At 36.5% G+C, this 262204-nt stretch overlaps 9 protein-coding genes across 12 annotated transcripts; 3 read left to right on the forward strand and 6 right to left on the reverse strand.

Moving 5' to 3' along the window:
* Positions 1–12238: 12238 nt before the first annotated feature.
* LOC120627375 (CUGBP Elav-like family member 4) lies at positions 12239–104625 on the forward strand. Its single transcript, XM_039895368.1, has 9 exons — positions 12239–12340; positions 92688–92858; positions 94198–94312; positions 96195–96368; positions 97840–97929; positions 100815–100892; positions 102089–102247; positions 103222–103388; positions 104574–104625. The coding sequence occupies exons 1-8, from the start codon at positions 12239–12241 to the stop codon at positions 103347–103349; spliced, it is 1017 nt and encodes a 338-aa protein (XP_039751302.1). The 3' UTR covers positions 103350–103388; positions 104574–104625.
* A 16098-nt stretch (positions 104626–120723) lies between these two features.
* Positions 120724–135415, reverse strand: LOC120627653 (poly(ADP-ribose) glycohydrolase-like). Of its 3 annotated transcripts, none has more exons than XM_039895667.1 (11): positions 135130–135415; positions 133705–133964; positions 132433–132591; positions 131748–131857; positions 130677–130820; positions 128619–128695; positions 127126–127291; positions 126304–126434; positions 125316–125503; positions 123740–123977; positions 120724–122528 (listed from the first exon to the last, which is right to left on the reverse strand). In XM_039895667.1, exons 2-11 carry the CDS (start codon positions 133930–133932, stop codon positions 122434–122436), a joined length of 1536 nt encoding a protein of 511 aa, XP_039751601.1. In that variant the 5' UTR covers positions 133933–133964; positions 135130–135415; the 3' UTR covers positions 120724–122433. The 3 variants fall into 3 exon arrangements, with proteins under 3 accessions (XP_039751601.1, XP_039751600.1, XP_039751602.1); XM_039895666.1 differs by having other exon boundaries at positions 135139–135414; XM_039895668.1 differs by lacking the exon at positions 135130–135415 and having other exon boundaries at positions 133705–134026.
* Positions 135416–138791: 3376 nt separating this feature from the next.
* On the reverse strand, positions 138792–153013 carry LOC120627565 (poly(ADP-ribose) glycohydrolase-like). Its single transcript, XM_039895569.1, has 12 exons — positions 152906–153013; positions 151267–151544; positions 149067–149225; positions 148262–148371; positions 147985–148128; positions 147072–147154; positions 145729–145891; positions 144609–144739; positions 143896–144083; positions 142480–142720; positions 140738–140886; positions 138792–139695 (listed from the first exon to the last, which is right to left on the reverse strand). Exons 1-12 carry the CDS (start codon positions 152961–152963, stop codon positions 138889–138891), a joined length of 2511 nt encoding a protein of 836 aa, XP_039751503.1. The 5' UTR covers positions 152964–153013; the 3' UTR covers positions 138792–138888.
* A 993-nt stretch (positions 153014–154006) lies between these two features.
* LOC120627751 lies at positions 154007–159043 on the forward strand. The gene is made up of 4 exons (XM_039895779.1): positions 154007–154319; positions 156077–156248; positions 157131–157262; positions 158422–159043. Exons 1-4 carry the CDS (start codon positions 154207–154209, stop codon positions 158650–158652), a joined length of 648 nt encoding a protein of 215 aa, XP_039751713.1. The 5' UTR covers positions 154007–154206; the 3' UTR covers positions 158653–159043.
* Positions 159044–166989: 7946 nt separating this feature from the next.
* LOC120627749 (uncharacterized protein CG5902) lies at positions 166990–178676 on the reverse strand. 2 transcript variants are annotated; one of them, XM_039895776.1, is made up of 4 exons: positions 178368–178676; positions 175814–175899; positions 172774–173004; positions 166990–168124 (listed from the first exon to the last, which is right to left on the reverse strand). In XM_039895776.1, the coding sequence occupies exons 1-4, from the start codon at positions 178559–178561 to the stop codon at positions 167970–167972; spliced, it is 666 nt and encodes a 221-aa protein (XP_039751710.1). In that variant the 5' UTR covers positions 178562–178676; the 3' UTR covers positions 166990–167969. The 2 variants fall into 2 exon arrangements, with proteins under 2 accessions (XP_039751710.1, XP_039751711.1); XM_039895777.1 differs by having other exon boundaries at positions 175814–175915; positions 178368–178437.
* Positions 178677–178979: 303 nt separating this feature from the next.
* LOC120627710 lies at positions 178980–217018 on the forward strand. The gene is made up of 25 exons (XM_039895737.1): positions 178980–179312; positions 179391–179578; positions 180796–180992; positions 181317–181440; positions 181639–183188; positions 183856–183926; positions 184644–184861; positions 186754–186922; positions 187435–187533; positions 189120–189283; positions 189609–189783; positions 190444–190565; positions 196368–196487; positions 197463–197584; positions 199580–199689; positions 200393–200495; positions 201002–201230; positions 204284–204530; positions 206015–206108; positions 207940–208037; positions 208634–208677; positions 209152–209478; positions 210424–210499; positions 211389–211491; positions 213922–217018. Exons 1-25 carry the CDS (start codon positions 179168–179170, stop codon positions 216620–216622), a joined length of 7596 nt encoding a protein of 2531 aa, XP_039751671.1. The 5' UTR covers positions 178980–179167; the 3' UTR covers positions 216623–217018.
* A 42-nt stretch (positions 217019–217060) lies between these two features.
* Positions 217061–226472, reverse strand: LOC120627712 (retinoblastoma-binding protein 5 homolog). Its single transcript, XM_039895738.1, has 11 exons — positions 226278–226472; positions 226163–226188; positions 225252–225446; positions 224206–224412; positions 222687–222868; positions 221884–222003; positions 221004–221197; positions 220043–220218; positions 218817–218930; positions 217819–217939; positions 217061–217253 (listed from the first exon to the last, which is right to left on the reverse strand). The coding sequence occupies exons 1-11, from the start codon at positions 226294–226296 to the stop codon at positions 217177–217179; spliced, it is 1431 nt and encodes a 476-aa protein (XP_039751672.1). The 5' UTR covers positions 226297–226472; the 3' UTR covers positions 217061–217176.
* Positions 226473–228685: 2213 nt separating this feature from the next.
* On the reverse strand, positions 228686–250656 carry LOC120627700 (probable phospholipid-transporting ATPase IF). Its single transcript, XM_039895728.1, has 17 exons — positions 250483–250656; positions 243236–243437; positions 241591–241716; positions 239404–239625; positions 238949–239128; positions 238167–238472; positions 237452–237699; positions 236843–237250; positions 235804–235975; positions 235097–235287; positions 233924–234205; positions 233361–233497; positions 232218–232353; positions 231913–232058; positions 231038–231205; positions 229651–229806; positions 228686–228923 (listed from the first exon to the last, which is right to left on the reverse strand). The coding sequence occupies exons 1-17, from the start codon at positions 250570–250572 to the stop codon at positions 228731–228733; spliced, it is 3363 nt and encodes a 1120-aa protein (XP_039751662.1). The 5' UTR covers positions 250573–250656; the 3' UTR covers positions 228686–228730.
* A 7488-nt stretch (positions 250657–258144) lies between these two features.
* Positions 258145–261655, reverse strand: LOC120627736 (ubiquitin-like-conjugating enzyme ATG10). Its single transcript, XM_039895761.1, has 2 exons — positions 261105–261655; positions 258145–259116 (listed from the first exon to the last, which is right to left on the reverse strand). Exons 1-2 carry the CDS (start codon positions 261422–261424, stop codon positions 258912–258914), a joined length of 525 nt encoding a protein of 174 aa, XP_039751695.1. The 5' UTR covers positions 261425–261655; the 3' UTR covers positions 258145–258911.
* Positions 261656–262204: the final 549 nt, after the last annotated feature.

Below are 262204 nucleotides of genomic sequence, written 5' to 3' on the forward strand. Positions count from 1 at the left end.
TGTTGTGACTACCATACTCCCTAACACGGTAGCCCGCTACCATCTAAGACTGCTTCATCATTTACTAACAGGTGAATTTGCAGTCTAGGGCTAACTTGTAGTGAAATAAAAAAACGATCACCTGAATCCTTCCTGACGTTCTGTAGAAAAATGGCCCGAAATATTTAACAAAACCAAATGAACTGTGTCCGAGGAGTCCCAACGAATGAAACCAATCAGGCATAATTCCTTTGAAGATTCCTCACAAAAGATAAAAGTCGCAATCTCTTTTGCTACACTTTTTATGTCCCCGCAAGAATCCACTAAGGCTGATTCAATAAGAACTCGCTCATTTACTTAACCATTCGGAAGTTAATAACCCTGGAACTTTATGTACTGTCATAGTTGGAAAATTGTTTTAATTAGTGAAAGGTCACCTCTAGCGGGTTAAACTTGTCTGGCTTCGATCAATACCCTCTATTTGTGATTAAAGATTAATGACGTCAATAAAGTCACCTTAGATGATGATCACATCATCTTTAAATATCGGTTACTTATTGCGAAGTGTTAGTTTAAGGATGTGTCTAGTGTTACAGTAGTTTTATAAAGTGGGTAAATAATAATTAAACTTTTAATATTAACGAGAAGAAGAAAGAAGAAGAAACACTTTATTGCACTTTATTGCAGTTGAACTTTGATTTTCGATTAAAAATAAAGAAATACGTGTTTCACATATTTTGAAGGCATCAAATAGGGAATGAAAATTTATATAGAAGTTTCTAATTTTTTTAGTAATTTACGTTCATAGTATTCTTTTAGCAGCAAGCCATTTTTTCAAACAAAACATATTAACTACGAAGGTAGTTAAAATTTACCACATCAAAAATTGAACTTAACGTAAGCGGGCAAAAGCTAGTGTGTATATAAAAGTAAGAATAGAAACGTATCACAAATGCAAATATAATAAGGGATGGCGGTAAAATATTAAGGCACACGGCGTTGCTAAGATTTCACATCGGATTATGGGAGGAGGGTGAAGGAAATTGTAAATGCGAAAAACTCCGTTCGCCTCTCTAATTTCTCAGTCACAAAGAAACCACCCGACACGTCTAATAAAAATCTTTGACGACTGCTTTTACCCGACTGCTTTTACCCGACTGCATCAGAAGGTGAAATATAATCGCAACCTTAACAAAAGGAAATCGTAGACAGAAGACATTTTTACGATACTAATTAATTAATTTTCAGATCCCGAAAAATTCTGTACCCTTAGAAGATATTTTTAGTATGAAGCGATAGTAGCGCAGTGGGTAGGAGCTCCACTTCACTTTCGGGGGGCCGTGTTCGAATCCCAACACGCATACCTAACTTTTCTAAGTTATGTGCGTTTAAAATAAAATATCACTTGATTCGACGATAAAAGAAAACGTGCTGAGAGTTCTATATAACGTTCTCAAAAGTAGGTATGTGGAGTCCACCAATCCTAGGCCTAATCCTTTCTCTTTGTGGGGCGAGCCCTGTAGTGGACCGGAAGTGGGTGGATATTATGAGCTTGGGAAAAAAGTGTAGAAATAGAACAACGTATTTTTCATTTGTGGCCACACTGGGTCTCAAGTGTTCTTGTTGATTTATTTCCTTTAATTTGTAATGAATAAATAAATAAATATACTACGCCATCTAGCTCCAAAGTAAGCGTAGCTGTGTTATGGGTACCTACTAAGAAAGCTGATTAATATTTTTATGAATATAACACATACCTATAATATACAGATAAAAACCCAGCCACTGAAAAAAAATCATCTTCAACACACAAACATTTTTCAGTTATGGGAATCGAACCCATTGCCTTGTACGCAGAAAGCAGGGTCGCTGCCCACTGCGCAAACCTACTGTCAATATTTTCTTAAAAGATGAAGAAGATAGGTAGATGCAGTCAGTTCCACAACAACAAAGTGACATTCACTGTCTTCTTAAAGGTACTACCGTAGCTAAAAAAAGTCCGGTACTGCATATGTCTATCTTTTAAGGTTGACTTATACGCGGACGAAGTCGCGAGGGACCGCTAGTTATACTATAAAAGAAGGCGCGAAAATGTTAAGAGACGTTACGTCGCGTACGTTCGAATTGTATCCTTTCTCGTTATTAATGTCTATTGGTTGTCACTTGTCACTGCACTGGTGGTGCTGTGCTCCGTTCGGACCACGTCGGCTGCTGTCGGTTGTTTTCGTAATATAAACCAACAGCTGCTTTGACAAAGTTTATAAGTACATTTAAAACGCAGGATCACTAGTCGCTGCCAAAGCCTTCCATCAAACTGAAGCCAATCTCAAAATTAGTATCAGTGCTGTGTCAGAAAGAAACTGTATAAGCAACTTTGGTTTCCATCCTCCTATCTTCATAACCAGCGGATCCATCAGTCGTCATTACCCGGACACGTACTCCGTCTCTTTTTCCCCCACTTCTTTTTGCGCAGTCCGTCCCGCTCGTCGCACCTGTGGGGAGCAAGATTGATAAGACCCCCGCCACACTGGGCTCTGACAGCTTATTATTGAAAAATTGAGCGATAATCCCACTGCACAACACCTAAATAACATGGTTTAAGATTTTTTTGGTTGCCTTCCGGGTGAATATTTTCGGGGATTTCCGGGTTCGACGTATGGTAATAGATTGAAGGGATGGATTTGTTTTAAAAAAAACGCATTTGAACGTTGATAAGGCCTAGAGGTAACAAAGCTAGTCAACTATTTACGGGCAAATTATTACAGAGTGTGGACTCACCATCATAAATATATACCATAAACCCATTATCAGCCCACTTCAGAGCACGGGTCTCCTTCCACAATGAAAAGAAGTTAAGGTCGTAGTCCAGCCCGCTGGCCCAGTGCGTATTGGTATTGGCGGAATCCACACACCTGTGATAACATTACGTAGAGCTCTCAGGCAAGCAGGTTTTCTCACGTTACTTTCCTTCACCGTTAGAGTAATTAAAATATGACTTGCTTCAACTAATATTTTAATTACTTAAATCGCACATAACTTACAAAAGTTAGAGGTGTTGTCCCGGTTGCTGGAATTCGAACTTGGCCCCCCGAATGTGAAGTCGATCTCCTACCCAATGCGCTTACACCGCTTCAAGAGTTCGGACTCATGCTGGACCACAAGTCTGCTAGTTCAGTAAATTCCATAAATAGAATTTATGGAAAACCCCAAAAGAGCAGTCAAAGAATCGAAATATAGTTTGTATGGGAATTTGGAAAATCCATGCCAAATAATTACGGCGTTGTTTAGGTTTGTTTATAATTGAACAGGTCATCTAGTATGTATTGAATAATATCTAGAACAGATTTGGATACTTTTCTACTTCTTACGTTCCTACGTTCTGCTATGTATCTCATAATCATCATCACTTCAACCGATTGACGTCCACAGCTGGGCATAGGTCTTTTGTAGAGTTACGTATGACGCAATAAAACCAGGCAGTGGATAACAGACTGATTTAATATGAGACCAAATGTAGGTACATACATAATTACTTATGGAACTACCCAACACCTCCTTACTTAATTACAATGGTGTTTTTGTAATACAAAAAATAATATTAATATAAAGAGATAAATATGAACTTAATTTAATCTATGACGAAGGGGTCTCAGACCATGACATTTTCTCTCTACCATTACCGGCACTGGGGAGGTGGACGCTAGTTCGTACTTATCATCCTCTACCTGATCTTTAACAACAGACTGAACGTCAGAACTGTGATCCTTCCTCTCCGGTCCCGATATTATTTCTGAATTCTGTGCCGTCACAGGTTGCTCGGGTAAAATATCAAAGTCTGACGTCATGTCACCATTGGTGTCTTTGGAGGTGCATGTGAGCGAGTAGCGCTTAGAGGCCCTAGCAGGTTTAATAATTTGATCAATATGCCTCCTTACCGTGCCATGCGGCACATTAACTTCAAACGAAGAAGGCCCTACCTGATCGCTCACGTGACCTTCAACCCACTTCGTTTTATCTCTGCCATAATTTCTAATAAACACATTATCTCCACGCTGAACCTCACGCTGCGTGCCACCAGCGCGCTCAATTTGCACAAGTTGCTTACTGCGGACACGTGATGCAACATCTGGCCGTAGAATATCCAAACGACCCCTCAATCTCCGTCCGATCAATGCTACTGCTGGTGCTACGCCGGTAGTAGCTTGCTCGCAGTTTCTATAATTAAACAACATTTTATTTATTGCAGCATCGATTTCTACCCCTTCGAAACAAGCCTTTTTAATACAGCGTTTGACAGTTTTAACAGCATTCTCGGCGGCGCCGTTGCCCTTAGGTCTATACGGACTAGTGATGTTATGGATGATACCGTTCCTATTAAAATATTCCTTTATTTCATGGGAACCGAACGGAGGCCCCCCATCTGTGACGACTTGAAGTGGTAAACCAAATCGAGCAAATATTTCTCTAAATTTAGAAATTACGAACTTCGCAGCAGTACTATTTAATTGAAAAACTTCAATCCATTTGCTGTACGCATCAACAATAATTAAGTAATGTTTCCCGTTGTATTCCCCAAAGTCGGCGTGTAAGCGCTGCCAGGGCCGCGCGGGGAACTCCCAGGGCGTGAGCGGCGCGTGCGGTGGCGCGTCGCGCTGCTGCTGGCACGCCGCGCAGCTTTTACATATTTGCTCAACGTCACCGTCCAAGCCCGGCCAATATACGTAGCTCCGGGCTGTGTTTTTCATTTTGACAACCCCTAAATGACCCTCATGTAACTCGTTTAAAATATATTGGCGGAACTTGGGCGGTATGACTATTCTGTAGTTATACATAATACAACCAGAGTCTACGTACAAATTATCTTTGCGATTAAAATAAGGCTTTTCTTGAACGACATCTGTATTTGTAGGCCAACCGAAAAATATTTATTTATAAACGTTTCGCAAAACGGGATCTATTTTACCTCCGCTATGTCTTTATGATTCACAGGGAACGCGCTTTCTAAAAAACACAAATATGAATATGCATCCACAGAGTTATCATTGCCGTTCTGAGGTAATGGCAACCGCGAGAGACAGTCCGCGGGCCCGTTCTGTGCAGAGTTGACCCACTCTACGGTATAGTCGTAAGCGGCCAACCGAGCGGCATACCGCTGTAAGCGGCTGGCTGCCGTCTGTGGGATACCCAGTTTCTCTCCGAAAATATAGGACAAAGGCTTATGATCCGTACGAATAACAAAACTTCTACCATAAAGGTACTGGTGATTCTTTGTGACACCGAAAAATATCGCCAGTGCCTCCTTATCGAGCTGGCTGTACGATTTCTCCGCCGCGTTCAGAGTTCGCGACGCGCAGCATATCAGTCGCTCCGAGCCGTCCGGGTACCGGTGCGCCAGCACCGCCCCGACCCCGTAAGCACTGCTGTCCACGCTCAACACTATAGGCAAGGTGGGATCGTAGTGAGCTAAGATTTTATCGCTAAGTAAAATATTTTTTACTTTCTTTAAGGCCATTTCACAATTTGCACTCCAGTTCCAAGGACGATTTTTTTTAAATAGCTCGTAAAGTGGATGTAATAAATTACTCAGATTAGGTATAAATTTTCCGTAATAGTTAACGAGACCTACCAACGCCTTGAGCTGTTGAACATCAGTGGGACGGGGTGATTCGGCAATGGCTCTGATCTTCTTGGGGTCCGGCCGTAGGCCGTCCCTGTCGATAATATGACCGAGGTAGCAGACGCCTGATTTAAAGAATTCACATTTTTCAAACTTGATTCTTAGCCCTACTTTTTGCAACCTCTGAAATACCTCACGCAAGTTCCGGAGATGACTTTTAAAGTCAGCACCCGCAACGCAAATGTCATCCAAAAATACGACCGTATTCGGTACCCCTCTTACTACTTCCTCCATCATCTTTTGGAATTTTTCCGGTATACAACTTAAACCGTACGGGGTACGAATATACTGAAAAGTGCCTACATGTGTACTGATTGCTGTGCACGGTCGGGAATCCTCGGTTAAAATTACCTGTTCGTAAGCGTGGGCCAAGTCTATCTTACTAAAAAAAATCCCTCCGCTCAGTATGCTATACAACTCTTCAATACGCGGCAACGGGTACGGTTCGCGCTTCAATTTAGGATTGATAGTGACCTTATAGTAGCCGCATATTCGAATACTGCCACATTTCTTGATAACGGGGACGATTGGGGTCCCATAATCCGAATTTTCCACTCTGACAATAGTGCCCTGACTAACTAAACGTTGAATCTCCTTTTCTACAGGTTCACGCAACGCTAGCGGTAGATTGCGTGCTTTATGAAAAACTGGTTCATCATCTTTCAGCCGTAACGAAAACTTTTTAGTACAAGTACCCAATCCGGGGGCAAAAACATCAGAAAATTCTTGTTTAAAATTTAAAATTATCTGCTCCGTCTCATCAACCGTGTTCGGTTGTCCCAAATGATTTAACCTTATGCTGATATTATTCAGCTGTAAATGTCGCAGCTCGCCCGGCCTAGTATCGGCGGACCACCGCCCGGTATGACGTACAGCGGTAGCGCCCGCGCCGTGCGCTCCTCGCCATTACAATTAACATACCGCGCTAGAACTCTAATAAAACCGATGGGTTTGATCACATTCCCCGTATAGGACCTTAAGGTTAAATTACATTCAAACACTTCACAAGATTGAAAATACATTTTAAACATATGTTCATTGATTGCTGATATTTTACTACCCGTATCGACTTCAAAATTTATAGGTACACTTTGTATAAAAATTTGTACTACATACGGTTTATCCGCAACGCCATCAACCTGTATGTTATAAAAATCACTATCGTTGTTCTCCGTTTCAGCTTCTAAAAAAAACTGATTCTTCTTCTTCTTCGTAAACTGACTAGGACGCTCACTCACATTTTTGCACATGTTCTTTAAATGGCCTTTCGCCATGCACAGATCACAAGTATATTGCCGAAACTTGCACCTTTCGGCCGGGTGCTGCCGCCCGCACCTCCAACAATGCCGCTGACGCGCGCCGCGCGGCCCGCCGCTGTCCGCCGCGTCCAGCTTATGCACCTGTACAGGAGCCGCGCCGGCGCCACCCGCGACCGCCGCGCCGTGCGGGCCCGCGCCCGGCGCCGTGCCGCCCGAGCCGCTTGCCTCCGCGTGCCGCTCCGCCGCCTCCAGCGCCAGCGCCAATTCCACTGCCCTCTTGTAGTTCAAGTCCGTTTCCGCGAATATACGACTTCGCATCTCGTCGTTAACAAGCCCCGAGACGAACTGGTCTCTAAAGTTTTCTTCCAATTTTTCAGCAAAATTGCACGTACTAGCCAGATGTTTAAGGGTTTGTAAATACAAACTCAAATCTTCACCCGGCTTTTGTCGCCGCTGACGAAAGATATGCCGTTCTGCGATTTCCGAACGCCTGGGTTCTAGATGCTTCTTTACTATTTCAACCAGTACGTCGAACGTTTTATCCTCCGGTTTATCGGGCGCGCACAAATCACACATCAAATCGTAGGTTGGTTCTCCAACTACGGTTATTAACGTGGCAACATGCAGAGAATTTTTAATTTCGTTCAAGGCGATAAATTGTTTTACACGATTTACGTATATCGTCCACTTTCGCGATGACAAATCGAAACTTTCAATTTTTCCGTAAGGCATGTTCCCAATAAAGACTTTGAAACGTATTTATCACTATGAATCTAACTATTATTAGTGAAATATCGATAAAACTCGTCGCCAGTTACGTATGACGCAATAAAACCAGGCAGTGGATAACAGACTGATTTAATATGAGACCAAATGTAGGTACATACATAATTACTTATGGAACTACCCAACATGTAGGAAGCGCCTCCCTGCGACTCGTTTGGTGTTGTCCATCCACCTCATAGGAGGCGAGCCGCGTTTACCGGTGCGGAGTCGCCATTCCAGCACCTTGGGATCCCAACGTCCATCGCCTCTCTTAGCTATAGTATGTGCCCTGCCAACCCCACTTCAGCTTCGCGTCTCGTTGAGCTATATCACTAACTCTTGCTCTTCCACGTATCTCTGATTTGATCACGTAGAGATACTCCTACCATAGCTATCTCCATCGCCCGCTGAAAAATCTAAATGTATCAAATTTATTTTAACTAACTACAAAACTAAAACAGCAACTAAATAGTTTGCCCGATAACCTGGCCTCATTGTTCTCACAAATGAAATTACGCATGCAAATTACTGTGTGTAAAGTACGGATGATCCTCACGGCCCTTACTTACACGTAAGGACCTTTGTCATTATAATTAATTCCCATTCTCTATCCATTGCCATGTAAGGAAACTGTTCTTTATATTGAACTTTCTACTAGTCTAGGTGATTTTGGAAGTTGTCTAGTCCCGCCAACAACGTTCTAAATGTTAAGGTGTTAAGCCATCGACAAAGCCGCCGCGCGCCATGCTGTGTCCGCTCGGAGGGTCGGCGGCTTGGGGTGAGAATGATCTCATAAATGGAGAGGTATGCCTGGTATACACTACACATACGTTTTTTCGTAAAAATTATAAGAAGTGATGCTACCGGATTCTTGATAAAACTTTCCAGAATGCGAAAAGAATAAGTATAGCACAGGAAATTTTGGATTAGTCTGAGATACAGCTAAGGGACGACTGTTGCTGGAGAAGTGAGTCAATCCTAAAGAAGATAAAGTTGAGCTGAGTGCGATAATGATGAATAAATCCCATAAACATTCCGTTAATGTTGAATAAGTAGTTTTTTGACCAATTCACCATTTCAATATACAAATTTGATCAAATAGATGCTACCGATTCTGTTGTACAAAAATCACTAAATTAAACTAAAATTGACAGTATTTAAAGTAGTGCTGCCTTTTTTATATTGTTTCTCGTGGCTATGGGTTATACTATTTTTAAAACTGGTACTTTAATTATACAATAGATTTGTATAGCTACAACAGAACTGGTACCAACGAAAACTGTAAAAAAAGTAAGGTTTGAAAAACATTTTACGAGCAAATTTATTAAAAATTATACCACACTGTATCCTTGCTTACATATAAACCTTTGTCATAATTAATTCCCGTTCTCTTACAATTCGCTTGTATGCAAATTACATTAATATGATGTGACGTTTTCAAGACAAGGCGACACGCCGGCGCGACAGTTTGCACGGTTCAAGGGATAGTTTTCATCTTTACGTGTGATAAATTAACATAAATAATGGTTGTTACACTTATACAACAACCTATATGATTCAAAGAAACTAACGCGCGTAGATTAGTACAATTCAATAGTTCTTAACATTGCGTGTCATAAACTTATTTTAGTGACAGAAGAAACAGATATGCAACACCGCACAAAAAGCAGCGCTTTCCTAACAGCATAATCCTTAACAAGTTAGCTTGCTTCCATCTTAGACTGTATCATCACTACCAGGTAAATTGCACTCAAGGGCTAACTTGTAGGGGAATAAAAAAAAGATCTGATATGTACGGTGCACGTACATATTCTCCTGCTTTTCGCGGAGTATAACAAATTAATATTTATATTCACTGTATATCATGGAATTCTGCAAAGTAACACCTGCCTCTATCCAATGACATCTCACGCTACGCTACGCGCGCGTGACAGACGCATGTTTACTCGTGTTGTTGACAAGCGGTATCGATACCCGTCTTGGTAATTTTTCTCTTCACTCTTTAGGTCACACACTGGTAGGAAAACATCGTGAAGAAACCTGCATAGATAGAGTTCTCCATTGTATTCTCAAAGGAAGTCTACCAATTCGGAATTGGCCAGCGTGGTGGACTACGCCCTAAACCCTTCTTTCTGTGAGGAGACCCGTGCCGGAGGCCGGTGAGGGTTTAATAATGATTACAAATGAGGTCACAAGCTGGCCACCGTTATATAAAGTGTTTGTGCGCAGACATATCACGGATATGGTATATATGGTGTTTGACAACCGATTGGCGCAGTGAGCAGCGACCCTGCTCTTTGAGTCCAAGGCCGTGGGTTCACTTTGGCCGTGGGAAAATGTTTGTGTGATGAACATGAATGTTGTGTTTATATGTATATAATAATATATAGTAAGTGTTATGTATAGTAATATATAGTATTTATGTAATATACATAAATACTTATATACTTATAATATTCAAAAATAGTACCCATAACAGAAGCTAAGCTTACTGTGGTGCTAGATGGCGATGTGTTTATTGTCGTAGTATATTTATTTATTTATGGTGTAATTAAATTTCCGATAGCAATCGCATTATAACAAATGAAATTAAACGGTGACCTGACACTAGACATAAGAATTATTAATTCCTATTACGTATGCAGATCGTGTTAATATGACGTGACGGTAGATTCTAGACTAAGAGATAATTTCCGTAGGCTGAAAGGATAGTTTCCTAGTAATAATATACCGTTTTAATCTGCGGGGTCGTCAGCTTTGCTCAGCATATTAGAATAAGTGTCAAGAGTCTTGTACAGAAAAAGCCGAAACTTTAGAAAAAAGATGAGTACCAATGAGTATATGGTTTATATCTAGACGTTTTTGACGATCTCCCTGGCGCGTTCCTGGGTTCGATACCCGGTTGGGAAATTTTGGGAATTTACAATTCCGGAATTTTTCTGGTTGCCGACAAAGACGTGCCGCTAAACGACATAGCATATGACGTCGCGGTGAAATTAGTTAGATATACCTAATTAATTTATAATAACGATGTCTCCTATCTACAAACTGAGGCACATCTTGTCACTCTACCTCTATCAATCAATCAAAAATACTTTATTGCACACAAGAAAAAAATAAAATAAAAGAAACAAAAACAACAAATGTAGGTACAATTAAATTTGTGTAACAAAGGCACAAATTGTGTCTATGTATCCAGTTCATGACGTAGATATGCCTAGCGTTAGTAGGATTTTGTTACAATGGTACCATACTTGATAATACCCTCATATTTTTGTATACTTTTACCGGATAGCTGCATATGAATTAATTATTTTGGCATATTGAATTAAGTATTTTCTTTTGTGTAGCACGCTCTGCTTATCATGAAATAGCTTAAGTTTTCATGTAAGTGAATACAGTTCTTATGAAAACAATAAATTTCTTAAACCGCAACTTACCCTTAATCCGTTAGCGTTTGAGACTGCATCATTACTTTCCAGCAGGTGAGGCTAACATACAGTGGAAACAATAAACTTAACACCTCGCCAATAGGGTAGTTCGGAAGAAGTAACGATAAGAGTTTAATTTAATAAAAATAACTTTTTTTAAAAGTTCAAACTCTATAAGCGATCTGTAATCAATATAGAATGTTACACAAGTTAGTTATATAAGTGCGTTATACCCAATCAACTGCTAGTTATATTTACGTTATCACCCTCCTTTGTATCCCAATAATCTTCTTTGTAGTTAAAGAGATTGATACAGCTCCCTATATTGAGGGGCCCGGGTGTTAACAAGATGAAAGTAGCATAGTTTGAAAGCTGATAGCTATACAAACATTCATGGTTGAAAATTCACCGAGATTTTAAACTATGTTTAAGTTATATTTATTAATTACTAGCGTACCCAGTCCGCTTCGCCGGGCTAGATTTTGCTTTATTTTATTTAAACAATAAACTTACATCATTAAATTTTTAATTTAAGTCTCATAATATATTAAATCATTTATTTCTCTACGTATTCATTATCTTCTATTCTCTTCACGGGCGGGTGTATCATATCTACACCCATGTACACCCAACAATAGAATATCATCATAATAAATAAAAGCTGTATTTGACAGTTTGACAGTTCAAAAATAGGAGTGCTCCGATCGTCACCATACTTTACAGGATTACCCGCCAGATCAATCCAGAGATTCCCTGATAGTTTCATTCAAATCGGTCCAGCCGTTTCGGAGCCTATACGGCTATATATATATATATATAGCCTAACGGTATGCCTATATATATATATATATATCTTCTATCATATATATATATATGATAGAAGATTAGACAACTAAAAAAACTTACAGTTATTGTAACTTAGGGAGTGAAGTGAGGACTAACAAACAAACACACTTTCGTGTTTTTAATATTATACAAGAATTGGTTGTTTCAATATATTAGATAAATTAGATTTTCATCGTTGAAATACTTTTATCACTGTTGCGATCAATCGTCTTGAAAATAAGTATAAGTTCAATGGAATCAAGTGCAACTAACTAGTCTTGACCAATTTAATTAAATCTAACATGTACGTATGTTTGTTGGCAGGTTGCGCGTTCGTCAAGTTCAGTTCACACCAGGAAGCGCAAGCAGCCATCACAAGCCTGCACGGGAGTCAAACTATGCCGGTAAGTGCTTGCTATTCGCTTCGGAATACTTGTTTAAAGTGATAACAAAGATATGTGTTTACAGCGTTTTACACTTCATACAGTCTTTAGACACGAAAGCGTATAAACCGTATTCTTGTTGTGATGTTAATTGCTCTACCGTGTTTCGTAGTGCTTTTGAACTGCGTGTATCCAATTCTTTAGAGTTCAGTTAATACGTTCGATTCTTAAAATAATTTGAAGGTAATTAAGAAGAAAACTATTTAAATATATTGATATTGTTTATGTTTTATAAAGTGGGTTTATAAAGTTATTCTCAGAAAGAACCTGGAAAAAAGAAGAAAATCCTGTAGTTTTTAATTTTATAAAATTTTTACTATGTGTAAATGAGTAAAGTAATGAAACCTAAATTTTACATTTAAATAACAAACTTACTTTAAGTTATACCCATATATCACCTAAGTAATTAAAATCAGAAAGTTGAAACCCTAAACTAAGCTGAATCGTGGTCTTAATGTGGAAAGCGAGTTTATACGGTGTTTAGAGCATTCAAACTAGTTGTTTCTATCTTGTTTTATGCCGCATATGTCACTTTAATAGCCTAGTTTTAGTTGAATGGTAACAAATGTTACGAGTAGTTGAGTTGTTATGGAACTGAACATATAAAACAAATAAATATTTTTTACAGTCCCATTTAATTGAGGTAAATTAAACTTTGTTCGCATTTGTTGCATATGTTTATAATATCCCATTCGAAATAAAGACGAGATTGATTTATTTATATATTTAAATAGCACTTATGACTGTAAATAACACTGGTGACTTTAAAAAAGGTTCGATATACGAACTCGAGAAAAGAGGTTTATAATGTATCCTCGTGAACATTTATGTTGATAGATGGCGTTACATTAGAGGAAGAATATTTTTCACTTCACTTTACTTCACTTCATTTCACTTCACTTCACTTCACTTCACTTCACTTCACTTCTCTTCACTTCACTTCACTTCACTTCACTTCACTTCACTTCACTTCACTTCACTTCATTTCACTTCACTTCACTTCACTTCACTTCACTTCACTTCACTTCACTTCACTTCACTTCACTTCACTTCACTTCACTTCATTTCACTTCATTTCATTGCATTTCATTTTATTTTATTTTATTTTATTTTATTTTATTTTATTTTATTTTATTTTATTTTATTTTATTTTATTTATTTTATTTTATTTATTAAGGCCCAAACCGTATACTTAATACTTAAAATTTGTACAAATAAAATAACACATACACCAATTAAGTAGCCGCTAATAAATCTAACGAATACATTAAAATTGACAGCAAACATAACTTAATTATGAAACTTTAGAATATGGGCTTGAGAGAAAAAAACACATATTATTATGTGATATGTGAAAACATAAGTAGTACTTTTACGTAGAACAATTAGAAGTTAGAATTTAGAATAAAGATGTTTTTTTTAACTGACCATGAGTAAGATTAAAAAATCTAAATCCGAGAAATAATTATTATAGCTTTGAGTAGCTCTATAAATATAACTATTAAGAGCGTATTTTGATCCGACTAAGGGCAAAGAAAATAGAGGAAATTTACGCCTAGATATTTTTAGTTAGTTAGTTTATACATATTTGATATTATTTTAGAGATATAGATAAGTCAAATATTAAACAGGTAGGATACGCAATAATTATAAAGTCTTATTAAAACAAAAAGGTTTAAGGTTGTATAATATTTAGACAATGCGTTTTACATTTATAGTTTCGATACACTAGTGAAATTATGACCGCTCTCCCATTTCAATGAACAATTAATTTACCGGCATGCACGGAGAAAATACATAATATTTCCTGCTAACAATACGAGTATGTTCGTAAACATTCGGATGTGTACCTTAACAAGTGCTTGTTTATAAAGGTCAGAGTGCACAGTTAACAATATGAGTAAAGTTACACAATTATTGCGAAATATTTTCATTAATTACGTTACAAAGTTAATAAAATCTGCCTATAAAAAATTAAGATATATTAGGTTTAACTATATACCCACTATAAAAACATTTAAGAAGAAAAGTTATTGTTAACAACAAACTTGTCATGCTTAGATATTTTATACTTGATGTATGATTATTATAAGATGAACGTGCTTAAGTTAAACTGAAGTTAAAGGCTTCTGCCGATTTTGCTTAATCAAAACCTGATATACAGATATTCATAAATAAGTAATAAAATTTTATGAAACTCGGTAGCATTTATGCGACTTCAATCCGGCTATTTAGCATGCAAATGCAGCAAGCACTCCCTTCGGCACCATTTCACGCGAGCCTAAATTTACAGTAATCAGTTTAGTTATAAGTTGAATTATAACACTTTAAATAAATATGCGAGTTTGCTTATCTTCTATTTTTTATAAAACTTACTAATTTTCCTAAAAGCCGCAGCAGAGTGTAAAGAGACAAATTTATAAATGCGCCACTGTGAATCAAAAACGTTAAAAAACATTCGCGCCAACTAACAGAAACAAGTATCAAAAATAACGAGTGCAGTACAAAGGACCTAACAAAAAGTGCTTGTTTGACAAGCGGAATATTATTTAAAAATTGCGCTCAGTATTTTAGTTTTTTAATTTAGTTTTTTTTTTTGTGCTTTTTGCTAGGATATTAATTAAAATGTCATCCACATTTTCAGATTAGATATATTTTAACGATCCTATAAAATATTATGTTTTCTTAATGTAGGAATCTTCTTTTTTGTTTGCTTAGGTAAAGATTATCTTACAGTGTTCACTTTGTAGTGCCCTACGCTACATAAATATAATGCATAGCTAACTAAATATTATGAACACCTCTTGAATGACGTCTTGGAGTTGTATTTTTGCAATAATTTCAAATGTATTTGAGTCTACCAGGCAGATTCTACCAGGATGACACGTCAAGAAACAAAGTAATCGGCACAAAATGTCTTTTAAAAGTATATATCAGCACCTTAACGTCCCACTTTCTGGGCACTGGCCTCCTCTCTCATAGGTAAGATGATCATAGAGTATACCCACCACGCTGCTCGAAAGCGGGTTTATGGGCTTTAACGACTATTGTCACTAGTTAGTGATAGTAATCGGGACTGATGACTCAACGTGCTCTCCGAGGCACGGGCGTTGACACCGCCAATTTCCTAACTGCTAAAGACACAATACCTCAATTATTGCCCGATTCGGGATTCGAAACCAGGACCTCGTGGATGTTAAACAAGCTAGCATTAACTAACGAGGCATTAACGGTATACGATTGGGAGAAAAAAACCCACGCTTAAGCTCATTTGTTTTTCTAATTATACATACCCAAATAACTCTACGAACCTTTCTCCAAAACCCCTTTAACTTTGATATCAAACAAAAAGCTTTCAGCTTGCAAACAAATTGCATCGTTGTTGAACATAGGAGACTGTACAACGGGCAACCAAAGTTACGTCAACTTTTTTTGTTATGAACCATCAACTGCTGTCACGTGTATGGTTTACGGTATTTATCTTTTTATAAGATAATATGTATTCAAACATCAAAGATAGCAAATTTCAGCAAAATATGTTTATTCATTTAACTTTTTAGGGACAATGTAATATTGGGAATAGTGCTTTAGAGCTCTATCTTTGGCTATTTCACGCATTTTTCCAGGATTAAAATAATAAATTATAGTTATATATTTTATTTATATACTTGTATAATTTTTAAATCTTATTCATTGCACAACTTACCTCTTTTTCCTTTTACGCCTTTGGTTGCCTGGAAGAAATCGCTATGTAGCGATAAGGCCACCAAATTGTACTCTCTTACTTGCCTACCTCTACTATGCCTGCCTCTCTCGTACTTGTTCTTTGTTTATATCTCTGTAACTACTTTTTTTCTAAGGTGTGCAATAAAAGTTTATTCATTCATTCTTTCATCAAAATAATTTGTTAGATCCTAGGTACCAGCCATCACTTCACTTTCCTAATGAATCTAGAGCATTGATCAGATAACAAATAATTTTCAAGTTTTTATTTATTTATTTATTATTTATGTACCATACATTGTGACTGTGAACATAAGATACATGAAGTATACAAAGGAAAGCTTATCTCTATAAGAGATCTCTTCCAGCTACCCCAGGATGTGAGTAAGATGATTTAATTGTGGTATAGGTCAAATCTACTAAGTATATTTAATATATCTAAATAATAACAAAATTCTACATACTAATACAATAACATTTGAATATACTATATATACAAAATACATAAAAATAATATAGTAAATATTAATATAATATAAATATAAATATATATCTATAATAAGTAAACAGTGAGTGAGTAGTTTTCATTTCGTTACATTTAGTTTGGGAGTGGTAGGTAAAGTTAAAGAATGTATAGCTGTGGCTATGGGTGTGGCAATAGGAGAGGCTGTAGGGATTTTGCGTGAGTATAGCTACAGTTAAATAAAAAACAAAATATGTTTTTACCCCCGAAGCAAAAACCACGGGGTGGTATAAGTTTGACGTGTGTTTGTGTGTCTGTGGCATCGTAGTTTTTTTACTAGCTAGTTAATACTCACTAGCTCTTTCCCGGGTCTTTCGTCCGTTTTTATATTTTTTTTTTATAAATCCCGTGTGAGATGAAAACTAGCTTATATTTCTCGCCGTCCTTTCAATTAACTCAATGCAAATCATGTTTATTGGTTGCTCAGTTAGGGAGTAAAGAAACTTTCTTTACTGCAAACAAAGAAATAAACTGTTAGTATGAAAGCAAGGTTTTATAGATGCATTGTATCGCAGAATTTCTGTGGTGCGCTGTACATGTAGCACAAGTATGTACGGTTTCGGGGAGGTTAAGCAAAAAGTCCTAAAATTGACTGTCCGGGGCAGTCGCTTAAGTTTTAATTAGCGGTCCGCCCGCGCACGCTCCACACTCCACACTGTCGGGGCCATCGAGACTATGTATCGGTTAGCAAACGTATTCCGGATATTCGTGGAGCGCGAAACAGGCATTTTATTTTCAGCTATACTCGTAACATCAACGTAATTGCTTGTAACATATCGCCGGTACTTGAATTCTAATTCGAAAGTACTATTTAAACACAAAATGTTTTTTGGGATTTCTCGAACACTGTTTTTGAAGTTATACTTCTTTGGGCGCGTTAGGGGAAAATTATGAGAGATAATTTTTACGATGCGCGCGCACACTGTCACAAAAAATCGACACCCTGATCGAATCGTTGGCTCATTCCGGTGATTTAATTGATTCAATGGTGCAAAAATCTCAAATTTTAATGGTTGGTTGTCCTATAATGAGTCTATTATTATTCCAAATTTAATTATGTTTATTATGTGCTATTTCTTTAATTATGTACACCGAACTACGTCAGTGATTATGTAAAATTTTTTTTGTGATATTTATAGAAACTGTATTTAACTATATCTTAATATATATAAATCTCCTGTCACGATGTTTGTCCGCGATGGACTCCTAAACTACTTAACCGATTTTAAATAAAATTGGCTCACCGTGAGCAGTCTTGTCCAACTTAAGAGATAGGATATCTTAGATCTTTAATTAAAGTCGCAATTTTATTTTATTGCAAATTATTTGTCACATTTTATATATATATATATATATATATATACTGCAATACTCACTTAAGGCTAAGCGATACTGAATACTTTAAAAACAAAATCAAACGCAGACAAAGTCGCGGGCAACAGCTAGTAAGATAATAAAACTTTCAATGTATTAAATACCTTTCTTTCTATTGCTGGTGTCGTTTTTTCTACAACCGTAGAAAGGCGAAAGAGAAAATTTATGAAAAGATTTTTATCTTGTAAGTATAACTTCTAACGCGTGTACATAAGAAGACACACTTTTTTTTTATTCATATTAAAGTTTAAATTTGACTGCAATCTTACTTGATATTGAATCTTACTAGCTGAAGCGGTAATAGCCCGGTAAGACTTCAACTTTCGGAGGACCGAGTTCGAATCCCAGCACGCACCACTAAGTTACCTAAGTTATGTGCGTTTTAATGACGCGCAATTAAATTGACGGCTGACTGGCGCAGTAGACAGCGACCCTGCTTCCTGAGTCCGAGGCCGTGGGTTCGATTCCCACAACTGGAAAATATTTGTTTTAAGAACATGAATGATTTTTCAATGTATGGGTGTTTATCTATATATTATAAAGTCAAAGTCAAAAATATATTTATTCAAGTAGGCCCCACAGGTGGCACTTTTGATGCGCACATAAGAATTACACGGTAGTGAGATGATGGCGATAACCACAAACGTAAATTTAAAACTAAAGCTACGAGGGTTCCAAACGCGTCCTGGTCTAAGAAGAAGCCCACAACAAACTTAGCCGGGTGTTTTTTTTTTGTTATCACCATCTCACAATGTCATTTTAAATTATTAGCAGAGCAACAGGGTTAGAGCAATAATTTACACCCAAGCTTTTTTATCGTTTACGTAGTCCTTTATACTAATTAACTTTATAATAGGACTTTTCTATAAGCTTACGCTTAATAAAAACTTGGACATTCTAAGAGACATCTCCAAGATGTCAATTGGTAGTTTATTCTAGAATTGTATGCAATTTCCTTTAAACGAATTACGAATTTTATGTAACCTGGTATATTGCATTGTAAGTTTATTCTTACTTCTAATGTTTACATTATTGCAGTCACATTTTTTCTTAAACTTAGAAATGTTTTTATGAGCGTACATTAAATTTTCAAATATGTACTGACTATACACTGTCATTATTTTAAAATTTTTAATTTATTAAATTTAATAAGTAATTTATTTATAATGTATATTATTAAAAAATATTCATCGGTCATCTAAGTATCCATAGTACAAGCTACGCTTACTTTGGGGCTAGATGGCGATGTGTGAATAGTAAAAAAAATGAAAAGGAAAACATCGTGTGGAAACTTGCATACCTGAGAGTTTTCTATAGTGCTCTCAAGCGGTGCACGTCAGCCAGTCCGCACATGACCAGCGTTGTTGACTACGGCCTTCATATCATTGTAGAAGGAGACCAGTGCACTATAGTGGGTCGGTAAAGTATTGGTTCATTATTTCACCAAAGTAATTATAACGGCAAGCTATGTAAGGGCTACAAATGGAGTTGTATTTAAATCCAGCTGGTAACTTTGTCATATTATAGTTTATAGTGTACCTACATATTATTTATCAAGTAGAATTTTGATTTTTTCCAAATGAAAAAACGTAGGTGTTGATTCAATGGCTAACTTGTAATGGAATAAAAGCAGTATTGTCTGAGTTAGTTGATTCTATCAGATAAAGAACGCTTTCGATAATATACATTACAAAATAAAGTAACTATTGACAACATGACGTATTAAGTTATCCCTCCAGGGCTCACATATAAATCACGAAATCCGTCACAAAGAACATTTTCCTACTTTAATTACTCGAACCATTTCCTTATTAAAAATCCCCATCCACTAAGCCACATTATGGCCGGTTATAAATCAATAATCCATTAACGAAGTTAATCCCAATACCGTATCTGCTTGTTCGTCATATTTTTTCCTTTTCTCCTTGCCTACGGAAGCCCGACATTAATTCTCTTAAAGGGTGTGTTTATATAATTGCAAACGGACAAAGCTGGCCATTTTTCCTCTAAAAAAAGGAGTATTAAAATCTCACTGAGCAATGTGTTGTAAAAAACTCTTAACGCTGACTTAGTTACATATAATTGAACACTAAAAACTCTAGTCTAGAAACATATTTTTTCCACACTAGTGTAAAATAACTCAACTTAATTTTGATGTCTGCATCCCAAGTGCGAGTAGTAAATTTGTAATAATCTCAGATTGGTTAACTGCACACCCCTTTGAAAATATCATAAAGAATGGCATGTCGAATTTCTCAGGTCGTTTTCCTTTATCGAGAATGCAAGTGATATTTAATTACTTGAAAAGGAGGTAACTGCAGAAAGTTAGAGGTGCATGCCGGGAATCGAACTACTAACTAGGTGCACCGATAGAGGCTTACCACTTTGCTATCACCGCTTCCAAGAAAAGCTACCCGATTAAATTTTCTAACAGTGGCTTTTAATCCGAGTACAAATATGCGATGAGTTTACAACCGTCACTATCACAATATGCGGTTTTTAAAAAGACTACTAGTTGGCAACTTGTTAGAAAAGTTAGTCAATCGTGCAGCAGTTGACAGCGCACTTTAACAAATCAATAATTTAGCTAAATACAAGATTAGAGTCAGGTAGATTGGAGGGGAGGGCAGACAAAAACGTCATTAAACGGAGTAGAGAGCAAATCCGGTGGGCGTGCCTTTGTGTTGACTCTGTTAAAGGAATTATCAGAGGCTCTCCCGCTCTCAATCCTGCCTTCGGTTAGCTTTGCCGATAAATCTCATTTTGGTTTGGAACGGTGCAATGGTTTTCGGCAGCTGATCGTTGTTAACAAAAATCTTATATTATCTAGCTTTCACCTGAAAGCTAGATAATATAAGATGTTAGTTGATGTGTGTGCAGTGGCGTGCACTTCATACATACACAAAAGCACTGCATACCCAAATTATTTTATATCACTCGTATTGGGGGAGAATTTTTCCATTTTATGCCATATACCTGCTTTATGCATACCCTGGAAAAAAACCCTATCCACGCCACTGCGTTGTATGTGATTTTTTACCATACCAGCTAGGTAGCTGGTATGGTTAAAATCACGTAGTTCTCTTACTCTGTTTGCCTGATAGAAGGGGACACTTTCGCATTTTCAACACTAAATATTGAACAGAAGCAGCCGTTACGTTGTGGAATTCCATGATATATTATGGAAATTAAGCTTAATTTGCTATACTGCGCGAAAAGTATAAGAATCTGTATGGTGTAATTTATTATTTCTTCAGTGTTTATGCTCCACACCATCATCAAAAATTCAAAATTCAAAATTCATTTATTTCAAGTAGGCCTAATACAAGCACTTTTGAAACGTCAAGTCTGTCCGTGTGTAGTGACTCTACCACCGGTTCGGAAGGCAGATTCTACCGAGAAGAAGCCGGCAAGAAACTCAGCAGTTGCTCTTTTCCAACATCAAAAATTTACATTTTATATTTTAACATTCATTTTTCTATCTTGTGAGAGATGAAAGCGGAGCCGGATGCTTCCAAGCAACCTTGTCATTAAGAAACTCATCAATAGTATAATAACCTCGCTGTAATAAATGTGTTTTAACACATTCTTTAAACTTATGGATTGGTAGGTCCAAAATTACCTTAGGAATCATATTATAAAAACGTATACTCAATCCCACAAATGACTTCTGCACCTTTCGCAGACGATGCTCCGCATCTGAGGATCGCATCGATCGAGGACGCATCTGAGGATGCTCCGGTTTAGGAGCGAAATTTGCGTAGATGGTACATTGCCGATCTGTTTGGTGTGGAGTATAAAGATTGAAGAAACTATAATATGATAAAAAAGAAGTATAACAAATTAAGCTTAATTTTCAACATTAATGAAAAATGCTAAAAATGTAAAAAACGTCCCGTTCAAAATTAATGTTAGTTTTAAGTTTTAGTTATTCATAGTTAATATAAAATACTTTGTCCTAAGATAAAATGATAAATTAATCTTACTATACTGCTAACACCATTCATCAGCTACATTGTTTAAATAAGCTCATAATCCCTCACTCAACATTTCCTTATTATTTTTTTTATAATAAATAAAAAATTGTTATATTCTAGAACTATAAATTATACTGCAATATTTTTTTAATACAACTGTATACAAAACTTTCCCATCATGATCTCGTTATTTTAACTCTAACATTAAAACTTTCCCGTATCCAAAGCTCATCGAAGCTTTTGAGGTGTGCCATCTCTCAGTAATGTTGTAATTCGCAGAGCTCAACGTTCATCACACACACCCTATGCCAAATAACGTCCCACTGCCGAGCACATGCCTCCTATTTCATAGAGCATAGACCCACCACGCTGTTCCAATACGAGTAAGTGGGCAAGCTTCATAAAGCTTTGAAATCCCTTTATTCAAAATAGGCCCATTTAATAAACAATCCTGAAACATCAAGTTTGTTGTCTAGTGACTCTACTACCGCTTTGAAAGGCAGAATCCAATAAGAAGCAAGTAGCTATTGAAATTCATCATAGAAACTACTGCCTACCAAAGCAACACAATATTGTCTTCGCAATGAAATAAAACTTATAGGTATACAATATCAAGACACTGCACTGTGTAGTTCCAGTCTGTATCATCCAGAACACTTAAGTATCCAGTCTGAGAACGATAGTGCTATTCCACGTTCCACTGTTTTTAATAATTGGGCTCTCAAAGACGTTTCGCCTGCCTTATTAAAAGAGTTTCCCAGTGCCCCAGGCCGCGGCTCGCAGGCCCGTTTAACAATCTACCGGGATACGTCAAGCTACTCGTCCAGGAGTGGTCACAGCACGGTGCTATAAAAATGTTTCTCATAAACAGGCAAAAACCATTGCAAAGTATTTTGAAGTGAGTAACTCCATCCATTGTTTCATATATATATATGGCTTGTACATCTTACATGCCTATTATTTTGCACCTATTTTGCGATAGAAATACAGCACTTATCCTTCGTTTACAGCAAAAAAATACATACAAAATTGCAATGGTAGAAGGAAATTTCTCGATTTGAGAAGTTATATAATGTTCCGGCTTTTTTGGAATTCAGAAAAAACATATCGTTCTTGAACATACATGCAACGATACAAACTACACATTAAACATAAAAAGGTGGCTATATTAATTAAATAATAATAAACCTTGTAGGTTAATTATAATGGTTTTACATCATCAAATTAAATAAATAAAAATCATTATGGAATGTAATTGAAACAACTAGAAGTCTAATGAGACAGCTTTTAGAAAATAAAAAAGCACAGAACAAATTCACGGTACACGATTTGTTTCATTCTCTTCTTCATGACTTCAGCATAGACTTTTCTGACCAAGTGGTCTAGTTCTTTGTAAGAGCCATGTGGTGCGAATAATGGGGATGATCCTGTGTCGGAAGATAATGTGTGTGGTATTGTGAGGACAGTTTAAAACTGTTTTCTTGTCTTGCACACAATACGATGTAGGTTATATTAAAATCTTAGCATAACAAAAAGGATTAGAAAAATTATCGATATTCGTGAATTGCGGCATCTATGAAGCTAATTTGTTTTTAGAAACTTTGTGATGCCGATAACAAAACGAATTACCAGTTAAATATGCCGTGGGCTCTTAACGCCACGTTTGAATCCTTTGAGCTTTAGTTACAGTCTCACTACAACGTAAAACGTATTTACGCATTAAAAGTGCCTTCAATTCGTCTACTTAAATAAAAAACGTTTTGACTTTAACTAACTACTATATATACAGATTTGATTGCTATTGTAGGTTTTAGCAAATGTAAACATACCCATCCGAACTCGTCTTCTCTCTAAAGAAAGGTCAGGACGCTTTTTGCCGTTTAACAATCTACTGGGACTTATATATCAGGGTGCTTTGTTGGGGATATTTTATGGAAACTATAAACTTATTTGGTTTAATAACATGCCTTCGTGCAGGATTTTTTATGACGCAACTAGATAAGACCACAGTCTTGCGTGGCCGGCCAATTTGAATAAATGGAAATTTTTATGTTAATTATAATTTTTACTTTCTCGTAAGTAATTAAATTGAGTAACATTTTACGCAAATATAAGAAAAATCCTCGCAAATGAAGTAAGCAAGCTTGATAAACATATACAGGAGTCTGTACGATTCAGAGAGATGATCAGATGAGATTTTGATTTTGACTTGGCTGTGGCTGCCATAGTTAAATTACAACCCATTTGCTTTCATATTTCATATGTTTTAGCATAGTTAAGCACTGCTGAGTTTTTGGACCAGGATCCATACAATTTTGCTCATAGTCAAATTTACACACGATGATGTGTTTTCATTAGGGCACTAAACACACATACACACTCACTCACACACACATCCACACATACACACACATTAATCTATGCATACATACATACAAACATACAATCTTTCTGCATTCTCCATTTCGCTATACGTAAAAAGTTGTTAGTGTTGTTTACATAGGCACTTTGTGAATTATTGATCAAGTTTACTGCCCATAGTTATGGCAGGTGTAATCAAGGCGCCGGGCAGTCGTCAAGACACGGTTCGGCGTACTTGGCTGATCTCCAGGGCCTTTGCCGTTTATTACGAGATTGACAAACTCAACCCGTGGACCGGGTCAGGCGATAAATTCTGATGGATCCCAATCAATTAATTTGATACACTTGTACCTATACTGTCTACGTATAACCTATTACTGGCTGGCGCGTAACTTCTCGAAATATAGCACGTTGATTCTCATAAGAATGTTTTATGTTCTATGAGAGAACATGGGCCCACGATGCTGTTACGATGCCGGTTAATGGGCTATAATAATTAATATCTTATATTAGTGGCAGTAACCCGATGGCTTAACTAGTTTCCGGAGCATAGGATTGGTCAATTATTCTTTATTCCAGGCAGGTAATGAGAATTTGAACTATATAGAATAATATGTATGTATTATATATACATATATAATACATACAAATGATGATGATGTTGAGAGTTAAACCCTTCGCCACAAGTTTTGGGCACAGGGCTATAGTTTGTAGGACGTGTTTTTACACTTACCATCAACATCTGGCTTGTCTAGCTAGTATTAAAAAACTAGGATACTAAACATGACTATAGAAAAAGATAAAGCCTAACCTTATGGGAACTTCAAATAAATGTGGCATAGTGTCGGAATAGTTATGAAGTGTGTTTCACGCTCTAACAGAATATTATAGATATTTTCACACAACGTATACGTTTTAACGTGTAACGGATTTGAACGAAATATTGTTCACGGATAGACAATATCCTGGCTTCACACAAAGGATATTAATTATCAGGGAAAATTATTTCGGTCCCGCGAGTAACCAGATACATTCCGCGCAGACAAATTCGCGGGCGAAAACTTGTACATTATAATTGCATCGTTTTCATTATCGCACTAAATGAAAAACTCCCTTTAATTTTCCATTTTTGGAACCTTGTAGGCCTGAATAAATTTAGTTAACTAAGACAATGTTAAAACGTCCGAAACGTCCGCGAATAATTGGATTCCATTTTGCTAAAACTCAAAAGCCAAAGTAATCCTTGCAAAACTTTCGGTTTTTTTACATAAATTGACAGCTATGAAAGGCTCCAAGATGGATCCGAAGATTGGAAGAGATTTAAAGTCGATACCTTTTTTTTCACTTATCAGGTAACTTCCAGAGATTCAATTTTATAAACTTTATTCTATTCGAGTGCCGGCAATTATCCGTGAATACGAAAAAATCTTGGGAGATAAGTTCGCTCTTTTAAAGCCACTTAACGTTTTAAAAAATATAATGTAGGTACGTAGGTACTTGGCGAATCGGTTTTACAACTTTTACTCTTTGGTATAAAAACGATATAATTATTTCGTATAACATTTTGATTTGAATTCATTTAATCTTTTTCAACCTGAATTGACTTCATATTATGTTTTACAACCTTCTTGAAATGTTCGATGTAGATTTTAACTAACAAGTTTTTTTAAATGAATTTATTCGGTTTGTAACTAAATATAAGCATGCTGCTTAAATTTTCTATAGCTGTAAAAATTAAAGTCAAAAATGGGCATAGATGTTAACTACGTTCTTAAACTTTAAAGTAAAGCAAATTTATCTTACATTGTCACGTTAACAAGAGTGCAATCCGTACACAAGCTTTTTTATCGCTTACGTAATCCCTTGAAACTAAAGCACACCGATACTAATAGGCTAATGATTTATCATTTGACAGTTCTTTAGAACTGTCAAATTCATGACGGTTTCGTTCCCTATTCTTTATAGAATTTGCTTTCAGAACTAGCGGTACAGTCATTACCAACAGGCAAATTTATTAATTATCACAAACATAACTGAAGTTTTAAAAGAACCTGTAAAGTATTGAATTATCTAATTCAAACAACAGACAAAGACGCCGAGCTATTTAGCGTTTCAGTACGATGTCACGTTGAAACCGATTAGGGGTTTATTTTATGTATTTGAACTCTTTATTTCTACACCAGTACATAGTTAGAAATTTAAAGGACGAATAGAGAGAAACACAAAGACTGGAGTAGTATATAAAAGGCGGCCTTATCGAGTAGAAGCGATCTCTGCCAGGCAACCTAAGGATTAGGACAACAAGAGCGAGAACAAATAGGTGATGTATTTTCAAATAACACTATACTAAATACATACAAATACATAAACAAATATTATAAAAAATTATGTGATATGGACTTAATAAAAATCATAACTTAGCAGCACCTGGTGGAGATTGCAGTTGAATAATAAAAACACAATACGGTACACGCGATAGACGTTATACTTCTTTGGCGTCACAGGACAAAAATCTTCTCAAAAACTGTATCTTTCGCCTTATTCTGCGTTTGTAGAAAAAACTACTCTAACAATAGAAAAAGGTATTTAATACATTGATAGATTTATTATAACCCATTATCTCACTGTCGGAAAACCAAGTATCATCATTAAAATTTGAGAACGCATTATCTAGTTATCTCATAATCGGAAAACCAAGTATTTACATTAAAATTTGAAATTTTTGTTTGTACAATTGAATCATCGGAATGAGCCCGCAGACTTTGACAATTCAAAGTGTACAGTGTCAAACCTTTTATTAAAAAACAAAATTGTTGACTATAGCTAACTTCAGGGTGTCGGTTTTTCGTGACGGTGTTCGCGCGCATCTTAACAATTTACTTTCATCATTTTTCCCTAACGCGCCAAAAGAAGTACAACTTCAACTTCGAAATAAATTGATTATATTAAGCAAATTAAAATTGATCTTATGGAATATCTACATAAATATATATAAAAGCAGGGCAAATGATGTAATTTTGTGAAAAGATATTCACGTGCTATAACTATGAGGGGCATTATATTGTCTAGACAAATTTAATTTTCTATTACGTCTTGATTAAATACTGTTCCAAGAAAGCTATATCAACTCCGACCGCAGTATTTCATATCCATAACGAGGCCAGATTAAATAGTGTACAGGGTGAGATTCCTAGATGGCCCAGTGATGCGAAAACTATAACCTTTTTAAAATAAATTTCTATCTAGTTTTTTTTAAATAACAATATTTAAAAAAAGAGCGAAACTGTCTTTGATATGCTGTAAATACCTAAATCATCATCATCAATATTGTGAAATTTATAAACATAAATAATTATATTTTGACAAATAAACGATTTTATTTGGTCAACAAAATAAATTTGATCATTTCATCACATCACCCCATTACCGGCCCGCTACAGGAAGTCTCCTTCCACAATGAGCAGGGTTTGGTTAGACCTAAACCCTTCCTTGTGGTACGATGGCTCAGTGCGGATTGGAAAAAAAAACTTTGCAAAAGCGTAGTGGTCTTTTTCATATTATGAACACCTGAGATAATTCATTGGACCTAATTCTTTGGCTGCATTATTAAAAAAATACTAATTAGTTTTAATGCTAACTTTTTATTTCAATAAAGTATCACTTTATGTTTAAAAAAAATTATAGTTCTTCGTAGTACTAAGTATATTTCTTGGCATTACGTTTAATAACATCTTATGATAAGTAAAACATTTACCATGAAGAAAACTCTTCAATGTTTATGTTATAAATACCTTTACGACAGTTTGAGTTTTCGCGTCACTATGCTATCTCGTAATCTCACCCTATACAGTGATACTACCTGAAGGAGCACGTAGAAGCCCGTCCCGAGTCATCAAGGGGGATAAAGCGTCGTATCTAATGATAAATGTATGGTCCTCGGCAACCAATTATAAACTCTAGGGGCGCGGCCTTAACCTACCTGTTACGTTCATTACGAACTAAATTATCTTTTGTTAATATAGAGTTTGCTTATAGTTGCACACTTCTCTGGTGCAATGGTGATGTATTTGTATTTAATCTCCTTCAGGGAAAAATGGCGAATTAATACTTTTTTTTTATTTTTTTTCCAGTCTGGTCTAGCGGGAAGCTTTTGCCGGTAAAATATCTCATAGATTAGGGATATGAGTTTAATATAACTGACACTCCCCTAATAATTAAGTTAATAATTAAGTTCGACGGCCGAGTGGCGCAGTGGGCAGCGACCCTGCTTTCTGAGTCCAAGGCCGTGGGTTCGATTCCCACAACTGGAAAATGTTGGTGTGATGAACATGATTGTTTTTCAGTGTCTGGGTGTTTATCTGTATATTATAAGTACTTATGTGTATTATATTCATAAAAAAATATTCATCAGCTATCTCAGTACCCATAACACAAGCTACTATACTAGTAGTATATTTAATATTATTATTATTATTATTATTAATTATTGACAGTTAGCCCGCTAAAATAACTCCGCTTAATATCCGTCAAATGTAAACAAATTTCAAAAAACATTTTCTCATTTACGACGATCTCTATGGCGCAACGGTGAGCGCTATGAACTTTAAGTAGGAGGTCTCGGGTTCGATGCCCGGCGGGGGTAATTTGGAAATTTATAAATACAGAATTTCTGGTCTGGTCTGGTGGGAGGCGATTTAGTGTTCAGGTTATTGGTCCTTCACAAATAAAAAAAAACACACTTTCGCATTTGTAATATTAGTAAGGATACTATGTAGTGTTTTATATAGCACTTTGATACGTAATCCTTATTTTTCAATCTCAACTCGCAGAAAAATTTATTATGCTAAAAAATTATTATAAGGTCTTGATTTTGAAATAACATACCTATTAATTTTTTATCAAGTGGATTGGCGAAGTGTGCTTAAATTTCAACCCTAATGACTCGTGTATAATAACCATGATTATTTTTGTGAGCCAACAAAAACCTGTCACTCTGTCCTCCCATAGGACAAGGGAAAATTACAATGAAAAATGTCGGATAAATTTTAAAGAGGTCCATCGAACCTACCAAAGAAGTGTTCCTCAATAATTATAATCTCACGCTGTTTAAAGCGTTATGGATGTATTTTTTTTAATCCCCTACTAGTTAGCTCTTGATTGCAATCTCACGGTGGTGATGCAGTCTAAAATGGTAGCGGACTAACCTTTAGAGCGATAACATATGTTGAGTAGTTCGCATTTAGTTTATCATACATGTGGCGCGGTAAGAGGTGATAACCTAGTGGGAAAGTTCCGCTTTCCTTGCGTGGAGACCGAGTTAGAGCCCCGACACGCACCCCTAACCTTTCGGAGTTATGTACGTTTTAATTTAAGCAATTTTAATTTCGCTTCGGTGAAGGAAAACATCGTGAGGAAACCTACATAAAAAAAAATAGTTTATTTGGGTAAATAAAATTACTGTAAACGCTAATGGCTGGAGCCTTATTTTAAGGGTAGTATTACTTGGGTCAGAAGACACCGCTCTTCCATAAAAAGAAATAAACATAAAAACGAGGGTGATAAACAAACATAAATATTTGCGTTGATATTAGAAATAATAGACATGTTACATAGCAGAAGATAAGTTAGTTAGGTATGCACGCACGAGAGATCTCCGTAAAGATCTTAAGGGCGTGTAAATTCTACCAATCCGCACTTGGCCAGCGTGTTAGACCACGGCCTTAACCCTTCTCCTTCTGAGACGAGACCCTGGCCCTACAGTGGGTCGATAATGGAGTTGTTGATGATGACATATGGCACAAGAAATTGTTAGCCGACTCAAAAAAATTCAAAATTATTTTGTTACATTTTGAGTGTACGAGTTACGCGCAATTTATTATATAAATATAAATTAAATATAATAATAAATAAATATAAATATAAATATAAATAAATATACTACGACAATACACACATCGCCACCTAGCCCCAAAGTAAGCGTAACTTGTGTTATGGGTACTAAGATAGCTGTTGAATATTTTTATGAATATAATACATAAATACTTATAATATACATATAAACACCCAGACACTGAAAAACATTCATGCTCATCACACAAACATTTTCCAGTTGTGGGAATCGAACCCACGGCCTTGGACTCAGAAAGCAGGGTCGCTGCAAACTGCGCCAATCGGCCGTCAATTGATTTTGATGAACCATTTTTATTCGTACTTCAGAAGAGATCTCATGTAAATTAAACCGAAATCTTTGTAAATCTTTTCGAAGTGATCAAAAAGAAAATTGAATATGATGATGTTTTGGTTTGTGGTTCCCTTCATTTCATCTCATGATTATTTTGAAGGCACATCAAAGAAGTTGGTTTTATATTTTACGAAATCTACAATGTATACCATCTTTCCGGACTATTGAAGTGTGTAGTATGGTTTAAAGATAGAAAAAAACAAGTTCGTTTATAAATCGAGCGAATGAAAAACTATGTTGCCACCTCTAACAAGTCACTGAAATACTTAACCTAGTAGCATAAAAATATATTGGCGAAAATAAACTAAACAGGCGAATTAAATACACTGATTGGATGGGTATAACCGTGGAGGCACTTATGTAGCGTTTTTGTGAGTTAACAACATTCGTTAACTTAAAACTAAAGCTAGGAGGGTTACGATTCCGCCCTTGGCCAGGTTTAAATTTTTGGTTATCACCAGTCTTTTCATTCTCACAGTCAACCTACCTTAGGTTCGGGTAACGAACCCAAGACATGTCGCTACATAGCGCAAGCGAACCAATGCGCCACCGAGGCAGTTGAAAGAAGGAAATTACAATCAAAAATGTCGGATAGGCTGTTAGAAGCTTGTCAAACGTGCCCACAAAGTCATTCTCAATTTTCATCTCACCCGCGTCGTAAGCGTTAAAGGCACGGAGTAGTATTTACGGAGCTTATGGGAGGCGAGCGCGAAATTAAGAGATTCCCAGCATCAGTACAAACAGGGTGAAACGACCCTTATTAAACCGGCCCCGGACGGGCGTCGCGAATTACTCGAGCACGTTGATGCATAATATCAAAGATACTTATTTCGGCCGCCAAGCAACATTGCTGTGTTTGTAGGGTTGTTCCATTGAAGATTTCACGAATGCATTCCTTTTGCAAGGAACTGCTGCTACACTGCAATAAGAGAAAGTCCTTTGTAGTAATACAGGAAACGTACTCTTAAAGCAGTATTATTTTAAAATGAGACTGTATAACATACATTGACGTCTAAAAATAAGGATTATAACACTGAAAGAAAACGTAAACTACGATAAATGGCTTTAAGCTATGGTAATAATGGCTAAACAGTTTGGAGAGTACTGGAATACGCAATCGAGTTTTATTTTTTATAAAACCGCGTAGAAGTTGTTTTGCAGATGAAAATGCTACGAGTGGATTTATTTAGGTGAATTAGAACAAAAGCATGTTTATGAATCCCGCGGAATCGTATACCCATTTACATAATTTTATAGCAATGACATTTTTAACATTGGTTGGTAAATAATATAATAATAATTTATAATTTAAGGTATTACGGGTATTAACTACATGTGACCCTTTCTTTACGGGCTCGAAAATAGAGTACAATTTAATTAATTCCTAAAATTGCCCCTAAATTTTCGAATGACTGTCTATGTATGTTCTTATATCAATGTACGCGCACTGTGTTATAACATAACAGTTGAATAAACAGCGGAAAATATGGCTCGCGGAAATGTTTTCACTCGCTAATTAGTAGTCCTTCTTAAAGTTGTCGGCCATCATTTTGATGTAAAAAACACTTTGCTTTAAACCAGGGGTTCCCAACATTTTTAAGGTCGCGGCACACTAGCAACTTAAGAAATTACGGTGGAGCCCACGCCTTAACTTAGCTTGTAGTTAGTTAGGCAAATAGGCACAAAAAATTCACTTTTTCAATGAATGAAAGAAATGAAATCTACCGCATCCCTTCAATGTGACGGATGAGCAAGGCCACAAAATTTTTCAAATTGTGCAAATCAAGAAATTCACGGCAGTGAAATTGAACTATTGTTGGTTTTATTTTCAAATACGGAAGCAACCCTCTATACTTTCTAAGGTTTGCCCAGGTTGGGAAGCTCTGCTGTAAACTTACGCACCACGAACCCTGATTGAAGTTTGCAAATTCATAACTCCAACATGGTTTAATTCCTTAACTATGTGTTAAGCAAGGCTAGTCTTGGTCTATGGTGTTTTTTTTATTTATTTTGACAGTAATTTTACCAGGTGGTAAGCGATGCAGCAGTCTTATATAATAGAGGATACCTATAAGTTTCTACTCTGCGTTGTACCGCAACGTCTAATCCTTCGGCGGCACGTCTTTGTCGGTGGAGTGGTCTACCCTTCTACAACTAGCCACGGCCTTTCATCATATCGACCTATTACCGACCCACGCGGCACGAGTCTCCCACAATGAGTAAGGGTTAAGGCCGTAGCCCACAACTCACTCCCATTGCGGATTGGTGGACTCCATACACATTTGAGAACATTATGGAGAATGCTCAAGTATGCAGGTTTCCTTACAAGGTTTGCCTTGTAACTTAAAATTGTCTTTAATTGCTTAAAACGCTCATAATTCAGAAGTTAGAGGTGAGTGATTCGAATCCCCTGAAAGTCAAGTCGAAGTCCTACCCACTGGGCCCACCTCGTCAAATCTATCCCATCGACAGTTACCCAAAACAATATTCAAAATAATAATTGAAGTTTACTAATCAGTGTTAAAAAATAAAACTACTACTCAAATGAAGTACCTTAGAGGCAACGATTGAATTTGGTTGAATACCGCCGCCGCACCGCAACAGTCACACTCGATATAAGATGCTTCTTTTGGACCAAACTAATAATATTATTTTTGTTTTAATTTTTACCAATGTATAATAAACATTGGACTGCTTAACAGGGTCACTTTTGTAGGACGACAAAAATATCACCGTGCATGTATTCAAAATTTCAAAATAAATACATTTCAAAGAAACTTTTGAAAGAAGCGAGCGCGAAATCGGGAGATTTCCAGAAATACTGGGAACATTGTGAAAGGACTTTCATTAAAACGGCGACGGGACTGTGCGATGTGCGCTATGTATCAACATCGCAGTCAAATAAACAGCGAAAAATATGTCTCTCGGAAATGTTTTCGGCGGCTAATTAAAAATCCCTTAGAATGTGTAAATTTCCTTTTTTTTATAACAAAAATATGCACCCCGGTGCACAGTGACAGCAAATATTTTTAAACTTATATAATTTTTAGCATAAAAGTTATATTTTACGTGCTATGAATGCTGCAGAATGCTACGTACATTTTTTTGCACTATTCTAATTTTGTTCTGTTTTAGAATACTAACAGGAGTTAATATGTGGAAACAGGGTTTTTAAATGTATATAATTTTTTAAACACGGGACGCGTAAAATTGACTTGAATTAGAAATCCTATACCACTAATCGGTGCATCATCGTAACGGAAGGTTAAATCTCTTTGAGACAACAAACCAAAGTTCAAGCCTCCCACCTGATCAGACCAGAGAAAATTCATGTACCTATACTAGTGGACCCGGGACCTCCCACTTCTAAGACGTTATTCTAAGGTGCGGTTTTGTCCACTGCGCCAAGGCAGTCGACAAAACCTTACAGTTCCTGCTAAAGCAAACTTTTTAAAATAGTAAGTACGTCGGAACGTAAATCCACATCTTCGACGTTCAAAATAAAAACATCAGTTAAACGATCAGTTTCACAAAAATCTACATGTATATTGAAAGTTATAGGGTTATGCAATACGAGCTGTTCCTTGCGGTTTCACCCGCGTACACCTCCACCTCTTGAAGCTGCTATTGTGGCTTAACTATGATAGTCCTCACGAATTTTTATAGGTAATAATGAATAATTTAAACATTATTTTTATTTATCACCTATAGTTTTCTCAGCTTACAAAAAAATAATGAATTATATAGGCAAAACTTTGTCACTTTGTTTTATATTATTGCATTTTTCTTAAGGATTTTTTTTAAACAGTACTAGTAATTTAAGGAGTAGTAGAGAGCTCGTCCGGGGAAGTACTATCGCCATGCTTACTTCTGCAGCATTGTTGCAATGCTGTGTTCCGGCCTGAAGGGCGTGGTCGCCGGTGTAACAGGCCCATGAGGCTTAACACCTACGTCTCAAATCGTCCTGTCCTTGCATGCCCTGTGAAGTGTTGCTCTGTTCATAGGCGATAGTTTTCTACTCACCATCAGGTGGGCCAACTGCTTAGTCCGTCACATGTTATTAAAAAAAAAATAGTAAATTGTTAAAACCGGTCCATTGGTTTCAGAGCCTATTTAGTAAAAATAAACAAACAAATCTTTCCTCTTTATATATAAGTAATATAAGTACTGTACAAACTCTCAAAACTTTTATTTGCGACAGTGGGAATAGGAACGAGAAGGGTCCCACGTTGGGCGCCATTTTAAAATGAAGACGCCGGTAATAAAGCTGTATATTTGTTTAGGAATCAGAGTACGTGCTGTCATCACGTTATAAAGTGCGAGGGGCTTGTATGCGTAGTTTATGAGCTCATCTGTTTACATGTGCCGACTAAGTGGATGGTTTTGCGTTCATGTGAAAATGTTGTCTTATTCTAAATTGTGTTTTGAAAAGGGTATATTTACAACAGGGATTTTAAGAAATTACTTAGTTATTTGTTAGAATATCTTTGCTTATTTTTCTTCGCCCATTCTCGGTATTGGTACTGAGCCTCTCATTATTCTAATTGACAGGCCGCCATGTTTATTTCTTGTGTAAATATAAGTAAGATTTTTTTACGATTTCTTTTAGAGAGAGCTTTTATAAGCAACTCCGCAGTGCCTATGATCGTCTCCAAATAGCAAGGTACATGCAAAACTATAATAAAAATATGTATAAGTCAAAATACCGAAATGTATGAATAGCGTAAACAATTATGAACTTTCATGGAAACTTCATAAGTTTTCAAACCGTTCGTACCATATTTATCCGTTTGGTATTTTTAGATACCGTGAAACTTGTGTTGCATGGTGTTTAACTATAAGCCCAACTACAAAATTTCTTAGATATTTGTCAGGACGAATAAAAGTAGTGCCTTTTGGCTACATTTTAACACAACTAAACTAGTATTCATGGGATTTGCAAAGAATCGTTATAAACGTAGAAGTAGAAAAGCTTTTTAAATAAATAAAATAACAGCTAACGAACTGTTCACCCGACTTAACTATGTCTCATCTTTCACTGTCGTTTAACGTAAACGAGAGTTTGAACATTTCAAAACAAATCGCACGGTCAACAATAGTTCATTTAAAAAGTTCAAACTACAATATCAATATCCCGTTCCAATCGCTGCTAGCAAACAGGACCGTACCGACCGACCGTGTTGATCTTGCAAGTTGTGAATGGGGCCAATTAAGGTCAACTTCTTTACGGGGAAGGCACCGGACGCATTCCACCCGGATTCGCCGGGATCAACTTTTATTGGCATACTATCCTGGATCTCTATAGAATTACGCATTTTAAGATAAACCTAATCGTTCATAAAATTTAAGAAAAAAAAAAAGATAAACCTACAAGTTGCCTTTTGATAGAAATGTAACTATTGCTACTATTTTTTTGTACCTACCTACCTGTTGTTCAGTCGATGACAAGTTTTTGATCTCACCTGTCGATTTTATTGGAAATTTCTGCATGAGTTACGTGCATATTTTTTTTTTTAATTTTATTATTTAATTTATTTATTTTACATTTACGGAAGCGGTGATAGCGCAGTGGGTGGGAGCTCGACTTCGATATCGGGGGCGGAGTTCGAATCCCAGCACCTCTTACTTTTCTATCAATTAAAATATCACTTGCTTCAACGGTGAAGGATACATCCATAATATTCTGAAAGGTTAGTGGAGTCCACCAATCCGCACTAAGCCAGCGGGGTGTACTGCGGCCTTAACCCCTTCTCATTGTGGGAGGAGACCCGTGCCCTGTAGTGGGCCGGTAATGGGTCAATACGAAGATGATTAGTAACACAAGCTGCTACGCTTACTTTTGGGCTAGATGGCGAAGTGTGTAGTATGGCAAGTATGGATTGATGGGCTATACAGACGGACAGATATCCTATATCATGTTGTCAAAGATATCAAGCTAATCTAACATCTTACATCTAAGCAATTAGAAAAAAAATATATAAAATCTTATACCACAAAAATGTTTACGATTAGCTGGCAATATTTTTACATTGAAAGGTTCATAGGTTAACCTGCGCAATCCATTTCGATACCAATACCAATCTTGACCGGCATCAATTCCCGTTTCCAATAACACAAAACAGCCCTCTCGGATACGGCTTTTTGTATAAAAAATTTAGTGCTAATGAAAATATAGTGAATTACAGAACCGAGCTGTAAACTTTTGGCCTGATTACGTAGCATTGTGATCAAATTCATATTCAAAAATGTTTTATTTATTTAGACCCTATTACACAGGCACTTATGAAGCTTTCATACAATTAACATGTTAGCACTAATGTTAGTGATGGTGATAAATACATTCGTTAACTCAAAACTAAGGCTAGGATTCGCCCTGGTCTAAGAATAGCCCACCACAAACAAAGCTAATTCGATCATTACAATTGCAAAAAGAAGGTAGTTTTGTAAAGTGAACACTTCTCTAGCCACGTTTTAATCCTGCATCTGTACATGCCAATGCTTATAGCTTCGAAGTCCATTCTCCTACTTAGACTAAACGTTATGTTTGTTAGTTATACTAATAGGCTAGATGGGTTCCGCATTCTTTTTTTTTAAATCTTTGGAATATCGGTTATGCGTTCACGATTACTAGCCAGTGTTTTCTTGAGATTTAGCTCAACATTGCGGCCTCCGTGAAACCACGTCTCACTTTTAAGTTTTTTAGTATACCCTTTATTTGTTTCGTGCAAATGTTGTTGGCTTGTCTAATAAAAAAAAACAGCCTGAAATTCAATCATAATTCTCAGCATAAAATTTAAACTAAAAATTCAAAATTTCTTTATTTATGTATCCTATCACAGGAACTCATGGAGCGTTCATACATTTATGTTTACATAATTGTAAGGGGATGGTGATAACTTCCTTCGCCAACTTAAACCTAAAGCTACGAGGATTCCAAACGCGCCCTGTTCTAAGAAGAGCCCACAACAAACTTAGCCGGGTATTTTTTTTTGTTTTCACCATCTCACAGTAAATTAATATTAAGGTATGAGGCTAGAGCAATTCACACTCAAGCTTATCTTATATAAAGTTTTATCGTTTAAGTAATCTTTTACATTAAAATAGGAAAATGTCTCATCGCAAAGCATCTCAAGCTCCCGTGTAGGAGAGTTGTAAAGCTACGCCGCTACGATGCCGTAGAATCGTAGCGGCGTCGCTGTATATGTGAATATGTGATACGCATCATAGCTATGTTGGGTGTGGGCTCGCTTTATAGCTATGTTGGTAAATTGGTGCTGATAAAAATATGGTAGCTTACATTATAATCCAATTAATATTATTAAATAACAAAGGATTGGATACACCGACTATCGTAGGGTATTTTCTGTTACAACATTACCAGGTATATCAGGCGGTACATATAACCAGCCGTCGTGTATAATAGTTAAAGCCCGCCATCCACATTGCAGCAGCGTGGTGGGTATTTGCACAAAAACCCTCTTTCCTATGACAGAGTAAACTAGCACCTGGTGAGAATAACGATGCCAAAAACGATTTGCGGAAGTGCTTTAAAAAATAAACTTCAAAAATTCTATATGTGAAGCAGTAAAAGATTATTGTAAAAAAAAAAAATATACAGTGTACGCCGGCACGAAATAAACGTCAGTATTCTAGCTAAGGTAACACATGGCACTGCACACTTGGCTCTGTTATTGTATGAAACGGTCACAATCTGCTGCAGAAATTATCCAGCATTAAATTGCGAGCGACTAACTAAAAGGTGATAGCCTAGTTGTTTAAACCTCGGCTTCCCTTTCGGATGGACCGAGTTTGATCCCCGGCACGTAATTCTTTTTTTTCGAAGCTATGTGCGTTTTTAATCTAAGCAATTTAATATAACATGTGAAAACATCGTGAGGAATCCTGCATGCCTGAGGGTTCTCGACAATTCTTCAAAGGCGTATGGACTCCAATTCGCACTTGGCCAGCGTGGTCGATAACGTGACGGTATTAATTCTTCTCATTTTGAAGGGAGACCAGGTCAAGTGATGAAATCAAAGTGACAAATATTGTTGTTTTTAGCATGTAAGATTAAAGGTGCTTTGTTTTCTTTGTTAAGATAAATAAATGTATGGCGGAGGAGAGCTGGGACCGTGAGACACAGGTTTTATTTTAAAACTTCGGGATTCCAACACTACTATTGTAAACTGTCTAATATTTCAACAATAAATTTCATTTCAATTTCATTTCATCAACATAAAGTACTTTGAGTTTCGTGAATTCTGGTTTCGGGGGCGATAAATCGATCTAGCTAGGATTCATTTATATTGGAATCTCGGAATCATTTATATTGGACATACGACTATTTTTTAAGTCGACGCATTCGCGGACGAAGTCGCGCGGGTCCGCTTGTAATAATTATACAACCAAATGCGTACCTCACATATTATATTGATGTGTATGTAATAAATGTATGTAAAGGTGCAATTTGAAATCTACTGTCCCTGATTTAGGTAAAAATCTGTATTACAGGCGACAGTGTTCTCGTTAAATGGTTGCCTCGATGATTGAGTGTAGTAATTCCAGACGTGTTCCTTTTCATTCCAGCGAAGTGTTGGTCTTTTATAGGAGATAGTTTACCGCGATCCGGCTAAGTCCGTCAATTAGTATTATTATAAAAAAAAAAAAAAAAAAAAAAACATCGGTTTGCGCGGGATATTTATTAAATCGAAATAACACTGATGGAGTCTCAGGCAATAGCTAGTTTTGAATACATTTTGTATATAACATGTAAGACACTTTAACGCCGCGGGCCATAAGACCCCGGCGTTGTGTATAACATGGCCCGACTATTGGAGCCTATTTAATGGCTATATGCAAGTGTGGCTAGTTGAGAGTGGTTTGGCCTAGTTGCTGCATTGACCTAAGATAGACAATTCGTTGAACGACTTTGTAGATATGAATATGGTTGTAGCGTTTCACTTAGCCTTATCATTAAAACACGGGTAAATTTGAAGAAGACTTTTTTTTAAATTAAATACTACGATCATACACACATCACCATCTAGCTTGTAAGTAAGCCTAGCTTGTGTTATGGGTACTAAGATAACTGATATGAATAATAATAATAATATACTTTATTGGGCACAAAAAGACACATTAGTACGAAGCAATTCCTACACCAATCTATATTTAGATAAAATTCTATCGATATATAGAAGGTATATATTTGTATGAGTAATATACAGGAATACTTATAATATACAGATAAACACCCAGACACTGAAAAACATATATGTTCATCACACCAACACTTTCTACCTGTGGGAATCGAACCCACGGCTTAAAACTCAGGAAGCAGGGTCGCTGCCCTCTGTGAAAATCGGCCGATCTCAGTTCTATTTAATTTACTATTTGAATAGGAACTCCAGTCAGTCAGGTGACCGAGCTCCGTCCTTGAACTAATTTCTTAAGCTAATTTTTTGTTAATTGTGTCTCCCGTATATGATATGAGGTCAATGTATCAATGCATGTTGCGTCCTACAAAGTCCCCGTCCTAGTTTCCAGGGAACCAGTTTATTTTTTTTAAATTATTGATATTCTAGCAAACACTCAATGATGAAGTTAAGCAAAGATAATTGGCTACTTAACTTGGATTGCTTTACCAGCTCAATTCAATGTTCCACTGCCGCTACACTCTCACCTTAAACCGCCCTCCAAAAACTATTCATAAATCGATTACCAAACTTCATTCCCCAACAAAAAAGATAGTGAACATTTTCGCTCGTATTTTTCTTTATCCATTGTCGTCAGAGTCGCCCGCCGAGGCTCGCGCATAGATATGTAAATGTTTTCAATAAGGGGGAGGTAACGTACGTACCGACATACGGATACACGGTGTGAATATTCGCCTTATTGTATAAATTGTAGGCGATGCGATGCGTTGTAGATAGCCGGATATATTGCTGCGAGGGATACAATTCGAAATAAAGAGATCCACAGCAGAACAAAGTTATTGCTCAAACCTTCATTAACACTACGCTGCGCACAAACTTCTCTCTCAGAAAAGTGCAGAGCATAGGTCTACCAGTTTTCTCCATTGCAGCTTAGTCTGCTCGAACTTGGGCTTTGACGACTATTATAACTAACTGGTTCAAACAAGACTGGGGGCTGAAATTGCTCTCCTAATATTATAAATTTAAAAGTGTGGATGAGATCGGATCCGAACGGATCCGAACGGATTTAGATGAAATTTGTCATGCATGTAGCCTTAGACATGGAAAAGAACATAGGCCACCTTTTATCTCGATTTCTTAAGTAGTTCCGGCAGCTTTGAAATTTTGTATGCATATTACCTATGCTATCGAAAAGGACATTTTTAACGAGCGAAGCTTTAGACCCAATTCTGAAGTCTCCGCAGACGAAGTAACGGGCAGAAGATAGTAAATAACTTAGTGAATTATACTTTAAATTTTCGTTACAGGTAACTTTGTAATTTTAACTATTGAATTACAAAGTTGTAAAAAGATAATACCTATAATATACATTAAAAGACCCAGACACTAAAAAGCATTAATGTTTATCACACAAACATTTTCCAGTTGTGGGAATCGAGCCCACTGGCTCGGACTCAGAAAGCAGGGTCGCTGCTTACTGCATCATTCGGCCGTCGAATGTGCGATGGCAATATAATTAAGTAGACAGTAATTTTGATTATTTGCAGTTGGTGTGTAGTTCCATCGACAACAACCATACAGCTAGCGTGCAGTCACTGTGCAGTTGATTAAACTGCATACCGACTGCAAGCGGACTTCCTTTAGTTTTACCTATTAGGCCATTACCGCTCATGGATATAGGATACATTACACAAAAAAACAAAACAGACCTTAAATCATCTAAAGCAAAAATGTTATAAAATCTCTTTTGAACCACTGAAAAAACATCCAGATTTTTTCCACAAGTGAGTCGAAATGTAAACCGGCGGAATAAAAAAAAACAGCCCGTAACATGAAGCCGACTAAACGCTCGCCAGTAATCGGGATGAAATTTATTAACATAAAATAACAAAGAGTAATTAGCTTCCGGTTTTGTAGAATGCCGGGTCTGCGCCGCGCATAAAATTATCTTGGCACCTCCGCATTAAATCAGCGAACTTGCTTAGTGGAGGTGGAGGGGGGATATCCACCTCTGCACCGTACAGGTAATAATTAGAGTAACAATTACGGAACTACATTATTTTTCCAAAATTGTTGACAAGATTAATTGGAATGAACCCGATACGGCGGTAGTGTCTCTTACTGACAACATGGCATAATGATTTTTGAGTTGTAAATTTTGATATCTAAAAAAACAAAGGCTGACTGAACTGGTCCGAACCGAACTGGTCGCAGAGTCTTTACAAATAGACGCAGTTTCAAAGTGCTTATAAAGTATGCCTAAATTAAAGTAAGTAATTATTTAGAAGAATTGAAGTATTTATTATAATAATAAGTATTTATTGAATACTTTTTATTCCTCAATTAATTTGTTTATTTAAGAAAAACAAAATTCCTAAGATATTAAATAAAATAATAAATAAATAAATATACTACGAAAATACACACATCGCCATCTAGCCCCAAAGTAAGCGTAGTTTGTGTTGTGTGTACTAAGATGACTGATGAATAATTTTATAAATAATTTACATAAATATTTATAAAATACAGATAAACACCCAGACACTGAAAAACAATCATGTTCATCACAGAAACATTTTCCAGTTGTGAGAATCGAACCCACGGCTTTGGTCTGGCGGCAGGGTCGCTGCCCACTCAGCCAATCGGCTGACAAAACCAAATCAAACCATAGTTGCATTAAAAAAAAGCGGAATATAAAAAATAAAATAAAGTAAAATCTACTATGTAAGCTTAATACAGACTCCTGCCTGCTAATATTGTAAGATACGGCTGAATAAATACTGCTTAGCACTTAACACTGTTCCACGTACTGTTCCAACACGTGTACCAAAGAGACACGCTTACAAAAGTTACCATTTTGTAAGCGAGAACACATCTAGTGGCTTTTACGTAACATGTAGCTATTTACGTAAATGTGAGCGTAGCTAGCGAGTTTACGTAGGTACAAACACCCGTGTTCTTATATCTATGCAGTATACCTGAAGTCTCTACCCCATTATTTTGTTTTAGTGGTACGAAAAAATTTAGTCTTGATCGTCATCTGCCTTTTTTTTTCCCTTAAATTATATTCGTTATGAATGAATGAATGAAGGAATACACCACACAAAAGAAAAAGTATATATCAACACAACACAGCGTATACAATTTGCCGGACTTATCGTTATATAGCAATCTCTTCCAGGTAAGCAATGGCGAAGAAATCCCAATAACGGAAAAGAAGTAGAGGGTTATCAGAGAGCATTTATCGGATAAGGGAATAAATAAATAAATAAAAAATACATATGTTTATACAAAAAATACGTACTAATAAACACAATTTTAAAGAAATATGATAAAATAGATTTTCTCACTCCTTATTCCTATATTTTTAATTATATTTCACCAACCCTAGATAATTTTTGTTCATTTCCACTTCTAATTCAATTTCAAATTCTAATTCAAAATAATTAGCCTAGAATCCCTATTTTATACTAATTCTTTATTTGAAAATCTATCGACGTTCGAAATTTGAAATCTGAAACGAAAGTAACAATCTTTAACTAAGAGATTCCCGTGCGAAAACAACCGGAATCCAAACACACCAACAATAACTTCATCCGTGCTAAAGTAATTACGAACAATATGCATTTGGCTGTTTGTTCACCTCATTATTATATTACCTCCGTAGTGCTTTGCGCTGAATAAAATTTAACACTTAATATTAAATAATAGCAGGCGTTACTTTGTGGAATTCCATGATATATTATGAAAATTTGTTTGCTATACTCCGCGACAAGCAGGAGAATCTGTATGGTGTACTTTGTAATATCTTGAATCTTTATAATCCACACCCTAAGGATCTTCAGCAATGTAGAGTACATTGCTGTACTTAGCACGTATCGCTCCGACATCGAAGCATCCGCAGGAGATGTTGACTTTTGACTAACATAAAAGTTATAATGCGTATGTTAACCTATTATTTTTAAAGAACGGTTGCTCGGATACTAAGTTGTCGATTTAGACTATATTTTTTTTTTTTTTTTATTGGACAATAGAAATAATTTACTCTAAAACATTAAAAGCATAAAAAACTACACGAGTAGTCGAAGGGATCAGTGTTAAACTCAAAGAGATCTTCCTCTGCATGAGTTTCTACATCATCTTAATCGGAACATTCAATTGATTTGCTAACACAGAATGCCTGGTCTAACCATGGGAGCCAGAGGAAGAAATGGTTCCATGATTTAAGAGAATGGTCCGAGCATACCTACAGTACAACCACAATACATTTACAAAAACACATTTAGATTACAACAACAATAAAGTTACAATACCAATAAATTCTTGTACAACTTTTCACCTTTAACTTCAATCGGACGTTTGCACCTAATGACGTGAAAGTGTGTTTATTTTTGTAATATTAGGGATAAATTTATTTAACTACAAAATGTTCCTACTCATAGTAAGTAAGTGGTAATTTTTATATATGTTTATTGCTAGATTTTAAGCACAAAAGGTGTTAATTAATCAACGTTACAAATAGTTCACTTTTGACTATCAGTCTCGCAATGTCGTGTAAATGTTACAATTTAATTATATTGCATAATATTCCCACTGCAAAACATCCATTTTATATCTCAGAATTATTTTATGGATTGAAATTGTATCCATTAAAGTTTACAAGTGAATAATCTCACGATGTCTTCCTTCATTTTTAAATTAAGTGATATTTAATTGCTGCAAAACTAACATTATTCTGAAAACGAATCTGGTCATAAGCGATCTGAAACCATTGAAATATTATTTAGTTTTGAAATTTAATTATTGTAAGTAGTTTCATGTTATTGGGCAATGCTGTTTATTCATAACTACATCACGATAAAAAAAAATAAAAATCGTTTATTTCGTTTCTTACATTGTAAATGATACATGTTGTGAAGACCTCCTAGTAAGCATCAAAATACCTGTGTCTGGAGGCCTTACTCTTCCATGGCAAAAACAAGATAAAATAAAAATAAAACGATTGAGTAGTGTGTCTTGGTGTGTATGTATGTTTATTTAGTTTTTACGATATATAACTATTTAATTTAACGTAAATAGTATAACCAATGCGTCCTGTTTTTAAAATCCCTTGCAAAAGGGCAAATCAACATCTTGATTGTGGTCCATTTTTTGTGGCAACAAATTGAGATGCAGCCCGGGTCGGGTACTTGCCGAGGGCGTATGCAGATGTCTGTTTGTCCAGTAATTACTGCGAACGCTGGGCCGGGCTTCGGAATATGGTACAAGTGAAATGATTACATGAAATATTTATTTCGCCTGTACCGTTCGCGAGTACTGCTAGTGTGTGTGCGTCGTTTGCTAACACACTTATTTAGGCACAGTGGTTTTCTTTTTTCTTCAACTTCAAGACTTAGTCATTTAAGCACAAGATTTTCCGCTGGAACGAGTGCAAAGACCTTCGACTTAATTTCTTTGTGTAATAACTTTGCGCGGGACATCGTCAGCGTTCATTAGAGTTTTTACGTGAACTATCAGTTTTCCCGAGATTAAATCTATCCTGTGTCCATCTGCAGGATACAAAGTTATAAATGTGAAAGTTTAATTATTGGTTTGCCCTTCAACTCTTTAAATACGTAGCCACCGAGCGAAGAATTGACGGAATTATTGTATGAGTCTTACCGTTATACCGTTGACAAACCTGGAAAAAAAAATATAAAGGCAGGCTTGTTTCAAAAAACCTACTATTGTGATAAATGTGATCACTATTTCTTTTTTGTTTTCGTCTTCAAAATTTTTTTTTTTAACTCCAACTATACATTAGACGCGGTCGAAGCTAAAAACAGATATAACTACGAGTTCTTTTATACCGTTCATGGCAATATGAATAAATAAGACAGATTTAACGTTTCAAAAGTGCTCATAGTGTAAGCCTACTGCAAATTAATGAATTTTGAATTTGAATTTAAACTACACAATTTTGTCATTTTTATGTCCGACCAAATAAAGTACACACTTGGTAAAATTTTAAGTTGAAATTTTTACCTGTGGCAAACTGACGGATGGACATAAGGACGGACTGACCAACGGACAGCGAAGGCTAAGTAATCGTATACCGTTCGCTCCCATCTCCTATCCGAAGATAAGACAACATAAAAACCCCAAAAAGTAGCTGTTAATTTAGTCCGCAATATCTCACCACTTGCGCCGCGTTAAGAGGCACCATTATATATGCATCACGGGGTCCCCATTTTTGCATTCCTAATGGGGATCATTGTGTAATTATTCACTCGTTACCAATCTATACTCTGGGATCAGGCCCGCTTAGTGGCCAATTTCGAATGCGCCTTGGACCGCACTCGCGCATAAATCTACATTTTATAACGTTTCTTTTATATTTTTAGGGTTCCGTTTTTCAAATGAAACCACAAGGAGTATTTAGTCGCGCCGAAACTACACTTTTATACAAACCTAATTTAATTTATTTAATTTTAATATTGTTCTGTATGGTGGCGGTAGATCAGAATGCAGGTGTCACCAACCTTTCTCATACCGCGGTTCTTGTACGAGGCGATTAAGGGAATATAACGGAGAACGAGCGGCAGCGTCCTCCGTGTTACTACTACCATCTACTGCGATTACCGACACCTTACCTTGAGAGGCCTTAAGTCCACCGTGGACTGTTAAAGGTTATTAAATAATTAGACTGTAATAGGAATAATACAACGCTGTAAATATACGAATGTTTCTTTTTTTTATATTTAGTAATAATTGGCGGACTAATCAGTTGACCCACCTGATGATAAGTGGCAAACCATGGACTATAAACAAAGCAACACTTAACAGGGCATGCGAGGAGCACGTTCAGCAACATGCCGCCCTGTGTCCTTCAGTTGAAAGCGTAGTTGCAGCCTCACGTGCCTGTAATTATACCGGCAACCATGCCATTCAGACCGGAACACAGCATTCGGGCCAATGCTTGACGGCCGAGTGGCGCAGTGGGCAGCGACCCTGCTTTCTGAGTCCAAGGTCGTTGGTTCGATTCCCACAACTGGAAATGTGTGATGAACATGAATGTTTATCAGTTTTCTGGGTGTTTATCTGTATATTATAAGTATTTATGTGTATTATATTCATAAAAAAGTATTCATCAGCTATCTCAGTACCCATAACACAAGCTACGCTTACTTTGGGGCTAGGTGCCGATGTGTGTATTGTCGTAGTATATATTTATTTATTTATTATTTAATGCCACTGATCTGATGCATTTTTTATTAAAGGGTAAGTAAAAGGGTTCTACTGTTCGAAATACCAGAAAAACTTGCAAACTCCCATCCGATGTGTTTCCTCAAAATTACAATCTCGGGTTATTCAAGGGGCGGATAAACAAATTCCTTAAAAGCCGGCAACTCATCGGTGGCTCCCTTAGGGCTGCAGGTGATTATGGGCGGCGGTGATCACTTATCATCAGGTGACCCACTTGCTCGTTTGCCCACTATTAATATTAAAATAAAAAAAGTTTAGTTACTTGACAATGTGTAAGCGGATATCTAATTATATTGCAATTGAGATAATATATTTGTGTTTTCTAAACTACTTTGAACTTTCTATTCTAGTTAAAGCCATTACAGCTATTTTATAAAATAAACCAAGTCACATAGACCACCTGTGCCATTACTCTGTTTGCTCGGCTCTTAAAGGACGTAGCGTGATTTTAGACAGCTTATAAACCTTCCTTTCCTCGAGAGATATCATGTGCATAAAATACATAATTCGTATTAATTCAAGAGTAAACCTGTAGCTATATTACTAGCCGACCGATTATTAATAAGTGAAACCGCTATTATACGGGTCCCTCTTGCCTTTATCAAACTAGAGTCGCTGCCGACCAGTTTTTCTTAATTCGCGCTTTATATTCTTTACGTTCGTGGATTTCCCATTAACCTCGAAAGCGTGTCACCGATTGTTTGTATCGGGGAATAATTTTATGAATTCATCCGCTTCATACGGATGCGTGTAAAATCGCTTTTACGTTGATTACGAATAAACTGATGACTGAAAACTTAAAAACGTATAAATTTTATTATCGCGAATCCTAACTCCAATGCTGATCTCGGTTATTATAAAGATTACCACCACGTGATAGTTATAGTAATTAGTGAGCGTTGTGGTCTATAAGTCACTTCAAACATGCGCAAAAGTACTCCCTACCCTAAAATTTTTGAATAACTCATAAATGCGAAGGATTTTCCATTTTAGGATATCTTCTTTCTTTATGCATACCCTTATCAAAAACGCACCCGCCATAAGTATATTTTAAGTAGACATATGTGTTTACTTGGATATTAAAATGTCTATGTTACATACATAGAATTTTTTGATTTTATTTAAAATAATAATAATAACTTTAGTCATCTTAGTACCCATAACACAAGCTACGCTTACTTTGGGGCTAGATGGCGATGTGTGTATTGTCGTAGTATATTTATTATTTATTATTATTATAATAAATGTATTTTAAAGTGCTTTCCCGGGCAAGCTCTGTCACTAAAGGCTCCACTACTACTCACGTTGTCACTAAATCAGTACCTAAAGAAGAAGATGGATTTAAATCAACTGTGTCGCCGCGCTCCATCACAGACGCTTGGTCCGCTTCAATCCACTTTGTTTCCGAGCGGATGTTTTATTCCTACACCTTGTACGGCTGATTAAATTCATGCGAGTGCCGGGCATTGTACCCGGCAACTTCTCAGCTTCATTTATGATCACTCTTGACTTACTTTGTCTTTGTAGTGCACGTGACCTCTATTAACCAATAATCTATATATATAAAAGGCAAAGATGACCGACTGACTGACTGATCTATTAACGCACAGCTCTAACCACTTGACGGATCGGGCTGAAATTTTGCACACAGATAGTTATTATAATGTAGGCATCCGCTAAGAAAGGATTAATGAAAATTTCAACCCTAAGAGGGTTAGATGGGGGATGAAAGTATCAATCCTTTTTTCAAGATAATTCCATGAAACTTTGATTTAAGGTTTATGATTTAAGAAAATAAAGAAACACGTGTTTCACATACCTATTTTACAAATTCCAACTCCGAAGGCATCAAATAGGGGATGAAAATTTATATGAAAGTTTCTGATTTTTCATAATCATAATCATTTATTTGAAAAATTCAAAAAAACATGTGACACGTGAAATTGTAGATGTCAAAAATATTATAAGGAACAATGTTTAAGCCCATTTAGAGGCTTGGATTTAAGTAATTTACGTTCAAATTTTTCTATTAGCAGCAAGACATTTAAAAAAAAATTAAACTTTACGTGAGCCGCATCATATAGGTATATTTACATCGGTGATCAGTTACGCACAATAAACTTTAAAGTTTCCAAAACTTTAACCTTAACCCGATAAAATTAACCTTAAAGAACCCAACTCATTACCGACCCACTACAGAGCACGGGTCTTCACGTTGGCCACCACGCTGGCCCAATGCGGATTGGTAGACTTAACAACCCTTAAAAATATTGTGGAGAACTCTCAGGCATGCAGGTTTCCTCACGATGTTTTCCTTCATCATTAAAGCATGAGTTATTTAATTTCTTAAAGTAATGGAAAGAAAGGGTAGACGAAGTCTTACTCACTAATCTTTCACCGCCTTAATACAAATAATGTAATGAAGTGCCACAGGTTCAAAATAAAAGTAAATCAAAATAGTTTATGCCATATATACTGGATTCGACTTAAAGTCTTTTCGCTTTTGACGCCTAGCCTTTTTTAGCTTAACAGTTGTTCCAATACAACAGGATGGTATTGTTTCGTTATCCATAGTTGTTATTTTGCAGTGTATTGTTGCGTTTTAAGGAGTATCTCTCGATGAAAGTAATTTTTTTTTTTTTTTTTATTAACTATAGGCCAGCGTTTGACGACAATCTTGCCCGTTAGAAAGCAATGATGAGGTCTAGGTTGGAGCACGCTTGCCTAGAAAAAGCCTATTCACTCTAGCCTTGAAGGTACTCAAATTATACGTGGTAGGAAACACAGTTGCCGAGAGGGCGTTCCACATCTTAGCGGCACGTATCAGAAACGGGGATAAAAAACGTTTCGTGCGTGTTGATGGAATATAAACCACATAAGGATGCCACCGCTCACGGTGTCTCGCTGTTCTGTGGTAGAACGGGGAAGGAGGAACAAGATCGTGAAGTTCCTGAGCACACTCAACGAAGTATATCCGGTAAAAAACCGATAAACAGGCAACATTGCGTCGGTGCTGGAGACTATGTAGTTTCGACTGTGTTAACGAATTGTCGCCTATAATTCTCCTGGCGCGACGATCCACCGAATCTAAAGCTTCAAGCTGGTACTTGGCAGAGCCACCCCACAGGTGACTACAGTACTCCATGCTTGTTCGCACTTGAGCCTAATTTTTATTTGTTTCCTCAAACGCACTACCAGTGTCAATCGTGAAGAAATTAGTCGCTGATGTAATTTAACTGTGGTTTCCAACGATACACAATGGACATTCCAAACGATATTTCGATGATTTTTTTATTATTATATTGATAGTTCACATATACACTAGACACTGCTATGTTTACAATTAGAACATATCCCTGATTGGCGCGCTGACTGAAGTACTACATAACTTCTAAAGAAAGAAACTAACTAACTAACTGAATTTAAACTAAGTATTCCTCAACTCGTGAAATATCAATTATTCGTAAAATTTTTACTCAATATTTCAACCAATACGGTGTAAAATATAAATATATAGGTTTAAAGACATTTTTTCTTATAAAAAGACCTAAGTCACTTACACAGGAAACTTAATTTTCTATAATAAATTAATCCACTTCGCCATTAGACTAAACTAAATTCAATTTTACTATTATCTCAATCAATGTATTCGTCTTTAAATTTATTGGTATTACTTAATATATAAGAAGCTAATTTAGTTTTGAATACATTGAATGAGTTTACATTCTTGATAGGTATAGGTATTTTATTATAGAATTTGGCGCCTTACACTGTTTTTTTTTTAAACATTTACACAAACTCGGTGACAGTCGATTGTAAAGGGACTGTTTAATTAAATGTTGCAAATAAATAAATATTATTATTATTATTAATAATAGCCTATAACAGTCCACTGCTGGACTAAACGCTTCAAAGCTTAAAGGGAGGGTTTGCCCACGCTGGACAGACGGCTTAGTTATTGCAGTAGATGGTAGAAGCAAAAGTATGCTGCTGCCTTTCTCCGTTCCCTTAGTCGCCTCGTACGACACTCAAAGAGGAAGGTTAGTGGCAAATGTATTCTGATCTTTAGTCACCACACAGCACATGTCTCTATATATTTATATTCCAATTTTTTTTCTCTCTCTGTGGTGTACGATGAAAGTGAATTCATTCATTCGAACCTCCAGCGAACCTTTGTTCAGCGACGAGTAGTTAATGTGACCTTAAGTAAGAATCTACCTCTCTTTTGAAAGTTATTTTTGTCCCTTAACGAACCGTTCGACAAACATTTCCTGTTGCCATTTCCTTGAGACATTTTTTTGGGAGGTAGTAAAAGTAGGCTATTAAACTTAGTCTACATAAACAATTTGGTAAAATGTAGTTTCCACCCGTGACTTTGACTGCTCAAAGTTGTATCCAGCTCTAACGGGACCATGAACAACCCTAACTAAGAACTATGTTTACCACCAGGTTGACAAATGACACCTGATCTTGTGTAAAGGAAACAATTTATTCCAAAACAAAGCCAAGAAAGTATATGTTATAGAAAAAATTTCAATAGCGCGAATATACAATTAATTGTGGTATGTATAAAAAATGAAATTTTTCATTAAAAAATTATTTCATTTTTTAAACCGTAATATTGAGCAATTATCAAATAATTCGTGAAATTTTTACTCAATGCGGGGTGCAATCCACTGTCACCGAGTTTGTGCAAATGTTCAAAAAAAAACAGTGTATATATTTATATTTTTCACCGTATTGGATGAAATATATACAGAGAGGTAGACCTTGCCGTACCTCATACGTGGCTATTGCCACTTGGTTCTAGTATGTTGATGATTTGTATTTTTGACAAATGGGATTCGAACTCAGGACTTTATAAAGTATAGTCAAACGAGCCAACCATTAGACTAAGGAGTCAGTGAGACAACGTAAGTACAACTCTTTTCTTTTGCGTCTAAGGATACAACCAAAGAGTCCCCAATATTATTACATCTTTAATACTTTCTTTGAAAAAGAGCTGTGACGATAAAGGTGATGTGAATTAACCGAGGTTAGTCGTTCAGTGATCTAGTTCCATTAATACCACTCTCTTTGACATTTGCAATATGGAACGTGCTTTAGTAATAATAATCTTATCCGCTAATAAAGCAGTGCCTTTCAATAACCTTCCATTTACGTTCCAAAAAAATAACACGGAAAAGTAGGTGAGTAAAGAAAAAACGGACAAATTTGTTGTGCAGGTTTAATGACCCCTTGTTTGTTTTGTTAGATTTACTCAAGGTGGATCGGATGAAGCAAGGAGCATTGGCAGTGTGCCAGATCGCAGAATTGTTAGATGAGCTGTAGCCTTAGCACAAAATTAGCTTGCTCGCAATCGAGCAGTCGATTCCGAGTAGGTATGGAATATTTGAGCATCGGAGTAAAATTGATCTTATTTGCACCATATGAAATTAAATTAAACTAAAACTAAAATTGCATTAAAGCTCAAATTTGTCCACCATTCTTGAGCTCGGACTCTTAACAGAACGTTTGTAAAACAAAAATCAGAAGCATTTCGCGACTCAGCGACTCTAAAACTTAACCCTTTTCACTAGGAAGGAACAAGGCAATACCTAAAACGCCTAAGAAGATTCATAGGCATATATCAACCGTTCACCAATATTTATTACCTTAGAATTGGTGAAACGTTTTTTTTTCTAAAGACATCGTCTAAAACATAAGCATTCGAAATTAGGAGAGACGGGAAATTTATGGTCTGTTTTACTTTGACGATACAGAATTTGATATGCAAAAACCACTCCTCGATTGCGAGCGAGCCAATCTTACTGTGTACTAAAACTCGCACTAAACTCGTACTAAGTGTACCGCTCGTAATACGTTGTCGAATCAACTTTACATAGCAACTTTGGCCATCAGTAAAGTTGGAATGGTTGTCTGATAAATACCTACCCTATAGCATCGCAAAAGGTGGTGGTAATTTGAATTAATTTTTTTTCTCACTACAGGTTAGCCCTTGTCTGCAATCTCACCAGGTGGTGTGATGATGCAGTCTAAGATGGTAGCGGGCTAACCTGTTAGGGAGTGTGGTAGTCATACCCCCTATGCTCATTCTCTCATTACGGTTTTTTACAAATCCCGTGGGAACAGTTGGTTGTCCTGGAATAAAAGTATATGTTACTCTGCGTCCTTTGAACTAACTTTATGTCAAAAATCAAGACGATATGTTTCCTATTTAGGACTCCTGCCCTAAATAAGAAACATATCGTGTTTTTTATTTGTCCTTACTTCCTAGTAAGAACAAATAAAAAAACACACTTTCCCATGTTTACATTTTTTTTATTTATACAATTAAATTGTACGCCACACAAAGAAAAGAAAAAGCAGTCCAAGAGGCAACTTAAAAAGTAGGATACAAAAGGCCTTATAGCTTAGTTGCGATCTCTACCAGGCAGCCTTATTATTACGAAAACGTTAACCTGAATATATGCATTTTCTTTCTTTCTTTATTTATTTATTAAGAGCACTAAAAATATGCATATTACACGTTTTTAAACATAGCACACACACAAAAACATGGACTGATATGCACGTCAATTACAAGTGCACATAGCATTGACAAAGCGTAATGTTAACTTAATTTGACAAAAAATTTAACAATAAATTTAACATAACTCTTCGCTGTGGGTAAGTCATGGAAGATATCGATGCCAGGTATCTTATCTATCTTTTCTTTCTTATGTTACCATGTTAGGTATAATGATAAATCAAAAAGTTGCCGTTATCACGAGGCTTAAGCAAAAGCCTGCCTCAATCTGTTCGATATCAGAATATTCCCTCAAATAACCTCAAAAGCCATACCTCGTGCTCATCTCCGCTATTTTAATTCCGCCAACTGCGGAAATTGGTCCCGCTGAGAGCGAAATGACAACCCTAATTGTCGAGTCCAGATACAGCCAACCTTGCTATAGGTACACTAAGGTCTCGGCCAGGGTTGCCAAACATTTTTCAGGGATAAATAAGGTAAAAGAGAAATATAACAATTAAAAGCAAGTGATATTTAATTGCTTAGGGCGGTATATTGCAGAACGAGTTTCGTACATGTTAGAAGTAATGTGCTTAGTATCGCCTTGTTTATAGAACCTGGTTGTTAACATACAATTTCTGGCCCTTTTGCTTGGTCCGTTAACTATGACGGCCGATTGGCGCAGTTTGCAACGACCCTGCTTTCTGAGTCCAAGGCCGTAGGTTCGATTCCCACTACTGGAAAGTGTTTGAGTGATGAGCATGAATGTTTTTCAGTGTCTGGGTGTTTATATTCTAAGTATTCATGTATATTATTTATAAAAAAATATTGATGAGTCATCTTAGTACCCATAACACAAGCTACGCTTAAATTGGGGCTAGATGGCGATGTGTGTATTGTCGTAGTATATTTATTTATTTATAACTATAAAAAAGACCAACCGGGAACACGATCCCAGGAACTCGTGTTTGATAATCGAACACGCTTACCACTAGACCTACGAGTCAAACAGCACACAAAAGTTAAAGAAACTTAACGATTGCAAGTTGAAAACCCTAAAGATAAAAAAGTAAAGGTAATTACCCACCAGTCCACCGTTGCATCGCAGCGCGCAATCTCAAATGCGCAACGTTTACTTTTTAACTGTGTCGGTTAAAAATACAAATTCAGGTGGGTCCGGGCAAACTGCTGGCATAATGTCTGCATTTAACCAGTTTTGTATGCAAGTTTCATGCAAAGGCGTATACTTGAATAACTTAAGTTTGTTTGCATAAAAACTCGCATCTCCGAAATGGTAAAAAGGCGTGTTCACGGCGGGGGTGGATCCTTTGAGATTTATGAAAACGTTTTATATTAACGCTTTTGAATAAAATATTCTACGAGGGAAAATATTTTTTGGATTACAGTAAGAGCTGTAACTAACCTCTTGGCCACGAGACGCGACGTGCGTCAAACCAAAGCGTCTAGCGACTAAAGCAAAGTTTTTTTTTTATTCAACTACAAGTAAGCCCTTTACTGAAATTGGAGATATGGCAGTCATATTAAGCCCATAACCCTAATCGGTTTCTACGCGGCATCGTACGGGAACAATAAAACTCTTTGCGGCATGTCTTTGCTGCACGGCTTAATGGCCCCCAACCAGAACGGGCCAGGACAAAATTCAGTTATATATCTTAAATTACAAAAACTAATAATATATTATGAATCATTCAAAATATAAAATGTTTTTTAAACATAAATTTATAATTTTATTGCATTTCATCAAATTGTCTCTGCCGGGAATCGAATACAGAACCTCAATTATTCTCCAGAACTCTCACCACCAAGCTTGCGATGAGCAGCGGCGATGGGCTCGATTTTTTCGCACGGCGTGTAAACCAGTGGCCAAGCATGTACTCGAAAGTTCTAACTTTCGAAACCTATAGATTTTATGAGGTCATCAAATATTAAATGTGTTAAACTAAACGCTACGCCGTTCGTCAAGGTGCCGGGACCAAGAGGTTGATATGATCTCCAAATCACGGGAGCATTTTGGGGAACTCCATATCAATATCGAATGTACATAAAGGAAGTCGATCGCTTGAAATAAATTAACAAACACCCAAAAAAACAAAAGTCGCTGAAGGCGGCGGTTGAACTAGTGAAAGCCTAGTGGCTTCAATTTTGAGGGGCCGAATTTGAGTCCCAGCAACAATAACTTTTCAAGTTAGGTGCGTTAAAAGCAAATTAACATATGACTTGCTTCAACGGTGAAGACAATCATTGTGAGGAAACATGCATGCCTGAGATGTCTCCAAAATGTTCCCAAAGACGTGTGTAGTCCACAAAACCTTACTGGGCCAGCGTTGTGGACTACGGCCTAAATCCTTCTCATTGTTGGTTGATATGAAAAACAAAACCTCTGTTCTTCCCGACAACATAATTCATAGTCTCGTACCTTTTTCCGCGATCATAGTTTTGTATGCATAAGTTTGTGAGTGACACGAGCTATTAATCATTCACTCGCTCACTTCCATGGGTCGCCCCGCTCATTCCAGCTCGCCACCCTAAGAGCATTACTGTGCCACATGAATCTGGAATTCCGTACATTGCAAGAAAGTTCTCTTAATAGTAAGATTCTTTTCGGAATTTATAATTCTAGAAACTAAAGCTAACAAATTCAAATTCAAATTCAAATTCAAAATTCATTTATTTCAAGTAGGCGTAATATAAGCACTTTTGAAACGTCAAGTCTGTCTGTTTGTAGTGATTCTACCACCGGTTCGGAAGGCAGATTCTACCGAGAAGAAGCCGGCAAGAAACTCAGCAGTTGTTCTTTTCAAACATCAACAATTTACATTTTGTATTTTAACATTCATTTTTCTATCTTGTGAGAGCTGAAAGCGGAGCCGGATGCTTCCAAGCAACCTTGTCATTAAAAAATTCATCAATTGTATAGTAACCTCGCTCTAATAAATGTGTTTTAAAAAATTCTTTAAACTTGTGCACTGGCAGGTCCAAAATCACCTTAGGAATCATATTATAAAAGCGTATACTCAATCCCACAAATGATCCCTGTACCTTACGCAGACGATATGCAGATGACACTAATTTATGACCATTTCTTGTAAGTCGACTGTTTATGTCCACTTTTTGTTTATAAAGACTTATATGTTGTCTTACAAATACTATATTGTTATAAATATATTGTGAAGCTACAGTAAGTATGCCTATTTCTTTAAACTTCTCACGGAGGGATTCGCGTGATTTAAGTTTATATATTGACCGTACAGCTCTTTTCTGCAATATAAATATAGTTTCGATATCAGCTGCTTTACCCCATAACAAGATTCCATAGGACATAACACTATGAAAGTACGCAAAATAAACTAGCCTAGCTATTTCAACGTCAGTAATCTGTCTAATTTTTCTGACTGCGTAGGCAGCCGAGCTTAGTTTACCCGCTAGTGAATCTATATGGGCACCCCACTGTAGCTTATTATCCAAGGTCACGCCCAGAAAAACTGTGGAAGTCTCTATTTTTAGTGATTCACCATTTATCATTATATTTTTATCAATTTTCTTTACATTTGGTAAGATAAATTCGACACACTTTGTTTTTTTTGCATTTAATAGTAAGTTGTTAACTGTAAACCAGTGCGACACATGCGACATAACACGGTTTACTTCGTCAGAGTTATCTTTACTCCTATCAGTCTTAAAAATTAGAGATGTATCATCTGCAAACAATACAATGTCGCATGTTCCACTGACATGGTACGGTAGATCATTTATATACACTAAAAATAGAAAAGGACCCAAAATCGAGCCTTGTGGGACACCCATTGAGGTATTTGAACCCTGAGACTTTGCATCATTTATGCAAACTCTTTGGGTTCTATTGCTGAGATAAGAGGCAACCAAATTTAGTGCAACGTTTTGGATACCATAGTGGCTTAGCTTAAGAAGCAAGGTTTTATGATCAACACAATCGAAAGCTTTAGATAGATCACAAAAAACACCCATGGCGTTCTGTGAACATTCCCAGGCATCATAAACATGTTTTATAAGTTTAGCGCCTGCGTCCGTTGTGCTACGACCTTTAGTGAAGCCATACTGCTCAGGGTGTAGTAAGTTATTTACATTAAAATGATATAAGAGTTGATTTAATATAATTTTTTCAAATATCTTACTAAGAGCTGGTAATATTGAGATAGGTCTGTAATTGTTTATATCATTTTTATTACCAGATTTAAATAGAGGAATGAGTTTACTATGTTTCATTAGGTTCGGGAAAGTACCTAAATCAACACATTCATTGAAAATTATGGCTAAAAGAGGAGCAATGACGTCAATAATTTGAGATATTACCTTTACCGACATTCCCCATATATCACCTGTTTTCTTTAATTTTAACAACTTGAAGTTTTTACTGATATCCGATGCATCTATATGTTTGAAATGAAATAAAACTTTGCACTCATTAATGTTGCCTCTTAATAAATTCTGAGCTGCAGTAGGTGAGGAATTTAGTGAATCTGTTAACAAAATAGGAACATTCTGAAAAAAGTTTTCAAAAGTACTAGCAACTTCTGTATCAGTAGTTACCATATTATTTTTAATAATTAATTCAAAATTTCCGTCTCGAGATTTAGTTTTCCCAGATTCATTATTAACAATTTTCCTGGTTGTTTGTATTTTGTTTTCAGATTTTACTATCCGATCTTTAATGTATAGCGACTTAGCTTGTCTACAAACATTTTTAAATGTTTTGGAGTAACTTTTTACATATTCAAGGAAGGTTGGAGTCTGATTGTATTGTTTTTCATCATATAGCTCATACAACTTATCCCTGCTTTTGTAAATGCCTATTGTCGCCCAATCACTAAACCTCATTTTTTTATTAGAATCTATGTATTTAAAAGTAAATACTTTATTAAATGCACTTTCTATTTCATTGAAAAGCGTACGATAAATATGGTCGGGATGACAGTTTTCAAAAAAGAGAGCAGGAATTTTGGCTGATATTTCACCTTCAAATCGCGTCAGTTTACTCTGAGTTATCGGCCTGTACTTAACAATATGTTTATTTCTATTTGTACCAACAACAGTAATTTGTTGGCCACAATGATCTGACCTTAAATTGTTTAATATCGATTTACCTAAGATGTCACAGTTAAAAAAAATATTATCTAAACAAGATGCTGAAGTTGCTGTGATTCTAGTAGGTTCATCGAAAGCATTATTCAAATTAAAGCATTTAAATAAGTTTAACAACCTAGTCGTACTAGTATTATGTAATAAGATATCAACATTGAAATCCCCGCATACTATTACATTTTTAGTAGACATACACAATCGCTTAAGGACATCTTCCATTACATCCTCGAATTGGTTGAAATCACCTGAGGGGGGATGGTACACACACACTATTATAAAACGCTCCAGCTCCACACAAGACAGTTCAATTATGCGCTCCACAGAAAGACTAACTATATCTTTTCGCTCCTTACATGTTATATTATTGCGTACAAAAATTAAGGATCCACCATGAATAGCAGCTCATGTTCCTTATATTCTGTTAACTAGCTGCGCCAGCGGTGCTGCCCGCGATAAATAAGTCGTTTGGTAGCTTTGTCAGGACTTCACGACGGAAGCGTTTTCCTGTAAACCCTTGGGAGTGTGATATTTTTCGGGACCAAAACCAAGCCAAAAGCTGAAAGGACGGAGAATAACACAAATTATGTTACTCTTTTCAAATGACAATGTGAGATGGGGATAACAGAAAGAACACCCGGCTTAGTTTGTTGTGGGCTTCTTCTTACACCAGGGCGCGTTTGGAAACCTCGTAGCTTCAGTTTTAAGTTGACGAATGTAGCTATCGCCATCACTAATCACAGCTATGTACACATTTAGTATATAATCAACGCATCAAAAGTTCCATCTATGCACCTATTTGAATACAGACATATTTGATTTGAAAAATGAAACATTAAAGTTTAAGTTTGTACACTGACTGCACGTTACCGGTTTTAGGCCAGCTGCGATTCAAAACACGATTCGGCTTTTGGAAAATCACTCACGATAACGTTCCAGGTAAAACCTGATGAGCTCTGTGAACACACCTTTACACTTTCGGGGGGCTGGACATTTGCATAGAATAACAAGAGGAGGCAGGGAGCTCTTGAAATCTCAGAGTTGTTTGGCCACCCAATCATAGAGCCAAAGGTGCGCCCAGCACAAATGGGTTACTGTTTTGTGACAGTTCAAAGTTCAACATCATCATCATTACATCAACCCATTACCGGCCCACTACATAGCACGGATCTCCTCCCACAATGTCAAAGTCAAAGGTCAAAAATATCTTTATTCAAGTAGGCCCATAGGTGGCACTTTTGATGCGTACATAAGAATTACAAGGTAGTGAGATGATGGCGATAACCACATTCGTAAACTTAAAACTAAAGCTACGAGGGAAGCCCACAACAAACTTAGACGGGTGTTTTTTGGGAATGAGAAGGGGTTACGGCCGTAGTCCACCACGCTGGCTTAGTGCGGATTGGTGGAATTCACACGCCTTTGAGAACATTATGTAGAACTCTCAGGCATGCATGCATGCTCACAGTGTTTACCTTCACCGTTGAAGCAAGTCATATTTTAATTTGCTTTTAACGCACATAACTTGAAAAGTTATAGGTGCTGGGATTCAAACTCGGCCCCTCGAAAGTGAAGCCGAAGTCTTTACCTAACTAGTGAAAGCCTAAAAATTCAAAATTCAAAATTCATTTATTTCTAGTAGGCCTAATATAAGCACTTTCGAAACGTCAGGTCTTTCTGTGTGTAGTGACTCTACCACCGGTTCGGAAGGCAGGCCTGGCGGCTTTCACTAGTTTAACCGCTGCATTCACCCTGAATGAATTTGAATTTGAATAACGTTTCAAGGCTTATAAAACGTATTCTCAACAAACAGTCTAAATATCGAATCAAAAATTAATTTGGTGAAAAAGCGGGCTTGACGGTTCTGTATAATAAATTAAGAATTCAAAAATGTTTTATTCATGTAGACCTTATCACAGGCACTTATGAAGCGTTCATACATTTAACATGTTGCACTAATGTTATGTTAATGTTAAAGCCGATAACTGCATTCGTTATCTTAAAACTAAAGCTACGAGGGTTATAAAGACAGCGGGCCACAAAAAACCGTGTCAATTATAATTAACTAAAGGTTCAGTTAATTTTACAACAACAACGCACAATACCGTTTAAAAAGGAGACAATAGAGTGAAGAGTCGTGAGCCATGAAAAAGTCGCAAAACTTTAAGCGGCAAGGGCGATGTTTTATAAATAAACACGCGCTATCAGTCGTCGACACTCCAGCGCCTTGCTACGGATTTAATAAAAACCCCCGTGTAGCTGGTGCCCGCTGTAGGGTGGATTTTCACTAACCAGTAATTCAATATTATATTTTTTTTAAATCAATTAAAATTCTTTACTTAGGCTCAGAATATATAAGATTTTAATGATCAAACATTAAAAAAATACCTGTGCGATATGCCTAGTTTTTTATTTATTTTATTTTATTTATTTATTTACATAAAAGTTTACAAAAGAAATACTTATAGCATCAGAAAACTGCCCGGGATAGTAAAATATACTAACAGATACTCAAGTCTAGATACGTTAACTACTGAACATTATTGCCAGTTTAACATGCTGTGTATAAAAATGATCATAAGTGACTTGACGATGACCTAAAATGTGATCGAAACAACCAAGATTACCTACCATTTCCCCGTTCAATTTTTCAAACATTCGAGGGCTTCTGGAAGCAATCACTTTTGAGATAACTTTCTTCTCTCGTTCTTCCTGTCCTGTCCTTTTCCATGTTAATTTTAATTAAATAAATACATAAACATTAAAGCCGATCTGGGCAAACACTTGCAGTACGAAACGTTATAAGAACCTGTCTTCTACTGTTGCAGGTAAACATTTAGAAATTGCACGAATAAAACATAGAGACTGGGCCGGTTGTTAGTCATATAATGGCTCCTTTAGTTCTACGATCTGCCTGACGATCTGCCAATAATATTTTTACATTAAAGCGGCCTCAAACCACATTCATGGTTACTTAAATAAATTAGAAAAATCAGTACGAGTCTTGTCGCAGTCGAAGAGTTAGTGAAGGAACACCTTAAAGGAACCCTTATCAAGAGTATGGGAGCGCTCAAGGATAAATTATGTGCCGGCAAGAGATGAAAATTAATGAGCTAAGACCGAGCGAAACTAAGCGGTTAATGTCGTTTGATGGTTGTAGTTTTTTGTGGAGGTGCGATGGATGGAGGTAATCGCTTAACGGGGCAGGATTATGGGCGGGAGTTAACTGGACTTGGTCGCAATTATTCAGTATTGGCTCGTTTGGTTTTAACGCTTACTTAAAATATACTGCTCATTTAAAAGTAGATTATTTAAGACTTCAGTAATGCAATGTCCGCATTTTTTCAAAATCTTTTGTTTTCCTAGGATAAAACAGAATTAAGAAATAATATTGAATGATGCATAAGTATATTTCGTAAGAAATTACCCTAAAAACCGAACCGTACCGAATAAAGTGACAGGAGACACATGATTTTAATTTTGCATACGATACTAGGCTGTATCTGATTTATTTCAGTAAAATCTATCTATGTCAGTTTTTTACTCAAAAACTATTAAGCTTTCGTTTTCACAGATAAGTCTCAGAGACAGGACATAATATACTACCTCTAAAGCATGACATATTATTTCTGTTTTCATTTACACGTTGTATAATCGTTTTGAATATCGGAATTATAACGAAGTGTTGGATTCTGCTTGAAAATAATAACCGCGAAACTAACTAATTCTGGGTTACAGGTGAGTAGAACTACGAGTATTCTATGAATCGGCAATCACGAATTTCGGTCCCCCTAGTGGGAGCTTTTCGGATCCAACTTTACGGAGTTTTGTGCTTTCTATGCAATTTTATTAATTTAACATTTTGACGAAACGTGCATGTCTTAGAGTTCTTCGTATAATGTTTTTGGCCAATCACACTTGGTCATTGAAGTAGACTACGGCAGTTGGAAATATATAAAGATGATTCGTTCCAAGAAATCCAGATTATTATTTCCAAAATATAAGGTACGTTTACAAAATCAGAAGCCAACAGCGATAAAATAATCCTCCGTTATTTAAAGTCCACGGTTCTCTCATAAAAAACTTGACGAAACGAGCCCCCATCGCTCACGCGAGCTCTGGGGAAGAAAGCAGAAATACGCTACCTATTATTTCTACAACGGCGCAATCGGGATAAAAGATATAATAATAATCCGGGGGCCGTCATCCGAGATTTAGCAAAATACGTAACATTTTGCCATGATTATTCTTTGGGCCCTGAGTTGCCTGCGGCTCCTACGGGCCACTTTATCCAACATTTATTTAATACAAGTTTACATGCTTTCATTTGGGGATGAATAATTTGAATTTACGGCAATAACAAGAAACTCTTTATTATTTAAAAAAATATATATTTTCATTAACCACCTACGAACTCGGTCCCCCGAAAGAAGGGTCAAAGTCTTACCTGCTGACGTATCAGCTCATCTTACTAGGCCATCACCTCATCTTACTAGGCTATCAGCGCATCTTACTGGGCTATCACTTCTTGTTACTAGGCTATCGCCTTTTCCTACTAGGCTAACACCTCTTCTCACTAGGCTACCATCTCTTCTTACTAGGCTAACATATCTTCTAACTAGGCTATCACCTTTTCTTATTAGACTATCACAGCTTCTTCCTACGTTAACCTATTTGCATGGGAGTGCATACAGAGTATTCACACTGCAAGCAGATGATATAAAATGGAAAAATCCCAGGAACTAGTTATAAAAAACAGTAGGCTTTATTGTAGTTATAAAAAATCTACCTGTGTGAAGGCCACTGCTAATTTGACCTGAATTGTAAACACAACTGATGTCATCGACGTTTTGCTGTGACAACTTTGTACAGTTATTTCTCTTAAAGTATTGTTCCCGGAAATAATTTTTTTAATTATAATTAATACCGTAAACCTCTCTCGTCATAGTTTCCTCGTATAACATACAAGTGTATCATGACCGATCATAGAGAATATTGAACTTTTCGGGGCTATGATTTTCGTATGAATTGTACATTGTGAGGTAATCGGTAACCTGCATACCTTAGAGTTCTCCACAACTTTCTCAAAGGCGTTAGAAGTCTACCAATCAGCACTGAGCCAGTTTGGTGGACTACGGCCTTAACCCTTCTCATCCTGAGAGAAGGCCTGGAGTGGGCTGGTAAGGGATTGAAAATGATGTGGATAGTGATGAGACGATGGTGATGATGATGATGATAAAGATAGGAGCAACCCTTTCTTAGATTTAATTATGAATATGTTGTTCATACAATAACACAGCACGATATTCAAGTAAAACTAAGAGAAACCGCGGGCGGTCGTAAGTATTAAAACACAGCTTTTACGATGGCCAATATATCGGACATAGTGTGTATACTCTTCACAATATATAGCACATAGTACATGAGTATTATGTTCCTAATTGCGTATAAAATAGAGTCTATATTTCATCGGTGGTGCCAACGTATTGTACGAACTCTGTTCCCGGATTAGGGAGGCCTTTTAAGCCCCAATTAAAAAGAAGAGGGCTTATGCATGATGTTTTATTCACAAACTGAAAGTAGTTTTTATCCCTTATCATTCTGTCTGTATATAGACCGCGGTTGAGTTAAGATGCTCTTTACATTTCGAGTTTATGAATATTGGATTATTGTATGGCTTTTGCTCTTATAAGATTCGATTTATGAGCTTAGCTTTTGATTTATAATTTAGACTAAACCTTTTTTAATATGAGACTAGCGTACCCAGCCCGCTTCGCCGGGCTAGATTTGGCTTTATTTTATTTAAACAATAAACTTACATCATTAAATGTTTAATTTAAGTCTCATAATATATTAAATCATTTTTTTCTCTCCGTATTCATTCTCTTATATTCTCTTCTCGAGCGGGTGAAGAAAATTATCTACACCCATGTACACCCAACAATAGAATATCATCATAGTAAATAAAAGCTGTATTTGACAGTTTGACATTTCAAAAATATGAGTGCTCCGATCGTCACCAAACTTTACAGGATTACTCACAAGGTCAATCCGGAGTTTCCCTGAAAGTTTCATTGAAATCGGTCCAGCCGTTTCGGAGCCTATCCACAAACTTTCTCTTTTATATATATATATATAAGATAGAAGATAAAATTGTACAATCGTTGATTTAATGTTACCATCTGTCGATACCGACGAAAATCTTTTTATTCCACAGCAAGACCGTTACCGTAATCTCGCCTGTCATGGTGCAGTCTAGGATTCTAGCGGGCTAAGCTTTTAGACGTATTACAGTATATTAAGTTTATACCCCTAATTGCTTCCACAGCATCGTACCGGAACGGCAAATCGCTTAACGGATTCTCAAGTACAGAAATTACAAATGCCCCAATGAGCCAAGTGGTTAGGTCTACGGCTTGACTTTCTTGGTGCCGAGTTTGAATCCCAACACGCGCCTCTAACTTTTCTAATTAATTTGCGTTTTAAATAATTAAAATATCACTTGCTTCAACGGAGAAGCAAAACATCAACAGAAAACCTGCATGCCTGAGAGTTCTCCATAAAATTCTCAAAGGCGTGTGAAGTCCACCAATCTACACTGGGCTAGCTTGGTGGACCCTGCGGGAGAGTGAGAAAAAGAAGATAGACGTTCTTGAGATGTGGTGCTGGAGAAGAATACTAAGAATACCTTGGAATGCATTCCGAACCAATAAGGCCATTCTTGAAGAACTCGGCATCACGCTACGTCTATCCTCCATAGTACAGGCTCGTATTCTCATGTTCTTTGGTCACGTATCCAGAAGAGACAACGACTCCATTGAACGTCTGGTTATCCAAGGAAGAATTTAGGGCACCAGATCACGCGGAAGATCGCCCATAAGATGGGCTGACCCAACAAAGGCTGCAGTGGCTGTCCCCTTACATGAGTGTGCTAGAAAGCCAGCTACCAGAGAGGAGTGGCGACGAATAGTCAAGCGTGCCACAACCCTTAAGAGACGACCACGACCGCTCTGACAAGAGCGAACCGACTGAGAAGAGCTTGGTGGATTATGGCATCAACCTTTCTCATTGTGGGGGTAGACCCGTGCCCTGTAGAGGGCCGTTAATGGGTGGATATGATGATGATGAAATACCCGAATGGTCACTGCTGCAACTCGGGATATCCCACTTTTAAGACTGCAAAGCTTTCCACTGCGCCAATAAAGCCTGATGGAAAACGGTTCTCGCAGTTCTATGGCATCAACAGTTGCATCTACAGTCTACAACATCTTGCTGCGAATAAAACTGCTAGTGCAACTGATTCTTCTTCTTTTTCTAGGTCGGTTTCCGCACTCAAAACTTCTTGTAACAATATAATGTCGTACAAGTACTTACTTGCACTTTAAAATATGCTTTTTTTTAAGATATTGTAATAAAAGCGCGGCGTCGAATATTTTGCCCGCATTAAAATATTAAAAACCTTTGGAGCGTCTTAAAAATGTAAACGGATCCTCTTAAAACGCCTGATTTATTAATTCTTCAAACACTTCATTGAGAGAGTAAAGAACGCGACCTCTCCTTCGACACGGGGAGCCGCTTTATTTCCAACTCCTCAATGCCTCAACAAAAAAGTAGACCATGAGGTCAAATAAACTGGAATTTCCTTTATTTAGTTTAGATAAGCGATTTATGTACAACAGTCTTGTCACCATGGGTATGTGCAAAATTAGTATAAATGTGTGGAGCGGTGAAGTTAACTCTTCGGTCTCAATTTCGGTGGGACAGAGTTCGATGCCCAGCACGCACCTCTAACTCTGAAGTATGTAGCAATTTGAGCCTTAAGGGTGAAGGAATACATCGTGAAGAAAGCTGACTGGCCTGAGAGTTCTCAAACATGTAAAGTCCACTAATCAGCACTTTGCCAGTTTTGACTTCAGCCGAAATCCTTCTTATTTTGAAAGCAGATTGCCGTGCCCTGTATTGCCCTGATTTTCTTTTGTGTATTATTCTTACTAATTTTGATTTCCCCTGAGTTTTTTTTTCACTACAGGTTAGCCCTTAACTGCAATCTCACAGCGGACTAACCTGTTAGGGAATATGGCAGTTATATTAAACCATACCCCTACTAATAAGTTTCTACGCGTCAGCGTACCGAATCGCTTAGCGGCACGTCTTTGTCGGCAGGGTGGTAAATAGCCACGGCAGAAGCCTCCCACCGGGCAAAAAGTGTAGGTAAAAACACCACTAAAATTTTGAAAATCGTAATAATATTACAAATGTGAGTGTGTTAGTTTGTTTGGTTTTTCGCCCTTCCTTCACGCACTAACTTAGGACCTAACCAACTGGATTTTTGGCATAGTTAGTTGGAAGGACGGAGAGTACCTACTATTTATTTTAGTAACTAAACTTAAGCAGCACTCGCTTACGCAATTCAACCATGAATGCACCAGCAGAAAGCCTAAACTAGCTTTCAGAAAGCTTAAAAGTATTTTTTTTGCATTTCTCGGCATAAAGGTATACCTTTATAAGAAGATACATACCCTTTCACTGCACACTCTGAATAGTTACAATTATAATAGTTTTCCGAGACACAGTCTTAACCAATTCGGAAATCGAGTACAATTCTAATGTGTGGAAAATAAAACAAAAAATATGTATTAAATTATGTGTTATGTTTAAGTACTCTTGATTCTGTTTTGTTTTTATTTTATAACAAACCAGCTTCTTCCCGCGACTTCGTCTGCGTGGACTTCAAGAAATGGGTCTAAAGCTTCGCTCGTTCACAATTTTTAATCCTAGCACGGAAACTATTTGAGATATCGGTATGTAAAGTAAATGTCCTTTTCCATAGCATAGGTGACATGCATACAAAATTTGCAAGCTATCTGACCGCGGTTTAGCTCGTAATCAAATTTCTTCTCATAACTTTCCCTCGGGAACTACTTAAGGAATCGGGATAAAGGTAGCCTATTTTCTTTTCCATGTCAAAGCCTACATGCATGCCAAATTTCATTCAAATCCGTTCAGCTGTTTTTGCGTGATTGAGTAACAAACATCCACACTTTTACATTTACAATATTAAGTAGGATAGGAAGTAGGATAAAGCATTTTTTCATTTTCATTTTCAGAAACTTAGGCTACTTTTTATCACGGGAAAAGTAGCGGTTCCCACGGGGTTTGTACAAATCCGTAATAAACTTGGACAAAGAACGACGGAAACAGCTAGTTGAGTTGACTAATAAAGCTGAAAATGATGATATGTTCTGAAAAAAAAGTCCAAATTAATTAAAATTCCTTCCGAAGCGCTGCTTCATTCAAGTCGCTACGTCAAAACGCCTCTGTATTTACGACGTTTGTCATAATATAAATTGATTAGCCCGAGTCAGGCGCTCTCCTTAATAAATGTAAAATTTCAAATCCATTAGGGGAAAGTTTGGATATTAAGCACGCACCTTAATTTTGTTGATGGAAAACTTAACTCGGCCGTAAACTCCTTATGAAGAAGTTTTTTTTTTCAAATCCCCGCCTAGCGAGAGAGCTAATGAAGACGAACTTAATTTCATTGGAGGCTTTATATAAGGCTTTCGTTTCACTTTCAGCTTTATAATGGAATTAAAATTATTTTCAAAATTATTTCGTTCGGAATTATTCATGTATTTCCATGCACTCTGCACAGGCATTCTCTCATTCTTAATCGTAAGAGATTTACAGCTTGTATCCACCACGCTACTACAATGTACGTAGGCGGGCTTTAACGATTACTATGTAATTAAAGAAAGAAAGAAAGAAAAATCGTATTTATTGTGACACATTTGTGTAAAATGTTACATTTGTGAAATAAAATACTTAATTGTTAAAGTATAAAAATTAAAAAAAAAAAAATGTGTGACAAAGGAGCTGGCTCAGTATAGCTGCAAACTAAAACGCGCAGCACTGGTTTTCAGCCAGCCCCATTATCTTCGTCGTCACTGAATCCTCGCAACTAAACAATAACAAAATAATCATAAAAAAGAACAATAACATAGAATATAATATATAAACAAACAAAAGATATTTTTCATTAAAACAAACTTATTTACATCGAGAAATACAAAATCATCAAAGAGGTAAATAATAAACAAAATCAAAAATTATGAAATTAATAAACATGAAAAACTAAAAATCTAAAATCAAAAATTAAATGTAATGTGAAATAAAGGAAAAATTATATAAAATTATATAAAAGTACTAAAAGGTGGGAAAAGTAATAATTTGTTATTTTTTATTTATTTATTTTTTTATTTACTGGTGGTTATTGAGATTTTTTGTACAATAATTTAAAGATTTTTTTATTTTAAAGAATTAAAGCGACAATAGCCCAATGGTTAGGCACAGGGCTTCAACTTCACTCACGCAGTTCGATTCCCTCGCTTAACTTCTCTCGCTTTAAAAGTGAAGGAAAACTTCGTGAATTTCTCCATTACGTTCTCGAAAGCATGTGAAGTCTACCAATCTGAACTTGGCCAGCGTTGTGAACTACGGCCTAAACCCCTTTCATTATGAGATCTGAGACCCGTGCTCCCTGAGAGCCGGCAATGGGTTTATATTGATTATGATGATTACCCCAAAAACCTTTTTAGGAACAATCCTCTAGGGTGTAGAATATAATAAATTAATACTTAATAAATATACTACGACAATGCACACATCGCCATCCAGCCCCAAAGTAGCGTAAGCGTAGCTTGTGTTATGAGTACTAAGATGACTGAAGAATATTTTTATGTATTCATAAATATACATAAATTCTTATAAAATACTCACAAATCTCATCTCATCACAAAAACATTTTCCAGCTGTGGGAATCGAACCCACGGCCTTGGACTTCGAAAGCAGGGTCGCTGCGCCACTCCGCCGTCAAGAATATGATTTAAAAGTTTGTATATATGATAATTTTGCGTATTACAAAACAGTAAAAAGGTGACGTCATACCTAGTTGAACGTAAAAATTCCGCCTGTTAATGTAAATCTTTAGCCAGATCACCTTTCGCCCCGAGGCACTTAAGCGTTGTCAAAAAAAAATCGAAAGACGATAATGAGACTTTTGTATTCAATCTTAATTTTGTTGATGGGGAATTTGAGTCGAGCCTAAACTCCTTGGCGGGAAGTTTTTCAAATCCCCACCCGGCTAATGAAGACGGAACTCAATTTCCCAGGCGTCGTTGGTTGCTATGGAGATAACTTTTATAACACCCTTTTGGAGTTTACTCAACTGCGATGAAAAACTAAAGTCTCTGTGGTATCTACTTTTAAAATCAAACAAATTTTCTCTTTGAATTTATAATTTCCGTGTTTTATTTATTTCATTTCTCCGCTAGTGAGAGACTCCAAGCAAAACTAGCTCTCGTTAGGTACTAGAGGGCTATGCTTGGAATCTCCCCATCACCATTATCTTCAATCTATTAAAGTCTGACTATTAAAGACTGCTGGTCACAAGCCTCTCATAGGAGAGAAGATTTTAGCTCAAAGACCTACCAAGCCCGTATACGGGTTGGTGGGCTGTAACGACTATTACCAAAAGTTAGAGAATTAATAAAGGCTTAATGTCCTTTCCGAGACAAGGGATTGCCGCCGCCAATTCGTTACTTCGGGCTAGAGAAACAGAGAATTCTTAAACTGAAAACCCTAAAATCTGTTTTCAGACCTGGATTTCATGATCCGCAGTAGAATATAGTTTTTTATACAATAGTAAATATTGACGAACCAAGAAGGCTCACGTGATGGTAAGTGGAAAGTCATCGTTTATGTGCAGAGCAACATTTCGCAGGGCATGCAAGGAAGACGTCCTACAAACTGCCACCCTGTGTCCAGAAATCAAAAGCGTAGGAGTAAGTGATATTAATAGATAAATCCCATCAACTCGCGTTAGACCAGCGTGGTGGATCTGTTTTGTAATATCCCCCTCTCTCTCTTGCTCTTTCTCTCTCTCTCTCACACTTTCGCTCTCTTTCTCTATCACGCTCTTTTTTTCTCTATTTATATACAAGGCCTGTGATCAACATTGGGATGTTAATAAACTAGAATAGAATAAATAGAATGAATGAAAGAATGAATAGACTGTTAACAATAATAAGACTGAAAATAAACAGCGCCGAGTATGGACGGAAGATTCGACAAACGTTTGTTTATTCTAAATTCGGCCGCAATAACTGCCTCTTGTATTATTCATCGGCCAATTATAGTAAAAGGAGTTTTCTGTTTCTTCCGCACTCGGCCGGGACTTCAAGTGGGCTTGTTTACTTCGACAATTGATTCCACCTCCGTACCTATTCTCATTATTAAATACGAGATCAAACGTGAATTTTCTTTCAAAGACTATCCCTATCAAGTGAGGTGCTTTTTGTTGATTTTGATGGACATCGGGCCGATCGGTTTTGGTAAATTTCTTAATGTGGTTTGTAGCTGACGAATTACTTATCTAAAGATTTTAAACTAATATTTTCGTGGTTAAACAACATTGCTTGAATATAGTTCAACTGGTAAATACCACGATAATATTTTGGGATTTGTCGATATTTCATCCCAGTTGCATGAATTGTTAAGAAAAGTAGTAATATTATGTTATACAGAAATTATGAAGGGCCGTTTGATAACTTCACATAGTGCTTTTATCTTCGTATCTATTGTGTCTATTTTGGAATCAAATAGTAAGGTTTTTAAAACCAGTGTACCTTAAATAGAATACGTTAACGTGTACATTTCAGTATTTTACAACTTCTTCTTTTTTTCCTTTCTCCTAGGCCTTTCTCCGTACTTAGTTTGCCGGAACCATCCGTTGTACGTCACAAAGACTTGTGCATTAGTTCTAATATATTGATTGCTATTTAATTAGACAATGACAATAGTTGATCTTAGTTAAATAAAAACGGGCCCATTAACATAATATATTTTAAACAAAATTTGCAGTTAAATTGTTTTATTACGTATCTTTACTATCATTATAAATTACCCGTTTTTATTTCTTTTTTTCCCCGTTTACGAAAATTGCGCGGACGGAGGAGTTTGAAATTTCCCACTCTTATATTTTGAATAGAGAAGTGCAGAAAGCTATTTTTTTTGACACGCTTTATATTAAAATTATGTGTTAAAGTACATTAAATCAATAAAAAAAAAACATTACACAAGCCACCATATATTTGAAATACACGATTATAAACTTTTTTTCAGTAGTGACACAAGATAAATTAACAATGTTACCTTTGCAAAATCTGTGATTATAAAGCACTTGTAGAGGTATAATTGTAGACAACCGAACCTTAACCACTAGTTTAATTAATTATCTATCATAATATTTTGTTCACTTAAGTTGTATATAACAAGTCAAACCTATGACATCAAAAACTTAATAATTTTGGCAAGTAGTCTTTACTCTCATAGCCGTAAAGTGGCTTTTCCTACGTGTGTAACGTAATTTTCGTTCGTATAATTATGCATTCAAAGAAACACAAGGCCTCGCGATCGTATCCAGGTCTTTGTATAGCTTTCTGTGTTAATTGGAATCTTTTAAAGTTTAGTACGGCAATAAAGGCGACGCTAGCTAGTTAGGTCTACGCCTCGGGATTGGCGGAGACACAGAATTAAGAGCATGCAGAACCCTCATTCAGCCATTATTGTATGAAGTGCATTATGTCTGAAAACGAAAAGCGCACGTTTCACCTCACATCCGCGAAACGTTACTAGCTCACAAACTTTCCTATTTTCCCCACTTAATATCAACTGCTCAATTAGCAGTTGAAATAAAGTGACTAGCCGCCTGTTCGAGAAATACTACTAAATTGGAGTGGTTTTTGATGCTTCAATATTGATCGTGTACGCGGTTTTTGTATCTTCTTAATTCTGTGGTCGGAGCCTACGCTGTATCCGGTTTTACTACGCGGCTTAGGTGGAGGTTTTCTTCCTTAATTAAGGGATATAAACCTCGTTCTTTTAGATCTTATTAACCTCTTTGTACAGGTTGTACGGTCTTAATATAATAAGTTCATAGGAAGAGGGATTTTGAGCTTAGCATCGTAGCTTTACTTACAAGAAGCGTTCCAATAAATTTTGCTTTTACCAATTTTCGCTGCCTCGGATAGCATGTCATTTTGCTACAAACCGAGTCATTAGTGAAATTATAGATGATATGTATTAACTGAGTGTACCTACAGTTACGTACTTTTAGAAAATATTCTAGACTTACCTAAAGATTACACCGGTGGACTTACGTTGGGATCTGTTGAACTGGTAGAAATATCGACGAGTGAATAGGTCGAAGCTAAGAACATGAATTCCTTATAATATACAAGCTTCTTCCCGCGACTTCGTCTGCGTGGACTTTGGAATTGGGTCCAAAGCTTCGCTCGTTAACAATTTCACGGGAACTATTTGAAAGATCGGTATAGAAAGTACATGTCCTTTTCATCGCATATGCGACATCCATACCAACTTTAAAATCTGTCTGCCCGCAGCTTAGCTCGTAAGCAATTGTTTTCCCTCGGGAACTACTTAAGGAATCGGAATAAACGGTAGCTTATGTTCTTTTCCATGTTAAAGGCTACACGCATGCCAAATTTCATTCAAACCCGTTAAGCCGTTTTTGCGTGATTGAGTAACAAACATCCACACTTTCACAAGTTTCACAACACACTTTTAGAAATAAACTATTCTGTTTTTGACCATATTCTTCTAGACTATTTTCGACTTCACTAGAATATTAGAATAGAATATTTATTTGCTAAACATGGGTAACAACAACATTGAATATAGAATGTAATCAAGGCCCGTACATGTTTTGCCAGAAATTAGGCGTGCAAATATTGTAACTAAAGATTAAATAATAAATAGGCGGCTTTGATACAACCTCGCCAGTTCAATGTAAAAGCACATCGCGGCCCGCTACTGAGTACGCAATCTCTCTAAGCTCTCCTCTCAGAATGAGAAGGTTTTAGGATATAGTCCACCACGCTTGCCAAGTGCGTATTGGTAAACTTCTAAAAGTTAAGCCAATCTCTACCTCTAAGCTATCACCGCTAAGAATGTAGGGATGCAGTACATGTTAATTATTACACGCGGGCGAAGACACGAGCACATTCTGGTTCAAATAAATTAAACGTAGAAATCACCACCATTGCAGGAGGAAGAAAACCTCACAAAACTAACTTGTACTTGTACACATAAAAATCCATGGCTCTTACAGTGCCTCTACAAGTCTTTAACGGGCCGAAACAGATTTCACTGTGCCAGATTTTGTCGAAAAACCTCTCCGGGAGTTAACGTTCCCGCCGAAAACCGCCCCACTGTAATTGCAGCTTTGCTTTATTTTATTGCTCCGAAACACTGGTCTGTCAAAACTCGACTCCTTATAAAGTTATTCTCACAAACCCAGACTGTATGGGGTTGGACTGACTTTGATAATTTGCAAGAAAAAGCAGTGTTTGTTCTCCGTAATAAGATCACGTAAACAAAACGAAATTGAAATGATAGTTAGGCACTGAGTTGAATCATTTGACTTTATCTAAGTAGAGTTTAAGTAAAAATTTAGTTACATATTAACCAAGTAAAAAAGCAGATTGAATTGGGTAAAAATCAAATTCAAATTCAAAATTCATTTATTTCAAGTAGTATAAGAACTTTTGAAACATCAAATATGTCTGTTTGTACTCGTAGTGACTCTACCTTCGGTTTGGAAGGCAGATACCGAGAAGAAGCCGGCAATAAACTCAGCAGTTGCTCTTTTTCAACATAATTTTACAGTAAAATAATCATTGTTATATCTTTCTTCCATGCAACCTTGTCACTAAGAAATTCATGAATAGTAAAAAAAATATCATCATGATGTTTTACTGTAGATAAAAATAGCATCCACGAATTGGCGCTGGCAGAATTATTACCAGGCGGCAAACAAGCTAATAAACTACTTTTAATGTTTCTAAACTTCAACACAGTCCCAGAAAATTTAATGTCTTTCATGAAAAATATCGATTAGAAGTTTCATTAAAAAAAGGTTGTTTAAAAATCTTGCAGATAGATGTGCGATTAGCTTAACTCTATTTCACTGCTCCGACTGGCCCCATCTTAATACCTTCGTATAAATGGATGCTAGTATCGAAGGCGGCGATTAGAAAGCATTGTTGCTTGAAAGCCTTCCCAAGCTTTGAGGTTAGTCTTAGAAGACCGTCCAAGCACGCTTGCGTGATATTATTTAGATATGCGGTTTAATTTTGCTTGCAAAATGGAAACTAATAGTATCCTTTTCAAAGGAAAATATTTTAGTTGTGAAACATTAGTTTTAGCGTATGGTAACGGTGCTAGAATCTTGATTTTTTAAATGGAATAGAACTATAAGAACCAATAAAATTTTATGATTGTAGAGATTGGATAAACTTATTAAAGTTAAGTTTTTTTATTTTTTGTTTAGGATGGAAATAGAAATATGTATACTGGGACTCGCAGCATTAAAGTGGTTTAAATTTTCTTAAATTAATCTCAACACTTCTGGTTCACTTTTGTTTAGTACAAATTGTTTTTCAAACGTCATTATTAGCTTTACAAAAATAGTCTTAAGTAGATAAAACTTGCCATTCAGCAGCTTATTTGGATTCAAAGTTAAGGAGATAATAAATAATTAAAAAATGAAAACTGTGGCGTTTGATCGCTTGGTTTGCAATATATTCACTAAGTTGCGAGTGGTAAATTTACGTGTATAAGTAACTAAACGTTTACTAAAGTATAATATTTTAACTTAACGTTATGACCATAAGTTAAAGTGAGTAAAACCGCTGGGAGCAGCTAGTTAGTAGTAATAGGAATGGCAGCTGATCCTTTACAATTCTCACCCTTTGTCTCATAAACATTTTGAGGCAGTTTGATCCCACCGACCAATCGCACCTCACTATTTGTGTTTCAATTAAGTGAGAGCGAATCTGCGGTTTCGCCTCCATGATCACATTAATCAGAATATCAAACTATAATCCCGTTGTTTAACTTTAGTGGGCTCCCGAATAATTGCGAATAATATAATTTCGGAATTGTGCGTTCGTAACTTTCACCTAACTTTCCACCGGCTTTCCACTAAATATTAAAGATTACAATTTTGTAAGGGAATTTCTTAATCTAAATTTGTAATTATCAAAATAAGCGTTCTGCGCACAGTTACATCCCTAAGAAACTGGCTACTAGAACAGCTTGGCATAGGTCTATTGTAGGAAGTACCAAATTCCACAGCACCGCTTGGGTCCAGCAGCGCTTGATGTAATCCGTCCATCTTATCGGGGGTCTACCAACGCTGCGTTCGTTTACATATTTCTTATTTATTTGTTAATCGTAATAATAAAGTCTTATCAGCAATATGATTCTTTATAAGCTGTATATTCTCGATAGCCAGTTAGTGGTTCGTGTATTATACGAATTGCTTCGGACTAAAATTTCTGCCTGTCGGCCTGGCTCAACTATAAGCTAATATTCAGAGCACAAATTTCTGCAAGACATCGGTCCGGGTTGCGAATCAATAATTTGAGAATCATTACGAAGTATTAAATAAACTTATCAAAATGAAGTGCTAGAGTCTACACAACGTTTGGCTCCAAAACTTTTGCCAGGAGATCATCATTCTCGGGAGAGATAGATAGTAATTATTTTTACTTTTTTTTTAAATAAATATACTAAATATATTAAGAGAATACACACATCGCCGTCTAGCTCCAAAGTAAGTGTAGCTTGTGTTATGGGTACTAAGATAACTCGTGAATATTTATAAATGCTTATAATATAAACACCCAGCCACTGAAAAACATTCATGTTCATCACACAAAAAAAAATTGCAGTTTGGGAAGTCGGCCATCAAAATAATTACCTTTGTTTTTCTTCATACATTACGCTTGTATTGTATAGCCAGAAGGCATACTGGCCAAGTCTGGACCAGATGGAAAGATTATTTAAGTGTGATCGTGAATTATCAGGTGAGACTTGGCAGGGAGCTGATAGATTAAAACGGACAAAGCTCGTAATTGCACGTTTGGTTCCGACACTCTGGTACCAGGAGATCATCATCCTCAGGAGATGTAGACTTTAAAACCCACAAAACTTGACAGTCACTAGAATAAGTTTTTCTTTCAATTTCAAATGTTTGCAGCAAAAACATACGAAACACGGCAATTAACACGAATTCAAGCCAAACATTGTTAACAATTTCCCCGAAATTAATTTCCGCACTATAATTAAGCACACAACAATGTGCTCTAACTAGAGCCGTGTAGAATTTCACGGTGGACAAATCACATACAATGCGGCCTAATATGCAAGGGACAAGGCTTGTGGGTAGCTATCAACTGACACCACAGCTGGGCTCGCCATCGTAACCAGATAAAATACGGGACACTGAAAACTTTACGGACTGCTTTCTTATTTTTAATTTTGTTTTTTAGTGCTATTATTAATTGTATAGCTATTTTAATTTTGTTATGGTTGATTTGATTTTGATTTGATTTTATTTCATTACATTTTTTATTTAATTATTTTTGACATATATATCTTTCTAAATTTATTTATTTGTTTAAATTGTATTTCATTTAATTTCTAATTAAATTCTTAATTGGTATTAAGAAATTTATAATGTTTATGGGTAAAGCCTGAAATAAATGATTGTTATAATTATTTTTATTTAAATAATAAACAAAAATGGATGTTGAACGATTACATTAATAATACAACAGGGTCCATAAATACAATCGGTCTGTACGATTTTTATCATTCACACTAGGCAGTCTAGGAAAAAATATATCGTGATGATTTTGGACATAACAATTTATATTTGATGAATTGCCTTGTAGATCTTATATAAAAGCAAGTCCAATATACCATCGATTCTTAGATCGGGCTACTAAAAATGGGAAATATTTCAGAACTTTCTCCTAACAGTGTCTTAATACCGTTATAGTCAAAAAAGGTGTTAAGTTTTTTACTGATTTCCTAATACGTTTAAGGGGTATAATGAGACTCCTTGTATTCATAAAAAGTAGTGTTCCTGACTAATGGAAAAGTAACTTTAAGAAAAAAACTGATTTGTTAGAATGATACAGTTTCGGAATTCGCAGAGACATGGTCGCCCGAGCTGTAGCACATGCATACCGTATTCCCACTACAGACACTGTGTAACATTATGTTGAACATATCAGCACCGTGCTATCGCCACCGTGCACGCTCTACCCGCACACAGCTACGTGCTAGTAGGCGTGTGAAGACAACACAAGGTGGCGGAATTTGTAAGGACACTGAGAAACACTCTTAAGCTAATTTGCATACTTACTTAATTAACGTATCTACTATCTACTACGTGTTTTAATAAAGTAATTCAAATTCTGCACAACACAGCTACATCTTAATTTTGCACAGGTTTTGTCTTCGTTTGAGCATGTTTCCAATTAAGTCGTCGCAGATCGGACATACGGAGTGATGGAAAGTTTGATCGGACTTAATTCTATACTAGCTGTTGCCCGCATTCTCCATCCGCGTTTATTACAGTTTTTTACAAATCCCATGGGAACCGATTGTTTTCCTAGGATAAAAAGTAACCTATCATTATGACAAAAATCAAGTTGATTGGTTTCCTAATTAGGGCGTTAAGGAAAAAAAACAAACAAACACAATCTCGCATTTATAATATTAGTAGTAGGATAATTCAAAGAAATTTCATTGTTAATAATTTCAAAGGCTACATATTCTATCTGCGCAACCCATTATTGTTAATAATATTTTTTGTTAATAATAATATTGTTTATTATATTTATATTATTGTTTGTTAATAATATTGTTCTGTATACATACATTTATTACAGCGAGGTTACTATACAATTGATGAATTTCTTAATGACCAGGTTGCTTGGAAACATCGGCTTTTGTCTCTCACAAGTTAGAACAATGAATGTTAAAATGTAAAATGTAATTAATTGATGTTTAAAAAGAGTAACTGCTGAGTTTCTTGCCGGTTTCTTCTCGGTTAAATCTGCCTTCCGAACCGGTGGTAGAGTCACTCACTACAAACAGATAGACTTGACGTTTCAAAAGTGCTTATATTAGGCCTTGTTGAAATAAATGAATTTTGTATTTTTAGTTATGAATTTTATAAATATATTATGACCGTTTTTTCTCAGACTTATTTTGCGAATCCGATTAGCACGAAAAGTTCTTTAAGGTATATATATAGCCTAGGGTAAACACAAATAATGTGGCTTTATATTGGTGAAAGAATTTTTAAAATCGCCTTAGTAGTTCCAGAGATTACCCCCGGCAATCTAACAAACTCACAAACTTTACCTCTTAATAATATTAGCATAGATATTTTTTTTTTCCGGTGGGCTGTGGCTAGCTACAAACAAAGACGTGACGCCAAGCGATTTAGTATTGCATAATGATGCTGGGAACAAACTAATTAGGAGTATGGATTTAATATAACTGACATACCTACCGCCAACAGCTTAGCCCGCGATCTTCTTATATTGCAAGTTGAGATCCTTTTCCCAGTTGCCGTGCTTTGGCATGTGGGCAGCCAACTTTATCCCTTGTCAGTTGATATAATCGGCGGATAACATTTTTGAATATGCTAGCCGTGGAATGAAGGACATTTCAAATTCAAATTCAAATTCAAAATTTTTTTATTCATGTAGGCCTCTCACAGGCACTTATGAAGCGTTCATACATTCATGTTTACATAATTGTAAGGGGATGGTGATAACTTCGTTCGCCAACTTTAACCTAAAGCTACGAGGGTTCCAAACGCGCCCTGGTCTAAGAAGAGCCCACAATAAACTTAGACGAGTAATTTTTTTTTGCTATCACCATCTCACAGTAAATTTATATTAAGCTATGAAGTTTGAGCAATTGACACCCAAGCTTTATTATCGTTTAAGTAATCCTTAACGTTATGATAGGAGCTTACTTTTTATATAAACTTTGAACTTATTGAGATGTACTAAGATGACTGATGAATATTTTAATGAATAATATACATAAATACTTATAATAAACAGATAAACACCCACACTGAAAAACATTCATCACACAAATATTTTTCAGCTATGGAATCAGAAAGCAGAGTCGCTGCTTACTGCGCCCGTCGGCCTTCAAAAGATGGAATCATATCGAATTTTTCCTGACACTTAACATCGGTTATTATTAAACGACTAGCGGATGCCAGCAACTCGTTCGTCTGCGTAGAATTTCTGATATCCCGTGAGATTAAAAATACTCCTTCCGTACGGTGCCTATGCCCATCGTTGAAAGCAAGCTGCAGGCCAAAATACCAGTTTTCGCAGATACAACTTGAAAAAGATATTGATAATGAAAAATTCATTCAAACTTTCATCGCTATTTCACTCGCTTGGAGGTAGTGTTTTTAAAACTGCGAAACGCGTGTATCTTAATTTTAGCTAAAACTCCAAATACCAACTATCATGAATATAGCTTTAAAATGCCAGATTTTGAAACGAAATTTTCATACTCTATTTCACGAATTTGGAGGTAATATTTTCAAAAACTGTGAAACACGTTTCTCATTTTCTAACCAAAAGCCCAAATACCAAGTATCTCGGATCTATATTTCAAAAGGACAGATTGTTTAACCCCTTAGGGGTAAAATATTAAAAAAAAATGCTTTCTTAGTAGGTACACCTCGAAGATATTCTTATAAAATTTCCTTAAGCTGAGGTTGTCTCTTAGTCAGACTGTACAAAAAAAAATGTATATACTAATAATAATAATATAGATATTAAATAGATTTGGGGAATTGGAAGATCATAAAATCAAAATCTCTGATTATTATGCTGACCGTATAACTTTCTTCGAGTTGGCACAAGTTTTTGCTAGTTTGTACTATAGTGAGAGTACTTTACATAAAGGCGACGTCACCGGAAAATAATGTTTTTCGTCCAAGTGACTTTTGACCGGGAAGTTATTTTCTTTCACGGCAAAGTTTTAATTGTATTTCGCGAGAACGAGCTGATGAGGCGAGCGCAACTACTCCAGTTCTTCTGGGACTCTGAGAATAAATTTTGTTTCAAAAACTAGTAAGGAAAGTAAATTTAAGGGATTATACTTACCTACCTTACGCCATAGCTAAATAATGGTTTTCGTGGAACTGAAGTAAACTAACCCATATTGTTACTTGATACGATGTAAAATTACACGTCAGTTACATTATAATATGCATGATGACAGTAATAAAGGATCGCTGAAATATTTTATTTATCTAATTATATTCGTGACATTTTTCAATAAATAACGAACTTCAAAGTCTAGGGATTCGCTATGACAGGTGAAACGCCGAATTTAAAATTATGACGTCACGTCTATATAAACATAGTTTTGTAGCGTTTGAACTTCGGAAATCTCTGAAATATCAAGTATTTTATTAGCTAATTTTTTTGCTATCAATGCCAAAATCTAATATATAATCTTTAGCTATAGAACAAGGACTGTTATTTTCCTATGTCGTCACAGAAGCAGTAATGACACCGCGGCGATCGTATTATCTTTAATTTCTGCAAAAATAAGATAATTTCTTGATATAGTAGACACTTCCGAACATCATAGAGCAATTTATCAAAAACCTTAGCATTGCGAAAACTGACTTAGGTTTCTATGTTTGTAACTTCTATAATATTTCACGAAAGCTACAAAAATTATAACCTTGGCATTGGCTTATTATATACATAACAGTCAAACCCTGTTCAGGAAAAGCTGACCTAGGTTTCTGTGTTTGTAACTTATATAATCTTTCACGGAAGCTTTATAAATTATAAAGCAAGCATCAGCAGGTATAATTCAGAGTTCCCATTGCCCCATTGTTCGTCACCTTCCTGACGTAACGCAATTTATAGCTGATTGCGATCTGACGTCCGTCTGTACGCAGTACACATAAACCACCCCGCTGTTGTTTGCCCCCCGTCTTACACTATTCATCGAGTGACGGAGACGGAAGAGTTAGGGTTATGAATGTCTTGCGATTACATCACGGTAATGAACTGCCTCGTTGGTTTAGCGGTCAATATGGTGTTTTACGGACTACGAAGCGATAAGTTCGATTCCGGTCGGGCAAACAGTGGTTGGATATTTTTGGACTCAGTCCGCTGTAATCTAACTTACAATTTCTCGCCTTCATGCTTCAAAGAGTATGTTAATCAATCAGTCCTGGTTTGTCCCTTACCATACTTTAATTTGGCATTGGGTAGGAGCTCGACTTCACTATCGGGTGGCCGAGTTCGAATCCCAGCACGCACGTCTAACTTTTCTAAGTTATATGTTTTAAGTAATTAAAATATCACTTGCGACAACGCTGAACGAAAACTTCGTTGGAAAACCTGTTCTCTGAGATTTCTACATAATGTTCTCAAAGGAGTGTGGAGTCCACCAATCCTCACTGGGCCAGCTTGGTGGACTAGGGCCTTAACCCCTTCTCATTGTGGGAGGAGACCCGCAGGGTGATTACGTATCTCGCGACAGCAATGCGACAGGCGTAAATCTTGCAATCACTGCTGTGAAACGTCACTTTTGTTTATTTATTGTATGGAAAAGTGGCGTTTGACAGCAGTGATTGCAAGCTTTACGCCTGTCGGACTGTCGTAATCACCCTGCCGTGCTCTGTAGTGGTCGCACTCGCCTCCCCGAGGGTGCGGTCGTAGTTTTACCCACTGGGCTATCACCGCCTCTGATTAAGTTGATGATACTTCAAAATCTAATCGATCTACCAACGTTTTTCTCTACCCTTCTAAAGCAAGAAAATAACAGATGTTAAAATATTCGCCATCCCGCTGCGTTGTGCTTACTGTATATCTTGAAGATTAAAATGGTTTGTACAACAACGAAGTAATTTAGCTCGAGATTTATTGCTCAAGATTTGACATCCGTCTGGTTGCATAAACCATTCCCTCGTTTGACCCCTCCCAGCGAACCGTCTTCTGGCATTCATTGAAGATTGACAGAGATGGATTACATCTCTATTGAATTAGACTGCCTGCCAATTTAACCGGCCTACTACACGCTACTGTTAATAGAAACTTGAGGTAGATTTAATATAAGAAACAATGGCCTCGATTTCAGCTAATAAAACAACTGCAAAGACTCTAAATAGTATATTTAAAAAAAATATTTTATGCATATAAAAATAAAATCATGCAATGTATGCCACATATAATGCAATTGAAGCCAAATTATAAATGTAGGCTGATGATGTCATATGCAATTTTTATTGCTGTCCTTGTCAAACCACGATATGAAAATACAATGGACAAGAGATTGTCCGCAACTTTACCGCTATTGTACACAATTTACCGAGACCTGCTGCATCGCATCGCCCGCCTGCACTTTTCCTTTTTAATTTCGCATTATTTCTTTCCCTATTTTTGGCTCGATTTCAAAGGGTCGTAAATTCCCAAAACGTACGTGCCTTAATTTAAAATAAACTTTTATACCATGCAAACTTTCAGTCTACGACACACCGCGTTGAATCGCCTACTCGACTCTCAACAGTCCCGATCCCGTTACCCGACTCTTAAGACTCGTGTTATCTCGTTCTAACAAATAAACTTTCATCCCCTTTTTAGCTCATGTGGGGGAGGAAAGGGATTTTTATAAATTATGAAACATATAATTTCCCGTATTTAAATTGTCAACCTGAATAACTTGAAAAATAACAAGGCTTTCTCACAAAACTTAGGGTGGAATTTGTGGGCTATCAAAACACCAACATCACCATCATCATCATCATCATCATACCACTACGAGGCACGGAGAGAAGCTCTCAGAACGAGAAGGGTTTAGGATGTTGTCCACAACTTGGCTAAGTGCTTGAGGACAAACTTAGCATTCGTCTGAGAAAACAAAAGAGAACTCAAAAATAGATCGAAACTGCAACGTTTCCTACTAGATGACGCTACAGTCGCTATAAGACTGATGTGAAAGGCATATACTAATTTTCGGCAGCGACGGTAGGAGAGCCGTAGCTTAATTGGTGAAAGAGCTCAAATTGGTCGCAGGTTCAAATCCTGTCGGTTCCGAAAATATTTATATGCATTTTAAATTTATAAAATTGATACAACTACTGAGTTTCTTGCCGGCTCTTCTCGATAGAATCTGCTTTCCGAACCGGTGGTAGAGTCACTACAAACATACATACTTGACGTTTCAAAAGTGCTTATAAAGTAGGCTATAAGTAACTATAAGTAACTTGAATTTGCAAAATATGATTTTGATAATTCCTCCAAGTGTAGGTAAAAAAAAAAAAAAAAATAATACAAAAGAGAACTCTCAGGCATGCAGGTTTCCTCACCCTGTTTCACGCTAATGCCAAGGGATATTGAAATACTGAAAACGCTCATAATTCCGAAAAGTTAAAAGATACGTGCTGGTAATCAAACTGGGTGTCCTCGAAAGGGAAGTTCAAGTATTACCCAGTGGGCGAGCTTCTAGTTATGTTACACGAAATAAATAAATACATATCTTGGAATCTGAACAATCACAATTTTAGCTGCTACAAGTAAAATATCGAGTTTTCCCGTTTCTTGTCTCTTCGGTACAGTAGGAGAAAACTTCAACAACCTATTAACTAATTAAGCAAATTTTAAAATGAATTTGAATATTGAGACAAGGAAAATTGTTCTATCCAGTTAACTTTGACGAAATTTCTCACTAATCCATTTAGTGAGTATTTTGTACTTTTAACTATGTACCGAGCCTTTGTAGACAGTGCCAACTTGAGTAAAGCTACTCTAATTACCTCTAACACCGGGGCCACAGCCTTGTCGCTTGGGCGACAGCCGACTAAAACAAATAGGTACCACTTCCTATAAAAATAAAAAGAGGTTATATAATATCGCGCGCCTGCTTATAGTGGCAGACGATTGTTATGACGTTTACGCTATCGATAGCTGTATGGGTATGGGTTTTACCATTTCCATAGTTTTGTTTATGACCTGTAACAAAAAAGGGATAATTTTGATACATGCATCGAAATGACCCAAATTTTTATACCATTGTCGAATTCCTCCGGGCGCAGAGGTAAACGCTACGGTTTTGTAAGCGTATGTCCCTGGATTTCTGATTTCTTCTTAGTCTGGTCTAGTAGGAGGCTTTGGCTGTAGCTAGTAATAACCTTGCCGACAGCGATGTGCCGCCAAGCAATTAAGCGTTCCGGTACGATATCGTAAAGATACAGATCACGGGTACGTATTTAATATAACTGTTCTGCTAGTCTGCTTTGCTATTATCACTTATAGCCACGCCACGCCAGCTCTGGTTTCTTCCTCTTTACCAAGGAGTGTATTTTATAATTAAAAAAAAACAACTAAAAAGGGAATACATATGCAAAATAATTATTTATTTATTTTTATTTAAAGTCTTTATTTGTACACCACCACCACATTCAGAAAAACAAAAATAAAAACAAAAAATAATGATGAGTTAATTAATTCAAATTGTTAAGAGCTACGGTATTTGGTACTTACAGTGCCCCAGATGCATTGTTTTACCGAACAAATGTTCGACTATTTCGAATCTACACGTATTCATATTTTTTCTCTTGCGCAGCAAGTCCAGTGGCAGCTTATAGCTTCTCATTCTAGAGTGAAAAAACTCTCCATGATCCATCCATCCAGCTATCCCCGAATTATTAGTTTTGATTAGATTGTTGGACAAAGTTTTGATTAATGTTACTTGTGATATCGTAGTTAAAAGTTAACGTATAATATTAAAAAAAATCCTCGAGATATCTTTCGTTTGTCGCGTCGCTTCTCACTTCGCTAAAAGCCGTGGCCCACGAAACAACAATTTAGCTTACATGCTAAACACTCACGTATAAATTTTCGACATAAATGACTGAGTAATTCCATGGAAAGTGAAATTATGCAACAACAGTTAACGGAGTTATAGTTCTCGTTAATTGGACGTTACTGTAACGAATGGGCGCTCAGCCCCGTTAAGGGAGGCCGCGGGTTCGGCGAGATGACGTCATAAAATCCCCACTATTGTTATAATAACGTTTATATCTTCATTTAAAATGAAAACAGGGCTTATCTGAAATAGGATGTTTTCACTTCTCACGCTATAGCGTTCTTGCAGAGCTTTTTTATAGTTATAGTTGCCAGATCAAGCAGTTGGACCCCCTAAAGGTTAGTGGAAAACATTGCCTATAAACAGAACAAGACTTCGCAAGGCATGCAAGGAACTCGACCCCAGGACATGCTGCTCAGTGTCCACCACAGCAATTGCACAGCATTGCAACAATGCTGCTTAGCGGCAGAAATAAGCATGGCGATAATACTTTCCCGGACAAGTTCTGTCACAAAATGTTAGATTGACAGAAGGATAGATTGTAAAAAAAACCTCCAAAACTCGCGACGAGTACAGTAGAGATTCAAATCAGGGTTAAAAATACCTTCGTTTTGGGCGGCCCTCGCTACACTCAAGATTCAAGAGGTAATTCTAAAATCTCTCGTTTGTTTGAGATTTCTCCCGGCGCCCGTAACGCAAGACATTGCCCCTTGTTGAACAATCTACTATTACATCATTATTTAAAACAGCAACCGAGCTTATTCGAAATAAAATTTTATCACTTCTCACGCTAGTATAGCTCACGATATGGAGCTTAACTAAAAAACTTCAGAGTAAGGACATCGTCATTCTAAGGTCCGACGAAGCCGTAAAGCAATCCACATGGAAAATTCATGCGACAAGTCCATTAACCTGAGGCGTAGGCGTTAAGACTCATGTCCCCCAAAGAACAACCGACACCCACGCCCTTCAAACCGGAACATAGCATTGCAACAATACTGCTTAGCGGCAGAAATAAGCATGGCGATACTTCCCTGGACGAGCTCTGTCACAAAAAGCTCTACTACTGCCACCACTCTAAGTCACCACTTTAAAAACACAATCGCGAAGCTGTCGGTATAACAATGATATCAAAGTTTTGTATTGTGATAAAAATTATTTTAATGTTTCTATGTTAACCAGAAACAGAAAATTTATTTTTATATATTTCTAGAACTGCAATTATACATAAAACTTGAAAAACGCTCTCATAGTTGGACAAAACATATCTTAAACAGTAACCCGTAACCCTTTAATTTTAGTTTAGCGATTAAAACATTACGTTCTGAAATCAAATCAAGGCATGCCCCGCTCTTGAGGATTTTTAATTACGTTACCAAACGCCTCGTAGTTATCTTGGCCAGCATGTTATAAGCCTGAAAATTCAATGGTGTAACCCTACAAAAATTTACCACGCCTATGGCACCTCGCAACAGTTATGGTTCAGATGATTTTTGCTGATACGTAATGATTACTCCACGTAAAATAATAATAATATAATTTATCGCTTAATTAATTCCAAACCGCGTCAGCAAAGAAATGGAATTTGCTTTCGAAATTAAAACAGCAACACCGAACCTCCAAATATTGACTGTAAACATTTGTAACGCAAACAATGGAATCGCACTCGGAATAAATAATCCAGGAATTATTCCATATTCCGATGCGCCGCCACGTACTGAAAAGAGTGGTTTGTTTTATGGAAAACGGGGGAAATAAGAATTGGATTTTATTCAAAAATGAAATAAAGCTTATATTTCTTGTTCACTCTGATATTAAAGGTAATTATGTATTATTTCAGATAAATCCGGTGCATGTAATTCAGAGTATACTTAAGTAGCTCGCGGGCACAAAAATAACAAATACAAGACATTCTCTGGTACATTCTCCAATGCTTAAAATATGGAAAGTTCTTACAATAAAGTTCGAACGAAGGATCCGTTCCGTTAATTTGTACGGATGATACGAACATACAAATTTTTAGATTGTAGAGGGATGGTACCTACGTTCGTAAACTCAGAACTATAACGACGAAGGTTACAAACGCGCCCAGTCTAAGAAATCAAAATAATACCCAGCTATTATTTTTATCTTTATTAGGACTACCAGCAGATTAATAATGTATTTTAAATTTAAATAAATTGTCCTAAGTTACTAATAACAAGTCCACCTTAAAGGGTTCATACCCAATATTTTTGATCGCTCATCGATATTTTGTATTAAGGTATTTCAGGCCTCAAGATAATGCACGGGCAATTTGTCATGGCGAAGAATCTAATAAAAATAATTGCGAAAATATGAGTTATTTGACAGCAACTTTCACATCAACAACGTTAGCAGTACACGCTCATAGTGTATGCAAGTACTAGTAAATAGTAGAGATACTACAGCTAACAGTAAACGCTAATATTAATAGTAAACGCAGCTAAAACTAGTCTACGAAATAAATCTTTGAAAAAATACTTGTCCCAAAACGGATCGCAAAAAACGCCCGCACTTAACATTCAAAGCATAGTTCAATTAGCCAAAGTGAAGGAAACTATTATGCTGGCAAGTTTCGCGGCGGGCTGCATTTTTGGACGCGGCCCAGGACTGCAACAAGTCCGGGGTATCGGGGCGAGCGACCTGTTGCTGTCTCGAGCCTACAGAGCGATATTTTTGCCCGGCCGTGCTGAAACGCAGCTAAGTGCAAAAGGCAAGTTTCGAGGTATATACCACGTGAATCACGAAAGAGAATATGATATACGTTGAAAGACAATAATCGTATCTTATTCTGTCATGTTGGGTAGCATTGATAGCCTAGAGGTAAAAACTACGACTTCCCATTCTGTAGGACCCCAGCACCTCTGACTCTCCAGAATGATGTGTGTGTTAAGCAATTAAATGACACTTTGTTTAACGATAAAAAAAACGTCGTGAGGAAACCTGCTCAGCGGAGAGTCCTCCATAATGTTCTCAAAGGCGTGTGAAGTCTACCAAATCGCACTTCAAAATTCAAAATTCATTTTTTAACCCAGTTTTAGTATGTAAGTCAGACTGTTTGTTGTTCTACCACCGTTTTGGAAGGCAGATTCTACCGAGAAGAGCTGGCAAGAAACTCAGTAGATTGCTGTTTTTCAACATAACTTACAGCTTACAATCTTTAGAATTTTCTTTCTTGTGAAAGATAAGAGCGGAGTTGGCCGGCGAAAAGAGTACGGCCAAAACTCTGCTTATTCTGAGCTTAGACCCGTGCCAGGATCAAGCCACCGACTTACCAATCATCGTCAACCCATTATCGTCGCACTACCTTCAGTGCACCGGTAATGGGTTGACGATGATTGGTAAGCACAGCATGGATCTTTTGACCTAAAGAGTGAATCATCTGGCCCGGACTAGATATTCCTTACAGGTAGAGTTCAGCTGGTTCAGCTATTTGAACGCAGTCACTTTACCAATATTTCTTGTTTTGTTCCGGTTTGTAAGGCGTGCTTGCCGATGTCCACAGATGGCCACAGGCCACATGCCATACGAAGTATAACCTCATTTATAGGCTTTGGGGTAGGTGGAAAATCATGCAAGTGGGCCGTCTATTTGGTCCATCAATTATTTGTATAAAAGAAAAGTAATCGATGCAAACAAAGTTTAGCATAGACTTTGCAACGAGTTGTTACGAGTTAGTTGGTATTGTAATCGAGCTATTCCTCAGAGTCGACTTTGAACATAGATATAGAATCAATAATTATTTTATATTTATATTGTGTAGTGTGAAAACTAGAAACTGGTCAAATGCGGTTTATCTGCGTTTAACCGGCCGGCAAATTTTTGCTTCGCAATGCGCAAATACATAACAAATGCGCCTCTCCTCACAGTTCGCGCATTGTAGTGCCCCGGGATTGCCTAGGGGCCCGACGCTTGCATTTTTAAAGGACGCTCAGGCCTCGTTTCTGAGGCGTTTGTGTGTTTTGCTAATGATGGGTTCATTTATATTTCACGCCTTGCGGGTGGAAACGTTTTAGTTAAGTCTATTGTATTTTGCCGCTATAAAAGGCGATAGGAAAGTAAAGCAGTCAGAATTGTCTGTTTTACTATCACATTTACGAGCGTTTTGTGTTTTATGCGATGGATTTTTTGTGAACACGTGCGTCCTTTTTAATGAAAGGTTTGCGTGTGTCACTAATGTTGATAAATGCGACCATAGACGGCTACATTTTCATACAAAAGCTACCCACAGTTCACGTTGCTCTTATTTCTTATAAAATTTATATTAAAACAAATTACGTACACTTTAATGAAATATAAAGTATGACTATTTACAATGTATTTATACATTTCGGAACCGGAAATATTTTAACCCGAATCTTTCCAGCAAACGCATACCACCGACGCCATAATGATAGTATGCCTTTTTATTCAGCTGGTTTCGAAATATATAATGCATTTTAATTTATATATTTGACATTTGTTCTAAATCCTACAACTAAGCCAGAGATCGCTTTATCTCCAGATTGTCTAAATTAAAAAAAAAACAATTTAAAAGAAAGTACTTCACAAAGTTGCCCTCAGTTTTGCCTTACGACCCCGAAAATGAATTATGTCATTAAACTCCATTTTTGTAATGACTGGATGGTTATATTTTTGCAAGATAAATAATACATAATGCCATTGTCTACATTTATCACCTTCGGGCTCTATGGTAAAGTATTTATTATTGGGCAACCGTTTATACGTTGCTTCGTGAAAGGAGAACAAACAGATACATACTCTCGCATTTATAAAATTAGTAACAATGGCTGAACAATGCTTGGCTTTCTTGAATAGGCAAACATTCTATTTAAGTATTTATTGTATGAAAAAGTTTATATTATTCGTTTTTTTTTTTATATTTATTATGTGTAAGATGCATTTGTGTATTATTATCTAGGCCTCCTGTGTATATATTCTTAGTTTTGTTAGTTCTCCTAATTTTTTTCCTAATTCTAAGGTTGCCTGGCAGAGATCGCTACTAAGCGATAAGGCCGCCTTTTGTATTCTACTTCTACTTTCTTGTGTCTGTTTTCTTGTTTATATCTTTTATTGTACAAATAAAGAGAAATAATATTGGTAATAAAGAAAGGGTTCTTACCCCTTTACAACCTTAAAAACATTTATTGAATGTTATAGGTTCCATAAATGTTCCAACAGCGTTGTTAAAGCTTGTGGGTAACGCGATAGACACATCCTCTAACCCCTAGCATCTAATATAATTAGTGATCTAATCTTACGAGGAAACGTTTTACACCAATCCTGGTTGTTTCAGATATCGGCATGTTTTAGCATATTAATCGGCCTTTTGATCCACAAAATCGGTTTCTGAACTCTTTGATAACGCTACGGGCAACCAAACTGCAAAGGAGAGTGGTTTATTTGAGTGCACAGAAACAATAACATCTACAAATATATAACGTGTAACATAATTACGAAATAATATTAGATCGATTTAAGTGAACTATTTTGTTCTTTTTTGAGAAAATAAATGTCTTTAAGCTGAAATAATATTGAAGGATGCATAAGTATATTTCATGAGGTATCACCTTGTACAAATATTAAATCAAAAGAAGTATCTTTATTTTTCCATACAAACGAATTCTTTACATTCTAGGTGTTTACTTATGACAATCTTATTGAAGATAAAATACGCGCGACGTCGCGTGCATAGTACCTACGCGTATCTAATAAAGTGACAGGAGGCCCATGATTTTAATTTTGCATTTGACGTTAGAGATTTCTTTCAGTAAAACTGTGGCAGTGGTTTACTCAAAAACGATTAGGTTTTTGTTTTCACATATTAGTCTCAGAGACATTACACAATGTACATCTAAAGCCTGAGAAGTATTATTTCGGTTTTCATTTACACGTTGTTTATACTAATGCAGCAAGCTTACATAAATAAATATACCTTTGTCAATATTATATATATAAACATTTATTGTTATTAATGAAAGCATTTCATTGAGATATAAAATATACTTTTCATAACAGCTAAAAGGGTGCGGTGGGGAGGCTTGTTGGCCGGTGAAGTCATATCGCAATTGGGCATAGCGGGATTCATGAAAAATGGCCGTTTATAATTCAACACTTCGCCGAATTAAGTGATAATTGAAATATTTCTTGGCCTTGCTACTTAGTCGGCCGTTCAACTTTTGCTCGTTTCTTTACTCTTACGTTTTGAGGAAGTGGTTATTTTAATAATCCTTGGATAAATATTATTCTATGTCCAAGATGGAAGCTATCTCAGTGCAAAATTTCACCTTAAGCTATTCAGTTGCCTACCCATCCCAACCCATCTTAACAACACATTACCGGCCCACTAAATCAAATTCCACTTTTTTGTATACAAAATACAAAGCATTAAAACAAAAAAAAAACACAAATAAAACAAAATAGGCGGCCTTATCGCTTAAAAGCGATCCCTACAAGGGTACATGAAGTTAAAAAGAAGGGTTAGGGTGTACACAAATTAATACTTAAATAATATATATAAATAAAATAAAATATAAGTACACATATAATATATAAAAAATATAATAGAATATATCTAATATTTATACTATAATTATAAATTTTAATATAATATATACAATATACACCTATGTCTGTATATGTGTATATGTCATAAAGAACCCAGAAAGGAAAATAACACTACAGGGCGATGGTCTTCTCCCAAAATGGGTTCCCCATTCACATGCCTTTGAGAACATTATTCCGAACCCTCAGGCATGGAGGTTTCCTCCGATGTTTTCCTTCACCGTCTGTGTGGCTATCACCGCGTTTTATCGGAATGAAAAAACACTCCATTTAAAATTCCTGGATGCAAGCTGTTACGTGTGCCAAATTAGATATGATTTTTTTCATTGCCTTTAATTGTTACGGAATAAGAATTTAAAAAAAAAATTTATACATTTACACTGTGCTCTGGTTTGAAAGTTCGTATTTAAACATCTGAATATTTCGTCATGTCTAAGATCCATGCAACTGGGTCGAAATATCGACAAATCCAAAATATGATCTTGGTATGTACCTACCCATCGAACTATACTTAAGAAATGTTGATTAACCACGAAATTCTTAGTTTAAAATCTTTAAAGATTAATAAAAATTATAAAATTATGATAAAGTAGTATAATAAGTCTATGAAATAAAAACATTTCCCCGAGTCTTCAACAACAGTTCTCCATGATGTGTTTCTTGTTGCAGGGAGCGTCTTCGAGCCTGGTAGTAAAGTTTGCAGACACGGAGAAGGAACGTCAACTAAGGCGCATGCAGCAGATGGCCGGCAACATGAGTCTCCTAAACCCGTTCGTGTTCAACCAGTTCGGCGCATACGGCACCTACGCCCAGGTCATCACCGAACAAGTTGATTTACAGGTAACTACATTAACTGCCTCGTTGATCTAGTTATTAGCATATTCAGCTACGGATCACGAGTCGTACCAAATTATATGAGGTATTGTGTATTTTGAATTGAAGAATTTTTCGTTATCAGCCCGGAGTTGGGATGTTGCCTCGGAAAGCACGTAAAGCCGTCGGTCCCTGTTTTTATCACTTAATTGTGCTAATAGTCGTTAAGCGTGGTCTCAAACCGTCTCTCCTGCCTTTGCCCTGGGTACAGGCACAGTTAAGAGGCTGCGGATGATGATGACGATATATTCATCTTTTTCATCTTTTCTTCTTCTTTGAAACGAAGATAATAATATTTAGAGACCGTAACGGCATGAATGACTAGGTCATCACGGAAGAAGTTGACTTGCAGGTAAAAATAAGCATATCAATATCAAGACATTGCCTCGGCTATGATGTATGTCCTACACCTCTTATTCAGGATCCAAAAATTATTTACACAACAAGGGGCATATACCACACTCATTTTGATTCATGAATTTTCGAGGAATGTTTTAGTAACCAGGTTCTTTAAATCCGTTTATCGGCATGCCTGCAAGCCTTTTTTTTCTATAGTAATAGTTGACGGACCAAGCAGATGGCCTGCCTGATGGTAAATGGAAAACCAACGCAAAAAAAACAGACCCGCTTTTCACAGATCATACAAGTAGCACGTCCTGCAACATGCCGCCCTGTGTCCATCAACTTGAGACGTAGAAGTTAGGCCTCATATGCAATGTGCCTGTAATTACACTGGTAACCACGCCCTTCAGACCGGAACATAGCATTGCAACAATGCTGCTTAGCGGCAGAAATAAGCCTGGCGATAGGACTTCCCCGGACGAGCTGTATCACAAAAAGCTCTACCACTAATATAACCTACATTGTGACAGCGATTATAAACTACTAGCTGTTGCCCGCGACTTCGTCTGTCTTTGATTTTGTTTTTTGATGTGACATTTAAAGTATTCATCAAATCTACACAAAGTTTGGGCACAATTAAGCACATATTATAACCTCTGTAGTACAAAAATAATTATTTAAATCGGTTATAATTTGTCGGAGTTATGGTGTAAAATCGTCAAACACTCATCCCCTCTCCCAAAGGAACCGAGCATAATTTCGGGATAAAAAATATCCTATATTACTTTTAACACTTCCAAGAATATGTGTACAATATTTCATGAGGATCGGTTATGTAGTTTTTGCGTGAAAGCGTAACAAACAAACTTACTTTTACATTTATAATATTAGTAGGGATAGAGATAGGGATAATATAACAGATAATATTAAACTTGAAGTTAATGCTGTTGATTATTTTTTCCAGCAACAGGCAGCGCTGATGGTGGCCGCAACTGCTCAGGGTTACATCAGTCCAATGACGGCACTCGCTTCCCACGCCCTCAATGGCATGGCCAACTCGGTCGTACCACCATCGTCTGGTAAATATAGTTTGGACGTCATTTGACAGAAAGGACCCAACCCACTCTCGTTATAGATAACTAAATAATGAAATAAATAAACAACGACAATACACACGTGCATTGAGGGTATGCACAGGATATGCAGATAACATAAAATGAAGAAAATCTCCAGTACGATTAATAAATACTTAAGGGTAGGCTTTTTATGACTCATACAATGCCTATTCTTAAGTGTTTTATAACTTGTACTTGAGATTTTCTACGTTTCATATCATCTGCATACCCGATGCATACCCTCTATGCATGCCAGCTTGTGTTATGGGTACTAAGATTACTGATGAATATTTTAACAAAATACATACATACTTATACGAGTATATTATACAAATAAACATCCAGACACTGAAAAACAATCATGTTCATGACACAAACATTTTCCGTCGACAACTATAACTATAGTCTAGTCGACAAGTTGAAAATGGTACAAAATAGAGTTCCGGAAGTTATGAGTTTTTTATTGGAAATTTCCTCCTCTTTAAGAATCTTTTTTTGAAATTTCTTAAATATTAATAGTTTATTAAATATAGGCAAAAAACTAAATGCCATTGTCTTTTCATCTTTAATTGTTTATAACTTTTGCATTTTTTTATGTGCTAATACACGCTTTTGGCACATTTTTCTAGACGTCATTCCGGATCCAATGAGCTATCGCACATAATTTTAAGAGCAGTATCTCTATTTTGTACCATTTTCAACTTGTCGACTAGACTACTATGCCGTAAAACAAGCCCATTGTTTTCTTAGTTAGGGCGTAAAGTAAAGACAAACAAACAAACACCTTTTTTATTTATTGACGACCTCCCTGGCGCAACGGTGAGCGCTGTGTATTTGTGTAAGAGGTCCCGGGTTCCCGGAAAAAGACGTTCCGGTTCAGTTTTCCAGTGCGATGTCGCGTAGAAACTGATAAGGGGTATGACTACCATACTCCCTAACATTAGCCCGCTACCATCTTAGACAGCATCATCACATACCACCAGGATTGCAATTGACTGCAATTGGCTAACTTGTAGTGGAATAAGAAAATAAAAAACACACACATCTTAGTATGGTTACAAAAAAAAACACACCTGCTTTAGCTTTATAATATGTGGTTTGGTTCCTAAAATAATACCTTACTTTATGCTTGAATCCTTGCTTATTGGACCATTTTAGCATTGTGGGTTGAGTACTTTCTGTTAAACTACGCCCATTTACATAAATAATACATTTTACCGTTTCTCTCGCATTAACTATAAGACGTAGGCGTAAATTATATACTTTATAACCATCCTCGGTAAATGAACTATCTTACATAAAAGTGAGGTTAGAATGGAATTGGTTGGAACTCCATTGATTAGCGTGTTTTAATATATTAACTACAGGTTTTTACTAGTATGGAGTTTTTTTACTTCATGGACTCTTAATAGTATACCCATTCTCGATAAACGAGCTGAAAGCATAATATCAAATTGGCCTGATAGTTTCGTAGACGTTTAAATTAAAAAATAAACAGCTCAGCTTTATAATACCTACTATCTTATATACCTACCTGATGATAGATTATTATCGTGATACCAAGATCTATCTAGAATTAAAAACAGATCGCAATTTACTATTTCATAGATGAAGAGATTTCAAAACAAACTCTATTTTCGCGATGTGGATAATTTAGTGACCACGACGCATTGCGAGCTGTTTTTCCGCTCTTTAGGACGGTTTTTGATCTTCCGACCCTTGTATACTTAAGTCTAAAATATAGATAATAAATCACCACTATATGTTTACTTATGTTATTCTATTTGCTTGTCATCAGATTCCGATCACCCGATTGATTATTTAAAATATACTTTTGGGGATATAGACAACTTTACCGGCCTGGCGATAGGCACAGGTGCCCAGCCGCTAAACGGCGCACTGCCGTCGCTTCCCTCGCCCACTATGCCGGGGTTCAATATGGCGGCTCAGACCGCTAACGGACAACCTCCCCCACAGGAGGCCGTGTACACCAACGGCATTCACCAGACGTTCACTGGACGTGAGTAGCAAACTTATCCTCTTACTTGTTTTCCAAACAAGATTAACAGACTGAGTTTGGCACAGGGTCCATGCTGCTCAAAATGGGCATAATTAATGACCCTTCATGTAGGGCCTGCAACGAGGACGTCGAGTCCATGGAGCATTTGCTTTGTGAATGCGACGGATTGGCTAGAAAGCGGTTGGACCTCTTGGGAGTGGCCTATCCACAACCAGAGGATTACTGTGCCTCCAACCTAAAAGCTTCAATCAAACTCTTAAAGTGGATATTTGAAGCTATTTAGGGTCTATTTAGGGATTCAAGGACGGGGCGAGCACAAAAGATCCTGGAGGGTCGAAGTGCATCCGCTGAAGCGGGCCTAACTACAAGATACATATCCTCTTATTAACCGATTACCGGCCCACTGCAAGGCACGGGTCTCCTCCCACAATGGGCTAAGGCCGTAGTCCACCACGCTGGCCCAGTGAGATCATTGTCGAGAACTCTCAGGCATGCAGGTTTCCACATGATGTTTTCCTTCACCGTTGAAGCAAGTGATATTTAAATTACATAAAACGCAGATAACTTGAAAAGTTAGAGGTTCGTGCTGGGATTCGAACTCGGGTCCCGAAAGTGAAGTCGAGCTATTACCCACTGGGCTATCACCGCAGCAAATTTATACGATTACCTATTTCTCTAAAAGTATTGACGAAAAGTGGTGGAAAAAAAAATCTTATTACGTCACTATATGTACTGCTGCCAGCAGTACATATTTCATCTTTCACAAGTAAATCGTAACTGTCGAAAATGATTTTTCGTAAGGTCATGCGATAGATATAACAATAAATACCAATAATGATATATTTTTTTATAAGAACGAAAGGTTTGCATCCTGCTTGCGGCTACAAACCTTACCTAATTGCTGAACGCGAGACAAAATAAGCATCTAATCGATCGGGAAATGCAACTAGAAAATATGTGCCTAAAAATTTGTGCAACTTTACTGGTTTATTGGAATCATCTGAACTAAGGTCGTAACATTATAAAATGTATAGCTGTTTATTTTCCAAATAAATCACAAATACTGAGCCATGTGTTAATGGTAAATACAGTTGTCACCAACACTGAACACTACAACCTGTGTAGTAAACTGAATAGTGTTTTTATTTAACTCTTTATTTGTGTACCACATCATTATCATCAACAAAAATCAAATAAAAACAGAAACATGAAAAAATAAGTTGAATACAAGAGGCGGCCTTATTGCTTAATAGCAATCTCTGCCAGGCAACCTTCGAATTAGGAAAAAAGAAAAAGAGAATAGACTGCTGGTGGTACAATTTTTCAAACGACATACATGCGAATATCTACATACCAACACATAAACTAGTTTACACAAATACAACAAATGAACATAATATAATTAATAAATATAAAATACTTTAATATTATGCAATATCTTAAGCTTAAAATATGCGATGGTGTTTTCCAGCGGTGCCAGTGACGGCGCAGGGCATTCCGAACGGCGAAGCAGCACTGCAGCATGCGGCCTACCCCGGCATGCCACCATTCCCCGGAGTCGGTGGGTAACGCTTGCACGGCATCCGCTCGTGATACTGGCATGATGGTGCTTAGCGATGAGCTGGGTTGGCAGAAGACCATGATAATACAAAGAACATAAAGACCCTAATAGCTAAGCCGCCGACCTGACGTCCGAGCACGGCGGCTTGGTTTGGCAATATAAACTTATGGCGTGGCAACCCAGCCGTAGGTTTATATATATTTAAATATGAATAACGGTATTTGCGGCCTTCATGCCCCTCGCTCCAGAAGCATCAGCGTAGTTTTCGCAATAAGGTAAGACAAAACCAGTGTCTAAACCCGCGTCAAAAATGGCGATCGATTTTTCGTCCTACTTGCGACCATAACTTATATATTTATTGGTCGTTTTGTACGCCAACGCGGACGTGGGCTGTATGCATTGGTTTTGGCTTGCCTTAAATCATTCGCTTTTCCATGTGAGAGTATTAGATAAACAAACCTGTTTCCCTATTCTTAATTCTTCCACAAAGTTGCCAACCGATCGTCTTTATAAAACATAATTTGACACCAAATTTTGTACACCTACCGTGGGTTTTTTTATATAGATAACTGCTCGCAAACGGTTCGCAACTGTCAGGAAAATTACTGAATAAGGATGAACAACGTAGTACTGCTCAAGTAGAATGTGTGTTTAATAGGCAGTTAAAGGCTATTAAAGCTGTATAACCATGCCATGTCTGTATAGCTTTTAGTATACACTACAGCCACTATACAGCTGTAATAGCATTTTAACTATTATTGTTAAATGTTCGTGCAACTTAGGCGAGCCTTGAATGTAAATGTTTTAGTGCACAAAAAGCTGGACAGTAGAGTTCAGCCAAAGGGCATATAACGAAATTCTTATAATTTTATTTTGCCCGCCTGTCTGTACACCTTTATAATTGCAGACTTTTAGGAACATTTAGATGAAATTTGATATCTGTAAAAAACTCAGTGCACTGCACAACACAAAAACACAGCACAAAATAGATTATCCAGTACATCCAGAAAGGGGCAAGCTACCTCAAATTCAGAAAATCGGCCAAATTTTAGCAAGATCTGTGTGGACTTTAATGAAATCTTACTATTAATCCTATTTCGGAATGGTGTCAATGAAATTTCTACCGAAAAAATTCTGTACATTTACAATAATGATATTTCACAACAGTTAGTCACCGCCCATGAAAATATCACAGTAAGAATCGAAACTCTATAAAAGCTGTATAACGACTATAAAGCTCTAGTATAGCATGAAGTACTAAGCATTGTAACGATCATAAAGCAATAAAAGAGTTTTAACACTTTATCACAAGACGTGTTTCAAAGGGTCCCATGTTTATATTATTTACCTTAAATAGTAAAGCGGCAAACCTGAAACTTAATTAGACATAAATTAGACATAAATTTAAAGAAAATAATGCAATAAAAAAGAACATCTTAAAAAGGCCAGGCCAGGTGTTCTCGAAAAAGTTCCGGAACAAACCTAAATCCTCGTCTGACAGCTGACAAGTTGAAGAAAATATTGCGAATTCGGTTTTTATATTCTGTAAAATTTCACTTAATTTATAGCCTCTAGGCTTTATAGGGCTGTTTTGTAGCAATGCTTTTAAAATGTAAATTCAGGACTTTCAGTTTTCTACTGGAGACTAAAGTAAAAAAATCGAGCGTCCGATTTTATTTACATGAAACGAAACTGTTATACTTCAATTACCTATTTATTCTATCCATTACACACTATCCAATATATAATTATTTAAATTGATATGTATGCTTTAATAATGAATGTACTTTTGCGTAGATAAGTATTAAGTAAACGATGTAATAAGACATGAAAATTAAAGGAAAGAAATAACACTCTGTCGAATGAACTGACCGATGTTTTCATTTTTATTTTGTTTTGTAGTATTTGTATAATGTAGACGGGCAAGAGTTTACAACTGAAATCGATAACAGGTCAGAATATTATGGACTCATTTACAATGTTAATACGGCCAGACCGAACTGCCTCGATGGTCAGGTCACGAGGTCCTAAGGTCGAGCCAATGAATGGTACCTATTTTTTTTGGCGGCCCGTAATTTTGGCGGTTATTAACCCCGTGCCTTACTGGTCTTTTTCCAGTCGATCTGCCGTCCCATCGGACTAAGAGAGTTCCGCTATATGTTTACCCTTGACTGCAATGTCCCTGGTGCCTATATGGGAGTATGGCAGTCATACGTAATCGGTTTCTAACCGAAATCGCACCGGAACACTAAATCGCTTAGGTGATAACTAGCCCACCAGACAAGACCAAAAAAAAAACAAGAAAATATAAATTCCCAAATTTCCCCTGCCGGGAATCGATCCCGAGACCTCCCACTTTAATTCACAGCGCCAGGGAGGTCGTCAAAAAGTGAAGAAATAGAGAGTATAACTGTGTTTTCGTACGCACTTGCGCACTATAATATCTCAGACGTAGTTGAAAAATCACTCTAGAGTTTAACCACCGTGGCTAAAATCGGTCAGGGTAACCGTTCAATTTAATTTTTGTAATACCAGCAGTAAAAATGTTTATTTATTTATTTATTTAATATACAGAACCTAAAACTAAAGAGATAAATTAAAAAAAATACAAAAGATACTACAAACTATAATAAAAATAAAAATTAAAAATAAAAGAGGTTTACGTAACAAACAGTTTTTTAATTTTGCGCTGAATTGCGCAGAGCGGAATTGTGAAAAATATCTAAATCAGCTTTTTTAAATGCACAATTGTAGGCTGAGACAATTCTATTTATGCTGTTGAACAATGTCTAATTACATCGATGATCTAAAAATGCATGTCTCACACGCAATACCATGAGTGTTCAATGTTCATTGTGAAAACTGTGCAAATTAATGTTCGACAGCTTACCCAGCGGTTTATGGGCAGTTTCCGCAGCCGATCCCACCACCGATGCCGACTATAGCGCCGGCACAGAGAGAAGGTAAGTGGAGCCTGGAGCTGGCGGCCTAGATGACTTTTCCGCGAAAGGACTATCTCTCTGCACCTCTTAAACTGAACCAGTTAATAAACTTTCTCAACAATTCTTACTTTCATACAATGCTTCTTAATTAAAGACAATTAACGCTTATAACATTGTTAATCGACTTATCGGCGATTTCGCTTTTTGGAGGCTCAATGGAGCAAAAACTCTGCACATTTGATTTATTAGTTTGATATCGTTTCGTTAGTTGAATACTGCGGCTGATCGATTTATACGAACATCCAATACAGTCCTCATGATTTCATGAAGATTTTGTTGGCGTAACTTTTTTTTAATCGATTTAGCAAACATTGAAAGCTTAAAAGAAATTTATTTTTTAAATAGTAACACACCATAAATTTTCTGCGACTTCGATAACGTGAATGAGATAACATTTGCTGAGAAGCTGCCAAACATTTAAAATTATTAAATAACTGAAATTTTACCAGCAGACAAACCATTAATGTTATCGGACTTCGGTAACGTCCGCTGGCTACCTAACTTTTCAAATAAAACAAAAATAGCCAATTTTTGGTTAGAAGTTCAAAAAAAAATTAAAATTATTTATTGACTTTTTTTTGCCTGCAAAATAAACCATCAATGTTCTACGACATCGGCGACGTGCTTTACTTTACTGTTTTCCGTGTATTTTGTTAATATTCATGCTTGGAAAACAGTTATTTTCTATGTCAATAGCTTGAATGTCGTCTGATTGGAAACAGCACGATCTGTACCCTGATTCTCTGTGATACCTTAACACATGCGTAAACGTAATCAATAACTCGACAATAATAAACGAAGTAAAATTATTATTAGTCAAGCATGACGTCGCATATCACGTGTTTTACTTCAATATCATATAGAATCCGGGCTCTGTACAGTTTGATAATAGAAAGCTTTGCAATTGGTGCCCAAATAATCATAAACACTGTATATACTTAAGTACCAATGTCTATATATGTATTGATGTACCCATGCTTTATTTGTGTTGATGTTCAGAATAATGTCTGATACTTCTGTGTATCTTCAATACCATTAAATTGACGGTTTTAATGTAGTAAATTAACTGTACTAATATAGTTTAAGTAGTATTAATGCAAATCATGGTGTTTAAGGGCAGATTTGTGAGTTCTTTAAAGATTTTCTCGTGTTTCCAGGCTGCTCAATCTCTGGGCCCGAGGGCTGCAACCTCTTCATTTACCATTTACCGCAGGAGTTTGGCGATGCTGAGCTAATGCAGATGTTTCTCCCATTCGGAAACGTGATCAGTAGCAAGGTCTTCATTGATCGAGCAACTAACCAGAGCAAATGTTTTGGTATGATTGTTGTTATTTATCTACCATTTTTTTTCTAACAGTTATCTAACATAATTATGTAAACGGCATTCTGAAATTCATTCATTCTGAAGGCTTTAATAGATGGATACTACTCTCCAGTCTACAATGAGTATATTAAATTAATATTTAATGTTAGGATCGAATGTTATTTTATTTATTATTACTACTTTAGTTAAATCGTAAGTATTATTTTACTTATATAAATATGTTGTACCACCTACCAATTTCTTATAGCATTTTCTCGTTTGCTTTTGGTTGTCAGGAAGAGATCGCTATATAAGGCGATAAGGCCGTCAAATTGTACGTTCTAGCTTATTTTGCTATTATATATGTATCTCTGTGAACTTTCTCTGTGGTGTACAATAAAAGTTTAATTATTCATTCATTCATTACTTTTTATACTTTATTGGGTTTACAGTAAGTAAAAGTGTAGAAACTAAAATTAGGTCATGGTTTCCAAACTGAAGTAATTTTTTTTATGTCATCTAATAGTTTTGTTTTTATCCTTTTTCTATTAACCATACATAGATAGGTTTTAGGTTGGGGCAAACTTAGGTGGGAGAAGCATACGAGATCTTTGCAAAATTATTATTATCACCTGTATGTACGTATATTTCCGTCGAATTTCGTGTAATCCGCAGCCCAACTATTAGTACAAACACGCTATAAACCACATAGTTTTAGAGTAAACCAATGCCATAGTTTTTACTGAAAGAAATCTGATGCAGGTCCAACATCACATGCGAAAGTAAAATCAAGTCTACTACAGTCACTTTGTAAATTAAATTCAGTTGAAATATTTATACAGTCCACTTTCTTTCTTAATTTTATTAATTAATAATATGTATGAGCGCTCCATAAGTGCCAGGTCTACATTAATAAAACCTTTTTGAATTTGAATTTCAATACAGGTCTAAGTCTTGACTGAAAAGTTAATTTTTGTTGTCCTGCAGGGTTCGTGTCGTTCGACAATCCGACGTCAGCCCAGGCGGCCATCCAGGCGATGAACGGATTTCAAATCGGCATGAAGCGGCTAAAGGTCCAGCTGAAGCGGCCCAAGGACGCACACAGGCCCTACTAACCCATGACGCCGTCCCCGCGCACTCACGCAATGCCCAGGGTAAGCCCTCCACATAAACAAATAAATAAATACGCTACGACAACACACAGCGCCATCTAGCCCCAAAGTATAGCTTGTGTTTTTTGTACTAAGATGATGAGTTTCGAATAAACCACTGACATCGTTTTTATATTATAATATACAGAAAAACACCCATACACTAAAAATATTCATATTTATGGCCTTGGACTCAGAAAACAGGGTCGCTACCCACTGTGCCAGTCGGCGGTCGGAACAGTAACAATAATAATCCTTTATGCTCAGTCAAAAGTCCCATAATATTAAAAAGATAAGTTTTAAAATAGAAATCTACGTTCGTTTAACGTACGTTCATCTTAAATTTTAAATAGGAATAATTGTAGTAAAGATTAAGCAGATCTTAAGAAAAACAAGAGACCACTACTTGAAAAACATTCTAAGATCCACGAAAAAAAAAATTTGATTTTTTTTTTTGATCATTCTAATGTGCTCCTTTTTTAAGTGTCCAGCATGAAAGAAAGAAAGAAAAATCGTCTTTATGACACATTTGTGTAAAATGTTACATTTATATAATACCATAAAATTGTTTAAAATAAAAATGTGTGACAAAGGAGCTCGCTCAGTATAGCTGCATACTAAAAAGCGCAGCACTGGTTTCAGCCAGCCCCGTTATCTTCGTCGTCGATGGTATTGGATATTTTTTGGTGGTGCCACTAACGACCGCTTTCACTAAACCTAAGAAACGTTGCTGTGTAGTGAAAAAAACTTTTCACAGCTCTTAGATGTTGACTAAAGACGTTAGGCGCCATCTAAAGTTACGACAACGATTCGGCGGTGCGGCAATGTTTAGAGAACTCGTAAACTGACACTTGGCAGGTGTCGATGAAAAAAATACAAGTTTAGTTTTCTTCTAAAAACGTTAAATCCGCTAATGGGTTGATGATTACTGAAACTCCGTTGTAGGTCCGCCGGTCTGTCTGTCTGTCCGTCGTCTGTCACCAGACCATGTACCGTGATTAGTAAGACAAATACTAAAAAACATAATAAAATATATAAATATTTAAAGAGGCGGAACTCGACTCGCACATTGTGGTTTTTCTTTGTGTTATTAATTTGCACTGATTAAATTAAAATAAATAACAATTCAAGCTTTTTCGTTCATGTTTATTAACGTGTCAATAACTTCTGTATTTTTGTTTGTTTCAGAAAGCTGCCGGCAAATTCCGTTTACCCGCGGTGGGCTTGTTAGCGTATTATCGAAAATTCTAAGGAATTTAATAAACATTTATTGTATAGTAAATATCATTAACTACATTACTTAAAGATATATGCAAGCCCACGCGGCTCGTATACTATATTAGTTAAAGTAATTAATTGATCGGCGAGTAGGAAAGCTTCATTCTTATCATTATCGATTAATCATTAAATTACTCTATTATATTATTATATATACAATTTATTAACTTTGATTAAATTATTATTATTATTATTAAATGACACGTTATAAAAATTTTGTCATTCGTAATCATACTTCTACTTCTAAGTAATTAATGTTTAACTGAAACTTTTAACATAAATTTATTATACTAGTTATTTGCTTGAATTAAGCCAAACTGAATTTATTAAGTAAGTTGAGAATAAGAAAAATGTATTTTAATTATTGTATATTGCGTAAATTGTAACGCCGTGGTGGGGCGAGCGTCTTGGCGTTTTGTTGTTCCGTTTGTAGTATAGATGGCGCTGAATCGACGCGTTCCGTTGTACGTTGAGTTGTTAGGTAGACTAGGCGAAGACGCCGCACTTCCCGGCAACATCGCGTCACTGTTGCCTCCCTTCACTGTGCATCACACATAATATAAGTACTGCGGTATATATCACTATCGGAGTAGCCTATATTTTGTTAAATTTTATCGGTGTGTGTGTCTGTAAGCTATTATGCTGAGCTGTGCCAAATTTAACGGGATGCATTTACAAAATTTCCACCACTTTAAACTAACACCGACACCAGATTGTTTGGAAGACAAATAGGTCTTCCGTATGTGTTTCGATTTACGAAATTGACTAAACTAAATTAAGCTAAGAAGACCAATAACAAAATCTATAATATTTTTTCAAAGGACACGGTAAAATAAAAAGATAAACAGAATCCACACAAAAGTACATTTTATCAGGCTTAGCACACACCATTTCTGGATCGTATTTAATGACCAATGAAAACTACAATGTACACAAAGCTTAAATTGCTATAATCGACGGCAATCATTTAAAGTCAACATCTTCCGACGTGCGACCAGTGCTCTTTACACATTCATAAAGGCCTAACCTGAAATTTTTGTTTAACACATTGGGGAAGGATTTTTAAATTTGATATTACATTAGTATTTTCTGGCTCAAAAAAATTACCCTATTTTTTGTAAATAGATTACAAATCCGGGGCACCATTTAGAACCCGCGACGTCGTTCGCGTTTGGTTTTGGAAATTCTGTGTTTTAAGCTGCAAAATTTGGTCATAATCGATTTTGCTGCTACATGGATAACAAAGTAATATTCATTTAAATACCTAGTAACAGCAACTGGGTGTGTTCGGGATAAAAGTATCGTGTATCTGTCTCAAGGTACAAGGCATCATTGGGCAAAATTTTGTCAAGAATAAAGCAAGCAGAACAAATAACAAACAAACAGATACATAGAGTATTGCAACAATGCCGCTTGGAGGCATGGTTATAAGCATAGTATTAATACTTCCTCGGACGAGCTGTAACAAAAAGCACTACGATTAGGAACATTATAAATAATTTAAAGTTTTTGTTTTTTTTATCTACCACACAATTGTTATAGCAGACTTGGGGCTCATCTGAACAAAACTTGCAAACTTATTATAAAATCTCTAAAAAACTCTTAAATATTAATATAAGTAAAGTTTCCTCAGGCCAGCTCAGCACGCCGACCTACATGTTAGTGAAATTAAATAAAACACGATGATATTAAATTAAATGTTCATAAAACGCTGTGTACAAATCGAAGTGCACTTCCAATATTACCGAGATACTTAAGGCCTTTAATTTTGAGATAATTACGCCGCGCATTCACTGGTATACAAATGTTTCAGATGATTGTAACACATAAAAAATTCTCACAAATCGCGACGTAATGTTTTATTGAAGCCTACACCGTAACGATAGAACTTGCATAATTTTATCCTCTACAATATAATATTATAAAAATCTACATATATAAAAATGTTATGTTGGTTGTGTACGCTTCAAAAACTTAAAAAGTTCTGCACCGATCGAGCTGAAATTTTAGCATGATAATAACGCATAATACGCATCAAGGATTGTTTTTATCTATTTTTCTCAACCATTCAATCACAATGTGCCACAGCGAAGCGTGGCAGGGTACAGCTAGTATTATATAAAACCGTTGCGGCGACATTTTCAAATGCTAACATCTCGGTCCTTACAGAGTAGTTTATTAATTTACCATTACGGCAATGGATACTGTTAAATAACTGTTAAAAATACATCAAATAGTTGTTTAAGATACAAATGTATCAGGGGACTTTCCGTCCACATCGAACAAATTGTAGCAAACATGTCGCTGAAAACATATAAGTAGGTATGGTTTTTGTGTAGCTATTCTTTTTTTTCACATTTATTATCTCAATAAAATAGTCATCGAATTATTTGAATACTGCACAATGGACCACTATTCTTAAGACAAGCATTCATACTGTAATTAAATACATGTGTAAAAAAATATACTGTATAAAAAAATGTACTGACATATATGTCAGCAATTCAGATGTATCCAAGTTTTATAAGCGCGGTGGTTATATGGTTTTAAAATAAAATTAAATGCTTATTAATCGTAAACACATAATCTTTAGTCTTACCCTTTAATTGTCGTTCAATTATTGATGGTATTTAAAGGAATTCATTTTAACGGTTGTTTCTTGTCCTTTATTACATTTGATTCTTTAAGTAAAAACGGTAAATATATTTAACATCTTGTCAGTATTTAAACGAATAAAATATCAGTAATTAATATGGATTATAATATAAACGTTTTAAGATAGAAATTATATACAGTTATCTGAAACCTTGCATATATACAAAAAAGCTATTGAATACGCTGTTGAATACGCGGCATTAATTATTTTGTTTTGATTCGTTGTAAATTCCAAAATGGGCTGTGATATAAAAAATATAAACCTAAATAATGGATTGTACAGACCGTCTATGCATATTAGTTATTGCGCTCTAAAAAGCCGCCCGCACACCGCCGAGATAAATTACTAAAATAACCCTTGCCTTAAACCAAAAACCATAGTATAAACCAAGTGCGTTTCCGCTGCGGATATGAGCTGTCCTGATAATAAGTGTCCGTTTCTAAGTGGAAACGCATTCCTAAGGATCAGTGCAGACTTGAGCACTTTTTCCGCATATAAAGAGAGCTGTTTATATTATGTAAGTTACAATTTTAAAAATATACAATAGGTACCACAGCAAAACGCTCTCAAAATTTCCTTTATTAGTAAATTATTCGTGGAAAAAGTGTAAACGAGAGCGCAATCGCTCGGTCTGAGTTGAACCTATTTTCCTATGGCTAGGGTTTTTATCCTTAAAGCCTCTATGACGTATAGACAATAATTTGACCTCATTAGAGTTAAATTGGCGTGCCGGAGTCCCCGACTTGTTATAGGAGATTTGTAGATAGTCCTCAATGTTTTAGTCAAAATAAATAATACTTAATTAGATTTGGGGGCGTGTTCCGGGGAAACCAATCTCTGTCCTATTAACCATTGTTCGAAAAAATATTTTTAACTTGGGCATTCTCAGTTGCCTAGAAACTTTTGATCGGCCGATAGTAATACGAGTTGCTTACGCCCATTCTCTCACAAAAATAACTTCTTATCTTCAATCGCTTAACTTACCTCTGCGGTCTGCCTACCCTCTCTTGTGGACATTCTTAACAATATCGAATATCGTAACGCCGTATAACTTGACAACACAGGGCAGTTTTTTTCAGTTTTCGCTAGGTTTTTTTCAATTTTGCATAGTCTAATTCTTAAGCAACCGATTTTTAAAGACAATGACAAGGCTTAGAAATCGGCCTCTACTAGCCTCGGAAGTTGTCTATGCTCCGTTTGGTTTAGAGTAGGCTAGGTTAATTTAATAGTTTCAACTTATCACCGCACTGTTAGAGAAGTTAACTCAGTGTTGACGAAGAGAATTATGAAAATGACCTTTTCTGCATATTAAAATAAGACTGATTGTGTTAGACTGGTTGTTATTTTTGTGTGAACATGGGCGCACTAGCTATCTACTGATTAATGTAGTTTGTGAGATCGATAAACGCTTAAAAAAGTTAAAAAAATTGTTAAATTTAAGCACTACTGGCCACTAAGCGACCCTTGGCGCGTGTTCATAATTTACGCTGAAACTATGCTTGCGTGCCGCTTACATCTATAACTTACTGATAAATGCACGTGAATTGATGATTGTGCGCATCTATGCTATCACCTTTATTATTTAATTTCGTTAAAGAAATAACTTTTTTTTAGTTAAATTTAAATAAAAGGTATCTAGAAACCATTTCCAGGTGTATGCAAACAACTCTGAGATTTTCAACTTAGAAAAAGTACGACCGCAAACAGAGAAATTATATTTTTTTTATTACATCATATCGGCATACAGGCGTACAGTAAGCATAACGACGATCACGCGCCTGTGGAATGACGCTTTGTGGGCAGCTCGCGTGTGTGGGCGGTACTCGCATAATGCGAAGTCAATTCTCAAGGAGCGTGAACCCCTGTATATCTTTTTCAAGTGTGTGTGTGTGTGTGTCTATATAAACATATATAAATCTATACATGTTAAGGTGTTAATGGAGTGAGATACGTCCAGAGAGCCAACAGTGACGACGAGAGATTACAAAAAAAAAACTAGTGTAATTTCTACAGAAAATAAATAGATTCATAATCAAAACGTACCAACTATAAAATTATAATATTGAGATACCTTAGATATTAATGCGTGCGCGCTGGCGGGTCAAGCATCCTGTTTGCCGTACCTTAGGTGTTATGCGTATACACTGACGGGTACTGTACTCGGTATGTTGTACCTTAGGTGTTTATGCGTGTACACTGACGGGTACTGTACTCGATACACTGTACCTTTGGTGTTATTTCATGCGCACTGACTGGTATTGTACTCGGTATGCTGTACCTTAGGTTTTTACCCATGCGCACTGACGGGTACTGTATCCGTTATTCCGTAACTTAGGTGTTTATCCGTGTGCACTGACAGGTACTGTACTCGGTATACTGTACCTAAGGTGTTGATGCATGCGCACTAACGGTTACTGTACTCGGTATGCCGTACCTTAGGTATTGATGCGTGTACGCTGGCGGGTACATATTCCCTGTGTGCCGTACCTTAGGTATTGATGCGTTAGCACTGGTGGGTACTGTACCCGGTGCGCCGTATTATAAAGATAACAGCTTTAAAAAAAAACAAATGTCAGTCAAAAATGTGTGTGCCATTTACTCGTACCTAAAAGCATATAAAACGTAAATCGGCGTAAACGTTTTTGGCGCTAATAAGGCCGGACACTTATTTGTAACACGCCACACGTCAAATGCCACGGTTAGCGTGTTAAGTTATTGCAAATCTAAGCATTTTTAAAATTTTAAACCTACTGAAAGGCAATGCGATTTCGTGTCGCAGATGCAACACGTGGCGAAGGCGTACTTTCGGTTGGCGTGTTTTAATTGTGTCGAGGTCTTAATAAATTATATTTTTATAAAAAGTGTCATAAGGCTTACATATTTTTGACTTAAAAGAGACAGATATTCAAACACGTCGTCTGTGATAATCCCATACCGCGTAACTTAACACTGTTAACAATCCTTACCGGGAATAGTAAGTTTATAACTGGTGCAAGGACACCTAAATGTTCCTAGTCACCGGTTTACTAAAATTGAACTGGCTACAAGTAAAGACAGTTTATGAAATGTATCTACTTACGGTATTTAAGGAACTGTCACAAGAATGGGCGATGACGATCTTAACAAGGCCAGTTACAGGTTTGGGACGAGATTAACAACGACGATGTCGCTTTCCTTTATGTCAAAAAAAAAAACTTTTCGTAGCTTAAGCTTAACAACACTATTTATAAAAATACGTCAACGAAACCTTCAAACTCGATGCTGATTGGAGCATAATGTAGAAATAACATTCTGGTAACCCTGATTCTTTTTGCCATGAGAATCGTAACTAGTAGTAAAATTCATTTTGTTGCATTAATTTTGTCACACCTCAATTATAGTTAATTGACGTCAAATATCGTAGATACCTTCTTATTCGTTTCAAGAATCAGGGTGAAAAAAAAGCTTTCTAATAAAAATTGCCAACTCTACGATACTGAGTCCCACCATTTTAAAATTTCACAGTCAAAAATCTCCGTCCGTTAAAAAAATCCGGTCATAAAAACCTTTCTAAATAATTTCTGCATTATATCTCCTAGCATAGAGTTTCTAAAGGTGACCGCACACAGAAATAAATAATCCGAATAGTAACCCTGTGACTTGTATTTAAGCATCTACAGACGTGCCAACAAGTCAGCTGCCACGTCTCAACTACGAAATAGGGATTATTATTAAATCGGGCCAACTAGCCTAACTAAAACCAAAAGTGCAAAGAAATCGGCCACTGACATAAGTTGTAGATAGAACTTAGAGGTTGTCATGTCTGTAAATGCTGTCTGTATGAATAAGAGGCACCTATTTTGTTAACTGACTTGTACACAGGAATGATAGACAATCTTAAAGGAATATTTTCAATACTTTCACAGTTAGTTAATACGAACCATGTCACCTTTGTCACAAAGCTGACAAATTTAAAACGCAAGTTGTAAATACATTTTTTATAAAGACTTGAATAATAAGCATGAACAAGAATTCAAACCCGCATATTTCTGTGTGCAGGTATCGTTAAGAATTACTTACTAACAGGCGCTCGAATTGCGTTGCTGCCTACCAATGTGCTGGGCTTTAGTGACATACGAGCTCTTTACCATAATTTGTGACGTAATATTTGACATGTTTTCTTGTATATAGAGTTGTCAAATTCACAGTCAAAAGAAGTCGTACTTAGAAACACTACCAGTGTTATGGGTTGATAATAATGTTGGATAGTCTGTACGTGGTAGTCATTGCACGATCCAAATTAGTGCGTCTGTTAGTACGTCCATCCCAGCTTACCGCGTGCGGTAGCTAACCTACTTATGGCCACCGCCGCCTCTAGTCAAATATTACTCACATCAAGACATAGAATTTTATATTTACACAAATAATTATATTATATTGATATAGTATTCTAGTTTTAAGCGTTTATGATTTAAAAATAAGCGGTAATTATAAATTAAAAGTTGTACCGGTATCGTTCAAAGCGTAGGTACCTAGATTTTTTTCTCTTTTTAACTCATATTCGTGCAATATACGCTTTTTTAAATTGTTTAGCGTACTTACTTATTTATGATGTACTTAAAGTTATTTGACTTGATTATCGAATCTACTTTTGTTACCAATTTTAATTATTATTAAAAGTCGGTCCTTTGTAAAAGTTTTGCGAGGTCGCTTTATACGCAACGAATACATGTGGGTCACGTTAGTGCGCCCAATTCAAGACGCTGCGTTAACTGCAGTTGTATGCCACGTTGATAGACAACTTTTTGTAAATCAAGACGCACGGATGCGCAATATTGAACATTCATGTTTGCGTTAATCTGTCTGTATGTCATGTTATATGAACATCCTAATATTATGACTTAACAAGCGTTTTAACGTAACTCGTGCGTTTCGTTTGTTACGTTGTTGTCACACTACAAGCTGTGGTCTGGTCGCACCAGCGTGATACCCCGCTCGTATTAATGTTTCCCCTTCGTATTGCAGACGCAGAACGCGTCGCACGTGGTTTTCACGTATCAGCTTTGATAGCGTCTCTTGCGCCGGTGCGTTAAACCTACCCAAGATAAGGCGTAAATGTAAGGTTAAGTAGAGTTGCGAAGGTATTCGCGGTGTATATGTGCCTGCCTGTGGCGGGTCGGGTGGCGGAGAACGCCGCGTAATTAGGTTACAAAACAAATCGATGCCAAAGCGGAACTCGTATACTAAGTATATATTGAATATATCACCCCGTGGGAAAAGTAGAAGTAACGCTCGACACCAGAACGCGCACCGCGGCGGCGTTCGGGCGATTAATGATATAGTACTTATGTATAACTTTATACTGATTAAAATTAAAAGTTTCCCTAAATAATATTGCAAAGACGTGAGTCGACTAATGATTAATCGTTTTAAATAGATAAAAAAAAAATATCCACACTGAATGTATAAAACGATCGCCCTTAAAGTGATTCTAGGATACAGGGTATGCTTTGCAATTGTTTAAATGTATCTAAATGTTTTTCACGTAGGCAAAGTTGCTGAATTCTCTACATGTCCCTCTTTCGCGGTCGACTTCCGGCCGATGACGTCTGAGGAGTTAGGGCATGGCGGCTCGGACGAGCTCGTCGCGATTCGGCCTCCTGGCGCCGCTTCACTCTCGGGTCCACTGTAGTCTGTCGCAATTTTTATACTCTCTCATCACTATCGTAGTGTAAATGATCCCATACTGTCATGTCACTCGCGGTTATAATTAACTAGCTTCGCATTTTAGTTCGGTATTAACCGCACCGTCATACTACAATTCTTAAATTGCGTTTGCAAAAGTATCCTCATTCACTTATCATCTTAGTCGTAACTTAAAAGATCGTGTTATAATGGCCGTTGCGCTGTTCTATTGTCTACTAATCAAAATCTTAAATCAAACTGTCCTACCTTTACGTGAATGGACTTTACGTATTTTATAAATTAATCAAACCTAAAAATGCAACTTGAGTGCATTTTTTATCTTAATAGAGTAAATATTTGATTACGATCGTGCCATATGATTTGGCTAATAATTATATTATCATTAATCTTGGCCTGTAAATCGGTTTGTATGCTAAGAAATACTTCACTGAGGTCGCTTTATACGCATCGGGTACGACTAAATTTGAAAGTCGACGACTTTGATTGAAACAATTCGTCGAGTTTTTCATGATAATATTAGAGCCAATTTATTCATGTGTTGTTATATTATACTACGCAGTACATTTCAGCCTCCCCGACTGAAATATTTACCATTCATGCGCAACGGCAACTTTAATGAACTCGATCGCATAAAGTCTTAGTATTACGAAATCGAATTTGATTAAAGAGAACACTATTTAACTTCTAAAATTTTATAAAATATTTATATAGTTCGCAATTACGTCGTAGCGCTCGCGTAGCCCTTAAACAGTTGGATTAAAGTTTATAAAATATAAGGAATCGAATGTGAAATTTTAGGTGATATGTGAGGTCGAACGGTGACGGATACGGGACAAGAGTAACAACTGTTACCAAAGTCTCAAAGTGCATCTGATCGCGCAGTTTTGATTCCACCAATCAGATTACTATAATAAGACGAATCAACTCCATCTCTCATTAATAGGTATTTTGTAGCAACATTCAAATCAGCTGGGTGATTATGAAATTAATTAATTCTTCTTTAATAAAAACCTACAAAACATGATTATTCGATTTTCTTGAATGATTCCTATTATACACGTAAGCATACAGAAAGGTTTTGGGCCTTATTTATTTTGGGTTATTGTTATAATTGATAATTGATAGTCGGCAGAAGAAGAAAGATGCGTAGCGCGACATCTTAATGCGACGTCTTCTCTCTAATACGTAGCAAGTTATAACTAAAAGTTCTTAATCGAGTCGTTGCATTTAGTCAGTTGAGTTTCACACAGCGATATCGTCGAAGTCATTTCTCGAAAAGTGAATAATGCGACGAAAGTATCATGCAAGTTTCTGAAGAATTGTGAAAGTGAGGCAACGGGCACAGTTATAACTATAATCATTTTATATCACGAAGCTTAGCTCGCTTAACTTGTATACAAACACGCTACGAATGTCTCAGTAGTACGTAGCGACGACCGGATCGTCTTTCGGGTGGTACTGAGAGCCTAGTATATATATTCTACTTACGTTTAACTGTTTACGTTTAATTTTTTGTGAAACTTAACTGCGATTATATAAGATTAAATGAGCGCCATCTAGTGACAATACTGTTCTTCCACGCGATTGAATAAACATAAGTCGATAAAAAATCTCAACCTAGACACCCTGAGAGCTATATCCGATAGTGGTTAAGGCATGTTATTAAGGGCAATGTACACAAAGTGAATGTGCAGCATATGTGCGTGGCAGCACTAGTAGATTTATAATATTAGATAAGTCCTTGTTGCCATCTTTCTTTTAGGAAAGATGTTTTGTGTAAATATTCTATAAAAAAGTATTTTTTCATAATACCCTTCAATACCTCAAGTGCCCGTTGCCATGATGTGATTTGGCTTGTGAGTTGTGCCTATAGTGAATTTCGACAATGTGCCAGTAATATCGCTTTGTGAAACAACTATTTGTAATGCTTTGAAGACACATACCTCAGAAATAACCACCGTTCGACGCTAGTGAGTAAGGTGATTGCCAAGGTTTAAATTAGGAGCCTTGATTCGTATGACACACATTGAAATCGTGTGACACTTTACACTGCTATTAAATTATCTGTGAACTGGAGAAAATGGGATAGTAGTGATTGCGTTACCACTATCGTAAGCAAGATAAAGGTTGTAACGCGATTGGAGAAGTCGGACTGAAATTAAAAATATAAATCGTCAAAAAAGTGTTATGCCCCCTCAATGTCAGTCTTTCTATTGCATCCGGTATAGTTCGGGTATTATAGTCAAGCGCTGACTTTTTCCGACTTACATCAGTGTAGAAATTCGTTCTAAACAAAAAAAAAGTGTTTTTACCTATACACTTTTTTCCTAAAATTCTTATCAAAATGACCGAATCGACAGCATTTGATCCGGCATCTGTCTGGCTTTAACGGCTTAAATGGTTTGCCAAATAGACTACCATCCAGTTAGTGATATCGAGATCTGTACACCTTTCAAAATTACAATATTTTCCTTAATTTTCTCTTATAAATGATTCGATCGCAACACTTATACAAGCATCATCCAGCTCACAGATAATTTGTGACGTAAAAATCAAAACCCCGTATGTGGCAATGCCAAATTTGACGTTACAACATATATTTCAACACAGTGCATAGAGAATCAGGGCGCAAATTTTAGTATTTCTGAATTATTAAGCATATAATATATCTATTTATATAATAAAGAAATGGAGATACGCATAGTGCTTTTATGAATTGTAGGTCCTAGGAATGAAACAAAAAAGTCTAGTCATATCTTCTTCTTTTTATTTATTTTTTCTATCGCTTAGCAAAGTTTAGCTTCAAGCACATCTTTAAATTTCTTTCTCAATTTATTAACTTAAATAAATATTTCTCTTACGTATACTTACTAACATATTAATCTCGGAAACCAAAAAAAACATCTATTAACTTGCTTCTTTTTTTAATTCATAACATACTTCAGACTTGCTTACTTCTGAAAATGCATATCAGGGCCATTATTTGCAGTGGCAATCAAATCGTATCACTTTCAGAAATAATTTATAACGTCAACATTTTTGACCCTTGTGATGGAGATATCCTCTAGGCGTCACAATCAATACTATTTCTTGCGTCATTTCGATTAAAATATCATACAGAATATGGCCCCAGCATTAAGAAGCAAGACTTAAGGACTCTTCACATCACCTGATATCGGGATAAAAATCGGATCGGATCGGAAGGTTTAAAGGCCCTAGTGGCAAACCCCAGAGAACATTATTTTTTAAATGACATAACGTTTCAAAATACCGTTTTAATAGTTGAATGTGGAGTAAATTAGTTAACCGTGTATAAAACGTTTTGTATACTTACATAACATCTTACAAAATGTGTTTTCTTACTTATACCATAATAAATCATAATGGGCAACCAGGTATAGCGTAAATATCTTAATAAATAATATAAATAAACTATAGTTAGCTAATTCAAAAAAAATATTGTTGAATAGTAGTATAAGTTGAATAGTCATTTAAATACGATCACTTAATAAAACACGCACACTTGGAAACGATCCTTTCCTATGAGATTGGAAACTATCCGATTTAATCTGATTTTTAAACGACTGTCATAAGGTGTTTAGAGTCTATGGTATGCGTTTTTTACTTCTCACATTTTATTGATTTTAGTAAGCATACGATCCCACTTTAAGTCTATCTAAAAACGCCTAACCTTTCAAAAATAATAATAATGTATTAACGTGTTTTTTGATAAGTTATCCAGAATATTGTTTAAAATATTTCGTTCATACTTCTTGATAGAGTTTTAATAAGGTTTTACTAATTTATTGGTATAGAGTGGTAGAATTATGAATGGTATAATGGTATAACCGTTTGGTTAAGATAGGGGTTTAAAGTACCTTAGAGAAATTAATGATAGGTAGAGAGGTAACTTAATAGTTCCACCAAAGTTTGGTGCTGACGGTACATCGGTTTTACGTGAAAACGGTGTAGCGTCAGCGGATTTAGAACAAAAAATACGCGCCGTCCGTAACAATCACAGGTTTCAAATGAACTATGTACAGATCCAGCTTATTAAAAAAGCTTTTTATTGTACAAAAATGACTAATTTTTCTGCTATCCGTATATATAATAATCATAAGTACATATTTCTTTTTTTTAATCAGTTATTCGAGCAATAGCAATGCATAGTTATTATGCAAAAATAAAATCTCAAATCAAACAATATGAAGGCTTATTTTAAGACTAGTCATGTGGAAGGCAAACTTATTCTATCAAGTTATAAAAAAATCGATGAATTATGTGGATTGACAGTTAGAGAAAGTGATCAACGATTGACAGTTAATATTTACTGTGCAATTGAAATGTTACCATTGAGTAATTTATTGTTCATAAATTGTTAAAATCACACTCGGTACAAATAGTATAGATCAAATTATGTAAAAAAAATGGTTTTGTTTTTTTAATCGGTAAGTTACAGTCACCTAAATGTAAGCCAGTTGATTTATAACTTAACGACTAATGTTTTCACACTGCTGATGCTTTTGGTTTTATATTTTAGTGTATTTTATTAAACTAAGTTCGAAATACAAGCAGAAAGAAAACATTATAATTTTCTCTCTTTTCATCAATAAATTATTATTATAAATTTAATATATTCTCATTAAGCTTCCACTACACTAACAAAAATGACTTTTAACAACATCTGTGGCCTTCATACATTTACGTAGAAACAAATTTTGCATACAAATAGGTTTTGAAATAAAAATTGTTCCCACTGTTTCGAAAATGTAAATAAATATATGAAGTCATATCTAATTTAGGAGCTTACTAGCGTTTTGCCCCGGGATCTCTCGGGCGGGTGACAGGGTGTCGCTGTGTTTATGCTAAGAGAGTTCATAGGCATTAATCATTTAGATACAATATGTCGAGATTACCGAATATGAGTTATCTAAACACGACTTCATTATCGACCAGTTCCATTTAAAATTTGAAACTGAAAGAACAAAAGACAAAATCTAATCAGCATAGCTCGGCAGTTGATTCCTATCGAACGACTTAATACATTTGATATAAAATGCTATTACTAAAAATTAGAAATTAACAAAGAAACCACTCTTAAGATTAAATCATTATATTCTATTGAATTTAATTAATGCATGTCATTCATTTAATCAAATTTATTGGTGGTTTAATGAATTTATTGTTATTATTTTAAGATTCATTTTAATGATTATTTATAATCATTTAATTTGTTAAGTTGTAGGTGACTGAAAAATTTAGCATTTTGATGAACTTGGTTGCAATTTTTCACATGTTGTCGTGCTTAGACATCTCTCAACCTCGACGTATGATGCTTAACCTTCAGTAGAGGGGGCTTAATTTATCGCACAAATTTGTGCACGCCATTCTGGTCACTGTACAGTCGAATCATTTGGATCACAATTGCTTGCACAGTTTGACGGTACCACACTGGATGTCCCACACATTGTTCTGGATAACTTATGTTGGAATAGTTTAGGAGTGAACAGCCTGCTTTTGCGTTAGAAACATTTGTTTTACATGAAATAGCAAATTGTTATACAATCAAAGTGTCGTAACCGAAAATCTTTGATTTTGAAACATTATTATATTACACTACATTATAATTCGATAAAGATTTTTTTTTATTCCGTTTAAATAAAAAAGGAGCACAGGCTGTTTACGTATAGCTTAGCAAAGGGATACCTCTACAGGTGTCTGTGATATACGCTTGTAAAGATCGTCCATTCAACCCCTTTATATAATTCACTATCTCTCCCATAACCGTTCCGTTTTGCTCGAGTACATAAAACTAGTTATAATAATAAGACAAATTGTACATTTGACATCTTATTCAAGTGTATTTTACACATAAAAGTAATTTTTCAATTTAAATATAGAACAAAATGAATAGCGATCTACGGTAAGGAAATTGTAAAATCGTTTTTAATAAAATCTCAGATAGCCGCTTTTATCAGGATGCCCTTCGTTTGAAATTATATAGTTTTATATACCATAGATTTGCTACAATGTAATATAAGAGAATTGAAATAGGACAGCGTTAAGCTATTTGTTTAATGAATATATGTGGTTTTTGTCACTTGTAACATAAATGAATGGATATATTATAAATATTGATGACACGTTGTTTGCGAAAGTGAACAAAATTAAACTATATACGAATACGTTGTTTATATAAGCTACTTGACTATATTATCTTCTACTGGACTCAGTTTTTTCCTATTTTAATATAAGAAGAATAATGCATTATTTTGCATCTGCGGGTAAATGAAAATTGTTAATTGGTAGTCTAATTTAATGTTTCACACGCGGCAAACACCTTTATGAGTACAAACCGTCTGTCTAATTATTTCAATATACTTGGCATCTTATGTACACTAGAAGATATTAGTTTCGTTATATTGAACTAATGTGACAGAAGGCATTATATTATTAGCTAGATGCTCGCTTGTTCGATTTTCAAGAACAGACATGGTGTCTTAAAAATCCTAAATGTTACTTAAGTAGCTTTACACCCTTAAATTGTTAAATAAATACATGAATTATGTATATAGATAAATAATTACACGGTATTTGTTCTTGAAAATTTCACGTAAATCGTCACAGTACTAATTTTGCTCCAAACGAACATAATTGCTCGAACGCCTTTAATCAGACATCTGGTTTTTCAAATATACTTTCTCAATTGAATAAAAACTATTTATCGAACTTATTCTCCTGGGTAAAACGAAAGGACACGGAATAAAGGCTTCAGCATATGAGCCGCCAGTAGGTAGGCAATGCTTAACATCTGGTATCTAAAGTCAGTACAATCAGGCAGACATTTCAAATTCCTTTAAAATGTTTTTTCAATAATTTCTAATGTAACCGAGATTTGTGTATACGTCTCAAATTCATCATTATTTATCTTGTAATTGAGTTCAGTTTGGAATAACCATTGTGACGATTTACTGTAAATTAACGATGTACATTAAATAATGTTCATATTACCTCCTGCCGCATCGTGATATGATTATGAGAGGATGCACCAATATTGATTACAGCTGTCGCTGAAGCACTAGCGAACGCACAATGGCGAACACAAAGTCCACTGAATAGTACCCAACAAAGAATTATTACGTAGCATATAAAATGGATTGTCTTTTTACTATTAATTAATTAGATGAAATCTTGAATATTTAATTATAGTTATTATAATTGATGATGAGGTGAAACAAGTTTTAACAATATAATATTTTGTTTAGGGGCAGTTGCATTATGCATTTACAATCGTTAACACAAAATAAGCACTTAGTTAAGCTAAGTCAAACCAAGGCATATTGCCCGGTTCTGCGATAAAGAGCAAATTTACGACGAATAGCAAAACGCGTAGGCTTGAGTCATGTCGCGCATAAGACGCAAATTAACACGCTGCGGACGCGAGCTTTACGCGTTAGTTTGGTCTATCCTTTAAAGGTTTTTAGTGCTGGTTGCAAATGTATTTCGCGACTGCCCCCTATATATTATGCTTTAGTAAAATAAGAAATAAATAAAATATTACTTCGAACAAAAAAAAAAACTAATCGTAATTTCAATCTGTAAAAATTAGTTTTCTTCTATTTTTTATTTATTAATTATTTAATAAACAAAATTAAATTTACATACGTTGATAGTTATTGTTAGCATAATTGATGTACTTATCAACTTCTAGTCAGCTTTTCGATATTATCTACCTACGAATAATTTAGTGAGTAAATTTTTATAAAAGAGCCAATACGCCTTCCGACCTAGAAATGTACTTTAAATTTTGCAACACGAAAATATTTTTATGTATACGCACACTCACAGCTGTTAAGCACAAATGACGTACTCAGTACGTAAAATTAAGTACAAATCTATAGAATTTGCTTAAGGGGTAACCGTGACCTATATTTATATCTCTGTTACCCCTTGTATTACCGTTATTATCTATAGACATGGCGTATTTGCCCTTTTATAGGAAATGCCGCCATGACGTTGTGATGGCCAAAAAAACTTGTAACTAGACCGTAATAATTATTATGCACAATATCCACAGTGAACGAACCAAAGTTATTGTCACCACTGTATGAATAACGTCACATACTTCTTTATACCGTGTGACTACTAAGCTATAAATCAGCGATACAACAAAGCTAAGATTTATGATTTTAGTGAACTTAACACACTGAGATGGAGACTTAACTCAATAAATCAGAACCAAACGAACGCGGTGTCTTATTGGCTAAACAGTGGTGTGCCTATAAAAAGGCTGCAAATCCAATGAGATATGTTGTCTAATGCCAAAGCAACGGTATCTCTATACTTGTACCGTGCAAACGACCTCATATTTCCGTGCGTGTTCGCGCGGTCCAAAAGCATCGTATACAAGCACCACCTTGTTTTCTTTAAAAATAACCAATCAGTTGCTATTGGCAAGAAACCGAGTAAATAAAATTACTAGTTAAGGCTTAACCAAGGCGTCTTAATTGCGTCCGCAGTGACGTGCAATATAGCGTCTGCGAGCGACCAATCACAATTTATCTCCATTTAAGTAACCCTTGTTGCGCACAAGACGCTTAAAACGCCACAACTGACGTGGATGCGTTGGTATAGCCTTTGCTTTACGGCGCAATCTCACTGATTTATTAGCTTAGCTGAATTTGTGGTGGACTTGTACTTTAAATATAACACAATCCATTTTATATTATTGTGGACGCACAATCTGTTATTTATAACTGAAAGTTACCAGCAGTGCATTTGATAGCTAGGCTGTTCTAATGATTCATAGTATATTGTTATATTTCGCCAAAGTTTGTAATTAAGAGAGTTTTAAACACTTATTTAAAACGTCGCTAGGTAATATATTGTTTAACTATTTATTTTAAATTGTTATGTTTCCACATGCGTACATGCTCGGGGTTATTATTTACCTCTGGCACGGGTTTTGCTTAAAATCAGCGTCAGAGTTGCACTTATTCTAAGTGGTGTTACAGACAGACTTATTGTTTCTGATAAATCGACTGTTCATAACACCATATAAGAATAGTTTATTAATTTAATTATAGCTATGAATTTATGAACACAACGCCGAGCTTGTATCTGAGTGGGAAACTGGCTTTAGTCTAGCAAAATTCAGTAGCAAATTGACAGCATAATAGAACCACGTTTTTATGGAACTAATACAATAATGATTTGCCTACTTTGCAATTTAGTTAATACCTAATATGATGTTAATATGCATATGGCTGAAATATTTCAAAACTAAATTACTATTCAATTATTTATTATTATACACTTATTACGTTTAGTATGCTAGAAATATGAAGGGATAATAAATAATTTTAATTATATTAGGTATGTGTTTTATTTGACACCAACTCTTTTTTATATTTAAAGGTCAACCCGATGTCATCTTTTTGACATAATTTCCTCCAAATATCCGTAAAAATCAGCTATCAAAGCTTCCGATTCACAAAACTCTAGAAGATATTTGTACAGGTCCCCTAAAATAAAAGAGTTTATTAAACAAACATGGTTTTCATCATCATCGTATTAACCCATTACCGGTCCACTACTGGGCACGCGTCTCCTCCCACAATGAGAAGGGGTTAGCAGTCCACCATGCTGGCCCAGTGCGGATTGGCGAACTTCACACACCATTGAGAGCATTATGGAGAATTCTGAGGTATGCAGGTTTCCTCACGATGTTTTCCTTCACCGTTGAAGCAAGTGATATTTTAATTTCTTAAAAACATTGTATCACCATTGATTTAATGTTACTATCGGGTTTAAAAATAAAACCTAACGACGGAGGTGTCTATATGAAATGTGTGCTTTGTATAATAAGGCATATAATGGAAACGTGTACTCTGACCCCGCTTGCGCCACCTAGATTTATTTTATTTAACTCAGAGTTAGTTGCTAATAAATATGCTGGCTCATAACGTTGTTCAGGGCCTACTGCACAACTTTCTACACGTGCAGCCTGTGGGGCAAATATTCTCAAAAATCATACGGCACTCTCCGCGTTCAATTTAACAATGCGTTCAAAGTGCTGTTGGGGCTGCCACGCTATTGCAGTGCGACAGGGATGTTTGCGACATCGAATATCCACTGCTTTTACGCCACTATGCTCAAAAGGTGTGGGTCCCTAGTTCGAAGATTGCGGAAATGATTGCGAGTAGGTTAGACCGCAGGTGATTGCTGTGCCATTTCAAATGGTTTGGAGCTTTGACTCACGTATTTTTAGGATAATCTATAGTTATAATAGTAACTAAGGAAGCGGTGAAAGCGCATTCGGTAGTAGCTCGACTTCACTTTAGGAGGGCCGAGTTCGAATCCCAGCACGCATTTTAACATTTCTAAGTTATGTGTGTAAGTATTTTCTAATAATTAAAATATCACTTCAACGGTGAAGGAAAATATCGTGAGGAAACCTGCATGCCTGAGAGTTTTACGTAATGTTCTCAAAGGTGTGTGGAGTCCACCAATCCGCACTGGGCCAGCGTGGTGGACTACGGCCTTAACCCCTTCTTGTAGAGGAAGGAGACCCGTGCTCTGTAGTGGATGATGAGGATGTTTGTTTGTTTAGTGTTTAGTATACATAGAAAGTTTAAATATTAGTAATACTGAAAAATGGAGCCTATAAAATGCTCGACATAAAATTATTATTATTGTAAAACAAATTCTCGACTTATTATTACTGCCAACTTACCTACAGTAACATTATGATCCAACAATGAGCTATAAACTTTCAGAATATCTCCCTTCAACTCATTGTCTCCAAAGGTGTAGTAGCACATAGGTCTGGAGGCTTCGACACAGGCCATTAGTTGCAATAAGGATTTAAGTCGAGCGTGACCCCCGGACGCTCCGCAACCCCAATTGCCCGTCGCTACCCCGGGGTAATTTATGCCTTCTTTACTACTATAGAATGAAAATCCCACATATGCCTGAAATAGAAAAAAAATACTTGAACTTTATTGGATTTTAGACTAATTTGTACTTTAACACTATTAGCAATAAGATTCATTTTACTCTGATGTTCGATTAAATCAATACTCGAAAAATTTCTATACATACAAGTTTGTGCGATTAACGTATCCATACTAATGTTATAAATGCAAAGTATCTTTGTTTGTTTGTCCTTACTTGATGTCCTAAACAATCGTCTTGATTTTGACAGAGTTAGTTGGAAGGAGTAGCGTAGGCTACTTTTTATCCGAGCAAACCAAACGGTTCCCGCGGGTTTTGCAAAAAAAAACCACAATCAAGGAGGACTAATAAAGCGGGCAATGATATATTTATTAACGATTACCGCGTACTTTTAATAAACTTTATTGTTTTGTATTTCAAAGAAAGCCGAAGGACATGTTATTATAATAATGTATTAAAACATTGCAGAAGTTTAACTTTCAGCGAGTTACTACGACAATACACACATCGCCATCTAGCCCCAATGTAAGCGTAGCTTGTGTTAAGGGGTCTAAGATGACTGATATTTTTATGAATAATATACATAAATACTTATAATATACAGATAAACACCCAGCCACTGAAAAACATTCATGTTGGTCACACAAATATGATCCAGTTGTGTGAATCGAACCCACGGCCATGGACTCGCTCGCCATGGTCGCTGCCCACTGCGGCAGTCAGCCGTCTAAATAACTTAACTTTGTTTAAGTTAAGTTTGAGAACAGGATTTAAAAAAACAATAAAATGTAATGGAAATTAAAAATAATAGTGTTCAATTATGCGTCTTAAAGCTATGGATTACGATCCACATTAGGAGCAAGTGTGATGAAAATAAAGTTACAGTAGTTTTGTAAAGTGGGTAAATAGATTTATAAGTTCTGACAAGATATAAATGTTTCATTAAATTGTTTAACATTTTAATGAATGTGTTAATAACTCTTATTTTAATTAATTTATTAATAGTTATCAAGAAATAATTAACATTATAATCGATTCATTACAAATGTTCATGACATTTTGTCAGTGGGTATTTCGATATAAATACGGGTGCATTTTCGATACACTTCAGTTTTGTATGAGACTCGGACGCTGCAAACATACCTCATGGTGTCTTAGTCATTATCAATTCAAAAAAATTCGAAATTCATTTATTTCAAGTAGGCCCAATTTATAATCACTTTTGAAACGTCAAGTCGAAAAAAGGCTGTTTGTACTCTACCACGGGTTCGGAACGCAGATTCCACTGAGAAGAGCCGGCAAGAAACTCAGCATATTGCTCGTTTCTAACATAATTTTATATATTAGGTTGATACCTTATTCAGTTCCCTGTCGAACATTCGCTTTGAGTACTGCTCATATGGTTGTGGAAACCAACGTGCATCCATAACTAGGATAGCACAACGCCGTCTATTCGAGGGATCACGTGGAGTTTCATCCCGATAGTCTCCAGCCCATTTGAAGGTCATATCGTAACCGGAGTGCGTACTGAAGCGTTCACTTCCTGGTAGACAATTAAATATCCTACTTTTAATAATAATCATAAAAATGTATAACACCATTGCTACACAGAAAAAAATATATCCTACAATTTCTTTGCACATCACTACACACTTACATTAGACCGAAGTGCGAGCGAAATAGACGGATAAATTTGATTTATGAACCGAAGCCTCAGTTTTAAATGACTATAGGAAACACTGTGATAGCCCAGAGTGGAAGACCTATCTTCGACTTCACTTTCGATGGGGCGAGTTCGAATCCCAGCACGCCTCTAACTAAATGTGCGTTTTTGGAAATTAAAACATCACTTGTTGCATTGGTGAAGGTAAACATCGTGAAGAAACCTACATGCCTGAGAGCTCTCCATAATGTTCTCGAAGGTGCGTGGTGGACTACGACCATAACCATTCGAATCATTCGGATGGGACGTTTCATTTAGAAGTTATCGCGAGTTTGAAAATTTAACGACTCACCACATCCAAACAGAACAGTTATTTTAGAGCTACACTTAATAAAAATAAAGTTCTTTTTACAAACTATAACTAGTACTACGTATTTTAGTGTTTACTATTCGGTGTTAGTAACAAGAGCTGAAACGGACGTACAATTCTCCTTCAAACATCCAAAGTAGGTCCTATCCAATTACTGAATGCAGTTAAAATTACTCACCGAGCCCCATCGACTTATTTTTTGATACTACTAACGCCAGACTACTCACACAACGGGATGCTTTAAAAACAAAAAGAAAACCGAACATAGTTGCGGGAAACAACTCGTTATAGTAATAAATAGCAAAGTTACCTTTGATCATGACAGTTTCGGTGGGTCCCATGACTTCAGTGAACAGCATAGAAACGATCAATTCGGGATTAGAGACAAATCTGATCTCCTCCTGCACAGCACCTCGGTGTAACACCCCAACACCGATGTACCTAGTTAAATTAATGTAAAACAAAATATATTGTTGGGAAAGACAGATAATTGTGTCAGCAATCTGTTTATATAAAAAAGGTGACTGACTCACTGACTGACTAACTGACTAAGTCAAATTAAAATCGCTTGATAGGTCTATACGAATGCAGATTATTTGAATTTCAAAAAACCTTCATTAAAGCCCTGGCAGTAAAAATAAAGGCTCTTTCGATGAGTACATTACGAAATGTTTACTCACATGGTACATGAATATCTGACTAACTGGTTGACTGGCTTAGTGATGTATCAAAATACAGCTCAAACCACTGATCCGATTAGACTGAAATTTGGCATACAGATAGGTATTACAACGAAGGCGTCCGTTAAGAAAGGATTTTTGAAAATACATCCTCTAAGGGTGGAAAATTGGTTGAACAAAGTGGTTGCCAAACCTAGTTAAAAATCAGTAGTGATATCTAAAACTAGTAGATATCAGTTATAGGTATCCCCAATTTCTGTAAATTGCATAGGCTTCTTATAAGATCAGGAGCTATAAACGATCGCTTAGAACAGTATTACCTTAAAATTACAGTTTCTTTGACGTTCCTGAACACAAGGATTACAATTCTGTGGCAAAACGTCAAATATATAATAATAATACTTCTTTATGCGTTGGAAATAAGATCCCAGGACCTCTTGGCTATAACTCACTTGCTAGCAAAATCCACTTGTATACATCCCTGAGCATCTTCAATGAAAGTTTCAGCGTCGACAAAAAACGGTACTTTTGATATCGACAATGAACTGTTCGACCAATCGGGACATTCCACTACTGGTATGTGACGGCGAGAAAACGTGACGACGCCCTTCGGTTGTTCTGTTATATGAAGAGAGTTTTTAAAATGGTTATATTGTTGTTCTCATCGTACATTATATTTATACAAAGAACTTAAATACTTGGATCGTAAAGTTCATAATCGCTCGTGGATATAACGTGTAGGTACCTACTTAAATTAATTGGTTTCAAATAAATACCTAGACTAGGCATACTTTAAAATTATAATAGATTTTATTTATGATGATGATATTTCATAAATTAAAAGTCTGGTCTTAAACGATACGTCAACCTTGACATTTTTTGTCCGCGATGACCGCAGGTTATGCTTCTTTTACTATAGTGATTACGGTAGTGCAATAAGACAAATAATTGCAACATTAGTTCTAGTAGTAGACAGTTTTACCAGAGAACTTCACCGCCATGCTTAATTCTGCCGCCAAGCAGTACGCTGTGTTAGGTGCACACGTCTCGGATGAGTGCAAAAGAAAAAATAAAAAAGTTTACATGGCGCTTTGTCAATGCTATGTGCACTTGTAACTGACGTGCATATCAGTCCGTTTTTTGTGTGTTCTATATTTAAAAACGTGTAAAATGCATGTCGTTAGTTCTCTTAATAAATAAATAATTCAAAATTACTTTATTTCAAGTAGGCCTAATGTATAAGCACTTTTGAAACGTCAATTCAGTCTGTTTCTAGTGACTCTATCACCAGTTCGGAAGGCAGATTCCACTGAGAAGAGCCGGCAAGAAACTCAGCAGATTGCTCTTTTCCAAGATCATTTTAAAGTTTAACAATCTTAAGAGTGGCCTGCTTCTAAGCAGCCTTGTCGTTAAGGAATTCATCAATTCTGTAGTAAGCAAAAGTTCTTAAATGTGTTTTAATATATTGTTTAAACTTAGGCAAAGGTAGATCTAATATTACCTTCGGTATCATGTTATAAAAGCTACCCATCCCCACAAAGGATTTCTGTACTTTTCTCAGACGATATGCAGATATAACTAATTTATGTCCGTTTCTAGTTAGTCGTGTGTTAATATCGACTTTTTGTTTATAATTACTTGTTTTGTTTAAATAAACAAAGCGTTCCCGTGGACCAGCTACCAGGCGACTGGTTGAAATACCGTGGGGTTTTAGTCGGCACGAGTCCGACATAATCACCGTGCCTTGCCGTGGTAAACATGAGGATTTCCCCACGAGCAAAAAAAAAAGGTTGATGGACACAGGTCGGTAGGTCGGGATTCCTTTCATGACCTGCGAAGTGTTGATGTCTGTTTATAGGTGATGGATTTCCTCGGTCATCTGCTGCATCTGGAAAGTGAATTAAGTAGATACCTATATTATAGAGTAGTGAGTTTAATAAGTTACCTTTACATACTCTGGTGAAGTAATGGCAAATGCATTTTAACTTTTCCATTACTTTTGATCCACCACCATCGTATAACCTGAAATGTGAATTTTTATTTATTACTTACTTAAATGATTACTGGACTTTTATTTGTGAATTTTAAAATCCCGCGAAAACTTTTCCTTTACTCTCCGTTTCTGACTGTAAATAAAAAGTTCCGCAGGATTTTAAAACCAAAAACTAATGTCCTTTCCCAGGAAGCACTTTCCGCATAGTGTTTTAGGTGAAAAAAGATAACAGACACACAGCTTTACTTCCATACAATAAATACCCGAAACCATAAACATTTATCCACTAACTGTAAATAATGGGGAAAAGGGTGGAATAGTCCTTACAGAGGACTGATCACCCGTCTGGCAATGGCAGGCGTCCCCTCTATAAATAATAAAAACAGTAAATAAATGTAAAAATCGTGCCAAAAAGCGGTTGCTCACACACACATGACGAAACTGAAAAGTTTCTGGATGTTTTGGTTTAGTTCAGTAATACACACGCACGCACATACACACACACATCTTCTATAGATTTGTATAAAAAATGTTCAAAATATTATAAATAATTGTATAATACCAGCCTTGCCTGCGCATAACATTATTTTATTTGTTTAAACGAGCCATATTCATGAGGAGTGCACTGTCGCCTGAAACACAGGTTTACCTAGCTTAGGGACAGTTGATATCTGTATAATATGTTAATTATAACACCAATTGACATCTTGGAGATGTCTGTTAAAAAGTTCAAAGTTTGTATTAAACGTAAGCTTATACAAAAGTCCTACTGTAGTATAAAGGACTACGTAATCGATAAAAAAGCTTGGGTGTAAATTATTGCTCTAACCAGGTTGCTCTTCTAATAATTTAAGATGACATTGTGAGATGGTGATAACAAAAAAAAAAAAACACCCGGCTAAGTTTGTTGTGGGCTTCTTCTTAGACCAGGACGCGTTTGGAACCCTCGTAGCTTTGGTTTTAAGTTTACGAATGTGGTTATCGCCATCATCTCACTACCGTGTAATTCTTATGTACGCATCAAAAGTGCCACCTATGGGCCTACATGAATAAAGATATTTTTGACTTTGACTTTGACTATAACAATAATATAAGTTATACCTACTGTGCAGAAGTATCGTAAGTTGTACCCAGTGCCGGATTAACCACGTATTAAGAGTAGCAATTGCTACGGGCCCCGCGCAAAAGGGGGCCCCGCATATTTAAACCTACTCACATCTGCCTGAGCGTAATTTTTTGAGTGAAACTAATTAAGATGGTATGTTAAATTTTTTTGATGCCACAAAAACGTGTAACGTCTACTACTAAGACAATCAAACAAGAGCTCAAAGAGTTATAGCTCAAAGAGCTCAAAGAGATATAGCTATAGATTAGAGCTGAGTTTTAAGCCTCACAAAGGATATTTAAGTTTAGGAAGTTCGAGGTAAATCCCAGAACACACTCTTTGTGTTTTTTTCTCACGAAGGAATCAACCGATTTTGATTTCCAAAACAGCATTCGACGTGGTTTTTCAAGGTTAAGAGCTAATTAGTTTTTGGAGTTGTCGATAAAGCCGTTAGAAAGTGATTCGAAAAAAACTGTTTTTATTTTATTTCTTTCCCAAAATATTCTGGTTCGAATTGGCTAAAATTTTCAGGGAATCTAAGTTTAGTGGAACTCTTTGAAATCCCTCTTAGTTCATTCCAATCGGTCAAGCCTTTCTAAAGTTATAAGAGGGTCACATACATACACACGCACACACACACACGCACACACACACAAACACACACCCACACACACACATGCATAAACACGCGCATACATACAAACCCATGTTTTATTGAACAATAAACAATGTTATTATATTTACAATAGAAAAAAAGACTTTACTCCTCCTGTTCCCGCAGTAAAATATCCATTTTTTGAGTGCCATGAATGTAGTTAGCCATGAAAATTGTTAAGTAGTAACTACTTGGCTGCTTTTTTATCTGGTAAATTTACAAATGTGAATATATTAAAGTGTATACGTACAAATTAAAATTGGCCGGTGGATACGTCTTGTATTCGGATTTCCTTGTTTTGTTGTTTCTTTCCGGGAAAGTGCAGAAGAATGCGTTCGCTAACAAACTAGCGAGCTGCAGTTGCGTAAAAGAGACAGATTTGTTTTGTTCTCTCCTAGAAATAATACAAAACAAGTTAGTTCTTTACTGCAATCTCACCCGGTGGTTGGTGATGATGCAGATTTTTTTTTTTATATACAACGTGTAACCGAAATACGAAAAAATGTTCTAAAATCAATCCTGTAAAAAGAATTAAATAAAAAAGAAGCGTTTATTTTTCCATAAAAAAGATTTCAAAACATTCTTGTTTACGTGGCACGTCCTTGTCGGTAGTATTTAACACGGACAAGTTTGTGGAAAGAAATTCTTTCAAACAGCCAATTTAGTTTACAACATTTGTTTATAACAAAATGGACCATGGAATTACGAAATGCTGTTGAAGGGTGCGTGAGTATGCATGACTTGTTATGAAATACATAAGAAGTCACCCTGTAAAAATATGAAAACAAAAGAAGCATATTTATTTTTCCATACAAACTAATTCAAAACATTCTAGGCGTTTACTTATAACAACCCTTTTGAATATAAAAGACCGACGCATGAATAGTACCTACGCTACGGGACGCGTACATAATAAGGAGACACGAGTCACTTGATTTTAATTTTGCAAAAGTAAAGTTATGCGTGGGCTGTATCTGATTTATTTCAGTAAAAACTATGACAAAGGTTTACTCAAAAACTGTTACGGTTTCACATGTAAGTCTCAGAGACAGTAAATAATGTACCTCTAAAGCCTCTGAAGTATTATTTCGGTTTTCATTTACACGTTGTATATAATAATCTGTTTGATCATTCGATTTTGGTCGAATTTAACCTTTGTGCCTCTGAGAACAGTGCACGTTATTTATCTATTATCCATTAATTTTGATTTTCAATATCTAAACCCACGAAACCGCATTGAAGCGGCATAGAGGCTTTAAGCTTTATGCTGCTTCATCTAAGCCAGTAGTAGGCCATTAATGAAGCTGCTGATGATACTTACTTCAACATAGGTATCGGCGATTGTATTAACTCTGGTAAAGCCAAAGCCAGCTTTCTGACCTCTGGTAGAGTTTCCTCGAAGAACTTCTTACTTTCCGACACGTCCCAATACTAAAACGAAAAAGAAAACCCAGCTGTTTCTAGGTCGTAAATGGAGGACAACGCTATGCCAGGCGACGGCCAAATGTCGCGTAAACTTGTCATCAAAGAAATATCTAATTAAATAAAAAAAATTAAAAACTTCACTACGCAAATTAATAAAAATGGTATGGTAATAAATCCAAAAGTCTATTGATACCCACAGTATGGTAGTTCTGATAAAAGAAATTGTAACTCGCTATTCTGTGTTAGCGGCTATCTTGGATTTGAAATTTATCGTATTGTATAAAAATTTAGTATTCTACTAGTCACCCTTTAATTTGATACCGATATTGATGAAATATGTAATCCGTCATAGTGGCGGCGGCTAATTTGGACCGTGTTTCATCAAACATAGTTCAGCACACTCCCAAGTCCCAACGAATTCATTTTCAAACAAGAAACGAAACGTCGAAATTGGTTGATCCGTTCGGTAAGTACGATGCCACAGACAAACACACACACACATACATACACTACAGACACATCAAACTTATAACGCGTTCGTTTTTGCGACGGGGGTTAATAAAAAAAAAATTGCATCTCACCTCATTGAAAAATGTATGCAGCGCTGTAAAAGTCCAAATGCCTTTGAAACCAGGCTGGTAAGTCAGTACGGCTTCCAAAATACCCTGACTATTTCGCATTGGCTTCGAAAGTGCTTCTACTATCAAATCCCATTTCTTACCAACATTGGCCGCTTCATCCTAAAAACCACAATTTTGCAATCGTAGAGTGTTAGAGTATTTTTTATAGTTTTAATTGAGGGGCCGACATAGTTCAATGAGTCACGAAGCTAAAGTGGCAACGGACGGGGCACATAGTTAGGAAAACCGATTAAAGTTGGGGTCCCAAGATGCTGGAATGGCGACTTCGCACCGGTAAACGCAGCGTGGGTAGACCACCGACGAGGTTGGATGTCAACAAGCGAGTCGCAGGAAGCCGCTTGAAACAAGCGGTCCAGGGCCATGGATTTTGGAAGCACCTACAAAAGTCCTATGACCAGCAGTGGTCAATAGGTTGAAGTGTTATTTCATAAGTTAGTATATAGACAAGATCAACGCGGCTTCGGGCTAGCTTTTTAAGAATATGGCAGTTATATTAAACCCATAATAATCGGTTTCTACGCGAAATCGTACCGGAACGCTTAATCGTTTAGCGGACGTCTTTCTCGGTAGGGTGGTAACCAACCACGGCTGTAGCCTCCCACCAGACCCGATACGAATAAAATTTAAAAATTATAAATTCCAAAATTGCCCCACCGGGTGTCGAACTCGGCACCTCCGACTTAAAACCTCAGCGCTAACCGCTGTGTCAGGAAGATCGACAAAAGTTCGATGTTTCGCACTCGTTCTTTTAAAACCACGTTAAGTTGTCAGCCTCATAATTTATTATCAAATTAGTAATGAACTACATATACTTACGTAAATAGCGATATAGATTACCTATAAGCCTATCATCGTCATCAAAGTATTACCGGTTCACTAAAAGTCACAGATCTTCTCTCGGAATGAGAAGGGTTTAGACCGTAATCCACCACGTTGGCCAAGTGCGGTTTGGTAGACTGCACACTTGTCTCCTCACGATGTTCCCATCAACGATAAAGCAAGTGATATTTAATTTCTTAAATTAGAAACGCACATAGCTCCGAAAAGTATGAAGTGTGTGTCAAGGATTTCAGTCCCCCCTAGAAAGAGAAGCCGAAGCCTTACCCACTTGGCTTACCGGTGGTAGAATCACTACAAACGACAGTCTTTGCGTTTCAAAGTGCTGAGTAAGTCTACTTGAAATAAGTGAATTTTGAATTCAGTGCTACTTACACCTATATTATACAAGTTGTGATCCGAACACGGCATTTTGACATGATCCGAGTCCCATTTGTCGTCCCCAACAGTTGGTTTGTAAGGCCATGTAGCTCCATTACCAGGTATCTCGTAAAGAACCGCGTGGTTGTCAGCTGCCTCCACAGCAGGAAAGTCCGGGCAAAGCCAAACGGTTTGCGATCCGAACATGGCGGTTGAGAACTCTTGTTCAGCTTTTACAGACATTATGCTTGTATGAGTAGTTTTACACTGTACAGCTATAAGATTAAAATATATATTACGCCTAGTTTAGAACGTATTGTATACATTTCAAAAGTGTCTTTTATGCAATTAGTACGTCTCGTACAAAAGAAGTGTAGCCTACTGCCTCTCACTCAAACATACACACAGCACTTATATTTATGTCATATTAATTACAATATTAATATTTATTTACACAATATATTAAACACTATATTATACACTTTATTATACATACATAATATTAAATTAATTATCATAACAACTAATAAACACGACAATCATATCCGTCAAACCAGCATCCATATTTTTATAATTTTTATTAGTGTTTTTACCTACACTTGGAGGAATTATCAGTTTTATAAATATACAGTCGCTATAAGACTGATGTGAAAGGCATATACTAATTTCGGAATCGACGATAAGAGAGCCATAGCTTAATTGGATAAAGCGCTCTGGCCGCGATTGCCAGAGAGTCGCAGGTTCAAATCTTGTCGGTTCCGAAATTCTTTATATGCATTATAAATTTATAAAAGAATCCATATTTCACGGCTTTAAAATCGCTCCAACTGCTAAGACCACGCTCACCACTGCGCAAAAATTATGACATTAATTCTGGTAGCATTTTCATTGAATGAATGAATGAATATACTTTTATTGTACACCACATAAACATATAGAAAAATTATAAATAAAAATTTTACAAAAGTATACAATTTGGCGGCCTTATCGCTACATAGCGATCTCTTCCAGGCAACCAAAGTAGTTAAACACAGCTGAAGAAGAGAGGTAGGAGGAGATATACCTATATATACATATAATAAACTTACAATATAATATATAGATACTGATAATTAATATATACATTCATAAAGTCTCTACCATGAGAGTCTTCTAAAAAATCTTCTTATATAGGTAACCTAACTAAACCTAATCTAAAATGGTGACTACCCCTTCATTAGCCAAACCTAGCATTGTTCTTAGAGGCGAACGACATGTCCTGTCATTTGATTCTTGTGTACAATTCCGCGGATAAATTGGCTGCAGTTTATAGCTATTATTTGATAACAAAACCGAATTATACACATGCATAATCATCTACATACCAATTTATAGGTGTTCTGTTATAGATTTAATGTACACATTTAAGCACATGTAACTAATAGATAATAATATAAGTACCTGCTTTACCTTACACTTTATTAATCCCGTAAACACTACACAATTCAAGTAGACCACTAAACAAAAATTAAAACTACTTGGAACGCGTTTCGGCAATGGACTGTTTGAGGAAAATGAGTCAAACCAATATGAGTCAACGCGTTATACCTACCGATTACAGTAGATACCTTTATAGATATTCTTACACCGACGTTATCGTAGAATATATTCGACTAGCGGTCCCCCGCGACTAAGTGACTAAGTAAGCGTACGAGTAAAATTCAAAAGATAGTTATTATGCTGTCTTTTTTAGAACATTCAAAAAGTAACAATTTCTTACCTGTAAACCGAATGAATTATTCATTCGGTTTATAGGTAGGTAACAACTTAAAAAACCCTGACTTTCACATTTTTCATGACACTTTATTTAGCTTTAAGGCGAAATTAAACTTAGAGTAATATTTTTGACATTGTTATTTTTATTTTAATTATTATTTTCATTTGTTTAATAAGTAATAATTCTTTTGCTTTCTATTTTTGCTTTTAACTTAATTCAATTATTTTTAACCGGAATTACTTGAATGTTGTGTATAGCTGTAAGTGATAACTGTACTCGGAAAATAAACTATAATATTAAATTATTAATGATAATACAGTGTATCGTTGGTATATATAATGAAATAAATAAATAAATTTCATCACACTTTATTTTGGCGTATCTTTGACCGTTTAACGCATTCCACGCATCTGAAGCCCACTAATGGAATATTTTTTCCCATTTTCACAACATTTTTCAGTGATGCTTCACTCCTATTGACCGAAGCGTGATGTTATAATATAGACTATAGCCTTCCTCCATAAATGGACTATAGAACACAAAAACACTTTCCAATTTGAACCAGTAATTAGTTCCTGAGATTAGCGTGTTCAACTAAACAAACTCTTCAGCTTATACTATTAGGTAGTATGCCTAGGTATTGGCACCTCAGTAGGTACTAATTGTTGTGTAACAACCTAAACAAATTATACATACTACGTCCCCACTGTATAAGTTGTAGACAGTGATATTTATTATCCCATATTACACCACAATTAACTTCCTACGCTAAATGACCTATGTCATAGATTAGGTAGGATTGTGAAATCACTAAACCTAGTAATTCCACATTTCACAGGAAATATACCAGGAACCAGGTTTTAGTCTAGCAAAATTCAGTGGCAGCCACATTTTATGGAACTAATACAATAATGATTTTCCTACTTTGCAATTTAATTAATACCTTTTATGATGTAAATATGCATAGTTGAAATATTCCAAAACAAATTACTATTCAATTATTTATTATACACTTATTACGTTTAGTATGCTAGATATATGGGGAAGGTTAATAAATAATTTTAATTATATTAGGTATGCGTTTTATTTGTCACCAACTAGTTATACTTAAAGCTCATCTCGATGTCATCCTTTTGGTATAATTTCCTCCAAATATCCATATAGGTATGTCCCCTAAAATAAAACAGTTTATTTAACATACATGGTTAAACTACACAACCTAAAGATGGAAGTCTATATAAAATGTGTGCTGTATATAATGGAAACATTTACACTAACCAGATGATTAATTTAGTAGTATGTATATTTATTTGTTATTCCTTTTTTATTTTATTCGACTTTTTCCACCTTTTTCAGCTTGTTTTTAAACAGTCCCTTTTATTTTTTCCCCTTCTTTATGACATATAGGTATATATTTTATATATTGTATTATATATAAATATATTTTAATATTAGATGTGTACGTTTATATACGTACGTAAGTTTATTTACTTTATTTATTATTATTTATTTATAATATACTTATGTTTATTTTTTAAGTATTTTTTTGTGCACACCCTAATCGTTCTTCTTAACATCATGTACTTTGGTAGGTTGCCTGATAGAGATCGCTTTTAAGCGATTAGGCCGCCTTTTTTTATTCTGTGTTTTTTTATTTTAATTCTTTGTTTTTGGTGTAGAATAAAGCGTATTTTGATTTGATTTGATTAATAAATGTAGCGTAAAATACTTAAGCACTGTTTCGGTTCTTTTAACAGCACCTTTCAATTATGATAACACGATAACATACTGTATAACCATTCCAAGGTTATACCACATTTATTAATAGGGGTGCAAGAGCTTACGTACTCTACAAAGTCATGGCCACTTTACGCACTATACAGATTACAGCTGCTGTGTTGCCAGTCTCAGAACACAGAAAAACATAGCCAAAACAAGCCGAAAGGATAAGCGAGTTGAATTGGCGTAAGGCAGGACATGCCTATGGGACAAACGTGTTCGCGGACACCACAGTGTGCAGCACCACACACACAGATCCAGTCAACTTTAGTATCTTCAGCGTGTAATAATAATAATAATCATTTATTGCAAAATTGACGTCATTAAGGTTTTACATTTGGATTGATAGTGTATTGCCAGTAATTTGGCATGCAATGTTACACAATAGTTACATGCGCCAAATTAATTAACGTCAAAAAAACTTGATGACACTTAGTCAGATGAATTGTCACATTTATTAATAGCAATTAAAACTATTAGGTACACTGGAAATAGGCAGGCTGCTCATAAATAAAAAAATGTGATAAATCTATTCCATAAATCGCAAATAGTCTAGTGCTGTAAAATGTTTTGGAGCTAAGCCATTCATATAATTTTCTCTTATTGTATGTTCAATCAGCAGTGTGGGCGGCTTGTAACAAGCAAGGAGCTGCTCGCGGAAGCCTTATTATTATTAAATTATTTATTGCACACACAAAAACACAATAAATATATAAAATTAAAAAAAAAACTAGTATAGGTGTGCAAAGTTCGTATTATCGCTAAAGCAATCTCTCCCAGACAACCTTTGGCGAAAGTTCCGGTCTGAAGGGCGTGGTTGCCGTCGTAGTTAAAAGCTCATAAGGCTTAACCAGTCTAGGCCTTGATGAGCACAGCTTCTTGTATGTCATGTGTATTGTTACTGTTTTAGAGACCTAACAATATTATCAGTTTTACGTTATCAATATTAAAAGTGCCTCGCAAATAAACGGAATAGTTTTGCAGTATTTTCCATGCTGTCATTTGAACTGCGACTAAACTATTGCGACGTTGTTTCACGTTTATTTTCAAGGTCTGTGTAGCAGTAATAACGAAGTGGTTAAAGCTTCGACCTTCCTGGTGACTAAGTTCGATACCCGGCACGCCTGTTAACATTTCTGTGTTATGTGCGTTTTTAATTGAAACAATTAAAGTATCACTCGATTTAATAGTGAAGGGAAGACATCGTGATGAAACCTGCATGTGTGAGAGTTCTCCATAATGTCCTCAAGGCTGTGTAAAAAAATAATAAATAAAATCTTTATTTTCAAAAAGATTACAAAAATCAATAGCTAGTGGTTTTCACACTAGGTAGCCTGTATCGTGGAGACCATGAATGACTTCTCATATAGATTAACATAGGACTAGGAGACTTCCTTTTATGACTACCTTTTTTTATTTTTTCTTTTATTTTTTTTCCTTTTTTTCCTTATATTTATATATTATAGGTACCAAGATACAATTAGGTATATACATTGAGGTAGGGTATAATAAATAAATATATATTAATATATGTGTACTATAAAACAAATTTAAAAAAAAATCTCAATTACATGCATGGACAAATAAATACCATTGGTAAAGAAGTTTTTATTACAGAAAAATACATTAACAACGATTCTTGCTATTCCATTGAAATAAATACATTAAATAGGTTTTTTAGAGAAGTAATATGTTATTTTTCTGGTTAATTTCTTTTTGACGTCAGGCGATACCTCAGACAGTATGTTATCGTCGACGTCCATTGCGGACTCTTGTTTACTTTTTTGTCCGAAATAAGATTTCTGCGGACTTTTTAAGTTCAATTTTCCACTATCTTCATCTAATTTCTCCATTTCATCAAACAGCCTTGAAGTCAAGTTAGATGTTTTGCTGTGTTCCCCCTTTTCTGTGTGTTTACTTGTGTTCCGAGATAAAGAATTATGCGGACTTTCATCTAACGCATCCATAGCACCAAACGATATTGGCGTTGGATCAGATGTCTTTATGTTTTCTATCGGTCTTATCTTTTTGGATTTCTGACCGAAAATAGAACTTATTGGAATTTTTTGATTCAATTTGCCACTTTTTTCATCTAATTTCTCCATTTCGTCGAATAACCGGGAAGTGTGATTCACTGATTTGTCATTTTCTGCCTTTTGAACTGGACTCGTTGACATTCTTTGGTCCGCCATTTTGTGCGAACTGTCAAATGCTTTGTGATCCGTTTTCTTGGTATTGGCAGATATATTATGATCAGTGTCGTTTATTTTTTTGGAACTAGTCGGCGTTTTGGGTTCTGTCACGGCCATTTTGTCGCCTTCAATGTATTTTTGGCTATTTTCATTGTTCACGCTAACTTTAAGTTTCGCAGGTGTTATGAATTGTGAATCATCTTCATCGAACAGGTCCGGTGATGCATCTTGAGCCAGGTCCACTGTAGGAAGTATTTCGTACTGCTCCGTTTCAGCATTCTGAAACAAACAAAAGCCTTATTTATTTATTTTTATCCATCCCCAAACTGATAAATGCAAGTGGGGAAATCAAAATGTAAAAGGCAAAGTAATGGTGGTTTATATAGTTTTATATTTTTTTCGTCGAGAAGAAATCATATCTTTGTAGTTACGTTATTTCATAATCGATACTCCTGTTGTGGAACATTTGCTTGGTCCGTCACTTATTACTAAAAAAAAAACTCAATCACATGCATGGACAAATAAATACCATTGGTAAAGAAGTTTTTATTACAGAAAAATACATTAACAACGATTCTTGCTATTCCATTGAAATAAATACATTAAATAGGTTTTTAGTGAAATAATATGTAATTATTCTGGTTAATTTCTTTTTGACAAAACAAAAGCCTTATTTATTCATTTTTATCCATCCCCAAATTGATAAATGCAAGTGGGGAAATCAAAATGTAAAAGGCAAAGTAATGGTGGTTTATATAGTTTTATATTTTTTTCGTCGAGAAGAAATCATATCTTTGTAATTACGTCAATTCATAATCGATACTCCTGTTGTGGCGCACCATATTAAAAATAGCAAAACCTGTTATCGGAACGCACTAATTGTTTTAAATTGTCTGTATATAATCGCAGTTACAATAAGTATTGTTATGTTACTTTAATATAGACATTACTAAACAATAGGTTAAAATTATTTAATTAGATAAAAAGTTATGTTATTTTATTATAGACATTTCTAAACAATGGCTTCAAATAATTTATTTATATAAAAAACATGTCACATAACATAATAATAATAACGTTTATTTCGAATAAAATTCCATAGCTTGTGATCACAGTAACATTATATATTATATAGTAACAAGTAACTATTTTACTTATTAAAATTTCCAAAACGTATCCTCGAATTAAGGTAGGTACCCTCTTGAACACAGCTGTTTAATGGCTTTAACACTGCAGTACAGTTTGAGGTACTGTACAACTCCGTTCTGCCGTCACCACACGACATTATCAAACACCAGTTTTGCTTAATCGGCTTACTCACAAGATCAATAGATTCGGGCCGTTTACTTTTCGACGGTTGGCTGAGGCTCGAGGAATCTTTGCAATCCAAAACTTTCTCCAAATATTTATAAACACTAGACTTCAATACGTCAGTTTTAAAGAATTCCAATATCAGTCCGTACAGGCCACCTGAAAAGAAACATATGCATTTTTAAGCTAAACCTGTTTTTAAAAAGTAGTAATATGCTATTAATATCCTGTAGCAAGACTTGAAACCATTGTATTTAAAATTGACCAAATCAATAATTGAACTTAACGTGAGCGAAGCCGCGAGCAAAAGCTAGTTATATTTATAATGCGTGTGTTTCGTCTTTCCACCTTTTGTATTGCGGTCCCTTCCTCCTCTTTTCATCTCTGGGGTACCACACAATGGCCGTGGCTAGTTACCACCCTACCGACAAAGACGTGCCGCTAAGCGACTTAGTGTTCCGGTGCGATGTCGCGTAGAAACCGATTAGTGGTATGACTACCTTACTCCGTGACAGGTGAGCCCGCTACCATCTTAGACTGCATCATCACTTCACACCAGCTGAGATTGCAGTCATATAAATAAATAAATAATAAATAAATATATTATGACAATACATCGCCATCTAGCCCCAAAGTAAGCGTAGTTTGTGTTATGGGGACTTAGATGACTGATGAATATTTTTTTATGAATAATATACATAAATACTTATAAACACCCAGACACTGAAAAACATTCCTGTTCATCACACAAACATTTTTCAGTTGTGGGAATCGAATCTACGGCCTTTGACTCAGAAAGCAGGGCCGCTGCCCACTGCACCAATCTGCCGTCGAATAGATAACTTGTAAAATAAAATAAATAAATAAATAAGCCAATTAATCCCAAGTAAAATATTAAACATCAAATTATAAAAATAAAAAATACAAATAAGAAACATGAGTTTAAGTTTTTTGGGTACCCTTCTTCGGGTACTATATAGGTGGCGAGGCTCAAAGTGGGCCCTGCGACAACTTGTATTTTTTATTTATTTTATCACAACAAAAAAAAACATGGGCACAAAAAGAGGAAACTTAGAAAGAAGGATACAAAAGGCGGCCTTATCGCTTAGTAGCGATCTCTTCCAGGCAACCTTAGGATTAGGAAATCCAAGAAAAACCGATTGGCGGGGTGTATTATTATTACATACATACTTACGAATATTTACACACTAATACATATCATAGGTATTAATAAATATCAAAAATAATAAAGTCAAAGTCAAATATTTCTTTATTCAAATAGGCTCATAGATGGCACTTTTGATGCGTTGATTATATATATACAAAATGTGTACATAGCAGTGAGTAGTGATGGCGATAACTACAATCGTTAACTTAAAACTAAAGCTACGAGGATTCCAAACGCGCCCTGGTCTAAGAAGAAGCCCACAACAAACTTAGCCGGGTGTAAACCAATTTATACTATAACATACGATATATATTTATATACGAGTGAGTATAAATCACCGAATTTCGTCTTCATAGCTCAAGATAATGGGCTTTAAGAGCATGTTTGCATGTGTCTAGTGACCTTGACTATCGCATGCTTATTGGGAGTGCATTCCACAGTTCTTGAATGAATGAATAAATTAATACACTTTTATTGTACACCATTATGTGGTGTACATATAGAAAAATTATGAACAAAAATTTAACAAAAAGCAAACAGTACAGTTAAAACAAATTTTGTTTTCTTTTTTCTCGATAACTCACCGACAGTAACGTTGTGCCTCGCCAGCGTATTGTACACCCGCATGATGTCGTCTCTCAGTTTGACGTCCCCAAACGTGTAGTACGCCATGGGTCGGCCTGCTTGAGTTAGTGCCATCATCTGTATGAGAGACTTTAGGGCCGCGGTCCCCCCGAAGGCCCCGCAGCCCCAATTCCCCGTGGCCACCCCGGGGTAGTTTAAGCCGGGGTCATCTGGTGTGAAGAAAGAGAAGCCCACCCAGGCCTGGAAGAAAATTCAATTTCAAATTCTAGTTACTAAACACTTATATGTCGCAATGAATACGAACACTTAATGAAACGCAAACGCGCCATCTATCGGCCAGCATGCATCAACAGTTTTGGCGCGTTTCGACGGAGTCGTAACGTGGTCTACTAACTAGATTGCGCTCATTAATTAGATGGGACGCAACGCAGAAAGACGTCACGGAACTGTCCTACGTTTCTCTTACTCTTAGTTATTACGATATTAGTTAAATTCAGTGTTCGAATAAATTGAGTCAAATCTAAAGGTGTTCATATTGCACGGTACCTAAAAAATTGCCCACACGATGTCTGAGGGATGAAGTCAAAATCCGCCCGATCATTTTGTGTTTCACGCATATTTTGTCGTTCAGATCAAAATATTGAGGTAAATTAAGAAGCAAAATATCAAGTATAATGTCAGTATAAGTAATAAGGTATATCTAGTCAAATATTTATGTGCACTAAAAATTCCTTGACTGAATAAAATGAAGGAAACATGACACGGGTATCCCCTCAGTATGTCAGTGGGATTAGGCTACCACGTGTCCACCGCGCTGGCAGAGTGCAGATTGGTGGACTCCACACGCCTTTGAGAAATTTATGGAGAACTCTCAGGCATGAAGTTTTCCTCACGATGTTGTCCTTCACCATTGAAACAAGTGACATTTTAACTGCTTAAAACGCACATAAGTTAGTAAAGTAAGAGGTACTTAATTAGAATTCAACTCGGCACCCCGAAAGTGAAGTCGAGTTCCTACCCGGGCTATCACCGCTTTCTGTCTCGGGGACTACAAACTGCGCAGTGTGGAGTCCACCAATCACCACTGGTCCAACGTGGTGGACTACTGCCTTAACCCGTTCGATTCCCACAACTGGAAAAATGTTTGTGTGATGAGCATGAATGGTTCTCAGTGTCTGGGTGTTTATATGTATTTTCTAGGTATTTATGTATACTATTTATTAAAATATTCATCAGTCATCTCAGTACCCATAACACAAGCTACCCATACTTTGGGGCGAGATGGCGATTTGTGTATTGCCGTAGTATATATATTTATTTATTATTCATTCATTCATTTATTAATTAATTAATTAATTCATTCATTATTTTTTTATTGTAATGATGATAATAATTGTTTCATAATGTACTTTTACCTTATTGAGCTCTCTGTCGACGGCCTCTTTGCGATGTTCTTGCAGTTGGCTATGGAAGGGCAAAGCGTCTATGGCTAGTACGGCACAGCGTCGCCTTCCCGATGAGTCGTACGGACAATCGTCTGTATAGTCCCCGAGCCATTGGAAACTATGCCCATACCCCGTGTATGTGCTGAATTGCTCGCAACCTGAAAAATTAAATGGTAGGGTGATGCGACGCGGTGGGTCAGGGTTTATTTGTATTGAATGGCAGATAAAAATGTTTATTGGAAAAAAATACTTATAAAAAAAAAATTTGATTTTCGTTCATCCTTTCCTACCTAAAATTTGAGACCTCCTTGACTCAACGGTGAGCGCTGTGAATTTAAGTAGGAGACACCGGATACGATTCCCGGCAGGGGCAAATTGGGAACTTATAATTTCTGAATTATATGGTCTGTTGGGAGGCTTTGGCCGTGGCTAGTTACCACCCTACCGACAAGGACGCTACGCTAAGCGATTAAGTGTTCCAGTGGGATGTCGCGTACAAACTGATTAGGGTTACGACTACCATACTCCCTAACAGGTTAGCCCGCGGTGAGATTGCAGTCAAGGGCTAACTTGTAGAGGAATAATAAAAAAAATGTTTTAATAGTAGATTACGTTACGTCAACTAATTATAATTTACGTTACGTTACGTCAACTAATAATAGTTTAATCCATCGCAATCTCACCTATCATTATCAACGCTTCATTTGGTCTCATGTATTCTGTGAAGAGCATTGATATTAAGAGTTCCGGGCATATCACGAATCTGATCTCCTCTTGTACGCTGCCATTGCCCAACACACCACCGCCTAGATATCTGAAAAATATATCTATCATTAAATAAATAAATAAGGAAATATACTTTGGGGTTAGATGACAATACACACATTGTCATCTAGCCCCAAAGAAGTAAGCGTAGCTTTTGTTATGAGAACTAAAGCTGATGGCGATGTGTGTATTGTCGTAGTAGTATATATTATATGTATTAAGTTACTTCCTTGAAATGACTGTTTTTACCAAAGTAAAAAAAAAAATTAAAAATTAAAAATATATATAAACACCCAGACACGGAAAAACATTCATGTTCATCACACATTTCCATTAGTGAGGTCTTGAACTCAGAAAGCAGTGTCGCTGCAAACTGCGCCAATCGGTCGTCATTAACAGTATATAACAAGTGTGCAAACTAGTATATGCCAAAAGACAGGCGTCGGCTACTAAAAAGAGTCGGCATGTACTATGCCATTTGCTCAAATAGTTTGCTATATATATAGCTTTGAATGCGGCCACCGGTACATGCCGAAAGACGGGCGCCGACACTTACTGCACACACGCAGTGTATATTGGTGCGTTGATATTTAAAGGTTACAGATGACTTCTAAATGATGAAGTAAGGTGACTAAAACCACTGTACTGGAGAGTTTCGCCCTCGCACCATGTCAAGTCAACTAACCTGTACCCTTAGTACGACGTTTACTGGTTCGCAACTGAGGTGTCGTTTTCGCCTATCGAAACCCTATTACGCCAAAGTGAAATGAACCTAATGAAACTCACCATAGAGTCGCAAATCAAATACTGCTGAATCTTATTTTAGAAACGTTCCACCGAATACCCTAGATGTTTTGCGAGTTTATTGTCAATAAATGTGAGCAAATTTGAACCTTAACAAAATACAAATAAGATACATTTGACGCTTACGTTCGAGGGTTTTGTTACTCGAAAACGAGTCGTCGATTGCGAGCAAGCAAATCTTAATCTTGTATGAAGGGGGCTGAAGTTACGTGAACCTGTAGTTATGGGACTCACTTGTTAGCGAAGTCTACTTGGATCAACCCGTGCGCGTCCTCTATTGTGTCCTGAGGGTCAACGTGCACCGGCAACTCGCTCAGTAGCTTGTCGCTGCTCGGCCAGTGTGGTTGTGTCCGCGGCGGCACTGAGCGTCGACTGAAGGTGACTACCCCCACCGGTACTGTACTGGAAAGTATCGCCCACGCGTCACTACATTAGCATCAACTTTAGGGAACTTCAAGGTTACGAGATTTGGCATTAGAAGATGACTCTTGTAAAACTTAAAATCAGCTCTTCATTGCATGCAATGCATTGTGTCCAAAAACAGTCAAAAAGCCCCGCGAGCTTGCTTTCAAGTGTAGGAAAACATCGTGAGAAAACCTGCATGCCTGATAATGTTCTCAAAGGTGGCTGGAGTCCACCGCACTGGGCCAGCATGGTGGACTACAGCCAGTGGCATGCACTTCATACATGAACAAAAGCACTGCATACCCAAATTATTTTATATAGCTTGTATTGCAGGGGAATATTTCTATTTTATGCTATATATCTGCTTTATGCATACCCTGGCTGAAGACCCCTTCTCATAGTGGGAGGAGGCCCGTGCCCGGTAAAGTGTTTATATGATGATGATGATGAAACATTTGCCAATCCTTGTTGAAGGGGTGTTGAGATTAACTTTGCAACCACATCCTTCAGAAAGGAACAAAGAAATGCTTATTGGCAGCAAACATAAAATAATTCCCAGAATGAGCTGTTATTTTACAATAAGCTCTAGTAATTTTAATACTTAAAATAAAGACAAACTTAAATGGTTTGGTTACTCAGAAAATACTTAGCAATCTAAACATACAAATATGAAATAAGGTTTCAATTATGTCCCACAAAGAATATGTCGATTTTGTTTAGATTACATAAATTGTATGCAATTTTACAATAAACAAACAGTTGATTTCTTGGAGATGTCTCTGAAAAAGTTCAGTTTATGTTAAACGTAAGCTTATAGATAAGTCCTATTATAGTATTAAGGACTACGTCAATGATAAAAATGTGTGGGTGTAAATTATTGCTCTAACCAGGTTGCTTTTTAAATAGTTTTAAGTGACAATGTGAGATGGTGATAACAAAAAAAAACAACGGGCTAAGTGTGTTGTGGGCTTCTCCTTAGACCAGGGCGCGTTTGGAACCCTCGTAGCTTTAGTTTTAAGTTAACGAATTTAGTTATCGCCATCAACTCACCTCTATGTTAAATTTTACATGTAATGTATCAAAAGTGCCATCTATGTGCCTATTTGAATAAAGAAAAATTTGACTTTGAGCGTATAATGGAATTGGCATCACCAATGAAAAATGTTCATTACCTTTTTGGCAGACCCGCCTGAAATAGTGACACAAACACTTAATTTTTTCCAATACGTGTGCGGAAGGGCTGCAGTTGTACAAACTGTAACAAAAGGAAGGCTTGTACACTTTGTGATGCAAAGCTTGCAATTTCGTCGAAAATACTTTCATTTGATCTTCTTATTTAAACTCATTAACTCCCAAATTGATTCTTCCGTCTTGTTCTCGCTCATTACTATAAATACTCGCGTTGATACCAGATTAAAATATTTTAAACCATTTGCCCTAAGTGTCTACAAGAACAAAACTTCCTTTTACAATCACATCGTTCGCATGTGCCGCCTTTACAATGAATCAGTATCAAGTAATCATAATATTGAAAGTGTTTCTTTTTTGTTTCAACTTTAATTTTATCTTTACTATCTGTTTAATTTAATTCAAAGTTGTGTACACATACTTTGGATTGTAGCTTAGAACAAAACTTGTTATTACTTATATTTAGATCTACTTTTAGTTATTACCTGTTTTGTGTACCTAATAACAATAAACAACAACATAAACAACAAAACACAACAAAAACTAAATTGTGTATTGCAAAGTATTGCTATATACTTTGCTATTTGTATGAGCATATGAAAACGGCGATAGCCTAGTGGTTAAATCATCGGCCTCCGTTTCGGAGGATGTGGACGGCAATAGGTTGATGTGATGATGATGACTCAAAATTTCCTACTCATCATCATCATATTAACCAATTGACGTCCACTGCTGGACATCTGCTGGAGGTCTTTTGTAGGGAGTTCCACAATGCACGGCCCTCGGCCGCTTGCCTCCAGCGGCTCCCAGCGAGTCGCCTGATGTCATCTGTCCACCTCGTTGGGGCCCCACCTACTGAATTTCCTACTATTAATGGTTAAACTAAAAAATACATACGCATTAAAATTGATGAAAGGATATGAGGAATACTCTGCATCTTTCTTATGCGTATTTCTTCTGGGGTAGGTGCAGAAGAACGCGTTCGCCAACAGCGATGATATCTGTTGCTGCGACAGTGACACAGAGCGATTTTTATGTTGTCTGCAAAAAAAAAAAAGTTGATTACCCGTTTGAAAATAGCGGGCAGTTTCATTTGCTGTGTGTTTGAATTTCGAAGTTAAATAACTGAACATAAAAAAAAAATGGCTACTTTCTTTATAGTTTTTTTACTTACTTCAACAGAGGTATAGGTGATTGCACCAACTTTGGCAGAGCCAGAGCAAGTTTAGCTATTTCAGGCAAAGTGACATCAAAGAAATATTGCGATTCGTCTTCATCCAACAACTACAAATAAAAACAATTTAAAGTTATAAAAAATTAGACTATTTTAGTCTTTATTTAAATTAGATCTTTCAGCCTCTTTAGGAACATCAACATACAGGTAACTTCTAGTCAATTTTAGAAAACATCTCTATCATCAATCTATTACCCACCAACTACAAAGCATAGCTCTCCTCTCAGAATGAGAAGGGTTTAGGCTGTACACCCTGCGCAAATGCGGATTAGTACGATTGACGGCCGATTGGCGCAGTGTGCAGCGACCCTGCTTTCTAAGTCCAAGGCCGTGGGTTCGATTCCCACAACTGGAAAATGTTTGTGTGATAAAAAGGATCGTTTTTCAGTGTCTGGGTGTTTATTTGTATTTTATAAATATTTATGTATATTTGAATAATAATTCATAAAACAACTGTGTGATAAAAAGGATTGTTTTTCAGTGTCTGGGTGTTTATCTGCATAGTATCAGTACATATTTATGTATATTATTCATTCAGATATTCATCAGTCATCTTAGCACCCATAACAGAAGCTACGCTTACTTTGGGGCTAGATGGCGATGTGTTTATTGTCGTAATATACTTATTTATTAATATTTAATTGGGTAAATTTAAAAACACCCATAACTCAAAAAAGTCATTGATGCGTGCCGGCAATCGAAATTTGATCCGCTTTTGTTCTAGTCAATATAAAATTATAATTACCTCAAACAACTTATGCAAAGAGCGGAATCCCCATCTGTCCTTGAATTGTGTGTTGTAAGTGAGTATTGTGTCCGCAAGCTCTTCAGTATTCCTTATGGGCTTATTGAGAGCATCCTGTATCATCTCCCATCGACTCCTCAGGTCACTTTTACCAGCACCCTGTACAGAACAGGCAACTATAGGCAGAAACTCACAGGCGAACCGCGTGCGCTGTGAACTTTAATTTTAGGTCTAAATGTTTCAGATTCGGACTAGTGGGAAGGTTTGAAGAATACTGCATGTAAGATTTGTAGATTATTCCCATGCCCTATGAATTTTTGAAATAATCATTATTACATAGTGTTATATACAGTCAAGTGTATACATTTAAATAAATAAATAAATATATTACGATAATGCACACATCGCCATCTAGCCCCAAAGTAAGCGTAGCTTGTGTTATGGGTACTACGATGACTGTTGAATATTTTTTATAAATAATATACGTAAATACTTAGAATATACATATAAACACCCAGACACTGAAAAACATTCATGCTCATCACACGAACATTTTCCAGTTGTGGGAATCGAACCCACGGCCTTGGACTCAGAAAGCAGGATCGCTGCAAACTGCGCCAATCGGCCGTCAAGAAGAACTTATGTGGTACTTTTTTACTTTGTTGTTTAATAAAGTGAATTAAGTGGGTATGTTGAAATATTGTATGACAAAGTCAGTTCGAGTCAAACTACCTAGCTAATACATATTGTTATTGCAAACTCTCTAGTTTTATTTATGTTCCTAAACATATTAGTGGCGACGTGTGGAGAAGATTATACAAAATGGATAAAAAAGCAATAAGATTTGAAGAATACAACCCGGACTCGTCAAATTGGGACAGTTATATAGATCGATTGAAGTTTTGTTTCGAGGCGAATGGCGTCATTGTAGATAATGTTAAACGCGCTAACTTTTTTACAGTTTGTGGTTCGCGGGTGTACGACACTTTACTTGCTTTAATTACGCCGAGAAAGGCTACTGAAGTAACTTTTGCGGAAATAGAAACTCTTCTCGGTAAACACTATAGCCCGAAGCCTAACGAAATATCGATGTCGTTTAAGTTTTACAAACGCGATCAAAAACGTAGTGAGTCTGTATCGGACTTTATAGCTGATGTGAGAAAACTTAGTTCGAAATGTAACTTTACCGATTTAGAAAGAATGTTGCGCGACAAACTCGTGTGCGGGATGAGTGATAGTAGATTACAATACGATCTTTTGAAAAAGCACAACTTAAGATATCAAGACGTGGTGGATGCTATGTTGGCATCCGAGAGCGCGGGGCGCGACGTGCGCATGATTCACGCCACCGCCAGCACCAGCAGCGGCGCGACCGCCGACGCAGCTACGCCCGCTCCAGAAGCTGGCGAGCCGATGGACGTTAACGCAGTGCAACCAACGCCGTCGCGCATGTGCTATCGATGTGGAAGCCGGCATCCCGGGGAGTGCCGATTTTTAAACGCGATTTGCCGATATTGCAAGAAACGCGGTCACATTGAAAAAATTTGTATAAAGAAAAATAAGACGAATAACAAGAGAGACATCAACTTAACAGAGGAAGATGATCATTTAAACGGTATATATAGCATACGGAGTACAGCACGGGTCCCTCCCTACGAAGTGGAGGTTATAATAGCAGACGTGCGCGTTCGTATGCAAGTAGATACAGGTGCCAGTTTCTCTCTTGTCAACGAGCGCACATGGAACGTGCTCGACAAACGCCTCCCGCGCGACTCTCTACAACCGGTGCAGTTGTCTCTGGTACGGTAAATACCATTCAGAAATTTAAAATAACTTACTAAAGATACAAGAGTTCCAAACTCACCCTGCAGGGCTATTCTGTATCTCAGTTGACATCAAATTTTGGAAAGTTGCCAGCAATTAATGCCTAAACCATTTTCATTAATTACATAATTGTGTCTGCCAACAGAGTTGAAATGAACTCAGTTGAAAACATAAGATTCAGAATGCAAAACATAAGCTTAACAGGTTATTGGATGGCAACTTTCCAGTTTATTTTATAGTTTATTTAGTCTACTGGTCTAAGAAAGAGACAAGAAGGAACTATAGACCTATAACCACATTTATGAGAAAAAATGGATGCCCAGGTTTAGTATACTAATTCAGTTGAGGATGACGATGATATGACACATATACTTACATTTGGAACTGGATAAAGGCTCTCTTTAGAGAAAGGCATCCTCACATGCTCTTGGTCCCATTTATCCTTACCAATCTGTGGCTTTGGAGGACGGTCCAACGTTGTACCGCTACCTGGTATATGGTACAGAACTGCATGGTTAAACCCCGGCTGGACAAGTGGGAACTCTGGAGCCCCCCAGGGGGATTGGGACCCTATGATATGGGACATAGGGACCCCTTTCCAGTCATTGTCAACGGCCATTGTTGAACATGATATGATACTCTTGAAGATTTTACCTAAAAAAAAATGAAATGCTTAAATTTTCATGGAAGCCAATTTTAGGAGATAAAAAAGATGTCAAGATGTTTTGCCATCTGTGTAGATTTTCGTGACACAATTGCAAAAACTGTTATTTTTTATCTGTATAGCTTTAAATATCACAGTAACACTCAGAAACAGAGAATTTGAAGAAAGTTTATATCATAATTTAAAATTACAATTGGATTTATTGAGAGCTTCCTCTTTTTAGTGCTCACTACCAGCTACCTCTTGGAATATATACATTCCCATCTGATTTTCATTGCATGCCCAAAAAAGTATATCCCTGTATAATCCCTAAAAATATTATAAATGTGAATGAAAGTTTGTTTGTAACGCTTTCACGCGAAAACTACTGAACCAATCATCATGAAACTATGTACATATATTCCTGAAGGTATTAGAAGTAATATAGAATGCTTTTTATCCCGAAATTAAGCTCAGTTCTTTTGGGAGAGGGGACAACACAATGCTGTCAAATTATAACCGATTTAAATAATTACTTACTTACTTTTTTTATATAAGAATACACAACTTAAAAATATCACTAGAATTACACCTAAATTGAATGCCACATGTCTTTCGAAAAACAAAAACAAATGCAGACAAAGTCGCGGGCAACAGCTAGTCTTCAATAAATAAAATTAAATAAAATTCAAAGTTTTTGTTAATTTTTAAACCTACATAATAAATAATGAAGAAATTGTTAACAGAGACAGATAGGAAAAATTAACATGATTGTGGTGTGTTACAACACCACAATAATGGTAATTTTTCCTTAGAAGAATTACTTCCTGGGCAGTATGTATTTGCTTGTAGGATTACCCGAAACACCCTCTTAAATACAGTGTACCTTCAATGTAACAAATCAAGTTGTATCCAAGTATGATATATTGAGGTTAGGTTGGTCTAAAATTTATTATAGAAGTAAAAAAAATGTTTTATTCACCTAAATTTAATTTTATTATAAACTATATTGAGGTGAATAAACCATTTTTTTTTTGACAAGGTTTTGGGTTGACAAAATTCGTTACTTATAGGTATTCCACGTTTTTTTGATATTTTACGTCGATTCTTATCATAAATTAAAAGGGATTAACTAATCAATTATCTAAATTGATGACTACAAATCCAATTGCAATTATGATGTCGTAGCCCCAAAATAACAATATTACCTAATGTTTACAGATTATTGTTTTCTGATGCAAACAATAGGTATTCTATAAGGATACACCAGATACTTTTTATACTACAAATTAAATGCTAATTACCGCTTCCCGCGGTATTTCTATATACATGCGTATTTAAGTTTTATTAACTTTTCATTAACATTTATTACCTGATAAAAAACACTGACTCGGAAGAATAGTAGTAATAAAATTACTAATTTTAAACATGTGAAATAACAAAAACGAGTTAAATTTTACAGATTTTCATTAAAATTAAAAGTCAACACTAGCCACAGATATTATATAAACTAGGTACCTAAAATATTTCATGACTACTCTATGAGTCTGTGGTTGCATTCACAGATAGACAGAGACAATATGATACCTTTGATAATGGTTGCATTGCTTAACCATTGTGTGTATGATCCATCCTAAAGGACGAACTCGCGCTCTACGGCAAATCCTTTGTGGTGGCGGAGCAAAACCGAAAATTATTTGGAACAAGGCGCAAACAAAACACGAACTGCAAGAATACGTGAATCGGCTTTACATTCGCGCGTTAATCCGCGTACATAACGATTGTGGAATCGTGGAGTAGACTGGGGAACGATACTCAACCGCGACGCGAAGTGCGGAAAATAAGCGAAATAAGCGAGTCGGCTCTACATTGAGTTTTGCAGCTAATTCCCGCCTTTGCGTTCCCAGACCCACGTCTGGATCAGGCATTAGAGAAATATATTAGAAAACAATTCAAAGATCCTTTACTCTCTTTTAGGTATTGTCATTTGTCTGTGGTGATCAGCTGTAAAAAAAGGTAGGTACAATCTATGGAGGGTAGAGGTAAGGAGAGTCATCTTATATGGGAGAAAAGTTGAAAAAGTGTCCAGTTGTATGCGCTAAATAACAGTTCACAAAAAAAATCCTCCACAATGGCGCTGGTGGATGCACAGGGTATGGTATGAATGTAGCAATCGTAGATGAATTGAAGTATGCCGAGTTAAAAAATTTAATGTCATTATCGACTAAAGTAGTTAATTATTGAGAATTTCAACAACTTACGTTGTACAAAATATTGTGGTAAATATATAACCTTACTTCCTTGTTTATTTTTCAAGCCTACTCTAACAATATTTATATTTGGCGCTTCTTTTAAGAGTTACCTTGATGTGGCGCCATCCTAATTTAATACATTTTGACGACACTTTCATATACACAGATGATCCTCCTTACCTCTACCCTCCATAGTACAATCGTCACTCACAATTCACAGACCAGTCAATCCAATCTATGGGCAAAACTCTATAGGTATCAAAGATCTTCGGAAAAATGAAAATAATAAATAAATACAATTGACATTAAAAAATACCATATAATTTTACCATTGTGTAAATATAATAATTCGTGGTGTGTTGTATTAACTTTAAATGAGTATCGAACATTTGATTGAGCATTGAGCATTGAACTATTTGTGATGGCTCTTAGGAAATCTTCGGAAATACCCAAAGATGCAGTTGTTTTGAATGAAATTGAAGCTACCGGTTATATTTGGGAAATTGTGAACCAATGGGAGTCTCCCTCAGACATGTAAATGACATTTTAATATATCATTATATTTTTCTTTTTGAACTTTCGCAAATTCAAAAAGTTTCGCAGATTATTGTATGATGGATCGAGAAATCATAACCTATAAACTTATAACCTATTTTAGATATCGTTAAATAATATTTATATTATAATATGAATTTGTTATATAGGATAGTATATATAGCTCATGATAGTTAGATAACTACATAATTAGATTACAATCAAAATCATATAAATATTTAGTAGGTATTTGCGTAAAATAGAGGATCAGTCAAATTATTCCTATGATGTAACAAACACGAACATGCACAACTCACATGCAAAAATTTAAATTTATAAATGATTTATCCATTTAGGCCTATCACAGCCACCTATTAAGGAATATATAACAGAATAGCTTCTTAACCCTATTGTATCCTGGTATTCCACCATAATAATTTCTAATCAGATTATAGTTTGGTACTAATTGACCACACAACCCTCATAATAGAACTGGGACTTTATCCATATTTGAACTGTAGTTATTGAAAAATAAATTAGCAAACCCTGCCAACCTGCATGTACACTTTGGGATGCAAAGCATGCAATTTAGTTGAAAATACTTTCATTTGATCTTCTCATTTAAGCCCATTAACTCCCGAATTGATTCTTCTGTCTTACTCTCGCTCATTACTATAAATACTCGCGTTATTACCAGATTAAAATATTTTAAACCCTTTGTCCTAAGTGTCTACAAGAACAATACTTCCTTTTACAATCCCATCGTTTGCATGTGCCACCTTTATAATGATTTAGTATAAAGTAATCGTAATATTGACATTTTAAACAAAAGGATAAATATTTTTAAAAATAAGCACTATTCCATGTAATCTTTAGGGAAATCATATATAAATTATTTTTTAAGTCTTTCTTTTTTGTTTCCATCTACTTTCTGTTTAATTTAATTCAAAGTTGTGTACACATACTTTGGGTTGTAGCTTTGAACAAAACTTGTTATTTCTTATATTTAGATCTACTTTTAGTTATTATCTGTTTTGTGTAACTAATAATAATAAACAATAAACAATTTAGAAGCAATGATAGTTTAGTGGTTGCTTCAACTCCCCTTAAGGGAAACAAGTTGGTTCACAAGCACCCCTAACTTTTTGGAGCTATGTGCGTTTTCAAATTAAACAATTAAAATATCAATTGCATTAACAGCATAGGAAAACGTTGAATGGCTGAAAACTCCACAAAATTCTCGTAGGCATGTGAAGTCTACCAATCCCCACTTTGCCTGCGCTCTATAGCGCCTGCATTAGTGGACTCTAACCTAAACTATTCTCATTCTGAGAGTAGACCTGTACCGTTCTTGGGCCATTAATGTGTTGATAATGATGATGATGAGTCTGCAATGGTGTAGTGTGGAAGTCCAGACTCTTGTCTCTTGAGACCATGAATATGCTCAAATGTGGTACTTAAATAAGCTGGGAATGACTTCAAAATATGTGTTAAAACAGTTTAACTATTTTGTATAGAAAATAATAAGTATTAAATAACGGTCTACTATAAAAGAAACAATGAAGCAGTGGTTAGGACCTAGGCGTCAGTTTCGGGAGGCAGACCTCTCTAACTTAAAGTTAAGAGTGTTTTATGCAAATAATATCACTTGCTTAAACAGAGAAGGACACTGCAATGGCGTGTGACGTCCACCAATCCACACTGGACCAGTGTGTTAGACTACAGCCTAAACGTTCTAATTTCCACCTTGTTATCAGATGGGCATTACGCTATGGTGCAGTGGCATTGGGTGCGGTCAGTTCTTTGACTGGCCTTCTAATCAACAAGCATTATAGATGGAGATTGAAATTGGGCACTTACGGATACTTAGCATCAGCTGTCCCTATTGTTGTTATGCCGGGTATCCTAACTTTGTTGTTTCACAAACAAGTAAGTCCTTTTAGTAAAAGATCAACTTTCGTTTTGTTTTATTTATGTTTTACTGGTTGTTGCCCGCTAACCGCGATTTGGCGACCTCCCCTGGCAAAGTGGTGAGCGTTGGACTAAATAAGTCAGAGGTTGGGGGTTCTTTTTTTCTCGAGTAATTATTACCCTGACGGACCAAGAACCTGCTTCACCTGATTTTAGTGTAAAACTTAAGATTATAAACAGAGCAACATTTTGCAGGCAATGTAAAAATATGTCCTACCAATTGCCGCAATGTGTCCGTTAACCTGAGCCGTAGGTGTTAAGCTTCATATGCCCGTAATTGCACCGGCAACCACGCCCTTAGGACCACAAGCCCTTAGAACATAGCAAGGTAGGAATTTGTAGCAATTACTGCTTAACGGCAGGAAATTGCGGTAGTACTCCCTGGATAAGCTCTTCCGCAGGGAGTTTTACACTATTAAAAACAATAGTATATTTATTCAAGTAGGCCCATAGGTGGCACTTTTTATGCGTACATAAGAATTACACGGTAGTGAGATGATGGCGATAACCACATTCGTAAACTTAAAACTAAAGCTACGAGGGTTCCAAACGCGCCCTGGTCTAAGAAGAAGCCCACAACAAACTTAACTGTTTTTTTTGTTATCACCATCTCACGATGTCATTTAAAATTATTAGAAGAGCAACCTGGTTTGAGCAATAATTTACATTCAAGCTTTTTTTATCGATTACGTTTACGATGTGCGAGTTTTCTCTGGTCTGGAATTGGAAGCTTCGGCTGCGACTAGTTACCAGCCCATCAACAAAGACACGTCTTTAGCCCACTGCCGTCTTAGTTTTTGCACTAACTTTTGGTGGAATTAATAAAAAACACTGTTTCAGGCTATCACAACAAACATGCTACTCATGAAGCACGAAACGTGTCCCATCTGTCATGAGGTGAAATCAGCAGCTTTGCAACTTGCCTTTGGCATTGCTTATCCTATGGTATTGGCCCCGACCTCAGCACTAATGGTAAGCCTTATTACATATAGGATAGAAGCAGGCGTTACTTTGCGGAAATCCATGATATATTATGAAAATTAAGCTTCATTTGCTATATCCTCAGGAGACAATGAATAACTGTAAAGTTAACCTCTCCTGAGGATGCTCGGGTTTCGGAGCGAAACGTGCGTAGAGGGTACATTGCCGAAGATCTGATTGGTGTGTATAAGGATTGAAGAAATTATAAATTACACCATACAGATTCTGCTTTTCGCGGAGTATAGTCTTATTACACCATATCATTATAATTAAAGTAATTATTGTGACAATGTGACAAAGGTTGTCGAAGTTAGGTTTTCCTCGCGATATTTTTTAGCTTAGCAAGTTTTATTTAAATTGATCGAATTAAAAACGCACATTACGGTGTTAGAAGTGCGTGGATGGAACTCGGTGCCCCAGAAAAGGAGCCGAAGCCCTGAATCTTAACTTAATATTGGCTTGCAAGACTGTAGCGTAGCTTTAGGCTTTAGTTGGCGAACGAAGTTATCACCATCCCCTTACAATTATGTAAACATGTATGTATGAACGCTTCAGAAGTGCCTGTGGTAGGCCTACATGAATAAAGAAATCTTGAATTTGAATTTGTAAAAGGAATGTGGGCAAATCTAAGAAAAGATGGGCTGATGATATAATCCACATCGCTGGGACGGAGTGGATGAGAGCCCAAAACAAAGTGTGAAAAGATAAAGAGGGGCTTTCAGCCATTCTATGGGATCCATTTAACATAACTAAAATACTAACACTATCTTAAGAATTAATTGAAAATCACACTAACCAAGTATTTTGTAAGGATAGATTTTTTTTATTTTAGATGGAATTAATAGAGCTTTAGTTTTATTATTTTCTATTATTTAATGATTTTAATTTTTTTTTTTGGAATTCTTAAAGCTTAAAAAAGCACTTTTATAAATGTGTAAGAAAAAACATCCACCCTCCGCTTGCGGGGCTTTTGAATGCCCAAGCAACCGGCAGTCAGGACTCCAGAGTGAGGAACCTCGTCACTATACGCGCCGTTACAAGGACTACTGCTTTCTGTATCCGACCCTTGATCCAACAACCAAGCCGAAGCTTGTTATAATAAAGTTAAGTTACGTTCTTATTATTATAACTTTATATTGTTTTTTTCCAGTTCGCCAACAGATACTCAACATACAGGGTGCCCCACTTAGGCGCAGGACCGAAAGAGATGTTCAAGTTTTTGCGCGGCCACACGAAGTCCTTCACCGGTACCCTAGCGTATATCGCTATATTACAATTGGCTGCATCGGCTGTAGTCACTTATTTTGAAATGAGGCATAATATTAAGCTAAGAAATAAATTGGCTGAAATGGAACGGAAACTAGACGATGAACTATTATAAGATATTATATTAAGCCACGTTGTTCTTGACTCTTACCAAAAAATTATTGATTGTATTTAGTGGCGTGCACTTCATACATGCACAAAAGCACTGCCTACCCTAAAATTGATATATAACTCGTATATGAGGGGGATTTTGGCATTTTATGCCAATTTTCCTGCTTTATGCATACCCTGGTAAGAAACTCAGTGCACGCCACTGATTGTATTGCTGTTCAAAGACCTTCGTTCACTCAATACAGTTTCAACACCGGTTCAACTGCAAATAAAGGCGATGCTTCATTAGTGCGTTGCGTTTCCGCATTTAACTTACACAACCTCTCTGGCGATTTCTTATTTATTTAGCATTTAAGATAGTTTTGTTGTAAATAGATATTAAATAGTATTGTTGATTTAAAAAGTTTTCTTTCAATATATGAATTCCAAAAATGAATACCTTTTAACATGAAATTGTTCAGGCAGTTATAACAAAGTTGATGTAATGAGGAGACTAAGAGAATATAACAGAAAGCGGGCAGCAGCATCCTTTGTGCCACTACTACCGTCTACTGCGATCATAAACCTGTATGTTCAGCTTGGCTTCTCTTGTGAAAGGACATTAGACCAGTGATTTCATCTGTACCTTTAACACATGAGGAGCTTGTTTTGCACTTTTTGATGCGAGCGCCTAAACCTATCCAAGTATGTTTCCACCTTAATATGAAGCCAACAACATTTACTTTAACTTGTCTCCAATACACTAACATACAAAAACTAACAGAAACTACTATACATTAGTCTATCCAAAGAGATTTTTTGCGAGAAATTTTTAAATCATTAAAAAAAAAACATTGTTTAAAGTTTTTATAAACGCGCCACCTTTTATTTAATTTTACTACTAAAAGCTGATATTAGTTTAAGCTGCTAGTTTTGTACCACACTAACTTGATAATATATTACCACTTCTTTGATTTTAATATCTCATAAACTGAAACTGTTTCTTTTGAGAACAAATGTCTTTAAACCCAATTGCATATATAATACTATATACTAATCTAATAGCATATAGGGAACAAGATATGAATTTATTGGACAGCCGATTGGCGCAATGGGCAGCGACCCTGCTATCTGTGTCCAAGGCCGTGGGTTCGATTCCCATGACAGGAAAATGTTTGTGTGATGGACATGAATATTTTTCAGCGTCTCTGTATTTATATGTATACTCTAAGTATTTATTTATATTATTCATAAAAATATTCATCAGTCATCTTAGTATCCATAACACAAGCTACGCTTACTTTGGGGCTAGATGGCGATGTGTGTATTGTCGTAGTATATTTATTTATTATTTATTTATCTTTAGGCCGCGTTACGCGCGATGCTGCTCGAAGCAATGCGTTACCTCCAGCATCTTGCGCAACGCCTAGCTTCTCGGTTCTCTTGCTATCGGCGTTACTTTCCGTATGGCGGCGTTACAATGACACATAATAACAAACAACACCCGGCGAGCACTTTCGCGGGAAATAATTCGACAAAAATAAGTAATTAATTGGATATAGTAGATACTTCCGAACATCGTAGGGCAGTTTTTCAAAATATGTCATCATGCCTATTGCGTAACTATACAACCGTTTTAAAACGTTTATCAGTGTCAGGGCTATAGCTCGCACCCTGCATATAATATGCTGAGTGGATTAATCAGTTTACTTGTGTGCGTTTAATTACTTTTACAAAGAAACAAGTATTTTTTTTAGTACTTTATTAGGCTAGTTAAGAGCACCATTTGCGATGGAAGCTTTAAGAACATTCTTGAGGTACCTCAATATAACAACAGACAGATGTGTAGTATCCGGCACGAAAGTAAATAAAAAAGGGCAGTTGAATATCGACCTTATCGAATTGTAATTAGCATGTAATGTTCCATTGATTTGGTTCTATCTTTACTTCATCTTTAAGAGTAAGGCTGAGAAGCGCGCCACGAGATAATTGTCTACTATTTCCTCGTCTTATTTTTATGAGACAAGACGAGATAATGGGATGATTTTCTAGTCATGTCTCATAAAACTACTGCTGGAATGGCGCATAACACAGGGACCAATAGTTTACCATTTTTTCGTCATGTTCGTACGAGATAAGGCGAGAAATTGGGTAGAAATGATTATCTCTGCGAGGTTCTTAGGCCTACTGGCGAATAACACGTGAACCAGTAACGACCAAGCATTATGTCCAGAATAGCCACGCAAAAATTAATTATCAATACATGGATTTTTGTTCATTCATCAATATGTCATATGGATATAAAAAATTAAGGTTCGATAATATATTAAAAATAATGTAAGACCCTTTATCAAGCTATTTAAACGATTAGCCATAATTCTCGGTTGCGGTTCATTCGTATAGGTGTAGACAATCCCTAATAGACAGTAAATCTGAGCCGCCGACATAGCAAAATTAATTTATAGGCCGCCGGCGTTTTGTCTATTTGGCGTACACATACTTCACTAACATACCTTACTTAGTTTCAACTTTGGTGCCGGCCACTACAATCATGGAGCTTACTACCATTGCTTAAAGCAGTATAATTTTAATAATGTAGACGCTCTTTCCGAATTATAATCCTTAGTTTAGCTTCGTCAAGGTAATATATAACTACAATCATGAAATAATACTGCTTCAAATCATGGTAGTAAACCCCGAGGATCCTGATTCTCTATTAAATACTCACCACTTCTAATTCTCTTGTCTTTGTGACGTTAAAAAGAACAGATTGCTGCAGAAAGCGAGCTGTCAAATTTCCGTCACAAAAACATTTTGTGGTCCACCAACATTCGATGAATTATTAATATCTCAACCACCTCATAAAAACGGTTGTCGTCGGGCAGGCCTTAAAAATATGCCGAAACCAAACAAGTTTGACAAAAACGGCAAGAAGAATAAAGATCTATCCTGTAAGATCTTTAACAAGACTTAAACAATCGTGATAATTTAGAATTGAAGTCGTGAGTAAAGTTTCTTTTCAATTCAATTCTTGTTTATGGTTTTTGTCTGTGCCAACTGGGCACATTGCCAATGTGTTTTAGATGGAGAAGGCACGTAGGAGATTGATTGGTGAAACTAATGAAAAGTTAATTTTGAATATGTAACGAGGGAGAAATAGTTGTGATTAGCTTGTTAGTTTTAAAATTGGAATTTCCGTCGGACTCTAATTCACAGTGGCGTGCATAAGTCAAAGTCAAAAATATCTTTATTTAAGAAAAAAAACTCCTACTTAAAAAGTAGTAGTTATGAAAAAGCCAACCCTGAAGTTTTTACTGGAGATTTCCTTCATTTTATATCATCTTCATACCCTGTGCATACGCTCTATGCACGCCACTGCTAATTCATGATCTTATTCGCGCGACACGCCCACTGATGCGTGTAATCAGAGCTACCTACCGCATTGGACGCTACGGGTGGGTTACTGGTTTCGTATCATCATCTCATGTTTCCAGGTTCCATAGGTAGGCACGCAACACTGATGGTTTTGGGTTATAAGTTCAATGATACAGTGGATGGATGATGGTTCTACTAGTTGTGCAATGTCTGACGAAAATTCAAGAGAGTTCAGCAGCCAATAATACATGTAAAACAATCATGAGATGTCGTTTTACAAAAAAAAAATGTAAATGAAATATACGAATCACATTTTTATTATTTTTCATGTTTTTTTTTCTTCAATAAACAGACATCTTCGTTACGTTCCTAAACCATAGAGAATCAGACCTCCCGTTTGGTTGGCTTGCAGTTCTAGCAAATACGCACTTTAAATGTAAACTTAACAATTTCACATTATTTCTATTATATAAACATATATTGTTAAGACCACGTTGCCATACATTTTGTAAGTTCTAAGTAAAATCATAACTCTCAACACTTTGTGAACAATAAACACCACACAGTTCTTATTTCAATAATCCGACATTTTTTTAAGGTCTTATTAATAAACGTAGCGTAACGTCGGAATTGTTAAGCAGTCTTTTTAATGGTGCCATCAGTTAAAATGTCCGAAAACACTGCGTAACTATTCCGCGTTATGCCAAGTTTAATAATTGTCTGAATGTGTTTCCACACTTAAGTATTACAATTTCCAAATATTTCACCATTAACTTAATAAAAAATCCCTTGAGGACAGGTCGCTTATCCAATATGGATTTTACGGATAAGAACGATGTTAATCGGTATGACTTTTCATAAACCACGGAGGCGTGAAAGCATAGGTGTCCAAACAATTCAAGTTATCGGTACGTCGCAGATAGCATGTCTAGACTATCTTTAGTATCTTCGAAGAGTCAAAAGGCGACTAAATAAAGCTGAACAATTTACAGTCTCTGAAACTGTCTTTACTACTTTTAAAGAGTAAACGGATATTAAATGATCCTAAATACTATTTGGTTTGTTACAACATTTTTATTCATGTTCAATAAGTTATGTGCCAAATGGCCACAAATTAAGTATTTGCTTTATTTCAAACATATACCTAAATCATTTTCCCAGTAAATGTTGCTACGCCTAAGGACCAGTTAAACTTCGGCATGAAACAGCGACTCCACTTTGTCTGCCATATGCAACTTTTGGCAAAGATAGACGTATATAAGAAATATTACAGAGAAGGTGGGCACATATATAACAATCATACAGTTCGTTCGTTAATGGAAAACGGCATATGGTATTTTCCCGAAAAGTCAACACAGAAAGCGGTTTGGACGGAGAGCAACATTTCAGCTCAAGAATTAAAACATTGAAACCAACCTCTTAAAATTACCTTCTGCGCAATATGCCTCAATATTCGTTACTTCAGTGTGTAAACATCTTAAAGGTATGATTCCGATTGCGACAGCAAGACACTTTTTTACCAACAAAGACCGACCTCTGTGATCTCAGGGACTTTTGCGGTGACTCAGAGATTTGTAGAAGTTATTGTAGAGATATCAAACATTTGCAGAAGATGTAGCATTTCAATGTCTTCAGCTGTTTCTGAACAGGTAGACCTCAGCAAGATGAGCAGGCCTTTAGTCCAACATTGGACAGCTAAAGGCTTTTTAAGAAGTAACGTAACCAGCTCGTGTGAATATACGGCATAAGCGTCAATCTACAACCGCTATCGGAATATTCCCTTTACTCTCACGCCGAAATTATTGAAATAAGACACAAAACATCACCCACTTTCAAAACATCGCAAACAAAACTAAACCTTATATAACAATAATTATGATATAGAGTCAAAATTATGATCTAAGTGAACACCCCGATGGAATTACGATAAAAACAAACTTTAAAATTCTATACATCTAGCGATTTTTATTAATAAAAAGTGTTAATTTCCATTTCACCTTGAATGTATAATATAGAAAGATTTTATACTCTATTCAAACTTTCATCCAAGCCACAAACAATTTTGAACTCTGTGTTGAACATCCTAAAGTCTATATTCACATACTCATCTAGTATTACTAAAAATATCCACACCATTCATATTAATTTTGTGAATTAAGTTACGTTTACAAAGCAAGATAATATAAAGCCGGGAACAAATTATTTATCGAAAGCGGCTTTCGGTCGCAACGAAGGCGGATTTCACATGTGTCGTAATCCCTTAGGATCGATATCAAACTAAGACACGGGTTCTCAAGTATGATTAATGCTCAAAACTGAATTTGAGAACCAATTCTTAGCTCGATATCGGTTTATAAAACGGGCCATTGTAAAACTCAAGTTTTACTATGACTTTCCAATATTTGTCTGCCAGTAGAATAACCCACGTTTCATACACTTAAAACAGCACTTTATGCCCCATGATATAAAGATCACATTTAATTCTAGTTCAAGACGAGGCATTCGTTCCATAAAACCTAGTATATTAATCCATTATATAATGTACTTCTGTTTGTTTCTTATCAATATCTATAGTAAATAATTTGTTCCCCAATTATATCGATAATATAGGTACGCTAGGACATTTTGTTACCATGCCGCGGTTTGCTATAAGGCCTCGTGGGGAAATCATATATGTATTAAAACTTTGTCACTTATCTAAGTTTATTCTACTTCAGGCGGTAAAGAATTGTCATGAAATTATTGGAAACTGATGTGTAAGTGGCGTCAAGATTTATGCACGCTCCAACCTATTTGAAGAAAACTTACAATAGGTCGGAGGAGTGTAAACCATGCTGATATTTTATTCGTTACGAACATATCAATATAACACAGGAAAGATCCACTCCTTGGACGCGTACACGAAGGTCTCAAGACGTGCTTAGATGTTTTTATTCAACTACAAGTTAGCCCTTGACTCTAATCTTACTCGGGGGCTTGTGGTCTACAGTCCAAGATGTAAGCGGGCTAACCTGTTAGGGGTACGGCATTTATATTGAACCCATGCGCATAATCGGTATCTGCGCGACAATGTTAATGATAAAGTACAAAGTAACACCTGTTTTGAATATAATAAAATTCAATGAGGCCCAATGATTGAGAGTAGGAGTAGGTTCTTCCAATTTTTAATTCACAAGGCTCTTCCCAAAGTCACCCTTTTAATAAGTCCATACGATGAATTCTCCCCGATTTCGTAAAGCCTAAGGACTAAATTTCTGGGAGAACTTCCAACCAAGCTAAGTAGCACATTTCTTTACATTATTTCCATACGAATGGAATGGTATGGTATATCGTATATGGTATTAAAAATTGGAAGAACCTTTTCCTACTCTCAATCATTTGGCCTTATTGAATTTTATTATATTTCCATACGCTACGTAACGAATAAAGAACGTCTCAAGAAACCAACATGAATAAAATTCTGGCTCCAGTTACACATGTCTAGAAACTTTTTTCATTCTGTCTTTCTTTATGGCTTTTAGTAGAGAAACATGCACTTCCCCAATATCAAGTAGCTAGGCAATCATCCATAATGCTTTTAAAATCAAAATGCGCAAGAACTGAGTGTTGACATATTAATAACTCGCATAGCCTAGGGCCTTCGAGGTCCGCCTAAAGCTGAGAGAATCCTTAATCACTAGCGTATCATATGTCAAAAGTTCTGATATAATATAATTTATCTAACACTAATACCTACCTAATCCTGCAATTTTATAAACTACGTTCAATATAATTTTATTGCTTAATCATTTCATTTCTAATCATCTAATCTTTTATATAGCATGACCTATTTTAGTTCCCGTAGGCGTACGAGGTATTTCGACACAGCACTTTTTTTTATAACGACAGCAAATTCTCAAGCGGGAAAAATACCCAACTGTAGTTTGGGGGTTTGTTACTCCAGCTAAATTCAGTAACTTATTCCATCCCCGCGGTGGATCAATAAAACCGCTAAAGCTTTGTCATACTACGTTTTTCATTTATGTTTTGTACGCCAAGATAACGAAGATTTCCGAAAGCACATCGTTTTTGTATTATGAAAAACTTGATGTGTACTTCAAGTTTTTTTTGCTTTAGTGCCATATATATCATTAATCGGACACTGAGATACAATTTTCAATATCAGACGCGGCGGCCCTAGCATACAAAACGCAAAACTTGACAGCGATTTTACTCAATGTATCAAGATAAGAGATTGAGAGAAAAGTTACTGAATATACGGTTTGTACGCTTATCACACGCAGAGACGACACACTTGCGTTGACACCAATATTATTATTTTTTTCCTTATACCAATATATAGTCAAAACTCCGCTAGCTTGGAGATTGGGTACTAGCGAATTAAAATCACTAGTCATTATCCATATTTGCGTTTAAGTAATTTTCCGAAATCCCGAATGCGTTTTCTAGTTTTATATCGACCAAATTTCGACCTTTTTTTCTCTTTGCATCCTTCTATCCAATCCTGAATGTAGCAAACATCAACTCAACATCTATCTTGTTGCTCAAACTGGCAACCGTGTAGAAAATTTGTCAAGTTGACAATTGATCTCACTAAATTCCTGCGTCTTCGCAACGCCTAAGCTAATACGTTTCTTTTCCACTAAGGGCCTATGCATAGCGTGTGTTTTATACGCGAAGACCAAAAAGCAGATCGTTTGGTTTCTATCAATACATATTCGCGTGTGAGTTTTATATATAATAGCTTAGATTTTAAAGTTATCTGGTACAAAAGCTGATGCGTTAAGACGTGTTTAGTAGCTAGGTCGATTCTGGTACTTTATTGCAATGCTAATTGTTACGTTATATTTAGTACTTTTTTTATAATTTAGCGCTCTCAGTACTACTACCCATATTTTTAGTCAGTTAGTCAGTGATATTATTGTGCGTTAAAAAACTTTGTTGAAGTCCACACAAATGCTTAAACATAGCATCTATCGACGCATCTAGCGTCTGTATGGACATCTGCAAAGGTTGCACTTATTAAGGATCGCTTCATACGAAACGTACTTATTTTAAAACGGACGGAACGGGATGAGAATTTTTCGTCAGATCTTTATATAGATGTATGATGTAGAGATGACAGAACAGAGAAAATATCAACAGCGACAATAAGTTGGAAGAACTGCATACGCCGATAAATCGCTTGTATGCAGTCTTCCAAAGATCTTTGCTAGTGTCGCGGGAAGTGTGCATTGTAAATACATCCGTGCTTTGATAACACTCTGTCCCATCTACGCTAACCCTGTTACATTGAGTGTTTTTTTTAATGACGTCAATCGTCATCCATGCGCAACGCGCAGTGTGCAAAGGCCCTTCGGATTAAGGACGATTCACACCTTGTAAAACACTGACCTCTTTTATTTTAACTGGACTGGGTGTCATTACCCTAATAACAGCCGTTATCTTGACCCCATTTGACATACAGAGTACTCTGGGACTAATATTAGTTACAATATTTTCAGTCATTCAAATGTTAGTTCCTTAAGCACTTGTTTACAGCTTAAAAACATTAAACATCAAAATGGAGTCAATCAATGAGAGACAACAGCCTGTCTAGAGATAATGACAGAGGTCACCGAGCTCTACTAACAGTGAGTCGTAGTAAAGCGTAGTAAAGCAAAACCATCGCAACAAAATGCCTTTGTACCCTGGACAGTCGTCACATTTCCATAGATGGCATCGTCGCCCGCCTTGGGGAATGTCGTTGGCAGTGATTTATTAACATTACACCATGTCGATGAAGCACGAACTGTTTCCGGAACCACTTTGAGCATAATTCTGACCCGCTGTACTTGTGTGCCACGCGACGTACGGTACACTAGGCGCAGTATACTTATAAACTACATTGTTAACACAATAGTCACTCGCATTCGTCCGGTTTAGCCGCTCGGTCCTGTAGTACCCGAAACCCGGGGGAGGCATTTGCTAGCAACGCTGGTTTATGTAATCGTTGTAGTTCGCGGAGATCTCCTCCGATTGGTATCTAGTGAGCTTGATGCTCCGTCTCATGTCCGAAGTGATTGCGGCTTTGTAACCCCCCTTCCGGAGGAGGGAGTCGATTGTTTGTACTTGGTCCCAACCTGGAATAAGGACCAAATCGGTTAGGTATGTGGCAAAAAATGTGTGAATCGGTAATTGGTCCTCGAATAAGGTCCTTATCGGTTAATATGACGAAAAATCTGTGAAGCTGTAATCAGTCCCTTCCTGGAATAAGGACCAAATCGGTTAACTATATTACAAAACTGTGAACGGTGATATCCTAGAGGTTAGGACCTGGCTTCAATTTTGGGGGCAAACTTCGAATCCCAGCCCGCACCTCTTAATTTATGTGCGTTTTAAGCGATTAAAATATCATTTGCTTCCACGGTAAAGGAAAACATTGTGAGGAAACCTGCATGCCAGAGAGTTCTCCATAATGCCCTTCCTCGAATGAGGACCAAATTGGTTAGGTATATGACAAAAAACACTATGAACGGTGATAGCCTACAGGACCAGGTTAGGACCTGGCTTCAATTTAGGGGGGCCAACTTCGAATCCCAGCCTGAGGAAACCTGCATGCCAGAGAGTTCTCCATAATGTTCTCATAGGTGTGGAGTCCATCAATTCACACTTGGCTAACGTAGTGGACTACGCCCTAAACTCTTCTAACTGTGTGGTCACACCCGGGTGGTCGTTGCTATGGTGGTTTGTTATTGTGCAGAATAGCTGATAAAAATTTGTGTGGACAAAATTACTTATACAGAAGTTGTGCCGGGACTCAGTTTCGCAGAATATATTATAAATTGAGATTGTTTATTATTTCCAGTTCGTTAAACATATTGAAAATAATAAACAATGTCGATTACACATGCACAACATAACTGCGAATTTAACCTTCCATACAATTTACGCAGAATCCATGAGTGGGTGAGAGTATAAATAAATTGAAAGTTCATTTAGCAACACGTTGAAAGGTCGACTTGTTCGTGAAAGACATTAATTTAATTCAAACGTTATACAAAATCCAATCAACATACAATACTTACTTAAACACAATTGAACAATGACCATACAATGTAACTAAGCTGCAACTAAGATCGATTTAATTGTTACCTACGTAAAACACTGGGATTAAAAAAAAAACTATTTATACACTGTTTTATAAACTACAACTTCATAGATGGTTTGACATCAGCAGTGCATGCTTTTTAGATAATTCATTGCGAATAATTCAATTAATAAGTTCATACAAAATTACTTTTTTTTTTCCATTTTTTATTCCACTACAAGTTAGCCCTTGACTATGATGGTAGTCATACCCCTAATTGGTTTTCTACGCGACATCGCACCGGAACACTAAATCGCTTTGCGGCACGTCTTAGTCGGTAGGGTGTTGTTAAGTAGCCACGGCCAAAGCCTCCCAGAGAAAAAACTACGGTAATCGGGCGAAAAGTAATCACAACTTCAGTGGGCATCTGAGATACAGGCTTGATGTTAATCATTTTTCAAATATTTGATAGAAGAAGCAGGCATTACATTGTGGAATACGATAAACATTAAGCTTACATTGCTATCTGAACACCAGGCAAATCATATTATGAAAATTAAGCTTAATTTGCTATAGTCCGCGAAAAGCAGGATGTTCTGTATGGTGTAATTTACAATTTTCCAACCAGATCTTCGGCAATGTAACCGCTACGCACGTTTCGCTCCGAAACCGGAGCAACCTCAGGAGATGTTAACTTTTTGAGTGAAAATATAATAAATCATGGATTTCCGCAAATTAACGCCTCTTCTATCCAACACCAGGCAAATCTATACGGTGCAGTTTATAATTCCTCAATCTTTATAAACCATTCTAAACAGATCTTTCAAAATTTACTTTCTACGCACCGTCCTCCCGAAATGTGACCTTTACACCATTGACAGTGTGTCCATACATTTCACAAGTAATTAATTATTGGGTAAGCAATTAACATCAAGATGCGTCCTATGATGAACTTGAATACTAAAATCCTATAAAGCTCCTTGTTAATATGGCAACAAAACGCATGGAACGACGCCATTACGATGGATCGAACAAGTTAAATCTGTCGCGTGCATAAAGCCTTGTACATTCATACACATCACGCTTTTTTATTATTTATTTATTAAGAGCACTATCAATATACACATTACATGTTTTTAAATAGAACAAACACAATGCATGTGAATTACAAGTGCACATAGCAATGACAAAGCGTCACGTAAAGTCGATTCGCTTAGATAAGGTCACCTTTGTGCCGTGCAGTCTTGGCCCGTGCCGCAAAAGGCGTTGAGTGTCATAGTGAAAGGTTCTGTTGCTGATTTGGGCAGAAATTTTTTCGTACTCGATGGTATCGCGATTTTAGTATGGATTCAGAACGTTATGACGTCGGGTCATTTATTATAAATAGGTACAGGACACAATGAACCAAACACTTCGCGTGATGATAAATAGTGTTTATATTACTTTCGTTTATCTACTCCTATTTTTCATTCAAATTTTCATTTTACTTGTCTTTATTATTTATATTTGTATTATTATAATACCATAAGAATAAAATAGAAAAACAATTTATTCAAAAAGCAAATAGTCACATACGACGCAAAGTGTACAAATAAATAAATTAAGGCATTCATGTAAAATGCAAAATTCTCCTGCCGGTGTGCCGACACTGTGCAATTGAACAGACTGTAGTCATTTAAAAAAAAATGTAAGACAAAAGACTTTAAAATTTGTTTGAATGAACACAGCTGTCTGCCAGTAAGCACAACTGGGAAATGCTCTTAATAATAGTACCTAACATCTGTTCCAAATTGCGTCACTTCATGGTGAACACGACCACTCGACTTCGACAAGGGTTTATTTATGGCTGCCTGCACACAGTAAATATTAATATTGCCTGTATTTTTTTCCCATATTCCCATTTGTTACGTAGGCATACCCACGGGATAGCCATAGTATGCCTTCTAACCAGCAAATTACGGAGCTTTGAGAAACGTGATGCGATTTTTTACAACGCTTCCTATAGGAATTAATTGTAAGGCTAGGGAGCTCGTTCCACAAATCGGCCGAGTATAAATTATTGATGTAATTCTTAGACTAAGAAATGTATATTAGTCTTAGTCTATAAGACAGTCGAAGTCACTGGGCATATTTAAAATGCTGTTAAGGCTCATTATCTCGCTCAGTAAAGACGACTATTATTATTTATTTATCTACTCAAACTCATATTTAAGTATTTATGGTATGTTAAAATATGTATTATAATATAGTATATTTATTTTTTATATTTATCAATAATAGTATTGTTGTATTTGTATAGTCTGGTTTATGTATTAGTATGTAGATATTTGTATGTATGTACGAAATAGTGTACCCCACCTATTCGTTTTTCTTTTTAGTTTTCCTAATCCTAAGGTTGCCTGGCAGAGATCGCTACTTAGCGATAAGGCCTCCTTTTGTATCCTGCTAAATTTTTATCTCGTTTTTCTGAGTGGTGTACAAATAAAGAGTATAAATAGAAAAATAAATAAATAAACATCTTTTTATTCTACACCCGGCTGCGACCCTAAATATAAGTAATACTTTAATACACACGGGAAATATTAAGCCTAACGACAAAGTATTATTCCAATAATTTTTGATTTAACACAAATACACTGCGAAAAATAGTAACTCACTGATCAGTGTTTTATCTATAGAATAGGCACTGTGTATTCAAGCGATAAGTCTTTTAATCATTCTTTGAGTTAACTGTAATCATGGATTAACCAGTGGTTCACGGATCGTGATCCTATTATAGCGATTCCAGATTACGTTACATATTAAGCATGTAGTTTAATACTAATACCAAAACAGTAGATGAAACCAAAAAAGAGTCGAATTTTAGATCATTAAGAAGTGACATGCAAATATACTTAGTGTACAGGACTGGTGAAATGTTAGCTTATTATCAGATATTAACAGAACATGTTTCGGTGTGAGGTGCACATCTTCAATATCTAGCTACTCTGTCTCTCTCTATTCAACCAAAAAACAGCGAGACGTTGTTTGCGATAACATCCGAATGCGATGGAAATCAAATCGACTCACTAGAGGAATTTTGTCCACGTTTCTGAACTGCTAAGGTGTCGAACAACCTTCCAGCATCGGTGTTTTCGACGCATATAACTTGAGTACTATCAAAGCAACTGAATAAATGGCATTTTCTAGCCAAGCGGGCATCTAAATATACCAGAGTATAGCTTTCCATGCAGCATGATGATCGTCAAAGCAAGCTTATATGAATAAGTTATTTTGTCTGATATCAGAATAAAAAAGTTATAATCGAATATAGCGCAGTGGGTACGAGCTCGACTTCACTTTCGGAAGGCTGAGTTCGAATCCCCGCACGCACCTCCAACTTTTCTTAGTTATGTGCGTTTTGAATAATTAAAATATCACCTGCGTCGACGGTGAAGGAAAACATCGTGAGGAAACCTGCAGAGTTATACATATATATTCTCAAATGTATGTGGAGTCCACCAATACGCACTGGACCAGCGTGGTCGACTTCGGCCTTAACCCCTTCTCATTGGTGGTGGTGGTGTTTGTAAGAAGTATATGTTTGTTCCCATTATTAATAAACGTGGTGTAGCGTTTGAGGAGTGTTTTGTTAATTTTGGCGTTTGAAAGGTGTTGTCAGGAAACGACCTTGGGTATATAAAAAATTGTTTAACTGATCACCTTGCTCAGTAGCAACTTGAGGTAAGTAGGTTGCAGTGCGTTTGGAGCCCCGCTCGCTGATGAACTCGATGCGGATTCCGTGCTTGCCCAGCTTCCAGTCGAGGTAGTGCTCTGCCTCTTCGAAATGCTGCAGGATAGACACCGATACGGTCAGGCGGGGTACCTCCTCGCGCGTTATTGGAGTGAAACGAGAATCTTTCAACGCACTCGTTATTGCGTACTCTCTGAGACCTGTGAAAAAAGGTATTTAGTTTAAGCGAAGGCACATTGGTTCGTTTTGACGTAAGTACATAAGTGCCTATGGCATACTATTGAAATCGTATAACGCAGATGGGTGCGTTTTGATGCACATCAAATGCCATTGAGATAAGCTGACCGACTATGAATTCAAAATTCATTTATTTCAAGTAGTCCTAATACAAGCACTTTTGAAACGTCAAGTCTGTCCGTGTGTAGTGACTCTACCACCGGTTCGGAAGGCAGATTCTACCGAGAAGAAGCCGGCAAGAAACTCAGCAGTTGTTCTTTTCCAACATCAATAATTTACATTTTACATTTTAACATTCATTTTTCTATCTTGTGAGAGATGAAAGCGGAGCCGGATGCTTCCAAGCAACCTTGTCATTGTATGAAAATCGTATAACGCACATGAGTGCGTTTTTATACGCATTAAATGCCTTTAAGATTCACTGACCGACTATTAAAATCGTATAACGCACATGGCTGCATTTTGTTGCACATCAAATGCCATTGATATACGCTGACCGACTATTAAAAACGTATAAGGCACAGCGGTGCGTTTCGATACACATCAAATGCCTTTGAGATACGTTTTTCGACTATTTAATAAACGTATAACGCAGAGGGGTGAGTTTTGATGCACATTAAATGCCTTTGAGGTAAGCTTGTTTTCTTATCTCCGACACTATTTGCTTTCGTTAGAGTTTTTTCCATAACATCATTTTCAATACTTTCTGTAGAATTTAATTTTCAAAACGCCTTTTTCTTGAATTTGTGAAAAAAGGACTTTCTCGAATGGAAACAGTGATATATAAGTAGGGATGTCATATTATGTGCTCATGCACGGCTTGATTCCACAGTGTTGAAATGTCGTAGCGGCAAACCGGAATACATCCCGCAGTCGACAATTTAAGGAAGAGCGACAACCATATATTTATACAAAATATACACATGGAGTAGGTACCAATATAAACGACAGAGGAGGTTCTCAATTCGACCTACATGTTTTTGAAATTATGAATGATGTTGATGATTATTCTTTTATTTCGTAAGTCATACTTTTAGAGATAGTTCCTAAAAAACGTTATCGAAAATGAGTCGTTATCGAATTTTAGAAAAAATCCAAATTAAATAAAAACTATAGTGAGGAGGTTTTGTTTTGTGGTTCCCCCTTCATTATTATTTGTGCCTACAGACGAATGGATTGTATAACAATTAAGTCAGTTTGTATATTTTTAAATCCTACTATACTTATATATACAGAGAAAATAAGAAAGACCGACTGATTAACGCTCTCCGAGGCAAGAGGGTGGCGCAACGACCAATTTAATCGTGCTCTAAATTGAGTGGGAAATAAATTATTTATAGGCCTTAATAACAATATCCTATATAACTCTTCGGTAATAATAAATAAACGTAGTTACTTGGCGCATTGCCAGCGGTTTTCAGGAAATGAGCTTTCAGCTGTACAGGAAAGGAAATCTTTTGCTTTTGAGCTTTTGCAAGCTTTTCGTTTGCGTCTAAAAAATCTAAATTCATTTACTTCAAGTATAGCTTAATAATAACACTTTTGAAACGTCAAGTATATCTTTTTGTAGTGACTCTACCACCGGTTCAGAAAGCCGAGAAGAAGCAAACACCTCAGCAGTTGCTCTTTTCATCATTTTACAATGCTATGCTATCTGGACGCAAAATTACGACAAGATAAGTGCACAGAACCGAACTTATAGAACATGTTAAGCTTAAAACATGGCTTATTTAAATAAGTTTCAAAATCCAATTTCCTGCTTCAATAGATTACGCGCTTTGAAAGCGGTAGCCCATGTCGAAAAGCGTTCGTCGGCTACTTCAAAGTCTGCGTCTCATAACTCATTGTATATAAATGCGTCGCCTTTCGGGGGATTCAGATAACATTTCATAACATATTCGTAGTACACAATCGAGGCACCATTATCTTTATAGTAAGGAATATAATATCATTGTCAGGAACTCAACAGCTTCTTGACTATCGAGTTTTACAATTGACGGACCATAATGGTAAATGGACTATACACATAGCAACATTTGGAAGCTTTAATAAACACGTCCTTCAAAGTGCCACTCTGTATCCTTTAACCTGAGGCGATGGTATTAAGCCTCATGGGTCTGGTATTATAGGACGGTCGATTAGCGCAGTGGGCAGCGACCCTGCTACCTTAGTCCAAGGCCGTGGGTTCGATTCCCACAACTGGACAATGTTTGTGGGATGAACATGACATTTTTTCAGTGTCTGGGTGTACTAAAAGTATTGATGTATATTATTCATAAAAAATATTCATAATTCATCTCAGTAACACAAGCTACGCTTACTTTGGGGCTAGATATACTATCTATCATTTATTGATTTTCATTTATTTTTTTTATTTAATTTCTTAACAATGCTTTATAAAAAAAAAAAAATTTTTTTTTTAAATATCTACCCACCGTTTGCGGGTCTTTTGAATTCGCTTGGGCAGTCAAGAGCCTCGCAAACGCCGGGCGCAACCGGCGGTCAGGGCTCCAGAGTGAGGAACCTATTCACAATACGCGCCGAGAAGAAACCACCAAAAAACTCAGCAGTTGCTTGCTCTTTTCATCATTTCACAATTCTATGCTATCTATGCGCAAAATTATTATTATTACTATTAAACCGGCAACCACGCCCTGACCGTAAACTTTAATGCTGTTTGGCGGCAGAAATAAGCAAGGCGGTAGTACTTCCCCGGACGAGCTCTGTTACAAGGAGCTCCACTACTACTACTAAAGAGAGGTTCTTACATACCTGTATGCAAATGCATTGCATTAAAGGTCCCAATACATCCACGGAGCCGATGCTCCTTGCCAATCTTCCACGTAACAAAAAGGGGACTGTAAACAGCAGAGACTAAAATAAAAACACTTTAAATCAACATGCTACATACATTTAAATTCTATGAAGTCTCATAGTGCAACCAAATGCACAGTGTAGGTTACATAACTCAGATTATTAAATAAGCCATGGAATGAAACTTCTTGAAGTGGCTTTCAATAAAAATAGAGAGAACATGGGGTATGTTCTAAACATCATCAACCTAAAGCCATAAGTCAATCTTATATCTTTAAACAAGCAATATGTATGTATATATACATATATATATATATATAATTGGAATCTCGGAATTCAAAACAGGGGGTTTCGGGGCGATAAATCGATCAAGCTAGGATTCATTTTTAGAAAATGTCATGTTTTCCGGTAATAACTGATTTGGTGTAGACGAAGTTGCACAGGTCAGCTAGTATTATTAATATGTTCTGTGAATATTGTTGATAATAAATAAATGCAATTGGGAAACCCACACTCTGCATTTTTATGCTATATGAGTTATGACCAGTGATCAGATAGGAAATTTGGGTTCATGATGGCAAGCATTAAATATATATGGATTCTATAATAAAAAGAAAGTCTCTTGCACATAATGGTAACAAGAGCCAGCATAATAATGCCAGTACAATTATTACTTTAAAATCGATTGCTGTTTCAGGTTTGCCTAGCCTAGAATTAGCACAAATCATTGTTTTAAATATAAATAAACATGTTTTTAGGCTGATAATTGTGATTATTCTATTAATTTATTCCCACAATATTCTATTCTATTAAGTTTCACATATATAAATTCCAACATAGTTGGATGTAATGGCACATCTTTATTCAGATACAATCATGAAATTCTACATAATTGCAAAATTTAATCAGATCATTGGTCACTTATGAGATTTCATAGAAATATTTTTAAGCACAGGTATTAATTAGTATTTAATATTCTATTCTATTGTTCTAGAATGGGAATAATTTGAATGGGATAGAAAGGCTGTTTTCTTTAGGCTGAACATAGACTGATTTCTTTTTGATTGGAAGGATTCAAAAAGGCATAATGCATTTTTTTGCTTGACACTGAAAATATAATTTCACCATATTTTGTGTCATATCATTTGGAAATAAAAAAAAACTTTGTTCATCATTACATTTTGAGCTAGCGAGCTATTTAATATTTTATATATGTAAAGTAATTTTAAAGCAAAAAAAAATATCTATGAATTGTTTAGTACGTGTGACATCATTTTGTAGAGTGAATGCGGCTCAGTCTTGTCAGAATGCTTGTGAGGCGAGTCGCCCATATGCCTCGAACAAGGCGCGAGGCATTTGCCGTGAGAAATAGCTCAATGTGTGGAATTGTCATCAAGAAGAAATCAATCTATAAAAAAAATATAGATACTCTAAATAAATTATAAACATTTTATGTTAATCTGCTTGAGAAACAATAAATAGTTAATGTTAATGGACTAATTGATGATTGAGTTTTAAGAGCTCATAATTTTGCTTGATGTGAGCCTCAGTAGCACCTCCTCACCTCAGAATTGTAACAATGATGGAAGATTGCTAATGTCGTAAATTAGTAACAGAGTTATATAACTTGGTATAGTCCCCTGTACTTAGTTGATATACTGATTTTTTTTTGTTAGATGTTGTTACTGCAAGGGGTGAAGAATGCAATGGAGTATTTAGTTTTTTTTTTTGAGAATCTTTTAATGTAATGAAGTTAGTAGTTAGAAACATAAAAACATTACAAGAAATATATTATTATGTTGATTACTTTAAAAATTTGATTTCTGATGAGCCAAGTAGGTACTTTTAACATGGTATGAACAATCTATAATATATTAATTATGACTTAACTCTTAAAACATAGTGTCAACCTTGAATGAGTAGTTATTTTCAATTACAACCCTATGCTGTTCAATGCCCTTCCAGGATTGACATACAATTTGTTCCTATTACTTAAATAAAAATACATACCTTTAGTCAATAGTGAATAGGCATCTTCTAGGAAATAAAAGCATACTCTACTTTAGGCTGTATAACACTTACCATCCATTTCATTTCAGATGTCATTGCAGTCATAAATTTATTAAAAAAATATAGTGCTGTTTTGAGAAACTGAAATCATTAAAAACTTAAGAACTGCTCTAAAAATTAAAAAAACTAAAATGTGACAACAACATTATTTATGTAAAGTATGCTCATTAGAAGTTGTACTGCACAGATTTAAAGTATAAACAAAGCCTGACAAAAATAACACAGCAGTTTCAACATTTCATGAGAAGAATAATGGTCTAATGTAATCATGAAGGTTGGCTCCTTGTCTATGGCTGTTTATAATTACAACATGAATGTTGGACAAAGAAAGTTCTTTGTTAGAACCAAATATTTGGGAAACGTATATCAAATAAAGGCAACTTGAAATATAATTGCCCTCTAATTGGGCTATTAAGCTTTTATTATAAATGGTGTTACTTACTATGCATCGTTGGTGAACAGAGGCGTTTGTGGTGGGTCCATACTATGCAGCTGACAGTACAATACATCGAAACAAAAGTAACACATATCGGGTATTGCCACTGGGTCTTGGTAACCATTTATAGGTCGCTCAATGTGGTTGCTGTATGAATTGTTCAGCTTTTGTTTTTTTGTTCCAAAACATACTGCAGACATGATGGCTGGTACCAAATTTAAGACTAAAATACAGCTAACAACAAGTAACAAAGCAATCACACAAAGTAAACGAAATAATGATGAACACACATAACACGCTAACTACTTCAGATGATTTTTTTTCTTCTCGCAGACAAAAAACTTAAACTTTCTGAAATTTGACAGCTGTTAGCTATAGACAACATCTACAGATAAAAAACATTATTTGAACTGTGAAATAAAGGAAAAAATTACAATCCTATAATTACCTGAAATTAAAGAACTGTCGACTTTAATAAATAAGCAGGAACTGGCTTTATGGAACTAAGTTTAGCATTATATTTGGACATTTTATACTTTGAACACTAGTTTAATTAGTGTTGCATAATCTGTTGTATAGCAAGTTTGAAAAAAAACAATAAGTCTATGGTAGCGATGGCTGTCATTGAGTTTTATTTTATTATTTTAGGAAAATAGGGAAAAGAAAGCTTTCAGTGATTGTAATGATATTTTCGTGAATCATGTACATGTTTTCTAATAATCTAGTAGTTGTAAGTGAAACTATAATATACCGGTAGTGAAAATCAGTTAGCGATGATAAGTAAAAAGGCTTAATAATTGACGACGATGGCGTCGGATGGAGAAATTTCGTGTACGAATGATCCTAATTTCGCCGTTATCTACTCATTCTTGAAAGTGTTCGGTAAATTGTATAATATAGACGTCCCTACGATAGCTAAATTGCAGGAGTTGATAGAGAACACGCAGGAAGGTGAGCTAACCATGTCCCATAATCACCTACAACATAAACAAACTTCGCAAACATGGTACGAGTGTTTTGTTCTTTTAGTGCTCGACCCGTTAAAAGAACTTCACTTGAGGTTGTTGCGCCGCGCGTTGAAATCTGTCCAGAGCAATAGATGGGAGAGATCGCTCATCAAGTTTTGCCACCAGCAGAGATACCACCAGGAGGCCTGGGAAATAGAAAGGTTTTCTTACAAGAAAGCTAGTACTCAAGTGAAGTTGCGCATATTGAAAGTAAGTGACTCAGTGTTTTTTTTTAAGATTATTAGCAATTCTGTCTATTATATGTTTAAAAGTCTTATTAGGATTTTCAATATTTTCTTCTTATTGTAGGATATTTGCTCAGTATAAATTGTATTTTAAAAGTAGTAATTTGTTTCATTTTCAATTAACATAAAATAATTTAACTTTATGTTTGGTTCACATAATATGTGTGCAACATATTATGTTGCTAATTCAGTTGCTTACACATCTGTAAAGTGACAGCTCTAGAAGTATAATTTTGTGCAATTAAATTCATTTAGTTTGGAGACTTGTCTGTAAGTAAAATAGCAGTAATGCTTGCTGGTAGGACTGTGTTTGGTTAATGTGGTAATATTGTTTCCAAATGTTCTTGACAATTTTCAGTACTTTACAATGTTATGTATTTGCTTATGATTGTAAATATGGGAATATCAACCATATGTTACTTACAGTGATTAACGTTTATTGTAGTTTGCCAAAGGTTGAATTTGCAAAATGTACACATTTTATAGAATAAAATGGATAGATTGAAAAGTAAATGAACCTTTTCTGAATCCCCATTAATAAACATGGTAATACTTTTTTAACTTGTTTGTTATGAAGCAAGTTTTTTTTTTTACATTGGTTACATTAATATCAAAGTAACAAAACATTGAATAAATTAAGAAACTCTTAAGAGCCTTCAAATAAACATTGATTAACACTGTAGTATTAGTTATTATATGTTTTATTACACTCAGACATTCGGTCATATTTTTTATAACCAAAATACCTGCGTTACTTTTATATCACTGGGAAAAGAACCACATATATTTCCTTAATTTTTGTGTCTTTTTGCTAAATAAGTCTTTGCTAACTTGACCATTTTAGTACTAATACCTTATTTTTGTAAATAATGTGGGTTATGTAATTTATGCTAAACTACATCAATTTCTATTGAAGTGTGACACAATACTGCATAGTTATTCTAACATATACCAAACCATTATACTATTTTTATTTGTAAGTCACTAAATATTTGAAATAATTCTTATTTATAGTCCTTAATGATCAATTTGTATCTACTGCTACAACATGTTTTTACCCACAATTTTAAAATTTTTTTGCTCTCACAGATTAAAATTCAACACAAATGTGTTGCACCACAACTGTTTATAAAAAATAAAGCTATTTCTATGTAATACCTACTAATTTTATTTATTTTTCAGTTATTACTTGAATATCAGTTCACATGTCACCCAAAGTTCAAAGCTGCCGTGACTACCATATCATGCAAGGATCTACGACTGGATCCAGTGGGGAGGGATAAGAACGGCTGTGTTTATTGGCTACAGGTAGACCATGACGCCAACCTGTGCCTCTACAAGGAAGACCAGGATGAGGAGACATGGCAGCTCATAGCTAAGTATGACAATAATAACTGTTATTTTTACCCAAAACATGAAACTCTTGGGCAGAGAGTACAGAAGGAGTTCAGCAGTACAATTTAGGAGTTTTTGTGAGGGATGGGAAGAGTTTTGTTGCATACACTTAATAAATTATAAAGGATCATTCTTTTTCTCTGTAATACTAATTACTTTATAATTTATGTCTTATAAGGTTTTAATATTTTTCATTTCTAGTAATAGATTAAATTGCAATGTAAACAGTCAGAATGTGTAAGATATTCATGAAAATGAACTGTAACTAAATCACAGAACTGAGTAAAAATGCAGTGTTTAATTTTCAGCAACCGGGAGGAGCTAATAAAAATCATTGGGCAACTAAAGAATGGTGAAGAAATAACTCCATCTATTGTTTCTAACAATAATGAGGACTCATGTAGTGCAGAAGTGCCTCAGCCTCAAACAGAGGTAAACAGAAAATATTGATTAATAGCACAGCTAAGCAAACATATAGCTAAGTAACAATTAATATGTTGGTTGTGCTATTATATTGCTTGGAAACTGTAAATTTTACAAAATTAACACATTTTCTGCCATAAGACTTTTAAGCCATTATCATTCAAAATATTTACCAGAAATTAGTTAAAAAGTTAGATTGTGTTTCAGCCTTCAAAATCATCAGATGTTGAAGAAGAGAATGAAGAAGAGTTCCTAAGTCCTGAATCTGAATCTGACAATGAAAGTGATGATCATAAAGAACAAGGCAAACCAGAGAAGCCTTCAGAGAGCAATGATAATTATCAATCAGTAGTAGTAAAACAAAACAGTGATGTAGATTGTACTGATAACAATAGCAATATAGAATGTAAGATAGAAGTAAAAGACAAAAATGAAATCGACTCTAGTGATAATGTAAATATTCAACCAGAAGAAAAAGCAGCTGAAAGTATTCCAGACGATTCTAACAAAGAAACAACTGAACAGAAAGAAGAAGTAGAGAACACAAAAGAAGAAGAGGATGAAGCAGTTGCAGAACCTATAGGTGAGGAAGAAGCTGTTGGAGAAGCAATAGAGGAAGAGGAAGCTGTTAAAGAAGCAGTTGGTGAGGCAATAGAGGAACCTGTTATGATTGTAAAAGGTGAAGGCAGTGGGGCAGATTGCGAAAGTGTATACTTCTTTGGTGACGAAATTTCCGAACCTGTGATGTTTTTTTACGGAGATGGTTATGGAGCCGAAAATGATACTGGAAACCTCGAAGCAACAGAACAAGTTGATACTAATGATACCAAGAATGAAGATGAAAACCCTCCCGAGGAATGTAATGGTGAAAATCACGACGGCACTGTGTCTAGTAAAAAAATGAAACTAAAGAGTGTTAAATTAAAAGGTAAAATGTCTGCTAATAAACGCTCCTTAAAGAAAAAACCGAATGATTCTACTGACAATTTAAAAACTGACTGCAAGAAACATTGTATACGAGATATGGACAAGTCAAATGAATCAAATTCTAATTCACATGATGATTCAAAAAGAGATTGCAGCATAAACGAAAAAAGTACTACAGAATGTGTAAATGTTAGTAAAAGCAGAAAAAAGAAGCTCAGAGGCAAGGTTAAGAAAATACAAATTACACGGAATGTTAAAAGGAATTCAAGTAAAGATCCTTTTAACTCTGTGTCGGAATCTGACAAATGTCGAAATAATAAGAACAGTATTATAGAGAAGAGGAAAAGTAGTCTATCCTCAGAACAAGGCGAAGACAATAGTGAAAATGAAAAAGAAAAACGTCCTGACAAATCAGTTAAACCAGAAGATGACTTGCCAACTAAAAAGTTACGCTTAGCACCTACATCCGAATTTGTAAATGTACAACATTCCAATGACCTGTCCGACAATAAAGAAGATGCAAATTCGCCCGAGAATAATGAAAACCTTAATTCGAATACTAATGTATTAAAAGATCCTTTATCTAGTAGGAAAAAAATAAAAGCCAGAAAGGGAAAATTTAAAAAGAAACGTTTTGTAAAGAACACTAGTGATGATAAAAGTGATAGAGTTAGTGATGTTAAGAAATCAAGTAAAGCTGTTAAAAGGTCTTTATTAAATGCAAACAAAAGTGACAAAAGTGAATCTCAAAGTGAGAGCGAAGAAGAAGAAGCCGCAACATGCGGGAAAAGGTTGAAAATAAAGCCGAAGAAAATAAACAGATCAAGCAGGTAAACTTTTAAAAAAAGTAAATTCTTTGCCTCAAGAAAACCAATAGGGAAGACTTAAATACTTACTTAAAAACTTTTAGACAGAGGGTGCTGTATGTTTGTTACTTTGTTAATTTCGTTTGGTCTATGGTGATCACTTAGTTTAAACAATGTCAAACTAACCAATTTCTATTTCTTCACCATCACCATCATATCAATCCATTACAGGCCCGATACAGGGCTTCTCCCACAATGGGAAGGGATTATGGCTGTTGTCCACCACAATGACGCAGTGCGGATTGGTGACACACACCTATGATAACATTATGAACACATGCAGGTTTCCTCACGATGTTTTCCGTCACCGGTGAAGCAAGTGATATTTGAATTTCTTAGATATAATAACTAAGAAAAGTTAGAGGTGCATGCTGGGAATCTAACTCGGAATCCCCGAAAGTGGAGTCGAAGTCAGGGCTGTCACTGCTTCTCTATTTCTTATATGTTTAAAACAAAGAAAGGAAAAGTAAAAATGATTAGCAGATTGACAGTTTGTTTTTTTAACAAACATTTTGCGCTCTCTAGTTGGAGCTTATTGTCAGTGGTCTTCCCCATGTTTTTGTTGATTATTTTTTTAATTTTGAATTTTATTGATTGCTTTATTAAAGTTCATGATTTTTTTATATTATAGGAAAAAAGTGGAAGCTAAACTCTTGGCAAAGGGTTCAAGTGAATCTGAAGAGGAGACCCTTCATAATTTAGGTATTCAATATTTTTTCTACATATACCTTTTTATTTATTAAAACATAAAAGAGAAAGTTATTATATATACATTTAATTAGCCCAAACTTAAATACAGTCAGAATCTGAGAAATTTCAATTTTTCTTTTCTGACAAGAAATTATCAGTATATTTTAGTTAAAAATTACCATTTTTACACTGCCTCAAAAAGGAGTAACGTTTTCACGAGTAATTATGTATGTATCAGAATTTCTTTCTTCCACCATAACTTCTAAATGCCTGAACATATTTGGTTGTATGAGGTATCATCTTTCACCACCCTGGTCCACCACGCTGGCCTAGTGCGGATTGGTAGACTCCACACATTTTCCAGAACATTATGTAGAACCCTCAGGTATGCAGGTATGCAGGTGTCCTCAGTATGTTTTCCTTCACCGTTGAAGCAAGTGATATCTTAATTACTTAAAACGCACATAACTTAGAAAAGGTAGAGGTGCGTGCTGATTCGAACTCGGCCTCCCGAAAGGGAAGTCGAGCTCCTGCCCAATGCGCTATCGCCGTTTCAAATAGCTTTAAATTATAAGACGGGAGACGGGCCTTGCCTGGAAGTTTATCATTGAATTGAAGTTATATAATTGTAACAAACACGGTAACACGGACAAATATATGCTTTACTAGCAAAACGGTATATGCTCCAATTCATGTAAAAAACAACTATCCAATTAAAAATATTTGTAGGTAAAAAATCAGCGAAGAAAAATCTAAGAAAGAAGCCCAAAGGCAAAGAGAAAGAAAAAGAGGCAGACAAGTCGAATAAGCAACCCGCGCAAGGTGACGACGACACACCCGTGCGACAGTCGCGTCGCATCGCGCAGATGAAGATCAAGGAAGAAGCTGATAGGCGGCAACTGGAGGAGGTGGCCTTACGAGAGCTGAAGATGATACACAAAAAGAAAGTAAGCAACTCTTTGTGTTTTTACTCTTAATTTAATAAATGTGACTTGTTATTTAATGTGAAAAATTAACGACTGACGGCCGATTGGCGCAGTTTGTAGCGACCCGCATTCTGAGTCCTAGGCCGTGGGTTCGATTCCCACTACTGGAAAATGTTGTGATGAGCATGAATGTTTTTCAGTGTCTGGGTGTTTATATGTATATCTAAGTATTTATGTATATTATTTATAAAAATATTCATCAGTCATCTTAGCACCCATTACACAAGCTACGCTTACGGGGCTAGATGGCGATGTGTGTATTGTCGTAGTATATGTATTTGTATGTATTAACGACAACTTTTTTGCACGCCAATCTTGGCTATTTGACACTTATAAAAAATAATTAACACAAATGTAAACATTGCATGTACCATATTCAAGCAAAATAAAAATTGATTGATTGAATGATTTATTGCAGTGGCGTGCATAGACGGTATGCACAAGGTATGCAGATGATATAAAATGAAGAAACTCTCCAGTACGAATTATAGAAATTTAAGGATATGCATTGTAAGAGTTATAAAAAGCTTACCCTTAAGTATTTATAACTAGTACTGGAGATTTTCTTCATTTGATACCCTGCATACCCTGTGCATAACCTGTAGCACGCCACTGATTGATTGTTTGATCTTTATTTATGTACGCATCATAAGTGCCATATATGACCCTACTCAAATGAAAATATTTTTATTGGATAGAAGCAGGCGTTACTTTGCAGAAATCCATATTATATTATGAAAAATAAGCTTAATTTGCTATACTCCGCGAACAGCAGGAGAATTTGTATGGTGTAATTTATAATTACTTCAATCCATATAATTGTTAAGTACTTAAGAATTCATTGTAAAGTCAACATCTGTTTGGTGTGGATTGTAAGGATGGAAGTAATTATAAATTACACCATACAGATTCTGCTGCTGTTCGCGGAGTATAGCAAATTAAGCTTAATTTTCATAATATATCATGAAGATATTTTTGACTCTGAGTTTGACTTGCAATTCTGGATGGCAATATCTATCTATTATACTGACTATTATTGTGTTACTTTGGGCGATGTGTGTGTTGTCGTAGTCAACGTGTAAATGAAAACCTATGTAAAGCTTCAGACGCTTTAGTGGTACATTATTTACCGTCTCTAAGACTTCTCTTCGAAACCGAAACGCTAATAGTTTTTAAATTAACAATTTCCTTAACTTTCACTGAAATAAATCAGATACAGCCCGAACATCACATGCAAAAGTAAAATCAAATTACTTCTGTCACTTTAATAGGCACACGTCGTGTAGCGTTGGTACTATGCACGTGTCGGTCTTTTAACTTCAATAGGGTTGTCATAAGTAAACTTTGAATGTTTCGAATTAGTTTGTATGGAAAAATAAATATGCTTGGTGACTTCTTATGAAATGTACTTATGCACCTTCAACAGTATTTCGTAAATCCTTTACACGTTGTATTTAGTGTATTATGATACAAATGTTTTTATGCTTATTTGCCTCTCATCAATAATTTATTGTCATTAAAAACTATACCATTATGTGAATTTTATATAATTTAATGTTAAAAAAATTTCTTTTTTTTTTTAAATATATTATTATTTAAGACATATCTTAAATAGTGTACATAAATTGTATAATATTGTTAGTTGACTTCCCTAGCGCAGATGAGAGTGCTGCGGCCTTATAATACTGCAATCTTAGCCTGCATCATCACTTACCATCAGATGAGATTGCATTTTTATTATTCCCTTTCTAAGATATTGGGATATCTTAGAAAGGGAAAAAAATCTTCTAAGGTGGGCCTTAGAAGGGTAATAAGAAAATATGTACCTTTTTGAAATTTGGTTTACTGTTTAGTCCAAGGACGATGAAGAGGAATGGCAGGCAAGCGAGTGCAGTTCAGACTCTGATGTCAAGAAGCCCAAAAAGAACAACGCGACGTGGAAGGCGTCCGACTCAACCGGTCCTGACCAGGACAGTGACTCTGAAGAACCCCTCTTTGAAAACTATGAACCGGAACCCGATTGTAAGTGTTTTTCTACATGCAAGTGACAAATAAATTTATTGATTCGGTTAGCCCATCTTTGAAAAGTATGAACCGGAACCCACTCGTAAGGGTTTTTCTGAATCCCATCTTTGGAAACTATAAATCGTAACCCGTTTGTGCTAACGTGCGAGTGACACGAATATTTTGAGTGACATCTGAAAAACCCATCTTTGGAAACTAAACCGTAACACGATCGTGTCTAACGGTTTTTCTTCATGCGAGTGACACGAATATTATGAGTGACTTGGAAAAACCCATCTTTGAAAAAAATTAACCCAAACCCGTAGTATCTAGATTGTTATCTTGATTGGTGGTTTGTTAGCTTCGGATACTTTGGTATTTAGGCTATAATAAATAATTAGTAATTGCGTACAGATTTCTGTGGTTGCCGCGGGTTAAAGCAGAAGTTAACTTAATGTCAATTGAAACCAACTATTTTATGATATGTGACCATTAAAAACAAGTATAAAAAAGTTATGTTTTGTCAACAGTGGATTTCAATAAATCCGATCACGAGTTCTCGCCGGAATCAGATCTAGAGACAGGCGATTCAGCAGAGCCCCTGAAACTGGCAAGAACTTTGCAGGAAGGTAAGACATATCGCATATCGCTAATCCTAATAATTTATTTTTGAATTGCCTTATATTATATTTGATTATTCTTTAAAATAATTGTTTTATAAATATAACCTAAGATAAACTATTTAAAACTTAATAAAATCTAAAACGTCTTCGAAACCACCGCAGCGAGGTACAGTTCCTAAGACGCTGGCAGCATTGCCCCTTTGGATGGCCAAACTAATTCGTTGGCCAAGGTAACTCCCCGCTCTAGGATCAATTCCAATTGAATTATCAAATTATTAATCAATTCAATTATTTGGTTCCCCCAACTTAAATAAATTAATGATTTTATTTTATTTATTTATATCAAACAAATTGGCACAAACGATAGGGGGATAAGAAAACGGATATCGACGTTTCAACGACGTTAGTTCATCAATTCGGTATAAGTTATTTACATTGCATTGCTTTTCAAGGTTACCTTATGAGCAAACACAGTATAAAGCTTTTTGCCTTGTTACTGAAGAAAAACCTTCGTTACACTTTCTCTGACCTTCCTAACACACAAAGTCAAAGTCAAATATATATTTATTCAAGTAAACCCATTAGATGGCACTTTTGATGAAAACATAACATGAGAAATGTGTACACAGTAGTGAGATAATGGCGATAATCATATTCGTAAACTTTTGTTCGAACTTTTGCAGCTCGCAGCTTTTGTAAAACAAAAGCTGCGAGGGTTCCCAACGCGTCCTGGTCTAAGAAGAAGCCCATAAAAAACTTAGCCGGGGTTTTTTTGTCAACACCATCTCATATTGTCATTTAAAATTATTAAAAGAGTAACCTGGTTAGAGCAATAATTCACACCCAAGTTTTATTATAGATTACGTAGTCCTTTATACTATAATATTTCCAGAAGCTAAATGATTAGGTTTCTTGTAACTCTATAAACTGTTCAAGATACAGATTCCACTGAGGCTGCTAGAAATTCCTGAAATTTTAACAAATTTTTTTTGGGATCTTAATGACACACTTTTAGAAGCTAAGTCTGTTGGTTTCTTGTGACACTATAGAGAGTTCGAAATACAGATTCCACTGAAAAAAGGGTCCTAAGAATTCCGGATATTTAAAATAACTTCTTTTTATGGGAATAACTAGGTAAGACCTTACTGAAACACTCTTTTCAGAAGCTAAATCTGTAGGTTTCTTGTAACACTATGAACAGTTTAATTACAGGTTCCAATCAGAAAAAGGATGCTAGAAATTCCGGAAATTGTAACTAACTTCCCCGGGATTAAGATCGTACAGAAACCGTGTACACGACTAATATTGAAGCATTAAAAAAACCACTCCACTTTAGTAGAGTTTCTCGAACAAGGAGTTACCCACTTCATTCCAATTAGCAGTTGACAGTAACTATTTTAACTCTAATGTTCTAATGCCATCAAATGGGAAGATTTTGTGAGCCAGCATCATTCCACGTGTATGAAGTGAGTTGTGCGTGGGGCGTTTACACTGTTTTTGGACACAATAATGGCTGAATGTGGGTTCTGTATATTCTTAATTCTGGACAAACTTCATTTTTGTAAGTAAGTAGGTAATTTTAAATTCCGCAGGTGCAGCTAATGACGATGGATTCTGCAAGCGTTGCGGAAGTGCGGAGCAGCCGGAATGGATTCTTTTGTGCGATGTTTGCAACGAGGGTTACCACGCTAGCTGTCTCAAGCCCATGCTATTCGTCGTGCCCGAGGGAGATTGGTTCTGTCCGCCATGCAACCACGTAAGTTAGAACGGCAGAAACTGGCTAAGTATGAGCAAGCAAACGTCTTTGGTTGTACTATTTCATACCTCAAAACATAGCATCAAGGCCTGTATTCCATTGACGGCACTCTAAGTATTATCAAGATAGCATACGTCTCTGGTTATACTATTTTAAACCTTAAAATATGGTATTAAATTATTATATGGTATTTTCCGTACTTGTGTTTTCTACTCCATTGGTTGAAAAAAAAGGTGGTATGTTATTCATTCATTCACTTCTAGGAAAATCTCAAGACACACTGATCTCGATAGCATATTTTATTTCACTTTATTTTGTTCTATAGGAGAGGCTAATATCAGCGTTAGAAAAAGAACTGACAAAGTACGACGAGCTACTCGCTAACGTAGAAGCGGAGAGAGAACGGAAGAAGTTAGAAGCTCCGAAACAGGAGAGCGAAGAAGAGAAACCTTCTAGTGATGAGAAGAACAAACGAGATAATGACGAAGACTCAGACTCAGGTACAGATTATTTTGTAATTCAACAAGGTTAGAATGAATTATCCCCCGATTATATACTTTCTCCGGAAAGATAGTTGTCCCCTGCTCATGCTAGCCGTGCAGTATAATAGAGAAATATATATACATATATTTTTTAAATAAATATACTTAGACCATGGTCGATAATTTTTAAAATGGTAAAAAGTGAAAAAAAATTAAAGTAGGATGAGACCCGTTGAAAAAGGACGAGAATATTACAAAATTGAAAGGAAAAATAATTTACGGGCGATCTGAGGTCGGGAAGTTGAAGAGGGTGAGTTTTTAAGGGTAAGAAACGGTGTTTTGAAATTTCCGGCAAAACTACAAGTACTACTACTATGGTAAAAAATTAAATGACAAAGTTGTAGGTAATAAAGAGACCTAAAATTTTTGTAATTACACTTTTTGCACATAACGTCAATGATATAACATTATGTTAAATGTATGGTCCCTTCATAAGTGCCTGTGATCTACATGAATAAAACATATTTAAATTTTAAATTTTTTAATTTTTTGCATTTTAAAGTGACGTTGATGGTGGACAAAACTATACCACTGCATAACGTACATATACATATACAACGTTTATTTGTAGAACAAAGACTGTAAAAGATAAGACCAATTTTGATTGTATTGCTGTAGGTTCCGAGGGAAGTAGCGGCTGGTCGTCCGAGGAGGCGGTATACCGTCTTCGAGCGCGGAAACAGCTACCGGTTTCCTACCGCTCGCAGGAGTACGACCGACTCATCAGCTCAGCCATCAAGGTATACATCTATGCAGTGGCGTTCCTAGGGTCTTGAATTTGAACGCATTGAAGCGCAGTTACTTAAAGCCCCGCAAACGGAGGGTGGATGTTTTATCTTATAAATTTTTAACAGTTTTTTTTTATTTTTTGAAGCATTGTTAAGAATTTAAAAAAATGTAAATTAATAAATGATAGATTATAAAAATAATAATAACGTTTAATTCCGATAAAACTCCATAGCTACAACAATAACAATTATCTTATTTACTATATTATATATTAAAATTGGCCAAACCTATAAATAATAAGGAATCTCCTAACTATACCTTAGTTGGCACGTCAGTGCCCTCTTGAGCACGTGTGTGAGTGTTTACCAACCCAGTGCCACATAAAGGGATTTTCCCATTTATTGGTTAACTAGCTGACCCGGCGAACTTTGTTCCGCCTTAATGTCAATAAATAAGCAGATTTTTTTTTTATTGGAAAAAATACAAAAAAAATTAAATTTCTACATCAATCATTCATAATTATTTCTGTATTTTAGTACATAGGTTGCTCTTCATTTAAGTACCTTGTGATACACGACATTTTTTGTTTTATTATCAGGCGCAAAAACAAACAACGCAGATGGTCTTCCGACCCGTGAACATGCCACGTATAATTGACCATGGGAAAAACATGAATGTTCTAGATTTAAACCACAAACTTTTAAGGATTGGCCTTGTGATTTGTTGATGGTCATGGCAAATGCAAGACGTATCGGAAATTGAAGTCTTTTAAATTCAAACGGCATATCGGTTGGGATCATCGGTATCCTCGGAATGAGAACTTGCTCACCTTTGAATTTTCCTATCATTATCGTAGCGTAAATTACATTGTTCATCAATTTTCTAACCACCAAACGCGTACCGTTGCACAGTTTTGGTTGGTTTATGTTTCGAAGCATGATTACTACGGAGCCAACCTTTAGGCGTAAATTGTGCGGTGGTAAGCCAGGCACGTCCAAAGAGTTTAAAAATTCAATTGGATAGTTGGTGGCTTCATCTTCATTTGTGACGCAGTCAATAGATTTGAATGAATGCATTGTTCCAATGATCTTATTTTGAATTATGTTGTTTAGGTCATCTACATCTTTATTCTTAGCCGCTAAAATTGCTCGCTCACTCATCCATTCATAATTTTTGTAGTTAGAAATAATTTCTGGAAATACATTGTTGATAAGTTCGTCTTTTGATGAGACAAAATTACAGAAATTATTTGGAAATGATATTAATCCGCTCGATTCATCGACAGGTACTTGACCATTACCGATAGTCAGCAATTGCTCCGAGAAATCTTCAGCAGATGTATCATTAAGCAATGCAACTCTCATGTTTGTTGTCAGTTGCAGTTTCTTCACATGGCGCCATAGATTTGACGATTTGAGGCAAGCGTTTATTTCGTCGGCAGCCGTAGATCTTGGAATTACTGGCAGTATTTGGCGGAAATCACCAGAAAGTAAAATCATTGCTCCTCCAAAACATCTCGAGTCATTGCGTAAATCTTTTAATGTTCGGTTAAGTGCTTCTAATGCACGTTTATGCGCCATTGTGCATTCGTCCCAGATGATGATTTTCGATACCGCTAAAACTTTGGCCATTGCTGAGTGTTTTGCAATATTACACGTTGGTTCTTCAATAGTTTGAAGATTTAACGGTAATTTGAATGCTGAATGAGCCGTACGGCATCCTTCTAACAATGTGGCTGCTATTCCAGAAGAAGCAACTGCAACCGCTATGTTAGATCTCGCCCGAACAGTTGCTAAAACTAATGACATGAGGAATGTCTTGCCAGTTCCACCAGGGGCATCTAGGAAATATAAACCACCATTTTCATCATCGATTGCCTTCATTAAAGTATCATAAACTTTCTTTTGTTGGTAATTCAACAGGGGTACATTCGTTTGAACTACTAAATCTAATTCCTGGTGATCATATTCACGTTCCCGTTCCAATTCTCGATTAAATGCGTCATTCATTTCACGATATGGTGCTGGCATTCCTAACCTGATTAATAAATTACCGCACATGAGGTAACACATATCTTCGATCAAGAGTAAAGCACGATTATGTATCTCCTCATTCATCTCAATATCGTGATTTCTGGAACTGACACGAATTTGATGTAAAATATCTTCTGACATATTATCCTTGTATTTGTGCCACAGGTTACATGGGTTTGATGGAAAACATGTCGAAATTATGATAGCGAATAATGTGCGTATCTGACTTGGAGATGCACAGATAATGGCTTCAGCGATTGTCGTATCCCAATGACTATCGTTTTCTAATAACTTCAATTCTTCACATGCAGCACGATATGTTGGGAATATTACACCATTAACAGTTCGTAGTGACTCAAATGACGTTGGCCCACGCACATTTACCAGCAACAACCGCAAATAGAAACATTCATTATTCTTTGGATGAACTGTATACATACGACCAAGAGCATCAGTAGAACGCACATCTGGATACCCAGGAACCGCATCGCCTTGCTTCCGTCTTTGAAAATTCTTCGATGAAGCATTCCAAGTATAATAACGTGGCATCTCCGAGTAAAGCAAAGTTCGTGCAAACTGATCGCTTTGGCAGATTGCAAAAAAACTGGTCAATGTAGTTGCTGGAGGTGTTTCAGCACGTTGCGTAGCATTCGAAGCCGTGAAATATACTCGTTGACCATTCTCCAGATGCACCGCCAAATGCGTAACAGTAGGATGACGTTCGTGAATGGGAAATGCGAATATACGCCAAATCGCTTCATTACAGTTCACATAACGACCAACTTGATAGCGTGAAATTTCATCGTTGGTATTCGAGGATTGCAATCCAAAAACCGCCATATCACTGCCTTTCGTGACATATTTGCAAATATATTTTATGGACTTAACTGAATTGCAGTATTCAACGTTGCAATGTGTCTTGAACGATTTAGAAATAAGTGGCGAATATGGAACAATCCAACTGTTGTCGACAACGAAATCCATTCTTTTCACTTTCGTTGTGACAGTTCGACCGTTGTCATCTGGTGATCGACGCCGATACAGCGGATAACCATCATTGCCAGTGACAGTCTCCGCCGTTAATTTCCGTGGATATCGTTTAGAGCACTTTCCATCGACCATGCAAGGTGATTGGGGATTGATGGCACCACACGGTCCATGAATCATATTAGTAGTAACAACATCATGTAGGTCTGGATCGACTTCATAATCAGGAATCTCAGCACATATGATATCATCTATTTGGTCAGGCTGAATTCTTTCCACTAACCAAATAAGAATGTGTGCGTGCGGCAGGCCTCGCTTTTGCCATTCGATTGAATACATCCAGCATCGAGTATCTCCAAAGACGCGTTGTTTAACAATAAAGTTCATCAGGGACCGAATTTTTTGCCTGAATATACGTGCTGTGATGTCGTGTCTATCACTTGATGTTTGTCCGGGAAGCAGCAATTGAGTAATTTCTATCCATTTTGGATTACAGGTAAAAGTAATAAAGAGATCGGGCCGACCGTAATGACGAACATATGTCATTGCATCTTGTGCATATTCATGCATATGACGTGGACTACCAATGTATGTCGCCGGCAGAATAGTTAATCGACCAATATTAGCTGCATTTCCTTCAGTATTAACTGCATCACGTAAATGGATGTACTCCTCAGAACGCAGTTTGGCTTGGTTCAACCTAATGAATGTTAAACGTTCCGTTTCTATTTTTACATACATGTCAACGCAATACTGCTGAAACAATCGACGAAACCGCAGCAAATAGTTGTCAGCATTTTGACGAATCATCAAACGATATGCGTAATAATTCATTGAGCTAACTTTCTTTGTAGTTTCTTCACCTGAAATTAAAAATTTGATAATTAACCATTTCAAAGGCAAATTTTAAAGGCAAACAATACAGACATTAACCATTTTTTTAATAAGCATTATTTTAAATCAGTGTCTTTCACAAATAAATGAAATAAATTATGATACTGATACTCACCATTCAATGGATTTTTCATTTTAATATTAAAATAATATCCATCTTCTCCTTGCCAAAACATCAGCGGGTATTGCAATGTGTCATATGATCGATGAGTTTCAGATATTTGTTGCAGTTGCCCAGTATCGCGACGTGTAAGCACAATATCGCGTTTTTCCAATTGTTCACCAACAATCAGGATGGCAACTTCGTCTACTGTTGGAGCATTAAATGTCCTTTCGTGTGTTCCAGATGGTCGTTTATCTGCTTTGATAACAACTTTATAGTCATCACTTGGCATGCGCTCTAAAGCACTCTTAAACAACCTGACCAACGCATGATGTTCATGAAGCAGACACTGCAAGTCTTGAAGAATTGCTCGCTTCATTCCTGCATTGATCTCTAGGCGTCGATCAAGTTGTTCTTCCATGTTGCCCATGAAATATATTTGTAAAAATTTATTCTGTGTATCTTCGAAAGGTAGTAATGATCCAATTCGATGATGAATCTGTCCTTGTATCTACAAAATAAAAACCAGACAGTATTAACTGGGTTATAAACACTTTTTTCGGTGGGAGAGTAGAGTTCAGAATTAGCAAATATACTACATAGGTACCAATAGATAAAGTAAGTTATTCTTTAACTACATTCTATATAAGTACAAAAATAAATACCTTAAATGTCGGATTAAATCCCCGTTCTTCGATAATATCTGCCCCAAATGACGTCATCTGGAAACAACCATTGTATTTTTGAGTATTTGCAAGAAAGTGGCGTGATTCTTGTGTTTCGCCACAAAGCAATGAATACAATGGCTCAGGTGGCGGAGTCAACAATGGCAATTTCACTTTACCATTAAGGCAGCATAATCCAGGCGTTTCTCCGGAAAACTTTAATGCACCACAATACTCGCAAACTACGTCCATTTGCCCAATGCAAACGCTAGGATGCAAGCTGTAATCATTGCTGCAATCGTATTGAAACGCTGCTCGATTCAAATCAGCACTTGATAAATATCTTGTTCTGCGTCGCAAATTATCTATTTGTTGACCTCTGTTGTTCGCTCGACGATTCTGCATTGCCAACCGAGCTGTTTCACGGGCTGCTTCACTTTGCTCTCGTGATTGAGAAGCACGAAGTCGAGCCATACTATCGCGGCGCTGTTCACGTGCAATTTCTTGTTCTTCTTCAGTCCTTTCATTTGCAGTATTTCGTATTCTTCTTGCATCACGGCTTTGTCGGGAAAGATTCGATCGTCTTGGTCGCGGCATTATTAATTAAACTTCACTTCACCTAAAAACTTAAATTTTTAACCATACCGAGTTTTATAGTTCACTTCACTGTTTATACGAATGGGCAATTGGGCAATAATGTTAATTATTTATTTAATAGAAATAGTTATATTATTGATTTCTTACAAATATCAAATAGTCATCCATACGTCATTACATAGCTGTCATTATACGTCAATTTTGTTATTCCAAGTCTGATTCTTTTTTGTTATACCACGTTTTATAGTGACTGACGTTACATGTCAAGTCACACGGGAATGATGTCGAACGGGATAAAAAGTATCCTATGTCCTTCTCCTGGCTCTAAACTACCTCCCTGCCAATTTTCAGCTAAATCGGTTCAGCCGTTCTTGAGTTATAAGTGAAGTAACTAACACGACTTTCTTTTATATATATAGATATTATCAAAATATTGTTGGAGCTTCCGCGCATTCTGCTCATCATTGATGCAGGTCTTTTTCTCACGATTGCGTAGAAGTCAACAACGTAATAGTTAGTAACTCACGTTCACAGGAGGAATACGTTGAACCGACGACCAGTGCGGGCAACCAGGGCCGCGGGAAAGATATATCGACCATCATTGAAGCCGCTGAAGAAGAGAAATTGAAAGCCGAAAGAGAAGCTATCGAACAGGTATTATTTGAAAGATGGTTAAGTTTTTTTTTTATATATTAACCCGCATGCCCGTTAGAAAGCAATGATGTGGTCTAGGTTGGAGCACGCTTGCCTAGAAAAAGCCTATTCACACTAGCCTTGAAGGTACTCAAATTATACGTGGCAGGAAACACAGATGCCGGGAGGGCGTTCCACATCTTAGCGGCACGTATCAGAAACGTGGATAAAAAAAGTTTCGTGCGTGTTGATGGAATATCAACGACTTAAGGATGCCACCGCTCACGGTGTCTCGCTGTTCTAAGTAATTAAAATATCACTTGCTTCAACGGTGAAGGAAAACATCGTGAGGAAACCTTCATGTCTGAGATTTTTCCAAATTTTCTCAGAGGTGTATGGAGTCCGCGCTAGGCCAGTGTGGTAGATTACGGCCTTAGCCCCTTCTCATTGCTGGATGAGACCCGTGCCCTGTAGTGGCCCGATAATGGGTTTATATGATGAAAATGTTTAGATGTAACTATGTTTTATAAACATTTACCTACCTGTAGAGGTAAACGCTGTCTTATAAGTGGGAAGGTTCGATCAATCGCTTTATTAATATTAGTTAGTTATAAAAGATTTTAAACTAAGATTTTCGCGGTTAATCAACATTTCTTAAGCAAAGATCAACGGGTACATACCACAAAATTTCAATCGTGAGGACGGTTTTAAATTAGCAAGTGTGTGGAACCCAGTGTTAGAATTATGCAAACCAAGAAAGCATCGTACAGCTTCTCAATTTAAAAGTGACGTTGTCAGTGTAGTGTGTCGAAATGTTCGTGAAATACCGTCAAAAAGAACACGAAACCCAGAAGAAAAACTACAATGAAAACAGTAATAGTACTTAATGCAAAGGCGGCCTTATCACTAAAAGTGATCTTTTAAAGGCAACCCGAGCGAATACTTACGACTTGGCGATTGTCTCAGTAAACAAACTTTCATGAAAAGTAATTACAGGGCAAACCCGTCGAGTTTAAGAAGTCAAAGAAAAAGCAACGGAGAAAGCCACGAAAGTTGAACTCCCTGGAGGTGCCTTCCGAGGATGACGACGAAACTGACGAGGACTTTAAAGATACGGGGTATGTTTATTTCCAAATTTAGGTATTTTCTTTCCCACTATTTAAAACAGGAGTTATGGATAGAGTTTGCATAAATGATGCAAAGTCTCAGGGTTCAAATACCTCAATGGGTGTCCCACAAGGCTCGATTTTGGGTCCTTTTCTATTTTTAGTGTATATAAATGATCTACTGTACCATGTCAGTGGAACATGCGACATTGTATTGTTTGCAGATAATACATCTCTAATTTTTAAGACTGATAGGAGTAAAGATAACTCTGACGAAGTAAACCGTGTTATGTCGCATGTGTCGCACTGGTTTACAGTTAACAACTTACTTTTAAATGCAAAAAAAACAAAGTGTGTCGAATTTATCTTACCAAATGTAAAGAAAATTGATAAAAATATAATGATAAATGGTGAATCACTAAAAATAGAGACTTCCACAGTTTTTCTGGGCGTGACCTTGGATAATAAGCTACAGTGGGGTGCCCATATAGATTCACTAGCGGGTAAACTAAGCTCGGCTGCCTACGCAGTCAGAAAAATAAGACAGATTACTGACGTTGAAATAGCTAGGCTAGTTTATTTTGCGTACTTTCATAGTGTTATGTCCTATGGAGTCTTGTTATGGGGTAAAGCAGCTGATATCGAAACTATATTTATATTGCAGAAAAGAGCTGTACGGTCAATATATAAACTTAAATCACGCGAATCCCTCCGTGAGAAGTTTAAAGAAATAGGCATACTTACTGTAGCACAATATATTTATAATAATATAGTATTTGTAAGACAACATATTAGTCTTTATAAACAAAAAATGGATGTAAACAGTAGACTTACAAGAAATGGTCATAAATTAGTGTCATCTGCATATTGTCTGCGAAAGGTACAAAAGTCATTAGTGGGATTGAGTATATGCTTTTTTAATACGATTCCTTAGGTGATTTTGGACCTACCAATGCATAAGTTTTAAGAATGTGCTAAAACACATTTATTACAGCAAGGTACAATTGATGAATTTCTTAATGACAAGGTTGCTTGGAAGCATCCGGTTCTGCTTTCATCTCTCACAAGATAGAAAAATGAATATTAAAATGAAAATTGTTGATGATGGAAAAGAGCAACTACTGAGTTTCTTGCCGGCTTCTCGGTAGAATCTGCCTTCCGAACCGGTGGTAGAATCACTATAAACAGACAGACTTGACGTTTTAAAAGTGCTTATATTAGGCCTACTTGAAATAAATGAATTTTGAATTTTGAATTTTGATAGAAGCTTTCAATCAAAAACAGCAGTTTCAATCAATAGCCACTGCTGGACAAAATTTTTGTGCGACAAAAAAAAACACAAGTTTCCACATAAAAACCGCTGATAAAGGTGAACCTTAGTTTAAGGAGGGTTTCTGTTTAAAATGTATGAGTTACGAGCACTAGCCGCTTATGGCTACTGAATGTTACGTTTGAAAGATATCACAAAATTCCTGCCATGTTCTTTAATATTTCACCTTTATTTGCAACTAGCTGTGCCCTTCGGTTTCACCCGCGTCAAGTACGCTACATTGTAGCACGACGGCCGTTTGGCACGACCACGACGGCAGCGACCCTCCTTTACGATCCAAGGCCGTTATGTGTGATGAACCTAAATGTTTTTCAGTGTCTGGATGTTTATATGACTATTCTAAATATTTATGTATATAATTCATGAAAATATTAATCAGTAATCTCAGTACCCATAACACAAGCTACGCTTACTTTTATTTTTTACTTTAACATTATATTCACTAAACTGTGAACATACAAGAAAAAACATTTAAAGTCCATTTACCTCAGGTCTTTAAATAAAATAACTTCTTGTTAAAACATACTCTTATCTATATTTTTAAATGTCACTTATGACTGTAAATAACACTGGTGACTTTAAAAGAGGTTCGGTATACGAACTCGAGAAAAGAGGTTTTCTTTACATACATCAGATAATCTAGTAGTTTTTGTAAAATAAGCTTTGTTTTCCATCAGAATGGAATCTTCGTCAGAGGAAATATCGTCATCAGCGGAACGAGATAGTTCGGGTACCAACTCATCGGACCAACCTATTCGACGAATTTGCAGGCCGGAGAAAAAGAAAGGTACGATAAAAAAAAAAATAGACTGTATGCGTCGCGAGACGCCGGTCAGATGTTTAACATCTCAACTGTTTTGTATAAAAAAACGTGTGTGTGTGTACTTATGTAAACGCGTTAGAAGTTATACTGTGGCGTAAAAAGATAAAAATCATTTCAAAAATTTTATCTTTCGCCTCATTCTACGTTTGTAGAAAAAACTGAAAATGGGTATTTAACACGTATTAAGTTTTGTCAAATAAAGTTATTTAAATATCACAAAAAAAAAATCTATATAATTAAAGAAATGGACATAATAAACATAATTAAATTTGGAATATTAAAAGACAATCGGACAACCAAATTTCACTGAACATTAAAATTTGAGTTTTTGTACAATTGAATCAATTAAATCAACGGAATGAGCCCGCAGACTTTGGCAATTGAAAGTGTACACTGTCAAACCTTATAGCTAACTTCAGGGTGTCGATTTTTTGTGACGGTGTGCTCGCGCATCGTAAAAATTTACTCTCATAAATTTTCTCTAACGCGCCAAAAGAAGTATAACCAATATGCGTGCGTCATGTTTTTACGTCACGTCACAATATATAAAAAAAACAAGTTGCATGCGTGGTTGCTATATTGGAAATAATGATTAATACTGTAGGTAACCCAAGCTCCATTTTATAAAACACCTTTTTTTTTTTCAAATTCTTAATTTGACTTTTAGATCGCCAGAGGTTAATAGAATCATCACCGGAAACGAAGAAGAAGAAAAAGGTGTTCGAAGACAGTTCCAGTGAGTCTGCGGGCGCCAAAGAGTGGTCAAACAAGTAAGTAAAAAATTATTTACCTACCTAGGTAGCAAATTAAGAGAATGGCAATTCTTTGATTTTCATAACAATTATACCAAATGTATATAACAAGCATCGGAAAGAATACGTTTACGAATGTGTACACATTATTTGACGACCGATTGGCTCAGTTGGCAGCGATCCTACTTTCTGAGTCCAAGGCCGTGGGTTCGATTCCCATAGCTAGAAAAATGTTGGTGTGATGAACATGAATGGTTTTTCAGTGTCTGGGTATTTATCTGTATATTATCAGTATTTATGTATATTATTCATTAAAATATTCATCAGTCATCTTAGTTCCCATAACACAAGCTACGCTTACTTTGGGGCTAGATGGCGATGCGTGTACTGTCGTAGTATTTATATTATGCATTTTTTATGTACTGAACGCGTTAAAAGTGCCATTTATGGGAATTTTGGAATAAAGAAATACTACCTTTGACTTTAAACTACAAGCTAAAACCTATGATTTAAATAATTCACAGATCAAAATCGAAGTCCTACCATAATCGACCGCCCAAAAAACGGGACAAGTCCAAGAAGTCCCGAAAGCGCAGCGGTCTAACACAGTACGACGCAGAAGGGAACGTTATAAGGGCGCGCGTCACGTACGGGGGCTTGAGCGACGAAGGTGTCAACGACTGGTCGCCAAAACACCGCACGCGCCAAAAGAAGATCAACTACACAGAGATGCCCAACACAGAGTCCGAGGATGTAAGTATACAAGAACCTTAACACTACATAATAAAGTTCATAATCGCGCAACACAACGTAACGTAGGTATTTAACGTTTATGTACCTAATACCTACGAAACGACATAATTATTTAGAGTTATAATATGGAGCTTTCCTAGATCATTCCTTTTGTTTACGATTTAAAGAAAGTTCTAGTTGTCCAATAAGTTGTATAAAAGTGGGAAAAAAAATTGCCAATGAGTTCCATCCACCCGAAATGACTCCTTTTTACGCATCCGACCTTAGTGTGGCTCTGAATGAGACGAGGCCTTAAAAATCCTTCACAACCCTGACGATTAGATTACTACTGACAACGCTAGGGTATAAGGACATAAAATCAACCTCTGCACATCGTCTTCGCCGTCTAAAACGAGGTACTTGTTTTTCCAGACGTGGGCTCACCCATGGCCTCGAAGGCGTGTTGTTTAATTACTGTCCAAACACTGGCACTTCAGTAGTCGCTGAGCCCTGTTTCGGCGCACATGAGGCGCTCTCGGGCCGACGATCCATTCGCTTCTTCGAGCCCTAGGGCTCAAACTCATTGCTGGCAAAGCCTTACAACCAGCCCGCATTGCGCTGTTGAACAACTTAAAAGATTTTATGTACAAGTACAGATTTCTCTTGTAACTAAGTCTCTACTCATCATAAGTGCCACTAATGGGCTATGGGTCAATATAAATAAAGATATTTTTGACTAATTTTTTGACTTTTTCAATGAAACCCGAACTTCACAGGAGAACTTCGCAGGTACTCTATATACTGAGAATTATCTGTGAAAACGAACACTTAATAGTTTTTGAATAAACCACTGCCATCGTTTTAACTGTAATAAATCAGATACACAGCCCTAACATCCGATGCAATATTAAAATCATGTGACTTCTGTCATTTCATTAGGTACGCGCCGCGTACCGTAGGTACTATGTGCGTGTCGATCCTTTCTCTTCAGTTTTATACAGGTTGTCATAAATAAAAACTAAGAATGTTTTGAATTAGTTTTTTATTATACAATAAGTTTGCTTCTTTTGATTTAATATTTTTACAGGGTGATTCCTTATGAAATTTACTTATGCATCCTTCAAAATTATTTCGTAATTATGTTACACGTTTTATATTTCAAAAAAATTATAACATGTATGTCTGTTCGTTGTTGGTTCGGAACCACTGGTTCGGAAGGCACATTGTACCGAGAAAAGCCGGCAAGAAACCCAGTAGTTGCTCTTTTCCAACATCAACATTTACAATAATTTATCTGTATTGCAGGAGATTTTAGCGAAGCTGGCTGCTTCCAATCTCATTAAGAGATTCATCAAATGTATGGTAACCTCGCTGTATTAAATGTGTTCTTACATATTGCTGTTTGAATCGCATTATATTAATACACGGAAGCTGTGATAATACTTTGGATAGGAGCTCGACTTCACTTTTGGGGAGCCGGGTTCGAATCCCTACACGCACACTTAACTTTTTTGAGTTATGAGCGTTTTAAGTAATTAAAATATCACTCGCTTCAACGGTGAAGGAAAACATCGTGAGGAAACCTGCATGCCTGAGAATTCAGTCCACCAATCTGCACTGGGCCAGCGTGGTGGACTACAGCCTTTAACATTCTCATTGTGGGAGGAGACCCATGTATGGGTTGGTAATAGGTTGATGTGATGATGACCTTTATGGAGCACTGGGTTGGTACACACTCACACACCAAGTGCTCAAGAGGGTACTTAACTTAACTTATAGGTTTAGCCAATTTTAGTTTATATATTAGTAAATAGGATAATTGTTATTGTTGTAGCTATGGATTTTTTTTTATCTGAATTAAACGTTATTATTATTGATTAATCATTTTATTTATTTTTATTTATTATTTATTTATTATTTATGTACCATAAATTGTGATTGTGAACATAAGATACATGAAGTGTACAAAGGAAAGCTTATCTCTATAAGAGATCTCTTCCAGCTACCCCAGGATGTGAGTAAGATGATTTAATTGTGGTATAGGTCAAATAAAGGTACAATATATTTCATAACTACTAAGTATATTTAATATATCTAAATAATAACAAAATTCTACATACTAATACAATAACATTCGAATATACTATATATACAAAATACATAAAAATAATATAATAAATATTTATATAATATAAATATAAATATATATCTATAATAAGTAAACAGTGATAAATATACTATGACAACGATAGATAATGCTCCTTTACATTTTGTTTAAAAGAGTGCACCGATCGGCAGTGTCTAATATGTTCTGGTAGTAAGTTCCAAAGGTGTGTAGCGTGGTCGGAGAAAGATTTCTGGAAGAAAATAGTATTATATGAAGGGACATCAAGAGGATTTTTTGACACGCAAGACCGCAAGGGTCTCGTAGGCGGAAGACTTTATACGCTCACACAAATATCCAGGAGAAGAAGAATTATATAGGATGTTGTAAAGGACAGTTAAAATATGCACATTCCGGCGAAAACGAATTGGCAGCCACTTTAATTGACGACGAAAATCAGAAACGTGATCGAATTTGCGCAATCCGAAGATAAAGCGAATGCACAAATTCTGAAGTCTTTCAAGTTTGTCAAGTAGCTCTTCAGTGGCATCCAAATAGCAGACGTCGGCGTAATCAAGTATTGGAAGCAATAAAGATTGGGCCAACATAATTTTGGTATGAAGCGGAAGAAAATTCTGCAGCCTCCTCAATGAGTGAACGACATAGTGCATACGTTTACTTACCTGGTTTATATGAGCTGACAAAGTTAAATTACTGTTGTTAAATCAGAAGCGTATTTAGTTCTTGAGACTTTAATAAATTTTACAAAGTTCAACGTCCGTTATTACAAAGCAATTTTTTGATATTTTGACCTGACATATTGACGTATGACAGCCGATCACAAAACCATAGATTCACTAAGATTGACATTTCACCACAGATTGTTTTATTTTCAAATCACTTCCATTTTGATCAGACCACAGACATTAGGCACACGAGCAATTGTATTAATCCATAAAACTATTTGCAGGAGATGCACAAATCTAGCGGGAAGCACATGCCAGACAGTTCGGACGAGTTCAAAATAGACGATTCCGATGTAACTTCCGATTCGGACTGCGAGGCTGCGAAGAGGCGCAAAGACGAAGAAGAGAACGAGGAGAGGACGAAGAGGGCAATGTCGGACCTCATCAAGAAAACTGCGGTGGTGCCGCTACACAAGTTGCCCGATAACGTTACATCCATTAAAACTGAGAGCGCCGAACCGCCGCCACCAGGTATAATTCTTGTAGTACATCAGGCCCAAACGGGCGAAATTATTTATTTATTTATTTAGCAACGCACCCCTTGAAGACATTACAGTTGCCCAATTGGTCTCCCCGGTGCTATTAAAATAATGTATGAACGAATAATAATTACAACAAATTAAATTAAATTAACGCAAAAGTAAGCTATATAACACTAAGAGAAAATTAAATAAAATTAATAATATTATATCCAGCTGATGCCCGGGTTTATTTATAACGGGTATTTTGACGACCTCCTTAGCGCAGCGGTGGGTGCTGTGAATTTAAGTAGGAGGTACCGGGCTCGATTGCAATCCGGGAATTATAATATCGAAATTTTCTCCGGTCTAGTTACAACCCTACGCCGCTAAACGATTTAGTGTTCCGGTGTGATGTCGCGTAGAAACCTATTAGGGGTACTACCACACTCCCTGACAGGTTAGCCCGCTACCATTTGAGACTGCATCAACACTTACCACCAGGTGAGATTGCAGTCAGGGGCTAACTTGTAGTGGAATAAAAAAAAAAAATTCAGAAATCACGTGGAAACCGTTTGTTTACCTGCAGGGCCAGCTCTGGCAGGAGACAAATAAATTATCCCCCGATTATATCCCCTGACAAGGTATGTAATTATATCCCCTGACAAGGTATGTAATTATATCCCCTAACAAGGTATGTAATTATATCCCCTGACAAGGTATGTAATTATATCCCCTAACAAGGTATGTAATCATATCCCCTAACAAGGTATGTAATTATATCCCCTGACAAGGTATGTAATTATATCCCCTGACAAGGTATGTAATTATATCCCCTAACAAGGTATGTAATTATATCCCCTAACAAGGTATGTAATTATATCCCCTGACAAGGTATGTAATTATATCCCCTGACAAGGTATGTAATTAACGTGTCCACCTGCTAAAGCACGGGAACATGGAATAAGAGGAGTTTACCGCCGTTCATTAATCAACACATATATTATTTGGATATTATTTCAACATGTGCGCCAGTGCTCTGAAAATTAATACAGCTGTGGGAAAAGATCCATTTTATCCTTTCCCCGGGGAGATATAATTTTTGTCTCCTTTTTGTGCAAGCCCTGCTGGTGCAATAAATATTAATTTAAAAAATAAAAAATTAAGCCGTTTTAAGTTGGATTATTTTTATTGGCAGTCTGTTCTTTTACGAATAACAGCTATATACAAGGTTGCTTAAAATTCAACAATAGACCGCTTGGCTTAAATCTCACACAATAAAATAAAATATTAAATGGTAAAATAAGGGTTGGAAAAGAGTGAATTCAGTGTTCCATGCCGGTAGAATCTGCTCTCCTATAGAGTCACTATAAACAGCCTTCCTAAAATAAGTGAATTTAGAACTTAAATAGGTGTTATGAATTTTTACGGAGATTCTGGTCGCAGTAGTATAATCGGTTTTCTGGCTTTAGTAAATAAAGTTTTCGTTGTGATCAGATATTGCAGAAGAACAAGACAGTGAAGTTGTGAGTACGCCAATTACGCCCCGCCCACTACGCGGTAGAGGGAGCAGAGGTGGTCGTGGCAGCCGGTAAGTGTTTAGATATTATTCTGACGTCATATCTATGCATTTATTTATTCATAAGACACACCAGCAATTAACTGTAACTACAGATTTTTAACTAAGATTTTTGTGGATAATCAATATTTCTTAAATATAGTTCTAAGGGTACATACCACGATATACACGTACACGTAGTCAGATTGCTCTTCTAATAATTTAAAATGAAATGGTGATAACAAAAAAAAAACACCCAGCTAAGTTTGTTGTGATCTTCTTCTTAGAACCAGGACGCGTTTGGAACCCTTGTAGCTTTAGTTTTAAGTTTACGAATGTGGTTATCGCCATCATCTCACTACCGTGTAATTCTTATGCATGCATCAAAAGTGCCACCTATGGGCCTACTTGAATAAAGATATTTTTGACTTTGACTTTATTCTGCCTGTGACATCCAACTTGACATCTCGTACCTACGCAGTCCCGTCGTGAGTACGATCCATACAACTGGGTACCCGTTGATCTATATTTAAGAAAAAAAAATTGTAACTACATTCGGAAAAAAATTTAATTATGTGTTAGAATAATAAATTCTGTCTAGTGCCATTACAATAATCAATTATAGGTGTATACAGCATTATCGTTGTTATCTCCGGTCACATTAAGAATAAAATATAAAATAAGTATTCAACCAAAAAACTATTAAAAATAATAATGTTAATATGAATCAAGCTATTATAACAGATTGATGAGTAATATTAAATTTAAATACTATTTTCATTAAATTCTAAATGAAATATATACTGATTGACGTCTCCCTGCCAGGTACTCTTGTGTTTCCAAACAATCCAGGAACATATTGTAATATCACAAGTCTGCCACAATGTGGAAATAAGGTTGTGTAATGGAATATGTCTGTGGGAATACTGTGGCGATCACACAGAATTTTACAACAAATACCTAGCGTTGCAAAAATAAAAACACGCGCAGGCACTCTGAACGAATTTGGCTGCAATTTAATGGAGGAAAAAAAAAATTCGGACACAATATCAGAGTTGCAGTTTATCCGTTTATTAAAATAGATATTTAAGAGTGACACACCTATGATACTTAAAAAGAAAGTTATGGATTCATGCCATATCCCATGCCCTACAAAAACAATATAAATGCATGTCAAAGAGGAATGGAATGGAGCATGCTAAACACTAAAAAGCTACACAATATAAGACACACAAAAATAAGATTAGAGTGCAAATAAGCGGGTCACGTAGCGCGTAAGCCACATTAGCCCAGTGGATAGGAGTTCGAATACCAGAACGCACCTCTTAACTTTACTAAGTTATGTTGCTAAGCAATTAAAATATCACTTGGTATTCAACAGTGAAGGAAAACATCGTTATGAATGCCTGAGAGTTCTCCATAATGTTCTCAAAGGTGTGTGGCGTCCAGCAATCTGCACTGCGCTAGCGAATTCAAATTCAAAAATTTTTATATTCTGTAGACCTTATCACAGGCACTTATGAATCGTTCATTTAACATGTTAACACTAATGGTAGGTGATTGTGATAACTACATTTGTTAACTTAAAACTAAAGAATTAAAAACTAGGAGGGTTCCAAACGCGCTCTTGTCTAATAAGATCCCACAACAAACTTAGCCAATCTGATGTTGGAGCAATTCATACTCAAGCTTTTTTACCATAGGATTTTTCTATGAGCTTGTAGAATCCAGCGTGGTGGGCTACCGCCTTAGCCAAAACCGCGTTCTCAATGTGGAGGGAGACCCGTGCCCCTAAGTGGGCCGGTAACGGGTTGATATGATGTTTATGATGATGATAGATAATAAAGAAATATGAATATTTCAGAGGACCCCGCGGAGGTCGCGGCGGCCGCGGAGGATCGTCGTGCGCTACTCAGTCGAGCGACGACGCGCTCGCCAAACTAGTGGGGGTGAAGATTAAAGGTGAGATTTACGTACAATTTGTTAAGTTAGTTTAAAAAAAAAAAACAACACGCTTGGTATTTACAACCAAACTAATTTAGTTTTTTACTACTACCTTTTAGTTTAGTTTATTTATAAAAGTGTGTTTTTATTAAACATTCACCGTAAAAAATAAATATGAGAGAAATCGGTTTAAGATAATGGTTAGAATTTAAAATAAACATCATTCCTGCCTTACCAACTATAGATGAAAATTATAAAAATTAACAAAAATTTTAAGTCAACATCAAGTTACGAAAACAATATAGATCTTCGGCAATATACCCTCTACGCACGTTTCGCCCCGAAACCGGAGCATCCTCAGTTGACTTTACAATGAATAATAAGACATTGTAAATTATTCATCAAAATTAAGCTTAATTCGCTATATATATATATCATGGATTTCCGCAAAGTAACGCCTGCTTCTACCCAATATTTAAAACAATTATTCATTGTAAAGTCAGCATCTCCTGAAGATGGGTATGGGTATAGGTATGGGGATGGGTAAGAGTTCAAATTTTTACCGCTTCTGTAAAGTACACTTTAGTAAAGTTAAAAATTATTGACTTTTACAGATCTGAAACCGGAAGGTGAACCCGGGCCGTTGCGACCAGATCAGGTAACTAGTTTTAAAATAACTTGATTATATGATATTTTAAATATATGATTCAGGTACAGATATAAATCTGAAGTCATAATAAAATTCCTGTTTGTTTTTGTTTCTATGAACGCTCATATTTATGGATCCGCTGGAATCTCTGGAAAATCTTTCGATAGCTTAAATTCTTTAACAAGGTATAATAATATAAGGCTTTAATAACCTACTTTCGAATATAAGAAATGCTATATCAAATCACGTTATGAACGTTAGGAGCCTAGAAAACTAAGTAAAAACATGTCCGGGTGAAGCGACGCGGTGTGTCGAATTAGATGGCTTAGTTAAAAGTTTGATTGAGAAAAATTTACTTTTAAGAATAATGAGGCATGAGGAAAAGTTTGTGTTAAGCAAACCCAAATTCACGTTATAGCTATAAATAGGTCAAGGTTAGTGATTTATGGTAAAAAACATGTTTTAATCTTTATCTCGTTTCAGGTCGAAAGAGAAAAGAAAAGGCAAGAACGGGAAGCGAAACTAGCAGAGAAAGAGGCACGAAAACAGGAAAGAATGCAGAAGAAAGAAGAGAAAGAGAAACTAAAAGAACTAAAGGCAAAAGAGAGGGAAGAGAAACGCCTAGCAAGATTAGCTTTGCAGGAAAGTAAGAAAATAAAGAAGGAAAAGCCGGAGTTTATGGGGCCCATGGGCTACGGACCTCCTATGCGGCCTATGCAGCCGGATAGACCTTATGGTAACAGTCCCATGGGGCCGAGGCATCCTGGCGACTTCCAGGAGCAACGGTTTCCAGCTACACCGCGGTTGCAGGTATGATCTTAAGTTTTTGTTTTTGGGTAATTATCTGACAGTTTAACATTTATCTATCTATATATATAAAAGAGAAAGTGTGTGGGCATGTTCCATATAGGCTCCGAAACAGCTAGACCGATTTCAATGAAACTCAGGGAATCCGGATTGACCTGGCGAGTAATCCTGAAAAGTTTGGTGAAGATCGGAGCACTCCTATTTTTGAACTGTCAAACTGTCAAATACAGCTTTTATTTACTATGATGATATTCTATTGTTGGGTGTATCACCCGCTCGAGAAGAAAATAGAAGAGAATGAATACGGAGAGAAATAAATGATTTAATATATTATGAGACTTAAATTAAAAATTTAATGATGTAAGTTTATTGTTTAAATAAAATAAAGCCAAATCTAGCCCGGCGAAGCGGGCTGGGTACGCTAGTAAATAATAAAAATGATAATCATTTATTGCAAAATACACGTCAGTAATGTTTTAAATGTTAGAAATTTAGGTTTTTTGTATTGTAATATAATAATAATTTATTACTAAAAGCCTGTGACAAAGATAAGTCATTGAAATTAAAAAGTGGTGTCATTTAAATAGTCTATTTTTTGCAAGCGAGGTTTATTAGTACAGTTGTAAAATAAGACCAACGGTTATTAAAGCTTTGATTGATTTAAGTTGAACTGGCGTAAAAAATTGTGAATTTTTAATTTCTTAATTCTCTCTGGTCTTGTCTTGTTGGAGGCTTCGGCCTAGGCTAGTAGCACCCTACCGATCAAGTTGTTCAGGCACGGGATTTAGCATTCCGGTACGTTGCACTGTAGAAACTGATTAGGGGTATGAAAAACGAAGAATAATATCTTAGGCTGCAAGATTCCTTACCACCAGATTGCTGTAATAGGCTTTATTACAAAAGAAGAAAAATTATTGAAGAGTTTAATTAGAAATGTGTTATTTATAGGTACGAGCCGAACTGCGAGGTATTGCCATTCCAGAGGAGCGACGTCCCGACCAACACCATCCCGCCATGCGAGAAGGTACAAACTAAAACCTATTACTAACTAAACAATAACCTAAAACGTTAATATGGTTTAAATATAGCACACACACACAATAATGTACATGCCTGTTTTCACTAACGACGCCTAATCATAGAAGATTCTAAGACATACCTTTTACTTTTATTTTGGATTTTCACTAGGCAACACATAATACCGAAATTGTCTATGGTTTTTGACACAAGGTGTGGTATTTTGTGTTTGTATTATCATATTTTTCATTTTTCGTATGGAATTTTATAAATTATATATTTATTTTATAATATATATATTACTAGCTGTTGTCCTAGCTGGCTAATGATAATAGGATAATGGGACATAAAGTTGAGTCCAATGACTTATCTAAGGTTGTTGTATAATATGAGACACTGCTTTAAATTATATTAAAAAAAAATCAGAAATTCGGTAAGGATCAGGGGATATTGACATTTTGTATGCACTAAAAACAAAAATATTTAAACCGCCATAGGTATCCCCGCGTATTGTTAACATTGGTACCAACTTTGTTGAACATAAATTTCTAATGTACACCAAGTGTACAAATATTCCATGGGTAACATTGAATAATTTCTGGAAATGCATAAATTACAAACCCCATATTGCCTGTGCTAGGAATCATACCCGTGCCGTTACTTTTATTAGCTAACAGCGCTCATCAAGTGTTTTCAAAACTCCCTCCACATGGCTCTCAAATTATTGGCTTGATTAGTAGAATACTATAGAGATGTCAAATTTCAAATCCAAGATGGCCGCCAATACAAAATGGCGACCATTTATACTGTGTCGGGGTTTTTTGCAATTTTAATTAAATTAAATTTTTCATTGTGAGGTGATGGTGACAACCCCTCTCACCATAGTTATATTTTAGGTACTTTGTCGGTAGCGGGATCTCCTCAGCCGTTTAAGCCTGTCGCAGAAGAGCCCAGCATCATCACGAGAATGCCGCATAACATGATAAATCAACAATACAGGTAACATTTAGTTATTTTTATTTAATTGTTTTGCCCGCGTCTTTCGCCGCATTTATTACGGTTTTATAATTGCGGCGAAACGTTTATATAATCCCGTGGAAACGTTTTCTGGGATAAAAATGAGCCAATGATACCCCACCGTCTTTCTACTAATTAACTATGTTGATTGGTTGCTTAGTGACGGCGTGAAGGAAGGACAAATAAACAAACACACTTATTTATAATAGAAGTAAGGATTGTTACGTTTGACAAAGGTGCTTATGGTATAAAATATATTATTTCTTGACACTATATCAAAAAGTTAATTTGAAGATTATTTTTAAGCTCTTAGTGACCAAAATAAATTAGTGATAACATTACCAACTTAAATTTGAAACGTTTCATCTTGATATTTTAGAACGCTTGGATCCTTTAAATTGAATCAATCGTTTATTAAAGATAATTTGTACACTGTGACCAGAGTATATATCTTTGTGATCAATTTCGGAGAAGATCTGTAGCATAACCAGAGTTACCGACATAGCTCAAGGAGACGCGAAGCTAAAGTATAATTGGCTAGTGTCGATAGACTATGTGTCCCAACATGCTGAAATGGCGACCCCGCACTAATATAGGCAGCGTTGGTGTAGACCCCCAAATAGGTGACAGATGTATTAAAGTCAGACAGAGCTAACTAGCGTTACAAGACCGTCAAATTCTTCTAGCAGTGAACGTCCCGATACATACAGAATAAAATAAAAAAATAGCAATAATGTAATCAAAACGACTTGGAAAATAATTAATGAGGAGACGGGAAGAGTGCCACCGCGGCATAATAACTTTAAACTCAATGTAGATAATAAAGACTTAACATCTGATTTCGAGGTGGCTACTGCTTTTGAAATCTTTTTTACTAACATTCCTATCTCCACCACTAAATCATTGAACTCTTCACCAGATATTGTTCTCTCTCTATTGAAGAATAACGTACACTCATGTAAAAACGCTTTTAAATTCAGCCATATTAGTGGCTCTGACGTTATTAAAGCCTTTAAATTATTAAATAATAAAAAAAACAAATGACTGGTGGGGCATTTCCGTTGACATTCTCAAATCACTAATTGATATCGTTGCACCCGATTTAGCATTAATATTTAATAACTGTATAGATTGTGGTGTGTTTCCGGACTTACTGAAACATAGTAAAATAGTTCCTTTGTTTAAATCGGGTAGTACTTCTGAACCCACTAACTTCAGACCAATATCAGTACTGCCCACTTTCAGTAAAATTTTTGAAAAACTTATTTTAAATCAGTAACTTTCCCATTTTCGTAAGTATGATTTACTCCACGTTAAATCATTTGGTTTTACGCGGTCGCTCAACTAAAACGCGAAATAAAACTAAGTGCATAAAATTCACATTACCAAATGTTAAACATGTAAAAACCACTATACTACTTAATAATGAGGAATTGAATCCGGTGGATACCACAGTATTTCTAGGAATAACGTTAGATGCTAAACTTCAATGGGGCCCTCATGTAAATAATTTATCGAACAGGCTTAGTTCTGCTGCCTATGCAGTAAAGAAGATTCGCCACCTGACAGACATAGAAACTGCTAGGCTAGTCTATTTTAGTTTACTTTCACAGCATCACGTCATATAGAATTTTACTTTGGGGTAATGCTGCTGATATTGGCACTATTTTCGTGCTGCAGAAGAAGGCTGTTCGTGCGATCTATAAAATGGGTCCGAGAGAGTCATTGAGAGATAAATTTAAAGATGTTAAAATAATGACACTCTATAGCCAATACATATTTGAAAATTTAATGTATGTTCACAAACATGTATCAAAATTTAAAAGAAAATGTGACTGCAATAATTTGAACATTAGAAGCAAAAATAAACTTGCAGTGCAGTACACTAGACTACACAAAATAAGCAATTCATTTAAAGGATATTGTATACAATTTTACAATAAATTACCGGTTGATATCTTGGGGATGTCACCAAAGAAGTTTAAAGTTTGTATTAAGCGAAAGCTTATAGAAAAGTCCTATTATAGTATAAAGGATTACGTAAACGATAAAAAAGCTTGGGTGTAAACAATTGCTCTAACCAAGTTGCTTCTTAAATATTTTCTAATGACAATGTGAGATGGTGATAACAAAAAGAACACCCGGCTAAGTTTGTTGTGGGCTTCTTCTTAGACCAGGGCGCGATTGGAACCCTCGTAGCTTTAGTTTTAAGTTTACGATTGTAGTTATCGCCATCACTACTCACTGCTGTGTACACATTTTTATATAATAACGCATCAAAAGTGCCATCTATGTGCCTATTTGAATAAAGAAATATTTGACTTTGACTTTGACTTTGACAGAAATATTATAACTACCACATCCAGCGTGGTTTTGTATTTCGATATCTCAGCATAGCTATTCTCTCCGCAGGGGCTCGATGATGTACCCGCCGGGCAACGCGCCCTACCGCGGCCAGGGCATGTACCAGATGCACCCGGCGCACCCCGCACTCAACGCGCCGCGCCACAACTACCAGTACTACCCGCACCTGCAAGCCGGCCCCTACCGCCCCGGCTCCCCGCACGGCGCGCCCGCCTCCCCGCAGGCACCGCTGCCGTACGGGCCCATGCACCACCGCCCGCCCGGACACCCGCAGCACGCCATGCGGCCCGGGCCCTTCCCGCGCCCCGACGGGCACGGCCCCCACCCGCACGCCATGCCGCCCCACGGTCCCAACATGCGACACGGTCCGCCGATGCAGCATGGCCCACCTGTTTCCTCTCCCCACGGCCCGCCCGTCTCCGCCCCCCACGGCCCGCCCGTCTCCTCTCCACACGGCCCGCCCGTCTCCTCTCCTCACGGCCCGCCCGTCTCTTCGCCCCACGGACCGCCGGTCTCCTCCCCCCACGGTCCACCCGGCTTCCGACCCCCGGGCATTATGAATCTCCGCGTTCCCGGCCCAGTTCAGCCGGGACATCTTCCCATCCGCACGCAAGGTCCGTCAGGGTCTCCGGCGCCGCAAAAAACTCCCCCACCGAATTCGGAACCGGAGGACGGTGTAATAGAACTTCCAATAAAAATCAAGGCGGAAGTCAAGACCGAGCCCGACTACCAGTCGCCGCCGGGCTCGCCCGCGCAGCGTTCGCCCGAGCCCCCCAAACCCCACCTCAAGATCAAGCACACGGACAACAAGGATGGCCGCCCGCGGTTCCCTCTAGGTCCTTACGCGCCGCACTATGGCCCCTACGGGCCCTACGCGCCGCACGCGCCGCCTGGCGCCCAGCCACCCGATGCCCTGTTGCTCCAGGCGCAGCGGTCGCACCACAATCCGCTGCAGAGAATGCCGTCGAACATGCGCCAGTACTTGCCCAATAACCCCGCTGAAATGTCCCCGGGCGACGGTCCCGGGCTGATTCCGCGCCCAGCACTCGGGCGTCCTCCAATGCACGACGGGCTGCGACACCCCCACCCCGACCGGCCGATAATGCACGACATGATCCGCCCTCCCGGACCCGAGCGCTCCATAATGCAGGATCTGTCGCGACTCGGACCCGACCGTCCGGGAATGCACGATATGGCAAGACAACAAGCGCCCGATAGGCCAACTATGCACGATATGTCGAGGCCCGATAGGCCACTAATGCACGATGCGTTAAGGCCTCCTGGGCCCGATCGGTCGATAATGCGCGAGGCTCTCAGGCCCGGCCCCGACCGGCTCATTATGCACGATATGAACAAACCACCAGGATCGGACCGACTGTCCTTACACGACATGTCGAGACCGCCGGGCGGCGATAGACCTATGCACGATGTTTCAAGGGCTCCCGCAGCCGATCAGCAGATGCACGAAATGCCGAGGCCCCCGGCACGGGTCCGACCACTGCATGAAATGTCGAGATTGCCTGAAGTTGATCGTCCATTACATGACATGACGAGGCCGCCTAGTGGCGATCGACAAATGCAAGATATGGCGAGACCGCCGAGTAGTGATCGACAAATACACGATATGACAAGACCGCCTGGGGACGATCGACAAATACACGATATTGTGAGACCGCCTAATGGCGATCGACCAATGCATGATATGGCGAGACCGCCAAGTGGCGATCGACAAATACATGATATGGCGAGACCGCCAAGTGGCGATCGACAAATACTCGATATGGCGAGACCGCCAAGTGGCGATCCACAAATACTCGATATGGCGAGACCGCCAAGTGGCGATCGACAAATACACGATATGGCGAGACCGCCTAGTGGCGATCGGCAAGTACATGATATGTCGAGACCCCTCAGTGGCGAACGACAGATTCACGATATGTCGAGGCCCCCTAGTGGAGACCGCCCCACACACGATATGCCCAGACCTCCCAGCGGAGACCGCCCTATTCACGATATGTCAAGGCCCCCCTGCGGCGATCGCCCCATCCAAATGTTAAGGCCCCCCAGCGGCGATCACCCGATCCACATGGCGAGGACTCCCAGTGGCGACCACCCGATCCACATGGCGAGGCCCCCCAGCGGCGATCACCAGATCCTCATGGCGAGGACTCCCAGCGGCGATCACCCGATCCACATGGCGATACCCCCCAGCGGCGATCGCCCTATCCACATGGTGAGGCCGCCTAGCGGCGATCGCCCTATTCAAATGGGGAGGCCTCCCAGCGGGGATCGCCCGATCCACGATATGACGCGGCCGCCCGTGGCAGCAGACGGCCGGTCTCCGGGGCCGGAGCGGCTGTCGGCGCCGCGGCCGCCCGGCGCCGGCCCCGTGCCCGACATGATGCGGGCGCCGCCCCCCGAAAGACTGATGGGCCACGAGCTACCTCCGCACTACCCGTACATGCGGCCCCAGCCGCGCCCGCCGGTCCGCCTCGCACCCGGCCGCGCCAGCCCCGGCCTGCCCTACGCGCCCTACCAGGACGTGCACCGCATAGAGAAGCAGCCCCACCCGGCCGCCGCGCCCCCCGAGCGCCCCCACTCGCCGCGGTCCCCGAAGGAGCCCGAGGGCCCCGCGTCCCCGTCCGAGGCCAAGCCGGCCACGCGGCCCGTCAAGGAGGAGGGCGGCAGCGTGTTCGGCGGCCTCGTGAGCTACTTCTCGTCGCAGCGCGAAGACGACCTGGACGCGTAGCGCGCGCACTGTACATACTATGACCTAGATAATTTTATTTATACCGCCCGCGACGGGCGCTAGTGACGTACGCTATGTATGATATTTTATGAAGTTGACGTTTAGATTCCCGAAGTTTAATGAGTCTTTTTGGTCTCGAATAGAAACGATGTATTATTATTTTGTTTAATTTAAGCGAGATTTATTTATATACAAAAAAAAACGATAAGTACTTACACAGTATACTCTAAATACGAATTCTAATAAAGATCGATTATTTCATTTTGCAAATAAATGTTTTCTCTGAAACATTTGCTTTCATTATTGTATTCCTGTCTGTGCCGCAATAAGATAGTTTTGTCTTGTCATCATTTTTGTATATTACTCAGTAAAAATTTAACATAGATTGCTAATTGAAATAAAATTAGATGGAAATTTATAAATAAGTAGTGTAACATCACGTAGGTCGTGTTAACTATTAAGATAATATATTTTTTATTTATCTTGGCAATAAAGTGATAAAAAATATAATTTAAAATACATAGAAAAACATTGGATTATTTTTTTGTTATGATTTATTTTCGAGGTCTGCCAGCAACTTTCTTATTTCCCGCTGCCTGTTTATTTTTGCCTCCAAATGGTAGTGGATGATCTGAAAGAAAGAATAACAGCAAATGCATAACTTTGCAATACTTATTGCGGTATCACAATTACCGCAATAAGTGCATTGCAAAAAAAAAAAAAGGAAACAGACATCCATTGTTACTTATGGTATAAAATTCAATATACTTCTTCCTATTGCACCAATTGTCGAGATGATCTACAAAAGTCCACATACACAGAACCAAGTGAGTACGATCTTTTCAAAAAAAAAAAACTGGAATGTGAAAGATAAACGTACAAGGAAGTCTAGATAGGCATGACGGCATAAGGGACCGTCATGCCAGATAACATGACGGCATAAGGGACCGTCATGCCAGATAACATGACGGCATTACGTTGCTTAAAGTATGACCCGTGGCCGAGTGGCCTAGTACTACTAGCACAAAACGATTGAAAAGTTTGCTTTATACCACATAACAATAAAGTTAACATTTCAATGGTACCATTTGAGGCGAGTCGATGTTGAGTTATGGTATGCGAAGGCTGATATACTGTTAAATTAATACGATTTTGTTAAACAAACTTGTCTTGTCTGTTTTGTTTTAAAAACGCACCATTCGGAGTGACCTTGAGTGAAATCTCGTATGTTTTGCTCTTCGGTCGTTTCGCAGCGGGCTCCAATATCTCCGGTGTCTCACTAGGCGTGACAGTTTCTTGCGTGGCCGCCCAGCCGTCCTGTTGTATAATCGATGATATAAAGACATGATAAGATCTAATTAATTTATATACTAAGACAACGCACACATCGCCATCGAGCCCTAAAGTAAGCGTAGCTTGTGTTATGGGTACTGAGATGACTGATGAATATTTTTATGAATAATATGCATAAATACTTATTATCTACAAATAAACACCCAGACACTGAAAAACATTCATGCTCATCACACAAATATTTTCCAGTTGTGGGAATCGAACCCACGGCCTTGGACTCAGAAAGCAGGGTCGCTGCAAACTGCGCCAATCGGCCGTCATAAATAAAATGAGCAGTTTCATTGTAGACATGTCGAACCAACATACGGCTAGATTTTAAAAAAAATCCTTGAAAAGTCTTAGAAGGTTTTAGTCTCCCGCAACTCCCGAAATTATATAAAGACGAGTTATAATCAATCTAGTTGAAAGTTTCCGATCGGAAATTTAATTTAGAAGTTATATCCTTACGATCCTTAAGTTAACAATCCGTTTTTTTTAAACTAATCCTTAGACAAAATATTCAAATGGCACATTCAATTTAGTATTATCTACAGGAAAGAGTAGGAAAAGAATAGCACTGCGAAATAATTCTGTCATCTGAAGATTTTGGATTACTTGAATTTTAATTTTGGGCGTTAATCAATCAAATGTTCTAGTCGTAATTTATATTCACTCTTGCTATCCGTCCTGTATGTGGCTTTAGTACAGGATGGCTAGCTCTATTAGATTTAAGATGTGATGTTAATCTTTTCGATTAGATTAATTTTATCAATAATTTACACCTTCGGGTGATTTGCATTTTGCAAAAATATAAATGAGAAAAATTGCCGAAGGGTCCAACGACCCAGTTGAAGGGGCTCACCTCAGGATCCTCTATCTCTGGCGCGATCGGCAGGAACGAGAGCATGTTCTCATCCTCGCCTTCCTCATCAGAGCTGCAGAACGCCGCGACGGCCTCGCAGGTTGTCACGTCCACCTGGCAACCAATATTATCTAGGATCATAATCTTTTTTTAAACCTGTGCTGTATGTTAACAGCTTTAGCTGTGGTTGTCACCGCGTATTTTTCGAAACAAGTTATTTCCCTCCAAGTTTTGATATCCGGAAAAAGTAGAATAAAAAAGGTTTTCATTATTATGAATACTGTTATATCCATGGAAATCTCAATTACAAGACGTTAGAAATGTAGTGTGGACGTCACCTTGTCGTTGCAAACTTGACTCGGACAACACAAATTGTTATTTGATACGAAGAAAACATTAGTAGCAACTAGTGTCTTGATTGTTTTTTTAAACTACATTTCCCCTTACGCTTACAAGGGTGGTGTTAAAAAATGAAATCTAAATCTAGTATTTCCAGAGATTAGCGCGTTAAAACATTTTCATCCCCTATTTACTCCCATTGGGGGTAGAATTTAAAAAAAGTTATATAGCATAATATAGCCTCCCTCAAAAATTGAGCTATCAAAATATGGAAACGAGATTTTTCAAATTCAAAGCCAAAGTCAAAAATTTCTTTATTCAAATAGGCACATAGATGGCACTTTTGATGCGTCGTTTATATACAGAATGTGTGAATAGTAGTGAGAAGTTAAAACGAAGTTAAAGTTTAGTGAGTAAACTTAAAACTAAAGCTACGAGGGTTCCAAACGCGCCCTGGTCTAAGAAGAAGTCCACAACAAACTTAGCAGAGTGTTCTTTTTGTTATCACCAATTCAAATTATCATTTGAAATTTCGCTGTTTATTACACTTGAACGGCCGATTGGCGCAGTGGGCATCGACCCTGCTTTCTGAGTCCAATGCCGTGGGTTCAATTCCCACAACTGGACAATATTTGTGTGATGAACATGAATGTTTTTCAGTGTCTAGGTGTTTATCTATATATTATAAGTATTTATGTATATTATTCATAAAAAATATTCATCAGTTAACTTAGTACCCATAACATAAGCTACGCTTACTTTGGGACTAGATGGCGAGGTGTGTATTGTAGTATATTTATTTATTTATTCCAGAGGTAAGCGCGTTCGAACCTACAAACAACGACAAACAAACTGTCCAGCTTTGTTATTACAACATACATACATACCTCAACTTCTTCATCGTCTTTGCTTTCGCCAGCCTGATCCACCGAGCGGTCTTCGTCTTCCACATCGAACTCGCTCTCCCGCTCCTCATATTCCACATTTTCGTCGAGCTCTTTGAAGTCCGGCGCGAAGGCCGACCAGTTCTCCACTTGGTTCTGCGCCCAGATTGACACAACTCCTGGAAAGTTTTATATTAAGTGGTTATTTCGGCAGTAGTCTTTTTTCAGTAGATTAGCCCTTGTCTGAAATCTCACCTGGTGGTGAGTGATGATGCAGAAGCCCTTGACATAGGCTCCATCACAATGTAAACATCGAGGCCATCCAGCCAGCGGCTTGCATAGAGGGTATGCACAGGGTATGCAGATTATATAAAATGAAGAAAATCTCCAGTACGAGTTATGAAAACTTAAGGGTGGGCTTTTTATAACTCTTGCAATGCCTATCCTTAATTTTTTTTTAACTGGTAATGGATTTTTTTTTTCTTTTTTTTTTATCCACCCGCTTAGTGCATAAAATGTGCATACCATGTGCCATCCAGCTCCTCGACATTTTTATTAGCTAGCCAACCTTTTGACCTAGTGCAGTGTTTTTTTTTTTAAATATATAGTCAAGTGCTTGGCTGCAATCACACCTGAAGGTAAGTGATGATGCAGCCTACGATGAAGCGCGAATCTTAAGTAATACCTACAAATGTAATATCTTAAATAAATATACTACAACAATATACACACCGCCATCTAGATCTAGCCCCAAAGTAAGCAAAGCTTGTGTTATGGGAACTAACATGACTGACGAATATTTTTTTTCAGGAATAATACATATAAACACCCAGACACTAAAAAACACTCATGTCCACGACACAAACATTTTCCAGTTGTGGGAATCGAGCCCACGGCCTTGGACTCAAAAACTGCCCATCTGCAAACTGCGCCAATCGGCTTTCTTGTGTGGTATTTAACTTACCAGCGCTTATGCTGGCTATGATGGGTCGTATGGGATGCCACACCACGTCCAACAGCAGTTCTCCTTTAGTGCCGTGGAGGATTTTCACCAAGTTCCCAATGGACTTCTCCCATATGTATAGCGCGTGTTGTCTGGCCGAGCCAGCGCATATGTATTCGCCGTCGCCAGAGAAACAGCACTTCTTCCACGTCGTTCTGGCAGTAGTATAAAAAGAGTACTTTACAGAGAAGCAGGAGTTTTGTTACTTATATAACTTTATTTTATTTTATTCATTAGGTTTTATTACAAACACACATACACTAATACTACCGTTTTTTTATAAAATTTAAACTATTCTATTTAAGTGTAATGTTTTCTTAAAAGTAAACACAGCATATCAAAATATAAAAGTTACAGTTATATCAACTAAATGACACTTTCACGTAACTATCCTCTTGGTCAGTGGATAGTTACGTACTCCCGTGGTGACACCTGGTACAAGGTGCCAACTGAAAATCAGCGCTGTATGCACCTTTATCTAGGTTGTGCCACACATAACATACATGGTTTCGTTGATATTGTGTGGTGAAATATAAAAAAAAATACTTTCTAAGAGAAGTGAAATTTTTATAGCCGCACCAGCCCGTTCCTTATAAGAACTTCTTTCGCCAAAGGTTGTCTCGGAGAGATCGCTTTAGCTATAAGACCGCCTTTGCAAACCTAAACTAGTTTTTTATTATTTTTTATTTGTAAATGTGTTTCTCTTTGTATTTTGTTTTTGTGGTTGCAATAAAGAATTTAATAATAATAATAGTATAATAAGAAGATTAGATAAAACCACAAGAAATCGTTTCGAAAACGATTGCTAGGTATTATTAAATAAAAGTGATACTTTTCTTACTTGTTAACAAGATCTTGCAGCTTCTGAATTGGCTCCGGTTCGCCATTCATTCCAGATTTCACTACAGTGTTTGTGTCGTACACCCTGATGACTCGGTCTGAAGTATTCACGAGGAAGCAGCTGCGAAGTAAAAGTAACCGTTAGTTAACAATCATTTTTACACATTTGTTCACGGTCATTTTTATATAAAACTTGTCATAATTATTTAAAAACCCCGCCTTTCAATATAATTTACATTGAGATTGCAGTGAAGGGCTACCTGAAGCTTTGTAGTGTAATAAAAAAAAGTAATCCATAATTTAAGAAGACAAGCCGTATGGGCAAGAATACATTATTATACATATAACTCTTCATTTTTATACCACAACACTAACGTGTCATAACATGTCATTGCTGCGACAGCTGAACCAAGATTTTGGAGGGCAGATGATAAGGATAGCTATAAATTGGCTGGATATGATCTGCATTCTGCATACATGTGATAGAGAGAAGAGATGTTTTATGTAACAAAAATAGAAAAAAAGGAAAGGAGATAACACGCCACCCTGAGGTACCCCAGCCGTAACATCACACCGAGACGAAAATGGCCCGGTTGACGGTCATTGAGGTACCTCCGAAACCAGTCTATTACTGATGGAGATACGTGAATAGAGCGTAAAAGACTCAAGCAAGCTGTCAAACGTCAACTGTGTTAAATGCATTGCTAAAGTCAAGCAGAATAAGAATACTAAATATACTATGTAGATATTTTGTTTGATTGAAGAAAAAAATTATAGTTACAATTGCTACTCGAAATAACTTACTCTCCTCTTCTGGCAAACTCGATACTCTTGATCCCAGTAGTACTGGATGTGCCAACGGTTATTTTGAAGCTGGCTTTCACGGTCAGTGTCTGCGGGTCGAGTATCAATATCTTCCCTTTGGCATTGCCGGTGTACACATAGTCGCCTCGCCTGTCGAACGACGCTATGACGTTGATATCACCCTACAAATAAAATTCAGTAGAAATAGAGCTTTTTGTGACAAAACTCGCCCGGGTAAGTACTTCCACCATGCGTCTTTCTGCCGGTAAGCACCATTTTTGGAATAATGTGTTTCGGTCTGAACGGCGTGAATGCCGGTGTAATGACAGTCACATGAGGCTGTACTTCTACGCCTCATGATGATGGAAACAGGGACAATATATATATATATATATATATATATATACTTATATAATATATAAACATGTATAACATATAAACATATATTATACTAGCTGTTGCCCGCGACTTCGTCTGCGTTTGATTTTGTTTTTAAAGTATTCAGTATCGCTAAGCCTTAAATGAGTATAGTTGTATATACATATGACATGTGACTGTTAATTAATTATAGACAAATAATTTGCAATAAAATAAAATTGTGACTTTACTTAAAGATCTAAGCTATCCTATCTCTTAAGTTGGACCAGACTGCTCACGGTGTGCCAATTTAATTTAAAATCGGTTCAGTAGTTTAGGAGTCCATCGCGGACAAACATCGTGACAGGAGATTTATATATATTAAGATATACTAGCTGACCCGTGCAACTTCCAAATCGGTTATAACCGGAAAACACGAATAAAATTACATTTCCTAATAATGAATCCTAGCTAGATCGATTTATCGCCCCCGAAACCCCCTGTATACTAAATTTCATGAAAATCTTTGGAGCCGATTCCGAGATTCCAATTATATATATATATTATTTTTTTGCAATTCTTGTATATATATATATATATATATATATATACAAGAATTGCTCGTTTAAAGATATAAGATTAATATTATAAATGTGAAATTGTAGATCGATAGTTTGTTATACAAAAACGACTGAGCGGATTTGTATGAAATTTGACACGGAAAAGAACATAGGCTATCTTTTATCCCGGGAAATAAGAAAGTTAAGAGTAAAAAACCTGAATGTATGCGAACGAAGTCGCGGGTATCAGCTAGTAAACTATAAAAAATTAAAGAAATAAACGAAATATGTCGCTTTAGACTGGATAACAATAGAAATCTACATCTCAATTTTAGCATCGGCGTCTAGACCGTGGTTTATTTAGCAACCGCTTTGGCTGCAAAAGCCAGTGATGTGCATTCAAGCTCGGTCAGCTCTGAAATTTTCAGGTGTTATTAAAAAAACAAAATAAACTGAAGTGGCGACCCCACACCGATTACCAAAAAAACCCTAGATAGAAAACATCAAGCAAGTCATATGGATACACAAGACTTTAGTATGGAAACCTCTTCCAGTCTAAGGCAAGAATGATTATGCTAATAAAGATAGTAGATTCTACTTACATCATCATCTATAGGTAGTATCTTATGGTCACCATCGGTATCCACCAATAAAGCTGCATGCCTCATGGGGCACACAAGAAATCGTTTGTCGTTTCTTGGATCAAACTGTACTCTTAGAATAGCTGTTGGGAACCTGTAGCGTTGCTCACACTCTCCCGAAAGAACGTCCCATATACAGACATTGTGATCTGTTGAGGCTGATAACAACTGGAATAGTGAAGTTTTAATTTTATTTGATATAGCTCCATGAGTTTTCCTTTGCAGGATTTACATAGCGTGGCCCAGAACACGAACTGAATAACTAATATTACTGAAATATTTCTATAAAAATTGGTTGTCTTTTTTAACCAATCGCAAAATTATAGGCACACCTATAGCGGTTTGAGGATTTCTTAAAGTAACTTGTGCAATTGCTTTCAAAAAGCACCGTTTGGTCAAGTGAAACTGATGAAAGTCTCAGGGTTTGCTTCTGGATGGCAACTACACAATAATAAGTATTGCACAGGTTGTGATTTGATTATGGTATATAGATGGTAAGCAGTTTATGCATGTCACAATAAAAGAGCTGATGGGAGAACTCTTGAACCATTATCACCCCAGTTTTGGGAAAAGCAATATTTTGTAAAGGTTATGGGCAATTGGCATTTGGCTGTTGTAGCTTAGATAATTATTTTTACAAGATTTTTAAGCTGGTGCCAAATAAAATGTAGAAAATTACTTGTTTTGTAGCACAATCTAGAGATGGAATTCAAGTTTTCAATTTAATTAATTTTTTGTTACAATTAAATGATTGATTTAATTTTTTTTTTGTTCTATGTACTTTTTGTGGTGTGCAATAAAAGTATATTTATTCATTCATTCATTCATTGATTTATTAAATAGTGTTAACTACTACATGCAATTTGAAAATATATTTTTTTATTATACAAATCATTTTTTGAACAAGTTATAGACTGAGACTTTATAACTATTATACTTGTTGTTGTAACAACAAAAAAATTTAATTGATCTGTTACTATTTAACGATTAGTTCCAGTTACAGGTACCTTTTTACAGTTTCGCGACCAACTCAAGCTGCAGACAGGGAATACGTGGGCTGATATTGACTTGGCTATGCCTCGAGTTAGGAAGTCCCATATGAATATCCTGCCATCATTGCATCCTACAGCTAAGAGAGTGCCACGTCTATTGAATGCACATGTTGCTGCCAGGGATATTGAGTCTAAAGCACCATCAAATTCCTGAAAAATAAACATTAGTATTTAACAACTGCTTTGTGATTAGTAGTTTTGTTTAAGAACTGTTACATACAAATTCTCAAAACAGTTATATCCTATGCTATGGAACTTAAGGCTCTGGGTTCTGGGTTTCTAGAATTGTTAAATATTGTATTTTTGCTAAACATTCTCAGTACTAGCCTTGAGTTCAGTAATTGGGAGTGTCTTGTCACGTGACTCTGAGAGTTTGTAAAACCAAATATCTCAGACACAACAACTGATAATAAATAAAAATTTAAGCCTTTGAACCCAAAAGCGGGAGTGGAATGTGATGAAAGCTGTGGGTTGGATTTGACTTTCAGGGGGCCGAGTTCGAATCCCAGGTCATATGTATAACTTTTCATAGATATGTGCTATTTAAGCAATTAAAATATTACTTGCTTCAATGGTGACAGAAAACATCGTGAGGAAATCTGCATGCCTGAGAGTTCTACATAATGTGTGTTCTCCAAAGGCGTGGCCTGAGTGGTGGACTACGGCCTATAGTGGGCCGGTGGGTTGAATGTGATGATGAACCCAAAAGCATAGTGGGTTTATGCTTTTAAACCTTCTTACCTATGAGATAGGAGGTATGTGCTCAATAGTAGGGCTTTATCATGATGATGTTCTGAGCAACCAGATATTTCCGTGTAATTAAAGTTAATAGCAATGCAATTTTTTTTTAATTGAATTTTACAAACCTCTGGATAGTTTTGGCCAAACGACTCTGAAATGGAAATAAAATAATAAATGTTTACAACGCAATTATAACTTATTGTATGCAAGTTACTAAAAATATAACCAATGTTTACTTACCGAGTAACTCTAAATTCATGATTGTTATTTTAAAGTTCCTTACTTGCTATGGTATAAAAATCGCATATAACATATTATTGTCAGCCGTGATTTGAGGATATAGCAAATATATCGTATTCGTTCAATTTGCCATTTGACTCGTAAAATAGTAAACAATGAAGAAAGACGCCTCGAGCCAAAACAATCTTTTCGGCTATTTTGGCATTCGTCACTGTCTATGTCAATTGTCACTGTGAATGACAGCGACAGGAGTCTGTTATTTGCGGTTCGGATTTGGCAATGATCAACTCCCATACAGTCTACGCCAAAGATATGATATTTTCTACGTTTTGACCGATTTGAAATAATGAGTACATACTGACTCAGACACCCTTCTGCCAACTTTGGCACTGTTCGGCTTAGCGCCTCTACAGTTCAAAATTACCTAACTTTATCGATCACTAGATGCCATTGTAGTGACTGAAATCGAAAAAGACCTGATGGTATGACGTTCGTTCCTTGGAGGCTGTTCGCTTGCTTGGGATGGCACACACAGTCAACGTCATCATGGTGGGTGCGGCTGCTACCAGTACCGAGCAGACCACGAGGCGTAAATGTGAAAGCTTTAATTGCAGGTGTATTATTGTAACTTTTAGTTTAGATACTGTGGGGCCGTTGGGACAGGGAACTAGTTATTTTTAAGAAATTTTCAAAAAGGGTGTCCAAATCACCAATCCAATCAGGGTGGAAAAATAAACATAGTTCTTGCGCTCTACTTAACGCTTTAGCGTTAGCGCTGTAGCGTTGTAAATACCTACCTAGGTAACGATAGGTAAAGTTGAGTAAACGCATAAAGTAAAAAAAAGAACCCTCATTCAGCCATTCAAAGTCAAAGTCAAATATTTCTTTATTCAAATAGGCACATAGATGGCACTTTTGATGCGTTATTATATACAAAATGTTTACATAGCAGTGAGTAGTGATGGCGATAACTACAATCGTAAACTTCTACGAGGGTTCCAATCGCGCCCTGGTCTAAGAAGAAGCCCACAACAAACTTAGCCGGGTGTTCTTTTTGTTATCACCATCTCACATTGTCATTAGAAAATATTTAAGAAACAACCTGGTTAGAGCAATTGTTTACACCCAAGCTTTTTTATCGTTTACGTAATCCTTTATACTATAATAGGACTTTTCTATAAGCTTTCGCTTAATACAAACTTTGAACTTCTTTAGTGACTTCCCCAAGATATCAACCGGTAATTTACTGTAAAATTGTATACAATTTCCTTTAAATGAATTGCTTATTTTGTGTCGTCTAGTGTACTGCACTGCAATTTTATTTTTGCTTCTAACGTTCAAATTATTGCAGTCACATTTTCTTTTAAATTTTGATATATTTTTGTGAACATAAATTAAATTTTTAAATATGTATTGGCTATAGAGTGTCATTAAATTTACCTTTCAATGACTCTCTCGGACCCATTTTATAGATCGCACGAACAGCCTTCTTCTGCAGCACGAAAATAGTGCCAATATCAGCAGCATTACCCCATAGTAAAATTCCATATGACATAATGCTGTGAAAGTAACTAAAATAGACTAGCCTAGCAGTTTCTATGTCTGTCAGGTGGCGTATCTTCTTTACTGCATAGGCAGCAGAACTAATCCTGTTCGATAAATTATTTACATGAGGGCCCCATTGAAGTTTAGCATCTAACGTTGTTCCTAGAAATACTGTTGTATCCACCGGATTCAATTCCTCATTATTAAGTTGTATAGTGGTTTTTACATGTTTAACATTTGGTAATGTGAATTTTATGCACTTAGTTTTATTTTCATTTAAAACCAAATTATTAGCTTCAAACCATTGTACTACTTTAGCGAGATAATTGTTTACATCGTCTAAAGCTAATTCACGTCTCTTAATTTTGAACATACGTGATGTATTATCAGCAAACAATACTATCCCGTGATTGTCCTTAACAAGGTAAGGCAGGTCATTAATGTAAATAAGGAATAGAAAAGGTCCTAATATAGAACCCTGTGGAACACCAATTTTCACAAATGACCAATGGGTCATTTAGACGTGACTGGTAGACGTTAATGGAAAGCGGTCTAATGAGACCGCTTTCCATTAACGTCTACCATTTGCACCCTATCACGCAAGTAGTAACTAATCAAGTCGAGAGCTACACCCTGAATTCCATAGTGGTGTAGTTTTCTGACTAACGTTTCATGTACAACACAATCAAACGCCTTAGACAAATCACAGAACACACCAAGTGCATCATGTGACTCCTCCCAAGCTTTAGGGATATTTTGACGACAGACTAAACAATGGAAGCGGTGATCAGAAATAAAAAAATCAAGATACTTACTTTAGATTTTGAATTCTTAAAATAATTTTAAATTATAATACGCTGAGTAATATATGTTACAATAATTAATAATTTAATAACTTTAAAGAACTTTTATAGTCTAGTCGTAAAAACTGAAGGTCCCTGGTCTCCAGATTTGATGTTTCTTGCTCCCCATCTGTCGGAAATAATCCGAACGCAGAAATCTGGCACGAGAGCGGCGAATACGATGAGGAGGTTCAAAAAACCGAAAGTCGGTGAGTGCAGAAGCCGAATGTAAGTTCCGAGGACGTCGCCGTCGATTTGGCTGCGAACAAGATAAAGCAATGGTAAATTATATCATCATCATCAGACATCAACCCATTACCGGCCCGCTACAGGGCACGGGTGTCATCCCACAAGAGAAGTGTTTAGGCCGTAGGATCACCACGGCCCAGTCCGGATTAGAGGACTTAATATGTAATACGTAAATAACAAATTATAAAACACTAGCGTAACCAGCCCGCTTCGCCGGGCTAGATTTTGCTTTATTTTATTTAAACAATAAATGTACATCATAACATTTTTAATTTAAGTCTCATAATATATTAAATCATTTATTTCTCTCCGTATTCATTCTCTTCTCGAGTGGGTGAAGATCATTATCTACACCCATGTACACCCAACAATAGAATATCATCATAGTAAATAAAAGCTGTATTTGACAGTTCAAAAATAGGAGTGCTCCGATCGTCACCAAACTTGACAGGATTACTTGCCAGGTCAATCCAGAGATTCTCTGAAAGTTTCATTGAAAAGGGGGTCGGCGCGGCTCTGTATGGGAGCCCACTTAAATATTAATTTTATTCCTTTTTTATTAAGTATTTGCTTTATAGCGGAAACAGAAATACAATCTGTGAAAATTACAACTGTCTCACTATCATGGTTCATGAAATACAGCCGGACAGACAGACGGACGGTCAGCGGGTGCCGTTTGATCCATTGGGCACGGAACCCGAAAAAGGATAACTAGACAAAAAAAATGACATGCTTACAAATAAAACGAAGAGTATAGAGAGTTGAAAGCTATGTAGAGCAAGAAGGAGAGAACGTTTGACGCCACGAAGATGAGCGTGTGGTAGCCGGCCTGCATCCACAGCTTTAACGTGACCACCAGCAGGATCAGATGGAAGAGGACTGCGCCAAAAGACCTGGAATAATAATTAACATAAATAATAATGAACAAGACAGCACCTACAAAATATATATATATATATATATATAAATTTTATAAATTAAAAATGAATGAATGACTATCGATGAAAATGATATAAATTAACAAAAATCTTATTTTGCAAATTGAAAAATGGAATAATCTTATCGAATTAGTGTGCTGTCATCGGTCCTCAATATATCTGCCAAGTTTGTTGTATTAATTGTATAATTTTACATAGTCCGTTTACCTACAATTGGAGAAAATATAAATGTTATAAATTTAAATGCATATAAATATTTTCGGAACTGCGACTTTGAACCAGCGATTCTCTGGCAATCGCGGCCTGAGCGCTTTTGACCATTAAGTACTTATATAAACTAGTAATTATGGTGCCGGTTCCAAAAAATCTTACATGCATTTTAATTTATTAAAACGATTTGGCATGATTGATTAGATATTTGTAATTTTGTATCAATATCAGTCTTAAAGTTTATTCTTATTTTAATAATGTGGATTGACTTAGGATAGTATTATTATAGTAAGTAGGAATTAGTGTACGATCATATATATTTTTTGCATGCCATCTAAGGCGGATTGTTTGTCCCTATATTTTGTGTACCTACCAACAATGTAATACCAATCTGCAAATAAACGACTTGATTTGATTTGATTTTGATTTGATTTATAAACTAGATATTTCCCCCAAGTGTAGGTAAAAACACTATTAAAAATAATAAATGATTAGTTTAAAAAAACTAAACTAATTTCTACATATAAGTTTAGTTTGTTTGTAAAAGCGTGTTTTGTTTAGTTTTTTTTAAACTATTATTTTTATTAGAGCAAAATTAATCGGTAACCCATTCACCGCCAAATTTGTTAATATAAGAGAAATCAGCTAAAGATAATGGTTGGAAATTAAAATTAACATCATTCCTGCCTTATGGACTATCGAATGAGGGTACATTGCCGAAGATCTGTTTGGTGTGGAGTCTAAGGATTGGAGAAATTATAAATTACACCATACTGATTCTCCTGTTTTCAAGGAGTTAATTTGCTCTATTAAGCTTAATTTTCATAATATATCATGGAATTCCGCAAACTCTGCGTCTATCCTAATTGTAATCTGTCAAATGAGTGTAGAATGTCTGTTTTTTGGATTTAACGATCATTTCGTTAAATACAAAAAACAAATACCCATTAATAGTAATAGCCGTAATAATTCTTACCATAAATCCACATTTTTTGCGTCCATGTTGATAACGGATGGCTCGAATATTATCAATGAGAAATAATAAATAATAAGAGTGTGGTAGAGAGCTGCGATGAACCAAGCTACAAAGCGTGGCCAGCCCAGTAGCTTGTTTTTCCTTATTTCTCTGTATAATGTTGGGTTTCTGAAACATAAAAATTTGAGAGGAAGCGAACATGCTTGTTTATCGATACTAAATACATTCAGACATTACACTTTTAAGAAGGACTTGAACGCTGGCCGTTTTTAAAATGATACTTAGTAGGGGTAACCGTTAACAAGCTTTGTAACTTGAAAGCTCACATCCAAGAAGTATATAACAGACTTTGCAAATTAGTGTACGTTCTTAAACAAACAACCACCATTGAAGCTGCGTTGATGGCATACCATAGATATGTGTTTTCCGTAGTTAAGATGCGGGATAATACTATGAGATAAATCAGTGGTGCGCTGAAACTTACCGGTTGCACGTTCCAAATCAGTGTTATTGGATAGTCTTTATTATCATATAAATTACTATCTTAATGGGAAATGGTAATAATTATGGACATTAATTAATTAATTGTTTTGTAAATATGTATTTATTTTTAATTTATTCTTTGACTTCCATTTCGGTATTTCCTTTTATTTTGTTTTTACTTATAATTAATTTTAATGTGACATGTGGGTTATTAACTACAATTTTTTGGACGCCAATCTTAGCAGGATATGGCACCGACTTAGCGTCTCAAAACTGCTTATAAATAAAGCCTAACTAGTTGAAGTAAGTCAATTATGATTTTTTTTATGCCCGAGTAATACTTTTCTTACGATACCCATAACGACAACGTCGGTGTTCATTGTTAAACTTACTGTAACAGAAGATTGGCTGGCCACCTCTGGTCGGTTACCGAGAGTATCAGGCAAGGGACCGAGGTAAAAAACAGGTTGTAGAATGTGAGATACATCGAGTCGAAAATCGATTGAGTAGAGAACATCGAGTTCGTTTGAAAGATAAACTAGAACAAAAGTACGTAGTAGTTAAAGGAATTGAATATCAGTGAACATCGTTGATTTTGTCTAAACACTTTGTTAAAGCATCGTAATAGCATCGTCATTAAATTTAGAACATGAAATAAAAATAAGAAGAAAAAAATACTTCTAAACAGTAAACTTACCATAATATTTCCAAGGACTAAATTCTTATAGAAAAAATAATGTATAAGTGTTGCTAACCGCTGATAGTACCAGTGGCCCAATACTAGCAACATCTTTTTTATCATAGAGAATTTTGTGAACGCGAAATCTGCAGACCTAAAAATTAAAAAACTGTTAGGTTCCACAAATCTATAGGATATCCACAAAATTCATAGCATATGAAATTTAAACAAGTTTATGGAGGATGGAAGGAATGGAGGCACTTATACGAAGCTTGGCTGGCAACTAACGTGGGACGTTAAAGCAAAACCGGCATTCAATGTACCAAAGTAACCAAGCACCAAATCTGGTAATTGACCCAATGTGGGAACTGGTTGCCTTGGCGCCCGATATGGGATTTAGATGGTACATACTTAGGGACCTTTTTATTTGGTCGCCTTCGGTGGTGCACACATGGGCGCCCGATATGGGACTTGGGTGGCACCTAATGTGGGACATTGGCGCCCGATATGGGACCCGATTACCTCGGTGCCTGATATGGCCCCTACCCTTTATCATTTGATTTACTTTCTGACTGCCTTTGCATACTAATGTTTGTGCAAATTTTAGTTCACTGTATGTGTGTGTTTTTAATTTATTTGCGTGTAATAAAGTATCTATCTATTTTTTATCTATAGGAGTTGAATGGCAGCCAATGTGGTAGGTATCTCTTTACTTTGGCGCCCAATGTGTGACTTGGATGGCACCCAATGTGTGACTTCGTTGCATTGGCGCCCGATATGGAACTTTGATGGGTCCCTCTGTGAAGCCTGGTTGCATTGGCGGCCGATAAGAGATTCGGATGGCCCCCAATATGCAATATGGTTGATACGGGACTTGGATGGCACCCATTGAAGAGTTTCGATGACACCCAGGTACTCTCGTTGCCTAGGCGCCCAAGTGGGGCATGTTGCCTTTTCACCCCTAGCCATGGCTTGGTTACTCTACATATGACATGGCCGTTCTGGCGCCCATTGTGGGACTTGCATGGAACCCAATGTGGGACTTCTTTACTTTGGCACCAATTGTGTGACGTAGGTGCCTTCACACATGATTTGAGACTTAAATGGGCAACCATGGTGCATGATTTCACTACGACATTAAGTTTGGATTCAGATACATACCTAGCAGCTTGATGACCCTCTTTACCAAATATACCAAAGCCGACATGTGCTTCCTGTATCATTGATATGTCATTCGCCCCGTCCCCAATCGCAGCGGTTATTGGACGCTCTGGACTATTTTTTATTAATTTAACTATCTGTAATAAATAACATAAGAGATATTTGATCGTTTATGATCAATATAAACGAATACTATAACTCAAATTCGAATAATAATGAACCACTAAGAAGTGCAATGCATTAAATCTAGTGAGTAGCTGTTGCCCGCGTCTTCGTCCGTTTTTTTTTTTGATTTTTCTTAAAATCCCAGGGGAACCGTTGTTAGTTTCCTTATTTCCATGCGAAATTTCGCCGAATTAGCTGTAAAATATGAATTTTAAATCCCCCGGAATACGACATAAGTAGTAGAAGAAGAGATTTTTGTGTCAGGGCTCTTCTGGGGAGTTCCCACATCTTTAGGCATTTAGGAATTTTGAACGAAAAGATGTCACGAAGATTACCGATCGCTAAACAAATTTATATAAAACTTATGGACTCTAGTAAATATGTACCTAGGTTCTTACTTTAGCTTTCTGCAAAGGTGACAGTCGACAGCACAGCACAGCGTGACATTTCATCGATATATCCACGAACACATCGGCAGCTAGAGTGTCCAGTACGTGGCTCATGCTCATGCCGTCTACTATGAGTGTCAGATCTCTGTAACTAGGCTCTTGGAGGGTGCGCTTGCAAATATCTAAGTGAGCTTGCAAGGCCTCTTCATCTTGTATGCCTACTAAGTACATTCGCTTATCGTTTTCTGAAATGTGCGAGCAAGACTGCGATACGTTGATTGCTGTTTCCACCTGAAGGAATTCAAGGTTGAAGAATTTAATAAATAATTTCTTATGAAAATTGAGCTTAATTTGCTATACTCCGCGAACAGCGGAGAATCTGTATGGTGTAATAAGTAAAAAATTAAATAATTGTTTAGTAATGAATATTCATTGTAAAATCAACATCTCCTGAGGATGCTCTTGCTGCTATTAAATTAAGCTTAATTTTCATAATATATTATGGATTTCCGCAAAGTAACGCTGCTTCAATCAAATAACAATTTCTGGCTTACCGATCTTAAAGGTTTTTAAGGTTTACGTAAAGTAAGTATCTCTAGCCGGGTCGCGTAGGTGACTTCAGCAGTGGCTAGTTACTACCAAACGTGCCGCTAAGCGATTTAACGTTCCGGTACGATGTCGCAAAGGTTTAATACAACTGCCATACTCCTAACAGGTTAGCCCGTTTGCAACTTAATGCATCAATAATTTCCAGCTGGATTGCAGTCAAGAGCTAACTTGTAGTTGAATTAAAAAAATCTAATTAAATTTTTACTAAAACTCATGTACACAAATTAACAATTAAAATGAATACTTAGGTACATAACTAATTAAATTAAAAATTAAATAAAACCTCCTAAACACAAAATTAATACCCATATTGTGGGAGTTATGCAAATATATGTAATTTGCCATTTTGTGAACCCAAGCAATCTTGGACCGAGTTTCGTCAACTGTAGCTAAGAACACTCCCGACTAATTCAGCTTTCATCAAAATCAAACTCGGTTCATCCGTTCGGGAGCTACAATGCCACAGATAGACACACACACAGACACGTCAAACTTATAATAGACGAGTTATTATAGTTTGACGTGTCTGTGTGTGCGTTCTTGCGTCGGTGGTTCGTGCATGTAACACATTACCTTGTCGCCAGTCAGTACCCATGTATGAATGCCAGCTCTGCGTAGGGAAGCAAGAGTATCCGCAACATCGTCTTGGAGGCAATCCTCAACAGCAGTTGCTCCTATCAGTGTTAAATCCAGCTCTAAAACTCTGTATTGTTGAGTAATCTGCTTGAACGCCTCTGCACTACTGGCATCTATTTGTTTTATTACTGCGAAAAATATAATTCCATTTAAACTTTTACGTTGGTCGACCCCCGACGAGGTTGACGGACGACATTAGGCGCGTCGCAGGTAGCCGCTGGATTCAAGTAGCATTTTGTGCTACTTGAATACAGCGGTGGAATTTGGAACTCCCTACAAAAGACCTATGTCCAGCAGTGGACGTCTATCGGTTGATATGATGATGATGATGAAAACTTTTAACGTACTTAAATTAGCAGCGGTGAGCGCTATGAATTTAAGAAAAATATTGGTAGATTGACAAGATTATTAGTAGATTGATTGTTTAAATATTTTTTTGGATTTCTGGCGTCTCCTACAACGCAATGTCTGAAGATCGCTCCGTTTTAACTAACCGTAGGTTTAAGGTAATCTAGCAGAGATCTCTTTAAGCGATAAGGCCGCCTTTTGAATTCTAATTCTATCTTGCTACTTTTATTCCCTTCCTATTTATGTAGTGATGTGTAAAAATTAAGAATATTAATCAATCTAAGTAAATTCCTTACATTCAGATATTCTTTCATATTCTTCTAGTGGTATTTCTCTATAAGCTATTGCTAATGTTCTCAGTCCTTTGTTTGCGAATGTGTTTATGTCCCTGTCTGTTTCTTCTATACACACAGTGTCTTTGCAAATTGAAAATACCGATGACTCAGCACCTTTGCAGTACAGCCATATCTAAAAGTGGATTTATCTTTTGAGTTTATCGAATCATCTTCAATTTTAATTTTAATGTATATAACCAGTGAGCTAGTTACTTATTAAATCTATGTATATAAGCATACTGTAAATTTTGCAATGAGTTTGCAAAATGTAGGAATGAATGAATACACTTTGAATATGTTTGTGTATTATACACCACATAAAGATATAGAAAAATTATAAATAATAATTTAACAAAACGTATACAATTTGGCGGCCTTATCGCTAGGTACATAGCGATCTCTTCCAGGCAACCAAAGGCGTAAAACACAGCTCAAGAAGAGAGGTGCATATAAATAAACATATTTATTTGTACATATAGCTATATATACATATATAACATATACATATAATAAACTTACAATATAATATATAGATACTGATAATTAATATATACCAATGTACAATATGTTACAAAATTAAGTTTAATACAATATTAAGTTAATTTTATGAGAAGGCATTAGCGCATTGAAACATATAATAAACAATAATAATAATATTAGGTTAGGCTTTGTAATATTAGGTTTAGATTCTTCAAAACTATATACTTAATACAAAATTTCATCATTCAAATTTTGTTTTCTGTTTTTTCTTGGCTATGCGATAATTGATTTTATGAAGTATACCTTTTATTATACACATCGGATTTCAATAAGAATAGAGTTAAAACAGTAGAATACTGGTATAAGTTTATTGAAGGCTTTAATTAACTAGTATGTATATTTAATTATTTACTAAGTTTTCTTATCACCATCGCAAATAGGTCAAATATCAAATAAGTTATGTTATTTTGTAATACAAGGCCAAGTTTTTCTTAACTTTTTTACAATTTATCTAACTAACCTTCCCATCCTTATCTCTCACGATAACCGACATTCGTTTTCTCTCAGAAGTAAACTCTATCACCTGCAATCTTTCATACATTTCTGTATTATCACCAATTTTGAGTATTAAATTATTGCCTTCTTCGCCTAAAAATGTAACGCCATTCCTGTCAGCTGCTTCCACAAGTGCTTTTTCGTCTGGACTGCTTCCTTGATAGTCTACTTTATTTACGTTAACCATATTCCAAATCTTATTCCCTCCTGCTTCTTTTCCATTTGCTTTACTTTGTTTCTTTCGACGGAAGATATTGATGAATTGCAAGCTGTCACTCCCAGTGAATCGTGCACTTAACTTCTTCATATCTTCACTGGAAACTTGAATTGAGTGGCATAAAGCGAGGATTGTAAAGAACAATTTGATGTCTGTCTAAAATATAAATTAATAGATTGTCAAAACTACTAAAGTGCATTTTACAAATAAATATGCAACTACAAACAAAGCACAACGTCTAAATAATAATGTATCGTAAATAATTTGATATCAAAAATGCAGATTACAATTTATTATCACAATACAACAGATAACGTCGAAGATATATATTTATTTTAATTTAATACAAATACTGACCTGAAAAATATCTACGGGTTCATCGAACCTTTCTAAATCGTAAAGTTTGGAATCTCTTTCCTCATAGATTTGTCCTTTAATTGAACATGCTTTGAATACCATTAGGTTCTTAGTGAGGGTTCCGGTTTTGTCAGAAAATAAAACTTCCACTTGACCCAAATCTTCGTTTAAATCTGAAGTATTAGCCATTGCTGACCTTCCAGTTTCATCGCAACGCAGATCTTCGTCCCATCCAATGAAAAAAGCGCCTTTAACATAAGTTTATTGGTGAAAAACGTATATAATTAAATTACAGATATCTAACACAAAATTTTTCTAAAAGGTAGATTTAATTAGATTAGATTATTATTGAAATGCAATAAATAGACTTTCTTTATGCCTTTGTATTCAGTTTCAATGACATACGGAAAAGTTTCTTCGTGAAAATAAGCTACTTGAAAAAATATCATTTAGTATTATTGAATGTAAGATTTTAGCTTAGTAGCTTCTATATACTTTTTTTTCATACAAGTAATTTATTCAAAAAACCATGATAGGTTGTCTAGACATATTTTAGGTATTTCACTGAAAATTTACGAGGTGCCGGGTCGTGAAATAGTACCTACCTAATATATCATGCAAAATAACGGGGTTATACTTCTGGATTGACTTCAGGGTTAAGATTAACTATTTACAATAAAGACAAGTATTATTTGTTACTTACGAGTGAACTTACCAATAAACTTGTACAACTCAATGGTAACGTACAAAGACATGGGAATAATATAATAGTAAAGAAGCAGGAAGGAAAATAAATCCTGAAAAATATTCTTGGCTCTGAAAGGATCCTCTGTAGAAGGTCCTATGTACAGCTCATGCTCGGATTGCCAGTGTTCTAATATCACTTTTGCCACATAGGAACCTGTCATCTCCAAAATGAGCAGATAGATAAAAAACATTAGGTAAAAATTGACTACTGTTTCGCTTGAGGAAAATTTGTTGCCTGCATACTTTGAGTTGAGGGCCAGCTTTGTTTCCTCCCCTGAAATGGTCAATAAAAATTAATGTCACGCTATAAAAATAGGTAAGTAAGCAATATTAATAAGAAGTACTACTATTTCAATCTTTTTTACAATAATGTAGTTCCTGATAACGAGGAAAAGGGTTTGCATACCTACGGGGGAAATAATTATACAACGTGTAACCGAATTACTTAATTATATCGAGGGATGAATAAGTATATTTCATAACAAATCAACAAGTTAAGAAATTAAATCAAAAACAGCATATTTATTTTTCCATACTAACGAATTCAAAATGTTATTTCTGACAACCCTATTGAAGATAACAAACTAACATGCGCATGGTACGCAATAAAATGACAGGGGTCACATGATTTTAATTTAACATATGATGTACTCGTAAGGGATGTGTCTGATTTCTTTCAGATTTCAGATTCAAGCTTTGGCTAACTCCTTGGGATGTTAACGGAAATCGCGAAATTTTAGTAATTCTCACCCGTATAAACAGCACATCCAATTGCCCATTCCGTATTTTTTACCCGAGATCCCCTCAGCATAATATTATCTGTCGACAAAGCCAAGCTGTCCATGCCAGGGATTTCAAGGCGCCCATAAAACGTGTACAAATCAGCCACTGGGTGAGGAACCTCGATACGTATGCCTGACGGTATGATATCTGGAATATTCAAGAAATCGTATCTATTTTGTATATTTAAAACTCATATATTGCGGAAAATCGCGGCCTGAGCGCTTTCACCGATTAAGCTACGGCTCTCCTACCGTCGACGCGTCGATCCTTAGGTAGTTCCTAAGGAATCCGGATAAAGGAATTGACAACGAGCGGGAAAATTGAAAATTGTTAACGAGCGAAGGTTTAGCCCCAATTCTGAAGTTCACGCAGACGAAGTCGCGGACAGAAGCTAGTAATAAAATAATTTAAAACAAAGCTACCTGCTGTATATCCAACTAACGGCGGAGGTACCCTGAGGGTCTTCAGATTGGTCTCGCCATCTAAGTTGGCTGTGGTGATGAAACACTTCCCCTTCTCTCCCTCAGCGCATAGCAGCACCAAGTCAGCAGGAACCTCTCGTCCACGTTTCACTCTGACCAGTGTGCCGGGTGCGATTGAAGAATTCTTCACTTCTTTGATGACACCTTTATGGACTATTTCCACTACAAATAAAAAGCATATTTCAAACATTTGAACTATGCCCGTTTTCACTAAACCTACAAATTGAATTCAAATTCAAAATTCAAATTTCATTTATTTCAAGTAGGCTAATTTATAAGCACTTTTGAAACGTCCAGTCAGTCTGTTTGTAGTGACTCTACCACCGGTTCGGAAGGCAGATTTCACTGAGAAGAGCCGGCAAGAAACTCAGCAGATTTCTCTTTTCCAACATCATTTTATGTTAAAGTTTTTTTAACAATCTTTAAAAAATTTCTGTTTTGTGAGAGATGAGAGCGGAGTGGCCTGCTTCCAAGCAGCCTTGTCGTTAATTCATCAATCGTGTAATAACTACGATTTGTTAAATGTGTTTTAATATATTGTTTAAACTTAGGTAACGGTAGATCTAATATTACCTTCGGTATCATTGCTTGTGGCAATGATACCGATTCGGCGGGTCGTAAAGTTAAGGAGATTCGTAAACAGAGAAAAATATAAATTCTGGTTTTTTAATAACCTTAGTTCCATGCAAAAAATAAAAAATATGAAAATACCAACATAAAATACATGTACACACCCTATGGCAAGAACCATAGACAAGTTAGGTTATATGAGTTGCCTAGTGAAAATTGATTGTTGAGAGGTAAATGTTACCTTGGAATCTTCTTCGATTAGGCATTGTTTCGTTTTTTTTCTCTAGGAATCTGTATACTATAAGTATTTATGTATATTATTCATAAAAATATTCATCAGTCATTTTAGTACCCATAACACAAGCTACGCTTACTTTGGGGCTAGGTGGCGATGTGTGTATTGTCGTAGTATATGTATTTATTATTATGTAAAGGTTGACTAACTGTTGCCTGCGACTTTGTCAACCTCGTATAGAAACAGTCTTACCTAACTTAGTGGATACACTTTTCGTTCACTAGGTATCACAAAATACTGTAAACAATCGTAAGATGTACGCCTAGTTGTAGCACCAAATTAATTATGTCAGTTTTACATGTATTGCATTTCAATTACGATTCAGACAGACAGATCTTATCAGGTAAAACCAACTGATAAGTCAAAGGAAAAAGATACTCGGAACAACATAGGTAAATAGATATCTTCCTGAATCTATAATCTTATCTGTGGTTTCATAGAGTTCAAGATTTCCTTTGTGGCTATCGATAGCCTAGATTCTTTTTACTTGTAAATTAAAACAATTAACAATTATTTGTGTTCCTTTTAATGTAACAAACGTTTTTAACCAATTCGATTACTAAACAACAAATATTTAACATGATAATATCCCGCTACGAGCCTTGTACGACAAAAGTTGAGCGAGCGGGGAATATGATGCGGTGTGTCGCAGGATAAAAGTTCGGATGGGACATAGAATTAAAAACATACAGAACCCTAATTCAGCCATTATTGCACGCATTGCTTTTTTTTAAACAGAGAACATTCCTGAAGCTAAAGCATACCACTCCGTCAGGGACTTGCACCCACTAAAAACTCTGTGTGTCCCTCGACATACCTATAAGTGAGAGTATGAGATTCACTTGCGTATTCACCGCACGGGTGGCGCCAAGGTTTTGACCCCCAATGCATGGCGGGTCCCATCGTCGGCCTGGTCACTGCCGAATCCTCCAGCTAATTATTGCATGCATTCAATGAGTCCAAAACCAGTGAAAACGCCCAGCGCACGTCTCAATTTACAACATTCAACTTTTTCCCATTTTCGCATTTTATGGTAAACGTTTAGAACGTTTTTAAAAGAAAAATTAGATTAGTAGACATTAAAGGTAAAATAATTACTGTCAACTGCTAAATGGTATGAAGTGAGAAACACTACTATAGTGGAGTGGTTTTTGATGCTCCCATATTAGCCGTGTACACGGTTACTGTATGTTTTTAGATCTGTGGTGTAGAGCAACTTTACGATAGTTAAGTTTCATAAGAAACATCTGCAAGGTTCTTACCAATCTGGTTGTTGACTTTGTTATCAGCCTTATGGCGCAGCCAGTCTTCGTAGCCCTGCTTGACGGCGGTCACCAACACCATAAAACTTAACGGCGCGATGCTCGTAAATGGGGAGACTGGACTATCTGCGAATCAATTAAATTATAATAGGTATATTTAATACGTTTAGTTCTTCAGAAATATAGGTTAACAACAAAAAAACAACAACGTTCAACCGAATTACGAAATAATATTGAAGGATGCATAAGTATATTTCATAAAGAATAACCCTGTAAGAATAATGTTACCTAATCATTTACAACGTGTAAATGAAAATATTTCTTTAAATCCATAATTATTATCAAATATATTACTTTTAAGAAACTATTACTATTAAGAAAGTATAAGCAATGCCTATCTCTAGTTAATTACTCAGTAGCTACTTTACAAGATTGCCGATGCTGATAAAGTTTCCGGTTTATCCGAACTGAAAATGTGAAGCCGCCGACAAATCCGACAACAACAAAGCGACCGGGCTGTGTCGGCTTAAATGTGTAGAATCCATAAACAAAAGCTTCTCTGTATCGAGTTTTAAATATATAAGTTTATAAGTTGGAATCTTATTGCGTCGTCTTTTTCCGCAGGGGACCCCCAAAAACCAATATACCCGTAACAATATCAACAAACAGACAGAGGCCTTTAGTCCAATAGAGGACAGTGATAGGCTATCGATTGAAGTAAGTAGGACGTACAAAAAATGAATAGCGCATAAAAATAAGGGCTTCGGTTACCGTAAATATTATTGCATATTGAAATTACAGGTTAGATGGATGGTATAATTTCAATATATTGATCGGCTTGTAACCGACTAGGTAAGTACCGCGTACTTACTTAGTGGGTTTCCTCGTTATTGTGACTTGGATTACCCTTCACGAGGAAACAACAGCTGTTGTCGACATACGTCCTGTAATTCTTTAAGAGATGGCAACGCGTTGACGGAAATGTCGATTGGTCAATTAGATTGACCACGATAAATTCGTGAGGTAATATAAGAATGACCATGAAGATAAATAAATAAATAAATATACTACGACAACACACACATCGATCTAGCGATCTAGACCCAAAGTAAGCCTAAGTAAGCGTAGCTTGTGTTATAGGTACTAAGATGACTGATGAATATTTTTATGAATAATATACATTAATACTTAGAATATACATATAAACACCCAGACACTGAAAAACTTTCATGCTCATCACACAAACATTTACCAGTAGTGGGAATCGAACCCACGGCCACGACTTAGAAAGCAGGTTCGCTGCCCACTGCTCCAGTCGGCCGTCCAAATCCATTTCTATGTCCCGTTTCCATTAACCTGAGGCGAAGATACCTTTATACCTTTATCTTGCAATCACTGCTGTCAAACGTCACTTTTGTTTTTTTATTGTATGCAAAAGTGACGTTTGACAGCAGTGATTGCAAGATTTACGCCTGTCGCGAGATACGTAATCACCCTGCGGAACGCATGATGGCAACAATGCTGCTTTGCGGCAGAAATAAGCAAGCGATAGTAGTTTCCGGGACGAGCTCTAGTACTTGTAGCAGGAGTGTAGCAGGAGTTTATTACAAATTAAAGAACAATTAAAAAGAGACTTTAAACTTACCAATAACAATAGCAATTATGGTGACAGTCAGGAAGTAAAAGTTTACAACTCTCCGGAACTGCTCGCTGAGATTCTTCGGTATAAACATGAGCAGAGAGTATTTGGAGGTCTTGATTTTGTTGTGCTTACGGCGCTTTCCACCTTCCTCCACAACGCCAACCTCGATCTGCCGCGTTTGCGATGCCGCGGAGACTTTGTTCGACTGCGGACAAGACCAAAATCAAAAAAAACACACATAACTAAGTTGGAGTTGCGTGCCGAGATTCGTACTCGAAATCCTCCAAAGGGTGGCCGAAGCCTTTTCCATAAAGCTTTCCATCACCATCGTTTTACTTACTGGGCTATTTATCAGTTACGATAACTTATATCAGTAACCTTTTGACACCCCCCTCTAAAACCTGCTGATGTCACGACTCAATAAGAATTAACACATTTAGAAAATTATATGAACGCAAAATTATTTTATATTATTGTCATTACGTGGCCTATATCGCGCGGGCTCGCATTTCACTGGAAACTACTACACCTGTATCAAGTACAATATTATCCAATAGGCAAAAGTAGAATACAAACTAAACCAACTTAAAACAAGGCTAAAGTAGGAAAATTAGATAAAATTAAAATTATTTAGCGATACCTACGCTACGCGCCGCTCACCTAATAAAGTAACCGGGGTCACATGATTTTAATTTTGCATGTGACGTTAGGGCTGTATCTGATTGCTTTCGGTAAAAACTATGGCAGTGGTTTACTCAAAAACTTTTAGGTTTTCGGTTTCACAGATAAGTCTCAGAGACATTACATGCAACTCTAAAGCCTGTAAAGTTTTATTTCGGTTTTCATTTACACGTTGTACACCTACCTATAGGTACGAAGAGTTACATACAGATATAAGTTTATAACTGATAAAATCCAATGCTTATCAAATCAAATACACGTGTATAAATTATCTGATTAATAAAAATGCAAATAATACATAAATTAACATAGACAATATTCTGGTAAAACACGAAATAACATTGAGCCGCTCAAATACCTATCCATACAAATCTAGGTATAGGTAAATAACGGAGTTTGGACTTGGGAAGAATAAATCCTGCGACAAGAGACTAGGGTTGTGCCATAAATATATCTTGGTTTGAACAGTGTATACAAATATTCATACACATATATAAATATGTAATGTGTAGTTGTTAGTGCTTTGGCCTCCCTTTCAGGAGAGACTAGTTTGATATTTTCCTTCACCGTTCAAGCAAGTGATATTTTAATTACTTAAAATGCACATAACTTAGGAAAGTTACAGGCGTGCTAGGATTCGAACTCCGCCCCTCGAAAGTGAGGCCGAAGTATTGAACTTACCACTGCGCTATCAGCGTTTCATTCGATGATTATTATTATAATTATCTATCATGATTGTATATTGTTAATAATGCTAATAGCTTATGTTGTATATAATCTGTTTTGGGCGCCATTTCTCCAAGATCCCGGAAGACGTCGACGCGAGCGGAAACGATAAGAGGTTGTAAAGTTTAAATTCGGAAAAGGCACGTCGAATTACGAGTTTAATGAATAACCTATTTTCAAAACTTCCGGAGCCCATTGAAGAAAGTTTGTAAAGTTATTCAAACTTTCCTAATGGGCCCCACTTAACTGCTATTAATTTGTTTGTAATTATAATTCTACAAGGAGTTAGGACTAAGTTAGCCACAAGGAATCGTGAGTCGTGAGACACTATGCGACGAAAAGTGTGGACTCAAGGACTGAGCGTGAACATTTTTCTGCGACTATCAAGTTAATCGATATTTGCCATGTGTGCATACGTTAAAAGCTGTTTAATGATTAATTAAAGCCCGGTTTCACAATTCGACCTTAACGCAATCTAGAAAGCCAAACTTAGTTTATACATTGAAATAGGTTCCCGACTGTAGTTTGAACATTTGAACGTATAATAATTAGCAAACTTGGTTTCCAAAGCGAAAAATCGAATAAACATGACATTCGTGAAAGAATTTCTGAATGTCACTCTTCCAAAGAATGTCTGTCGTGGTGACTCTATAACAAAAAAATAACTTATAAAATTTTATTAACCCTACGACATCTCTTACGACAACTGGAGCTAAATTATGAATTTTGGAATTTGAACATTTTACAAATGTCCATTCAGGACACTCTTCTCCGAATCGAAAACTTTGTTTTTTATGTTTCTCAACGATATTACCGACGACCTACCTGGCCAGGTAGGTCGTCGGTACGAAAAATTCATTACGTCATCACACTTACAGCTATGCTCTAATTAGAGACATGGTTTATTTTTACCACTAAAGTCCCCAAAACTCTAATACAGATTTTTCTTATTGGGGAAATGTTTGGCCACTGATGGAAATGCCCCTTTTGCGCAAAGAATCAGACTGACTGTTCAGCGCACAAACTATAATTTATACTTTGGTAGTTTAGGTTGGTAATTTTACTTGATAAATAAATATTTTATTCCGATATTCAATGTCGAATATAATATTTATAGTTTAATATCGAGCGGCTGCAATTTTACCTCTACAGCTTTAGTAATTTCTGTAGAAAATGGCTGTGACATACCGACAGTCAGACAGGTGAACGGGTGAAAGGACGAGCCATTTTAAAATTTAAATACGCATTTGAGAACGAAGAAAAACGATTTTAAGGGCCATTTTATATTAGTACTTTTATTATATGGAATATATTTTTCTAACATCTTCATGATAAACAGAGCTATACTGCGCAGGGTATAAATAAATAAATATACTACGATAATACACACATCGCCAACTAGCCCCAAAGTAAGCGTAGCTTGTGTTATGTCTAAGATGACTGATGAATGTTTTTATGATTAATATACATAAATACTTATAATATATTTATATATAAACACTGAAAAACGTTCATGTTCATCACACTAAAATTTTCCAGTTGTGGGAATCGAACCCACGACCTTGGACTCAGAAAGCAGGGTCGCTGTCCACTGCGCCAATCGACCGTCAAATGTGCGAGGTATTAGTCCTGCAAAGGGCCACCATGAGTTCATCGATCGGAGGAGTAGGTGTTAAGACTTGTGTCTGTAATTACACAGGAAACCACGCTCTTCAGACCGGGACACTGCAATGCTGCTTTGCGGCAGAAATAAGTCCTAAAGAGCCCTGACACCACAAGCTACTAAAAGTAGAGTTCAGTTCCTGCTCTCTAACTTTTGAATCCTGTGACGTGACGATATTGAATCCTTGAATCTACAGGAATAAGCGCAATCAAGGAAGCCGAACTTATTTTATACAATGAAATAGGTTCCCGGCTGCAGTTTGAACATTTCAACGCATAATAATTAGCAAGCTTGGTTTCCAAAGCGAGCAATGAAATAAACATGAAACTATACGCGTCATACACTTCGGATGCGTGAAAGAACTTCTGAATGCCACTCTTTCAACGAATGTCTGTCGTGGTGACTCTATAACGAGAAAGCCACATGAAATTTTAAACTCCGGTCATTCTCTCGGCGATAGCAATGCTGTCTGGCGGCAGAAATAAGTCCCGGGGAGCTCTTTAACGACAAGCTACTAAAAGTAGAGTCGAGTTCCTTCGCCTTCTCTCTAACTTTTGATACATGACGATATAGAATCCTTGAATCTTCCGGAATAAAATCGTTCTAAATTTAATTCTACAACCTTGGTGGACTCTCTACGGTTCTTGAAAAATCTAACAGATCCTCCCTTCTTAACACAAGGCATCCCTGTTTTAAACTCTACATTATTTACATCAACGTCCCAATTTGACAAATTTTTTTTATTCCACTACAAGCTAGCCCTTGAGACTGCAATCTCACCTGGTGGTAAGTCATGATAGAATCTAAGATGGTAGCGGGCTAACCTGTTACGGAGTATGGTAGTCGTACCCCTTTCAACGCGACATCGCACCGGAACACTAAATCGCTACGCGGCACGGCTTTGTCGGTAGGGTGGTAACTAGCCACGGCTAAAGCCTCCAGACCAGACCAGAGAAAATTCTGAAATTATAAATTCCCAAATTGCCCCTGCCGGCAATTGAATCCGGGACTTCCAACTCGAAACCACGATAACTGCTGCGCCAAGAAGGTCGTCAAATGTTCCTAAAGTTATGCTACACATATCTCGTTGCTTACCATATAATTCAAGAACTTTCCCCAATATTAAGTGACACTAGCTTATAATTGGCTATGGCCTATGTAGGCTTATGGTTGCATATTCAGCGCTTTGAATGATTAAAGCGGTCTGGCTGGTTGATGCCTCCTTATCAGTAAGTCGACAATCGTATCAAAGCCCGGAAATGAGTCCTTAACATTCTTGCGACATCACTTGAATTATTTTTAATGAAATCTTTATTTTATTTGCTTAATACGCATGGAAAAGTAAGAGGTGCGTGCTAGGATTCGAACTCGGGCCCTCGAGAGTGATGCCGAAGTCCTAACCACTAGGCTATCACAGCTAATGCAATTAAAATAGCATTTGCTTCAATGGTGAAGGAAAAACTCGTGAGGAAACCTGCATGCCTGAGAGTTCTACATAATGTTATCAAAGGCGTGTGGAGTTCACCAATCCGCACTGGCCCAGCATGGTGGACTACGGCCTAAATCCTTCTCATTGTGGGGCCAAGCCCTGTAGGGCCGGTGTTTAGGTATGATGATGAAATCTGTACTCCGATAATTTAAAAACTAGTTAAGATTACATGTAACAAGATATTTTTATAATTTATATAAGTGTTTTTACCTACACTTGGAGGAATTATCAATTTTATAAATTTAAAATGTGTATACAAAATTTCGGAACCGACAGGATTTGAACCTGCGACTCTCGGGCAATCGCGGCCTGAGCGCTTAATTATTTTTATTATTTAAAAAAATATCAAAGTCCAAGTGGTCGAGGCGTCCACGTCCGCCCGACGTTGAGCCTAGGCGGCGACGCGCGACGTCCGAAGCATGTCCTTTACGACCCTGACGATCAAATTACTACCGACAATGTGTCCCAACAGCACACAAATACACAGCCAACACAGCGTCGTGGAACGTGGATCCTTACCACGGTCACGGGGGCGTTCGGACTAAACAATGATTAGTCCAAAAGTCCACCAACACTCAGATTAACTTCGAACCGAGCAAAGGTCCAAGCCCTCGCAGGAGGCACCCTCGGGTCGACGTCTTCCACTCATCCCCCCCGATGTCGTCGAGTCCTGTGGCTCTTCTCATGGCGAGCTTTCGCGCTCGTCCCACTCCCCCGGTGACGCCGTAGCAACTCCTCAGGTGGTTATCGGCAAGGGTCCATCCGAAAATCGAAACAGTTGTTAAACATTGTGTGGCTACACCTAACTACACCGGCAAAGCCCTTCAGATAGGAACACAACAAAGCTGCTGGGCGATAAAATAACAGCGTTAGTCCTCCGAACGAGCTCTTAGTAAAACTTTGTTTAGTTATAAACTACGAATTTGGTTTATTGTAAAAAAAAAGTTCACAATAATCACCCGCATCTGCGAAGCTTCACGCTAATGCTGGCGTCGGTGTTTCATGGCAAATAGGTACCTTCTGTCAGCGCAGGACACTCATAACTCAAGCCTGGCCGCCCACCGCCCGCCCGCCAGCCGGTCAATGTTGGCAGCGTGGGACCCTTTACATCTGGCATTCGCAAACTATCACTTTCCTTTATTGATATGATATTTCACGGCCGACTGGCGCAGTGGGCAGCGATCCTGCTCTCTGAGTCCAAGGTCGTGGGTTCGATTACCACAACTGAAAAATGTTTGTGTGATGAACATAAAAGTTTTTCATTGTCTGGGGGTTTATCTGTATATTAAAAGTATTTGATAATATCTCTAATATAATGGGGTGATATGATAATATCTGTAACAGGTTAGCCCGTAATAATCCGTAATAAAATAAAAATTAAGTACATTCTTACCTAATTAAGTTTAATAATATATAATCGTATTTGAATGCGATAGTTAAATAGGTTATGGATATTAATGATCAACATTATAAAAATCCCCGGCCATACCCACACACCTGCTACGGTGTGTTTAATGTAGGTGTGTTAAAGTACCCACTGAGTATCTTTGTTTCTTTATATCACGGTTTTCCCGGAAATGAAGATATGAATTATTATTCAAAACCTTATCGGTATTACCAATGTATGACGCTATTGTTGCGCATAATATAGTAATTCACTTTTACCCAACCACGGCGAAGTGAAGGATGGGGAATGTATGTACCTACGCATGTATGTGAACCTTACACTAGTGGGTGCTTCTGCTGCTAGATACCACCCTGCCGACAAAGGGGTGCATTGCACTTATTGTAAGGAAGGCAGTGCTGGACTTTTATTATTATATATTATCTAAAATCAGTAAAATGTTCTACTTGACTTCTTGGACAGTTTTTAATTATCTATGGTAAATCTTGTTTAACGATAAATATGTAACTATAACTTCAATATCCACTTTGCTTTATAACTTAGTTATCAAGATAAACATATTATAGTTAAGCAATGGTTAGTTATAGAATTATTTAATGTCACGAGGTTAAAGTTATGATACTTATTGTAAGGAAGGCAGTGCTGGACTAAAGGCCTCTCCCTACGGAAGGGTTTGCCCATAATTACCACGCTGGGCAGACGGGTTGCTGATCGCAGTAGATGGTTGTAGAAACACGAAAGACGCTGTTACCCGATCTCCGTTATATTCCCTGAGTCGCACCGGGGAAGTCCTTCAAATTAGTATGCCACTGTGTCCGGTACTTATGTCTTTTAAAGGATTTGAAGAGTTTGAATATTCAGCCGAATGGCGCTTTTGAAGTCCAAGAGCGTGGGTTCGATTCCCAAGACTAGAAATAGTATGTGGGATGTACATGAATGTAGAACACCCGGTGTTTATCTGTACATTATAAGTATTTATGTATTTTATATAAACAAGAATATTCATCAGCTATCTTATTACCCATATCACAAGCTATGCTTACTTTGGGGCTAGATGGCGTAGTATATTAATTTATTTATTTATTCATAGGGTGGCGCATATGAGCTTGCACAGAGATGTAAAATCTTCATCCTGACTGAGGGGTACAATCCGACTTGATACGATCATTATCGCACAAACAAATGTGCAAATAAACACAAAATATATTAGGTACTCACGATTATTACATCAGATTATCATACGGTATCAATTTATGAAACACGGAAACGCTAAACTTTCAACTCACCCGCCACCAACATATCAGCAGGCAAAAAGAACGCAGGCAGTCACATAATCGTCCGTATAAATTATGCACCAATACACCGCACTTCCTCATTATACAGCTTTACACCATCACCATTATACATTATACACTATGTAGTATTATGTGCGATCCGGAATATACAAACTGTAAACACCAGGGCGGATGGACGACTGTAGCAAACGATGTGTCCGTTATCTTATCGATACAAAGCCAATACGATATCAATAAAAAAGCAACGAATCACCTGATTGCGCCGGGCCCTAGACCTTCCAAACGATTTAAACTAAAGCTGTCCGAACACAGGGCAATCCGTTGCTTGACAGTACGTTGCAAATTGTTAGCGACTGATTGCATGTGTATTACCTACATTATACAGAGTATTTTAAGATTCAGCGCCAGGCCAGTAATATTGGTCGCCCAAAAAAATTATTAAAAAGCAGTGTGTCATTTCTTGTTTCAAACGTGTCTCATTGTAATATGGACCTTTGAAAAAGTAGATCGAAACTGCAAGGTTTCCTACTAGATGACGCTACAGTCGCTATAAGATTGATGTGAAAGGCATATATTAATTTCGGCATCGACGGTAGGAGAGCCGTAGCTTAATTGGAGAAAGCGCTCAGGCCGCGATTGCCAGAGTCGCAGGTCTGTAGGTTCGGAAAATTTTTATATGCATTTTAAAATTTATAACAACTGAATCATGTCAATCAACTCTATCCTATAGTGACTAAGCATGTTTCCAATGTAAAAAGTGCATTCACTTCTAACCACTGCTTGCGCTGCCTTTCGCAGCCCATCACCTCGGGCCATGGCCATTTTGATCAAAGGTTAAATACTCCGATGTCTATATGACTACGTCGCAGGCAATTTCGGAGATCGTATTTATGAATGGCGACCTCACACTCGTAAACGCAGCTTTGGTAGAACCCCGATGACATAATGTACGTCGCAGGTCAATGTACTGTAATGTATGTAATGTACTGGATCGAAGCGGTACGAGACCTCCCTACAAAGGACCTATGTGAACTTCCATTGGTTGACAATAATAACCAAACAACCTAAATAATAAACATACATTTTTTTTAATAGATGCTACGTGCATTGAACTCGCGATAATCTTGCACGAGTTTCATCCTATACAATTTATAGATACACTTTCACAATTTACTGATACAAGCGACTTGCACGAGTTCTACTAGCACAAGCTTTCTATGATGCCGCGTCCCGTTGCAAACGAGGCATACCAACCGATCGCTTCGACGCGACGGATTGTCAGTGAATGGGTACCTTAATCTATACTCTACAGAGTTTTGTTTGGTTGAACGCGCTAATCTCAGGAAGTACACGTTCGAATTAAAAAATCTTTTTGTGTTAGATAGTTCATTTATTGGGGAAGGCTAAAGACTATATACCTACTTTATACGCTACGAGTAGACAGGAGTGGATCTTCAATGAAAAATGTTGCAAAAACGGTAAAAAATGGAAAGTTTCTGAGCGAATGGACTATTTTCCGCTAATCATAAGTAGGGCTAGCACAGGTCGGAGACAAAAATTATATCTGTCTCTCATATTATATATGTCAGAGGACAAGGGATATTATTAACGTGTCCACCAAATAAAGCACGGAACATGGGCGAGGAGAAGTTTACCCGCGTTTATTACACATTTGGGCGCAGTGGGCAGCGACCCTGCTTTCGGAGTCCAGAGCGAGGGATCGATTCCCACATTTGGACAATGTGATGAACATGAATGTTTTTCAGTGTCTGGGTGTTTATCTATATATTATAAGTATTTATGTATATTATTCATAAAAATTATTCATCAGTTATCTTAGAACACAAGCTAAGCTTACTATGGGACTAGATGGCGATGTGTGTATTGTCGTAGTATTAAATATACTACGTATTTAGTTACTTATTTAATTTTGATATTTCCACTTGTGCGCCAGTGCTCCGAGAGTTGATAAAACTGTGAGAAAATATTTTTTTATCCTTTCTCCGGAGAGATAATTGTCTCCTGCCAAGCTAGCACTATCCCGTTCTCTTGCTGTAAGTCCTATCTACCAAGGTTGCCTGTAAGAGATTGCTTGCAGCAATAAGGCCGCCTTTGCATGTCTACATTGTGTACTGTATACTCCTTACTGTTTCTTTTCCTGTATGTTATACGTGCAATTAAGTGTTTCTTCTTCTAGCTGTGCCGGTGGCCCGTCTGCTTAGACCGCCAATTATAAGCAGAAAATTGTATTTAAGAAAGTTTTTTTATAGCCGCAAATTATCTTAATATATATAAATCTCCTGTCACGATGTTTGTCCGCGATGGACTCCTAAAATACTTAACCGATTTTAAATTAAATTGGCACACCGTGAGCAGTCTGGTCCAACTTAAGAGATAGGATAGCTTAGAGCTTTAATTATAGTCGCAATTTTATTTTATTGCAAATTATTTGTCTATAATTAATTGACAGTCACATGTTATATATATATATATATATATACTACTATACTCATTTAAGGCTTAGTGATACTGAATAATTTAAAAACAAAATCAAACGCAGACGAAGTTGCGGGCAATAGCTACTATTACTATAAAAAAAAAACTATGCGTTCGTAATAAGAATATGTAGGTTAGCAAGTTTATTAGGTACCACTTTCCTAAGTGATAGGTAGTAAAAAGATATAATAAATTAAACAACAGTTTTATTTTTAAGTACAACATTTATTACATTTAGATAATAATATATTTTATTAAAATTGGTATGTAAATATATTTTAATAAAGTGCCTGTATATTATTGAAATAACTGAGGTATATAACTGTACATTTTGGTCACATAACTGACTTATGAGGAGCAGATTTTTAATTAGTTTCTTGTTTTGCAGTACTTCAAAAATAGGATAATCTATTTTAGACTGTATTTTTTGTTTGCAAACCGTCAAATTGTTAACAGATTTTTGAAAATCTTTTACTATTTGAGGGCGTATTCTCTCTAGCAGGGCAAGCACGGGCAGGGGACAAAAAATATATAGGGGATATAATTAACGTGTCCACCTGCTAAAACACGGAAATATGGAATAGGAGAAGTTTACCCTTGTTTATTAATACATATATGTATTATTTGGACATTATTTCCACTCATGAGGCAGTGCTTTGAGAGTTGATAAAGCTGTGAAAGAAGAAAAATTTACATCCTTTCCCCGGGGATATAATTTTCTCCTGCCCATGCTAGCCGTGCTGGTGGTCCCATTGTCACTAACTCAGGATTTGATGAGGGAATCCCATGGAAATTGAGGGTAATCCCTAAGTTGTCTGCCATACAGTACCTACATATTGTTGAAAATTGTTTTTGTTCCCTTACAAAAATCAAATCCAATTTTCATCTATTATTTAGGTCTTTGAAGTCATTTGATTTTTACATACATTGGTTCATAGACATCTTTGTAATTTATATTACAGAATAGGTCGTAAATAATAACAGGTACATATCAAAACAGAAGTTTTCATGAGCAAACACTTAAATTGAATGTATACTCTATCAACCCGGCGGTAAGTTGAAATTGGCATGCAGATGCGTTGTGCGGCTCATGTTATTTACCTATACTCTGACATTTTAGGTAGTTAACTAAGCTTTTACCGATCATGACACATCTCATTTGTGCCAAATTTGCATTTAAAAATCTACAAAATTGTAATTGTAATATGTTTTTTTCAACTGTGTTTAATATTCACTTTCTTAACGCATTATATCCAAAGAGTTTCAACTCGAAATAATTTTTTATCACAAATTAAGGGAGACGTGTTCGAATATTTACCAAAAATAAATATATTTTCTAGGAAATAATATGCTATAACACCATTTAGAATGATGCTCTAGAAGATATTAAGCTATCAAATCAAAAGTATTATCCCCGTACAGGAATGAGAATCAGAAAATGATCACAAAATGTAAGGTTTTTTGAGTTGAAACAGTTTCAGTGCGACATAGAAGTTTTCAGTTTATGTATTTGAATGCAAATAATGCATATCAATGCCAATTGTTTTCAATAAATCTCTGAACTAAATTGACATGTCTAAAACATGATATAACGTGAAAGTATATCACTACTTTTAGACAGACTTAACGACTACAAAACTTCAAGACACGTGCATCACTATGAGTAATCGTCACCTGACTAAATCATCGACATCGTCAAAGTTTGATTTCGTGCTGAATTAAACAGGTTGTTTATATTACATGTTCAGTAAAGTGTTCTAAATTTAACAATAATATAATTATATTATATTTTTTAATATTAAATATTAACAACATCAATATTTAAAATATCATGCAATACTACGTCAAAATTACAACACCCATATTAGAACTGCCTGTTAACAATGGCCTTAGTACAATATTTACTCGCTCGCAATCGAGTCTTCCCATATCAAACTCTAAATCGTCAAAGTAAATTGGCCCTAATTTCACTCGATTTAGAGTCGCAAATTATGTACTCCTGATTTTTGTTTTACAAAACGTTGTCACAAGTAGTTACGTCTAAAATGTAGACAAACTTGAGCTTTAACGCAATGCAAATAAAATCCATTTTACTCTGATGGTCAAGTATATCCATACTCGGTAACGACTGACCGATTGCGAGCGGGCTAACCTACTAATGCTACCAGTTGTGTAAAGGCTCTTATGGTACTAAGTCTACTTTTAAAAATGGGGCAAAGTACAAATTATGTGGTATAGTTGATTATATCATAAGATATATACATCATGCTGCCGTGTGATGCAGGCAGATCAGAATACAGCTGTCAGGTGACAGCCAAACCTTAAATGCCTTTAATCTAGCAGTGGACTGTTATAGGCTATTATACAACGTGTAACGGAATAACGAAATACTGTTGAAGGGTCCACAAGTATATTTCATAAGAAATACAATGTAAAAATATTAAATGAAAAGAAACATATTTATTTTTCCATACAAACATTTTAAGTGTTTATGACAACCCTATTGAAGATAAAATACCGACACGCGCATATTACCTATGCTGCGCGACGCGTACGTAGGTAATAAATGTGATTTTAACCGCGGCGTGCATAGAAGTATGCTTTTTATAACTCTTGCAGTCTTTTTTACAACTCGTACAGGAGTATACTCGATTTTTGCATTTTATAGTATCTGCCCGCTTCGTGCATTCCGCTAAGTGATGTTAGGGCTGTCTCATTTCTTTCAGTAAAAACTATGGCGATGGTTTACTCAAAATTATTAACGTTTCGGTTTCACAGATAAGTCTCAGAGACAGTAAATAATGCTTCCTCTAAAGCCTTCGAACTATTATATCGGTTTTCATATACACGTATATTCTTGCTTCTTTGAGTTCCTAATCTATAGTTCTCTAAAACCACCGGCATAGATATTAGCAACACAAATCCACTTGGGCTATCAGAACCTACACCAAGCCTTCGTGGTATATAAGCTCAAAATAACTCACAGAGCAAAAATGTCCGTACCTACATGACAAGTGTCTTTTATTCTAAACGTGAATAAATATTTTTACGATTATTATCATTACTTATTCAACTCTACTATTATAGAGAACTAAAAGTAGTGTTACTTAGTACTACTCTTGTGGAGACCGATATATACTATATTTTTATTATAGATTTTATTATTGAGGTATTGTTATTATTTGCATACTACAATGCATGTTGTTATAATATAAGCATCAAATCTGTTCACCTGCAATCACGCAAATATAGATTTGAATCCGAATTTGAAGTCACCCGCGTGGTGGGTTACGTACACTACACTCTCACGGGATGGTGAGTAACCATTATCATCAGATGGTGGTACCGACGTTTTACAGAGCTCTAGGGCTTCCTAGACTCAGATCTATAAAGAGTTTTGTCTGAGGTAAGACTTTACAAACAGTTAAAACGACACTAACCTATCTATTTATCTATATCTATGTTAATGTTACTTGTATCTACATTGTATCGCCCTACTGCCCCTTACAATATTATGTGGATAGTGTTGTGGATTACATATTAACCCTATTTTTTGCAAAATTTAAGAGCTATTGTTGTAATATGTAATTGTTTTCTGTCCCTAATAAATAAATAAAAAAAAAGTGACAAAGCTGAAGTTTGATTTCGTTACTTTGTTTGAACGCACTTATTTCAGGAACTTCCAAAAGGCTATATATTTTTTTTAATGTCACCACTGTGACAATAAATTACATATTGCAGATCAGAATACAATTGTCACCATCTCTTCCCGCGGAGGTCGTACGAGGCGACTTAGAGAATAAAAAGGAGAACGGACCGTGAAAGGGCTTTAAACCAGCAGTGGACCGTTACTCTTGAAGAAGTTCGTAGAGTAATATGAAATTGCTTAAAGTAACACCTGTTTCTATACAAATATCTAATTTTGTTAGCTCCACTTGGCGACCACTTGGCGACCTGGGCGGCCTGCTAAGCTTCTGGAGTGAGCTCGGCTGGCTGGAGTGACCCAGCGGGGAGTACGTACCAGTGGCACTACGTACAACGGGAGGTTCCGGCCGACCAAGTACGGAGACAAGCCCAGAGAGAGAAGAAGAAACTCATCGTTCAAACGATTTTATTGAATAAATTGAATTCGATCGATTTGTACAAGTGGCGATTGCAAGATCGCGAAGCTTATTTATTTAAACATCTTTATTGCGTAGTAAAGGAGAAATTAAAAATAAACTTAAAAAATAAATATTAGAAGCAAGAGGCGACATTATCACTAAAAGTGATAAGGATAAGTATCCTCTGCCAGGTACCCTTAACGATAGGAATAAAAATGAGAGACGGGAAATCACAATTTCAATAAACAATACATAAATTTACACACTAAATTACATCCTACTAATAACTAATATAATAAATTATTAAAAGAGAATAATAAAATAAGAGATATATATATATATATATATATTTTTATCTAATTATAGCAACTAACACCTTTCCTAATAATAATATAGTCTAATGCACAATACACACAAAAGCCGGCGGCCTGTTAATTATATCTGCGGCTTTGGTGTGTATTTTCTATACTCAAACGTAGATCTACAAAGTTAACTTTAGATTAGATATCCACATACACAAATATTTAAAGTTTTGCAAGCAAATGCTGGTGTCTTTTAACACCATGAGTTTCAAATGCATTGCCTATCTATATTGGGCATATTAAAGTACGGTAACTGCCCCTAATAAGGCTTGAGATCGTGAACTTGGGAACTCCCTACTAAGACACCTATTTTTTTATTACACTTATATTGACAGCAATATCTGCCGGTGTTAAACTAAATTGACAGATCTACAGTTAATAAACACGACGATATCCAACAACACAAGAGGAAGTTATATATTTAAAACATAACTCAGAAGTGGGATAAATCTGATTTCCCATTCATTCAATTAAAAGGACATGTCGTTCCTTGATCACTAATTTGCCGTGGCTGCGCTGTTTAAATAGACTATCAGTGCTGTCAATTTAGTTTACAATTTGTGTAACTAAAGTATATAAGTGACTTAGACTAATGACTAGATATATAAAGAAACCTTTCCCATCACTGTTATAACAGCAGCAAGGACTCAGTTGCCAGAGATAAATAGCAAGAAAAAGCAGTATTGATACTGCACATACAAGCGTGTTTTTATTCATAGCTGCAAATTTTATTCATTTGCTTTCTGCAACATTCTTGTGAAGCCACAAGGGTAACTAAACTTAACTTATTCTAAATATATACCTACTAATATGATAAATACAAGTGTGTTACCAATGGTATGGTTAACAAGTATGGTTCTACCACAAAACCACTTTTGACAAAATGTGACATAGACCTAAACACATTCCATTCCACCCTGGAAACAAACATTGGAGTCTTGTTACCAATTGTCTGTGTGCGTCACCTGGCTAAGTTTGTTGTTGGCTTCTTCTTAGACCAGTGCGCGTTAAGAACCCTCGTAGCTTTAGTTCTAGGTTTACGAATGTAGTTATCGCCAACACTACTCACTACTATGTTCATATTTAGTATGGAATGAACGCATCAAAAGTGTCATCTATGTGCTTACTTGAAATATTTGACTTTGACTTTGTTATCCACAAAATAAAGGGTTTAAACCTTTGTTGCTTTCTGGACATGTTCATTGGTAACTTTTCTTAATGCGATGAAAAGAGTTAAAGTCTAGGGCAACCACTAATTTAAAAAGTGATATTTGCTTTATTACTATTAGCAAATACGCATGCTAAGTTGTGATGATTCGCAGGCAAACGTAATTAGCGTAAAATAGCATCCATAAATCATAACATAGCAAAATACTAAATTATCACGGACAATATCCAGTTGCTTATCCAGCTATGAGAGGTGCGTAAATAGGGTATAAAAACCCTATTTACGCACGAATCATAATAATCCATACTCTAATGGCAAGTTAAGTTGAATCAAAGGAGTTATAAGACTAAGGAAAGTAATAATGAGATTCTTGCTCGTCTTCCGGAACATTGATAGGAGTTCAGCTGTGTGGCATGGGTGGATAATGAAGTATGGTTTATACAATACAGGGTGTTCTTGTTGTGTTACCACAGAGAAGAAATCTTCTTTGCGTGTCCTGAAAAAAACATCATGAAAGTCAATGTTTATGTAAATACTAAGTAAACTACTACAATGCATATAGTTTGGAAGCAGTAAATTGAAATTAAAATTAAAATATTCCCTAAATATACTAATTTTACAGGCATAAATAACTTATAAGGTCATTTTATTAGTATCCTGTATCTTGAAACATATCAATGACAGGGCGAGTGAGGCCCTTAGTTGTAACTAATGGGACTACTGGGACTAAACTGTGAGATGGTGATAGCAAAAAAAAAACCTGGCTTAGTTTAATGTTGGTTTAGTCTTAAGTTAACAAATGTAGTTATCACCATCCCTAACATTAGTGTAACATGTTAAATGTATGAACGCTTCATAAGTGCCTGTAATATAAATTTTCATCGCCTATTTGATGAATTTTGAGTTTGAATTTCTAAAATATATGAAACACGTATTTTTTTATTTTTAATCGAAAACCTAAAATCATTGTAAAATAAATTTATAAATGAAGGATTTTATATTCAAATTCAAAATTCATTTATTTCAAGTAGGCCTAATATAAGCACTTTTGAATCGTCTGTCTGTTTCTAGTGACTCTACCACCGGTTCCGAAGGCAGATTCTACCGGCAAGAAACTCAGCAGTTTTCCATCATCAACAATTTACATTTTAACATTCATTTTTCTATCTTGTGAGAGATGAAAGCAGAACCGGATGCTTCCAAGCAACCTTGTCATTAAGAAGTTCAACAATTGTACCTTGCCGTAATAAATGTGTTTTAGCACATTCTTAAAACTTATGTATTGGTAGGTCCAAAATCACCTAAGGAATCGTATTATAAAAGCATATACTCAATCCCACAAATGACTTTTGTACCTTTCGCAGACAATATGCAGATGACACTAATTTATGACCATTTCTTGTAATACGACTGTTTACATCCATTTTTTGTTTATAAAGACTAATATGTTGTCTTACAAATACTATATTATTATAAATATATTGTGCTACAGTAAGTATGCCTATTTCTTTAAACTTCTCACAGATGATTTAAAGTTATTTATAGATCGTACAGCTCTTTTCTGCAATATAAATATAGTTTTGATATCACCTGTTTTACGCCATAACAAGATTCCATAGGACATAACACTATGAAAGTATGCAAAATAAACAAGCCTAGCTATTTCAACGTCAGTAATCTGTCTAATTTTTATAACTGTTGTATTTTTATAATTAGTTTACCCACTAGTGAATCTATATGGGCACCCCACAATAGCTTATTATCCAAGATCACGCCCAGAAAAACTGTGGAAGTCTCTATGTTTAGTGATTCACCATTTATCATAATATTTTTATCAATTACTATACAAACTTTTGTCCCCCATTCAACCCTTTTAGGGTTGGAATTTTCAAAATCCTTTCTTAGCGGATTCCTACATTGTAATAACTATCTGTGAGCAAAATTTCAGCCCTATCCACCAAGTGGTTAGAGCTGTACATTGATAGATCGCTCAGTCAGTCAGTCAGTCAGTCAGTGAGGCAGTCACCTTTGCCTTTTGTATATATAGATAAAGGACAATAAATTACTAAAAGAAATAATTGTAGCACAAAAGTATGTCAAGCCATTAAAATATTACTTGAATTGACGGTGAAGGAAAACATTGTGAGGAAACCTGCCAGAATGTTCTCAAAGGCTTGTGTAGTCCACGAATCTACACTCAGTCTGCATGGTGGACTCAGCATGAACCCTTCTCATTGTGGGAGGAGACCAGTGCCCTGAAGTGGGGCTGGTAATGGGTTTATATGATGGTGATTTAAAAAGTCTATCTAATGAGTTTCTTGCTGGCTCTTCTCAGTAGAATCTGCTTTCTGAACTGGTGGTAGAGTCACTTCAAACACACATACTTGACAAGTACTTTGAAAAGTACATATAAAGTAGGCCTACTTGAAGTAAATGAATTTTGAAATTAGAATTTTAAGCATGTTTCAGTCGATAGCTACTTACTTCATAAGGGATATGTCCCTCACTTGCTCCAAAGTCAGCAGCTTTCCTGTGCAGTCCCATACATTAAAACTGAAGGAAGGTACTCCGTAGCTCAGGTTGTAAAATATAACATATTCCGCTCGATACAAGAACACTTTGCCTGTCTGGTCCCGATGACTGATAAACTCCTCTCTTTTTAAATGCGTGCTCAATATTTCATTGTCATTCTGATATATAGTCCAGCTGTCCATGTACTTGTCTGATAACTCAATAAAGTCCCTTGCTGCGTAAACGAACGTTTCGGGACTTATGCCGGTAGCCTGTGAACTTGATGGGCGCATGATGATTGCTTGATTGAGCTGTCTGTCTGTCTGTTTAGTCTTCACAGAAATCCGTGGGCTCGGAACCACCAAGTCAGCACGTAATCCAGTAGATATAATTCTTATTCAGACATAAACAACCCACAATTCAGACTTTACTGCGACACGAAATCAAAGGTCAAAAAGGTAAATAATCAATATTACAAAGATTGTTAGGTGTAATTAAAAATCAATAACACAATCAACCGGAGAGTTCACCTTCACTAAAGTGAATATAACTACTACGTTGTAGAGATGGCAACACTGCGCTGCGCAATTTAACGCGCCGCGCCGGTTAGTTCCAGTATCTGAATTCTGAGGCAACGACACTGCAGCAGCGGTGTGGTGGCGCGGTAATGCCTAGGAGTAATGGCGCACGGCGCACTTTAGTTGCATCTGATCAAAGGTTCAGAAAAAAAGCAAAAGCAATGAAATGCATTATTTTGTACTCTTCTTTCTTATGGGCTGGATAGGCTGCCAGAAAGAAACATTAGTACAATGTTTTTTATCGTAATTTTGTTACAAGGATCGATGGCGCTGTCGATTACGTTTGTCAAATAATATCCGTAAAGTATTATGCAGTAGTTTAATTTTGCTGGTTTTTTTCTGTACGAATTGATCTCGGAACATCTAGAGCGAATCTTAAGAACATTGTTCTTATTAATGTTGTGTGGAAACATATCCACTATAAGGGCTGGGTTTAAAAGCGCAGAATCCTTGAATAATGAACTAAAAAAATATACTTTAAAAAAACTTAACTTT

The sequence above is a fragment of the Pararge aegeria genome, chromosome 11 (assembly GCF_905163445.1).
Source record: "Pararge aegeria chromosome 11, ilParAegt1.1, whole genome shotgun sequence".
Taxonomy (NCBI): Eukaryota; Metazoa; Arthropoda; class Insecta; order Lepidoptera; family Nymphalidae; genus Pararge; species Pararge aegeria.

What these genes read in the sequence shown, in the direction of transcription:
- LOC120627375 (XM_039895368.1), top strand. Translation starts at nt 12,239, where the DNA reads ATGTACGTATGTTTGTTGGCAGGTTGCGCGTTCGTCAAGTTCAGTTCA. An exon ending in GGTCGTACCACCATCGTCTG is followed by an intron (nt 94,313 to 96,194) that starts GTAAATATAGTT and finishes TTGGGGATATAG; the next exon opens with ACAACTTTACCGGCCTGGCG. An exon ending in TCACCAGACGTTCACTGGAC is followed by an intron (nt 96,369 to 97,839) that starts GTGAGTAGCAAA and finishes GGTGTTTTCCAG; the next exon opens with CGGTGCCAGTGACGGCGCAG.
- LOC120627653 (XM_039895667.1), bottom strand. Translation starts at nt 133,932, where the DNA reads ATGTCTGTAAAAGCTGAACAAGAGTTCTCAACCGCCATGTTCGGATCG. An exon ending in CGAAACTGTCATGATCAAAG is followed by an intron (nt 125,504 to 126,303) that starts GTAACTTTGCTA and finishes ATTGTCTACCAG; the next exon opens with GAAGTGAACGCTTCAGTACG. An exon ending in GGATCATAATGTTACTGTAG is followed by an intron (nt 122,529 to 123,739) that starts GTAAGTTGGCAG and finishes CTTTTATTTTAG; the next exon opens with GGGACCTGTACAAATATCTT.
- LOC120627565 (XM_039895569.1), bottom strand. Translation starts at nt 152,963, where the DNA reads ATGTTTAAAATTAGTAATTTTATTACTACTATTCTTCCGAGTCAGTGT. An exon ending in GCCTTTATCCAGTTCCAAAT is followed by an intron (nt 149,226 to 151,266) that starts GTAAGTATATGT and finishes TGTTCTGTACAG; the next exon opens with GGTGCTGGTAAAAGTGACCT. An exon ending in CAGGCGGGTCTGCCAAAAAG is followed by an intron (nt 145,892 to 147,071) that starts GTAATGAACATT and finishes TTTCCAGTACAG; the next exon opens with TACCGGTGGGGGTAGTCACC.
- LOC120627751 (XM_039895779.1), top strand. Translation starts at nt 154,207, where the DNA reads ATGGCTCTTAGGAAATCTTCGGAAATACCCAAAGATGCAGTTGTTTTG. An exon ending in TGGGAGTCTCCCTCAGACAT is followed by an intron (nt 154,320 to 156,076) that starts GTAAATGACATT and finishes CCTTGTTATCAG; the next exon opens with ATGGGCATTACGCTATGGTG. An exon ending in CTTTGTTGTTTCACAAACAA is followed by an intron (nt 156,249 to 157,130) that starts GTAAGTCCTTTT and finishes ACACTGTTTCAG; the next exon opens with GCTATCACAACAAACATGCT.
- LOC120627749 (XM_039895776.1), bottom strand. Translation starts at nt 178,561, where the DNA reads ATGTCTGCAGTATGTTTTGGAACAAAAAAACAAAAGCTGAACAATTCA. An exon ending in CTGTTCACCAACGATGCATA is followed by an intron (nt 175,900 to 178,367) that starts GTAAGTAACACC and finishes TGCTGTTTACAG; the next exon opens with TCCCCTTTTTGTTACGTGGA. An exon ending in TCAAGTTGCTACTGAGCAAG is followed by an intron (nt 168,125 to 172,773) that starts GTGATCAGTTAA and finishes TCCTTATTCCAG; the next exon opens with GTTGGGACCAAGTACAAACA.
- LOC120627710 (XM_039895737.1), top strand. Translation starts at nt 179,168, where the DNA reads ATGGCGTCGGATGGAGAAATTTCGTGTACGAATGATCCTAATTTCGCC. An exon ending in TGACGAAGACTCAGACTCAG is followed by an intron (nt 189,784 to 190,443) that starts GTACAGATTATT and finishes GTATTGCTGTAG; the next exon opens with GTTCCGAGGGAAGTAGCGGC. An exon ending in CCATCCCGCCATGCGAGAAG is followed by an intron (nt 210,500 to 211,388) that starts GTACAAACTAAA and finishes GTTATATTTTAG; the next exon opens with GTACTTTGTCGGTAGCGGGA.
- LOC120627712 (XM_039895738.1), bottom strand. An exon ending in CATAGCCAGCATAAGCGCTG is followed by an intron (nt 220,219 to 221,003) that starts GTAAGTTAAATA and finishes AAAACTTTCCAG; the next exon opens with GAGTTGTGTCAATCTGGGCG. An exon ending in CAGAGATAGAGGATCCTGAG is followed by an intron (nt 217,940 to 218,816) that starts GTGAGCCCCTTC and finishes ATTATACAACAG; the next exon opens with GACGGCTGGGCGGCCACGCA.
- LOC120627700 (XM_039895728.1), bottom strand. Translation starts at nt 250,572, where the DNA reads ATGAGGAAGTGCGGTGTATTGGTGCATAATTTATACGGACGATTATGT. An exon ending in TGAGTTGTACAAGTTTATTG is followed by an intron (nt 237,700 to 238,166) that starts GTAAGTTCACTC and finishes CTTATGTTAAAG; the next exon opens with GCGCTTTTTTCATTGGATGG. An exon ending in TAGTCCTTGGAAATATTATG is followed by an intron (nt 232,059 to 232,217) that starts GTAAGTTTACTG and finishes CTTTTGTTCTAG; the next exon opens with TTTATCTTTCAAACGAACTC.
- LOC120627736 (XM_039895761.1), bottom strand. Translation starts at nt 261,424, where the DNA reads ATGCGCCCATCAAGTTCACAGGCTACCGGCATAAGTCCCGAAACGTTC. An exon ending in AGGGACATATCCCTTATGAA is followed by an intron (nt 259,117 to 261,104) that starts GTAAGTAGCTAT and finishes TGTTTTTTTCAG; the next exon opens with GACACGCAAAGAAGATTTCT.